The 268,074-nt window shown below is 37.7% G+C and overlaps 17 protein-coding genes and 4 non-coding genes across 33 annotated transcripts; 9 read left to right on the top strand and 12 right to left on the bottom strand.

Annotated features, from left to right (window-relative positions):
* Window positions 1–28,406: 28,406 nt before the first annotated feature.
* On the top strand, window positions 28,407–30,302 carry LOC133840176 (ribonuclease T2). Its single transcript, XM_062271863.1, has 2 exons — window positions 28,407–28,705; window positions 29,052–30,302. Exons 1-2 carry the CDS (start codon window positions 28,626–28,628, stop codon window positions 29,983–29,985), a joined length of 1,014 nt encoding a protein of 337 aa, XP_062127847.1. The 5' UTR covers window positions 28,407–28,625; the 3' UTR covers window positions 29,986–30,302.
* A 1,201-nt stretch (window positions 30,303–31,503) lies between these two features.
* LOC133840175 (UBX domain-containing protein 4) lies at window positions 31,504–35,791 on the bottom strand. Its single transcript, XM_062271862.1, has 5 exons — window positions 35,600–35,791; window positions 35,348–35,482; window positions 34,399–35,105; window positions 32,745–33,394; window positions 31,504–32,017 (listed from the first exon to the last, which is right to left on the bottom strand). The coding sequence occupies exons 1-5, from the start codon at window positions 35,679–35,681 to the stop codon at window positions 31,693–31,695; spliced, it is 1,899 nt and encodes a 632-aa protein (XP_062127846.1). The 5' UTR covers window positions 35,682–35,791; the 3' UTR covers window positions 31,504–31,692.
* Window positions 35,792–35,872: 81 nt separating this feature from the next.
* On the bottom strand, window positions 35,873–36,494 carry LOC133840178 (uncharacterized). Its single transcript, XM_062271866.1, has 2 exons — window positions 36,120–36,494; window positions 35,873–36,051 (listed from the first exon to the last, which is right to left on the bottom strand). The coding sequence occupies exons 1-2, from the start codon at window positions 36,391–36,393 to the stop codon at window positions 36,035–36,037; spliced, it is 291 nt and encodes a 96-aa protein (XP_062127850.1). The 5' UTR covers window positions 36,394–36,494; the 3' UTR covers window positions 35,873–36,034.
* A 405-nt stretch (window positions 36,495–36,899) lies between these two features.
* Window positions 36,900–38,273, top strand: LOC133840177 (UBX domain-containing protein 1). The gene is made up of 3 exons (XM_062271865.1): window positions 36,900–37,063; window positions 37,125–37,718; window positions 37,774–38,273. Exons 1-3 carry the CDS (start codon window positions 37,014–37,016, stop codon window positions 38,120–38,122), a joined length of 993 nt encoding a protein of 330 aa, XP_062127849.1. The 5' UTR covers window positions 36,900–37,013; the 3' UTR covers window positions 38,123–38,273.
* Window positions 38,274–38,444: 171 nt separating this feature from the next.
* LOC133840244 (ribonuclease P protein subunit p29) lies at window positions 38,445–39,250 on the bottom strand. Its single transcript, XM_062271961.1, is given in 3 exon segments — window positions 38,445–38,720; window positions 38,722–39,048; window positions 39,050–39,250. Coding segments are annotated over 3 exon segments (630 nt in total). The 5' UTR covers window positions 39,173–39,250; the 3' UTR covers window positions 38,445–38,540.
* Window positions 39,251–39,749: 499 nt separating this feature from the next.
* On the top strand, window positions 39,750–134,524 carry LOC133840238 (serine/threonine-protein kinase NLK2). The gene is given in 9 exon segments (XM_062271955.1): window positions 39,750–40,473; window positions 41,286–41,970; window positions 117,279–117,408; window positions 124,842–124,897; window positions 125,318–125,909; window positions 126,866–127,067; window positions 127,149–127,242; window positions 129,818–129,846; window positions 129,849–134,524. Coding segments are annotated over 8 exon segments (1,632 nt in total). The 5' UTR covers window positions 39,750–40,473; window positions 41,286–41,476; the 3' UTR covers window positions 129,884–134,524.
* Trnaa-agc (transfer RNA alanine (anticodon AGC)) lies at window positions 98,762–98,834 on the bottom strand. The gene has a single exon. It is a non-coding gene; the product is annotated as a tRNA-Ala (tRNA).
* Window positions 134,525–136,966: 2,442 nt separating the features above from the next.
* On the bottom strand, window positions 136,967–140,194 carry LOC133840240 (uncharacterized). Its single transcript, XM_062271957.1, has 3 exons — window positions 140,040–140,194; window positions 138,187–138,421; window positions 136,967–138,130 (listed from the first exon to the last, which is right to left on the bottom strand). The coding sequence occupies exons 1-3, from the start codon at window positions 140,192–140,194 to the stop codon at window positions 137,309–137,311; spliced, it is 1,212 nt and encodes a 403-aa protein (XP_062127941.1). The 3' UTR covers window positions 136,967–137,308.
* Window positions 140,195–143,593: 3,399 nt separating this feature from the next.
* Window positions 143,594–143,676, bottom strand: Trnal-cag (transfer RNA leucine (anticodon CAG)). Its single transcript has one exon. It is a non-coding gene; the product is annotated as a tRNA-Leu (tRNA).
* Window positions 143,677–147,596: 3,920 nt separating this feature from the next.
* Trnal-cag (transfer RNA leucine (anticodon CAG)) lies at window positions 147,597–147,679 on the bottom strand. The gene has a single exon. It is a non-coding gene; the product is annotated as a tRNA-Leu (tRNA).
* A 3,171-nt stretch (window positions 147,680–150,850) lies between these two features.
* Trnal-cag (transfer RNA leucine (anticodon CAG)) lies at window positions 150,851–150,933 on the bottom strand. Its single transcript has one exon. It is a non-coding gene; the product is annotated as a tRNA-Leu (tRNA).
* Window positions 150,934–151,068: 135 nt separating this feature from the next.
* LOC133843678 (uncharacterized) lies at window positions 151,069–152,086 on the bottom strand. The gene has a single exon (XM_062277326.1). It carries the CDS (start codon window positions 152,005–152,007, stop codon window positions 151,150–151,152), a length of 858 nt encoding a protein of 285 aa, XP_062133310.1. The 5' UTR covers window positions 152,008–152,086; the 3' UTR covers window positions 151,069–151,149.
* A 3,064-nt stretch (window positions 152,087–155,150) lies between these two features.
* LOC133840233 (NAD(+) hydrolase sarm1) lies at window positions 155,151–200,698 on the top strand. Of its 7 annotated transcripts, XM_062271945.1 has the most exons (11): window positions 155,151–155,742; window positions 155,808–155,944; window positions 184,156–184,449; window positions 190,103–190,356; window positions 190,427–190,832; window positions 194,218–196,137; window positions 196,199–196,378; window positions 196,440–196,603; window positions 196,799–197,007; window positions 197,680–198,658; window positions 200,502–200,698. In XM_062271945.1, exons 1-11 carry the CDS (start codon window positions 155,166–155,168, stop codon window positions 200,584–200,586), a joined length of 5,205 nt encoding a protein of 1,734 aa, XP_062127929.1. In that variant the 5' UTR covers window positions 155,151–155,165; the 3' UTR covers window positions 200,587–200,698. The 7 variants fall into 7 exon arrangements, with proteins under 7 accessions (XP_062127929.1, XP_062127930.1, XP_062127931.1 ...); XM_062271946.1 differs by lacking the exons at window positions 155,151–155,742; window positions 155,808–155,944 and adding an exon at window positions 160,092–160,472; XM_062271947.1 differs by lacking the exons at window positions 155,151–155,742; window positions 155,808–155,944 and adding an exon at window positions 167,239–167,382.
* LOC133840235 (dyslexia-associated protein KIAA0319) lies at window positions 178,804–182,667 on the bottom strand. Its single transcript, XM_062271952.1, has 8 exons — window positions 181,879–182,667; window positions 180,518–181,816; window positions 180,329–180,460; window positions 180,151–180,259; window positions 179,899–180,089; window positions 179,304–179,838; window positions 179,069–179,236; window positions 178,804–179,017 (listed from the first exon to the last, which is right to left on the bottom strand). Exons 1-8 carry the CDS (start codon window positions 182,509–182,511, stop codon window positions 178,830–178,832), a joined length of 3,255 nt encoding a protein of 1,084 aa, XP_062127936.1. The 5' UTR covers window positions 182,512–182,667; the 3' UTR covers window positions 178,804–178,829.
* Window positions 200,699–201,006: 308 nt separating the features above from the next.
* Window positions 201,007–201,893, top strand: LOC133840242 (vesicle-associated membrane protein-associated protein A). The gene has a single exon (XM_062271959.1). The coding sequence runs from the start codon at window positions 201,107–201,109 to the stop codon at window positions 201,797–201,799; it is 693 nt and encodes a 230-aa protein (XP_062127943.1). The 5' UTR covers window positions 201,007–201,106; the 3' UTR covers window positions 201,800–201,893.
* Window positions 201,894–202,107: 214 nt separating this feature from the next.
* On the top strand, window positions 202,108–204,503 carry LOC133840236 (nucleoprotein TPR). The gene is made up of 4 exons (XM_062271953.1): window positions 202,108–203,301; window positions 203,367–203,528; window positions 203,588–203,925; window positions 203,984–204,503. Exons 1-4 carry the CDS (start codon window positions 202,189–202,191, stop codon window positions 204,381–204,383), a joined length of 2,013 nt encoding a protein of 670 aa, XP_062127937.1. The 5' UTR covers window positions 202,108–202,188; the 3' UTR covers window positions 204,384–204,503.
* Window positions 204,504–204,910: 407 nt separating this feature from the next.
* On the bottom strand, window positions 204,911–222,620 carry LOC133840232 (lysosomal-trafficking regulator). Its single transcript, XM_062271944.1, has 18 exons — window positions 222,317–222,620; window positions 222,165–222,241; window positions 221,952–222,102; window positions 221,188–221,298; window positions 218,378–221,114; window positions 215,754–216,557; window positions 215,255–215,697; window positions 213,670–214,650; window positions 211,464–213,056; window positions 209,892–210,062; window positions 209,070–209,831; window positions 208,627–208,760; window positions 207,819–208,572; window positions 206,987–207,128; window positions 206,570–206,928; window positions 205,617–206,518; window positions 205,112–205,561; window positions 204,911–205,050 (listed from the first exon to the last, which is right to left on the bottom strand). Exons 1-18 carry the CDS (start codon window positions 222,476–222,478, stop codon window positions 204,930–204,932), a joined length of 10,854 nt encoding a protein of 3,617 aa, XP_062127928.1. The 5' UTR covers window positions 222,479–222,620; the 3' UTR covers window positions 204,911–204,929.
* Window positions 222,621–223,754: 1,134 nt separating this feature from the next.
* LOC133840239 (succinyl-CoA:3-ketoacid-coenzyme A transferase, mitochondrial) lies at window positions 223,755–227,221 on the top strand. Its single transcript, XM_062271956.1, has 4 exons — window positions 223,755–223,937; window positions 224,545–224,743; window positions 225,548–226,524; window positions 226,588–227,221. Exons 1-4 carry the CDS (start codon window positions 223,881–223,883, stop codon window positions 226,900–226,902), a joined length of 1,548 nt encoding a protein of 515 aa, XP_062127940.1. The 5' UTR covers window positions 223,755–223,880; the 3' UTR covers window positions 226,903–227,221.
* Window positions 226,948–230,341, bottom strand: LOC133840243 (uncharacterized). The gene is made up of 3 exons (XM_062271960.1): window positions 229,766–230,341; window positions 227,458–227,787; window positions 226,948–227,401 (listed from the first exon to the last, which is right to left on the bottom strand). Exons 1-3 carry the CDS (start codon window positions 229,781–229,783, stop codon window positions 227,078–227,080), a joined length of 672 nt encoding a protein of 223 aa, XP_062127944.1. The 5' UTR covers window positions 229,784–230,341; the 3' UTR covers window positions 226,948–227,077.
* Window positions 230,342–230,723: 382 nt separating this feature from the next.
* LOC133843484 (proton-coupled amino acid transporter-like protein CG1139) lies at window positions 230,724–234,332 on the top strand. Its single transcript, XM_062277059.1, has 9 exons — window positions 230,724–230,854; window positions 231,246–231,344; window positions 231,421–231,571; window positions 232,193–232,314; window positions 232,380–232,606; window positions 232,813–232,943; window positions 233,003–233,181; window positions 233,250–233,425; window positions 234,091–234,332. Exons 1-9 carry the CDS (start codon window positions 230,850–230,852, stop codon window positions 234,330–234,332), a joined length of 1,332 nt encoding a protein of 443 aa, XP_062133043.1. The 5' UTR covers window positions 230,724–230,849.
* A 71-nt stretch (window positions 234,333–234,403) lies between these two features.
* On the top strand, window positions 234,404–236,867 carry LOC133843485 (proton-coupled amino acid transporter-like protein CG1139). 7 transcript variants are annotated; one of them, XR_009894509.1, is made up of 9 exons: window positions 234,406–234,552; window positions 234,646–234,705; window positions 234,758–234,908; window positions 234,961–235,082; window positions 235,135–235,361; window positions 235,764–235,894; window positions 235,956–236,080; window positions 236,258–236,372; window positions 236,433–236,574. XR_009894509.1 is itself a non-coding variant. In XM_062277060.1 (9 exons), the coding sequence occupies exons 1-9, from the start codon at window positions 234,548–234,550 to the stop codon at window positions 236,690–236,692; spliced, it is 1,311 nt and encodes a 436-aa protein (XP_062133044.1). In that variant the 5' UTR covers window positions 234,407–234,547; the 3' UTR covers window positions 236,693–236,867. The 7 variants fall into 7 exon arrangements, 2 of the variants coding, with proteins under 2 accessions (XP_062133044.1, XP_062133045.1); XR_009894508.1 differs by having other exon boundaries at window positions 235,956–236,134; XM_062277060.1 differs by having other exon boundaries at window positions 234,407–234,552; window positions 235,956–236,134; window positions 236,197–236,372; window positions 236,433–236,867.
* Window positions 236,868–268,074: the final 31,207 nt, after the last annotated feature.

The following is a 268,074-nucleotide window of genomic DNA, read 5'->3' as shown; positions in this document are numbered from 1 at the left end:
GTTGGATTTCGATGCTGTCGCATCTGTTGCAAATTAAATTTCAGTTATAATTTCCTATAAACAGACAATGAATGAATATACGAGCGTGTGTGTGAGTGTGTGTGTGCGTGTGTGTACACACCCAGTAAATTGCCATTTGAATTGAGGGGTCGCGAATCCCCCCGCCCTTTCCTTTTGCGCTCATGACTTTCAACACCAGTTTTTGGCATTGTTGTTGCTGTCGCTGTCGCTGTTGTTGTTGCTGGTGTTACAATTTGGTTACCCTCGGGGTTGTTCCCCCCCGCTCTTCCACCGTGCATCGTCGTTGATCTTCATGTCAACACAGATGATCACATTTTATGCTTAATTTTCTATATGTGTTTTTCGACCCGTTGCTGCTTGTGTTTACTTTTGTGATTTCCAGCTGAATTTAGCTAATATTTCAAGGGGTGGGGGAGGAGAAACGGGGGAAAACATTTTCCCTAGTTGCATTTTCGTGCATTTTCCGTTTGATTTTATTGTCAAATATGTGCGATTATTTGTCATATGTTGCATTTTATTATTGCCAAATTTGCATTCGCCTCGCAAAATTCGCTCGTTAGTCAGCGTTCATGTTTTGTTAGCCCGGTCAAAAATATAAGTGAGAGAGAAGGGATGCGGAAGTCAGTTTCAATTGATTGTTTGCCTGGATAAATTGCGAAACTGATATCACAATTTATGTGACAATTTTGTTTTAATTGCGCATTTTACAGAGCTTTGTTTATGCCCCAAAATACACAATGAAATATGATTTGATTTCGTATTACATTTTTGGATTGCATATTTGGAATAGAAAACTGAATTACTATTGCAACAAATTTAGAATATAGATACACCAATAAACCTAAATTATGAATATGCAGCTGAAGCGGAGACTACGAATAAAATTGTTTGATTTACTTGAATAAAATGCAAAGTTTTTAAACTGTGTTTCCTTTTAATTTATTATTAGAAAGTATGTTATGTTACGTCTTAATATAAATATTTATGAGTTATTTGCAATTTATTTATATTTTTGCAAGAACTATTTTCTGTTTAATTTTTTATTAGAAAAACTTCTAAAAAACAAGTAAGAAATCTACAGTCAAGTGTGAGTAAAAGTAAAACAGTGCGGTATTAAAATATACCAAAGGCTATATTTGGTATATTGGTGTAGTACTACATTAAAAATATACCATAGAGTGAGTGCTAAATATACCTAGAAAGTAAGTTTTTGTCCCATATAGAAGTATTTCTTAAATAACTTCAACACAAACAAGTAAGAAAGTTACAGTCGAGTGTGCTCGACTGTGAGATACCCGCTACCCATTTTTAATAAAGGCAAAATATTGCGGTATCATTTTGAAAATATACCGAAAATACTTAAAAAATACTAAAAATATACCAAATGGTATGTTTGGTATATCAATATAGTACCACATTCAAAATATACCATAGACGGCTCAATATACCAGATTGTCAGCCAAAGTAACTAAGACCCTTATAAGTAGGCGTTTTTGCCCATACAAAAGTATTTCTTTTATAACTTCCACAATTTTTATCTGATCGCAACCAAATTTTCAGGAATCATAACTACTATAGTTATTATTATATATACCAAAATTCGCAACTCTAGCTTTAAAATTACGCTTGTTATTCGATTTTTTTGATTTGCGGGGGCGGAAGTGGGCGTGGCAAAAATTTGAAACAAACTTGATCTGCGTGCAAACATAACAAATGCTGTCGAAAAAAAATTATAGCTCTATCTCTCGTAGTCTCTGAGATCTAGGTGTTCATACGGACAGACGGACAGACGGACATGGCTATATCGTCTCGGCTGTTGACGCTGATCAAGAATATATATACTTTATAGGGTCGGAGATGCCTCCTTCTACCTGTTACATACATTTCCTGCCGGCACAAAGTTATAATACCCTTCTACCCTATGGGTAGCGGGTATAAAAAGGAATAATTTAAATTTGATTACATACTTTCTATGACTATTTATTCCCGCTACCCATGGGGTTTTATATTAACTCTACAAAGTAAAATAAATAAGTTTAAATTGTGTATATAATTTCTATGACTATCTCAAGATTTTTTTAAATTTTCTGTATTTTCAGTGTTATATTAAGTCTACTAAATAAAATAAATAGTTTTAAAGTATTGATAACTTTGTCAATTTCTATTTCTTATTTAAAAGATATTTTCTTTTGAATACTTCTACGTATTAACTCTTGCAATATAATCATAGAAAGAGTTCTATTTTGAGTCTACTAAAGAAAATGAATCATTTTAAATCTTTTCTATACATTGTATGATAATTCTTTATAGTAATTAGGATCTCTTTTCTATTAGGTCCACAAAGTAAAATGAATAGCTTTAAACTGTGTATATATTATTTATAAATATCTTACGTGTTTTTTTTTTATATATATAATATATTTTCTGTTTAATTTGTTATAGGAAATACTTCTTTGTTGAGTCTACTAAAAGAAAATGAATAATTCATATTATTATTAATATTCTATATCTCTTTTGGCATTTTCTATTTGATTTGTTAGTAAAAAGGATTCTATGTTAAGTCTACTTACATTACTATAAAATTGTATGCTTAGAAAGTATTTTATTTAAATTGTGTACATATTTTCTGTGACTATCTTAACATTTTCTATTTGATTTTAGTTCTTTGTTATATCTACTTCTATTCCTAGGGAACAATTTACATGACATTTAAGCAGTTCTGGCTCAATATTGATTTATGTCTCTGGTTATCAATTAATACTCGTACTTTCACTGACAAGAACTACAACGCATATTGCTGCTTAATGCCATAATTTCCAGCTTGTTTACACAATCCATCTGGCTATATTTTCCTCAAACACACACACACACATGGACACACAGACACATGTCCGGTACAATCATCAGGCCCAAGCTGAAGTCGCAGTCATCAATCTATTGAAGGAAATCCGTGCGTGCGCGTTGAGTAAACAACAAAAATGTGCGACAGAGAAACGCAGCCAAAAACTGAATTAGAGGAAGAGACATCGAACTAGAAACAGAAACAGAACCAGAGCAATCCTCATCAGACAGCACAAAGAGCCATTAGGGCACTACAAACACACACACAAACACACACACACACACACATACTTAAACGCTGCATTGAATTTGTCAAATGATTTCGATTTAATCGCCGGGAAATTTTGCAATCAAAATGCACGAATATCAGCGGCTAATTGCAAATTGGCGAATGCACTGCATTCTGTTTGATTCTCATTCTGTTTATATCAAGAGACTACACTGAAAGAAAAATTATTATATGTAGTACATAGTACTTTATCGATCTATCACTACAAGAATTCAGGTTTATAGAATTTATTGTAAACATTTTTCAGTACAATTCTTCATTCAGGATTAATAATTTGATAATTAATATAAAGTATTTACTATACTTATATATTAGGCATTATAATAATAAATACCACATTTCCAGCTCTATTTAAAATTAAAGTAAATTCAGTCTTACATCTTAATAGATTTATAGTGTAAAACAAGTTCAATACGCTAAGTTCAAAGGTTTGTATTTTCTTTTCTAATTTAGTTTTATTTTGTTGGTAGGTTTCATTTATCAAAAAGTTTAAGCCATTTGATAATAGAAGAAAAAAATGTATATATTTTTTAGAATAATGACAAAACACATTTTACAAGTGAACGAATATTTCAATTATAATTGGACTTTTTCTACTCAATCATATATATTTCAAGAAAAAACAATGTAAAGAACAGAATTTGTAGAGATAAAATTTAATATATTTAAAAAAAAAAAAAATATATATGAAAAAAAATTGTATATTAAAAATAAAGTATAAAATAAAAGGAATGAAATAGAAAAATGTAGTTCCTGTAACATTTGATTGAATGTAGTTCCTGTAACATTTCATTACAAATATTTTATCAAAAAATTCAAATTTTTTTCTGACAAAAATGAAAAATTTCGAGATCCTTTAACATTTGAATAAAAAAAATTTATCAAAGAATTAAAATTTTTTCTGACGAAAATAAAAAAATTTTAGTTTCAGTAAAATTTGATTTCAAATATTTTATCAAAGAATTTATATTTTTTATTGCATAGTCAAGACAATTAGTCGCTTTGATTCAACTCAAAACTTAAAAACATTTTTTCAAAGAATTCAAATTTTTTTCTGACAAAAATAAAAAAAAATTCTTGTTACTGTAACATTTGATTAAAAATATTTTGTTAAAGAATGAATATTTTTTTATAGGAAATTCAAAGCAATTAGTCGGTACGATTCAACCCAAAAGTAATTGGATTTTTCTCTCAGTGTAAGCGCATTAGATCCCCAGAGAGAGCGACAGATTCGAAGCTGACGGCAGATCCATAGAGAGACTGAGCAAATTGTCACCATATGCGTCAACACGCAATAATTCACCAGAAAAGTAATCCAAACAATTGACCAGGAAGGACGACGACGAAGCATCGACTCGTAATGGAGCGGGTGTGTCTGCTGATGCTGATGCTGCTGACTCTTAACTGCCTGCAGCAAGTGCGGCAACACCCCTCTGCTGACTCTACTCCCTTCCCCCTCCCAACTATGTCGCTGCCAAAGGGAAAACCCATCGCTGGTCTCTAACTCTCAGCTCGCTGGGTGTTTTGGTGCTAATTGAATTCATTGCCGTTGATCAAGTGCTGCCAAACAACAAATCATCCCCAGAGGCTAATGATACGGACGAACGAGCTAACTGACTGACTGACTGCAGTGCCAGGGAACAGGACGAGCACCAGGACGAAGTTAAAACCCAAAGCAGAACTTCAGACAGGGAAGAAGAGGCATCGAGGGTGCTAAATGGGAGGGCAACAATCGACAAGTTCTTTCTCTCGATGCGTTAAATGAAATTAGAAAACCTTATGTTGAGTTAATTAGCAAATTTAAGGACATTGCGGATAGTTAAGGACTCTAGGGAAAAGAGAGGGTGGGAGGTGGAATGGGAAAGCGGAAAATGAGGAAATTAGAGCAGCAATTAAGTATTGGAAATAAACAATTCATGTTGACTTTGAAGTACGAAATGGGAATAGGAATTATAAATAAATTAAAATGAATTTAAAAATATATAAAAACAATAATAAGAAGAAGACTTTTAACAAGTGAAAAAGTAATAGTATTAAGAATAATCAAATTTAGAATACACTCTTTAATGATCTATTGAAAACTATTAGTATAAACAAAGTTCGGATTCTTCATAATTTTTAAAGAGACTTAGTATTTTGATAAATTAAAAACTCAAAAAACTTTCTGAATTATAGTCAACTTATTTAACTTCATTAAATCACAAAATAAAATAATAATACAAATATTCTTTTAGGAAGCAATTCTTTTTATGATTCTTGATTTAATTGAAACCGTTTTTTAAACACTAAAAATTAAGGCTTTACCCTGCGATTTGTATGTCATTTAAGATATATTTCAATCAAAATAGTCATAAATATTTAGTTTGTTTTTTTTTTTCATTTAAAATTCAGTATCGAAATTCTGTACATCGAAATAAAATATTATAATTGAATAAAAATAAAATAAATAACTGTTTTTATAAATATCAACTTTTACATAAATGGTAAAAGGCTTTTAATTAGTAAAAAATAAGAAAATTATTTAACAACTTCAAAACTTATAACCTATCTGAATTCGACTACATAGAATTAAAACTTAATTTTATTTAATTGCCTTACCCAGTATTCATATTTCATAGAAATCTATTTCATGAGCAAGAATTAAAAATATTGCCAATAAAAATGTCCACATATTTCTTAGGATTTATCTTTCGATTATATCCGCTTAACCAACCTTGGCAAAACCCTTTTGCCAATTAACCACCTTGAATCCAGTTAAGTGCTGACAATTTGGCAAATTCGAAGTAAGTTGCAACCCTTTTGGGCCACGTTAATTGCAACAATTAAACTACAAATGTTTTGCCACAAAAGTCGAGGCGTATGCTAATTAAGCTGTTGTGTGCTGCTGTTGTTAATGTCGTCAGCTACCTTTTTGTCGAATTGTGCTCTAAACTCTAAACAAACAACCGAATAACAACAACTACAACAACATGAAGAACAACAAAACAAACAGAAATATTAAATTGTAATCCGCTTAAATGAGTACGAAAGCAAAGGCATTAGAGCGCATTTGCATAATTGTTGGAAATACGCGAGCACAGAAGCAGGACTAAAAGATATCTGCAACTTTTTGTTGTTCAGCCAGAGCAATCCAATCAAAAGTGAGGAACACAACCCTCAAGGGCCTCCAGAGCTCGGCACGATGCACGTGAGGACAATATTTAAAAATGTTTAGCATAATTAATGCGGACCTCGGGTACGCTTCGCTTCGCTACGTTTCCTTTTGCATTTTGCCTTCAGTTCGGGATTTTGGTATTGGGATTTGTTGTTCGTCAGACAAGTGCACGGAAAAGTTAACAAAGAATTTGGCGTGCCTAATCAACCCCTAAAACGGCGTTAATTGGCGAGGTGCTCCGGGAATGCCGCCGGGTCGCATTATTCACACATACGCTCAACTGCATCCCCTCTTTCCCAATCCCATTTCCATTCCCATTCTCATTCCCTAGGGTCTGGCCAAAAACTGGATCCACAACCGCAGCGTGTGCGTGAAATTGAATTTATTTTATTGCCACTAATTGGCTGAAATACCTGAGGGCGCTTTGGTTTTCGCTTTTTAGGGTCGCGTCCATGTTCCACCATTTGATGTGTGGGTGTGAAGTCGGATTCGGATTCGGATTCGGATTCGGTTTCGGTTTTTGGCTGCTTCAGAAAGGTATCCAGTTGAGGTTGTTTGTTTTGGCTAGCAAGATAACCACAAAGTTTGCATAGTTTTGTCTTTGTTAACATAAGACGAACTGGGGATGGAATTCGTCTAAAATATATAAGAATAATAAATGGTTAAACTTTAATCCTTACAAATCTTTAGAAGCTTTCCAAAAACTCCGATCTCAAGACATTGTACATGTAATATATATAATATTAATATTAATATTCATCTTAAACTTCAATTTTAAAATTTCTTAAAATTTTTTTTAAAAAAAAGGGTTTCCATGAAATCAGAGACAAATCTTCAGCACTCTCTTAACACTCTTCATAATATATACCTATCCTTAATTACATAAAACTTAAATCGAATTTCATAAATTAAAATTTTTCCAATGCATATTTGATGAGAAACAAGCTTTCCAAAAAGTCAGATCTCAAGACCTCACTAAACATTGTATATGTATAAAATATACTACATATATTCAGCTTTTGCCTCAACATTACAATTTCCTAAATTTTTATTTTTTAAGAAAAAAGTTTCCATTAAATCAAAGATAAATCTGAATGCCTCTCTAAACACATTTCCTAATACATATTTATAATTTTCTGATTTCAATAAAAATAATAAGAATAATATAGTTATCATTCAATACTTACAATATTGTTAGAATTAAAATTAACAATTAAACTTTCTTGAACTTAAATTTTATGAAAAATACAATCATAATATTTTATATACATATTTTAATATATTAATATTCAAAGATATTTTTTAACACTTCACAGAATCTGTTCCAGCTTAAACTATAATCTTAAAATCAACCTATCCATGCAATAAAATATTTATAAATGTTCTTAAATCTTAAATATTAAAGACAATTCATAAACTGCTTCTAAGACATCAATCATAAAATTTCTGCACATTATGTTTCACATTAAAATATTCACAAAATTTCCGAAAATCTTAAAAATCAAAGACAAATCTTAAGTTCTCACTAGACACATTACATAACATGGAGAAAACAGAAATAAAAAAATGGTACTCCATTTTTTGCACACACACTCAGATGATATGATAATGGCAATAAAAGATGATAATGTGCAAAATCCTTTGGCCAGATTCGCAACAGCAGCCCCAGAAAACCGAGCAAAGCCCCTGACCCAAAATAATATGCAGAGAAAAAAAGGAACTTAAAAAGCAACAAAGGAGCGAAAGAGACGGGAAGAGAGAAAAACAGCGCACAAGATGAAGAAAAATAGCAACAAACTACGACAACAACAAGAAACAAGAAAACGAACAAGTAGAAAAGGAAGAAGAAGAAGCGACGGAGCCGTAAAAGCTATTAACATATTAAAGCAATAAAAGAAATGGCATATAAAATGCTGCAGACAAAAAAGGCCAACCTCCGGATGGGCACCACACCCAAATGTTTAGCGGCAAGTGGCATTTACCCTCTTGCCACACTGTGTCTCGTTGTCTCGCTGTCTCTGCGTCTGCCATCATCAACATCAACATCAACGCCGTCGCCATCAGCAGCAGCAGAAACAGCGGCAACCCTGGCGAACAACCGCAGCGCGCTCTCTCTCTCTGCTCAGAGTGTGGGGGAAACAAAGTGGGGGGGGAGGAGGACTGATGATAATCATACTAAATGCTGCCATTTGCCATTTGTGAGGTTTTGCCACTTGCCCTATAGAACAATACAAGTGTACGACTGTGCGTGTGTGTGTGTGTGCGTGTCTGGGTTGAGTTGAAAATGGGCGTGCTTCGAGGGTGGTTGGCAAAGGCAAATTGTGAAAAGTTTCATCGGCAAGTACTTCTAAGCTTTGTGTAAACACCCACTAAAATCAATTTGCTGGATTTTCTACCACCAGAAAATGTGTATTTTACGGGTTACGAGAACTGAACTGAGCAATAGATAAACTGTGTGGAGTTTTTGCTCAAAATGCGAGCTGATTGCGCTTTTTGCTTTCGAAATGGGAGTAAAACTGTTCGGGATTACCATGGAATGGGCTTATAATACAAACGCATGAGTTTGAATAGTTCGATATGTGCGAGAGAATAATGGCAAAAGTTGTAAACAGCTTCCAATTAGCGTGCACATTAAAGCGATTAACTTAAGAGAGAGAACAGCAAAGAGAAAAAAGCAAAAGCAGCTTTGTTGTTGCTAATTTGCATCAACTTGAAACTTGCTTGTGTTAAACTGAGATGGCGAGCTAAGCTAAATGAAGCTGCAATTCGAACAGCATCTTTCCTGCTCTAACTCACAGCTTCTCTCGTTGATCGCAGTCTTTGCTCTATTTACAGTGTAGCAAACGTGATTAGTTGCACTGTGCATATAAAAAAACGAATATGCTCTGCGATTCTCCTACTCTTCTCTATGGATGTATAATCTCACATAATGTTGCTGCAATTTGTATTGGAGAGCGCACAAAACTTTTATTTGAATTTTCCCCCAAAACGAACGAAGCGAAACGATTGCAAAACTTTTTCTATGTGCCATGTCCTAGCATGGCTCCTTTTGCTCTTACCCCGCCCCACTGTGCACACACTTGTACACAAAGTGTATTCTGTGCTTTGCTTGTTCTCTCTGTCTGCTCTCTTGCTCCCTTTATTTAATCTTATCTAATAAATGGCTTGTCTTGTCTCGTAAATCACTTAACAATTTGCAAAAATTTTCTACGAAACGTAAGTAAAAATCGTGCTAAGGTTCCTTGATGCTCTCGATTTTTACATGTGCACGCATAAGTGGCCCTAAATCGCATTCATATGACTGCCCATCGCCCCCTCCTCTCACTCTCTCTCTCTCTCCCATTCTTTCCTTTGACCATTTTGCTTGGGGGCAGCTTTTTTGTGTGACCTGCCATTTGATTTATTTATTGTTGGTTTATGCGTGATCTTGCCTCAAATTAGCATTTATCATTTTGCCCCGCCATTGCTCCACCTTCTTCACTTCACATAAAAAATTCTCTTTTAACTCCCCCCTCCCCTCACACATCGCATTTCGTTACAAGTACTTTGAACCAGCGTCGAACCCACAATCGCAAATAAAGAAAAAGGGCTGCAAATTGTTTTTAACAAGTGCAACGTAATTTTTCAAATGGCTTTCAACGATTCGTTGGTTTTTTTTTTGTTGTTTTGCAGTGATTGATTACGATTATGCAAATGTTCGCATAAAAATGATATGTGTTTATAGGGTGGGGAAAAAGGGGAGGAATTCTCGCTCTTGCAATGGAACATTTTCGGCAATTTGGCGGCACCTCCTAAATAGCAAATAGTCGTAGTAGTACTTAAACTTTGGCGTCACAATTAGCGCATAATAAATTTGCAATAATTATGCAAACGACGCAAATAGCAAGTTCTAGTAGCGATTGAAATGTACGAAAACACTGGGAGAAAATCTGGAAACTTAAATGGAATTTTAAGTTATGGAGTTAATAAATATTGCGACTTTTATATAACTTCTTTATCGTCTATTATTGCAGATCTTTATAGATTACTTTACATAGGGATTTAATAAGTTTAGAAGTTTAAAATTACAAAATGGCGACTTTTATATAATTTTGTTGGCAACTATTATATTACATAATTTCGACTTTTTGGGAACTTGCTAAAATCGAATATTGCAAATTCTTATAGAGTGTACTCAGACAAAACAAACCTACACAAAAAAAAATTAGTTGAGAGTGCTTGACTGTGAGATACCAATATCAATAAAAGCAAAAGAGTGTGGTATAATTCTTCAAATATACCAAAATCTTATACAGAAAAATACTTAAATATACTGAATGATATATTTGTTATTTTTTAAATAATTCTTTAAATATACCCACTTAATACACTGATTAAAATAAAAAATATTCCGAAGGCTCTGTTTGGTATATCAATTACATTCATTGCAATTGTTAATCAACTTAAACTTGCAGCAGCAGTGAAAGAATTTCCCAAAGTGAATTGAAGTGTTTACTAGTTATTTTAGTTGCTCCATTCATTGACTGCGATATTTTTGGTTCACAGCTAATTATCATTATTTACGGTTCGTGATTTTAACGCTTTCAAAATTTTATTGCATGGTGACGAACGACTTAGTGATTAAAGAGGTATTTTTAAAAATTGGTTAGCTCATCAATTAAATTCATATAAATATAAATAGATTAATTCAAATACATAGCTTATTATATTATTTATTTATTTATTTATTATTTATTATTGTAGTTATCAGTGATAACTTAACATATATTTAAAAACAAATATATATAAAATAGTACTTTTGGAAGAAGATAACTAAAATTAATATTTTCTCTAATGTATTTCCTTGTTATACGTTATAATTTAAAAAGTATAAATTATATTATAGTTAATATTGCCAAATGAATTAATAAAAAACTGGCTTTGTACAACATCAAGTTGCTTTCTCGGATTAAGATAATTAAAATAAAGATAACCTTTTGATATATTTCCTTTTGCTTTAAGTATTATATTATTATTAGTATTATTTCCTTTGCCTTAAGTATTATTTAATTATAGTATTATATTATTATTATTATATATACATGTATATATTATAGTTTTATTTCTTTTACGTTAAGTATTACAGTTGATACAATAAATAAATAAAATCAAGACTAAGTAGATTTTATTCAGTACTAAAAGTATTTTTAGCATATCATAGTTTATTTTCAATTAAATACTGTTGATAAAGGTATGATTTGTTCGCTCTGTGTAGACACGAGTATCGCTCGTAGCTGGTAGAGAGATAATCCAATACAGTAGCTAAATCGAGAACCAACCTTCCCCCTTTCCATCGCTGGGTGCCAATTTGTGTCACTAATTGCGTGCAAATGGCGATGCCTTTTGCATTTTGGGCCATGCATATAAATAAGGCCACAATGGACAGCTAATTAAAAGGGGGGAGGACAGTGGCAAGGATAATCGCCAAATGCCTCTATATATAGAAGATTAGTGCTAGTTAAGGGTAACTTAATCTAATCTATGGCTTATCCCTAGTCCCACTTTCAGTTCAATTAAATAAAAGCAAAACCCTTTTTGTTTGCTGTTGTTGTTGTTGTTCCCAGAAGTTACAGAACTTTATGAGTGGATCGTAAACCAGGCGATTTCATTATTTTCGATCCAACTTATTAATACTTTTTTAGTACAATAATTTCGTTTAATTTGTTTATTTATCTAGCCAAACGCGTAGAAGAGCCCCCCAATAAACAAATTTGTTTAGTTAATGAAGTCGATAAGACTACTGGTTGGACCTATCATAAAGATATAGTATATTATAGAGTATATTAACGTGACACTCGGTAGCCTACGAAAACAATTCGTTTCAAGATTTATGACAGACGCTGCATATCGGACAGGCTTTAATTGAAAGCAAAGCGTATAATTTTCAATCAACGAAATCCGAACAGCAGAAAAAACGAATCGAACGGATTGCCAGATAAGAGGTGAGGATGGGAATTATACGGTAGTCAGTCGATGGTTGGTAACCATTGATTGCCATTTATTTGAATGTTTGCCAAGAGCACAGAGAGAGAGAGAGCGAACAACGTGAATGATGATGACGAACCGTGGGCACGGATATATTTCTATTGATTTTAAAATTATGCGCACAAACAAAAGTATGCAATGTTGTCGTCGTCGTTGCTGTTGTTGTTGTTATTGCTACTGTTTGCTAAAAAGCCAGTGACTAGAGGGAACAAGAGAGAGAGAGAGGGAGAGGGAGGGAGAGGGAGAATGGGAGACCAGTCGGGACGTGGTCGTCATTTTGACTTTCCATCCATGTTGACTTGCTGTTTAGATTTTCAATTAAATTTGTTGACACAACTCGCTTGGGGACGACGACCAAGGGGTCGTATACGTAATATAAATTGATTATTTCAATTTATTTAAGCGCAACGATAGCATTTAATTAAAAACTCATCTGTGCAAACAGCGTAGACAACAACGACGTTGACTTCTAACAACGAGCACGACTCCGACACGACTCATTACAGCTCAAGTACCACGAAGCGAGCAGCTACTTCGATACTCCGCCACTACTCCGGTTAGAGGGGGCCAAGCGCTGCTGATAAGCCACCGGGCAAAGAGTGTAACTTTATCAGCGTTTTACATCTGTTTCTAATTGAAAATGCAGCTACTGTCGCTACTCAGTCACGACACGAAAATTGACGCCAATCGTTGCAGCAAGCAGCTACTACGACAGCCACCTCGGAGTGTCAACATTGAGAGACAAGGAGACTCAACGTCCAGCTTCGGGTAAACACTCGATAAAAAATGGGCAACTAAAGGAAAAACGCATTTTTCCCTCTGCCTCTGTCACAAGTTTTTATAGTCAATAGCAAAACAATAAAATGCAGTTGAAGTTGTTCGTTGTTATGCTCGTTAATCGGTGAAGAAAAGTAGGGTATATTCATTTGGTGAGAAAACACAATGAGTATGAAAGAAATAAAACTGTATTTTTGCCAACAGCTCAGACAAAGAAGAAGGTTTAAAATGATTCATTCAGTTGATCTTCCATTGAGAGTCATCATCATACAATTTATGTCCTAAATTATATAAATTATAAACATATATGTTCATTAGTGTATAATATAATTTTTGTTTAAACTATAAGGTTTGATAATGATGCTATGTGGATATCAGAGATATATTTAATGTTAATAAAATATATTAAAATAACTAGTCTCATATATATTCATATAAAAATCTCGATCCCAGTGACTATAAAAAAAAAATATGTATACAACAAAAATATGTAAAAGTAAAAGGGACAAATTTTAAAAGTTGCTTAAAAAGGTTTCCTTTGCTATGAATAACAAAATTTGAGAGTTAATTAAGATAAAATTATTTATGTGAGAGCATTGCTTGTAAACTCTTAGTAGATATTATTCAAATCTTTATTCAAATCTATATATCAGAGACTATTAAAACTCTTTAGAATTACCAAATATTAAAACAAAATTCCACAGTTAATGTTTATTTACTATTGTAATTTGTATAATACTTTTATCGAGTCACTATCAGCCAAATTCTTTTTCAAAACTTGATTGCAATCTCATGCAAACATTTTGATTCTATAACATTGCATATCGAAAAATCCAAAAAAAGTTATTCTCCAATAATTGTTTTTCTATCTATCCCATTTTAAAGTACTTTAGCTTCAAATTATTTTAAGTCATGAAAAATAATCCAAAGTGTTTCTGAAAACTTGATTACAGTCTAAGAAAAATATAGAATGTAAGAGAAAAATGTTTAAAATATTATAAAAAAAAACGTTTCTCCTCTTTAATTGCCTTTCTCTCTATTCTCTAGCACTGAATACCGGATATTTTTTAGTCCATCACTCTGCACTTTAGCTTAGTGACTAGCTCATTGTTGGAGCTGAGCGCTCTTTGCGCCTTTTGTTGACTTTTTCATATTTCTTAATGATGACATTTTAATTATTAGTAAAGTGCTTTCAACTACTGATAAGATATCACATTGGATACTATGTTTTATTTATGGTTGCATGTGAGAGTGTGCGAGTGTGTGTATGTGTTTGTGGCGTGTACGAAGTTCAAGTTGCCACCAACAACAAAAACTATGCGACACTCTCTCTGTCTCTGCCTCTGCCTCTGGGCATTGATTGATAATGCTGTTGAACGACTCGTCTAGAGAGTCTAGAATGATTAAGCAATGATTAGAAGGCACCAGCAGAGATAATGTGAAGTTGTTGTCTTCAGCTGAGCAGCGAAGCTTTGAGTTATGGCCAAAGATTTGTATGATTTTTAGGGGGCTCAAGATTTATGACAAGTATTGTGCAAATACACAAGAGAACAACAACATCAAGCAAATCTCTGTCACTTTTTTCGGCACATGCGTCAGCTCCACTGGGAACACACACGAGTCCTTAAGGAAAGCGGCTGAGAAGGACTTGCCCAGTGACAAGACCACAAAAGGCGCACAAAGTGCAAACAGACAAATGGCACGCGTTGTCATACTCTTGATGTTCTCGTCTTCATCTTAGTCTTCGTCTTCGTCTTGCAGATTATGATTTGTTTTACTTGGCGCTTAACGAGCGCATGATACAAAACCCACACCAAGGATTCTCATACTCTTCACTACACTGAGAGAAAGTAGTGATGATTTTAGAATGAAAGTGACACAAAAATGTCTATTCATCTTTGCCAACTAGACAATATTGATAAAAACTTCGTTCTTTGATTTCAAATCAATTTTACCAATTTATTTTGATCTCTACTTTCAGTTTTTAATTTTTATTCTTCATTTATTAAATTTTAATCATTGTATCATCAATATATTATATTTGTTTCTGGAGTAATATTATAAATAAAGTATATAAGTAAACTGACAACTTTCAAATTTATGTGACAATTTAATTTGATTTCTTGGTTCCCCAATTTCATTCGAAATTTACTTAAAAGAATTCTAAGAAACTCTCAAACATATACAAGAATTATTTTTTAATATAATTAATTTAAATTAACATAATCTATACTATTATTTTGTTCAATGAAAATATACTATTGAAAAATGAAAACCGAAACTTAAATGAATTATTCATTTGATATATTGGTTTCAGGTTTCTAAGCTTAAATTATGTAAGAGAATTATACAAAATTATACACAAAAACACAATGAAGAATTAGAATTTCTAGCTTAACATGAATTCTGAGTGAAATTCATTTCATAAAATGTTTAAAAATTTTCAGTATGAACTCTCAATAGAATGTTTTGTATAAGTGATATTCATGAACAAATTGATATGAATTATTAAGTATTATTTATATGTTAAATAGTAAGACCTGTCTTTATTTTGGATCATTATTTCTCGTATGTCTTTCCTTTATTTTGGATCATCATTTTCTCGCTGAAATATCAATCAAAAGAATTCAACAAAAGTCTGAAGTATGACCTGAAATGTTGAACTAACGTTTTTAATATACAATAAATGACATGCAAATATAAAATTGGAATTAATAAGTCAATATTTTCTTAACGCTTAACGCTTAATTGAATTCTAAAAAAATTCATTTTTCAAAAAGTTTTAAAAATGCTTAAGTATGATTCTTTTTCAGAACATCTTTTCTAATTGTTAAGTATAATTCTTAATTAGAATGTAATTTCCTTAATTTGAATCAAATTTTTTTTGCCGAAAGAATTTTATAAAAGTTTGAAGTATAAACAAAAATATATAACTCAAATTCTTTTAAAAGCATGTTACAAAATTCTTCAAATAAATGACATACAACTCTGAAATAGAAATTAATGAGACATTATTTTCTCCACGTGTAGTTGGCCTTTGATAAGTATGCTAAACATGCGCGAGGCAGCAAAGTCAAAGTTGAAGCAGAAAGGGGAATTCCCTTTGAATCATTTGCCTGACGACAGACGACAAATTTTTACAGATTTGTCAGAATTTAGGCAAAACTTTGATGGTTCGTTGAAGGAGAGGATAGGGGAGGGGAGGGAGATCCACTTGGCACTTGCCTCGTAAAAACAAATGTGCCACATATGTAAATAAATGCTCCTCCGTTTGCACTTAAAAACTGAAGTTGTTTATGCCGGATGCTGACATCATGTAAGCAAATTGCGTAAGTAGCGAGCACTCTGACATTGATTTGACATGACAGACCCCGACTTCTAATTCCATCTTTTCATCTTCCCAACTCCAGCTCCATTTCCATCTCCAGCTCCCGACTTTTCGGTATTAGCCAACTCATGAGACCCGACGACGACCCTTTTGCGTGATGTAACGAAATTTGTTTGTCTTGTTTGAAAACGTCTCAATCAACCCTTAAGATACATTTCTTTAACCCTTTCAGTAAATTGATATGACAAATCCGTAAAAAATGTTTAATGAAGTGAAAAATTGCAAAATAACCAAAAATTAAATGGGACATTCTTTCATTGTTGTTGTTGTTGTGGCTTTGTTTTCTGTGTTTCTCATTTAAAATTAAGCCTAAGGTCAGATTGTTATCCTTGCTCTTGCTCTTGCTCTTGTTGTTAGTATCTGCTATGCATGACAATTTTTCGGGTTCTCGGACCACAAACAATAAAATTGTGTAAACAAGCATTTGGCAATTTTCAGTCGACTGGCTTTGTGGCTGGCCATTTCTTTGGCGCCAAGAGGCGGGGGCGTAGGCGGTGGGTGTGGCTGCTGTTGCCAATAACAACAACTGGCTACAATTTGTATTTATTTGTGGATTTTACGAAAATTGGGTGTGTCTTTTATTATTATGCGAAATGTATATAAATATTTGTAGTTGCCCTCTCTCTCTCTCACTCTTAAGACGCAGACAGAGCGAGTGGTAGAGAGAGATGGAGGAACTCTGCTAAATGGCTGCCCCCAAAAGCAGGCAACACTTTTTGTACAGTCGCAGTCGCCATTGTCGCAGTCGTAAAACAAAAATCATACACAAATTTGTGGTTTCTCTTGCTGCTGCTCCACTTCCCCTCGCCCTTCTGCTCATCTCAAGTGTCGCTTCGTTAAACACATACGCAAATTTGAAGCTGCCAAATTGCATATCAAAATACATAACTTGCAAGTTTGTTTATCGCACTAGCAACTGAATATTTGGCAGTTAACGCACGACTTCGCCGCTGTCATTTTTGGGGTACATACACTGAACAAAAATCCGAAATAAATATGCCGATTAAAATCTGAATTATATTGTATTTTGATTATAGTAGTATATATAATATGTAAAAATATACCACACTCAATGATATATTTTGAATGTAGTAGTATATCTGTCAAAATATACCATATATACTCTATGGTATATCGCGTGGCAGATATACGTCAAAATATACCACATACCATGTATACTCAATGGTATATTATGATTGTAGCAGTATATCTGTCAAAATATACCATATACCATGTATAATCTATGATATATTTTGAAAGTTGCAGTATATCTGTCAAAATATACCGTATACCATGTAAAATCTATGGTACATTTTGAATGTAGTAGTATATCTGTCCCAATATACCATATACCATCTATTCTCAATGGCATATTTTGAATGTAGTAGTATATCTGCCAAAATATACCATATACCTTCTATACTCAATGATATATTTTGAATGTAACAGAATACCTGCCAAAATATACCATATACCATATTTACTCTGTGATATATTTTGAATGTATTAGTATATCAGTATATGGTATATTTTAAATATACTAGTATATCAGTCAAAATATAGCATATACCATATAAACTCTGTGGTATAATTTTGAATGTAGTATTATATGTGCCAAAAACTTGCCAGAGAGTACAGTTTAGTTTAGTTTATTATTTTTCGGTATATTACTATAATATATTTGTAATCCCGAAATGGTTAAGCTCAGGAGGTAAATTTAATACCATAAAAAATTAAAATTAAAGGATATATTGTGAAATATACCAAATTGGTATTTGTATTTATATTAATTTGTATTGTTGTAAATGTATTGTTGTATTGTGTTGAATACTACCAACGAAATATTTGAATACACAGCATTTAAATGGTTAAGGAACTCTTGGTTAGCTAAAATCTGGAATTTATGCTATATTTTATCATTATAATCTTCAATCAGGATTAACTTATGAATTTAATACTGAATGCAAGCTTGACTTCTTCGAGTATTATTTTTATGTTTTTCTCTGTGTAGCTCATTTTGCACACATCTCCGCATAACGACAGCAGTTATGCAGAGGCCAGAAGTTCAAGCAAAAGGACACATTGGGGAATTTGGTAGCCAATAACGAAATTGTGCACAAATTGACTCCATGACAGTGCTAACAAAGCCAGCATCGAGCATTCAGTAGTCAGCATTCAGTAGTCGACAGTTGAGTCGCTTTTCCACATTTTCCCATTTTCCGCTCAAGCACAAATCAGAGTTGTGCCTCCATCTGCCTGCAGGACACAACTGAAATGCGAAGTGCAAACCAAGATCATGGCAATGCTTGGCAATTGTGTTTGCCCAGCCAACAACAACTTGACTTTTCACACTCTCTTCCTCCTCCTCCTCCTCCTCCTCCTGCTCCTCAACAACTGCAGCAGCAACTCGGGCACAAATTTGCGTGCAGATAAATTGCAATCTGGCCAAGTTTGGCACTCCAACAGTTCAGTGGCAATTGTTGTCTTTTAATCATCAGACAAGTCAAGTTTGGGGGCTCACGACTTGGCTTCATAATTTTAATTGGCCGGACTTATGGAGCATGGGGAGCTGCTGTTTGGCCAAGGCATTAGACTCAACTCGCACGTGACTGCGAAACTAAGAGAAGGAGAAGGAGCAGGAGGGGATGGAGGGGAAGGAGCAGCAGTTGGAGCAGCAGGCTTCTCTTATATAGTGAGCCTGATAAGCAAACAATAAATTGCAACTGCAGGCTATTTGCTTGGGTCAATAGCGGAGAGCTGTTTAAGCACTTGATAAGTGACCTGTTGAGATGCAGCCAGGTCAAGGAAGAAGATTACAAGAGGTGTGAGAAGAAGAGAAAGAGTTGGGAGGAGAAAAGCGAGAGGTGTGAGTCTTTAATGAGGTACTATAAATAAATATTTACAGCTTCATTGAATGGCTGTAAAATACTCTTAATTAAAGCTAAGTACCACATTGTTGAATTGACTTATTCGGATATTTAGAAATATAATTTAAATTTCATAACCATTTTCTTCCAGTATGATGCAAAAAGTGATTATTGATTAATAGCGGAATCTTTCCGCTCAAAATTTGATGGCGGAATGAGTTGTGGCACCGAGCAGAAGCGATTTCTGTGGAACCCTGATTATAATAACAAAATAAAACAAATTGCTTTATTAAAGTTGTTTTATAAATTAAACTTTTATATAAAAAAAGATCAGTTTCATAAAACAATAAAGTAATTATCCAAAATTAAAAAATTTTGTTTTATTTTATTTAATTTAATCAGATTTCTAAAAGCGTCATATAAGTAGGAACTTAATCTTGATTTATAGTTGACAAAAATTACATAATAGACTTGATCATAAATATAAAAATTCATAATTTTTAGAATATTTATACATTTGGAAAATTTTTTAAAATGAGTATAAAAAATTAAAAAATTTATAAAGCGAATAAACTTTATTTTCTTATTTAAAAACATTTCATGCAATTATCTTAAATGAGCAGTTAAATGCGATTAACACGATTACATCGAAATTTTGTACTTAAAATAACAACAGCTGCAAATTCAATTGTGAGTTAACTCTACTATAATTAATGTAGCTTTGCACTAATGAAGTAAATAAAAATATTTTGTGGACTTCTAATACTAACACTAACGAACTAATTTTTATCAAATTTGATTTTAAACTTTCAATCTTAGAAAACACTCACTTAATACTTGTACATCTAGTCAATAGTGAGAGTAAAAGATTCTTTTACCATACCCGCAAATTCAGTTGTGACTCAACTCTAAATGTCAGCTTCTTTTGAACCTCATCAAATCATAATTTCCACACGTATTCGCGATACTTGTTTATACTTTGCGCTGTATCTGCAAATATGCCAATGTCTGTAGTCTATAGTCTATATTTATAGATCAAATATATATTTTGTTGTATTTATTCAGTTTCATTTTGTGTTTTTTTCTTTTTCGTATTTTGAGTTTTCGACACGCACCGCAAATTTGACTGGTTGGTCGCGTTTATTGATGTGTAATAAACCAATTGCATTTGTTTTGAATATATAAATAGTCATAAAAAAAAACGTTCCCTACCACAGCAGCAACAGCAACAACATCATTCAGCTGAATCGCCATTTTTTTGTTGTTGTTTCTGTTTCAGTTTCCGCTTTGCTGCTGCTTTTGTTAAGCGTTTGCTTTTTTTTCTGTTTGGATATTTTTTTGGGCGAAACGTGCGTGGCATACTAATTTGGTCTAAATGGATACATGGCTATATATACACATATATATACTATATGTGTATATATCTCTCTATCTATGTGTCGATGAGTAGCTAGCAAATGTAGCTTTTGATTAATCAAACGAAATGTGTTGAAAATGTTATTTTTGCCAGCGTTGCAAATGGCGCATTTGGATTTTTATGTGCCACACACAGATTTAACTACATGAGAGTGTGCGTGTGTGTGTGTATGTCTGTGTGTGTGCGGTCAGTCGATATAAAAAGCCACAAATGGCGCTGCGAATGGAGCTATAAACTTGCCAAGACAAACATTTACAAATCATAAAAACGGCAGACAGAAGGCGCAACAACAATTGAAAGACGCGAGTCTTCAGATTTGTCTCTCTTCTTTTTGGCCTGCTCAAAATCAATCGGCCATAAAATGTCAATGATGCGTCTTGTACTTTTCGGTACTTTCAGACGCCTCGTTTTTATTTTTTTCTTTTTCTGCAAAGTGTCATAACAATTGCTCGTTAGTCGAAGTAGCAGACAGAATACCTGGGTAATTAGTCAACGGCTGTAAAGAGCAGAAAATTGACAAATAGAAAAGTTACGGTGAAGTGTGCTCGACTTTGAGATACCCGCTATATAATTTCAATGAAAGCAAAAACCATGAGACATATTTCTTAAAATATACCAAATTCATATACCGAAAAAATACTAAATATATATACCGAATGCTATATTCGGTATATTGATATACTCCTTTATTTGCTGCACTATTCTTAACATATACCAAATTAATATACCGAAAAATACTAAAATATAGCATGAGCAATATATGGTATATATGGCTTACTAATACAATATTCTTAAAAAATACCAAATTATTATACTCAACCATACTATAAATATACCGAATGATATATTTGGTATGTCGATATTCTACTAGATTCACGGCACTTCTAATATATACAAAATTAATATACAGAAGAATACTAAAAGTTAGCAAAGGAATACAATAAATATACTATTAATTTGGTATATTTTAAGAATAATGCCTTAATAACAGTAAATATATACCGAATGCTATTTTTGGTACATATATCGATACACTACTACATTCACGGCCCTAACATATACCAAATTAATATACCAAAAAATACTGAAATATAGCATAAATAATATTTAGGATATTGATATACTGATACAATATTCTTAAAGTATACCAATTTAATAGACTAATAAACAATACTAAATATATACCGAATACTATATTTGGTAAATCGCTAATCTACTACATTCACGGCACTATTATTAATATATACCATAAAATACTTAAAAATAACATAGGCAATATACAGTATATTAATACTACAACATTCACGGCATTATTCTTTAAATGCCAAATTAATATACCAAACAAATTTTAAAATCCACCAATGGCTATCTATGTTATACTAAGATACAAAATTTACGATAAAGTACAAAATAGTCAATCAAACTCGACATCAGCATACATTTCCTATATAATACCCTTCTACCATTTGGATAGCGGGTGTAAAAATGGAAAATTGTCGATGTGACAAGCAAATGGCCGAAAGGCACAAAAAGGCGGCTTCATTAACAAACATCAACGCAGTCGGAACTGCGAACTGAGAAGTGAAAATGGAGCTGGGAGCTGGAAACTGAGGACGTGCCACGTCGACAGGCAGTTTGTCATTTAACATTTGGCAAACGTATTAAAACACCCCATCATTGCCTTAATTAAGAGCCATAAAAGCACATTTACTTATTGTACCAGATCCAAACGAGTGGGGAGAGAGGGGAAGGGAGAGAGAAAGGGAGAGTTGCGACTCGTCGTCGTCGATGTTCTCGAGCACGTCTTTACGCTTATTTATATTTATACCCAACTTGGGCAACCAGTCAGCGCAACGCCAATGTGGCCACCCCCTTTCACCCCCCCTCTAGCTTTCATCCCCCCGAAAGCTGTACAAGGATGGAGGAATTTCTCTCCAACCCATTTGTCGGGCTTAATTCATGGCTAAAGTTGGAATTAAGTGAATTTTACGTTCATTAACGTGCGAGGGTTGTGCTCCGCTTTTCTCTTTATGTCTATAGGTGTATAAGGGTGTAGAAGTGTATGTGTGTGTGTGTGTGTGCTTGGGGGTAGCATTTGAGGGGGAGTATTGTGTATGTTTTAGTGCCACTTTCTGCTGTATTGGCGCTTTTCGAATGCTTCTGCTGATGGCCATTCGCATTCCCATTGCCAGTTGCCAGTTTGCCAGACAGTGTTGGTAATTAGCAGCGCGTCTAATGTTGCGCTAATAACGTAAATTTGCGGCTTAGAGAGAGAGAGAGAGAAAGAGAGAGAGAGAGTGCGAGTGGATGCTAGTCACACTTCAGCAATGGAATATCAATTCCAAATGAAATGCCTAGAATATACGCACAATGCAAGGGGGAATATTAGACTCTATATAAAGAAGCAAGTTCTCCTCTTAATAAGGATAAAAGAATATAAGGTAAATAAATAAATTATTTAAAGGAATATAAGATTATTGAAAAATAACCCAATTATTATAGAAACACACGAGCTTTTTATTCTCTTGATTATTTATTTAGTTAACACTCTTCAAAGATTATGCACGAAGTGAGAGAGAGCACATCAGTGTGACCAACGTGCTCAACAATTAATATACTTATATATTATAATAAATAGTATTTTTGACTATTTGAAGAAGGATATTCCAACAAAGATAAATTTATATACTACTTAGGGTCGTTTACTCTATCTCTATACAGAATGAAAAAACGTCCTAAAATCAAGAATAAAATAATGTATCAAGATTGTAAATGCAAATTTAGCATACAAATCTTGATAAAACCTTATTGAATCAGGACTTTAATCTTAAAATAAAGTATTTTCAATCTTATAATGCAATTTTAGCATACAAAGATGTTTTCAACTAAAAAAAATCGTATTTCAAGATTGTTTTCTTTAAGACTGGAAAAATCTTAAATCAAGATTTTTCAACTTCAAGAAAATAAATTGATGTTTTTTTCTTTAACTCTTAACTATCCATCTAATGTTACCTAACTATCACTTTAACTAGACATCGAGAAAGCGGCGTTCAAGAATCTGATAATAAGAATCAATGTAACTCTAAACTTTTTAATTTATTTAATACTTCTCTTATTGTATAATATTTGTTTATTAAAACTGGCTTTTAAACAAAACGTAAATTACAATAGATTTTGTTTTGTTCAAATTCTTAAATATTGTAATTAATTATATTTCAGGCATATGATAATAATAAACTTTGTCGGTTATTCAATCCTGTCTTTTTTTCATAACTAACCATAACCCATCTATTTTGGACTTTTTTTTTTTTAATATTTTTGTCTTCTACAAATCTTTTAAACTATGTTTTTCACATTATTATACCCGCTACCCATAGGGTAGAAGGGTATTATAACTTTGTGCCGACAGGAAATGTATGTAACAGGTAGAAGGAGGCATCTCCGACCCTATAAAGTATATATATTGTTGATCAGCGTCAACAGCCGAGACGATCTAGCCATGTCCGTCTGTCCGTCTGTCCGTATGAACACCTAGATCTCAGAGACTACGAGAGATAGAGCTATAATTTTTTTTCGACAGCATTTGTTATGTTTGCACGCAGATCAAGTTTGTTTCAAATTTTTGCCACGCCTACTTCCGCCCCCGCAAATCAAAAAAATCGAATAACAAGCGTAATTTTAAAGCTAAAGTTACGAATTTTGGTATATACAATAATAATTATAGTAGTTATGATTCCTATTTGGTTGCGATCAGATAAAAATTGTGGAAGTTATTAAAGAAATACTTTTGTATGGGCAAAAACGCCTATTTACTAAGGGTCTTAGTTGCTTTGGCTGACAATCTGGTATATTGAGCCGTCTATGGTATATTTTGAATGCGGTACTATATTGATATAGCAAACATACCATTTGGTATATTTTTAGTATTTTTTTAGTATTTTTTTAGTATTTTCGGTATATTTTGAAAATAATACCGCAATATTTTGCCCTTATTAAAAATGGGTAGCGGGTATCTCACAGTCGAGCACACTCGACTGTAACTTTCTTACTTGTTTTTCTTTAATTTCTTTATTATTTTGTTTCAGACACAAAAGTTTTGACTAGCTTGAACTCTTTATTTTGTAATACAATGTGTGGTGTAAAATAGATGTAATTATCAAATTAAGTGTTCCAAAACAAAAATAATAAATATGTACATATTTTCAAGTACTAGTATATTATACAAATATATTTTTTTTTTAGTTAATCTTTTAAAGTTTTCTTAATACAAAATTTCAGTCAACTTCAGGATTGAATTGTTTATAATCTCAATATATTTTGATAAATATTATATATTTTTTTATTTGCGTATGTTTATATTATACGTAGAAATCAATCAGCGAAATATCCGAAATTAAATTAATAATTATTTTTATTAAAAAGACTTGCCTCTTTCATATTATAATTAGCATTGTGTTTAATATCCGTTAATTTCCAACTTATATTCGATAGTTTTTATAGACCAAAGTTAATGCTCGAAACTTGGCTAACTCACATAATTGGGAATAAAAAGTTTAGCTGAAAATAAAAGTTTTTTTTATGTTTGTTGGAAGTTGATTCAATGTCTTTTGGGGCACTTTGCATGCTATCAACCAACTAACTAGCCCAAAATGTTGACCATTTTCGCCAGCCACTCAAAGACACACACACAGCGAACTCTGTGAGCTTCAACTAAATCCAAACTAAACCCAAGCTAGAGAGGGAGGAAGAAGAAAGAAGAAGAAGCTGCTGCTGGACGTGGAAAATGTGCCGCAATGCTACGAATAGCCCGTTAATTAGTCTCACTTAGAAAATAAACTGCAGTAATTAAGCGGAGGCAGACGCCAAATCCAAATCCAAAACGAAGCTCTTCCTTTCCACAGCCTCTAAAAAACGACTCGTTTTTTAGGAATTTATTTCAATGCAGAGAGAATGAAATAGAGTGAAGGGGGGAATTTAATTTCAACGCTAGAATTCTAATTAACAAACAAATCCGGCAAAATACACAGCAGCCATGCCAAGCCCCAGGAGACAGAGAAGGAGAGCGAGAGTCAGAGCGAGTGCGAGCGAGATGGAATTAGAGATGGCGACGACAGCAAAAAAGTATGCTACGATAAACGTACATAAAAACGAGCACTCCAAGTGGGGGAAGGGGTGGGGGAAGGCAGGAAAACCCTGTGAGCCATGATCTCCCAATTTAATATTATAATTGCTACAATTATCATTCTCATGCCATTTACACAGCAATTGCACAAAAACAACGACAACAACGAAAGCGACGACGACGACGACGACGTCGCCAAGAAAGCAGCAAAATAGAAAAAACGAAAGAAGAAATAAGGAAAAAAAGAGGGCAGCACGTCAACTGACTGGCTGCGAGTATGTACGGCAAATTGAGGCAATTACCGGCTCTTCAATCCCCCTCCCTCTTGCTTGCATGTGCTCTACATAAAGCGTGAACTATGCTGACTCCACCCACATAGTTGCTCTCGTTCTCCCTCTCTCTCTCTTTCACACACACTTGCAAGTGCATGCTCTCAACGCATGCGTTGCGCTCTGCAAGAGAGAGAGCGAGCGTTGGCAGAGGCTGCGGCAGCGGCTGAGCATCATGGCGTGCGTCGACGCTGGCAGAGGCTGAGCCAGCATCATGGCGTGCGATGATGGCGTTGATTACGCGACGGAAGACTCCGAAGCCGACGACGACGCCGTTGATGATGATGGTGATAATGATGATGGCGTTGATTATGCGACGTCGACTTATAATGGGCGCATTTTAAAATTAATGTCTCAACTTTTTCGCTTGCCTTGGCGATTTTTCGACTATTTGCGCCAAATAATGATAATTTTGTTAATGTCACGGATGGCACAACTACTATGTATACGAAAATGCTTCTAATTGGCCAATGTTTTTATCTAAGGCCAGCAAATGCAAAAACAAAACACACACAATGAATGCATAACAACAACAAGCATTAATTGATTGTACAGACAGCCAAGTCAATTGATTACAAAATGTTTGCAGCTGTTATTATTAAATTAATTTGTCATCAAACAAAACACATATACACAGTATAAAAACAAAACTAAATCTGCATAAAAGCAACCCCCAGTTGGCTCAAAAAATCATGTACTTCACTTAGCTCGAAAAGCCCACAAAACATGACAAAATAATCACAAATGTTATGATAAAGCTCCCCCAAATGATAACGAACTGTGGCGCATGTAAATGAGTTCGACTAATTGAATTCGATAAAATTGCTGACACTAAGTGTTAAGTGCTGCCAAATGCTTCCACTTTGGGTGCGCCTTATCTATCTATGCCCCCGCAACATAAAAATGGGATCACCACCGGAAAAGTGGGGAGTTGGAGAGCTCGAAGTACAGTTAAGCAATAATCAATTGCTTAGCAATGGTTGTATTAATTTCAGTAGCAAAAACACTATTGGTGCTCCCTCTTGTTCGCCTTGTCATTGCTGTGTTGCTGTGGCTGTGTAGTTGGAGTAGTCATTGAGTTTTCAACAGAAGTCGTTTGGTGTTTGGTTACTTGTCATGTTTGTCATTTCATAGATAAAATAGCGCAATTGTGCCAGCACAAAATGTGTGTAATTATCGTTGTCACTAATTAAAGTGCTTAGGCGCGCTTGTTTATCGGTGTGTGTGTGTGCATCTTTTTCTATGCCTCTGACTAAAAAGTTGCATCTTATCTTTGACTAGAAGTGAGTGTGATTTTTTATTTTCATTTCTTGGATTTCAAAACAAAAGCCAGCAGACTATGTGTCGGAAATCCCACTGAGTAGCTGACAATAAATATAACAATTGCAATGGTCGGGTTTTTTATCTGAGAAATAAGTACAAAGTATTACTTACCTGCGAACATATCGTTATTCGAGTTTGAATAACGCGGCTTAATCGAATATCGATGTACATCAGGACACTTATCGATTACATTAAATGGTATTTAGCAACACTTTTATCATTTGCACCTGTTATTACACGACTGTTATTAACAGTGCACCGAATGTCGCCAGTGTTGCAGAGCGGACAACATAGCACAATGAAACCGGTGAAGGGAATTTAAATACTTTTTAGTATAAAAATACTGTATAGTTCCTGAGCATTTACCGTTAGATTTTTTTGCACTATACATTTTTATGTAAAAAATGTTAAGTCTGTTTTCAGTTTTAGCAGAAGTTCTCCAAGTGAACACCAATAATGAGATAAAACGACTCTAAACGGTATCAAGATTTTTTTCAAAATAACGCGAAACGCGGTTATTTACAACGACGTTTCTTTTTACGCGCACTCTCCCACTTTTTTTTGCAATTTCTATGGGTGTAACCAGGTGACAGTTCGCAAAATTCCAACATTTTAGTATATCTTAACGGTCAACGCATTCGATATGTTGCTAGCGGTCACATACCGAAAAATTCAAAAAGATTCTTTTTTAAATAAAAAAAAGACTAATTTTATCTAAACTTAAAATTTTTTAAAAAATAAATGTATTTATAATCTTGTTTGCAAAAAACATCGATGTTTGTCTAAGGAATCGATTTCGAAAAATTAGTCATCGATATATCGATTAAACTTTGCATTTTTCTACACCTCTAACAAAAACAAGAGTATTTATAACAAAACAAGTCAATCCCCTGAATGCAGTTGTCGCAATTAAATCGGAACAACAATAGAAAATCAGGCATAAGTGCCCGCTTTACATATTATAAATAGTTTTTGCGGCTGCCCGCATGTGAAAATGCGTCATAGCTGAAATAGTGCTTACGCGTCGTTATTCAAAACAAAAAAAAAAAAAACGAGAGTTCAGCAAAAAAATTATGCAGAAACAACAACAATATTTGGGTCTTTTGACGATTTTAATATGCAGCATTAGTTGGACAAAAGCGAGTCCCCTGAGGTAAGCGACACTCATGAAATAAGAATAAACAAAATAGTGTTAGGCAATCCAAACAAAAGAGCTGCGAAATTTCTGGTTTGTTTGCGTAGGCGGCAACCAAAGAAAACAAAAACAATAAGCGCAAGACGTCGTAGTATAACGACAAAACAGCTTTGCAGCTGGTCGAGATTAGTGCAAAACTTAACGAAGCGCACACTAATCGATATCCCGATAAACGCCCTTGCGATGGCAGCAAGTTCAAGGTTATCCCCCTCCCCTTGCGATGCATCTATTCTTTGACCTTCGAGAATAACAACAAATGTAGATTACTCACGCTCTCATCTCTGTTTTGTTTTTGTTTTGATAGCCTGCTCGAAGACATCTCGGACTCGGGCATTGCACTGGCCAACGCATCAGATGAATCGAGTAGTTCCGTGGAGCAGCCACTGAAGCGTCCAACGGCTGCAGACTTTGATGACGATGATGACTATGACAAGGAGGATGATTATGCGTATGGCAATGAGTTAGAGCGGCGCAATGACCACGAATGGGATGTGCTGATCTTTACACAGCAATGGCCCGTGACCACCTGTTACCACTGGAGGGAGCAGAATCCCTCACACGAATGTGTGCTGCCCCAGCAGAAGGAGTTCTGGACCATACACGGCATTTGGCCCACAAAATTTGAGCGCATTGGACCAAATTTCTGCAACCGTTCGGCGGAATTCAATCCCGATCAGCTGCAGGCCATACTGGATCGCTTGAACACCTATTGGCCGGATCTGGAGGGCGCCTCGTCCGAGGAGTGGCTGTGGAAACATGAGTGGCTGAAACATGGCACCTGTGCAGCTGTGCTCGCCGAGCTGGACGATGAATACAAGTACTTTAATCAGGGTCTCAAATGGCGCGAGAATTTCATCATGTCACGCGTTCTCGACGCCGCTGGCATTCATCCCGACTCCAATAACACGGTCATTGCGCTGAATAATGCCATTGTTCGGGGACTGGGCAAGAATCCATCGATTCACTGTTTCTACGATAGCAAGACGAGCATTAGCTATTTGGCCGAAATACGCATATGCTTCAACAAATCGCTGGAACTGATGGATTGCGATGGCGTCATGCAGGGCGATCTCACGGCCATCAAATATCCCGGCGGCACCGTCAACACCAATTGCCACATCAGCAGTCCAGTGCATTATCCAAGTCTTGTGCCGCCGCTGCAGCGTAAAGAGGAATGGAAGTTCCCGCTGGTCAACATCTACAAGTTGCTGCAGTTCCTCATCTGGTTCACAGTGTAGAGAGGAGAAGGAGAGAAGAGAAGAGTTCACCCACATCTGCAGAGCTTACTCAATCTTTATGTTTAACGATCTGTTCTATAGTATTTAAGGAGCCATCAGCATTGGACATCGCTGATGTGAGGCTACGTTGTATATACGTATGTGTATGCAACATAGAGATTGTGATCCAATCCACCATATCACGACAATGTGCAGTATTCGCTGCACTCATTGCATCTATTATTAATATTAATTAGAACAAATTTGTTTATTATTTACACATCAGTCTTTCGATTGTTTCTGAATAAAAAAAGGCACACAGATAACATACTTTATGATGCGATTGTTGAAGTTATTTATTATACTATACAGCAGGAGTTGTTGATGGGGTTGGGTTCGATGTACGATTTCTAGAGAGCTCTTTAATCATTACTACTTGATTTCCAAGTATAGAAATATAATGATTACAAGACAACAACAATATTAATCATTTGTTTATTTGATAAAGCAAGTAATTTTTCCGGGCTGTTCAAGATAAAAATTTTATTTGAATTGTGGAAAGATTTTTAAGAACTCTTTCACAACTGTAACTAGATTCCATAATAATAAAATTTTAGCAAAATCATTAACAACAAATAAAAAACAACAAATATATTTGTTACTTACTTCCCCCATCATTTATATTTATTGTACCCTCTAGATTGGAGGTAAATTCTACAGGTTATAAAAATAGAAACGATAAGGGCTGATATATTAATTAAAGTTTAAAAACGTACTGGTATGTACACTATTTTCTTTATAGTTTTTGAACAAAAACAAAGCAGAACTTTGCATACTTTGAATATTTTTGTATTTTATTACACAACTGCAATTTTAATTAAACGCAATGCTTAACATTTTTTAGAAGTTGTGAGATGATTTTTAAGAGCTCCATAATAAAATCTTGAGAATCAAATTCAGCTAAAAACATAAAGTATTTTGATTTTCCCTATATGTTGCATTTATTCTCATCCCTAGAAAGTAAATTCTATAGGCTATATGATAGAAGATATATTTTTTGATTAAATTCAATATGTTTTAAAGCCTGCAGAAGAATCATAAAGACAACAGAAATATTGTATGTTATTTGTCACTTCCCCCATAACTTATATTTTTGATAGCTTTTAGAAGTGAGGTAAAAAATATCAATTCTAATGAATGAAACACTTATAATCATAATGGTAAATTGTCGATTGTTTTTAATCAAAATCAAAATATGAAACATACATTGACATTTTTCTTTAAATTTGATATAGAACTACATTTATGATTAATTAGTTCAACAAGGCTTCAAATTTTTGGGAGCTATTGTTTGAGTTCAGTTCTTAGAAAGATTCTTAAATTCCAACCAAGTATAGGAAATACTTTTATTTGATTTTCCCTATAAATAACATTTATTCTCACCCCTAGACAGCAAGTTTTATAAGCTACAAAATAAACACATATTCTGAGGGATAGTTTTTTTTTAAACATTTACACACATAACATACAGGCTCCGCGCTCTGATTATGGTTCGTATTTATTTAGATAATAATAATAATTTAAAGCTACATATTTTTGAAGCTGAGAGAATATAACATATGTGTGGAAGAGAGGGAGAGCTCTAAATGGGGGTATTATTTATATATAGATCATTTAATATTTAGCTAACGTTAGCTAATGTAATTTAGCTGATGTGTTGCTTCTTTTTTATTGCTGCTGAGTCGAGTTGCCATTGTAGGTCGCCTTCTCATCGTCGTCATCCTTGGTGTCCGCCAGTCGACGTATGTTCGATCCGCCATAGCGTCTAAAGCTGCCACCAGAATTGGCATTGGAACTAGAACTAGAGCTTGCTCCGCCTCCAGCTCGTTGACTGTTTTGCTGTGAGCTGGCGCCCTGGGAGAAGAACATGTTGGGCGGTTCATACTGAGGATCGGTGCTGTAAGTGGAGGTAGCATCATCTACAGTCGTCTCAGCGGGCGGCGAACGTGGCCGTGACTGCAGCGTAAACATGCCCATATTGCGACGAGCAGAACTAGAAGAGGGAAAATATAGTTTAGTTGAGATTCGATATATAAATTAAGCAGGTAAAGAAGCTACAGTCGAGTGTGGTCGACTCTGAGAAACCTGCTGCTCATTATTCTACAAATATACCACTAGATACTAAATTATACTGAAAGCTATATTTGATAGTATATCAATATAGTACTACACACATTTGAAATATACCATACATAATAAAATTAAACAAGCAAGAAAGCCACAATCGAGTGTGCTCAACTCTGAGATACCTGCTACCTATTTTTAATAAAGTCATATTCTATACCACAAAAATACTAAACTACTAAGTTTTTTTTAATATATAATAACACCATATTTGACAAATATACCGCAAAAATACTGATAAATACTAAGGCTACATTTAGTATATAAATATCAGTACATTTGAAATATACCACAGAGTACAAAAAATATCAAATTGTCAGTTAAAGTAATTGAGAGAAGATTACAGTAGGTGTTTTTTGCATTATATTATATCTCTATCTCTTATAGTCTTTGTGATCTAAGTGTTTATACGGACGGACGGACAGATCGACAGACCGAAGAACATTGCTATATCTCAGCTGTTGACGCTGATCAATAATATTTATACTTTATGGTATTGGAGATTTCTTCTTCTGTCTGCTACATAAATTTCCTGCAGACACTTATAATATCCGTCTACCCTACCCTATAGGAGATACAAAAAGTGATCCACTTACGCATCTTGTGCGGCTGCCACATCGTTGTCAACTGCGCGTCCCGGAGTCTTGAAGCCCACATTGGAGACCATCTGGACGAAACGCTGTCGTATGCGCTGCAATCCCATTTTGTTTAGATAGTCAAATGCCATTGTTGCGGGTGTGAGTATCGCCCACAAGACGCTGGACAAAATGTTGAACAGATTGTTGCTGGTGCGCACAACGCTATTGACTTGCTCACGCTGCAGGACCAACAGCACCGCATTGGGCACCAGATTCAGCTCGAGCAGTGACTTAATTTCATCCTCGGTTTGGAATTCTCGACGCGGATAACTCGTGGCCAAGCTAAAGTTGCGAACATTGCTGTTGCCAGCGAGCAGTTCGTTGGTCACATAGACACGCACTGTGGCCAAAGGTTCAGCACTGGGAAAAGCCTTGGTGCGCGTTATGCCACCAGGCAGGCGAATCTGTAGACGTGTCTCATCCGACGAGCTGCTGTTGCTCTGCGTGGACTCAGCTGGCGCTGATGATGCCGTGTTCGTAGTGTTCGACTGTGTGTTGACGTTCTGCGCTTCCACTCGGTTCGCTTGCTCTGCGCGATCGGCGGCGATTTGTGCCTTAATTCGATCCCGTGCTGCCTGCTCTTCCTGTTTCTCACGACGTAGACGTTCCTGGGGAATAGGAGTTAAGGTGAAGTAGAGATTAGAAAATTGAGTTGGTGAGAGAATTGAGCAAAGCTTTTATTTTTACAATATAAAAATCCAAAAGAAAGTTTCAACTCCTTTCTTTTTTAATTTTGTCACCATATGATCAAACATAAGACAGTTGAACATAGTTTCCCTCTCTTTGCTTTATATAAATACTATTAAAATAAGTTGTTTAAGATAAAGCTGAAACTACATTATCATTATCATTATTATGAATGTGTAATATACAAATTTTATAAAATAATTGAATGAAGTCATATATTTTTCATAAATGAAAGTTGCACGACTTTTGAATGATCTAAAGGTTTAAAACTACACTATTGAAGTGCGCAAAGGTTCCAACCTAAACTTTTAGCTCAGGGGCTCTAAAAATTAGAATCGAACCTTTACATCAATATATTCATTAAAAATCGCGTAGAGCTTTTAATATTTTCAATTTTGTAATTAAGTAGTTGTCATTAATATAATATATAATAATTAAATTAATTCTTAATTTCTTCATATAAATGGTAGTTGAAAGATTTTTGCAAGATTGAAAGGTTCAAGACTATGAGCAAAGGTTCCAACCTAAACTTTTAGCTCAGGAGCTCTAGGAATTGTTCCCAGCGTCGAAGAAAAAATTATATATGATATAAAAGGTTTAAGTATGAATGATTTTGTAATAATTAGTAAAGAATTTCTAAGCAAAATAGTTAAAACTATTGAAAATCATGGAGACATTTAAATAGTTTTGATTTTGTAATGAATTTAAAAGCAAAATAATTTTAAATGTTTGTTTATAACATAAAAATTTGAATAGTTATTTTTGAATTGGAAAATGCAAAATTTATAAGTATAGTTGGAAAGTGACCTAAAAAAACCTTTTTATCCAACACGTTCTAGGAACAGTTTCCCTAATCGAGTCTTACCATTCAGGTTGTAACACAAAGTTATAGAAAAGCCATTGCTAATTTATGTTTTTTACTCACCTGCATGTTCTTCAGCTCCTGTTCCCTGGCTTGCTGTTGATGCACTTGCGATTCACGTCCCTCGCGACGTCGTCGCAGCTCGTTGTCCTTCTCGCGACGTCGCTGCTCCTTCTGTCGCTCCGCACGCTTCTGCTCTACCAGCTGCTGTATGTCCACCACTGGCTCCTGAGCCAAGGAACGTGTGCTGCCGTTGTCAGCTTGAGGCGGCACAAGCGGCACACTCACTGGCATCAGCGAGGCCACCGCCGTAGCAGCTGCACTAGCTGCTCGCTTCTCAGCGGCAGCAGCGGCTGTCGAAGAGGTCGACGTTGGCTCAGGTGCAATGACTGGCTGAATTGGTTCATCGGCTGCATCGCTGGAGAGTTCCGGTGTTTCAATGGGCTCGGGAGCAGGTGCTTCTGATGAACCCTCCTCTGATGCACTCTCCTCTGTTGCTTGTTCCGTTTGTTCCTCCTGCTCAGATTGCTGCTCCTGCTGTGCTTGTTTCTTCTTTTCCTCGCCAGCAATGCTGCGTTCCAGCTCAGCAACTGGAGTCTCTATTTGACTGCTGGTAGATGCTTCCTGATTGGTTTGCTTGCCCGCCAGCAGCAGCACTTTATCGATCTTGGCCACCAGCTCCTCGACGCTCTCAATGATGCCCGTGGTCACGTCCAGCGGCGTGCCTGAGTTACCAATGAAGAAAATCGATGGCACAGGCACGACTTTGTCTAAGATAAGATATGAGTGGTTATTAGACAACAGTTAAACAAAGTAGCTAGAGTTGTCTAATTGTGAAATACACGATACCATATAAATTTAGTGAATTTCATCTCGCTTTTTTTCTAATTCATAGCCTTAACATATTAATCACTAGCTAATATCTTTTGCTTTCCCAACCGATAGCTACTAACCTATCATACCCCTCTATACAATTAACTGCCGGGTATAACGGATAATGCACTTTACTTACACAGCGCTATGAACTGAGCGTAGGTTGGACTATCGCCTTGTATTTTAACTGCAACAAAGTCGGATGTCATCAGTTTGGAGCTGACGCGCGAGTCGCCAAGGAACCTGTCCAGTTTGGTCGACATCTCATCCTGGCCTGTGATCGGGAAAACATAACATTTAGTATGCACAATGACTGTGCCCTTTTTGGGGGATATCGGCAACATGACGTGGTTGCAAAGTTCATGTTTTTTTTTTCATTTTCTCGCTTTACCTTCAATGTAAACGACGAAGATGGCATCTTTGGCCTTGGACTCGGCTACAGCCTCAGCTATGTTGCCCGTGTGCCAATTCATAATTAATTTCTCCGCCTGGAATGTTATTGTTTTGCAGCCCCGAAATATAAAAAAAAACTGACGAACAAAATTTTGGGAAATTTTTCTCAAATATCTTTTGTAGCTGACAGCCAAAGACTAGAGATGGCAGCCCATGCAACGCAACCTTTATCGATAGCTCGTGCTCCCGTCAATCGGTTGTACTTTTGAAATTTGTTAGCAAACAGTAAGTAAATTTATTTCGTTACAAATGTGTGTAAATATTCTTATAATATTACAGTGAATATGGGATCCCCGGACAGCACGCTCTCATTGAGTCTCGTCAAAAGTCTTTGTTCTGCATAGCAAGTGTATTTCATCATCCGCTAACATTGTTATTCATGTGTGGATTCTGCAAAAACAAACAATCATCATTCACAATCTGTATGTAGATTAGAAAAAGCAATGCTTATCAGTTACCATCGTCGAAATCGGAGCAGACTATTGAACTGGCTGGCGTCACGGACATCTCATTGCGTTCCACGTTTGGCAGACGTGCAACCCGAACACAGCATCGCTTTGCGTTTGGCTTCTTTAATGTTAATGGATTCTGGTGTCCTTTGATGCGCTCCAAGTTGACGCGACATTTACGTATCTGCACGCGATCTGTGTAATTTAACTCGTCTTGCGCCATTATGTATGGATGACGTGGTATTTTAATTACAATTTTTTTGGTTTTGTGTTGAGGTGCCATTTTCTGTGATGCTTCCTTGTACTAAAAACGCAGCTGAATCAGACGCCAGCTGAAATTGTCAGGCAGCTGCAGCTGCAAGAACTTCGATAACAATAACAAACATCTGCTTGAGTATATCGATAATCTTTATTCAAGAATATAACTATTAAACTCTTTTAAAATAAAATATACCACTAACAACGACTTTATAGCGGCAATTTATTTCCAATAAACGTTATATTACCATTTACAATATCAATATTTTAATTCTTATATTCAGTGTTTCAGCATTGTTTAACACTGTAGCAACGGAATATTTGTATTGTTTTCCAGCAGCTGTTAATTATCGATATGTGAAATTTTAAGTCTTAAAACTTAATTTCAAGCAAGAATTCAAAATGAATTGCATGAATTGCATTTTTTTTTAATGCATGTTTTAACTGTAATTTTTTAATGTAAATATTGTAATCGATTAATTAGTTACGAGTAGCCATTCAAACTTATCGCGTTTTAGAACACTAACAACGGGACATTGTTTTTGTGTGTCACTCTGAACAAGAAAATATTACAGAAGTTGAATAGTTTCGTAAATTTTACGTTTTAGCTTATTTCAAGAATCGAACGCAGCAAACGATACAGATATGAGCGATGTGCAAACATTAATGGACATGGGTTTTCCCAAGGAGAGAGTGTAAGTAACCGAATAATTATGTTTTCACCGGCATTTAAAAAAAAATAATTTTGTTGTTCAGTGAATATGCCTTGCAGGTGACCAGCCACAAGGGAGTCGAGATGGCCATGGAATGGCTCTTGGCTCATGGTGATGAAGAGATTCCAGCTGCCGCCGCCGCCGCACCAGCTGCCCCCGCTGCCGATGCAGCCACAGCTACAGCTGCAACTGCATCGCAGGACAATGCACCAAGCAGCAGCGGAGCAACTGAAGCTGTGGCCAAATCGCTTAAGTGCGACGATTGCGGCAAGGTGCTAAAAGATCAGACAGAGGTTGAATACCATGCCGCGAAGACTGGACACGCCAATTTCTCCGAGTCCACCGAAGAAAAGAAAGCACTTACCGAGGAGGAGAAGAAGGAACAGCTCGCTCTCATCGAAGAGAAACTCAAACAGAAGCGCGTCGAGCGCGAGGAGCGTGAAAAAGCCGATGCCCTGGAGCGCGAACGCAATCGCATACGTTCTGGCAAGGACATGACTGAGGCACGTCGTCGCATGGAAGAGATCGAGATGAAGAAAATTGTAGATCAGCGCAAGCGCGAAAAGGAAGAGGAGAAGGCTGCCCGTGATCGTGTGCGTGCCAAGATCGAAGCTGACAAAGCAGCACGCAAGGCCAGGTGAGTTTATAGTTGAAGTTGCAATACATATTTCTTACTTTTCTCTATTTGGCAGAGAGCTAAAGGACAGTCCCCAGCTGTCGGATGCCGTAGCTTCGGTGAGTTCCACCACCACTTCGGTCACATCGCCAACAAGTGTTAAATCGCCGCCCCGCGAATACACCGAGACACGCATCCAGGTGCGACTGCAGGATGGTTCAACGCTGACTTCCGAGTTCAATGTTAAGGAACCGCTGTCCGCTGTGCGTGTCTTCATCCAGGTGAAGACTGGAATCGAGACACCGTTCGCCCTGATGACTTCGTTTCCGCGTAAGCACTTTGGCGACGATGACTATGAGAAGCCGCTTGAGGTGCTCGGCCTGGTGCCGTCCGCTGTCATCATTATGACTAAAGCCGCGGCGTAAATCTATCCAACGAATCACAAAGAATTAAACAAAACATTTATAACTATACACATACTATATACAAAATACGATACATTATATATTTAATAAATATTTCCAGTCGCCCTCGAGAGGCTGGGGCGTAAAATCGGCGATTTTATAAAGTAAACAAGACTTATTATTGAAGGTAGATAAATGCGTACTAAGACCAAGTCTTATAGAACGTATTTATGTTTATTTTTTAAGCGATAAAAAGTTATAGTATATATGTATGTATAGAAACTTATTCTTCTGTCATACAATCGGCTAATCTCTTATGAACAATGTTTTGTTAGTTCAGTTCAAAAACATTTCTCTTCGAATTTATTTTCATACTGTTAGGAACTACAATTCTAGCAAACTTAATAAACATCTTATAAATTACTTCCTCGAGACTTTGCTACATGAAGGGCTCCACGTAGTTCTTGATTTTCTTGACGCTGCGCTCCGCTGGTCGCATTGTCAGATGGTGTCCAAATATGGTGAACTCCATGTTGCCCACATTGAGGCCAAACACGCATTCGCTCTTGGGCACCGTTCGGACCACATGATCCTCGCCCAGCAGCTTTAGCACATTTTTTTGTGTCCATCACACATATACCATTCAATCCGACTAGTGTCTGACACTTGGACTGCAGCACACGCATCTTGGCGCCGTGGAAGTCCATCTTGACCAATTGCTTGCTAAATTCATCGTAGCGCTTCTCATGCACTTGGGGCACCTCGTCGCCCTCCTCAAGCTCCAGATGCTCGCGTATATAGCCTCGCCACAGCTTGTGCAGTGGCAGCATCTGTTCGTAGCGCAACTGTTTCCTGGGCAGTGTATTTAGGCCCAGTTCAGCGTATTGTTTCCTGGTCAGCGTGTTGGATTTGTGGGCGCGACGCTTGCGGCTGAGCTGCTTTTTTGCTCTTGGTGCCATGCAGCATGGTAATGTGATCAGGTATGATGTTGACATTGCAGCGATGATGGGGCACTACGAGATCGGTGAGGTATTCCTTTACTGCATCCACAGTTCCATTGGTTTTGGCCATATTCCTGAGATTAAACTCCAGCAGCGTGACAAACAGTAGCAGCGGTTGAGAAACATCGATTACCTTAGCTTATTATCGATAGTTTTTAAAAATCTTCACACCTTAAATATTTATATATTATGTTTTTGTGTGTTATAAGTGCTTAGAAGTATGTATTGCCGTGCAAATTATTCTTTTAGATCAGCTAAAGCCATTTATTTTTATTGAAACCAGTTTTAATTTCAAATATACCAAAATATACTAATAACAAATTGTTTTTAGCGACAACAGCTGTTATTAACATTGCGCTGTTATTTAACAATTTTCATAACACTTGAAAGATGTGTAGGGTCACACTTCTTTGTTTATATTCCCAAAGACATTCTAGTATTGACACAACTGCACATTAAAATAAAATAATATGTATAAATTTCCCATTTAACTGTTCAGAAAACTTGTCGTCAAAGGATCACAACGTTATTAAATGTTGCTGAGTATGCGTGCAACATGTTGCCAACGGCCAGCTGTTCGTGAAAATCCGCACAACTGACGGTGACTGGTCACACCGTTGTGTAAAGTCACTTTAGTGAAAATTTTTGTTGTTGTCAGTCCTATCACGACTTTCGCATAAACGACACGCATGTTATCGGGAAAAAGACGCCGCGTGTGTTTGATGCAAAAGGCAAAGGAAAAAAGTTAATGCATGCATATTTATCCGCTGTGTGTATTGCAAAAGCAATTTCAATTTTTTGCTACCTAAATCCAAACTACTTACAAAAGGTAGTGTGATAACGCAAGATAATGCAATAGAAAATTTAGAGTTCCATTCTCTCAGCAAAACGTGACAAATGCACAACAAATAAAGAAAATATTATTCAATTCAAATTGATTGCCGTCGGTCTCGCTCTCTTTTCTGTGTGTGTCGTTGTCCGTCGTCTGTGTGTTGAAATCAATGTGTGTGTGCGTTAATAAACCACAAATAACAACAACAAATTCGTGAGATTTTACTGCATTTTAGTCGCCGTCGCAGTCGCAGTACGCGTCGCGTTTTAGTTAGCTTCGAATTTTATTTGTACAATTTCGTATATTGTTGTTGTGTTGCTTGTCTGTCTTTCGAGCCGCGCCGTTTGTCGCTGCCGTCGTCGTCGTCGCCGCCACCGACGCTACTGCACACACACATACACACACTCGCAAACGCAAACACAAGCATACACGCACGCACTCATACATACAAATGCGGAAGAGTCGCCGCAGTTATTGAAATCAGCTCCCCACCAACAACAATAAGCCGCTGCTTCTCAATAATTGTGCATTTCTATAAGGTGAGCATACAACAACAGCAACAACAGCAGCAGCAGCATTAGTGAAAAACACACTGTGCAATTAGGTTAGCAACAAATTCCATGTGAAATGCAAATTCTTCATTTCATTTCATTGCATCTTCCCTTCCACATTTTTGTTGTGCATTGTTTTCTATGCGCGCTGCTTTTGATTTTGCTTTTGCCTTGTCGTCTGTCCGTCTGTCCGCAAAAAGTGTCAAGTGCGCGACGCTAGCGCTGCTGCTGCTGCGGCTACAGAGCGACATGACGGTGAGCTGTGACTGCGACTGGGACTGAGGCCGAAAAGAGCGCCGTCGTCTCGCTCTCTCATTTTGACTTTTGTGTGTGTTTGTTGCAAAACATGTGCAGCACTTATTAAATTGTATTTTCTTTTTTTTTTTATTTCGTTGTATTTTCAAGTTTATTAAACTGTCTGCTGCGTGCTCTCTCCCATGTAAACAACACTTGAAAACTTCATACTCCACTTTTATTTCGTTGTTTGGTTGTGTTGTGTCTTGTTTGCGCGCTCTCTCGCTCGCTCTCTCTCACACACACTCACTCTCCGATACTGAGACTCACGCATACATATACATGCGCACACTTACATTCGCTTACACGGACGCGCCCCGGTCGCAGCTAACGGCACTTTTTTCTTCATTTTTGTGTTTTGTGCGTTCTCTTTGTGCTGTTTTTCGCTCTCTTTTAGCCTGCCAAAAAAAAAAAAATCAAAATGCGCCTAAATATCTAAAATGTTTCTTTTTCCCCTCCAATTTCTTATGTTTTCTTATTGAAATTCTTCCTCTCTCTCTTTACAGCCGCAGCAGCAACAAACGCAACAACTGCACGAAAATCTCGCAAGCAAAATTAATTAAAATAAGTGCATAAAATCGGAAAACGGAAATCGCAACGAATACTAGAAATTCCAGAAATATTCGTATTTTAAATGTGTTAAACTGCAAGAAAATCAAAACAACAAAATTAAAAAATTCAAATGGGCAACTATTGAATGGCGGCCATTAGTGGCCCCAAGCGGCATCCATTGAGCAATCAACACCATTTCTCCCATCCAAACATCAGCACTACCATCTCCACCAATACCAAGATCAAAACCAATATCAACAACACCACCACCACCACCAACAACAGCAACAACAACAATTGCAACACCACCACAACTAGCACTAACAATAGCAGCAGCAACAATAAGCAGCAAAGGCCTTTTAGCTATCAAACGCAAGCTAATCCCCTCCAGCACAACAACAACAGCAACAACTCCTCCAGTTGCAACAACAGCAACAGCTGCCCAAATTCTTCAGCTGCTGCGCCGCGTAGCTCAATGAGCGTATCGATGTCACTGGTACAGGGTGGTGCTGCCGGTGGTGCGCCACAGGGCGCTAGCGCAATATTGGCCGCTGCGGCTCCATATTATCAGCCGCCAGCTGTGCCCCAGGATGTGCAACCGGATCGTCCAATTGGCTACGGTGCCTTCGGAGTTGTATGGTAAGTTTGAATATGATCGAAATATCAAATCTTATAGCATATATAAATCGAATATTAATGTTGAAATAGTGCTGAGAGAAAGTAGCTAGATTTTAGGGGCTAAATGTGGCAAATAATAGCTAAAAACTATTTTAGTATTTCCTTTGCTTAAATATAGTTTATTTCGTGGCTTTTGATTAAAATGTCCAGATTGGCATATGAAAATTTTCACTAAAAATATATTTAATTTTTCTTTAATATGTTTGTATTTATAGACACTTTTATTATTTGATTCTCTAGTCCTTTTCTGTTAGATTTATGCCTTTTTTTTCAAAACTCAATTTATTTTTTCCATACATACGCTGGAATGTTGTTTTTTTATTATCGCCATAAATTGGTCATATACAAACACAAATCCGAAATTTGGGCTAGTAATTAAAAGCAGTGTTAAAAGTTGTAAAAGAAAACTTCAATTTGGTCTAGCATTTTTATGCTGATAGTAATTAAAAAGATTGCTGACTAGCTCGAAAGTCGGCTCTAAAATAGCCAAATTGTCAGCACTCGATGACTTGCATCAGGTGATCAAAAATACATACAATATACTTTATGGGCTCATAGATTTCTGCTTTTTCCTGTTACACACATTTTCCACCATGGGGACTAACTTTTGCAATGGGTAATGGGTAAAATCAAATGCTGTGCAGACTAAACCCTAGTCTAGGATTGTGACTGTGGGTTCAATGCCTTGGCTGGCGGGCGACCTTTCGCTGGGCCCGTGCTCCTTTATGCATAGGCCTGACGTCCACTTTATGCGCTCTCTAGCTGCTTTCTATTTTTTCTTTACCCCTTTTTGTGCGGTCTGTCGTCGCAACGTCAACATCAACATCAGCTTGTCGTCCTGACGTCCCTTTATCCTTTTGTGCCTTGTTGCCTTGTGCATTTCTGCAACTTGCTTGTAACGACAGGGTGGTTTTTCTATCAAATGATTCACCCCATTCCGACATCCCTGGCGCGCGCTGTAACTGTTGTTTTATTTTTGTTCTTTTGCTGCTTTGGCTCGCGGCAGAGTTGTGAAAAATGTGTGCCTTCTTTTTCTGATTTGCATTTGCATTTTTTACTTTTTAGCCTTTGTATGAAATTTTTAAAGTTTACATTAATTGTTGCTAAACGAGTTCGTTCGTTGTAATGACTTCTTTTTGGCAGCTGTATTGAGAAGCCAGTGAAGTTTGGCAACGTCGCATTCATCATACTCATATTACGATTATATTTTCATTCACGTGTAAGACGGCATTTCCGGCTGCAAATGCAATCACACAAGCTGCTCGCCCAGCGCCTAGTCAAGCAATAAGGCTCACTCTAAAGGCCTTTGACGAAGGGGAGGCGGTGGTGCAGCGGCTTTAGTGTTGGGTAAACACTAAAAGAAGCCAGTGGAAAAAAAGTGGCACACGCTAAGTGACGCCAAGTAGCGATGCGAGGAGAGGCAAAGAGAAAAAGTAGGCACAAGGAAGTTGCAGTCCATAAAGACGACAACGAAATGTGCCACAAGTGGAGGAGAGAGACCCCCAAGCTGAACCAGTACCAGCACCAGCACCAGAACCTGAGCCCTAAAGAATGGGAAAGGCGAGTGCAGAAAGCTGGTTAGAATGAAGCCGGCATGGGCCCATGGGCTTAAAGTAGAGCCCGCTTGAATAGAGTCGTTGACGTTGGATTGGCTTTTGAAAGCAATCATCATGTTCTCTAGTCTCTGGTCTTTGGGTCTTGGGTCGAAGTCGAAGAGTTGGAGAGTCAGCTGCACTAGCTCTCGCAGAAATGATTACTTATATTAATATATAGTCAGTCGACAGTCGACACTCAACGGTCCACGCTGAGCACAGCACACTGCACTCTGTAAATGCAATCAAGCGTTAAATTTAAGTGCCAAATGTCGAACTTGTTAGATGCCGTGTGGGCCAGATGCCTGGCTAGTTTTGTTTATGGTCTCTTGGTTTGTTGTGTGCCGTTGGTTAGCAGCACAAGCAGGTGAGGTGCCAGGAAGTTAACCAGAAATGCGAGCAAGTGTCATTTCAGTCATACATTCCGTTTTGGGTAGTAAACTGTGAACTGTGCGTGAAGTTTGGCAACAGAGGGCAACCACTTGAACTCTCAACAAATGCCTAGCGAATGCTAGGGCAAAGAACACTTTATTATCGAGTCCAAATGTGGTCTATGAAGTGTGACAACAGCACACTAAGAAGTTCGGCAACACAGCCTGATGCAGCACTAAATTGATCGCTAATTACATCGACCATTTCCATTTCCACTCAAAAAGCTCGAGCAATAAAAAATGCGATGCTAAACACCAGATTAATCAGTTTATGATTTATTTCGAAGAAATGGGAAACCATTTATGCACTTAAACACACAACAAGATTAACCAATTAATCCTAGGCAAAGTTCTACGAATTTTTCTCACTGCATTTGGCCAAGACAAGCGTACAGAAAAAAAAATGGAAAAAACGGCCACAGTCGGACTGAGTTTTGCTGTGTGTGTGTGTGGGGGGGCGAGGGCAAAGAGCGGGGTTTGGGCCACAAAACAAAATATTGGACACAGGCCGAAAGCGAACAGACTTCGCTGGACTGTTGCGCAGACAGTAGACAAAGCAGCAACAGCCACAGCAGCAGCAGTCGAAGGCGAAGAAGAAGAGGAGGAAATGTGCTATAAGGCATCGAAGGCATGCCGAAAAGAGCCGCAAAAGATGACCGAACACATCTTTGGGCTTACTTTAAACTACCTGCAACTGGTTTTAGAAGCAAGCAGGCAACCAAGCAAGCAAAGCAGCAGACGCAAGACGACAAGTCCAAGAACGGACAGTGGAACAGACAGACTGCGAGAGAGGAGAGACGTGATAAACCTTTTGCCTGCATAAAACTCGCTTCCTGCACGACTTGTGGCCTGGCTGAGTCTCGATGCTGAGTCTCGAGACTGAACATCAGCTTCAGCTTCAGCTACAGCCTGTGGCTTGCAAGGTGTCGTCGTTGTCGTTGCCGTTGTCGTTATCTGGTTGCCCAAGCTAGAGCTCTGCTGTGGTGTTCCTGTTATTTTTTCTCTAGGCTTTTCTCTCTGGTCTTTGATCAGGCGCAAATCCTGTGCTAATCTCGAGTCCAATGGCCCTGCCCGGACACAGAATCAGTATCAGAGACTCTCTCATAGGCCTGGCGAAAATCCATGACCATGCCCATTACCCGCATGCGATTCGATGCGATTCTCTGGTATTAGTTGACGCTGCTGCCGCTTTACTTTATTTCCCCACCCGTTTGCTCCCTTCTCGTATTCCTCTGCCTATTAAGTGATTTCCTCACTCTTCTCTCTTGCCCTCTCTTTGTACTTGTGACGGTGGTGTTGCACCACCACCAAAAAAAAACAACCTAAACAAAACAAAAGCAATTCCAAAAGCAGTGCACGCGGAGCGCAGCATTCAACATTCGAGCACCGGGACACGTAGTTTTATTTTATCATCCACTATTTGTATAATGCCCTTGCTCTAGGCACTTTTACAATGACATATAGAAGGTTTTGTAATTGAAATATAGACATAATTAAAATATGTTCAATACAATTGTTTCCTCAAAAGAAAGGAAAGGAAAGATAATAAGAGCATGGTTGTTCCAATTTTATATTGTGTTATTGATTGAAATATCTAATATAACGATACATTTTGGGAAACATTTTCATAGATTTGTTTCCTGAACAATCAAATATTTTCTGTACCCCAATTAAACGAAGAAGTTATTATTATTATGAAATCTGAATAAATTTTAGTATAATTGATTTATTTATTAAATTTAAAGTTCACAAATATCTTTTTATATTATTTTCTGCCATCATAATAACCAATATTTTTTGGTTAAATGTCAGGGTATTTTATTTCTCGGCATCCCTTAGTCTACCTTTGCTTCCTTTCAGCACTTTCCGGAGACAGAACAGCTGCTCTGGTCGTGGCTTTAGAGTTCGATGTTGTTGATGCTGGCTGGTCGGTCGACTTGCTGAGGCTGAGGCTGAGACTGGTCCTTGTGGTGGTTGCTTCGTTGGCTCGTTGGTTGGTTGAACAACCTTCGACAGTTTTTTAGATATTTTGTCTGTCGCACACACACACACACACACTCGCACATACAATATGCAGGTATATAGTCGGGAATATGCAGACAGGACCGCTTGCAGGATATATGCTGCTTCTGGCTTGCGAGTCCCGCATATGTTTTTCATCTGCCACCACATTTTTCCTATCGCTTCCTTTCGTCTCGCTTCTCGTTTCGCTTGGAGAGTAAAGTAAAACTTCCCTGAACTGTACTTTCATCCATTCATCCATCCCTTGGACTGCTGCTGCTGCTGCTGCAGTTTTCAGTGACAAAGTTTTTCCCATATAGAGTTCCGTTTGCCTGATTCTGATTCTCAATTCTGAGTTCTGAATATATTCTCGTTGGTTTTTCCTCTTTGCATGCATAGTATGTGTGGCTCTCTGTGTGTTTGACTTTGAAAGTGTTTGAATAATTATCCTGTTTTTCATTCAACCAATCTCCTCTGTCTCTTCTCGTTTTCTCGTTGCCTCTTCGATTTTACTGTCTGCTTTAAATTTCATGCGTTTTCATTTTATTACTACCATTTGATTGCATTACATGATGGGAAAATTGCTTTATGGGTTGCATTTTTTTTTTGTTTTATTCTTTTTCGTTTTAAACAACTTTTGGGCGCTTTAATGGGGTCGAGTAGGGTTCTGACAAATCCCTGCATAAATTATAAAGTGTTCGGCTTATAGTTCATATTGAAGTTTTGTCGAATTTCTTAAAAGTTTTTGTCCATCAACTTTTTGGGTTTTAATAATACTTAAGTGCAGCTGGTCGACAGCACACAAGTGAATGAATTTCGGCAACAATGCCGCAGAATGGCAATTTAATCGAAGGATAATTTAATTGAATTCACCTCAAGAATATTTCTTATTTGCTGGTGAAATTTGGCAACATCGCAATGCTGTTGTTCGCTGCATTTTTCAGCTGGTTTGGGCTTAGGTAGTGCCCAAATAGCAGCGACATCTCTGTTTTGTTCCTTTCTTCTCCGTTCCTTTCGCTGCTTTTACTGCTATTCGTTGCCAAACTATTTCAGCTCGTCGCTTTGTTTTTTTGGCTCAAACATTTGCCGTACGTTGCCAAAGAATTACGCACGCAATTTTGTCTACAGCTTCATTTCGCCCTCACACAACACACTCACACATCATACAAATACAAACACATATCTCACGTACACATAAACAGATACACATAGTTAGATAGATAGATAGATATGTGAGTCACTTGCTGCGGCTCCAGCTTAGTTCACTTGAATTGCGTTCTACGGTTCAAGTGAAGCGCAAATGTATCTTTGAGGTTTATATTTTTTCTCTCTGTTCTGCTTACGCTCACACTATCTCTCTCTCTGTCTCTGTCTCTCACCTCTTCTCCGCCTGCAGCTCCGGCTTTAGATATCATGTAACAGCCATAGCAAACACTTTGAACCTATGTTGCTTTGAGTGTGTGTGTGTGTGTTTGTGTGTGTGCTGTGCGTGCTTGTGTGACATGAAATAATTATACCCTAGAGTTTATGAAAGGATGTATTATGAGAAGCATTTGAAAAGGCCTTCAAAACTGTTATTTTATGTCAGCTATGAACCGTCGGTTTTGAAATGGTTACTTTAGTTATATTAATAAAAAAAATATATTAAGAAATAAAAAATAAATATTGTACAAACTTTAAAAAGTGAAGAATTCAAAATTCACAACATAAATTAGAAAATTCTACTTTAGTCGTCATCAAAATTGAAGTAATAAAATCGTGAAAGTGAAATAATGATTATATATGGATTAAAATATTATAGCTTAAATAAATTAAAAATTCAAATTTAATAAAAAGTATTGAATTTAAAAAATTCTTAAAAATAAAGTAATAAAATTATTATAGTGAAATAATGATTATAAGTGGATTGAAATATTATAAAAATTATTTAAAAAAACTAAAATTTCGACATAAAGTATTGTAAACTAAGAAATGGCTCGCTATATATTCATTTCATAACTCTTTTAGCAAAGTCTCTTTAGCTTTCAGCAGACTATCTGCTACAGGGTATCTCTATGGTCTATCCTTTTTCATTGTCAACGCTCTCCCGCGGCCCTCCCAAGTTGAGCTCGCACTCAAAATGAAAAATAATAGTCAACAAAGTGCCACCAACGAAAAAGCTTTTGGCCCAGCGAAGAGAAGACCTCATCGACCCCTCTCTCGCCACTGCCCCCGCTCTCGCAGTTCCCCAGAGACTCTCTCGCTCTCTCTTCGTTCTCCCAACAGAGCTGCCCTTCTCGCCCTAGTTTTTCCTCGCTCCATGCAACAGCAGCAGCAGAAAACCTAATTCACCTACAGCAAAATGCATTTACACGCGCAGGTAGCGCCTCAATGTGTGAGTGTGTGTGTGTGTGCCAAATAAATCATTGTGTCGGTGTGTGTGTGTGTGTGTGTGTGTGCGGTGCGACGAGAGACGAACGACGATGCACAAAACTCTTTGCCACAAACGGATCGTAAACTACATTGGAAAACTGAAATAGACAATTCGTTGCAGTTGCACTTGCAGGTTGCGTGAAGGGGCAACAAGTAATAAGGGGTTGAGATCGGTGTGTGTGGTGAGATGAGGTGTGTATGTGTGTGCAACACAGTTAGACAACTGGACAGTTGGACAGTTGAACTGGCAGCCAACGGGCAACTGCTTGAACCCAAAACTTAATGAAGCTCGGGCGGTGAACACTGACCAGAAAGCCATAAGAAAAACCCAAGTTGAAGTAAGAAGCGCCTCGAGGGGATAGCATAGATGATGATGAAGAGTGAAGCGGGGGGGTGAAAAGGCGAGCGGGCATTAAGCTGCCTTCAGGGCAAAGCCAGTCAGTCCTCTTCCCTCAACACTTCCTTCGATAGCCACACAGGCGAGAGAGAAACTAATTAAGTTTTGCGTCAAACTATTTTCTTGACACCAAACAACTGGAAAAATGTTTGAGTAAATTTATGCACATGTGTGTGCGAATGTTTGTATGTTTGTGTGTGTGCGGAAAATACATTTCTCAGGATATGATTTAAATTTATGATTCGCTTGCCAACATCATTTGGAGGCCACCGTAGTAACACATTTTTATGAGGCAACCAAGGTGCAGCTTATGTCTCCCTTGCTCAACGTTATCGATATGATGCATGGAACATATATAAATGGTTGAAAATTCTGCAGTTTTGAATGCTTTAAACTGATGCTTTTCACTTCAAGATTAATGCGTCTTCATTTATTATTTGTTCTACTATCTGGAAAAGCGATGTGTAGCTGCTCTTTGGACACACCTTTTCATCTTGACGATTTTTCCCCTTCTGGTCGAGTTATGCAGTAGGCGCTATTTATAGCCCAAAAAAAAAAAATATGTTGGAGACGTGCTAATTAAGCGACTGCAGCTTCGTCATCATCAGGACAGGATTCGTTGTGGTTTTCAGCAGCTGAAGCAGCTTCTGCTTGAGTCTCTTCTATCTCCATCTCTATCTATCTCGCTTTCGTATATTTAGCACAATGCGCAAGTTTTTCTTGGGTTTCGTTTTTTTTTTGTGTTGTGTTGTTTTGCTTTTCAAGAGCCGCTGGCACGACGGCACAAGTCACTCAGCCGCAACGAGAAAATCGTGCGAGCGTTTAATACGACGCCCAAGACGACGACGACGACGAGTATTTTGCTGCTGCTGCTGTTGCAGTTGAAGTTGCAGTTGCAGCTGCATGCAACAGCAGCTATTGTCTGACTGGGGACTCGATTCATCTGCCTGCTGTGTTTATGCTAAATGAGGGTTCAAAAATGAAACGGCAATGAGCCAAGCTCAGCTCCTTTAACCAAAAAGCTGCTGCAACTGCAACTGTAAATGTCTGCGGGCTGCTGCAGCTTGCTGCTGATGCTGCCACTCATCTGCTTGCCCCAACTAAGCACACACACACACAGACACACACACTCATCGAGACCTGTGAAATACCCTAATGGTCTATCTGGCATCTCTTTTGTTGCACAAGTTTTGACAACATTTGCCACCCTCTCCTCAACCTTCGGTTGCGGTGCATCTTTGATTCCTTTTGCTGTTGCATTTGCCCTGTCTCCAATTTGTAACCACAATTTGTGCAAATTTTGTTGCCTCTGGCAGTGTTAATTAACAATTGTCGGATGCAACTTCAGTTACAGCTTTTCAATGAACGTTAATCGATTTGGATTGACAGCAAAGTTTGTGTCTTTGCACTTTGCATAATTTGCGGCAATTTTGTGGCAAAGTCAAGTTCGATATCTCTAAAGGTTTGACTGTTGTGTGTGTGTGTGCAACGATTGTGGTCTAAATTCAAGAATTATTAAGAATATTTTCAAGTGCAATTCAAGTTTTCCATTTTCAAATTGTCAAGTGAAGTTTGGCAACATTGTTTGTAATTTGATAGTAAAGTGAAGGCTAGAACTATGATTCATTTTAAGCAATGAAGTGTGTTGAATTGTTATTAAACTTCTCTGTACATATGTTTTGTAAACAGCTGAAGTTTGGCAACACTGCAGGTGTTCTTATAAGCCAAAGTAAAGTTTGATGTCTTTAATGGTTTGCGTGTGTGGTCTGAAGTCATTAATCGATTCGATTGAGAACATTTCAAAGTGCAATTCAAGTGTTCGATTTTTAAATAGTCAAGAGAACTTTGGCAGTTTGTTACTTTGTTTTTTTTTTATTGAGGCTTAAGTTGATGGTATTAACGTGAAGGCAAAAACTATGATTCCAGTTGAGTAATAATGTATGATGAATACTGATTAAACTTCACTGCACATCTGTTTTTTTTATCCATTAAAACTCTTAACTTCTCTACTCAACTGCTTTCTTATCCAGTGTAACACTAATGCAATTTGTCAGCAGTGTAAACAGCTGAAGTTTGGCAATACTGCATGTGTTTTAATAAATCAAAGTAAATTTCGATATGTTTAAAGGTTTTATAGTAAAGCGAAAACACAATCTATGATTCCAGTTAAGAAACAATGTATGATGAATACTGATTAAACTTCTCTACACAACTGCTTTCTTATCAAGTGCAAGACTAATGTAATTTGTAGGCAGTGTAAACAGCTGAAGTTTGGCAACACTGCAGCTGTCCTATTAAAACACACACAAACGTATACATTCACACTTTGCCTGTCCTTGCACAAAGCAGACCTCATTTGCGGTGCTTTATAGACTCTCGGGCCCATTGTCCGGGACTGTGAAGCTGCTCTTAACATATTTCCTTAACCTCAATAATGCCACAATCAAATTCTGCCGCATTGCCGATTAAAATTCCAGTACCTGGCCGCTCGCCAGTTGCGTTTGCAGTTTGTCGAGTTTGCTGTCTGCTTTGTGGCAATGACAGCACCAGTGGCGGCTGCATCATAGCTGCTGATGCTGTTGCTGCCTCTACTTGCTTGCCACACACTAAACGCTTTTGACATTTCAATTAAAATTCTACAAAGTCTCGTCTATTGCGGCGGTAATTGCAGAAGCTGCGCGACAAACCGACGACGACGGCGACGTCATTGTTAAATATTTGCCAAATGTATTTGGAAATGGTGCAGTTGGCGCCGCAGTCTGTTGCCATGTTGCAAGCAGTCGTTGCAGTTGCAGTTGCAGCTCCTCCTCGACTACTGCTGTCAACGAGATAATTAGAGAGTCAGAGAGTAAGAGAGAGAGAGTGAAGAACGCGTTAATTGTGGCACTTTCAAATGGCTGCAGTGGCAGTGGCAAACTTTGAGTCATGCTCCAGCCAGTTGCATGCCACGCCTGCTGCATATAGAGACGCATATAAATACTAAATATGATTGCTGCGTGTTATCTGCTGTCTGAATGTTCCCATCCAGCCGCATGTCTGCTAATGTCTTATGACAAATGAGCAGCATCAACAGTGCAACTGCCACAACTGCCTTTCAAGCCGCTGACATTTGTCTAGCCCCAACGAACGTTCTGATCTGGATTTGGAACCACACCCAACACAACACAGTTCGCAAATGTGGCAACTGAACTGCGCCACCTGCAACATGTGCCCCATCATCGGAACAAGAGAAACAGCAACAGCCTCTGCTCTTGGGTTGAGTAGCCTGTGGCTGGGCTTTTGTTTGACATTCCAGCTCTGATCTCCCCCCTCGCATGACATGTTGCATTTTTATTACGTTTAAAAATAATTTCCATTTTTGTTGCTTATTGCTGTTTCTCCTTTTTTTTTTTTTTGCATGCTGTGTGTGTGTGAGTCAGCAGCAGATTCTCTCTTTCTCATTGTCAACTGTCATTATTGATGTATGATCTTGATTTCCGCACAAAAATACAACGTATACACAACGTGCATGACAAAAGAGGCAGCCTCTGCTGCCCCTCAAAAGTCTCTCTCCATTCCCTCTTCTACACTTTGTGCTGTTGCCTTGGCGCCTCCATCAACTGCGCATCAGTTAAAGATTTGCAATGAGGGGGCAGGCGGGAAGGCGGGAGTCTGTGGGGGTGCAGATGAAGGCTGACGGTCGGAGTCGCTTTTGTTGCCAGTTTTGAATAAGCTTCAGCTGCGAATTGTTTGACAACAATTGTTGTATTGCTGTTGCCAAGATGACTTGCAGCAGCAACAACAGCGGCAGCCTCGTTGTCGATACTGTTTTTAGCAATTGTTACGAAAAGTTACAAAAGTTTACATGAAAATGCCACACACACAGCAACTGATGCCAAATGTCACATGTGTGAAGTGTGGCAACAACGCACGAGCTTACAACATGTGCTTCAACACGGTGCACGTTTACATCAATTCTTATCGCGATTAACCTTTAATTCAATGCGTTCAGCATACATTTTAAACTTGGAGACGCATTTAAGTAAAAAAAAAAATAAATTTTTTTGTTGATCGTAATAACAGCTAATCATGATTACACGCCGTGTAAACAGTTGAGTCACTGCAATTGCTCTGATGAAATCAGCAGTCGAAAAACTTTTCTTCAATCACTTTCCGAGTACAACCAATTATTTGCAGTTTCAATTAGCTATGGTTGCGATGGCAGCAACAACGAAAAGTATTTTGTAGAGCAGGTGCAAAACTATTTGCAGGTATATAAAAGATCCTTGGGCTGAATCGTTTTGTTCCTTTCCTTTTTGTGAAAAGCAGTTCTACGGATTGCGCTCAAATTACAGCATTGTTAGTTTAGGTTTTTTTAGGGGTTGTCTGGCAAAAGATCCTTTCTCAAGTGCTGCTTTGTGTCCTTTACTTGAGCACTTGCAGCTGCAAACACAAATGTCTGTGATCTCTCCTCTCTCTTTGCGTCTCTTCTTTTTTTGGGGATCCTTTTTTGCTTATTGATTTTTCTCACATGTCACAAATCGATGCGGCTGCCACTTGGAGTTGTTGTGGGAGCTCGACAGCCGGTTTTTGGGTTGATCTTGAATGCCTGGCAAATGGCAGATGGTCTGAGATAATAGCGACGACGACGATGACGACGACGACGACACAAGTGGGCCGTTGACCCTGAGGGGTAGCAGTCGTTGAAGTTGCAACCGGCAACAACAACAGCAGCAACAACAACAGCTAAAAGGATGAGCATGAATGTTAATATTGACGCAAGGTGGAGCTTGGGTCCCTGGCCGGGTCTGGGACCTCGGCAGTTCGGGTAGCCAATTTATTAACGAATTTTTCAACGAACCGGGCAGCGACTCACAGACCAGACTACAATGTTGTTGCTTTTGCTGTTGCTGTTGCTGTTGCGCATGCGTGCCAGCAGCAGCAACAACAACAACAACGACGACGCAACGTTCATTGCACCCAAAACAAAAAAAAAAACACAAAATACAACAAAAATAAAAAGAACAAAAAGAAGAATGAAATTTTCGTTGGGTTTCTTTATTTTGTTGTTGTTGTTTCTTTCTCGCTCGCTTCTCCTTTTATTGTTGTTGTTGTTGCTGTTGTGTTTTTACGACGACGACGACGACTGAGAACCGGATGGTCGAAGCAGCAGCAGCAAGCAGGAGACGACGGTGAAGGTAGAGGGAACGCAGTCACTGGTTAGCAGAGAGAAGGGCAAAAGAAGAGGAGGGGGGAGGGAGGGAGGCATGTGGGGGTCGTCAACACGCTGACCGATGCGGCTTATGGCCATTGCGAGGCGTTCGTTGTACTGAAGTTGCCTTCCTTGCAGCTTTTGCAACTTGTTGTTTCTGTTGCTGTCGCAGTTGTTGTTGTTGCCTTGCGGGAGCTCTCCAACCTATCCCAAGTTGAGTTTTGACACGCATCAGCCAATGGGATGCGCAATGCTGTTCACTGTGTGTGCCCATCCCCAGGCGGCGGGCAAAGCGCTGTTTAAATATTTTTAATTGAACTTTTGCCTCCAGACAACGTGCAACTTGAACGTACGAACAGGCGGACAGACAGACAGACAGACAGACAGACAGACGGATGGACAACAACAACTACGGGCATTAACTTTGTTTCTACAATGTCGAAAACCACAAGGGGGAAATTTTCGGGGGGTTCTCCACTCTGCGATGTGTTGTGTACTGTGTTGGGGAGCGGTTCTTGTGGTTATTGATTAGATAGATATCGGGGAGAAAAACATGCAAAGTTTTGCCCCCATCGTCTGTCTTTCTCACACACACACACACACACACACACACACTCATTCAACCTTGCCCTCGCATAGTTATGATATACAGTTAACATTATAATTTGCTTGTTAGATGAGTCACAAGGGGTCAAGCTAATTACTCGACACACATATAGAGAAACACAGGAAGTGTGAAAGATAGGGAGACACAGAGAGAGAGAGAGAGAGAGAGAGAGAGGGAGAGGAGCATTTATTAATTGGAGCTGTAATACACAAGCCATTGATAGTTGCATTGAGTGCTTTATAGTGTCCCCAACGAGCTGGAAATTTCAATAATTTAACAGTCAATAGTAGAACGGAAATTTATACTTGTATCTCAAAACCAAACTAAATTTATATTTGATTGCACAATAAAATGTGCAATTTAATTAACTGGAATAGTTATGAAAATTTATGGATTTATTTGAGTTAGATTATTTGCTTTAGAAGGTATTTATATTTTAGGTTTTATATAAACATATATAGATTTATGTGCTTGAACTGTTTTTGCCTTAAAAAATTGTATATGATGTTCCTTACAAGGTATTTCTTTATGTTAAATTGTTGAAGTAATTTAACAAATAACGCTAACTGCAATCGGTTCTTAGCTGCTTTGGCTGAAAATCTGGTATATTTTAACCTCTTATGGTATATTTCAAATACAGTGCTTGGAATATAGTATTTATCAATATACCAAATATGTTCTTAGGTATATTTTATTATTTTCGCAGTATATTGTAGAAGTAATTTAACAAATAACGCTAACTGCAATCGGTTCTTAGCTGCTTTGACTGAAAATCAGGTATATTTTAACCTGCTATGGTATATTTCAAATAGAGTGCTTAGAATATAGTATTTATCAATATACCAAATATGACCTTTGGCATATTTTAGTATTTTCGCAGTACATTAATTGGTATATTTTATGAATAATACCGCACTACTCTGATTTTAATAAAATGGATAGTTTTTTTTTTTAACACACTTCACTTATAAAATGTCTTTTGCTATTACTTATTATTATTAAGAATCCAGTTTGACTTGTTATTAATTATTTCCTCCTCTTCTCTTTGCAGGTAAGTTAAGCGTTGAATTTATCGATTGTTACGTAAGTAAAATAAAAAATAACAAGAAGTCTGAACACATCAGCCCACATTGCAAACGCAAACTTGTAATTAGAACTCTGAACTGAGTTGCTCTTAATTATGTATGACTAATTAATAAATGTAACTCCGCCTTAAACCCGCATGCTAGACAACTTCGATTGTAGAGAGGAGAGAGAAAAGAGAGAGAATGAGAATGTGTGTGGAGAGAAGTCCAATCAATGGACATACACAAGAGTTTGCATCATAAAACGCACAGCGAACAACACAAAATGCATTAAAATTTTCAATAAAAATGCGTCATAAAATAAATGTAGAAATGTGTTCTGTTCAAAGAGCAGAGATGAAGAGAGAGAGAGAGAGGGAGACAGGGAGAGATAAGTGTGATGGCGTGGGTAGCGAGAACACATCTTTTTATGGAGCTTTGGCGACTTGAGGCACAGAGTTCTAGGGTCAAAATGCAGCCAGCAAAAAGACACGCATCAAATTGACACGCACGGGACAAGAACAACCAGAAAAAAGGGGGTCAGGGGTAAGTGGGATGCCAAACATACATACATATCGTACATATGTAGGGGACTGCGCGACTAATAATGCGCCATATAGAATAGAGATGGAGAGATGTTGTTGTTGGTGGTTGTGGCAGCCAACAGTCAACGGAATGCATGTAGAGCTGCAGTAAAAATAGCAAACAATGCGAGTCATCGGCAAATCAATAAAGAAAGTAATTTGAAACGTGCTGCGGGAACGAAACCGAGTGAGAGAGAGAAAAACTTGTGAATAGCCCGCACTTCTGCTTCTTCTTCTATTCTATCTAGCTTCATGTCCAGACCAGGCCAAAAGGCAATTTATCTAATGGTAATATTGTATGGGCTATAAAACAATATTGGCTAAAGGCGAGGCAGGATAGAAAATACAGCGTCAGAGAGTGTGAGAGACGAGGGTGCTGCACTAACGGTCCAACTATTTTTAGGCGCAGTCGGTCCACACTGCCTGGAATTTGAGTTGACCATAATGTAGGCTTTATTCTCCGGCCAAGCTCAACACACTCGCCTCGCTGTGCTTGGGACGTAATTAAAAAAGTGCTGCAAGTGTGCATAAAAAGTTGAGCCACAGAATAAAGCATAATTTTGTGGCCAGGATGTGAACTCAAAGAGAAAGAGAATGAGTATGAGTTAATAAGAGTTGGAAATTGTCGAGAATTGACGGCTCACCGTGAGAAAATCTACAATTCAAAAAGTATAAAACACACATGAAAATCATGTTTGGATATTGTCTGAAATCTGCATTAAATTGATTATACATTTAATGTGTGAAATTAAGAGATCTTTTTCACTTATTTTAAAAGTAAATGATCTAATGATAATACTCTATTGCTTTTTTGTGTAGATTAACTTTCAAGATACTTTTATTTTTGATTTGACAATCAAGTTATAGTCTTAAATTTAGAATTCCATAAGAAATCAGTGCTACACACTTTATATATCCTTTTTTATTGGTTTAAAAGTTTATGTTTAGTATAGTATTGCATTGCTAAAATTTTTGGTATCTAATAAAAATAAGTCTTGAATATGAGAGATTACATTTTTAAACAATAATCTTTAAATAGACCCTTTTCACTTGTTTTAAAAGTTAAGGGTCTAATAAATTTTACATTTTTAACGGTTATGTAGAAATATTTCTAGAGATTACCTATCTTCGGCAATTTTGTTTTAGTTTTGAGTTCAGAATTCAATATATTTTTAAATTTTAAACCCTTTTGCACTTGTCTTAAAAGTGAAGAGTCGAATGCATATGAATGTAAAGCGTTTTACCAGATACTTTAAATTTTGGAAAAATAAGGTTTCGATCTTGACTCAAGAATTCCAAACGAAATCCTTTCTACCACTTGAACCTTAAAAGTGTAATGTATAAGATGAATAGACCCTTTTTTTACTATTTTGACAAGTAAAGGGTCTGCCAATATTAAACATATCTCGCTGTGTAGAATAGTTAACTAAAATAGTTGAAACCTGAAATTAAGATATTCCGAGAGATGTGACATTTTTTTAAAATTATGTTTTAGTATTTCCTCAAACTCTTTGTGAAATCTATACTACAAAGTGTAAAGAATGAAATGAATAGACCCTTTTTCACTATTTTGACAAGTAAAGGGTCAGCCAATATTAAACATATCTCGCTGTGTAGAATAGTTAACTAAAATAGTTGAAACTTGAAATAAATATATTCCGAGATTGATTTTAATCAATTATGTTTTAATCTTTCCTCAAAATCTATACTTCAAAGTGTAAAGAATGAAATTAATCTATTTCCTTTTTCACTATTTTGAAAAGTAAAAGGTCTGCTAATTTTAAACGTTTCTCACTGTGTAGAATAGTTCCGAGAGAGTATTTCCTCAAACTCTATGCGAAGTCTGTACTACAAAGTGTAATGAATGAAATGAATAGACTCTTTTGCACTTTTTTTTTGAAAAGTAATGGGTCTGCCAATATTAAATATCTCTCTCTGTGTACAATAGTTGCTTATTCACATACTGTTCGTATTAATGTCGTCGGCACATTAGTTCGCTTTCAGCATGATTGAAAACTGTTGACAGAAGGGGCGGCGACAAAGGGAATTTCCATTTTAATCTATCGAGAGAGCGAGGGGTGTGTTTGTGTGTTAGTTGTTGTTGTTGTTCGTGTCTTTATTTCCAGTTGTTCCTTTTGATATTTGCTAAAATTAAATGTGCCCCATCGCATTGATTTGTCAGCGCCTCAATGTGGCACGATCCCCAAGAGAAGCGTGTTTCCATACGTTTTCACACATATGTTATAGTGTATGCCTGACTCATCTTTGGCATCATTATCGTTTCACAGAACGTCATTATCAGCGTTGACTTTACTCATTTGCTTTGTCGTCGTCGTCGTCGTGTTGGTCTCTCTCTATTCACTATTTATCCAGCTGTTAATTGTGGACCCAACACACAACTTGTCTTTGTGAACACACTCACATTTGTGTCTCTCTCTCTCTCTCTCTTCACATTTTGGGGGCACATTTTTACTAGTTTCATATACAGAAGATATAGACGTATTTCAGAGTCAGTTCAGTGCCATCTGTTCACATATTCTTTGCCTTCTTATTTGACTTTTAGCTCTGATCATTTCAAAGTTTGATGACCTTCGACAAAAAATAAAGGGGGGAAGCAGAAGGCACTCAGAGTTATGTATGTAAACAAACAGATTGAAGATTGAGTTTCTCTTATCTTATCTGAATCTGTTTTATGGCTCTTTGAATCATTTTGGTTTTTGGTTTTCCTTTGGCTTCCTTTGCTACTTACTCCTTCGATAAACATCAATGGGAAAACGTACACAAAAGAGAGAGAGAGAAAGGGCTGTGTGGAAAATTCTGTGTAAAATTGATCAATTGATTTTCAGCTTAAGCAACAAGGAAATTTGTCATTAATTTTTCCTTTGCTTTCTTTCTATTACACATTTTTTCCCCTGTGTGTGTTGTTGTTTTCATTTTCATTTTCGTTTCTTCTTTTCACTTTGGTTTTCCCGCTGTGTCTTTACCTGCTGTGCGCTAAATTTTCAAACAATTTTTTTCCGTAGTTCATTTTTTTTGTTGTGTTCATCTTATGGGCGTGTTCAACGCCTACGTCGAAAGCAGGCAAACTGCAGTTTTTCTTTACTTCTCTTTTTGTGAAATATATATTTTGTTGCCTGTTTACAGCTCAGAGGTTAGGATGGAGGTTAGGAGGGGGCTGGAGCGCGTTCTCTTGTTGCCACACAATTCGCAGCCACAGAATGAAAATTTCCAGGCAATTTGCAGCATGCGGCAACCATCGCGCAGCTCATTTCGTTTTCAATTCCGCGCTCTTTTCTCACTTCATCGCATTTTGTTGCAACTTTGCTTCGCGAACTTTTGACTTGTAGTAGTAGAAGCGAAGAGCAGAGCAGAAAAAAAAACGGCAGCAGTAGAAAACTTTTGGCTGCCAGCGCGCATTTCAATCAAAAGTATATATAACGTACATATATATATATAGTATATGTAAGTCAGACTTGCCTAGAGACTTGCCTTGGTCGTTTGGCCTCGTTATCCTCGACACAAAACATTTGCTGGGCGCGGCATTTCAGCTATTGTTTTTCTTTCAACAAACACACAGACAGAGAAAGAGAGACAGAGAGAGAGAGTGGGAAAACTCATCTTGAAAACTCATTAAACAAAGTACACACTTCAACACCAAAGCCAAAGTCACTGATGTGCAATCTTTCTCTGTATCTGAGTGTGTGTTCAAGTGTGTAGATGTTTGTGTGTGTTTGTAGTTGTTGTACTTATTACTGTTATAATGCCAGAAAGTTTCAGTGCTCGACTTTGGCTTTTTTGTTTTGTGTTTGTTGTGTTTTGTTTGCTTTTCACACCTTTATTTTGTGCAACAGCAAAATAAAAATTTCAAATGAAATTTGCATACCTTAAAAGTGCTTAACAAACCAACTCACACACGCAGCACTTGCGCGGCTTTAATTGTGTGCAATGCAAAAAAAAAAAAAGTATAGCACACTTTTCAGCGCCAAGGGAGAAAGAGAGCGAGTAGTTGATGTGTGGCAGGTGGCAGCTTCATTGTTGCTTTGCTGCACGCATGTTTTGTTCAGCTGCTGCTTGTTAAGCGCATGCAACACACACATACACAACAACAACACTGAGCTTAATGGTGTTGCATGCCACACCAGCTTCCATTTAAAGTGATACCTTGTAGGTGCATTGAAAACTTTTGCGCATAACTCACATGGCTCACAGGCAACGAGACTCCTTTAGCTGCAAGCATAAGTTGTTTAGCTGGGCAAGCTCTCTACCCTATTCCCCCTCTTTCCACTTCCTTCTCCCTCTTCATTGTGTCTTATTTTGCTCCATTTCAATTACCTTTGGCGAATTCCTAGCAATGCTGCAAGTCACAATTTTAAAGCAAATCGCAAAACTTTTTCATTTGTTTTGCTCTGCTTCACATGTGTCTGTGTGTGTGTGTGTGTGTGTAATTGCCACGCCCACAGCTTAGTTAAGGGCGCGCACTCGAGGCTCTATCGTCTGTCGCAAATATAAAAATTATGCACATAAATTCAAGCGCTGCTTTTCCAAGTCGTAAACTTTTCTGCAACGTTTGTGTGTGTGTTTGTGTGTTTTGCTTTTGGTTTTTCTGCTTTTCTGCTTTGCTTACTCATTGCTTGGAATTTTCCAAAACGCCTTTGTTGGATTCCTTTCCTTTTCCTCTCCACCCGCGCGACCTTCTCATTTGTTGTTGTTTTTTGTCCCACTATTATTCTTGTCGTTCTCTCAACTGTTTTTTTTTTGTTGTTGGTCGCTTTTTATATTTATCTCTTGTTTTGTGCGAAATAAATTACTCGAACTTTTATGCAAAAACGTAAAATTTTCAAACATTTTGTTGCTGTTGTGTTCTGGGGGGCGTGGCGTTTTCTAGTTTTAATTTTGTAAAGCAGAAAATAGAAATGCGAAAATGTGGGCAATAAATTCAACGGGTTGTGATCAAGCTTGTGTGTGTGAAAAATGTTAGGGAAAATCTATGGAAATTAGTTAACGAGAGTGCGCAAAAAAAAAAAAAAACAGGAGAATGTTTGGCAAATTGCGGCTTGATAACTTTGCCAAGGGAAAGTTAAAGTTTTAATTGGTTTTTTATATTCCTCAAAATTTCTCATCAGTCTGTGTATAATAATATTATATATGTATGTATAAATATTTAGAGGGAAATGAGAGCAGCTCATGTGTTGTTTGTTTCCCATTTTGGATCTTTGAATCTCTTTTGTGTTTGTCTTGCTTGTTAAACTTTAGAAAGCTTGCCAGCTGAGAGTGCTTAACATTTTGCTCACTCTTTCCTCTTTTCCTCCTGCTCCCTGCTTTGCGTTAGCAACTTGATTAAGATCATAATCGTTAAAATTACTTGAGCGCAACTATTTTACGAGCAAATTACTATTTTTATTACTTATGCAGGCCGAGCGAGAGGCAAAGAGAGAGAGACAGAGACAGAGAAGTCGCCAAGTTCAGTGCCTTGTGCGAAATTATATATGCCATCTCTATGGTCAGGTCTTAACCCCACAGTTGCCTCTCCATTCCCCTCTCTCTCACTCTCTTCAGTTGGCCTCTCTTATTGGGTTGTAACTTTTATGGCTCCACATTGCAGTTGTTGTTGCTTTTGTTGCTGCTTGGCTGAAATTTATGCCGCTCGAGTAGTTGCTAGATTACGCAGCTGACGACGGCCAAATGGATACCAGGCACTGCAATCGCTGCAGAGTACGTAAGGAGGTAAGGTGTAGAGTGTGTGTGGTGTGGAAAAGGCAGCTTCCGGGTGCCTGACTTTTAGCCGAGATTCATCGCTGCTGCCAACTTGTGTTTTGTTTAATTTTAAGCGACGCTTTTTCCACCCTCTTTCACAGACGACACAGACAGCAAAGGGCGAACAAAGTTTTCGCCAACATTGCGGCGATTATTTAACGAATTTCATTTTATTTTCGTTCGGGGTGAAATTTGTGTGTGAAGAGATAAACTAAATGGGGAAAAAGTATTTTTACAACTTTTTTCCGTTATATAACGAAAACTATATACGATATATATATAGCATATATGCCATGCAATTGATTTAGTTTGTTCAACATGTATTTGACTCATCATTAAAATTAGATTCGCCCCGAAGAGTTTTTGGTGCGCCATAAAGCGCTTAAAACTAGGCAACAGCATTTTAGTTTCTATTTTGTTTGCCAAACACAAACACAAACACAGAGAAAGCAACACACAAGACTTCCAAATTTGTAGAGCACACACACACACACACTGGGCAACATACGTTGCGTATGCGTAACGTAAAATTAGCTAACGCTGTTGTTGAAACGAAACGCACGTGGGTTAAGCGCTGTGGCAAGAGTTTTGGTCTGAGGGTCGCTCAAAGGACAAACAGCAGCTGAGGATGACGGGGCTGCGAAGATGCGAAAGGGGAAGGAGAAAAGGGGCAGAGGATGACTATGGGAAATTGGCGGTAACGATGGGCGCCAACGGCGCCTGCACAGTGGGACACACAGAGCACAGTGGGCAGCAAAAAGCGAAGCGAAGTGAAGGGTGGCACAAACAAAAACCGAGACGAAGGTGGAAGCACAGATAGCAGAAGCCATGAGAAGTGGGTTTTGTGGAGGGGGTTGAAAGGAAGCCAGGGCATGTTCGAAATTTAACCGCTTATAACACCCTCATCTCGCAGACACACACACACATTCACACACACGCGCGCGCATACAATTTTGCACCCTTCGCGGGACAGCAGCAAAAGCAAAAGCAGCAACAACAACCACAGCAAAATCAGCAGCTGAGTAGATTTTCATGTTGTGTAGTAGAGTGTGTGCATGTATGTGTGTGTGTGTGTGCCCCTGGACGCTGCGAAATTCCCGGGCACACGGGGCGCGCACACAGACAGAAGAAGAAACCAAACCAAACCAAGGCAAGCCAAAGCAAGACACAAGCAAAAAGGAAAAACTCAGCTCCCAAGTTGATGCCCAGCGATTTTCTTCTTCGATTTTCCTTCAGCTTCATCTCTCACTCACTCACTCTCTATCTCTGTCTCGCTCGCTTTTGGTTTTTCTTTTGTGCTGTGGCGATTTGTTATTGTATTACTTTAGCTATTGTACGTGTTCGCATTGCTTACTGTATCTCTCTCACTCTCCTTCTCTCTCTGTGTTTTCTTTTTTGTGCTCTGTTTGTATTTGTATTTATGTATTGGCGTGATGAATTTTTAGCTGGCAGCCAAGAGAATTTATTGGATTTTTAGTCAAGTTGCGTTAAATGCAGCTGATCAAGTCGATGGTCTAAAGTATGAAAGTTACATTTTGATGCGGCATTAAAACGAAAATTAAAATATGCAACTACGAAACGAACATTTTATTGATAGCTGCACTTCGACTAAATTAAAAAGAAAGGCACACAATAATAATAATTATATTATAATAATAAATTAAAATTATTTGTTTAAAAAAAGAAATAATTACACTTTACAATAATAAATCTAATAATAATATGATATCTAAAGCAGCACTTAAATGAATTGAACTCACTATGAAAATATTTTGATGCAGCATTAAAACTAAATTAAAGAAAAGAAACAGGAAAAGAAGACTAAACCAGTAAGAAAGCTACAGTAGAGTGTGCTCGACTGTGAGATAAACGCTACGCAATTTTAATAAAAGCAAAACAGTATTCCTAAAGTATACTAAATGAATATACCAAAAATACCAAAAATATATCTTGTAAATATTCCACAAAATGATAAAATATACAAAATTAACATGCCACAAAAATACTAAAATATACCAAGTTAATGTGTCATAAAAATACTATAATATACCAAAAACTGTATTCGGTATAATTTTATGGTACACATTTACAATATACCCAAAATTAATATACCACAAAATACTAAAATATACCGAGTTGAAATGCCATAAAAATACTAAAATATACCATAATCTATATTCGGTATAATTTTATGGTACTACACTTACAATAAACCATAGAGTACTAAAATATATACAGTATTCTAAAAATGCAATCTAAATTAACTATGAAAAGTATATTTCATAAATATAAAAGAACACAAATTGCCTATGCAAATTATATTATATGAAAAGTATATTAATATAGTAATATTTTTGATTTATTAAAAAAAAATCTTTTTTATGAATGCTATTAAAAGCTAACCAAAAAATTTAACACAAATTGGGAATTCAAATAGAAAAATTTGCATTTGGTAAAAAAATTAACTAGCTTTATAAGATACAAATATGCATATAATATTCTAGCAACAAAAATGCAGGCAAATAAATGAAGTCAGAGTGCAAATGTTATTCAAGCAAATAACTGCAAAATAAATTGAGAATGAATTACTATTATAAAAGCTTGATTATAACGTTTATAGCAATACTACCTAAATTATATTTCTATAATAATAAATTGAAAAATATGTTAAACATAGCTAGACACTTACTTCAAAACGATAATTAAAATTGAGAAAATGTTACAAAAAAAGATTGTGTTCAACAGATAAACGCAAATAATAATCAAGCAAAAATGCAGACAAATAAATCGAGTCAGACTGTAAATATAATTTAAGCAAATAGCTGGCAAATGAATTGAGAATGCATTTAAATTTTGATTTCTTTCTTTTACGATTTGAAATCAATCTGTACTTATTGGTTTTCATTTACCATTTTAGTTGGGGTCACTCGAAGTCAGCCGAAGAGATTAATTTGTAATATTAGGTTGTTTGGTAATGACATACCGGTTTTTTTATTGATTTTTGACGACTATTTTAAAATAGTTAGCATTGTCCGATTTAAGTGCTTTATGTACCGTTCTCTTCGATGATTTTCTGCCATTGTGATGGTAACTTGTATATGCCTCTTCTAAAGAAGTCCTTGTCCCTACTAGCACAAAACTCGGCGATTCGATTTTCACAATCCTCCCTTGAACTCAATTTTTGTCCATCGAAAAAATTTTGCATGGCCAAAAAACAGATGGTAATCGCTTGGAGCAATGTCCGGTCTATAAAGTGGATGCATTAACACTTCCCAACCAAGCTCCCGTAGCTTGTGATGCGTCACCAAAGATGTATGGGGCCTGGCGTTGTCATGATGGAACACAACGCCCTTACGATTCACCATGGCTGGCCGCTTCTGTTCAAGTGCAATCTTCAATCGCTCCAGTTGTTCACAGTAGAGGTCAGAATTGATGGTTTGGCCATAGGGCAACACTTCATAATGGATAATTCCTCTGATATCCCACCATACACTCAGCAACACCTGTTGCTGGCTTTGCCACCGTTTGAGACGACTCACCGTGCTTCGACCAGGATCTTTTACGCTTTATGTTGTCATATGTGATCCATTTTTCATCACCAGTGACTAACCGATCCAGAAATGAGTCGAGTTTATTACGGTGCAACAAAGATTCACAGATTGATACACGGTCGAAAAGATTTTTTTTTGGGATAACTCATGAGGCACCCATACACCGAGCTTTTTTGTTAAATTTTTCGACTTTAAATGCCTTTGGACGGTTTTCGTGCTTAGTTGCAGCTCCTCTGCGAGGGTTCTAATAGTCACATGACGATCTCGATCCACTATTTCTATGATTTTATCCGTATCAACGGTCACTGGTCGTCCGGAAGGCGTGGGTGTTTCGGCATCAAAATTGCCACTTCGGAATCGCCTAAACCACTGTTCGGCGATTTGAATCGAAAGTTTGTTATCTCCTAAGACATCAATAATCTGTCTGCGAGATTCCGCAGAAGTTTTTCCTTGTGCGAAATAAAATTTAAAATTTGCCCGAATTTCTGCGTTTGTGAACTCCATTTCAATCGATTGTAATTTTTTTAACGTGGAAGCTCATGTAAACAAACTATATGTCATTTTAAAGGTGATGCCAATACCTTTGAAACGATATATAGCATTGCCAGATACGATTATATTTGACTTCACAAAATAAGCCCGAAATTTTAATGTAAAAACCGGTATGTCATTACCAAACAACCTAATATTATTATTGCTATAACAAGTGCAATTAGTTTTGCTGCTAGTGCAGCTTTCTCCTGGCATTAAGTGTGCATAACTTTCATCTCTCGTCGGTTATCAGTGTCTCGCAGTCTCTCAGCCTTGACAGCAATCCCAGTCAGCTCAACTCTCGCTCTCTCTACTCACATATGTGGATGAGTTTTAGCAGCAAAACTAAACATGAACTGAACTCTCTAGTTCGTTCTCTGTTCAAATAAAAATCAGCAGTTTGTGTAGCCAGTGGAACAGTAGTTCATCAGTCCATCATCAGTTTGAGTCACTTTGTCATCGTCCTTCAGAGATGATTTTTAGAGACGTGCTCATGCATATTTACAAAAGGCGGGGCGGTCCACGAGGCACACGCCCCCAAATGCCCGGAGGCACCAGGCATCGCCTCTGTCCAGCCTCTAGGGTAAAAGTGTGTGCTCTCCTCCTCCTCCTTCTCCTCCATCTCCCGCTGTTCCTCGTTTGTTGTATGTGCATAAATTTCCAGCGTATTTTACATTCCCTCACCGCTGTCCCAGGACATTGCTGCAGGCCAGTCAGTGGCACCTCCTGCCTACCTGCCTCCCTTTTCCCTCCCTTCCACACTCACTCGTCACATATTCTCTCCTTTCGCTCTGTGATATTTGCCTGACTGTTTTTTAGTCGCCAGTTGACTTTTTGCTGCTTTTGGGAAAATGCATTGCGTTCGCTCGTTCGTTTGTCGTCTATAATTTTTGTATTTGTTGTTTGTTTTCCCATTTCTCGTCGTAGTTTCTTTTGTTTTCATACCCGTTACCCATAGGCTAGAAGGGTTTTATAACTTTGCGCCTCAAATGTATGCAATAGGCGGAAGAAGTCTTTACTATATATATTCTTGATTAGCGTCAACAGTCGAGAGATATAGTCATGGATCGGGTAAAAACTGTTGAAGTTATTAAAAGAATAATTTAATGTGGCAAAAAACGGTTTACAATCTTGTATTTTCTGTACTTTATGGTATATTTTAAATGTAGTAGTATATTCATATACAAAAAAGCCTTCGGTATATGTTTAGTATTTTTGCGGTATATTTTCGAAATATATTGAATATTGTAGACAGACAATTTTGTACTCCAAAGTATATTTTAAACGCAGTATAATATCGATATACCAAACATAGCCTTCAGTATATTTTTGCGGTATACTTTTGGAATATCCATTTTTGACTGATATTCTCTCCACGGTATATTTTGAATTTAGCAGAATGTCATTATACCAAATATAGCCTTCGGTATATTTCAGTATTTCTGTGGTATATTTTGTGATTATTCAATTTCGACTGATAATATGGTATATTTTGTGCTGCACGGTATATTTTGATTCCAGTACAATATCTATATTATACTATTTTTGCGGGATAGCTTAAGTATATTATTAGAATATGGTTTTAGCGATAAGGGTATCGGGAATCTCACAGTCGAGCACTCTCGCCTTTGCTTTCTTACTCGCTTTTTTTTTTACTTTGTTCATATTGAATTTTTTTTATGGTATTTCAACTTGTGCTCACTTGAGACCATTTTAAGTGTTTGCTGAATTTGCTTTTGACATTTTTGTTTCAACGAAACAAAACCAAACCAAACTAAAAAAAAAAAGAACTAAAAATGGTATTTCATGTGTCGACGACTGCTGCAGTCACTTGAGACTCTCGTGAGCTTATTGTTATGGATTGCCATGGATGCTCTCTCAGTCAGCATCCCTTCGATAAATAACTCGCGAGTGGCAGATTCAGATTCCCAGCAAAGTTCTTTAGTTTAGCCAATCTCTAAATAAAATTCCTATTTATTCATGTTTTCCTTTCATCTTTTTTCTTTTCAGGTAAGTTGAATGAAAAAAAAAAACTGACTTAGAATAGAAAACACAATGTGCGTCATGGATCGCTGAGCGGTTGTTGTGTGATCCCCAAAACGATTGTAAGTTCAAGTTGAAGATACACACGCATGTCTCATTAAAATGATATTTGACTGTACATAAATAAATATGTAGTAAGTTAAGTACTTACTCTGGGAAGTACTTGTGGTGGAGGCAACTCCTCTATAAACCGCAATAAAAGTTGAACAGAAAAAAAATATATAAAAAGAATTAATTTCGAGCGCCACATTTTGCTGTCGTTGACTTTTACGCGCTGCTGCGCGACGGCACTGAACCACCACCAATAACAACAGCAGAGAAAGAGAGAGAGAGAGAGACTAGAGAGTGAGAGAAAGGGAGAGCGAGGGAGGAAGAGCAACAATAACTTTAGCCTAGACGCGTTTACTAACTTTTATCTATGCAAAACTCGCGTCGTTCGTTCGCTCGTTCACATCCGTTAAATCCGCTGAAAATTTATATTTTGTAATTACAATGCAGCATGTTAATGCCATGGCAGGCCACGCCCCCCAAACCGCCCACAGCACTGGCAAAGTCTTAACGCTCTAATGCCTTTGGCGTTGCACTTTGTCAGCTGTTTTTCTTTTTGCCTTTTTTTTGGCGCAACATTTCTTGGCGTCTAAAAAACGCACGCAGCGCCGCGCGTCTTTAGCTTATTTACACAGAAAAAAAAACAACTTTGATAAATCAAGTGCTTTAAATTTGGCTTTAGCTTGGATGCTTTGAGTATACTTTCAGTATTTCAGTATTATGTTAATACTGTTTGAAAATTTCATACTTGATTTAGGCTACAAAATCTCGATTTAATCAAATCTTAGAATTTTAATCTTGACATCAGTAGTTCGTTTATTGTTCTACTACATTTTTTTATGGATTTAAGAAATTCGAGATGGATAAAGTTAAGAATATTTTTTATTCGGTTATGAAAATCCTGTTTGAGAAGTAAATACTTGAAGGATTAAATCTTTCAGGCTACAAAATTCTTATATCATATCTTCCTTTACAAAATATAATCTACCCATTATGTTTTCTAAAATTTTTACTGAGGTTAGGAATTGTAAGATTGAAAAAAAAACAAGTTTGTTTTCTATTTCGTTTAAGAAATACTGTTTGAGAATTAAATATTTGATTCAGTCTACAAAATTCTCAAATCATATCTTGTTTAGCTGTATGAAATTTGAATTCTGAATTTTAGAAAGGAAAAAATCAAGTAATTGGGTTATTTGGCTTGAGCAATTTTGGATTTATGCAGATATTGACACTATTTTAAATTCAATTTATCGTATAATTCCTAACTTTTTTCTTCTGTGTAAAGGCGTTAGTTAGTTTGGGGTCAATTCACTTTGCGAACTGAGTAATGAAATGTAGATGAAGTAGAAGTAATAGTAGAAATAGAAACAGAAGCAAAAGCAGATGAGCTGCGAGTAACAGAAAGAACAAGTTGAGGCAACAGGTTCTAATTAACACGCCCCTCCCCCACAGCGCGATGTCTGCTATTAAAATTTTTAATTGTCGAGGTGTGTTTGTGTCTCGTTTGTTGATTAAAAACATATCGCACAACTGTTTGTCGCATGCTGCCCGCTGTTAACCCCATTCCCTCTCTCTCTCTCTCTGCTCGCTGTTGTCTGTCGAATTCCCCTATTGTGCATACATTTTCTTTATTATTATTATTACGATTATTATTGAAATGAGCGAATTTAATTAGTGAGCTGGTCAGTTGGAAATTGCTTGGCCAAGTGCAGTTCGTTGAACTAAAAGCAAGCAAGCGGCAGCTGGTTGTTGACTTAACTCCACAGTTACGCGTTATGTTGTGGGAGTGTGCGCTGGATAAGTTGTGTGGAACCACTTGGCGTATACTTTATATGGCAATTACTTAGGTGCAGAGTATGCAAAAGGCAGTAGCTAATCTTTAACTTTATAAGGCAGCTGTGCATACTCTGCGTGCACTTTTCTATGCCGGGTATGCTTAACAACTGCACAAAAAGTTGTGCAACGCTTTTTTTCGAAAGCGAAAATGCAACGCAACTTGCAACTTGCTGTGAGTGTGTGTGTGTTGTGCAGCTGTTGACAAAGCGTCGTGTGGCGGCAATAGAAAATTATGTTTATGTTTATGGCGAGCACAGTTGTCGAATGGCATTTAGAGGGGGCATGGTAGGAGGAGGAGGGGGAGAGGCAGTTGATGAATCAGAGCAACAGCAGCCAAACAATGGACACAATTTAATGTAGTTTTTATACTCCGCTACTCATAATGTGGAGGGGTGTTATAAATTTGTGGTCTGCAAGAATTGTTTGTGACAGGCATAAGAAGGCATATCCAACCGTATAAAGTACATATATATTCTTGATCAGTGTCAGTATTTATGATTCCTCAAAATTTGGTTGGCTTCAAATCAAAATTTTTGAAGTTTTTTTTAACAATTTATGGAATATTTTTAATGTAGTATTGTATTGATATACCAAATATAGCACTCTGTCTATTTTTCTATTTTTCTGGTATATTATTTTGGTATATTTTAAGAATAATATCGCACTGTTTTGCATTTATTGGTGTAGCTATCGGTATACTTTAGTATTTTTCGACCCCATAAAAATCAGATCAGATCAAAATTGTAGAAGGTATTAAGGAAATATACGGTATATTTAAAATATAGAACTATATCGATATACCAGATATGGCACTCAGTATATTAGTATTCAGTATTTTCTGGTATATTAGTTCGGTATATTTTAAGAATAATACCACACTGTTTTGCATTTATTGAATTAGCCATCGGTATACTTTTTGCGGTATATTAATATGGTATATACTTTGAAGATATGGTTATATTGAAAATGAGCAGCGGGTAACTCAAAGTCGAGTACTTTCTCGCTTGTTTTTTTTCTTCTTTTTGGTGTGTTGATAGTGCCAAAGAGTTTTCAATGCGCTCACGTCATTATCTTGCAGGGCGGAGCGCGGGGTGTGCCCAGCCAGCACTTTGTGGTCGCTTGTCGAAGATTTCTGTGGTCAAAAGTGGATTTTTTGTGGTTTTCGTTTTCATTTTTTTGGGTCACAACTGTCGACGCTTGTCAGGAGTTGTGGAGTTGGAGTTGTGAAGTTGTGATGGCAGACCTATAAATAAGCTTTCAATTGAGCTGTTTCTCCTCCTCCATCTCCCCCGCTCGCTCTTTGCCCTTTGACCCGTGTGCCCCTCTGTCACCATCAGCTGCTGACAGCTGCCAAATGCGAGCCATTGAGCAAAATGTGATCAAACAGCGTTGCTTCTACTTCGACTTCATGCTTCACTCTCTTGCTCGAAGCCCTTTAAATCAATCAACGCCTTGGGGCTGTAAGCCGCTAATTTGTTCTGTTTCCCCCCGCGCTTTCCTTCCCCCTCGCTTTTTTATCCACCCTCAGCTGATTAATTGAATGCTTTTTAGGTTTTTACTGAATCCCAAAGAATTTTCGTAATAAAATGCAAAGCGACGACGTCGTGAAGTTTTGCTTGCTGTTCGTTATTTTGTCAACGTTTCACGTTGCGCTGCGTGAAAGAGAAGGGTATATGGCTTAAGAGAGAGAGCGAGTGAGCAAGCGAGAGCGAGAGCAACGAGTTGTCTTTAAGTGGGTTAGTGGCACAGACAGCGCGGCAGTTGCAGCAGCAGCGGCAGCCACACTCTACGTGACTGCAACGTTGACGTCGCCATCGTCGTCGTCGTCAATGTTACTGCATTTGTTGCATGTAATTTATTTGCATTTGTTATTGTTGTTGTTGTTGTTGGTTTTGTTTGTGTTTTTAACATTTTGCTGTTGCTGCAGCTGACAGAAAAATCCAACAGCAAATATTTTTGCTTTGACATTTTATCGCATTTGATTTTTGTCTCTTTTTCTTTTGAGCTTTTTCAATTGTTGTTCGTTCAAGGCCGCGTTATGGCAACAATCTTTTTGTTGCTCTTGTTGTTGTTGCCATAATTAGCCAATATATATTTATGGTCTTTGTCGAGAAAGAGACTTTTTAAGTTTCAGGTGCCATTTCCAATGCAAAAGTCGCGATTACCAAATACACTTTCTGATCAGTTTTAGGTGTCAACAAGTTAAAGTTGATTTTGTTGTTGTTGTTTCAAAGGCGATAAATTAAGAGTTTAGTATATTTATATACTGCAAAAATACTGAAATATACCAAAAAGGTGGAATTGGTCAGCTAACTTTGACATCACATTGAAAATATACCTTAGCAATATATAAATATACCAAAAAACCAGCAGATATACCAAAAGGTATAGGTGTTAAATGAATATGCGACTATGTATATGGAAAATATACCAGAGTATAAAAAATACCATTAAAGTATACCGATTTCTAAAAAAAAATTACAATAAAATTTAAAATATACAAAAAATACTCAAATATTTCAAAAGGTATAGTTGGTAAACGAATATGCGATTGTATAAAAATATACCAGAGAATACCAAAAATACCAAATTTCTGGAATAAATACCATGACATTCAAAGTATTCTGATAAAATACTCAAATATACCAAAGCTAAACAGATATGCCATGATATAAAAAAATATACCAAAGAGTACAAAAAATACCAAGTTTCTAAAAATCATAAAAATATTTCTACAGATTATTCTTTAATCTATAAAAAGACTTTTCAGTTGTACTTGCAATTTCCATGTCAAAACAGCAATTGTTCAGATTTGGCAAAATTACTTTCAGATCAGTTTTAGGTGTCAACATGTTAAAGCCGTTGTTGTTGTTGCTGTTCTTAAGGCGCGGCACAAAACATTCGACGTTAATTAAGCTAAGCGCAACAAGAATTGTTTCTCTATGCAATTAGTTTTTTGTTTTCAACTATTTAGGATATGCATCAGTATTTTTTTCGTAAAGTAATTTGCATAAAATTGTAGTTAACACCTTGCTAACGTCTCGAGGCGTAATTAATGTGCTTTTTACTTATTGGCTATCATGATTATACAGCTGATGATTGTGAAATAGTAAAAAACGGGGTGCGCTTTAATTGGCGGGGGAATTAAACAAGAAAATACAAAGCAAACAAAAGCCTGTGGCGATATTAAGTATACGACATGTTGCAGTTGGAGAAGCAAATTCGTTTAATACTTTTACTACTTTAATAATTCTACTTCGACTTACAATTTGAGAAAAAGAGTTTAATACTTTTAGTGCCTCTCCTTAATAATTCTACTTCAACTCCTCCTCCTCGATTTCGACTCCCCTCTGAGCAGTTTTCCCCCCCTGCGGTGGAAAAAGACTTTTCTTTGTGGCTGCTGCAATAAAAAAGTAACACAAACAAACAGTAAATAAAAAGTGCTAAACAAAATAATAAACAAAAACAAAAGCACAAAAGACTAAGAAAGAGATGGCTAGAGGAAGAGAGAAGAGTCGAAATGCAGTTGCAATTGCTTTGACTGCCAGCTTTAAGACTACACAAATACATATGAATGTGTGTGTGTGTGGGTGTGTGTGTGGATAAACATTTGCCTTGCAGTATTTGTTGCAACGTTGCCGCTCGCTTCTGTTTTTCTTTTGAGCACTGCAAGTTTTCTACACTTTTCTTTTTACTTTATAATTTTTCCAACTTTTGACCCAGTTTTTATGCCAGTCCGTCGACTCTTTGGGTTATCTCTTGTTTCTCTTTTTGTTTTCGTTGTTGCATTTCTTATTGTTGTTGTTGTTGCTGTCCAAAAAATACAAAAAAAAAGTGTTGTTCTGTTTCACAATTAAAGCGAACCGAAACTTAAATAATTGACGGCTACAAAATTCTATGTGAGAGATTGGCACGTGGAAAAGCGTAATGAAATACGACAATAAAACGTATTATAAATGCCATACGTAGCGCATAAATAAAATCAGCACACTTCAATCTCTCTCTCTCTCTCTCTTGCTCTCTGTCTCTATCTGTGTCTCTGTGCACGTTTTTATGTCATGTGCATAAATTGCAAACGAAACTTATGACAGCAAAAGTTCCAGTTTTTCCTTCCCCGTCCCCACCATCCGAAAACAAGTTGCCAATGTCGAAGTAGTTGAAGTAGCAACGAGAAGCGAAGTAGAAGAAACAGATACGACGACGAAGCTGCTGCACGTTAAGTGCATTAAATGTGGATTAGTGCAAAAGAGATTTGAGGAGGCAAAAAAAAAAATATATATATTATATGTGACAGAATTCTCTACTATAAACTCGCTTTCCTTCTTCACTCATCAGGGAAGCGTGTGCAATTCAAGTGAAAAGTTAACAGTTTTTAATTGGCAGCAAGTATTTTCCCTTGAGCCAAGAGATTGCAAAAAGGAAATCCCTTGAATGGCGCCACAAATATATATTATATTATAATAATCAGCAGTTGAAAGAGAGAGAGAGTTTCTGAGAGTCGAATGCCAATTAGGAAATGGAAAACTTGGATGATAATTTGGCACACAAATCTGCTTCAATGGCACGTGCTGAACCTAACTGTAAAGCTATGACAGACAATGAGCTTGCCTGCTGCTGCTGCTGTTTTATATCTGTTATCTTAGCTGACAAGCGCCAGCAGCAAATCTGTTTAGAAGGCAGCAGCAGCAGCGCTCAGCGATGCAACAAACTTTTGTATGCCAACATATGCAAAACTACGTCAAAACTATTCAACACCAAACAAAAGCCAACAGAGGAGGGAAAAAGAGTCAGAGAGTGAAGTGAATATAGAATAGAATATTGTTGACTGGCAGCCAGAGCCAATAATGTAAAATCGCATAACACTTCAAAACTGTCAAACGGACAGACAGCATGGATACTGCGGGCTGCTCTCCACTCTCCCTCTCTCTCTCTCTCTGTCTCTCGCTCCATAAGCCACTCAAAAGTTGGCATTCAATGCCAATGGGACAAGGATGGGACAGGGAAAGGGAAGATGGATGGGAAGGGGAAGGGGAAGTGGATGCAGTGACACTGGCTGTGGCCAAAAGGAAAATCACTTGATATAATGACACTTGTCGTCGTCGTCAAGCTGCTGCTCGTTGTGCAGTGTCAACGTCATGGCGCATTGCGTGTAAAGGCCACAGCAGAGAAAGAGGAAGAGGGAGACAGAGAGAGATAGAGAGTGGGATAATGAAATCTACAGTCCAGTGGGCTTGACTGTGAGATACCCGCTTTAGAAGACGAAGATGTTAAAATATACTAACTTGATATACAAATCAAAAAATTCTGAAATATACCGAAACAAGTGTTTTATAAACTGATATACCATCACATTTAACGTTAAAGTATACAAACTTAATATACCAAAAATACTGAAATATAGCGAAAGATGTATGTGGTAAACTGTTATACAATGACAATTAAAATATACCTTAGAATGCAGCATATACTCGAAAAATACTGAAGTATACCATGACATTTACAATATATCTTCAGAGTCCAATAGATGAATATACCGAAAAATAATGAAATATACCAAAATCTCTATTTGGTCAAGAGATATCTCGTGACACGCAAAATATACCACAAAGTGCAATATAATAATATACCGAAAAAATTCTCAAATATACTAAAAACTGTATTTGGTTAAGATATATACCTTAAAATCCAGTATGGTAATATAAACAAAAAATACTCAATTATACCAAATGGGATATTTGGTAAACAAATATTCGAGTACATTGGAAATATACCGAATAGTATAAAATATACCATATTTCTAATTATTGTAGAATTATGGCTTGCGATTTTTCATACTGTGTGTTAAATACGTTTCCATTTAGCACACAATTATAATACCCCTCCACCTTTATGGGTAGCAAGTATAACAAGAGACAGCGACATCGTTTGATAACGCGTTTAAAGTCTCGCATTGACTGTCTGGCTCTTGGCCACCTGATGTCAACTCAAATTGACGCCCACCACGCACATTGGTAATTGGCTCTTGGATGTTGGCTTTTCCTGCTGAGACGGCCATCAGCTTTAACTGCTAATTGAAAGACCCCCGAAAACGCAACTCTTGGTCAAATGTAAATATTTGTTATAATAACGCGACGCGACGCTAACTTGGCCAAAACTAGCGCCAGTTGAACTTCTCATCTGTTTATGCCCTGCGGCCAAATAATCGTGGCCATAATCGTAACTTTAATGGCTTAAAGGACGCCTCGGGATGCATAGAAAAGATCTGGTTAGACAAGTTTGAAGAGCAGCGCAAAAGATTATTAATTGCTAATTGATTTCGGTTCGCTTTGAGTTCGTTTTTTGGTTTTCTGGTTTTCCTCTTCATAATTTGTCAAAAAGGTTTTCAATTTTTATTGTTTTGACTTTAAAACTTTTTGGACAAGTTCAGAGTCTCTTCGGTCGGTCTCATGCCCTTAAAGGTCAATAATATCTGTGTAATAATGTTTCTACTTTTGTGCTGTGTTCTGTGCCGAGAGTTGAAATGCCATCATAACTTTTTGAAGGGCCATCATAATTAGCGGCATATTTTTGTAATGAAGCCCGCCTCCCTTGGTCGCTTTTTGTTTTGTGAATTTAACAAAGTGGAACTGCTCGTTGAGAAGGGAAGTGGAGAGGGGGAAGGCTGTGCTGTAATAGTTGTAGCTGCGGGGATAATACAGGTGTGCTCTTTTCCGGACCAGTCTGATGAGCTGAGCTCAAACTCGAGGACAGATTTGAAGAGCGCTTTAAGCTCTTGTTTTCTATATTCAATATTAAAGCCACTTATATCAAAGAAAGTGGACTGAATTCATTCGATTCATGCAGATTTGAAATAAACAACATGTTTTTTTTTCGAAAACTTAAAGAAATCTTGATTCTAAATATTCAATGTTCATCATGATTGAAAATAGAATTATACAATTTAGTTCCATATTTCTATGGATGATTTCAAATAGAATTGCACAAGTCGTTTCTATTTTTCTATACAACTAAATTTACATTGTTTGATTGGTATGAATTCACAAGAACTTATCTTGAATATTGTCTTGAATTGTACTCAAAAATGTAGTTTGCCATAGTTACTCAATTAATCAACATTTTAATTATATTGAAAACATTAAATAAATCTTCATTCAAGTTTATAAAGGTTGGACTTCATATCAAACTGTTTTTAAAAAGTTTGTTTCTTTATTTCGATGCAATTGTTTGCACTGTTTTATTTATATTATTAAACAATATATATTTGAATGTTTTCTAGTTTCAATATTGAAGTTGAGTGCATTAAATTTAGAATCGGCTCGCTTAGTGCTCACAAAAGTTGCTTTCTGTAGTTACTGAAACTGAACAAATTCTTGATTCAAGTGCTGAAAAGAAATCTTGATTCTCATTTAGCCAATTTCGGTTTAATTTGAAGTTGAATTAAAAATAATTAATATTGAATTCAATTATGTGTAATTATATCTTACTTACCAAAAGTTATTTGGCAACTTTTGTACTAAAATGTAAATCAAAATTTGAGTTACACAAACCTCGAAAAGTTGCATTTTATTGGATTAGTGTTGGGCCCTCGCTTTGTTCTTTTTGTAGCTGCAATATCAAAGTTGATTGTGCTCAATTCGTCAGTTTTAACCATGATCTACTCTTTGTTTGTTGGGTAGGGAGACGCTGAAGGGAGAAGCGGGGAGTCTTTGTCTTGGGGGTCTTACGTTTTAACACATTTATCAGCAATCAGAGCAGAGCTTAGGCATTTTCAGTCGGACACAGACAAGATTAACCCCTAGGTAGCTAGGCTACTCTATTCTGTCTGCGTCTGTCTCGCCGCTCTATTCTTTTGTTGTGCTCGTTTTGGGGGCAATAACTAAGGCATTTGGCATTGCCTCGCTTGGCTGGCTCAGTTGGCTCATTGAGTGGCCAGCCAGCTAGCTATCTCTTGGCTGTTGTCTCTACTGCTCTACTGACTGTCTGCTCTGGCCACAGCCGTTGTCAATTACCCTACAAACCTCAACTGCAGCAGCAGCAACAACAACAACTCAGCTCAGCTGAGGCAACAATGGGAAGGAGCTACAGCTGATTGTCTTTCATAATCGTCGACGTCGTTATTGCGGCCTGAGTTCGTTGCTGCCACTTCTGCTGCTGCTGCTGCTATTGCTGGTGTCTGCTGGAGGTGTGGCTCTGGCTTAGACTTTGCTGACTCAATGGTGACTCCCCTCTTCTCTACCTCTCTCCCTCTCCGAACAGCTTCCTCAAGTCTCCTGCTTATTGCTGCAGCTGCGCCAAAGTTCAAGTGTTGCACTTTTTCCTCTCATTTCTCGCGCTTTTTTTTCGCTTCGTTGTTGTGGTTGTTGTTTTTTCTTCGCACCACGCAATTTATATATGTTTTTCCAACGACTGACTTATTCGCAGGTGTGCAATGATTTCATAGTGTTGTTACACTGAGAGAAAACAACGAGTTGTTGATACAAGACTGTGACGGCTGCAAAGTAATTCTTCTTAGCTGTTTTATATAGAATATTCGATGAAGAATGAAGAGAATTTACAATTTTCTTCCATGTGTTGTTGAGGTATATTTTTTATTGTACTGTTTCTTTACTTTTAAATAAAGTATTCCTTAAAAATAAATAAAACTAGCACTTCTTATTCTATAAGTAAAATTTGATAATTTTGTTTTTGTAAATTATAAAATCTTAAAATAAAAATCAATGACAAAACACTCAAACAGAATTCCAAATTTAATAAAGCAACTAAACAACAATTCAATTTTGTCACTTTATTATTTAGGTAAAACTTGCCAAATCTTTTCTTATAAATTATAAAACCTTAAAAAATTGGTATTAAAATCATCAAAAAACATATAAAACTTATAATTAAATGAGCGATGTAAATAGAATTTTTGTCACTTCTTATGTTTTAATGAAAATGGCTAAAATGGCTGTAAAAAATATTGTATGTACAAGAATTTTTAATTTTATTAATAATAAATAGATTTTATTTAATAATAAATAGTTTTTATTTAGCTTTTTACGATTTAAGTACAATTTTGTATTTCTTTTTTCCAAGGAATAAAAGAGAAGTATTTCTCTCAGTGCTTTCGCTGTTGTTTTTTCAGTGCTTCCGTTCAACGTTTTGCGCCCCTCTTCACATTTCCTTTGGCTTTCCCCACATTGGCAGCTGACGACAGCTTTGCTTGTCCTCGCTCGCCTGCTTGTCATAATTATTTGCACTTCACGTCATCATCAGCGTCGTCGTCGTCGTCATCTGCATGTGGCCGACGACAATCTAACTTGGCTTTTTTTTCTCACCCTTTTTAGTCGCAGTCAGTCTCCAACTTCAGGCTTGGAAGCCATCTCATAATCAGCAATCAGCGTGGAGCGGTCATTATTGCTGTTGCTGTTGCTGTTGCTGTTGCTGCCTCTTTTGTCTTTGTGGTCAGCTCCTGTAAATTGCCACTAAAAGTGTTGAAGTGCTGCACTTGGTTTGTCATTAAGACTCCAGGGTAGAAGAGAGCTTCAACCTTTTATATACTTATAATATTCATATTAAATTATGCACGCTGCGGGTTTTATGTCTGCGGCTTACACGCCACTCAAATTACATGATGTGTGTGTGTTTGTGTGTGTCTCAGACTCAGTTCTCCTCCTCGAGTTTCCTTTTCTGAAACATTATGCTTTCCTTACTTGTTATAATATTTTTTGGGTCAGGAAGTTGCCAAGTGTTTTTTAATTTCATAAAAAAACAGATGGTCATTAGCTGTTTCCTGAATGCAGTTTTATTCTTATAACAAATAAGTGTGATCGCTACCCATTTTCAATAAAGCCATATTACAAAAATATACCAAGAAATTTGATGTATCGATATAGAACTCTACATTCCAAATATATCATTGATTACAAAATATACCAGATTTTCAGCGGGTGTAAAAATGTTCAATTGTTTTACTCGCTACCCATTTTCAATAAAACCATATTCTAAAAATATACTAAATTAATATACTGCAAAATACTAAAATATGACACGGTTACTAAAATATGCTGATGATATATGGTATTTCGGTGTAGTATTTTATTAAAAATATACCAAATATGTGGTATGTGTACAATAAAAATATACCATACAGTACAAAATATACCAAATTGTCAATGGATATAAAAATGCTCAATTTCTTTTATAACTTTAAAGATTTCCTATTTCAAATGCTGCACTAAAATGTACCGAAGGCTATAGTTGGTGTATCTATTCTGTAGTGCATTCAAAATATACCATTCAGCACAAAACATACCAACTTGTCAGGGTTGTTGATTTTCTTTTTACAACTTTAAAGATTCCCATTTTCATCTGCTGCACTTTAATTGAATAATGATTGTTGCCTCCCCCTTTGAGTCCAAACTAAACGTGTGTAATCAATAAGGCCAACTTGCCACTGCAACAGCTTTTGGCCTAAAGCCAGTCTTAACCCTTTTTGGTGTGCCTCTTGCTAATGACAAATCGCTTAATTAAAATGCGCAAACGCCCCAATAAATATGCAACTGCAGCAGCGTCAGCAGCATTCATCGCTCACAGCATTCTACACTGCGTTCTCTCTCGATCAATGCTAATAATTGTCTATAATTTTAGTTAATTTATTGCAAATGCTTTCAGCAGCATGCTGCGTGGCAAGTTTGTTGTTGCTGTTGCTCTAGCTGTGACTATTGCCATGTTGCAGTTGTCGACGTCGTGTGCGTGTAATCGAAACCGAGCAGAACCGAATCATTGATTTCCTCTGCGCATTTCATGAGCTTCGAAAACAAAGACCAACGACGACAACAACAACGATGATGACGACGACGACGACGCATCGATTTCACGCCCCTATCTACTGCCACGCCTCCCGTCGCAGAGTAGAAGAGTAGAAGTCTTCAAGATCTGTAGCTCTAGCAAAACTGCAACAGTTTGTCCATTTGCTGAACTGGTTCTCAGTCTCAATGTTTAGTCTGGTTTTGTTTCACTTTTCTCAGTAGTTATAACTACTTTTTTTCTGCGATACGCTGCTGAATGGAAAACGGGTAGATTAGTTGGCAGAGGCAGCAAAATACAGTTTGAGAAAAAAAATTTATATATTCAATTCAGGGTATTTTCACTAGTTCACTAGAAAATGAGAAATTATGCATTGAAAATTGTTATACCTTCTGATAATATAGTATATTTTGTTCTCTATGGTATATTTTTAATTTAGTATATTTTTGTTTTACTATCTTTTCATATTTGCCATTACATGATTGTAAACTTTATATTAAGATGCATTTTGTGAATATTTATTCTAAAACATATTGATCTTTTTTAATGATTTTTTAAAGAAACGAACTTTGATGTCATTATAAGTGAGATAGATTTGATAATTTGATATTGTTCCTCAATTGCTACCAAACTTTGTATTCAGATGAATTTTATTTATATTTATTTTAAAACATTGATCTTTTTGTAATGATAAGTTAATGAAACGAACTTTCATTGAAAAGCATCTTTTTAAATCTTAAACAATACGGAAATATTCAAATACAGAAATCCACCAAAGGAACTGCACTAGCGCCATCTAGCGTTAAGTTCCTCCTCAGCATAAATTTAAAACTGAATTTCTAGAGCATCTTTTAGTCGCTCACTTTTTGTTTCTGACACAATGCTGCGCTTGTTTTATTTTTCTTTTGCTGTTCGTTTCACATGTGCTGGTTTCTTTTTTTCTGTTTATTTTTTTTTAGAACTCGCAACTGCGACTTTGTCTGCGTCTTTAGCAGCAATACAAATTCCCTCCGATCCCCCCTCTTGTTGATCTCTCTCTCTCGCATTCACTGCTCTTTGGCTGTGTTATGTTCTCTTTTGCCATTTTGAGACATGGAAGTAAAACTAAATTCATTGAACTTTCGCATGAAAATGCTCTCAAGGTTATCAACTTTGCGCCTGTCCGGTTAGCAAAAAAAAACGTGGAACAGCAACAACTGAGGCGAGAGACGCGAGATGACGATGACGATGACGACGATGTTGAACGACGTGTTCTCTATGGTTTTGTAGAAAGACAGACAGAGAGAGAGAGATAGACGTTTTTGTGTGTGGGGTACATTCAACCTGACTTCGCGGCGATCACTTGCCTCTTGGTCAATGCACGACACAATGACACGCCCTGCCCCGTAAAAAAAAGTTGAACCCTCTTATGAGTTCTCTTCCCTACTTCAGTTCGCATCTTTGCCTGGCCATTAAGATTAAATATTGAGGTTTCACTTGCCAGACTTTTCTTCACAATATTTCCCCCCTTTTGCCAGAGTTTTCTTCACAATATTTTCCCCTCTCATAACATGCGTGTGTTTCGGTTTTTCGGGTATTACAATTGGAAGCACATTAAGTATACGCCATATTGTGTGTTCTCGCTATCAATAACTAATTTTATGTGCTCCTAAACACATTTTGCTGCCTCTCTCTCTCGATTTTCCCATGCGTGTGTGTGTTTTTCTCACCCTTGACGCACATATTTTTGTTGATTTGATTTAAGGCCGCACATTAAAATGAAATGGCTTCTCCCTCTGGCAGCTTGTTGAAATTTAGTGAAGCAGCCGGCAAAAGAAAAAAAACAATTTTTGGGGGTGAACTCAGTTCTTTGCTTTTTGGCAATCGTTTATCAAAATATTGCCACATTAATAACCGAGCACGAACTTTGGCCTTAAAATGAAAATTATTTATTTAAAATGCCTTGCAATTTGTTGTTTCTCTCCGTCATCTAATTGCACATGTGTTTTTTTTTTGGGCAGCCTAATTTCGAAGCGCAATTGCATATGCAAGAGACTCGCAATGAATGTGTGAATGTGTGAGTATGAATGTGAAACGTACTCGCAGACATACTTGTAAGCAGTTGAGTGGCCAGACCATAATTACGTGGTATGTGTTGTGTTGTGTTGTGTTAGCTACCTCAACGTGTCTTATTTGTTAACCAAACTTCTCGCTGTTAAACAGCATAATTACATGCCACACAACTGTGACTTCGACTCTCTTCGGTGAGTGCAACAACTGCAATACTATACAACCGTCTGTGTTAAGCAGGTAGACAAGACACGAATACACGAACATGGCCCATGGGACGTTACAAGAGTTTGAGTTTGTGTTGTGAGTTTGTGAGCTGTGAGTTTCGTCTAACTATTGCGTGTCAGCAGTCGACGAGAGAAGTAGTTGAAGTCCACAGCACAGCACAGACACTCCTCGCTTTCAGTAGTAAGTAGTTCTGCCTGACAGCCCTTTCATGTACTTACTATTTCTCTGTGTTTTGAATTCCAGACACGAAAAAAAGAAACTATCCCCAAAACACAGACACAGACAGACACACAGGTGTCTTCTTTTTGTCAGTGTCTTCCTGTGCCGCATCTACTTACAAATGCAAATGCAAAGCAATCCTCCCCTTTAAAAAAAAACCCATTCAACTATTATTCAAAATAACAATGCCGCATTTCAATCAAATGTTAACTCTGGCACGATTCGATTTTTATAGATAACTTGAAATTTGGAATGTTTGCTGCAGTCTCTAAATAATAGAATACTACACCAAATTGTATAATCAACTTGCTGAGCATGTAGAAGTAGTTACAATTCCCTCAACTTCTGCTGCTAAAGTGAGTTTTCATAGCTTGCAACATTGATTGAAAGAAGTCATTGACAAATGAAAATCATTTTAATAATATGTAATTGGATTGCAAATAGAATATTAAGAAGTAAAAAAGTCAAATACGCTATCTATGTTCAATAAATGCAAAACAGTGCGGTATTATTCTTAAAAAATACCAAAATAATATGGGAAAATACTCTAAAATATACTAAAAGTTATTCTTGGTATTTTTATATACTAAAAAAATGTAAAATATATCAAATAGATCAAAATAATATATAAAAGAAAAATGTACTAAAATATACTAAATGTTATATTTGGTATATTGATATACTATTATATTCTTAATATACCTTAGAGTTAGGGAAAATATACCAAACTGTCACTCAAATCTAAAATCCAACAGTGTTGTATTTTCTTTAAAATCCAAATTAATATAAGGAAAATATACTAAAAATTATCGAAGATTATAGTATGTATATTTATGTACTATAATATATTTAAAATATTACAAAATACCAAATTAATATAGGAAAATATACTAAAACATGACAAAGATTATACATGTTATATTGATATACCACAGAATTCAATATATACCAAAGTATTTCTCAAAACAACTAAAACTTGATGGTTGCAAAAGAAAAGAGTTTCTTTAGCGTTTTTATTTGATGATAACCAACTTTTTTGGAATCATAGAGAATAATTTTATTATTACAAAGTGGTACAATAAAATGTTAGTAACTAGCATCATAACATAAGCTTAAGTTGAAGTTCCACGAAACAAATAAATAAATAAATAATTGGTTTAACTAGCAGCATTGTTAAACAGCAAACTCCCAAATTGAAATTACATTTCTTAGAAATACAAATTAGATATGAAAACTCTGTAGTCTAATGCAGCTCTTACATAATAATATTAATGATATTCCAAATAACTTTGTGCTGTGTTTGCAATTAAAATTTGCATAGATTAGCATTGAAACAAAGTGTAATTGTTTTAAAATATATTTAACATAACTTGTGCAGTGTAATCCTGCCTTTGTTGGCTAGTTAAGCATCTTTCCGTTTTGCTTTTGTCGTGTCTCGTTCATCTCTCTTTTGAGCAAATCCTTCATTTCCTGCCTTTGCTCTTTTCTCTCTCTCTTCGTTCTTTTTTTTTTTTTGTTTTGTGTTAAGGCTTGAGGCTCAATTATGTTGCCTTATCTATCTAATGTCTAATTGTGGCTTTCAAGTCGAGGTTTCGTAGACGCCCTTTTGCTATCCTTGACTTGGATTCTCTGCTCTCTTGCTCTTCTTGTGTTGCCTCATGTGGTATGTGGCAACTTCCGCTTCCGTTTGTTAGCTGGCTGCAACTTATGCAGACAACTTAAATGGCAATTAAAATGTGTGTTGCTGCTGCTGCTGCTGATTTAGCCAGCAGCAATTTTTAGTTTAATTTTGTTAAATTGTAAAATTGTGAAATTGTTCAATGTTGAAATTCAAATGAGCTTCAAGGCAGTTCCGTTGCTGTGGACAGTCGAGTGAGTGAGTAAGTGAGTGAGTTTGTGTTGTGCCACCCAACGGAAATGCACAAATGCATAATTATAGATATTACGTATACGTAATGGCTTTGAGCCACGTTTGCCGAGGGCTCTTCACGCACAGAGGCAATAGCAAAAGCAACACAAACAGACAACTGAAACAACAACGAAAACTAAACAGGAAAAGGCGTCGAATGTAAAGTTGGCTGACAGGCGACAAAACGCAATCAGAAGGAATCGTTTTGAGAGACGAGGAACGAGGAATGAGGCGAGGGTTGGGAATAGTAGAACTTGCAATGGAAAAATACCAGTTTCCCATTCGTAGTTGTTGTTGTTGCTGTGACTGTTTATTTACTTGACTATTTATTTATTTTGCATTTGTCGTTTCTCTTTCTCTCTATTTTTCTGGGAGTTGCTTTTGCCCGCAGTTAACTTGTTAAATTTAAAGGATTCTTATTTCTAACTGCTGTCGAGTTGTTGCTGCTGCTGTTGTTGTTGTTGTTATTCTGTGTGTTGTCTGTGCCCCGCTTTAATTTGGTAGTGTCTGCTCTAACGGCTTTTGGCTTCACTGGAAGAGAGACAGAGATTTGATACGAGAAGCTTGCAATTGTAAACAGTTATAATTACATGGCTCACTGCGGCAGCAACGCAGGCAAATACTTTCGGGGCAAGTGGGGTCAGCGGATAGGCAGATAGTTATATAGTCTCTGACTAGTCCAAACTAATCAGCAATCAGCGGCACAGCAGCAAACAACACATGGCAACAACAACAACAACACCAAAAACTAACAAACAAACAAACAGCAATCATCTCATGGCGATGATGGTGATCATGATCATGATCATGATCAGTTCACCTTTGTACAAGGCAAGAGAAAAAATTAAGTACGTTCAAAGTGGCAGAAAATGCACTTTAACAAGTTCGCAAATTGATTCGACAGCAGTTGGTAATTAATAAGTAGAAAAAATATAAATACAAGTTAAGATTTCAATAAAGAATAAACTCAAGGTACAAAATTAGCAAGCAGTTAGGATAAAAAAAAGCTAAAAACTATTGAAGAGAAAGGTAAAAATATAAAATAATCGAAAATATAAAAAAAATTTAAAGATTTCTTGACTGCAAAATAAAATCAAATTGATTCTCAAGCAGTTTGTTATACTTAAAATTAATTTTATAAAAAAAATAAATAAATTCGTTTAAATAAATATAAAATTTAAAGGAAAGAAAGTTGTAAAGTAAGATTAAATTAATTGAATTGAATTCGTTGCACAAAAATGAAGTCTAATTGATAAAAAGTTAAGACCTATAAATAAAAATGATCATTTCTTGAATAAAGAATAAAGACAACTTAATTGGCAAGTTGTGGGTAATTAATAAATAGAAAAAAGTATAAAGATTTGAGAAAAGAATAAATCAGTTAGTTAATAGCCAACTAACTGATTTATTCTTTTTAAATAAATAAATAAAATTTAATAAAATATAACAAATAAAATTGCATTTAAAATCAGTAACAGCAAACCAAACCAATTGATTTTTGCTGTCAAACTATGTAAATTTTCAATACAAAAAGTTGAAAGTTAGTTAAACTAAAATGAAAGAAAGTTGTAGCTATCATGTAGAAAAAATGTGTTAAAAAGTAAGAACAAATTTAGATAAAAACAAAGAATAAAATCAAATTGATAGACAAGGAGTAAAAAACTACAATTAAAATGATCATTTCTTGATAGTAATTGAAATTGAAATAACTAGGAAAAAATATAAATATTTGATGGAAGAATAAAATAATTATAAATTACCAAAAAGTTAGTAATAAATTATAGAAACTATAATTAAAAATAATTGAATTTAGAATAAACAAACCAATTCAATTGATTTTAGCTTCAAAACTCTATAAATTCGACAAAGAAAAAAGTTGATTAGTTAAACTAAAATTAAAGAAAGTTAAAACTGCTAAATTGAGTACAAAATTAATAGCGCAATAAATAACAGTGTAATGCTGTAGAGCATTAGTAGGTCGACTATAAAGCGCTCTTAGGCACTCGCTTCGAACATGGCTAATTAGTTGGCATTCAAAATTGCAGTCCCAGATGCGGGTTCCATCAATCGTTGTCGATGTGGATGATGATGATGTTGATGATGTGGATTGGTTATTGCATTGACCGAGTATTTGTATTTCTCGATGTTGTGTTGTTTGCTTGGCTCAGTTGCAATTAATCATTAAAAGCGCAGAGCCAAAGTTCATTCATTCATTCAAATGCCGCATTCATTCTGATGGCACACACAAGCAGCTAGAAGTAACGCCCACAATGCGGACATAAAACAAGCAACTGCCAAGCAACAAAAACAACAACTGAAACAACTTTTATCGATTGGAGCGACGACAACCAAAAAGTTGATTTGTAAATGCATTTTGTTTGTACGCTGCCACTTTTGCCTCGCTCGCAGCTTGTTTAATTAATGAGTTAAAGTATGTGTGTATAGCTCTCTCTCTCACACTCTCTTTCTATCTCTCTCTTTTGGTGTATTCTCAAGAAATTCTTCTGCGACAAATTTATTGGCATTTTCCACAATTGAAATGTGCTCAATTTATTAACTGAAACGTGAACTTTCAGTTTTTTGCAGTTTTTCCGCTTTGGAGTTTTCACCTCGAAATACAAAAAAAAAACCGAACTGGTTTCCATTATTATTGAAGAAACGTGACGTGCATTTTTTTTAGCAAACAGGATCGCGAGACATAAACATAAACATAAATTATGACTACACAGCAGACACTTGTCTGCCCCAAAAATTGGGTCTCTGAGTTATCCCCCCCAAAAGTGCCGACGACACATTTGCGACTCTCTTGTGGCGTAACGTTTTACGGAATTTATTTTTTACTCAATTTCAATCTAACGATCGAGTAATTTATGACACTTGCCACACTGATTTGGCGTCTAATACTCGTTAACTGCAGTCGAACTAACATAAATACTTACTTATTTATATGACTATTGCCTCGGGCAAATAAATAAAAAAAAACACAATTTATTGATTGCACGTAATTAAAATGTTTTTCTTTGCTTCTCTTTTTTTCTATTTGCAGGTAAGCAAAAAGATACTTTCGAGACTTGAAATGAATTGGAGACTGGTCACTATTAAGGTCAGATTAGTTATCGCAGATCTCTTGGGAATTTGACGGAAATACTAGAATATACTATATATAGTTTATGGTATATCTGCCACTTTATTATAACTTGCAATATCATCGTGTGGTGAAATTCGTCATCAACTTTTTTGATTTTGGAAAAAGCAATCATCAACGTGCCGTGCACATATTTCCAAATACCCTGCAACTATCACACATATAGGGTATGATGAACGTAAGAAATTAACGCTATTTACCTTTCTGTGTAGTTAAGGTATTTCTTAGTCGAGCAGTGTTCACTAAAATGTGCTCTTGTTTGGTTTTTTTTTTGGGTCGTCATCAGGTTCTTATCTTATCCACGACTTGCAGGCTTTAGAAACTGATGAGCGAGTGAGCGAGATAGCAAACATACTGGAATGGGAATAAGACTGGAAGCAGTGGAACTCAAGGGGAGGGGGAATCGTATTTGACGTTTTATATGGGGCAGCGCATTTATTTGTCTAACGCAACTTGAAATGACTAATTTGGTTTTGATTATTTGCCTTTTACGTGCTAGGGAATATCTCTGCGTCTCTCTCTCTCGCACCTCTCGGAGTGCATTGAACTTTGCCTTATCTCAAATTCTAGGGTAGGTAATTGACACACAAACTAAACTCTTGACTTGGCGTTTTAGGCGAGAAGACGACCCCACTTTCAACTTGGTTATAGAACATGGCCATAAATCACATGGGAATCATGCTGAAGACTATGACAGCAAAGTGTAAGTGTGTGTGTGTGTGTGGGAATCGTGGGAGACTCAGTTCAATTCCCCAAGAGAGATTTATTGTAATTCTCTAATCATATCTGTAGCCTAATACTTGTTGTGGCCTTGGCCCAAGCATTAAGTGTTACAGGGCAATCGAAGTAGAAAATAAAAAATAAAATTGTGCAACTTGACAATGGATATAAAATTAGCATGCTCTGAAAATAGCCAATCAAATAGAATAAACAGGCGACCGACAGCGATGAACGACTAAGCAACACTCAGTAGTCGAAAGTGACAAATTCATTTTAATAATAAATCGAAGAAATGCAAATAGAAATCAACAAATAGAAGTGAACTAGTTTCCAATTGATATTTGACCGATGTGCCCTAAAATCGAGTTGATGGAACTATATTTAAAACGAAGCCAGCATTGATTTGTTATGATAGTCTAGTAACTACCCTACAATTGATATGCAAAACTTGAATATCTAGAAATTAAGCTTTGACCTGTCCCTGACTTCATTGGCGTTGGACTTTTGACTAATCAAGAGTCGATACTTGAATATTAAGTGATTTATCTGCTAGTTTCACTTGGTTCAAACTTCACGCGAATTTGAATATTAATATTAATTGAAATAAATAGTTTTGAATCGTTTGAGAAATGCTGATAGAAGATGTTGTGAATACTCTGTAATTGAGTTTAGAGAAGATCAACAAAGCAAAAGATTTCAATTTGAAAACAATATTTTTTGAATTTAATGATTGAAATACTGTTTCAAGGACTTTTCTTAAGATCGAGAAGAATAAATAATACCTTTTTAATTAAAAATAAGATTCTTTAATCTTCAAACTTAAAATTTCTATGAAACATATTGTTGGAAGTATTTTTTAAAGATCACGAAAAAAAAAAAAATTTGGTAATCTCAAAAAGCTGGTTTAAGATTTGAAACTTCTATCAAAAACTATTTATGATTGAAATATAGTTTGAAGAATGTTTTATGTAAGATCAAGAAGGAAAAAGAATATTTTTTTAACTGAAAACAATATTTTTCAATCTTAAAATTTTAAATTTCTAAGAAACATATTGTTTGAAGAATTTTTAAAAAATCACAAGAAAAACAAAATGAAGCTCAAAAAGCTGGTTAAAGATTAAAATCTTTTATCAAGAACTTTTCGTGCTTGTAATATTCTTTCAAGTATTTTAACTTTTTAATTAAAAACAAAACTTACTAAAAGACTTAAAGCTGCTACACAAACTTTTTTAGAAGCAAGTCTTGTTTAAATAATAAATTTATTGGGTTTCTATATTATATAACTTTGTTTTTTGCTGTGTACGAATTTGGCATACCCTTTGTGAGATATCTGAGATTGCAGGGTATGCAAATTGCTCACGCTTAGTGACGCATGCTGTGAGGAGAGGCCGCTAATGGGGAGTGAGGTGTACGGTGGCTGGGGCATAAGGTGGCCAAGGGAGGCGTTGGCGTTGCCAAGCAGCTTGACATGCAGCGCACACACACACAAGCATACACACACACACTTGTGCAAATTGCAAATGAAAATGTAACCTTGACAAAGACGACAAAAACAGCAAAAACACGCGCCAAATTACAACGTCAACGTTGCCTATGCTAAGGCAACTTGTTGTTGTCGTTGTTGCTATCTTTGTTGTTGTCTTGGTTGTCGCTGTTGCTGCTGCTGCTTTTGCCGTTTGCAGAGCAGAGCAGCGCAGCGCAGCGCAGAGAGTTTGTCTTTCTTTTCTTTCTATGCATTTCGTTGTCGTTGTCGTTGTTGTCTCGCATTACTTTTGTGTGCATTTCTTGCTGTTGTCAACGCGTTGTCATCAACAGCAGCAACAGCAACAACAACACATCATAATCCCATGCCCAGCCATGACACGAAAGAGTGCACTTTGTAGTTGTTGTTGTTGTTGTTGTTGTTTCTACATACTCTTTTGATATAAGTATGTAAGCATTTATTTATGATTTGCTTTCTTTTCTTTCCTTTTTTTGGCTGCCAGTTGCCAAGTTGACACACAACTGCTGCTGTTGCTGCAGCTGCAGGCGAATTGGGAACACTGCGCCGCTTGCTGACGCTTGTGGCATGCCACAAGCAGACGATGACGATGACGACAATGTCCAACTACAGAAATGCCCCAAACAGCAAAAACACACACACACACAGAAACTGTAAAGCGAACATGAAACGCAAAAAAAGCCTGACAAGAAAATGATTCGTTGAATGAATGAATGAATTAGGAGCGAGGTTTTTTTTTTGTTTTCTTTCTTTTTTTGTGCAATTGGCGAAATTGCGAGCAATGTTTATCGATTGGGAATAGCCCTAGAAAATATGCAAATAACCGGGAAAGTTACATGACGAAAAATGATTTAAATTTTTGCCTCAAATTTCCCATTTTCGAAAATGTGAACACCAAAAAAATAGGTAATTCTATTTCCTGAAAAACAAATTACTTCAATATTTTTCATTAAAAAAAAATTAGCAATTCTAAACGAAAAAGAAATGTGAAAAACACTTTTCTATATTATTTACAGTAAGGGGTCTAAATTCATAAAATTTCCCATTGTAAGTTTATTAAAAATAGGTAAACGAAACTAAAAAATTGGTTACAATACTTGTTTTTTATTTACTATCTAAGAGCTACAAATATTAAAGAGTCACTTAAAGAACTTTAACTACCATTTCCAAAAAGATTCAACTTGTAAGAATATTATAAAAAGTTTTTCAATTAAGTTTGGAAGTTTGGAAATTTTAGAGAATACTAATTTGCGAGCGTCTACTAAAGTTATTTATAAATATGTATTATTATTTTTTATAACTTTTGCCTATAAATACAAATTTCATCTCGTGTTCGCTGGGCATCAATTATATTTCGTTGCTAAGGTCAAATCACAAATTTATTTTACCCCCACCCGCCCACTCACATATGTCATTGACTTTGCTGCTTTGTGCCATAAATTATAACACAGTCATAAAGAAAGGCCAGCAAGCAACTATTTTTATTTTTATTTTTTCTCAAGTAAAATACAATACATAAAATTTTATACACTCATGAAATATGGCAAGTTTCGTTTGTTTTCGACTTTGATTTTGTGTTGGGTTCTATCGATATAAATGGATGTTCTCCCTGCATTTTATGGCATTTAACGACAATTTTGATTGTCAATTTTTACGAGCTTTTAATGCAGCGCCGCGACAACACAACACACACATACACAATGGGTAATGGTGGGGGAGGGGGGGATGACATGATGAGTAGGTTAGGGACGATGAGACGCCCACACGCACAGATTTCATCATCAGCGTGAGAGAGCAGACACATGTGAACTGTGTTTTTATTCTTTATCGGTTTTTTTTTTGTCGGCTTTTTCGTATGTGTTTTTTTATTTTTGGGCGTCGTACACTTGACACAATTCTCGAAACACTTTTTCAAAATAGTTTAAAAATAAAAATTGACGCCGACGACAAAGTAGCGCACACAGCCAATCAACTGAAATATACGGGGCAAAGGGAGCTTTTGCACTGGAGTGAGTGAGACGGCGAAGGAGAAGAAGGAGAAGAGGCGTGTGAAGCGCGCATAAAATTAAATTTAGGCACGAACATCGACAGCGTCGTTTGACCACATGGCGCGACGCTGGCGTCGAGCTTGGCAGGGGAGCAACGTCAAAAGAAGAGAGTGTGTGAGAGCGTGAGCGGCAGCGGCAGCAGAGAGAGAGAGCAACGCAACTTGGGCAAGGTCATTAAACCACACAAAAGCAAAGCAAAGTAAAGGCAGCGACTGCGACGTCGGTGTCGCAGTCGTCATCATTATCAGCATTTGCCTTTGCCTGCTTGCTCAGCTGTTTACCGCTGCTTCTTCGCATTCTCCCTCCTCCGTCGTCTGCAGCTATTGCATTTGTTTTGCTATAATTTCCGCTTACGTTGCATTTTCAACACATTTTTGCCCAAAACTGGAAATACATTTGAGAGCACAATGTGTGCAGGTTGTTTGGCCTTTCGGGGGCTTTCATTGTTGCTTCCCATATATAATTACACACTACACTCACACACATATACACTGACACTATCACACGCCCACCTCACAAGCTTAAGTGGAAGGCTGGCAAAGCCAAATACAAAAGCAAAACCAAAACACAAATCCAAATCATCATCAGCTAAAGTCTAATTTGCATTTTTGACTTTGCTTAGGCGAAGCTGAGCTGCGCTTAATTTATGCATTTTTAAACATGTTTTAAATTGTGTGTGTTTCTCTCCGTTTTGCTGGAAATGGAAATGAATGTGTTGAGTATGGGAATACAGTCGACGCTCGATATAGTAATAAATTGCAGGTGTGAGTGTGTGTTCATAACAACACATTTGTTCTCTTTAACTTTTTCGAGTAAATGTTTTGGTTTTTCAACAGTTTTGTTTACTTTAATGTTGAAGCATTTCCATATGAACTTTGGCCCGATTTTTTTCGGCACTTGCAATATGGATTACATATTATAATTGATGTGTGTCATAATGATGTTCTTATTAAAGAGTTGTTAAATTGAAGAAAATATTGAATATTAAAGGTTTGATATTCTTTAAGGAGTTTTCTTATACAAAATTCTGAGTTCAAAGCTTTATGTGTAATTTTATTTTAAAGCGGATTCATAAGAATTTTGTTCCAATCTTTTGGTATTTTTATGCCTTAAAATATTATAACTATATTCTGCGATATTGCTAAACTCTTAATAACTGATGTCATTATTAAAGTGTTTAAATTTCGAAATTCGGAAAATGTTGAACTGTTTGAACTTTTATATTAAAGCATTCGAAATTGTACCCAATTTTAAAATTGAAATATCGCATTCCTTTATTAAAGTGTTTAAATTTAAAAATTGGGGAAATGTTTTAAATCATGTTCGAGCTTTTATATTAAAGCATTTACATATGCACTTTAACCTAATTTTCTTTGACTTAAAATTGAAATTTTGCATTCCTTAAAAAATATAGCATTTCTGTGAAATACTGTTAGACTCTAACGTTAATAGTTTCATAGATTTGTATGTTACTCACATTTCTAAAATATTTTAAATGTGATTTTAATATCTTCATCATTATTTTTTATTAATTTAAAGTTGAATAGTTTACAAATTATGTAAAACTATTCAGAGGTCAATCAATAAAAGATTCACATAATCGCTTGTTTCGTTTATCGAGCGTTCACTGTATTTGTTTTGTCACCAAAGCTTTTGTGTTGTGGCATTCAGCTGTTGGATGAGCCAAGAGCAATAAAAGAGTGTGGGCTGCTGCTGTGGGAAAATAATATATAATATTATTCCAGAGAGGCGACGACAAGTTCCATGCATAGATTACATTTTGACTTTGGCCCTGGCCAAAGTTGCAGTCGCAATCGCAGTCGCGACTTTTATTGATTTAATGGCAGCTGCAACTGCATTGGCAACAGCAGATGATGACCTCATGAATCAGCTGCAGTTTGCATAAGCATCTCTCGCTCTCTCTCTTCCTCTCTCTCTCGCTTTGTTCAGGTGCCGCCTTTCACACAAAAATGTCAACAATTTCGTCGCTTAAATGAATTCGCTAATTAATTAGGCAAACTGAGGAGAGAGGAAGCAACGACGCAGCCCAAAAAAACCGCAGCTCGTGGTTCCACTGTAAAATAAGTGAGAGTGAAAAACAAAAGAGAGTGCGAAAGAGAGAGATAGTGAGCTGCTGCTTGGATAATTTGACACTTGATGTGGAAACCAAAAGATTGCAACACTTGAGAGCTTGAGCAGAGGCAGCTCTGAGAGTTGCGTTGAGTTAATGCCACTCAAGTTTGACAGCAGGCCACAAGAATGCGGCAAGCCCAAAAGCTCGCAAACTGATGCCAACTCCCTCCCTCCCTCTCTCTCTCTTCCTCTCTCATATCTGCTTTATCTGTCTGCTTGGCTACTGATAAGAACTGTTATCTGTGTGCCTCCCACTGAAAATATGCATATTTCAAATAAACACAAACTCTCGGCTGCTTGATGTTGCGGCATCTGCTTTAAAATGTTTCGACTGCTTTGTTGATATGCTAATTTTCGGTGCCCCGCCCCCGACTTTATGTAGCTGCTGTTGCTGTCTCAACAGTTTTCTAGTTTTGAAAACTTAATTAAATATTTAAATGCGACCAACTAACGAAACTAAGAAACCCACAAAACGAAGCCGAAAAATTGCAGAGCAAAGTTGTTACCAAATTGCTTGCAAGAGCTGCTTGCTTATTAAGTTTTTTTCGGTTTTTCTTGGCCAACATTAAGTTGCCAAATTGCTGCCACAAAACAACTGCTAACAAGCAACGGCAACGGCAGCAGCAACAGCTATTAAAAACAACAACAACAACTCAGCGTTTAAGTTATGTATTAACATGAGACGAGAGACAAGAAAATAACTCAGTTTTAAGTAGAGCTTTTAAATTTGATGCAGCCGCTGCTAATTTGCCAACAACTAGCAAATAAAATAAAATTTTGCATAGTTCATTATTTCGTTTTTTTTGGGGCAGGTTCAGTCCGAGTGAGTTCTGAGGCACAAATTGACATTCCAATTGCAAATGAAAAGAAAAACAGCGCAGCAAATGAACAAACGAAAAAATAAATGTAAATGTAAATAGGGAAAAGGGAAGAGGAGAGCTGGGCAGAGGCTGGCTAAAGCAATGCACACATGGCCCAAAGTAATTAATGTCAACGATAAACGTCAAAAGATTATTGGCAATGCATCAAATGCGGAGAATTCGAAAGAAAAACAAATGAATGACTGAAATACCCTAGAAAACAAATACAAAAATATTCTCAACTGTTAGATATAACAATAAAAATATACCACTACAAAAATACTAAAATATACCGAAGTATATATTTGGTATATCGATATAGTACTACATTCAAAATGTGTGCTCGGCTGTCAGATACCAACTTAATATATCGCAAAAATACTAAAATATACCGAAGATTATATTTAGTATCGATATATTACTACATTCTAAAAATACCAGATTGACTACCATTAATGAGAAAATGTGCTCAGCTACATACCTGAGGTAGCGGGTAAAGTTTCTAAAAATACACAAAATTAATATTCCGCCGAAATAATGAAAATATACTGAATGGTATTTGGTATGAAGATATAGTACCACATTCACAATACTATATAGTACAAAAATACCATACCGAAGGCTGTATTTGGTATATAGTTAGCACTTCATTTAAAATATACTATAAAGTACAAAATATACCACATAGTAAATAATTTAAATAACTTCTACCTGTTCGAAAATGCAAAATGTTGACTGACATACCCTAGAAAAAAAGATGAACAGCAAGCGTAGGATATAAAGGGATACTTACCCCATTGATAAAGAAACTACGAGGTATGCTGCGTGCATCGAGGTGTGCAACAAATAAGATGGAAGAAGAAGAGAGAGAGAGAGCGATCGCAAATAGTCGGCTGGCATTACGTATACGCAATTTAAAGCATAGTCGCTGTATAAATTAATTAATACCCCAAAAAATAAATCATAAAACAGCAGCTTAAAGCGTGCTCACAAACACAACCCCGATGAAGCTTTAAGCGAGCAGCGCTCGAGGGAACTCTTGTTGGGAGCCTTGGCGTATGATTAAAAATAGCTTTGCATCACAATTCCTCTGCTTCCTCTTCATCTTCCTCTGCTGCCCTGCCTCCGAAAATGTGAAGCATTTAATCGCTTTTGTGTATTCGCGTATTTAATGTTGAGTCACTTTTGAAATGAGAACTTGAAATTTTAATAATGCAAAAGAAGCGCGCCCAAAAGAGAACTCTAGTTGCTCAATTAATTTGGAATAAATCGAAGCACGACTACAAGTTATCCTATAACATAAATGTGGGATTGTATTATGAGGGAAATAGTGAGGAAATTTAATAGGGAAATTATTAAACAAAATTAATTAGAGGAATTTAAAGTATTTATTTTAGAAAACTGAATTTGTATCATTGTATTGGGCATTTATTTTATTTAGTAGGAAAATAATACAAAAGTGTATTAAGAATATTTAAAATAAACTATGAATTTAAAGAACTAAAAGCTATTTTAAAAATTTTATTAGACATATATTATTAAACAAATGTCCAAGGGAAATTTAAAAGCATATTGTTAGTAAACTTTACAAATAATTTAGAAAACTGAAAGTTATTTCAATAACTTTATTAGACATTTATGTTACTTATTGGAGAAATAATAAAAAATGTAGTAGGGAAATTTAAAGGAATTTTTTATTTACAGAGAATTTAGAAAACTGAAAGCTGTTTTAATAATTTTATTGGGCATTTAATTTAATATTAATTTTTATGAATGAAATTAAAAGAGAATTTAGACAACTAAAGAGAAAAATTGAGATAATTATTCGACACATTATATAATATTAAGCTTTATGAATCCCATAAACAGACCAGAACACATTTAAATGCCTTTGTGACAACTGCAGATGTGCTATGAAAAATGATTTTCATAAAATTGCTGAATTATGTTTTTATAATTATTTTGATTGAGGAATGCGTGGGCGCATCAAATCACATGAAGTTGAGTGTAAAATTAAAAATTTGTGTTGAGTAACATCAATATGATGAGCAGAGAAGAGAAATATTGCGAAATAAGTTTTGCGGTTGCAAAGCGAGAAATAAAAACTTGAAATTGTTTCCTTTTCGGCCTGAGGCCTCGATCATTAAGCAGCTGTTGCTCATCAGTTGCACATTGCTGATGTTGCTTTTGCTGTGTTGCATTCAATCATCAATCAAAATTTTGTGCTGTGCGTGCGAAGGCAAAACTGTGTGTGTTGCGACTTTAATGATGCAAAAACGTTGCTCATGCTGCATGCTGCAAAAGGGAACGAGAAATGCAAAACTGCAACTGCAACTGGAAATGGAAGTGCAGCAAATTGCTGGCCTGAGGCTAGCCTCGAGCTGGAGCCGAGAGTCCCTTGGCCCTGAAGCCGCCCTTTTTTTTGTTTTTGCCTCCTGCCAGTTCGTGGCCTTTGCTGCACTTTGACTAATCCATCAGCAAATGAGGCAACTGCCACAGGGGGTTGCACGCACACACACGCACACAGTTGCAAGAATGCAGCAATAAAAGCCTTGTTCTCGCGCTGACCCTTCAAACAGCTTTCTCACTCCCCTCTTGCCACTTCATTTGGCACTTTTTTGCTGCATTTTCAAGTGCGCTTTTCTCAGCCAGCTCATTTTATATATACTATATGTATATAGAACTTTTTTTTGTGTTGTTGCTGTTGCCAGGACTTTGTTGGCTCTGAAGCACACTGCACTCGCTTTTGAGAGTGGACGCGCTTTTCTATCTATCTATCTCTCTTTCTCTCTCTCTCTCTACCCAATTTCTCCCTTCTCGTGCTCCATTTCCTTTTTTACAGCGCATTGATGTGCAAAGTTTTTATGACGCATTCGTGATTTCTTCCTCTTCTATTTTCATTCTTTTCATTTTTTTTGTGTGCTTAATGCTGCACTGCGTCCATTTTGATTTTAAGTCTTTTGTCCTTGCTTCAAGTGTTTGACAGCACTGCGGACTGCGCGTTTGCGGCTTCAAAAAAGTTTGAAATGTGGTCAATTTTAAATTAGCCTGTTTAAAGTTGAGCAAATAATTTAAAAAATTATTTAACAAAAAAAAAATAATTTCCAAGTTGGAGATGCGGGGCATCGATCCCCGTACCTCTCACATGCTAAGCGAGCGCTCTACCATCTGAGCTACATCCCCTTGTGAATGTCCGACCGCAAAGTGCGCATAAGAAACCAAAGCAGAAAAACTATGTGGAGGGCAAGCCGAAAGTTTAGTAGGCAAGGGACAGAGAGAGAGAGAGCGAGAGCGCAGTAGTTGACATGACAAATGATCGTTGAGCATAGGCAGCAGCTATGCTGCTCACACTTTGCGGCTATAAATAAACTCACTCAATAGCAGCTGATTAGCAGTTTGGAGCTTTCTGAACTTGACACTCTCTTGGTCTCTCTCTCTCTTGCTTTCGTGTTCTCTTGCAGTAGTTTGTTATTGGAGTAATTTCTTGTACAGCAGCTGCTTATAATTTGCTTATTAATTGGCCATGTAATTTGCAAAATTACGTTTGATATGAATGTATGTGCAAGTGTGTGAGTGAGTGGGTGTGTGTGTGTGTCTAGTTGTTGTTGTGCTCAATTACAACTAATTAGCAGCGCTGTTATTGTTGATTAAATATACGCAGAAAGAATGAGAGAGCGCACAATTGAGTGATTGAAAGAGAGTGAGTGAAACTAGCAGCTTGAGAAAAGTTGTGACTGACTTCTTCCTCCTCACTCACTCTTATTATAATATGAGTTGCAAAATTGGGTCACAACGCGTTGTAGATAATTATGCTGCTGCTGCTGATGATGATGATAGGGATGGGGATGCTGATGCTGATGAGCAACGTGTCGAACGTGTTTGTCGTTGTCTACGTCAGCTGCCGATGCAATTCTTAACAGCAGCTGTTGCCCATTTGCTTTCAATATGCGTTTTAGTTTCTTATCTTCTGCTTCTTCGCATGTCCTGCCTGTGTAAATTGGCTTCGATTTGGGTCACAGACTTCGTCGTCGTCGTCGTCATCCTGCGGGTAGCAGCAGCATCCTGTGACGTCAGCTTTCGTCTCGTCTTATTAACACGAATTTCTTTGCGGTTATCAAACACAACAACAGCAGGCGGTCAGTTAATTTAAAGAGCAGTTCAAGAAATTGAAATTGGCTTCTAGTTGGTCAACAAGAAACAACACAGCAAAGCGAAACCACAGCAGCTGTTTGATTTATATGCAACTGTTTTTTTTTATCAGGCGCCAATCATTGCGCAAAATTACTGCAACAGCTGCGACTTCAATACTGAGAAAGATAGAAAGAGAGAGCAAGAGAGAGAGGGAGACAGCTGTATTATAGTGAACAGTCCCTACTGCTTCATTAGCAGCTTTTGTCCAGCATTTTGTGGGATGCCGCAAAACAGTTTTGTATGGCACATTTAATTTATGGCTTTACCTTATACACATTTTACGTAGAAAAGCAAAGAAGGCAAAAAAAAAAACACTTTTGGCCTACATACTTGGCGTATGCGTAATGTCATTAAATAATGCCACATGCCACATGCCCAACGCGCACACACACACAGAGACACAGAAACACACATACACACACAACTCACGTGATTAATCGCATTACTAATCAATACAAATGTCACTCAAGCGCTGACATTTGAGATTTGTGGCCAGTTTGTCTCGCATTACGCATACGCACAGTAGTCCCGTCATCCACCCCCCCTAGCCCCGCTGGCTATTGTCAATTAACTGGCGTGTAAATTGACTTAACCTGCAAGTAAAACAAAGCAAAACCAAATTCGTATTCGTATTCGTATCTCCAAATGCAGATACGAGTTTTACGAGATTTTTTCCCAGCACATTTTTCACATTGTTAGCCCACTGAAAAATGCTGCATATTGGTTTTTCATTTATTGTTTGGCACGTTTATCGCTCCCGACACTTTTCCGTCGTGTACAACTGTTTCGTTGTTGTCTTTTCTCGTTATTGTGTTTTTTGTTTGGGGGCATTTTTGGCATTTGGCATTCGTTCGCTTGACGTGTTTCCATTATCAGCAAGCTTTTTAGTTGATATCCGGGACAGGAGTCGGAGTGGGCGTGGCACACTAATTAATGTCGCGTGTTGCTCTGGGGCGCGCTTAATTCTCGATGCAAGAAGAAATTCACTAAATACGTCACAATGCCACAAAGAAATAAGGTCAACCAGGGGTTAACAATGCCAACCTTCGCGTGATCAGGAGAGAGGAAGTGGAAGTACGATGGGGAGAGGGGGGAGCGAAAGGAGCGACAGCCGGAAACGCGTTGCCATTTCCGTTTTGATTACAGGTTATGGGGCCGAGGTTGCTATTTTCTTGGACTCCTCTTGGACTTGGCGCGGGAAATTGTTTACAGGCGTGAAAAGTTGCCACAAATAAATTGGGAAGTGTCGCTGGAAAGTGGGCGTGGCTGCGACATTGTCACGTAGCCTTAAGGTAAATAGTTGCCTTATTCTAAAACATTTTTCCTCCTCCTCCTTCTCGAAATTGTTCTCAGCTCTGTTTGCCAGCACTCGTAAATCTGCATAATTGACTCTAAAAAACAAGCTAAACAAATCTAAATATGTGCACACACATTACACACAAGTAAACTTGCGACAGCTAAAAGTATTTCTCATTCTCACAGCTGTTTGCTAATTTCCAACAACACGACAAAAAACACATTTCAAAATCTATTTTATCGGCTCGCTCTGATCTATTTACCCAACCGAAAAGTACCACAACACAGATAATTTCTACAAGCTGTTGCGCTCATTTAACTAGAGCTCAACTACGAAAAGGAAACTAAATATTAAATATGCGGCTGAGTGTAATCCATGTAACCTAGTTAGGAAATGGGATTTACACTCGGCAATGCCCTGTGGCTAGTTTAGAGATTGATTAGCAGTTTCCCTTAGAACTTGTATGAATTCTAGTTTAGTCTGTTGGTCAGTCAAATGGTCAGTCTATTTTATATATAATAGTATATAGAGCACTTTATTAGAGTAATAATAAAGAGTAAATTTTTAAGAGGTTTTCTAAACTAAAAAAAAAAGAGATGAATTTAATCAAGTACGAAAGTTAAAGTCCAAGCAGTGCTAAAGTGTTAAGACTAAAATATACCAACATAATATACCAAAAAATACCATATACTTAAAATATAACGAAAACTATATTTTTGGTATATTAATATAACATTTGCATTCAAAATATACCACATTGTCAACCAAAGAAAATATATTGTTATTATCCTACCCATACCTACAAAAGTATTTACACAACCCCAATAGAAATTATTAAAATATTTCGAAGTATATAGTTGGTATATTAATATACCATTTACATTCACAACCTATTTCATGGTCAACCAAAGCAAATGAAGAACGGTCTGGTATTAATCTTAAAATATGCCGAATATACCTACATTTGGTATATTAATATAATATTTACATTCAAAATATGCCACATTGACAGTGAAAGCAACTAAAATCCAATAAAATACTATTTGATAATAGTTTAACAACCCCCAATAATAATACTGAAATATTCCAAAAGATATATTTGGTATATTAATATACTATTATATTCACAGCATATTGTCAACCGAAGCAACTAAGATCCGAAAAAATACTATTATGAATCAAATCCAAACATTTTTTGAGGAAAAATTATTCACACAAACCTCATAAATTCAACATAACATTCGCTTCACTATTGTCACAGTTTGCAGAGTATTGAATCGTAATAATTACTTGTTGTTTCTTTTATCAACATTCAGCGATTGCGCGGGTCGACTGCACACCTCTCAATCCCCCCGCAAACTCAAACTGAACTGTGTTTGTTGCTTTTTTTCGGCCATCCGATTATGACATTAGTCGGCAAAAGCTGCAGCGATTTACATTTTGATTGCATTTTATTGTCGAGTGACTGAAAGTCAGAGCACTGAAACATTATGATAATCACAGGCATTTCCATAAATTTACAACAATAACAACAACAACGACGACAAAACAAAACAAGAGAGAACCAACAATAATAAAGTGAAATAAACAGAGCTTAAAGCTGAGGGGATAGAAGGCAGCAAATGTTTTATGCATATTTAAATAGAATTGTAGAGTGTAGGGTATATGGTAGTCGGTGTTAGTCACTGGCAATTGCGAGTGTCATTATCGCGCGTGATTATCATTTGAGACTGGCATTTGATATCATCGTATTCATCATGACATGTGCGTGTTGAATTTGCAAACATAATACAAAAAAAAAAAAAACATACAGAGAAAAATGAAAAACAGCTCGTAAAATTGTTTGACATCCTTCTCCCTGCTGCTGCCCTCCACTCCCCCTTGTTGTCCTGCGAGTGCTAATATAAAAACTATGACGCCAAACGCAACTAAACTGGACATTGACAAATTGCCAGTTGACATTTGGTGTGCATAATAAACAAACAGTTTTTCGCTCGCTCGAGAAAAATCTGATATTAAAAATCGGATTTTTTAATGTGTCATTTTTTATGGGCAATGATATGTGATTGGATTGACATGTGAATTGGTTATTATAATAACCAATTTAATGAATATTAAAATCGCAGTAAATGAACCGCTAAATTTGAATGCGAACAGACTTTGACCCCGAATTAAGCTAATAAATTATTGAACAAATCAACAAAGACAACTTTAGTTTCTCACGTTTGCAAGTTTAAAGTTGAAAATCTGCTACGCAGTTTGGGATTTGGGATTTGAGGCACGTTGCCAATTGATCGATAAACAGCATGAATAAATAAATGTGAATACATGTGCTTACTTTGCGCGTCACACGCGGCGTTGTCATGAATAAGACAGGCGAGACAACAACAACAACGACGACGATGACAACGACATCCGTATGAAATATTGAGGACATCTAAAGGAAGGAGAGAAGTCCTTTCAAGCCGTTCAGCCTTACGTGGCTTATCAGCCTCAGTCTCAGCTTCTCAGCTTTGTTGCAAGTTTAGTTGTTGGACGTCATAACTAAATAGATGACAGTGGTGCAGCTGCTATTTCATTGAAATATCCTTGGCCCATTGTTTGGCGCACAAATTGCATAGAAACCTATTGAACCCATTCCCGCTTGCCAAAGCGGAAACTTCTTCATTGTTGCCTCGTTTCGACGCAAATCGCCGCTGGGCTCTTACAAAATCTTTAAAAGAAATATATATTTAAGTTTGCATCGAAGACGCCAATCTGTTAACCACGCCCACACACACACACGCACACGTCGGTAGGCCATAAATCTACTTTTGTGTGCCCCCAAAAAAAAAAAACAACCAGAGAGAAAAGAAAATGCTGCACGGATTTAGGCGTTGCCACACTTTGCCGTAAAATCCTATTTTATTTTCAATTTGTCAGCAATGTGTGAGTGTGTGTGGAGAGCGTTAAGCTGACAGCGAGCTGAGCGAGAAAAATAATACATTTATGTATATAAATTTCTTTGGCTTTGAGCACGAGCATTGAGCTATTAACTTATTAGTACAACGTGGCGTATGAGCAACTTGATAACTTGTGGTTCTTATTGTTCAAGTGGAAGTTGGAACTTGGAAGTTCTGAGAGTTTGGGGCGCGCTGCTGCAGAAAGGAAATGAAACAATGACAGCTTGTCATGTTTATGGCACACGCTTCCTACAGTAAAATATATATTTATTATATATATACATATATATTGTACATATGTATATTCTTAGGTTGCGGCTGCTGCTTGAAAGTCGACAACAGTTTTCCTTTTTATACCCGCTACTCATAGGGTAGAAGGGTATTATAACTTTGTGCTGTAGGAAGTGCTTAAAAAATTGTATATTTTGTAATCTATGATATATTTTGTACTATATGTTATATTTTTCGGTATTTTGAATGAAGTTCTATATCAATGTATCAAATATAGCCTTTGCTATATTATAGTATTTTTGTGGTATACTCATTTGGTATATTTTGGGTGCAGGTATTTCACAGTCGGGTACACTTGATTGTAGCTGTAGAAGGTTATTATAACTTTGTGTCTGAGTATAATGCTGACAGTTTGGTATATTTTGTACTCTATGGTATATTTTAAATATACTAATATAAGAAATTCTTTTGTGTGTCTGATAAATTGGTATATTTTGTACTCTATGTTGTATTTTCAATATAATATACCAAATATACCCTTTGGTGTATATTAGTAATTTTGTGGTATATAAATTTGGTATATTTTAAAATTAATACCGCACTGTTTTCTTTTTACTCAAAATGGGTACGGGTATTTTACAGTCGAGCACACTCGACTGTGGCTTCCTTAATTGTTTTGTCTTTAGCGGGCGCTAAGAAATGGCGCGCGTTTCCCTTTGTCTGACAATAACTGACTGCTCGCCGAGCAGCCTTGAAATATACACAGCACCCCTCGACTAACACACACACCACAAACACACACACACACACATATAACACTCCCCTACGGGCTGCCCATTTTGGCTTTTGTGATTGTCACTGGCATATGAGAAATGTGCTGCCTTTTACATTTATAACCGCGTCCTCTCTCTGGCTCTGCATCACTCTCTCTCTTTCTCCTTCTCATAGCTCCGCTATATCTCCCTCTCTTTCCCTCGTAACTCCCCTCACATCCTCTCCACTCAGAACTCGAGTTTATTTCATCAGATTGTTGTCAGTTTCCACGCGCTTTTCAACTGACTTGAATTTTAACAAATTATTCGCAGACGCCACAGGAATTTTGTTGACGCATTTTTAATGAGAGCGCGCACCTTGAATAGAAAGAGACACAGCAACTGAGTAAGAGAGAGATATGGGGGGAGAGTGAACGAGAATTGGTGAAAAGCTTAGCCAGGTGTATAAAATATATAAATTGCCCAAAAATGACAAAAGAAGTTGCCGTTATGTGACTGGCATTGACAAAAGGCGCTTTCCTCTCTGCTCACTCTCTATTCGTTTGTTCAATTGTAAGCCGGAGATAAGCGGAAAATGCGAAGGGGGGAGTGGAAGAGTTAAGCGAAGAGTTGTGATCTACTTTTAGTACTTAGAAGTGGGGGAACAGAGGTATCAAAAAAACATGTTGAAACAAAAAGCTAAGCAGAGAATGAGTAGAGAAGCTTTGTGCCAAAAATCAGCATGACGAGAGCTGAGCTTTAGCATTAGCTCACTGTGGGTAATAATTACATAATTAACGCATAATTAATTTAAAAGTAACTCGCCTGCAGCTTGCTCAATTGTGGCTAACTCCTGTGGCATCCCTTTTTTTGTTTTTGTGGGTTTTTTTCTTTTTTTTGTTGAGCTGCTGATGGCCAGGCTAAATTAAGCATGCCAAACACAGCAAGAAATCGCTGGAGCATGCAAAATGAGTAGGGAATGTGATGGAGGAGTCGAGACGAGACGAGAGTCGAGTTGGGAATAGAAATCCATGCGAAATGCTGATGACGCTCTTAAAACGAGCGAGGAAACACTGCTTGTGGGCGTGGCTATTTTTGGACATCAGCCTCGTCTCACGTTGGGCGCCATTACAGCGTTGCGCCGCACGTTGGGCGCCCACAAACGAAAAATTAGTTTTGCCACAAAACGACAACGTCTCTGCCACCCACATGAAACACACAGCAAGCACTCAAGTGGAGCTCGCTTTCAAGGCCATCATCATTTATATCTCGACGAGCAGAGCAAAGTTTTCCATGTGTCAAATGCATGACCAGAGATTTTCGTGCCCGTGTCTTCTCATTCATCTCTCTCTCTCTTTTGGTTTTGTGATTTGCTTTCTGCTTTTTTAAGCTTTTCCTCTCAGTGTTTTTGCAATATTGCCGTTGGCTGACAAAACTCTCTGTGTCCTGTGCCTCAGTTTGGTAATTTTCCATTACATAAGCGAGCACAAACAACAAATTTTTTGGTGAGCTGCAATTGCGTCACAGCCGAGTTGAGTGTGTGTCATAATCAATCAGTTTAAACGTCTGTCCCTTGTTTTTTTCTGCCACTTCTTACTGTAAACACATTTTCACATATTTTCCATAAAAATTTTAATTTGCTTTGGCGTCGCGTCTCGCGCGCTTGAAATTTGTTTATGCCAAAACAGGAGTTTAGAGTTCACCTTGTTGCGACCTTTTTTGCTGAAACTGTTGCCAACTGTTTGACTAACCCCTTTTTGTTTTCATTTCGTTTCTTTTTAGGTAAGCTACTTGGATTATAAACAATACAAAAAACAACAACAGACAACAATCTAGATAGACTGAGAGAGCGAGAGAGAGAACAAAGTGATTTATGGGCTAAGTACACTCAAGCAAAAATCTGCTCAAAAATAAATTCAATTAAACTTATTCCAAGAATTTTTCGGCATAGCAACGAGATTTTCAAGTGCTCGAAATAGGAATTCAAAGCAGCTCCTGCTCCACAAATTTCTTGTAGACAACAAACAAACAAACGGAAAAAAAACGTTTTCTCTCAGTGTAGCAAATGAATATAAATATTTGCATTGCCTACTTTTGTGCGTCGACTGACAAGCAGAAGAAGAAGAGTGAGAGAGAGCTGGGTAGCTATGCAATTAGGTCGAGAATGCCCTCATTTATTATGGCTCAAACATGGTTTTCTTCTTCTACTTTTTTCGTTTTTTGGCTAGCACAAAAGAAAAGTTCTACTTCATTCGCCACTCCACAATGCTGGGCATTGGCCATTGGTCATTTTGTGCTCCGGCGATTGTGCGGCTGCCAAATGATGCATAAATTTATGTCAATTTCTCTTAAACAATTAAAAATCGGCGCCGACCAAATTTGCGCCTCACAAAAGGCCGCAATGAGTAACAAGCAAGCGACGTTTCATTCTTTGGCCACATTTTCCACATCGCAGAGTCTTCAAAAAACCCCCTCAAGCTACCTTCTGCCCCTCATTCTGTGCTTAAATATTTCATGTAATGCCTTTGCAATTTGGCGCTGTTGTCATTTTTCATTCTACATTTTACTTTGCCTACTTTTCTGTGTGAGGCATGTGACGGAGGGAGAAATTAAAGTGAAATATTGAGGCGCAAACTTTACACAGCAACATCAGCAGCAACGTCTTTATCGCCATTGTTGCCGTTGTTGTCAGCTTTGCTTCATCGCAGCTGCCTCATTAAATGGTCAACTTTATGCTTGTTATGATTCTTAATGTTGATGATTAAAGCGAAAGCAGCGTTGTTGCTTCTCATTGCTGTCATTGCCTGTGGCAGCAATAAATCATTTGCATAGCTAAAATTACATAAATAGTATCTGCCATAAATATTCAATAATCAGGCACATTTTCCACATGCTGCCTATGACTTGTTGTTATGTGCAAAAGGCATTTAGGTAATAGAGAAGTTTAAGTTTAAAATGCTTTAAGGTAAGGTAGTTGATTTCTCATTCAATAGAATGCAGCAACTTCTATAAATTTTCTGCCTAAACTTGTGCTACAAAGGTGTAAAGTTTGGGAGTAGTGATATATATAGTCAGTTGTGGAATACCTTGCTTACTGACTGTGGAAAAGGTAATGTGTGGCAACATTGTATGCTTAGATAGATTGTTGTAGAGCGAACCTTCCTTGCTTTTGGAAAAAAGTAATGCTTCACAACGCTTTGTAAGCTAACATAAACAGCTATACAAAACCCAGCTTACCTGGTGCTGAAAAGTTCAGCAATACTACAATGTTGTTTATTATTTTGTTGAATGAAACTTAAAAAAAGCTATATGTCTATATAGATGTGTAAAAGCTTACGTGTTATAATGCTGTGCATGCTTGCATAGACAGTTTTGGCAAAGCCTTTCTTAATTGATAAAGATAAAGTAAATTCGAAGTTCTCTACTGAGAGTTTACTTAGACACTTGCGGAAAACCTAGCTTACCGGGTGGTGAAAAGTTCAGCAATGCTATACAATTTTGATGTTTAATAATTTGTTGGATGAAGAATAGTAAGTTTCATTTTATATACAACAAAGGGACTACTGTTACTCTGAAGAGCAATGATATAATTTTGTTGGTTTATATTTTATTGGTCGAAGTCTCTTTTATATCCCACTACATTGTCTGCTAAGGAAATCCTAGCTTACCTGGTGATGAAAAGGTCAGCAGTGCTAAAACATTTTGTTGTCAATATTTTCGAGGATGTGTTATAGAAGGTATCTTTTGATATATCATAATGTTGTTGTTCAGTATTTCATTGAAGTCTCTATTGATATATTCTAATGTTCCTACTGTTACTCTGAATAATCGAATAATGTTTACATAGAGTGTTGCGGAAAACCTGCCTTAACCATGTGTTGAAAATGCTATAATTTTGTTGGTTAATGTTGTTTCGGATGAAATCTCTTTTATTTTCTAGTGTTTCTACTGTTACTCTAGACAATCGTATAATGTTTACTTTGATTGCTATGGAAAACCTGCCTTGCCGAGTGCTGAAATGTCTGTCGGTAATGTCTGGCCGTGTTTTTGCTTGCTAGGGTGACAGATGGCTATGACAAACTTTACCTTAGGCTATGTGAATGCACTCAAGCATGTGTGTGTTGCACATGTATATATGTGTGTGTGTGTGTGTGTGTGTGTGTGTGTGTGTGTGTAGTCTCTTTATAGTGCTGTGCTTAGGCGGGCGCACATAATTTGCCTAGCACGCCCAGAAGTATGCAATCAAAATGGTTTTAATTGATTTTAGTCGACGTCGCGTCGCTTCTCGTCGTCGTTTGCCTCTAAAGTCAATGACTGCTTGCCTGAGCGAACACTCACACACACACACACACCAACACACACACACATACACATGCATAGCATATACTCTAATGCTTGACAACTCACATAGAACTCGCAGGCTCAACTTGGCAAATTCTAAATTGCATAAATTTATTTCTTGCCTCGTTTGCCGCCCCATTTTCTATTGAGTTGGGTTGGGGGCTGGGGTTTTCGGCCCGTCGCCCCCCGCATGCCACGCCCACCTGCCTGCAGGCCATTTGTAAAATTGATTACGCGCATAAATTGAAGCAGACGAGCGACGACGATATCAAAATGTTGCCACAGGGGTTGCAAGAGAATGAGGGACAACCTCCTGTCTCCTCTCTCTACGTTCTTTTTTTTTTTGGCTAGTTTCAAATTGAATTTCATTCAGTTTTACGTAAAAACATATCGCACACACACACATACATATACTTATATACAATTTATGTAATCAAATTCAATTTGCTTTAATTGTGTTTGTTGTAGTTTCTGTCTTCTGTCTGCGCTCCCCAAGCTATTTGTCAATTAACAACAGCGAAATGTTGCAATTAATGTTGCGTATTGTGTGGCACACCCAATACACACACATTCCTAGAGCCCATCATCATCGTTATGTAAGGGATATATATTGGTGACTCCCGCTGGTGTGTGCTGCGAGCATTGTCCTGCATTGGCATAATTACCTCAGTTGGCCGCCTGAAACATTGCGAATTACGCACCATTTGTGTGAGCCACACTCATATGTGAGAGGTGGGTGGAGAGGGGAAGGGGGACGACGGACAGCTTACATAACAGGCGACAAATGCGTCGAAATCGTATTCCAGTTATGCAATCATTGAGTGTGACAGCGAAACTCTTGATTTGTCGCCTGTTTCTTCACACCCGCATTTTGGGTTTCGGTTTGGGGTCATCAACACCGAGAGACAAAGACAGAGAGAGAGAGAGAGAGCGAGAGAGAGACTGCGAGACAGTCGGACAGAGGTAATCAAAATGATGCCACTACACAACCAAACAACACAACACACAGCAGAAAGATAGATAGAGTATCAACAATACAAATTACTAATTTACATTGCACAAATGTGATCGCCTGCTGCCCCTTTTGACAGGATATATAGCATACGTAATAAGCATTGATTATGGACCGCAACAGCAGCAATTAGTAATTGAACAGTTTAAGCAGTTTGTTTAATTGACAATTGTTGCGCTTGTTGTAAGCGGTTTAAAACGCAAGCAAATCGCGTCAAATTTAAATGCAATTTGTATTGCAATTCAAAGTCAAACAAGTAGGAAAGCTGCAGTTGAGTTAGTTCTATTAACCTGTGCAGTATTGATATTTAAATACATTTAATTAATATACTAAAAAAATACTGAAATATACCATAGTGTATAGTTGATGTATCGGTAGTAATGAAAACAAAACATTTCAGCATTGTCATTTAAATATAACAAATTAATATACCGAAGCAAATACTGAAATATACCACATTGTATATTTGGTATATTGATAATAATAAAAGCAAAACTGTTTAGTATTGATATTTAAATACAATAAATTGAAATACTGAAAAAAATACTGAAATATACCATAATGTATAGTTGATGTATCGATAGTAATGAAAACCAAACATTGCAGTATTGTCATTTAAATATACCAAATTAATATATAATGTATATTTGGTATATTGATAATAATAATAGCACAACAGTGCAGTATTGTCAAATATACCGAATACATATACCGAAGTAATACTGAAATACACCAGAAAGTATGTGCGTTATATTAATAATAATAAAAGCAAAACAGTGCAACCTTGACATGCATATGTCGAAAGAATACTGAAGTGTACTATAATGTATATTTGGTATATTGATAAGATTAAAAACAAAACAGTACAGCATTGTCATTTAAATATACGAAATTAATATACCGAAAAGATATACGATATTGTATATTTGGTATATTGATATACCAAAACAAAATTATAACGTCACCTCTTACAGTCCCACAATATCGCAGATATAAAAATGTTATATTTCTTAATTTCTATTGGCTGTGGTAATATGTTTAAACCGAAAAGACATTTTTTTCTTTACACATTTTCACTTCCTTTCTCCCATAAAGTGTTCAATATATGTACTTTGAAAAAAATCAAATAAAATGTAAAGTTGCGCCTCAGCACTTAAAGAGCAAATCAAATTATTTAAAGAAATGCGCAAAAAGCTGAAGAGAGTGAGAGAGTTCAATGAACGGACGACAACCAGGAGCTGGCAAAGCTGTTGATGGGGATTGGGTAAAAGAGGGGCGGATGTGTGTTGAGGGCGTGGCAGACGACGGAACAAGTTCGAGTCACTTTTGAGGCCCAGAGGCAAAACGAAAAAAAAGTGGCATGATGATGAAACAGTTTCGAGAGTGAGTTTGAGTTTGAATTTGAGAATTGAATTCCTTGACTGCTGCCGATGCTGCTGCTTGCAAAGGTGATGAGTTATTCGAAAAGCATGTGCAAAAGTGTCAGAAGAAATCAAATGAGATTAAAAGCCAGCAGTCGCCACTTACCAACTGCTGCATCAAAAACTAAAAAAAAAAAAAAGGATAACACAATCTTTTGGTTAGTGTGGAAAATACACGAGGCAGCTGTGAATGGTCTTTTCTCACTCTCTTCTCTCTCTTTTTAGTTGGTTATAGTATTGTGGGATGAGTTGGGACCCTCGGGCGAGGACTGTTTACAGTAACCGTTCAAATACGGAGGCCAAAAAACTGCCAAGTTGAGAAACTTTCCAATGCCAAATAGCAATTTGAACTTTTCGATTCCGATTCCAATTCGTTGCCATGCGATTCGCTTTTGGCTGCTGCCTTTTTGCTTATCACGTGCCAAGCGGACATTGGTGTCTGATTTGATTTTTGCAGCTGCTATTGCCACGCCTTCCCTCCTTACTCCTTCCATGCCACCCACCTCTGTAGAGCCATCAACACTTGAGCACGAAATGCACCTGAACAACAAAAAGCACAAAAAGCAAAAGTCCGGAATTGAGACCAAAAAAGTAATTTCCAATTGTGCAACAAAAGCGTTGATGATTATTATACCCTGCAGTAGGATTAGCAAAAGGGTAGCTTGCAGCGCAAGATTTGTAAGTTGGAGATATTGAATGAAAGAAGTGCAGTGAAGCATTTGAACCCAGGACCTCAGACAATTAAAAAAGGATCTCCGACAACTCTACTAACAGAGCTATGAGCAAAAGCAAGGATAGATTTAAGAAATCTAGTATTTTTTATGTATATTTTGTCATTTTAATACTCAATCAGTATTAATTTAATATTGAATTCATATGTAAAAATCAATCTAGTATTTTTGATATATTTTATCATTTTAATACACAAACTGTATTAAAATAATTTTGAATTTTTAAATCAATCTAGTATTTTTAGGTCTAACTTGTCATTTTAATACTTTAATAGTACTAATTTAATTTTGAATTCGTATTTTAAAAATTTAAAATTATAATACTCAAACAGTATTAAATTAATTTTGAATTTTAAAATCAATTTAGTATTTTTGCTATATTTTGTCATTTTAAAACTCAAGCAGTATTAATTTAATTTCAAATGCATATATCAGAATCATGTTAGTATTTTTGTAATATTTTGTCATTTTATTACTCAAACAGAATTAGTTTAATGTTGTATTTTAAGCCGATTTAGTATTTGGTGTATATTTTGTCATTTTAATACTCAAACAGTATAAATTGAAGTTTCAATTGATATTTCAAAATCAAGCTGAAAAATATTAATTTTTTCAAATATTTTTCTTTTGTCGATGCTCAAATTGTTTTTCTTTCGGCAAGTCAAAAATGTGCAGAATAGATTAATACAGGGTATTTCTCAGTCATTCACTGCCACTCTTTCCATTTTACTAAAATCAATCAAAAGCAAAAAGCAGCAATGATTTGCTACAGTTTTCACATTGCGTGCACAAATTGACCAACTCAAATTGACGGACCCTACAACAGCAACAAAATAAGAAAAAAGGGAGAATGATCTTTTAGGATTTCATCATTTGTGATGGTTGCTTGGGTAATTATCATTTAGTTATGGCACTTTTTCTGATTCTGGTTTCTTTACTCGACTCGACTCGACTCCAAAGACAACACGCACATGATAAATGATTTTCCATTAACTGGCATTGGAAAAAGCAACAAAGCAACGCAGGCAACAGCAACGAACATCAAACAGGACAAAGCCAATATACTAAGCAAGTCCACATGCTGTGCAAGTGTGTGCGAGTACGCGTGTGTGTGTGCAAGTGTGTGTGTGTGTGTGTGCTGCATTTGTCATCCATCATCAACTCCCTCCTCAGCTATTTTGTCCCTCCATTATCAACTGTCTACATCAGCAGCAGCATCAAGCATTCCGAATTATTTGTCTAGTTTTTCACATTTTTCTTCAATGTTTTTCTCTGGCCATCGCTTTAAGGCGCACAGAGATTTGTTTAACCCAATTTCAAATGAAAAGCGTAAAGATGGAGCACCGCTGGCCATTTCATTCCACTTGGAACTTCAAGTTGATTCTCTTCGTCTCGGTAACTTGATGCTCTTTTCCCCGCCCCCTCTCCACATCTATTGATTCCTCTAAGTAAGAAAAGAACCCATCAAAAATAAGAAAAAAGGCAGACCACGAACTGACCCAACGACCGACGTTTGATTTTTTCCCAGATTTGATAGATGACCATAAAATATTAATGTGTGCTCTCTCGCTGTGCTATGATGTTCATGTGTGTATATATTTGAATTCTCCTCTGATTTGACTTTGACTTCAAGGTCTTTTTCTTCTTTTGAACCACGAAATGGCGCAGTTATTGTAAAGAAATACGATGCTAGTTTCACTTGAGTACCATGCATCGCATAGATTGATGGATTTAAATAGATAAGTGATGGATTCAAAACGTACACATAATATGCTTATTGAAATAGTATTAGAAGAAATTGATGCATCAGTAACAAAAATTTAGTAAACTCAGTTACCATTAGAATTGGAAATAGAAATGTTCAGAGCATAAACTAATTTTATTTGAAATTCAGTAACAAAATAAATAATCTTATTGCAAATTGAACTATTGAGTAACAAAATAAATAATTTAATCTTATTTGCAATTGAACTATTGAGTCACAAAATACATAAACTAATCTTATTTCAAATTGAACTATTGAGTAACAAAATAGAAAACAATGAAATGTGAAAGACACAAAGTAAGGTTTATCAAAGTATTTAATGAGTGTTCAAAATAAATACAATATATGCTTATAATATTAAAAGTAAACCAAGTTGAAGCTGCAATAAAATAATCTACTTAATTAAAAATGGTTTTTAAAACACAAAGACAGATTGATAACTTATATTTAAGACAAAACAAATTGGTTTAGGAATTTGCAAAGAACATGTGAACTTTTTACGGCTGAGTAAACAAATTGCATAAAAAATAATCGAATTTTTGTTGAATTAATATTTGAAATGTAACCATTAGTGTTGTAAGTTAGTTTATTCCAAGTTTTATTGATATAATACAAAGTGTATAAACTTTAGTGCAATTTGAATGTGTTGTGACGGGTTCATGGGTTGATAACTTAAAGGAGACTGACTACTTAAAAGATGAGAATAACGATATCCATATCTATTCTAAGGTTGTCAGAACATATCTAACAATTAGTAACTGAAATAATGTTCAACAAACCAGCAAAGAATAAAACAATCAGGGAAACAATCAGGTAAACAGTGCCTTGAACTAGATATCTTTCAGAATTATCTCAATATTTGAGAAGAATGAAATACAATAATAATAGTAGGTTGATGTGCTTGTAAAATAATACAAAAATGTAGGACATGATGGCAAAGCTATCTGCCTAACAAATCACAACAAAAACTATGTCAAAGAACTTGCAAATATCAACTGAACTATTTATTGCTAAGAATTTTGTTAGAAATAATATTTAATATTTGTGCATGAGAACGTAAAATATTGAGTAACCATACGGCAAAGAATAAAACAAAGGAAAAACGAAATATAATATTAAACTACTGTATGATGAACTGAGACTCTTAAATAAACATTTTATGTGTTGAATAGATTGTAGGATATATTCTTATAATAATAAATAAAGCAAATTTACAATTGCTGTACAATAATCCACTTTAAAAGACAGAACGAAGAAATTAGTTCTCTAACAAATCAAAAAAAAAAAAAAGGTTACAAATATCGTCTGAGCTATTTATTGCTAAGTAAACAAACTGCAGTAAAGAATCTTGTTAGAAAAAATATTTAATATTTGTGCAAACAAAGGAAAAACAAAATATTGAACAATTGGAACTGAAAGATTTAACTAAACATTTTATGTGTTTAATAGAAATAGAATATTTATTGTTGTAATGATTAATCTTACAAATTTACGCTGCTGTAAAATAATCTTCTTAAGAACATTGAAATACAGCACGCAGAAATTATGTCTCCAACAAATCAAAACCAAAAAAAAGTAGGTTGCAAATATCGTCTGAACTATTTATTGCCAAGAGTAAACAAGAGTGTGAAGAAAACTATCTGTCTAATGGAAAGGTTCCTTTGAGTCTGTTTCTGTTTTGAAGTGATTGCTTTATGGGGCTCGTAACACTTTTGCTACTGCTGTTTAGAAAGCGAATAAATCAGGCTTAAGCGACGAGCGAAGACACTTTGTATAATCAACTCATTATCATTAACAGGCTGTGGAGCTGCCATTAGACATGCAAATTGCTGAAGCGAGCGCCTAAAAGTAGACTACAAATATATATCCAGTTGATGTGTAAGAGGAGGGTGGGAAGAGGGAAGAAGGGGAAACGGATGATGAGTCATCTGCACGCACAGCGATTCAATCCAATTCGTAGAGCAATTTGCCATAATTTGAACGCTTAACTACGGCTGCTAAGATTTACGGCAGCCAACTTTTCATAGATAAAAATGTAGATGAAGATGGAAGACAAGGACGAAGGACGTCGAAGGAGGAGAAAAACTTGCTGCTACTGAAGGGCTAACAAGAAGGCAAAAAAACAAACGCAGAAAAAGATGCTGCGTAAAAACGAAAACCATAACAAAAATATTTTTCGGCTGCAACTTCACAACGCGCAGACAGCATAGAGAAAGGGAAGAGAGGAGGAGGAGGAGGAGAAGTGACCGAGCAAGGAGTGAGTCAGACAGACGGCGACAAAGACGTCGTCGCCCTGCGTTTTTCGGGCCCAGACATTCGCACTTTTTGGCCATGGCCAATGGCATCATAAAACTCTATCTAAGCTAATGTTGTTGCTGTTGTTGTTGTTGCTGTTGTTGTTGCGTTGTGTCTCGAGCTCTGACGCCTGTGCGTCGACAACGTTGTTTGCGTTGTTTGCAGCTCAGCACGCACTTGCCACAAAGCACGAGGCAAGCATAATGCGAGTATGAACTCAACTCAACTCAACTCGACTCGACTTGACTCGTCTGCGTCTGTTGTTTGACCTTTTTGCGTTACTAATTTACAGCATTTATCAATTGACAGAGAGCGACAGAGAAATATAGTTAGCAAAAGGATAAAGGAGGAGGGGAAAAGAATCTCTGCATACTTCTAGGCGTTGTAGGCTTTTTTTTGTTGTTCAAGAGTGAGTTCATTGAACCCTTTTTATTTTGCTAGCGAGACGAAAACAATCAACATTTTGTGTGTGCTCAGTTTGAGTTTCGTCTGACTGTCGCAACCTTGTCATGGACTTCTTTTGTTTTGTCCGCACACAGAAGAGCATTAAATGCAAAGTAAATTCCCATTCTCCATTTCCTTTACTCGACTTATCTACGTTTATTAATGCTGCATTTCTCTCATTCTTCTTTTTCTCTTTCATTTACAGGGCTGTCACAGATCCACGCGATGGTCGCCGCGTCGCACTCAAAAAGCTGCCAAATGTGTTCCAATCTTTGGTCTCATCCAAGCGCGTTTTCCGCGAGCTCAAAATGCTCTGCTTTTTCAAGCATGAAAATGTAAGTTGTACACACATTATTTACATACTTATACTTTATATATATTGAAATGCCATTGCTGCACATTTAATTACGCGTCGCGTTTATGACATTAAATTTAATTAAAAAAATTACCTCGAATTCGATTACTTTTGTGTTGTGCAGTGAAAATATTTTCACAGCCTTTGCACAAATATTACGCATACGTAGCGTACGCTCGACTGAGTTTGTTGAATGATGCTTCCAATTGCAACTACTGAGTTTGTTTCTTTACAGGGTATCTTCAAGTTTCGTCTGTCTTTTTATTATCAATTATTATTGTCCGCGTTATTTTTTTGTTCGCATAATTGCAACTCTCAAAGGTTGTCATGGCTCTGGTAGCTATAACCAGCTCGCAATCCGCAAATAGCTCTCTCTCGCACATTTATTGCCCTTCGACTGGTTATTGCTGTCAGACAAGTGTCGCTTATGCGCTCTGCAATTATTGTCATTAATTAAACGTTGCACGTACAAATGAAAAATGCTAAAGAACTCTTAAGGCTCAACTCATTAACGCTAAATTTGGCGTGTTGCAGAGCACAAGCCTTAAAGTAGCGAACTTATTAAGTACTATAAATATTTTCAATTATTTAATTTCCTATATTTTACAATTTCGATGTTTACATTTCTATTTCACAATGTTCGTTTAGTATCGATTACGCACATAGGTGGCGCTAATCGAACTTCAAACTTCTCCTTATCGATATTTACATTTCTTAAGTGTTGAGTAGTGCGTGCCGATTAAGTGTTGTGTAGTGTATAAATACAAATCGTATAATAAATGAAGCAACTTTACAAATTCCCAATAAAAAAAAGGTTCTGCAATCTAGGTTATTGCTGCCAGCATTAAAATCATTTTGCGGTCGCGTTTTTGCATTTGCATTTTGTGTGTTTGTTTCCACTTCCTCGCCTATGGCCACACTGAGTCACACTTTTGTAACAGATTTCAATATCTGCTAAGCTGCAATTGTAAATGTAAAAGGGGGGGAGAGAGAGCGAGAGAGACTATCAGCTGAGTGTGACAGTTGCGATTCAATCACTCAAAAGCACTAATTAACTCATTCATATTCATTGCACACAGCAACTGCTGCAGTTGCACAGATTTCAGCAGCAGGCAAAAATCTATTGCTAAGTTGCATTCCCCACGCTCCGCTCCCCCAACTCTCTGTCAGTTGCCAGTTTGCCACACACACACACAAAAGGCTGTCATGCAAAATTTATGAAAAACAAATTTTATGCACATAAAATGAGATATCCGACAACAACAACAAAATGCAGAGCGAAACTGTCTGAAAACTGCCCAACATTTTGTTGCATGCAAATTTGTTAACACAAGCAGACAAAGCGACAGACAGACAGAGAGATAGAGAGGGAGGGAGGGAGACAGACAGCTGGACAGGAGGCCACAAAAAGCCAACTGGCAGCAAAATGGCAAATGTAAAAGAAATATTGTTGTGCATATAACATTTAGAATTATTAATAAAAAGCAACAAAAGTATTACATGCCAAAGCAAGAGGGAGGGAGGGGGAAAGGTGGCAGGTCGACAGCTGCTTTGTGCTTTGTGCTGATTTTATGGCCAGTTTTATGTGACTTTGTGGCGATTTGCCTTAATTTATTTATCTCTGAGCACGTGCTCCACGCGATCTCTGATTGAGAGAACCTTTTTGTTTTTTGTTGGCTTTTTTGTGGCAGCTAAAATGTCAGCCGAAGCTAAGTTATTAGTGGCAAATTCATAAAATAAGCTTGGAACACACATGTTGTCACAAAAAAGATTGCCACAACGAAATGTCACAGTTTCGTTCAACAGAGAGCGAAGGAGAATGAAGGTGGAGAAGATTATGTAATATAATAAAGAGACGCGACGCTTCCCACACACACACACATGGAAATTATCAACACCTTGCCCAATATGCAAATGCAAAATTTCTATTAATATGCAAAATGCTGTATGAAATAAAAAGAGGCGCGACATTTATTGTTGTTGTTGCTGTTGCTTTTGCGTGTCTGCTGTTGGTTTCCTGTTTCAATTGCATTTTCATTTCCTACATGCAACAACCTCGTCGTCGGCGTCGTCGTTGCCATGTCAAACAAGTGCAGTCAACCCAAGTGGCGAGGCCTTTGATAGGTGTGACCAGCATCAAGTTAGAAGCGAAATGCCAACCCTATTGTAGAACACTTTTAGCTTTAGAAATGTCATGTTCGCTGTCTATCTGTTTTCCTGCTTCTTTTTTTGGCGTCTTTCTTTTCTGCCGCCTCTGTTAACCTGTCGCGCTTTTCGTGCTTTACACCAATTTCCTAACAATTCGCAACCCAAACACACACACACTTATACACATTTGTTTGTCTGTTCTCATTCGTATTGTGGCTGACAGTAAAAGAATAAAGAGAAGAGTAGAGAAGAGGAGCAGAGCAGAGCAGAGCAGAGAAAGAGACTGGCAATCGTCTCAATTGCTTGCACATTATATGGGCCAAGCATACAAAGTGTGTGTGCAGAATGTGAGTGTGTTTGTGTGTGTGCTGAGTGTGTGCGAATGTGCAATATACATTTTAACAAATCGCTGCAAAATGTTTTGCCCCATTATGCATTGTTGTTGTTGCTGTCGCTTACTCTTGTTGTTGTTGTTGCTGTTGCTGATTTCAATTGCGAATTTCAATAAAAGATTTTGCAACGTACGTGGCGCACATTTCAAAAGCATTTCTCACATGCAGCCGCCGTTTGTCGGCTTTGATTTGCCTTTCTTCTTCTTCTTCTTCAGTCAAAACCCTCAACACACACACACTAAGGCACACACACATGCATATGATTGTGAGACAGCCCTCAGCGGAAAAAGTAAAGCAAATGATTGAGTTTCGAGTTTGATGCCTGGCATCAATTGCATGCAAATTTTGTTATTATTTGCTTTTGGGCGCTTTTTTTTGCCAACAAATTGCAATTGAAATGTCAATTTCATTTCTTGCCCCAATCTCTGATGGATGTGCGTTTCGTTGCCATTCGATTCGATTCGATTTTGATTTCGACTTTGTGTTCTATACAACACACACAAAACATCGATTGAAAGTCTTTTCTTCAGTCCGCAACTGATCTCAATTGAATTGTAGTGATTTGAATGACTGATGGCATGATGGAAATGCTCAGCTTGCTCAACTTGACTGACAATCTGCAGCTTATTAGCTTATTGTCAGACAAACTGCGGGACTTACTGATTGATTGACTGATCATTTATGGGAACTGATCTTAGATAATTCAAAACACTCTACTGTTAAAGGGGTTAGATGCTGATGAAATAACTGATTGATAAATAAATTTGTTTGAAAGAATTGGTCAAACAATCAAAGCTAATTGTCTTCCTTACTGATTGACAGTTTGATTGATGAGCTATATGTAATAGATTAAGTTATTTATGGCAACTAATTTTAAATAATACAAAACAATCTATACTTTTTGGGTTTGTTATTATTTGATTGAAAGGGTTGATTGAAAGGATTACCTTATTGCTTGTCTAATAGACAGTAACATCGAAATTGATTGAATATTATTGCTTATTGCTTAAGTAAGTCTTGTATTTAATCTAAAATTGACAGATTGATTGGTTGAACAACTTACTTAACCAATCATAACCGATTGAGTGATTGACTTATAAACATCCTTCACGTAATTCAAAGCATCTCCAAAAGAAGAAAGCATCTGCTGATTGATGAATATATTAAAAGATTGATTGAAGTGATAATTTTGTTGTATACGCACTGATTGATTGATTGAAGTAATAACTTTGTTGTATACGGACTGATTGATTGATTGATTAGCTGTCTGTGTTAAATAAAGTGTCCCAAAACAATCTAGTTTAAAATTTCTGCTTGAAAATGTGATGAGCAGTTTGATTACTTCAATAGCTTGTTTAATCAATCAAAACTGATTGATTGCCGTTAAACTAAGAGACAGTCTAACTCAGCATCTTAGATTTCCTTAATGATTTACTACCGAAAAAGTCACCAACAGACAGAATTAAGCTTTCCGAATTGTTAATTCAGCATGACAGCTTAACTTTAGATATGATCTGCTTTAGAAGAATAACTTCCTGTATTTCTTGGTAATTTTATTAACTAGCTGATTGCTTTTCAATGCCGCAGAACAGATGCTGTTCAAGCCTAATCTCACGCTACCAGCGATGACACCTGGTCAAAAAGATGCGATAGGGTTTAGCTGGAAAGCCGGACAAGATTTCGAAGCGAACTCTGGGAGATTTCTCAGCAAGTGAAGGCCAAGTGTCTCGAGTGGCAACAACAAGAGCGACAACAATGGCAATAGCAATAGCAATAACAATCTTAACAAATTTGTTGTTGTCGTTTACGACAAGCAGCTGACAAAATGTTTTACAAAACTCTGCGGCGCTTTAATTAGTCAGCAAACAAGTAGAGAACAACAACAACAACAACAACAGCAAGAAAATCGTTGTGAAATGTTGTCAGCAGCTGGCTGCAATTTTTAGCTAGAATTTAAGCTTGTGTGGAATGAAAATGAAGCAAGCAGCGAAGCAGCAACAAACAAACACTTTTGCTTTTGTTTTGATGCGACTTTTTGTTGTTGTTGTTGTAGTTGTTCAACCGCTTGAAATTCACATGAAATGTTTTAAAGACAAACGCAACGCAAGAAAAGGGAAGAGAAACGAAGTTGCGAGGTTGGGCAACAAAGGCGGCCGCAGCTGTTGCAAGTTACAAGTTGCAAGTTTTCTAGTTGCACCTCGGCAAAAGTTGTTGTTTAAGTTGTGTTGCCACAGCTAGTAGTTGCTCCTGTGGCAACTAGTGTGGCATTATTATACACCTAGTTGTAAGTTCGCTCTTGTGGCAACTTCCGAAAACCTTCGAAGACGCAACGCTGCCAAGCCAAGGACAGTAGTCAAAAGCTTTCGATATATAAGTGCATAAATTTGGTTTTTGATTGCTGCAGCCGCAGCCACAGCGAAATGTTAATTAGCTGCCTGCAACCCAAGTGAACGACGCACGTGTGAGGCCAGTTGCAACAGCAACAGCAGAAACAACAACAACAGTTGCAACAAATTATGTACGTAAAACAAGCGAGCAACCGAAGCCACTTACTAACTTGAAGGTTTTTGGCATACGCTGCCAAAAAGGTTGCACAGCTTAGTGATAAATTATGTTTTATTATAGTTAGTACTTAAAAAGTTTAATATAGAATTACGCAATTAACAAGCTACTAATAGCTTGTAATAATAATAATATATCCAAAAAGGTTTGGATATATGGCAACCCTGCAAAAATCGGTATTATAAATCAATTATAGATTGGGCACACTTTTTTATGAGTTTCTTCTTCTGACAAACTTCTAACTTCGGCAGAAATATCAAACAACATAAAACATAACATAATTAAATCGGTATTTTCATTCAATAAATATAATATTTAAGGGTCTATTTATAATCCTATTGATCTTCTTTTTAGTCATTTAAAGAGTAGTAATAGAAATCTTTCAAGTCTTCAAAATTCAAACTTTTTAGACTGTCAAAAAATAAAATATTTAATGGTTCTATTTAATATCCCATTGATCTTCTTTTTAGTCATTCAAAGAGTAGTAAAAGAGATCTTTCAAGTCTTCAAAAATCAAACTTTTTAGACTGTCATTATCTATCTCCAAAATATTTAATTAGCAGCGCAAGATAAATTGCAAATAAAGCTTTTAATGTAAAGAAACTTAACAGTATAATCAATACGAAATAAATAAAATTCATTGAGAGCAAAACATTTTCCATAGCCAAGTCCAAATCGCTCTTTAAAGTTAGGGTATCTGCCATTCGTTGTACAACAATTTAGTTGGCATTATGTTGTGTTAAGCTTGTGCAACCGCAAAGCGCAGAAAATGCAGTCGCTAAATTGAGGCAACGTCATTGAAATATTAACAGAATGGCAGCAGCAAAAACAAAACAATTTCAGCGACTTGGCCAAAGACGAGGTTCGAACCCTCAAAGGCTAAACAAAAAAAAAGAAAACTGTTCGAGGCTTAGTCTGAGCGACTTGCAACTGAGGTTGCAACTGCGACTTTTGTAATCGCAACAAAACAAAACAAAGACGAAAATAACACACACAAAAAAAAAAGTAAAATACAAATAAAACTTTTGCCACTTAAGACACCGAGAGAAAGAAAGAGAGAGAGACAAGAGACTAAAGTCAGCGGCAGCTTAACGACTCGGCGGCACTTTTTGCCGTGTGTGCCACACGTTCCCCTGCAACTTCTTCGTGCCCCCAAAACTGTGTGAAAAGTACGCAAAATTGCTGAGCTGCTTTTTGTGGTCTTTTGCCGCCGTTGCCGACTGCAGACAGCGGGAAGACCGAAGCTAAACACTGGGGCAACATTGTGGATTGTGCAACATATTTTTGTGGTTTGTTTTTTTTTTTTTTTTCGGCTGCCTCACGCATTCTACAGCACAACTTTGGCAATTTTCATATAGCATTGTGACTTGTTAAATGATATTGAAAATTGATTTTGAAATTCGGCTCAGCTGTTTAGAGATTGCAACAAAAGGGAAGCCAACTTGGTTGAGTTTTGGTTGGTTGCAAAGGAAGTTCCTTCATCATTTTTCTGACCGCAAGCAAAATAAATCAGCGCTTGTCTGCGACTCAAGCTTTGGTCGCTGACTACGACTTCATCTCTGTCTCTCTCTCTGTCTCTGTGTCTCCCTCTCGGACTTCAAAATCGGATTGTGGCATAAACTGAGAATAAGGAAAAAAAAGGTTCCGAGCAGCAGCGAGACGCTTTGGCTCTGTCGACGCTTGTCTCAATGTCTGTCTGCAGAGTTCTTCGCTCTCGTCGTTTGTTGTGTTCTGCTGTCCATCAACTGCATGGCAGCTTCGTACCGTTTTCTTACTTTTTTTTTATAGAGCCGTTGCCAGACAGACGGACGGACGAAAGACAGACAATTGGACAAGTCTCCCCCGAAGCTGCTGCAGCTCAGCCTCCAAACTCTCATCTCATCTCTCAACGGAGTGCAGACAGTGGCGTGTTTTGTATCTGCCGCTAAACATCATCAACGGGTCAACGTTGTTGTTGATGTTGTTGTTGTGGCTTTGGCTGTGGCTGAACTTTGTGGCATTTTAGTGCCTGGCAGCGACACTTAACATGCAACTAAATGGCGCATTTGATGCGCTGCGCTCCAAGCTTGATTTTTATTTTTATTTATATTTTATTGGAGTGCATAATTTATGATCTTACTAAAGATGAGGTTGCCGCTGTAAGTTGCAAGTTGTATGTCGGTGCATTGTCTTGGAGATTTATGCACCTAATGCCAGCCACATCCAATAAACGACACACTCTACATTGTCTCTAGCAGCAGCAGCAACATCAGTTGCATCTCTGTCAGCTTTGAAATTTATTAACCAACTTTATTTCTCCTCTTCATTGCAGGTGCTGTCAGCTTTGGACATTTTACAGCCACCACACTTGGACTTCTTTCAAGAAATGTATCCTTTTTTAAACAACAACAACGAAAATAACTTAAATTTGTTAAAGTTGCACATTTTAATTGTTATCCGATAGTTGAAGCAGACTGAATGCTCAGTTGCTGCTGCTGCTCGTTAAGCAGCTTATGCCTGCAATCTAATCAAAATGTGGCAAAGATACTAAGAGGAGCTAGATACTTTTGCAACCTCAACCTTTTTTTTCTAGTCACAGTTGCACAATGCGTTGCCTACTTTTCGGGGCGCCTGACAACACGAAGCTATTTTCAGCACTAAAAAGTTGCCACCCCCAAACAACAACTTAATTGAAAAAGTTGAAGGCAAACAAACAAACATAAAAGTTTCAACAGAGTCTCTAATATAGATAGAAATATGTTATGTATACTGCAAATTGGTTTCCCTTAACTCCCTCTCGATTTTCAGCTATGTGATAACGGAGCTGCTGCAATCGGATCTGCACAAGATCATCGTGTCGCCACAACATCTATCCGCCGATCACATCAAGGTCTTTCTCTATCAGATACTCCGTGGCCTCAAGTATCTGCACTCAGCTCGGATTCTCCATCGCGATATTAAGCCTGGCAATCTGCTCGTCAACTCCAATTGTGTCCTCAAGATATGCGATTTTGGCCTGGCACGTGTCGAGGAGCCCGATCAGGCCAAGAGCATGACCCAAGAGGTGGTCACACAATACTATCGCGCACCTGAGATTCTCATGGGCGCCAGTCATTATTCGTCCGCCGTGGATGTGTGGTCGGTGGGCTGCATCTTTGGCGAACTGTTGGGCAGACGCATCTTGTTCCAGGCACAGAATCCGGTGCAGCAGTTGGAGCTCATCACCGAGCTGCTGGGCACACCGACCATGGAGGATATGCGCCATGCGTGCGAGGGAGCACGCAGACACATGTTGAGGCGGGCGCCCAAGCCGCCATCGTTCTCGGTGCTCTACACGCTCAGCTCGCATGCCACACACGAGGCTGTTCACTTGCTCTGCCAGATGCTTGTCTTCGATCCGGTAAGTACCAAGTTAAGGTAGTCGACTCTAAAATACTTGATGTTTATATTCATTTTTTGAGAGAGCGGGATTTTCTATAGAATAAATCAACTTAAAATACCGACAAAAATACTAAAATACCACAATCGGTATATTTAGTAAACGTATATACTATTACATTAAAAATATACCATACAGTATAACGTGTTAATGTTAACGTGAAATATACCGAAATTATATTTTATAAATCGGTATGTCAGTTGCGATCAAAATATTAAAATATTTCCTCATGACATACACCATATGATTCAAAATATACCATCGAGTATCCGAACAAAATATTGAAATATACCAAAAGGTATGTTAGGTAATCCGATGTACCAAACAGCAAAATATTGAAATATACCGTATTTTATAATTGGAAAATAAAAATACCATTGCATTCAAAATATACCATAGAAATACCATATAAAATACCATATACATATAAAATATACCATAGAGTTAAAATACCGAACGAATATTGAAACGTATATTTGGTAATCCGCTAAAGCGTATCGCAAAATAGTATAATAAACCAATAAAATACTGAAATATACCACATTGCATAATTGGCAAACTGATATACAATTGTATTCAAAACATACCATAAAGGATAATAATATATTATAGATTATAATAATATACCAAGCTAATATACCGATTCAAATGCTGAAATACACCAAAAGGTATATTTGGTGATCCGATATACCATTGCATACAAAATATACTACAAAATGTACCAGCTTCTCAATCAATGCAATTAAGCGCAACAGCTACAAATCTTTTATAATTATATTTCTTGAAATACTTTCTTCTGCTGTTACATGCATCTCTTGTTGCCACAAAGTTATAATGCCCATTTACGCCTTATCAGTAAAGGGTATAAAAAGTTGTCAGCTTCTAACTAAAGTTTTCTTTTGTGTGGCGTTTTGCAGGATAAGCGCATTTCGGTGACGGATGCCTTGGCGCATCCGTATCTGGATGAGGGTCGACTGCGCTATCATTCGTGCATGTGCAAATGCTGCTTCACTACCTCGGCTGGCATGCGTCAGTATACGGCGGACTTTGAGCCATCGGCCGGACAGCCCTTTGATGATTTATGGGAACGCAAGCTTCCCTCAGTGCAGCAGGTGAAGGGTGAGTAACAAATGGCACACACCAAACTCAAAACTTCGCGATAAACTCATACGGTTTCTATCATTTTTTGTTTCTTTGCAGAGGAAATGCACAAATTCATTGCCGAGCAGCTGCAAACGGGACGAGTGCCACTGTGCATCAATCCGCAGAGTGCGGCATTCAAGAGCTTTGCCAGGTGAGTCGTTGTCCCACTGTAAATCAACCTGCACGTTGCCTCCACCCCCCAGCTCCTTTAACCTCTCCCCTAAAGTTCCTGCTAAGCTATCACTCTCTCTCTCTCTCTATCTTTCTATGAATCTGTCTTTATAATTTGTTGTTGTTCCAAAAAAATTCGTAATATGCTTTTCAGTTGGAAAGAAAAACTATCACTATCTCTCTTTGATTTCAAAACTAAAATTTGTTTTTGTCACTGCTTCGAGTCCGAAACTGTCCCAGCTCTGTATCTATCTATTTATCTCCATCTATCTCTATATATCTCTCTCTCCTCTATGTTGTTTATTTACTTACTCGAAATAATATAATATATAAACGATTTTAATTTTTGTTTTCTTTTTTTTTCTATCGTTTTTGTGTGTGTATTTTCGAAACAAAAAAAAAAAAACAAAACAAAACATCGATCGATCGATATGAAAATAATATGATATGATATTGATAAATGATTCTATTAAATTTAATTATTATATTTGCGTTGTTAAGCCAATGAGAATGAGAATATCTACTACTACTACTCGTACTACCACTACTACTACTACCACAACTTGCACTGCTGCTCCTGCCGCTGCCGCTGCTGTTGCTGCTGCTGCCGCTGTCGCTGCTGCTGCTGCCAACCTCTGCCGTTGTCGTTGTCGTTGTCGCTGCCACTGCTGTTGAAGAACAAAAGAAATACATGAAAGAGAGTATACTAGGCGCGAACCAATAACATACATACCGTATATATCGAAAATATACCAAAATATTGGTATATACCGACATAACGTATATATCAAAAATATACCAAATATTGATATATACCGACCGACATAGTATAAAGTCAAGAGCTATGAAGTCACAAACAAACATAAAAAGAGAACTGCTGAAACAGAAATCGATATCGATACAGAAAAACTAAAAGGCAGTATGAACAATATACCAATACCTACCATAAAATACCATATACCATATACCAATATATCAATCAGATCGATCTAGTTGAATCGAATCGAATGTGGGGGAATCGCGGCAGCAGCAACTCGAAACTTCTCCCAAAGAGGCGCGATCTTGAAAAACTTTTAGGTCTGTTGATAAAGCGACTCTACATATTGCTACATTTGCTAAAACTATCATTTTAAATTTACAAAATATTATAATTTACATATGATTTAACACCCTACTTTTTTAATTGATTTGATTTGTGTTCTTTACGTTTACAATCAAATGCAAATGTGTATAAAAACCTTAAATAATTTTAGTTTTACAAACATAACTAAAATCTCATAATTTTCCTTCTTGTTTATACAACATTTAGTTTAATATTATTTTAAATGGGTTTTTTTTTGCGTAAATATTTGTGTACATAAATGTTAAAAAACAAAAACAAAAAAAAACATCGCAATGCTAACTATCAAATTGTTTATAAATGTCATCAATTGGTCGTGAAATATGAAAAGAAGAAAACTGAAACTGAAAATAACAAAAAAACAAACAGCAATTGGCAAAAAAGCAAAAGAAAATTATACAAAAATTATCAACACTTTTCATTGACATTTTTAGTCAAATAATATACATATGATAAAAAATAAAAATAATAATAATATTAAGAGTCCACCTAGTGCATAAATACTCATTCATAATCGTATTCCTCTCTCTCCATCAATTTGTGTTAATGTTTTGCAACTCATATACATAATACTATTATATATAATACCATCCATATATATTTCCCCTTATATTGTGTACAGCATATATTATATATCAATTCTATTCATTAAACCCATTTTACACCTCCCGGATAACTTCTCAATTGACATAGCAAATGCACACATTAAACTTTACACAAAATACTCACAATTTAAAGTTCTTTATGAAGAAAACCCTGATAGATCCATCCGATCTTAAAATCCATAGTTTTCACTTCCTTTTCATGCATTTGTATCTCATTTGATTATCGCAAACAACACACAAATATCCCCCAAAATATAGCTTTAACACTTTGTTCAGAAATTAAGCAAACCCAAAAACACTGCCAGATCTATATATCAATATCAATATTAAATTTATGTATAATAAAATTACATTTCTTACAAAAATTAATTCAGTGCAGTTGAGCAGCAGTGACAATGGTCAAAAGTAGTCAAAAAAAAACAAGAAAGAAATAAACGCTTGAACAACTTCCACTTGAAGATAATTTTAACTAAATCCAGTAAATATATTCCTTTTTTCGTTTTTCTCTTTTTTTGTTTTTGTTTTTTCGAAATTCTTTTTTTTCGTAGTTTGTATAATTTTCATATATATTTTTCATTTTATGTGCATTTGTGTTTTACTGGGCTCAACATTATTTTTTTTTTATTTGTTATTTTGTATGTATGTTTTTGTTGTTTGTGCTTAAAATATGCTATCTACGATTTTAAGTAACTCTATTTTATGTTGTAAATATGATAGTTTGTTTGGTAGAGCTTGCATGTACTTCTTCTTTCTCTATATGTAAAATTGTAAATATTAAATACCAATACGCTGATTATTAATTCAAATTTTATTCTATTCAAATCATCTAGTTCCACTGTGGCACATCCCTCGGAGCTGCCGCCGTCGCCGCATCAATGGGAATGACGGCAAAATGAGGCGATTGCTGCCTAAAATATGAAAAGCAACACAGCAACAACAGCAACATGAACAATTTTTGACAACACACCTGGAAAATTGAAATATTGGAAGTGCAACAGGAACTTCGCGCCAACTACCAAAACTCACTAAAAACAAACTCAAAAAAAAAAAAATTCGAAAAACAAAAACACACAACTTTAGCCACTTAAGCGACACATTCTGCGAATGGCAAAAATGCTATTCACAGAAGAAGGAGAAGGAGTAAAAGCAGAAGAAGAAGAAGCAGAAGTAGTAGCAGTCGAAGCAGCAGATGAAAGGAAGAAACAACGGTTAAATTGAGAGCGCCGAACAAATTGTGTTTTGCGTGCGCAGTCAATTTAAAAGTTAAAGCATTCCACCACCGAAATGAATAAATGAAACGAACTAAAATGCAACAAAACAAACAAAAACAAACACAAAATACACACACAACGTAACGTAACGTAACTCAACTGAAACTAGTCTAAAATATATAAAAAACGAAGGAAAACAAACAAGGAAAAAAGGAAAACGCAGCGGCAGAGACAACAAATTCGATGATAAACTACAAAAATTAATGGAACATAAACAACAACAAAAAACAAACTACGCATACAAATTGTGGAAGGCGTATTACACAAAAAACAAAAACTATTTGGCAACAAAGCAGCTAATTTGTTGTGCTTGACAAAATTGGTAAAAACGGATAAACACAAAAAACAAACGAAGTAGAGGATAGAGGATAGAAAAGAAAAAGGAGAAGAGTTAAGAGCAACTATTACTAAACAATGAAATTTTTGGTCTAAATAAGCAAATTACAAAAATGTTTTATGTTAAGCGCTTTAAATCTATGTAAATTAATTAGCAACTAGACTAAACATCCCCCCAAAAACAAACAAACAAAACATTTGCCACTCTCCACCAACCCCAAATAAAACTGACGTCATGTTCGTGTGCGAATATTGTAATAAACAAAATACAAAACAAAACATAAACTACAACTATAAAACTATAAATTCTAATTACAATTAAAAAGTGTGTAACAAATACAAATACACTCACACACGTACAGAAATTTGTTTGCCAAATTTACCTCACACACAAATACACACACAGACACACGCTCACTTTAGAGTAACACAAGAATTTTGATTTAACGAAACTCTACTATAGGAAAAACTCTCAATGTGTAGTGAAAAACTCTCAACTCTTTAGAAATTTGTGCAAATTAACAAAAGCGAATGCAAAAAGCTAAATTAAATTCATTTCAACACACGTATATATTTATATTGTATTTGCGCTTCATGTTTGAAACTGGTTTCTCTAACTATGTGTAAAAAAAAGGGAGCAGAGAAAAATATATATATAATTAAATTAAAAATATATATGAATATTACGAATATATATAAATATTAACTCTATATTTGTGTGCAAAAGAAATGTATGTGTGTCAGTGTCTATGTCTCTGTCTCTGTCTCTGTATGTAAAATAGAAGAAAAAAAGCAAAACAAACAAGGCAACAATTATGAAAAGAGTTTAGTTAAAAGTTATGGGAAACAAACTATCGAAAAACATTTTAACTGTGGACTGATTATAAAGCATAATTCAAGCAATTATGCAATTAACCAATTTAATTTGTACTAATTCTAATTCTAATTCTTAGTTAATGACAATTTATGAATATTATTATTATGATTACTCGTACTATGATTACAATTAGGTTTTAGTTGCTTAGTTCTTAGCACACGCACATTTCAACTTGAACTTATTGTACAATATGTTTCTCGTATAAATTGCGAATGGTAGTTAAAGAATAAAACACAAAACAAAACCAACAACAAGTGGACGACACACTGCCCCCCAGTGAATGTGCACAGGCGCTCAACAGTTGCAATGGACACCACAGCAGCACTCACCCTCCACCATCACCGCATTTCACCACCGCACCACACCACACTACACAAAACAACAACATTCGCAGCGAGTGGGGCAACCACAACAACAACAGTCACAGCCAAATCTCATTCGAAACTTTTTATTCACACTGCCTTTTTCTCTGTGCGCGTGCGTGATTGTGCATGTTTGAGCGCGTGCGTGCGTGTTTGTGCGTGTCTATCAACGACGCCGTGCTATTTCAATTAGTTTTTACATACTCTGCATTATTTTAAAGTGTAATATAGTTTAATTTTCTTCCATCCTTCCTTCCTTCCACTTCACTTTCTACTCTCCCCACACTCGACATAATTTCTACAACTTTTTCTTCTTTTTAAGTAGCAACAAATGCTCATGCCAACTAAACGCTATAGTAAAAAAAAAAGAAATATGAACATTCATCGTTCGTTTAGATTCAAGCTACAAAATATATAGGATATATACATATGTATGTTTAAGACTGAGTTATCTCATTTCCTTATAAAAGAGATGTTGACAAGCGCACCCATGCAATAAAAAAAAGAATAAGAAAATGAAAATCGAAATCGAAATTGGATAAAGTTGAAGTTGAAATTTAAATTTGAATTCGTATTGCTTAAATTATGTATTAATGTAGCAAACTATATATGAACATATATATATATATATACAAATATTATAATATACATGTGTATAAATCTATATGTGTGCGTATTTGTATTTAATATCTTTGATCATTCAAAGTTTAGAAGAAAAAAAAGAGAAAAACACTCGAAAAATTTGTAGAATTTGTGCGCTCACTTTAAAAACTATTTCCACCCAATTCTTCAACTCTCTTTAACTGTGCTGCTTTCTTATGTATGTAGTTTTACATCATTATATAACTATATCGATATATATGATCTATACTTGAGATATACTTATATATATGGCATTAACTAATTTAGCGTACGCTTACGATGATGATAAAGAGAAAGAGAACGCGAGAAGTAAAGAAACAAAATAAAAAATAAATAAATATGAATTCAAACTTTCACGGAGATCTCATAGCAAAAACAAAACAAAAAAGGAAAAACGAAAATTATGCTGAAAAGCAAAAGGAAATCAACAGCTTAGATATGATCAGAGGGAAATACATAGTTGAAAATCCCGTCCTTTGGTTGTAAGCGATTTCTTTTCGATTTTTTAACATAGCCTTTTGTTTAGAAATATAACGATTTTTTTGTCTTATAATACAACACAAATATGTAGACTACAAATCTTTGTCACACACACACACCTATACACACACATACACACTCTGAAATATATAAATACCTTTAGTTATTAAAAAATTCTTACTTGAAACGAAGAAACGAGTAGAAGAAGAAGAAAGGCAAGAAATACAATGCAAAATTATCATCTACATTAGAGATTAAGAAGAACAACAACACATTTTACATACATACAAACTACATACATACATCATTTATTAAACAAATTATGTAACGAATAACGACATCGGACTTATGTAGGCACCATGTACATAACATTAACACCCCACCAATACTTATATGATATAATATAACACCCATACACTTAATTCTTAAGCGGCAACTAGTTTTTTTTTTAGTGTTTAGTTCTACAAGTTTAAACGAAAGCGAAACGAAATCAACTAATATAATTAATACTATACGATACGATTATTATTATTACGATTATGATTATGATTATTATATCATCATGTGCTCTATTTCGAATCATGTACATTTTTGCACTCCTTTCAATTCAAATCCCGACAACCACACAACACACACATTAAAATTTAAATATATATATATAGATATATAATCTTAATTTGTCTATTTTAATTCTTGGGATTTCATAACTTATGTTTCAATAAGTTTGAAAATATATGTTTAACTGTTAGTTGACTAAGTAAACTGCATTAGTATTTTGACCTAAACCAATTGTGGAGCAGTACTAAATATATATATATATATATAATTATATAGTAGAACCTACATAATATATACGAGTTAACGTTTTCATAATGGCTGCAGACGAAGAATGAGAAGCGAGATGAAAAAGAGAGAGAGAAATAAAATTGTGTAAAACTGTTTGTATAAAAAAAAGCGACAACATTTTTGTTTTATTCTTTGAATTTCAACATTTCTTAACAACTCTTAAAACATAAAACTTTCCTTCGAAGTTTTGGAGGCGAGGGAAATTGTTTCCGAAGACCGTCTAGTAAAAAACCACAGACCCAATGCATTTGCAATTAGAATTTATAGCTATAAATACATGTATGCATTTTTTTTGTGTTTTTTGTCATGAATTAGCACTACTAAAATATACGATATATACTTATATTTATAAATATATGTGTATGTATGGACAATATTGCAAAAGAACGAAAACAAAACAAACTCGAAACACTCAAAACAGATTATTCCAAATACAGGTATCTAAAAAAACACATTTGAAATGTATGTCCTTTGGATCGAAGGCAGCTTTTGAATATCTCTCAGAATAATAAGTATTATATATATAATATTGAACTCGATTATAAAACGACATTTGTGCCAGAATTAACCAAAAAAAGAAAGACAACAACTTTTTGGCAGACATTAAACAAATAATAGTAAAAATAATAAATGTTTTCTTAACAGAGAATAAATTGCGCTCAGGTTATAAAAAAAAGAAACAGAATATGTAAAGAATAAAAATCACCATTACTTAAATGTAAAACAATTAATTCAAAATATAAAAAAAAAAAAAAGAAAACATATTGCATACAACATACATAACTAAATGTACGTTTACCATGTTTAACAAAAGGCTGTTTGTAGAAATTGTGACACAGTTTTTTAACCCCTAACAACAACAACAACAAATACATATACGATTACAATATAAACGATAAAGGGAAATTTTTGATGTAAATGTGAGTAGAATACACGCTAAAAGCTTTGCAAAAAAACGAAAAGAAATGAAAGTAAAAAGCAGAAATCACGCTAATTTGAACTTCTGATTATGATTAATGTACTCGTAGTTGCTTAGCCCACAACCTAGAGATACCCTGTAGCGAATGCTATGCGGGGTCGCTTTGTGCACTCTATGCGAAACTTGTGTAAATACATGAAAATAACAAAAAGAAAACTATAATAATTAAAATTACCATGATACATTAACTATATAGAAGAAAAAAAACTTTGTGATTGCTTCTCATTGATGATAAGCCGATGTGTGTGTACTTTTCTTATATACATACCCAGCAGTTAGCCACATCCAACTTGTCGTATAGAAATCCCAACTCCCCGAAGAAATATATATATATACTTATGTAGGACACAACAGAGAATGTACGAGTAGTTAACAATACCATAAACAATACATACAGAAGGTAGAATTCTTCAGCTTATCCATTATTAAGATATATAGGGGCATACATAAAACTTATATACATATATGGGAAATTCGATAAATGTTGTAAAAAGAAAAGAATATATAGTATTTATATAACGCAAAACAACTCTATAAATGTATATGTGAAAATATTGTAGCACACTTTGATGAAATGATCAACAATTTACAACACTATGTGAGTATAATGAAAATCCTCTCAAGTAGAAGTTCCCACTAAACCCAAAAAAAAACAAAACAAAATTGCACGCAATTGAGCAAAATGTCCTTTAATCTTTGGGTTCTCCAGATGCAGATGCAAATCGAGAACGTTAGAACGGAATGAAAGTATATTAAACAAAGCATTGTTTAACTGTATATATGTAATTATATTATCTTTGTATGTACTCGTATGATGTACTCACACACAAGCATCACATTAACCATTAATACACTAACTCAATTGATACGTTACTTCGCATAAATATAAATATATACATGTATGTGTATGCGAATGTAACAACAAAATGTACATTATTAAATGAGCAAAACCCTCAGAATTTTTCAGAATTACATAATTAACATAATACCACACACTAACCATTGTATTAACTAATAAAACCAAAAGAAACCAAGCATTAGACTTACTAATATTATTATAACGTAATACTGAAAAAAAAAAAACAAATAAATTTCAAACGAAAAAGAAAACAAAAACAGTCAAAATGCTTTCAAACTAAATAAAGTTCTTTGGAATTACAATGCAAAACAAAAGATACGAAAACAAATCGCAAAAGTTCTTTTTACTGGGTGACGGTTATTTTTTTAAATAGCAAGCTGTTTCTGTTGCGTGCACTGCTTGCGTACGACACCATGAAGCAGTGCACTTTTTGCTAGCGTTTCGCTACTACAATAGAACGCAATAGATGGCGCCACAAGGAACTACCGCTACAGCACAACAGATGGCGCCAAAAAACAACTTGTCGAGTAAATCGAATAATTGAATTTTTAAACCTTCATAACTTGGCCATATCCTTGCGCATTTTGGCAGGACATGTTTTGTTGAGCTCGTGTAGCCTTACTTTTTCGATTGGCATCAAAAAAATATGGGGTCATCTAAGAATCCAACACTTGTAAAATTTCAGTAAAAAAGCGCTGAGAAAAGTGTCAAAAACCAAAAATCCTTGATATCTCAGAAACTAGAAGGACAATCGGGATGTCCTTTGGTCAGTTGATAGTCCTTCTCAAGCAATGTCGATTAATTCTAGTTTCAGTCAGATCCTTCCAAGGACTTTCGAGTTAGAGCCTATTTTTTGTATACGAAAATTACCGTTTTTCTCAGCTCCTGTAAGGACTTTCGTCCTTTTTTTTACATATTCTTACGACTCTAAGTAAGTACTATCTTTCTGCCAAAGGACATCCTTCTAGTCCTTCAAATGGCTGAGTTACAACCGATTTTTCGATTTCAGGACATTTTTTCTATGCCACCCCCTTTGAAAATTTTCAAAAAAAATTTTTTGCGAGATTTTTAAAATTTTTAAATGCAATTCGATAGAACTATTTGCGGAGAGTATAAGTATATGAGTCCTTTGAGGATTCGCAAGGATATCAAGGATCAGGATCAATAAAAATAGTACATAAAACCCAAAATAATAACAACTACGATAGTTCCCTGTCAATTTGGACCGGAAATGGCTCTTTTTCTAGATCAGGACGAGTTCTATAATTTGATAAACAATTCTCATCATAAATCTCTATTTACATTCATTGATAAAACACCAGTTGATTAATTCAGTTCTTGGCTTAAAAGCTCTCGTATATTCTATTCAGATTTCATGTGTTTTATGGCTACAAATACGTTATAAAAGTATATGCCTTTCCTCTCTGATCGGGCTCTATATAGTAGGTAGTATATAAAATTTGTACCTTATATGTCTAGGGTGTTGCACCAACTCTGCGGTGCCTTACAAATATGTTTCTTTTGCATCAGTCTTAAACAACGAATATTTGAAATGATTTTTAAGAACTTATTTCTTAATCGGGAAGCTAAAGACTAACGAAGACTAAAGTCTAAGGAATACTAAAATGATAAGTGAACTGTGTTTGTGTGTGTTTGCTTTGTTTTGGGGCTAATCCTTTTTGCCATAATGGCTGTAGCTCTCCTCCACGAAGATCTGTATGGAACGCTTCACGTGCTGTTTGTGCGGTTCTGGCAGTTGTTCCAGTTTGGGCAATATCTTCATAAGGAATCGGAAATCCGGTGATAGATTTATGTTGGTTTCAGTCTCCGGCGGCGCTGGCGAGGGCGACGACAACGATGGTGGCTTGATGGGCTCGGAGTCCACGGGTAAGATGGAAACGCTGGCAGGAAGCGCAACACCGGGTGCTCCTTCGACTTTGATGAAGTTTGTGGGATTCTTCTTGGGCGGCAACGTGATGTGTGGTTTGTGAGCAACGGGTGTCGGTGTTGGTTCCTGTTTGATAGCTGGATGTTTGGCTTTTGCCTGCGCCTGTTCCTTGCCCTGAATGCAGCTGAGTATTTCGGGCAGAAACTTTTCCAAATGCTCTGTGATATTCGCTTTGGATTTATCTGTGACAATCATCAGTTTCTTGGCAGCCGTATCCTTTTCCTGTTCGACTACAACAAACATTTTGCGCTTTTGTCCATTGACGCCGCTGTTGGCATTCTTCTCATCCGATTTCTCGGTTATCAAATACAGTTTGCGCTTCTTGGCCACTCCATTGGCAGATTTCCCAGTGCCATTCTGACCATGTGCATTCACGAGTGCCGAGAGCGGCATACTCGCCTCGTAGTCCGAGCTTATGGACTGCACATCGCTGGAGACGGAAGACGACGAGCAGATGGAGTGTGAACGCTGTGGAAGCGGTGTTATGGTAGTCACAGACTTTTCCTGCATTGTCTGTTGCTTTTGGGAATCCCCGCTGGAACTCTGCAAAGGAGAAAAGGTTATCGATGTTATCGTTATCGATGTGAACTTGCACTTACATCGACCAGCTCTATCGTTGTGCTATCAGCCATGGGCTTAGCAGATGTTGCTGCTGCTGTTGTTGTTGCTGGGATTATGTGCTTGGATCCACGCAACGGCGTCGTCTTGATGCGCGTCTTGGCCATTGCCTTGCGCTGACTGAAGTGTCGGCAGCAGATGCGCAGCTTCTTCAGGCCACCAAGTTCGTTTACCAGTTGCTCGCTCACTCCGAAATGGCGCAGCCAATAGTTGCAGCTGCAGGAATTACAATTGTTGATTATTCAGTGGACAAGTTGCATGCGCATGTATTGCAAGTATTGTGTGTGTGAATGTGTGTGTGCTTGTGTTAGTGAGATCGTGAGCGTAAGAATGCAACATGACTCTCTGGCGCACCGAAATGCAAGCTCAGCTTTGGTCAACAACACAAACTGTGTAGCAATTGTAAAAGTTCTTCACAAGAAAGCTTTCAAATTGAATAGTAAAGAGCACAATAAACACTACTACAACAATCGCGACGTTTTATTTTGTATGGATTCGAGTTTTACCCCAAAAAAAATTACACGAAACTCGAGCGCGCTCCTCGACGGTGCGATCGCCTCGGAAGTTCTTTGTTTACTGTAAAGAACTGCATTGAAGTTTCGTTCTTTTGCTCGTCGTGCTTTTCCTGTGCAGCTTTAAAATTAGATCCCATCTCGCTCTTTCTCACAAACACAAACGCCATGCGAATGAAAAGTTCTTCCATGGCCGCCAAAAGTTGTCGCTGAAAAAAGCGCTTTTATGCTCAATGCACTGCTTCTCTCTCGCTCTCTCTGTCTGTGTTTTTGCATGTGTGTGCTGCTTTCGCTACTCTTACACTCGCTCTCACTCCCTCTCTCACTGCTTTACTTTATGCGGCTCTCAGAGAGCGGAAGTTTGCTGCGTCTAGTGCCGGCGTTCACAATTGCCGCTTCGACTTCCCCCACTCTCCAAACACGAATAAGCAGTAATAACAAGAGCTGCTTCTGTTTATTTATTTTACACAACTAAAGCAATTAGGCTAGACCAAAAAATAGTCAAGTTGCATTACTTAATTTAACATTAATTAACTACAGATGCGTATGTCACACAATTAATTAATTAACTAATTACATATGCACTTCCACGTATGTATGTATGTATATTTGTTAGAAAATTATACGTTTGTATTTATGTATGTCCACTTTAAACTCCAGCCTGATGCCATCAACTCCACTGCACAGAACTTTTTTTGCAACAACAACTTCACGGCCAACAGAGCGCACAGCGCCTTGCACGCACATTACAAGAGAGTGCCAGAGCGAGAGCGCCAGAGAGTTAAAAATAAACTCATGGGGGATATCTAGCTGCGTGTGTGTGTGTGTGTGTGGGACGCAGCTTCTTATGCTGCTCTGGCGCTCTCGCTGTTTCCCTCACACCCACAATGCGCATAATTGCAACAGAAATGCATGCAAGTACTTGTTGTTGTTTCTGTTGCTGTAGCTCTTGTTTTTGCCATGGCATTGAAATTTTCTATGAAGTTGATGCGGGCGCTATGAGTTCAATAACCTTTGACTCGCCAGAATGGCTATGCCAAAAGCAAAAGCTCTTTCTCTGCTATACCTGTATGTAAGTATGTTTGTATGTGCCTAGAAGGTTTGTCTGGAATACAATTTGTAAACAAACACACACACTTACATACAAGCATAGGCGTCTGTTTGTATGCAAAAGAGAATTTGTGATGCGCAACAAGCTCGAGTGCAAGGCTAAGTTAAAGCTGAGCTCCATAAACAGGTTTAAATGTAGATCGGTAAAAAGGCCACTTATTTAATGTTGTATTTATGTGTGTGGTGTGATATTATTGGGCATATTCACTTACCGAATGACATCGTGGATTGGAAATCGACGTAACTCCGTCGCACTCGCCTCACAACCCATCAAACACATCCTCGAACTGGGTTCTGGCTGAGTTTCAGCTTTTATATTCGCGCTGGGATGCAACGACATGGCTTTGCAAATGCGTAGATTGCTCATTCTATTGCCGTCAGGTTATCTACGAAAAACGTATTTAATCAAAAGCGTCGTTTACAATGGTTGCCAGAGAGATGGCTGGGAGAGGGAGGTGGGAGGAGGCTGCTTATGCTTGGGCTATTTATTAGCGCCATGTGTCTGTACTACTTTTCTATTTAACTTGAGCATAATAACGAAATATGAGAGCGAATGAATGAGCGCGCGGAGTCGCACACAACGAAAAATAAACGTTAAAAGCTTTTTCTCTCTCTCGGACTCTCAGTCAGTCACTCTCTTGTGTGCAGCTTTCGGCAGTAACACGCCGCTGCTGCAGTTTCATCTTATTATTCAAAAATGAACAGAGCTTTTGCGGCGTAGTGCACAGCGAGTGCCAGACAGCCATATAAAAGTAAAAGCTTTGATAGAACAGCGCTTACGCCTCGTTCCCGCTGCCGCTGCCGAAAGTTGAATGTGATTTGCCTGCCGCGGCGAATGCGAAATTGCGAATGTTGCAAAATTAGTTGATACATAGTTGGTGCTAGTTTATGATAAAAAATGAAAAGAACTTAAAACTTAATAGTTATCAATACTCACAATATCTTTTGCTCTTGATGAAGCCGCTGTGCTAGTCTTGGGTTGAATAACCTTACTGCACGCCACAGACGCCGCAACACAGCAACAGTCACAACAACGACAACAACAACAACAACTCACAACACGTTGTCTGTTGTGTGGCGTGCTTTTTTTTGCCTGTCACAATTATCAACGCTCTTTATGTGTCTTTATTTCTTGAATTCTTCAAGAGCTTTCACAACGTCGCTATTGCCAGGCGTTTAAAATTCAATTGCTTCTTTTGCCGTTGCAGTTTAAAATGTAATTCCAGTTATAGTTATTGCTCTTACTCTTGCTGTTGTTGTATTTTCACTTTGCCTTTAACTTTAAACACAGTGTGTCTTTGTATGTATGTGTGTGTGTGTGCCTTACTTTGATTACGTTCTGTCCAAGCTACGTCATGGTATCTCAAAGACTGCCAAAAGTTTCGCCTGCGTCATTTCAAGTATAATGTAAAAAACGTATTGAAAGCTGAAAGCAGGTCAACGCAACGCTTTTTGCCGCTCTTCGAAAAGCTCGCGGCTCGTTTTTTCGTTTTTTGTAAGCTTGGTTTCTGAGCGCTTGTGCGCTTTCTCACTCACCAGAGTCGAAGCTTTTTCGCTCACCTACAAAAGAGAGAGCGCCGCAGTGCCGAGGGTGGTCTTCAATGGCCAAAAGCTTTTTTCGTGGTACGAGATCATAATTTAAATCGCTTCGTTACAAAAAGCTTTTATGGCCTGTTAAATAAAGGCGCTCGAAGCTTTTGAAAAGCTATTCGAGTGAAATTTGAGACACAATCTATTGGATGGGAATTAAAAATGCATAATTTCGTATTTCAATGATAAACTATAAATACTACTCAGAGAATTTGAATGCGCATTGCATTTAAATAATCATTTTTCTTATCTTAATTACCTGCCATAAATTGCATCGACTATTTGGAATGCTCATTTGACAGTGTTTTCCATTCAAAATTAAATTAAAAGTGTTAAAAGCTTTGCATAAACAACCAACAGGTGTTATAAGTAAAGAGGTAGCTATGCAACATCGATGGGAGAAGTGAGTGACTGAAGCTCTTTTGAGCATTAATAATAATTTGCTGAAAGCACGTTTAATTTGCTATTTAAAAGCCAATCAATTGAAAACTTGTGGATGCCATAAATTTCAATAGTTGAAATATTCTTGTATAATGAAGGCGAAAAAGACGTTTGCAAAAAAGAAAAATGCTGTTGCTGGCAGATAAGGCGTTTGTCTTGTCTCACATCATTCATAATAATGCATCTTCGTTTTTTTTTTCTCTTCACTCACATGTCAATTTAAATTGTGTAAACAGTTTTTGCTAAGCAGCCGCAGAGTCAGTTGTCAATTGTTCAACGGCTCAATGCTTCACGCCTTGGGGCCATTAAATTATCTTAATAGTAGTTGAGGGTTTTAATTTTTTATAGGCTCCAATATTAAATGATGTAAAATTGTCGTAAACTTTTGACTATAAAAAATAAACAAACACAACTTGAGAATGCCGCGTTTTATGCGTCTGATTGCCGCTAATGATCAAGTATAATTACAAATAGGGCAAGTCAGGCCTACGCATCAAGTTTTAATGATCATGCCAATGTCTGAAAATACTCGTCTTATCCTCAAGAGCAAATCAACTACTGCTGCAGTTGCAATTGAAATTGAACAAGTCAGCGGTTTCTCCAGTTTGATTGACTGAATGATTCGTTGAAGACTTGAAGTGCCTAAGCGATGCCAGACTGCGATAATAATCATCATTGGAGCACTCACTCAATGTGTGTTGTAAGTTGTGTGTGTGGTCTTAATGTTTGACTCAATGCTTGAAGGCGAAACGGTTTGGCCGCCTCAGATTATGTGATTAGAATATTGACAATTAAGGCGCACATAAATTGATTTACTTGTAATTCTTAATGGCGCCAACGGCGCTCACAGTTAACAAATGCAATTGAAGCAATTGCAGCGGGCGATCAACTGATCTAAATGCGATTTGGGATAATCTAAATAACTTGCATGCTGAGCAATTTTATTTCAAATCGTGTGAGGTCTTTTTGAAAATAACTTGTTCTCCTTATGTTTCTTACATTTTATACCCTCTATAGGGTATTATAGCTTTGTATATCCAGAAAAAGTATGTAATAAGCAGCAGGAGTCATTTGCAACCCCATAATCTATATATATTCTTAATCAGCGTCAATAGCCGAGACGATACAGCCATGTCTGTCTGTCTGTCTGTCCGTCTGTCTGTCTGTGCGTATGAAACACTGGATCTCAGAGGCTGTAAAAGATAGAGCTTTGATTTTTGTTCCATCATTTGTAATATTTCCACACAGATCAGTTTTGTTTCAAAATTTTGTCACGCCCACTTCCGAAAACCGAATAACAAGAGTAATTTTAAAGCTAGAGCGATTTTTGGTGTACAAAATAATGACAATAATATAGTATTTAAAATACCTGAAAAATTGGTTGCGATCAGATGAAAATTGTAGAAGTTATTTAAGAAATACTTTTGTATAGAAAAAACGCCTACTTACCAAATCTATCCTTCATAAGGATTTCTTCAATATATTGTAGTATTTTTGTGGCATATTTTTGATACGTTTGTAGATTATGGTTTTATTGAACATGGGTAGCTTTCTTTCATTCATTGATTTCGGTTTAATTTTAATGACCTAAATAATAAAATAATAATAAAAATGCAGGTTTACTTTTGATTCAATTAAATGTTCCAAATAACTTTTGATTCATAACTTGTTCAATTAAATGTTCCAAATAATTAAAAAAAAGCATAAACATTAAATTGTGCACAAAAAAAGTTCTTGTCAGAAGTGGGATTCGAACCCACGCCTACAGAGTAGACTGCGACCTGAACGCAGCGCCTTAGACCACTCGGCCATCCTGACTCTTGGTCGAGTGCTGTTCAATTACCAATGGCATTCAATGTGCCTCTCTCTGCCCAGTGTAAAAGTATTTTTGTTGTATGTCACAGTTGTGTTGAGTATACGCCATGTATTACATGTGTTACCCAATCACACTTAACTCTTTGAACTTGGGCAGCCTACGCGCTACGTGAATGGGATTGAGAATGAAATATTGCATGTGGCGCCCGCAGGCAAAGACAAATTGCACTCGTCGTCGCGTCATGGAAAGGTGTGTTGAACAGACAACAGACAACAGGCAACAGTGAACAGACAACTGACAACAACAAAGGCAGCAATAACAAGGCTTACATTTTGTACAATTATGTTTGTGGCATGAAACATGCAGCGATGCAACGCAGCAACATCGAGCTGATAATAATAATAAAAGGTAATCGAAATGAGGTCAAAATCATACATCAAACTGAGTAAGTCCGCAGATTGGCAACTGTCACTTTTTATATTTATTTCGATTAGTTATGCAACAGCAGTAACAGCAACAACAACAGCAACAACAACAACAACTACTGCCCACCCACTGTTGAGTTCAGTTAAAGTTTCAATGAGGCATGCAAAATAATTAAGTTAGTTGAACGAAATGTCAACTAGCCTGCAGCCAAATTGCTCCCCAATGGCCAAACGCTGTTGACATTTCACACGCACCACCAGCTGCAACTTGCAACGGAGTTGTTGTTGTTGCCACTTGTTGTGGCTTGCGACTTGGTCACACGCACTTTCAATGCATTTCAATTAGCTTCGACTGTTGCTGCTGTTGCTGCTCCACTTTGACTTTGAAGCGAAGCGAACGTTGCTTTGCGTTCAGTTCACAGTGTTCAAGTGATATTTTCATTTTTATAGCTTGATTGTAGACATTTGATAGGCATTTATATATGTTAATCAGTTGGCTGACCTGACAGCTAAAGTTAATTAAACTTTACGCATAAAATTTTCCAATGCATACGAGTTTCCAGTTTAGTTTGCGTTATTTATCCATAATGTTTACTTTGCAGACCAAACATCATGAAGTACCTCAACATTGTTGTGTTTGTGTTTGTGGCAGCAATTGTGCTTGTGTGCTTGAGCATAAATTCAAATTGTGATTAATGGTAGACGCATAGTTCTAGGAGAACTCAAGTGACCCATTTTTTTATGTTGTGTTCTATTCTGTTGCAGTCGTAAAATTAGCAAATTGCCCGAATGTCAATCAAAAGTCATCAATCAAAATTTGTGTGTGTTTGCTACTGTCAGTTGGACACAATGTGTATAAATATGAATCAAATATATGGAACAGCAACGGGGTGTGGCAGCAACTACTTGACTTGACTTTATTTTACTTACTACTGCAACCGCAGTGGGTGCAGCCAGGCAGCCAGCTTGTAAATTAGCATAACAATGGCTCAGTTAAGTGGGTCAACAAGAGCAGTGACAAGTTAGATGGATAGCTGAAGTTGTGAGTTGGCCCAAAAGGAAAAACTCCATTCGACTTCCTCTTGGTTCGGAGTCAATGTTCGCTTTCAAGTTCAAAACAGACTGCCAGACAATTGGGAAGACACTTTGACCACAGCGAACATTAATCATTAATTGTTGTTGTCGCGACATTTTATGCCAAATTTGTACAAAGTTAATTAACAGGTTTCATTGTTTTTTAGCCGCAATAATAATTCATAAGTCTGCTCTACACACAAACATACATATTCTTGTATGTGTGGATTATGGGGGCGTATACGTAATGTCTCAGCGACAGCTCTGAAGAAAGCGAGCTGAAATCAATTTGAAAACATGTTTAAATACTGCTTTTTTGCTGCTTGGCTAATAGAAATTTAATTAGCCATGCAATTTTGTTTTGTTGTTGTCTTTGTTGCTCTTGTTGTTGTTATTGGCGTTGTTTTGTTTATGGTTTTGCTTTGAGAGTTGGCGCGCTGCACGTGCAGCTAAAGCCAAAGCCAAAGCTCTCTCTATGTGTGTATGTGTGTGTGCTGCCCACGCATGCGGGATTGACGCTGTCAGTTTGCTTGTGTGTGTGAGTGAAGTGAAGAAGCCAAGACAAATAAAAAGACACGAGAAATAAAAACAAAACTTTACGGCGCACCACACAGAGCGAACAGCAACAACAACGCCGCTGCTTTTGCGCCCTCTCTCATTCTCGCTGTCGTTCTCACTCTCGCTGTTGCTGCTGCTGCGCGGCGTCGTCGCTTTCGCTCTCTTGCGATCTTTGTCAGGCTTCGTGCTGCTGTGCAGGTTACGCACTAAAGCTGTGCGTGACGTCACAACTGCGCTGTGCTTGCAGCGCACAACAGCTGTTGCGCTGTGACGTCAGCGTAAAGAGAGCGGCTCTCTCGTTGGGGCGAATCTCAATGAGCGTGCGATCTGCTTTGTGCTTGACGCTGCTGTTTTGCCTTCGACTGCGCTACTGCGTCGCTGCAGTCAACAGCAAAAAAGCGCAACGCGTCGGTTCGAAAATTTCGTCTTAACGGAAAGTTACAGCTGGTCGAGGTGCGTTCGATTTGTTTTGTTACGCGAGTCGAGAACTACGTGTGTAGTGTAGTTTGTTTTTTAGGGGGGGCTTCACTTGGCTTATCGGCGCAAAAAATATAATAATAATAATATTGTACCTAACAATTTGATTCCCTTGACAATCCCCAATTGAGTCAAGTGCCATATTGTTACCGCATTTATTAATTGTTGTCACAACACACAGTTGGCAAAACGCATTTCCCCCCGCGATTCTTGTGCTATGCAATTACGAAATCTTTACGTTCAAATTTCGTGTGTGTGTGTGCGTGTGTGTGTAGTGTAGTGTGTGTTCCATGTGTCTATAAATACAACGGACGCGACGTCCAAAATATATGACCGAAAAGTGAGCAGTGAACACAGTCGGTCGCTTGGTCAGAAAGCAAAGCTAAAAGCACGCAGAAAGAACAACCACAACAATAACAAAAGCAACAACAATAAGCGCCACAACTGACGGGTTGATTGACTCGAAGGAATTTCGAGAAAGACCCCAACAACAACAACAACAACAAGTAAGCAAGGCAAAGCAGGCAAGCAGGCAGTCAGTCAGTCAGTCAAACAACAGCAAACAGCAAATAACAAACAGCCGACAGTCATCAGGCGTCAGTAGCATCCACGATTGAACATCCACGTTCACATCCACATCCACATCCACATCCATATTGTACTAGTTGCGTCTCCGGCGTCTCCAACCACAGCTTCCGTTGCTTATCATCGGGGCGGCAAGCACAGTTCCCTGTGATTATGTGAGGCGCATGAGTTGCGTTTTCAGTGAGTTGCACATTGAAATTACGAACTAATTTCACCAAGACAAATATGAATCCATCTCTCTATACACGTATAATATTTACAAAGCAAAAACACAAAGTATCGCCTCTGCCTCCGTTTCGTATACATTGTGTTGATCGTCTGGCTTTTGTTTAATTGCACATCAGTGTGCGAGATGCGCATAAAAAATCAACATAAAAGTCGAATAGGGCGGCAGATAAATGAACAAACATAAATAAGACGGCGTAATTAAATTGTACAAACAACTGTGAGTTATCAATTCAATTATTTTGGTTATTTCTCAATCAAAGTTTTCATTTTCGTACGAAAATCAGAAAAAAACAGTGCACAACTGTGTTTGTGAGGGCGATTAGCGAATAAAAACAGCAACTACGTGAATCTTCCAGTCAATGCCTGCTGTTTTCCATCAGTCAAACAGACGACACCCACACACCCCCCACACCCAGGAAGCCAGCGCAACAATATTACGAAAAAACACATGCGGTCCATTAAAATGTGTGTATGTGTTTTAGCAACTTGTATTTTTTTAATATTCAGTCGGATTAATGTAAATCAATTGTAGAAAAAATCAAAATAAATTTAAAAAAAAGTACAAAAAAAATTCTTGTCAGAAGTGGGATTCGAACCCACGCCTACAGAGTAGACTGCGACCTGAACGCAGCGCCTTAGACCACTCGGCCATCCTGACAGTTGCAGCTCTGTGAGCAAAAGCCGCTTTTGTGCGCGCTGCTGTTATGCTGTTAATGTACGCTGTTAGATTTACAGCATGCTATAAATATTAACTTTATGGCAACCACAAAATCTCTATTCCGGTTAAGGGATTTTAGTTTCGAGTTTTCCCATTTATTTGCTGTGCACTTTGTGCTGCTAGAACTTTTGCGTTGTTGTTAATTTGCCAACAATTTATGGGCTGCATTACAAATTATTCAACTAATGGGCAGTTAATATCGCTATTGCTTGGAGGTTGGCCTGCAGCGGTATTAAAATAAATACGTTAACTGCAATTTTATGGCATAATAATTGCAAATTAAACTGATTCGATCTGCTGCTTGTGTACAAATGCCGACTAATTGCCAGACGACGGACGGCAGCGTTATTTCCCCTTTTTAGATAAATCTTATCTCTGCCCGTTATGGGCTGCGCCTTCAGGCCACAATCGTCATTAAATAAAAACAATAACAATAACAAGCCCCACAAGAGATTAGTCACAGAGCCACACAGAACCATGTAAAATAAAGTAAAGCTCTTGGTTGGTAAGCTTCCAAAAAAAAGTTCCGAAATCAGCGGCCAGTTTGAAAATGGGGTCAACCCGCATTCTACAACAAAAATCAGGGCGCTAATACTGCGGTTTTTCTGTGGGCGTGTCATTTGAAGACTTAACGCTCTTTCGATCCTCTCTCATTAGAGGCGGTAGTCTTTTGTTGTATTTTGTTATTTATTTTTTTTTTTACTCAACTGGGTTCGAGTGAATGATTATATTATTTATGATATATACGCAGAAAGAAAAAACGTACTAAAAACAAGAATAAAATCTTGAATTAAAATTGTTTGTATTTCTTAGTTGAACCAAGAAGAATAATTCTTAAATCGAAATCGAAAATTTGCAAAAAATCTAGATTGACCAATATAAAAATTACAGATTATAATTTTGTTTCTAGGATAAATCTTAAAATTGAACCAAGAACGCAAAATCTAAATCGCGAAGATGATACATTCTATATATAAGATTATAATCTAGTTTCAAGAATGGAAAAGTTTTTAAATTGAATTAAGATGGCAAAGTCCTAAATCAAGATAAAACGTTCTAGATTATTTATAGATTGAATACTTGATATAAGATTGATTATAACTCAAATGTGAAGATAAAACAGTCTTAATTAAAGATTAAACTCTTTTTTGAAAAATGGAAAAATCTTTAAAATTGAACCAAGAAGCCAAATTTTTAAATCAAGATCAAATAATCTTAAATTTAGATTTGCAATCTACTTTTCAATCTATAATAAAACATTTTCGAATCAAGATTATAATCTTTAAAAAAGATGTTTATCATCTAAATTTGAATTTATGATTGTTTCAACCTAAAAATCTTATTTCAAGATTGTTTTTTTTAAGATTAAAACAATCTTGATAAAATTTAAGATTTTTTCTTGATTTTTTTCGATCTTATAAAGAAAAATCTTGAAGTTAGTTTTTTAGATTGAAACAATCTTATTTAAGATTTTTTCCGTTTTAAAAAGAACCATTTTGAAATAAGATTTTTAGGAAAGCATCTTAAATCAACATCTAGATATTTTTCTCTCTGTGTAGATAGACACTGTGGGATACTTTGTTGGCTTTTGTTGTCTTTGCAAAGATATTTTAATGAGTTTCTCGACACTTGGCGACATTTTCATTTGATTTATGTGGGGAAGAAACAAGTTCACGAAACTCACTCTACCGTGTATAAGAGAATATATTTCTTATGCTTTCAATTTCATTTTCAATTTCAGCGTCAATTTAATGCACAATCGATGCATCTTATAATTGTATTAAGTTAAAACGAATAGAGACGCAGCATTGTTTTGCATAGTCAAAGGGAAACGCTTTGACTTGATGCCGACATCGACATAGCAATCGACATCAAAAATCGTATTTTGTTGGGTTATTTATAGATGAATGTGCGAGAGTATTTTCCGCTATAATTCGAGTATGCATGCGCATTTCAAACTAATTTAATTGTTTGTTTATCTGAAGGGGAAAAAACCAAATGGCATGAAATGTTTTGACATGCCGCAAAAATGTTCCGCATTTGCCATTGAACTTTTGCCTCAATCTTAATCGCCGTATTTGTAGTATAAACACAAATTCAATTTGCGACTTTGCAATCAGTTTTTCCGCCCAGAGAAAATTGCAATTCTCACTCTCTCGAGCTCTCTGCTTGATAAGTGTTATTAATTTTATAATCGTTGAAATAGGTCAAACTCTCAAGTCTAGCAAACAATTGCGCACGCAATTTTCAATTCAATTTCAATTTCATATTTCATTTGTGCACTTTGCGAGCTTCAAATATCAATCGAGATCACACAAGATCAAAGATCGAATCGAGAAGGTATAATGATATAATGTGGGGAAATGTGAAATGTGACACCGTTTTTTTCTGTATTTGTCAAGTGCAGCAAAAAAAGAAAACAAAGGGAAATACTATTGCAATATCTTGTGGCATTTGTTTATAAACAAAGAGTTGACACAGTTGTGAATGCGATTTCGATTTTCAGGGCACGGGCTCAATGCCATTTGGTTGGGTCAGTTCTGTTATTATTAAAAAATATTATGCTTGACTTGCAACTGCGTCAACAGAATCGAAATTGGAATCGAATTAAAGCATTTGTCGTACAAGGTCTGAGCTATTTTTTTACATTAATGTGTTTTGTTTACTTTTATCAGTAATGGTTGAATATTACTATCTGAACAAGCAGTAAAAACAGGTTAAATCGAAAAGTGAAGTTGAGATATCAGTAGACACTTTAGTTGTCGTATTCTTTCCTACTGCCAAAATGTGGCACGTGTGAACTCTGCCACGCCATGGTCAGACAATTTGATAAATCACTTTGTTAACGCACACAGATAAAAACCTTAGTAGCACGTTTAATGCATTTTAATGCCACTTTTCCCTCTCGCAAAGTCTGAACAACGTTTAAGAGATAAGATTTGTGTGTGTGCTTTTTATTGGCGGCCGTTAAGTGCTTAGATTTTTATGTACGCTATGTGTGATGCAGGTTAAGCAACAGCGCGACTCTTGGCTAATTGCAAATGTCGAATGTACAATAAAATCAACATAAAACAATCGCAATAAAAATTAAAAAATGTAAAAAAAAGTTCTTGTCAGAAGTGGGATTCGAACCCACGCCTACAGAGTAGACTGCGACCTGAACGCAGCGCCTTAGACCACTCGGCCATCCTGACAGTTGAGCAGCGAGTGTCAAAGTCGCCATAAGAAACTGGCCACGCACACAAAACGAGCAGAATGCTGATGAATTGATGTTTACATATTTATTCAAATCAAAAAAAAAAAAAAGAATATAAAGAAAAGATGAAAAATTGCTGATGGAAACTCATTGAATTTAGGTATATACAAAAAATTTGAATGCCAAATCGATTATATAACAAAATAGTTGCTTCTCAGAAGCCATAAATATGGATTAGAGCTCTTATCAGGTCGAAGACAAACATACGCGACAAAACCTTATCCGTGTAATCCTTCATGTGCGCCCTTATGATGCGCTCAAAGTTATCCATACGCTCCATGGTACACAGTCGAAGATTTATCTGAAATCTGCTGTCGAGTAAGTCGCGTGCTAAGTAGAAGAATTGCTCGACAAACTGCTGAAGAATTGTGTTGCCCTTTTCGATGGCGATTTCCCGATACTTTGAGAAGATCTCACGCACCGTTGTCTGCTCGATGTTGCCCTGCAATATCTCCATCCAGGCATGTTGCGTATACGGATCGTGCAACTGATGATGCCGCAAATCCAAAGGTTCACAAATAAATGGAAATGTGTTGTACAACTTTGCAGTCTTTCTCGATTCGGCAAACAACTTGATCACACGCTCATTGATCACCGAATTGCGGCAGAGAACAAACTTGACCAAGAACTTCTTCAGCTTGGGTATTTCAGAGATGAATATGTGGGCCAAAAGATCACAGATGAATTTCTCCGGATCCTCCAGTCGCGACTCTTCGATCACACTCCAGTAGAGCACGTAGAAAAAGTGTGAAGAGATGCCGCACAGACTGAAGATTACCGCGCAGTATTTGTTGTTAACCGGGTATACATCGAAGGCGAGAAAGCATTCATTATCCGCCGGATCGCAGCGATATTGTTTCGCTATGTATTCGCTGCGTTTGAAGTACTTATTCATGCGATGCTTCTCGTCCATCCGCTCTTGACTGTAGTTGTCTAAACAGAGCTGCTTATCCGTATCCACAAGTGTCTGGAACGACATGAGACGCTGTATGTCGAGCGTCTCCTCATTCATGTCGCTGCCTGAGAAGCGTCTAAAAAGCAAAATGCCAAAAGCGAAAAGCCTGCTCAGCTTTGTTTGAACTTGACCCAAAACTAGAAACAGGACAGTCAAATCGAAACCTAACGAAACAAAACACATCGATTCGATTCGAAGTCGTTTAATCATCTGGCCAATTGACACGCCCCGTCAATAAGCATAATTGCTAAATGGTGCCCAAGTAATCTCAGTGATTAATGTTTGGCATTTTGCGAAGATTTTTGTTCAAGCCGGTTCTTAAAAGTTAGTTCGCTTTGCGGTGTCTCTCTGTCATTTGCATAATTGCAATTTATTGTAAATCCGTGTGCAAATATGCAACAAAAATGTAGCTAAAACTCTGTTAAAGGCAAAGGCATTTGCCGCCAAAGGCCGACGGCTTTTCATTCGCCTTCTCTTTTCAGAGTTTTCAATCTTTTCAACTTTTCAGCTATGCAAATTCAACTATGTTCAGTTTGAGAAAAGAATTGCTAACTCATTAGAATCTCTATAAGCAAATGTGTCAAGCCATGTCTCGTGTCACTTTTGACACTCAAATCTGACACTGTCCATCAATTCTATGTGTATGTGTGTGTCTGTGTAAGTGTGTGTGCAACAAGTGTTTGACATTCAATCACACACACAACTTGCTAATTAGTTGTCAATCTCAATGGATTAATTGAAACAACAACTGCAATTCAAATTGAAACAGAGATCGCTGTCTTTACTTATGTTTTCGATTTCAATTTGTAATTTTCGATTTTATTTGTAGTTGTCAAAGTTTCAGTTTCAGTTTACAACGCTGTCAATTTGTAACCAATTTGCATAGCGAAATATTGAAAACTGCACCTACAAAATTAACATGCAAATTTAAGCGAAACAGTTGCAGTTGAAGTGAAATAATTGAAAGGGTAAACTAAATTAACTTGTTACTGAATAAATAATTCAAATTTGAGGCATTCCAAGAGTAACACAACTAATTCATCATAATACATTTTAATATTAAATGAAACATTTGAATATTGGGAAATTTTAAGAGCAATAAAGCTAATTCAGATGCAGTTAAAGTGAAATGATTGTGGTAAAATAAAAACTATAGTTGTTTTTAACCGATTAAACATGTTCAAAATAAAGCATTTGAAGAAAAATTAATATAATAATGAATTTCGTATAACATAATTCAATAAAAGTTTCAAATTTAACTAATTCCAATTAAAAAAAAAATTAAATTCCTGGACAATTAAACAATTGAAAATTGATGTTTTTTTAAAGAGCAACTAAAACTAAGAAATTCCATATATATAGTTTGGTATTCATAAATGATTTTATTCATAAATTTATCAACTTTTACTATAGCTCTTTCAAATATTCTCAACTAATCATCATACTATTTGTTCGGCAGTCAAAAAAAAATATCAGGTTATAAGAAAGTATAAAAACCTTACGTAAATCTACGTCGTAAAATATTTATGGCAAATTATTTCATAGCTTCTACTGAATTTCTTTTCAAATATTGAAATTATAAATTTTTGCCCACCAAATAAATTAAAATAGTAAGAAAGCTATAGTCGAGTGTGCTCGGCTGTGAGATACCCGTTATCTATCTTGAATAAAAAAAAGAACAGTGCGCTATTAATTTTAAAATATATCAAATTAATATACTACAGAAATACTAATAAATAGACCAAGGGCTGTATTTGGTATATTGATATAGTACCATAAGTTTCGAAATATACTATAATTCCTTCTGCCGGTTACATACTAATTTATAATGCTCTTCTACCCTATGGGTAGCGGGTGTAAAAAGTATATAAACTTTTTATAAAGTTCGCAAAATATTTATTACAATTCATTTTTTGCTATAATTTTTGTTTGGGTTCTCAATTCCAAATTTGTTGACACTTAATCAGAGCATCAATCTGACAAATCAGCCAATTGCAGTGACAGCTTGACTGCAACTGCAGTCACAGAATTGACAATCAAACTGATTTAAATCAACTGCAGATTGACAACTGAAATGCATTTAAAATCAAAGAAATTTAAATCATTTTTTATACATTTATTAACAGTCAAAACTTGAGGCTGTTGTTACCTAAGCACAGAGATTTCTCAGCAGCTGTAACTCTTAATTTACGATTCAGATTCAAACAGATGCTTCGCGACCTTAGCGCAACCCTTTATGACAGAGTTCAAGGTCTATTTGGAGTCTCAGTTCTCAGTTCTCTCAGTTCTCAGATCCGATCAACCGACGCACTTTTACATACATATATGAACACTGAATAACTGGCGGCGGCAATAAGATTCATTTTACGTTTCCAAGTATTTAGCGTGTGCAATTTAAACTAAAATGGATACATTTTTCGTGGCTGTCTTTTTCTGTGTATTATATCTGTGTATATATATATATGCAATACATATATATATTACAGATTAAACACGCCATTAAATGGCATATGGACTATTATGGCAGCTCCCACGCAAGTCACGAAAATTGAGCAACGCGACGCGATTTCTCAGTGCCAGAAAAACAAAAACCAAAAAAAATACTGAGACAGAGTCGCAGTCTGAGTTCGGAGTGTCTCAGTCTTAATGTCGGCATCCAAATTAAAGCCGACCACGTAAAGCTCAAGTTCACAGCGGAGCCACGACAATAAAAACGAAAAAAAAGACAAAAGAACAGCAAAACAACAAGTCAGCAGTAACAATAAATTAAGCGTGCCAAAAGAAATATTTAACCGAAAAGGTGTTGGCTGCATTTCTGTGGCAAAGTGGCAAAGTGGGTCACACAGAGGCGCTGAGGACGCGCATCAGGGGCACGTCCCAAGGTGCAACAACCAGAATATTCGACTTGCAGAACTTCTCACAGCACACACAATTTTTGTTTTATTTTTTTTGTTTGCTCAACATTTAAAAAGTTTGCCTTTCTCTCTCACCATATCTCTTTTTAATTTTGTTGTGTTTATTTTTGTTTTCCGTTTTTTTTTTCTGTTTATGTAATTGTGCAACTGCAGTGCGGCGCTGAATGAAGCGGCAACAACAAACAAAAGCATATAGCAAACACGAATTCATTGATAAACAGACACAGAGTCAGAAGAAAAATTGCGCATACGCCGCGTGTTCTCACTCGCTCTCGTTCGTCGCACGCGATCGTAAACAAAATGAATTCACCACAGCTCGTTAGCACAGCGGCGCAAGCTCACCACAGCAGCAGCAGCAACAGCAACAACAGCAACAACAACAACAACAGCAACAGCAATAATAATTCCACACAGGCAGCAAATAAATTTGCGCCTGCACGTAGGCTAGCAGCGAGGCAAACTCTGCGTCTGGCGATACCGAAGCAACAGGGTGACTCGGTTTCTCTGCCACATGCGCAGACCAGCAACATTTATCGCCAGTCCCCTTCTCAACTGCCTCCCGCTCCCCTCTTGAAGCGACACACTTCAGTGTCAGGCACTAACAACTGTAATTCGAGTGGCGGAAACAGTTTTATACCCAAGTCTGCGTCGCCTTTGGAGTCGCATAAGTTGCCCAATGTGACGCCCACAAGTGGCACGCCTCTCTTCTACAATGGATCGACGAGCAATGGCGGTCAGAGCAGCGCCTGCTCCTCGGCCTCATCTAGTTTTCTAGGTGTGCGCAAACCGAGTCTCACACTCAACTCCTCGGACATTCGCAACAACAACGATCTGTTTGCCTTTGCCAAGGACATGTCTCCTGCTTTGGAGCTGGCAGGTGAGTCCTTGAGTTATACTCTGAGATTTCCTTCGATTACTTAACTTTATTTTACTCTCTTTTAGATCACTCGCATTCGCCGCTGTTCACGGACATCAGCACTGCCATTTCGCCAGCGAATAGCAACGGTTCTCCTACTCATCATCATCAGCTGGGCAGACTCTTCAGCCTCAGTCCCAACAGCATGAGAAGCTACGGAAATGTGAGTACTACATTTGATATACATTTTTACAATAACTCAGCTACATATTTGAACACTAAATGAGGCATTTTAATGGGAAATTACATAATGTCATTTAATATTACAAAAAGATCTAAATCTATGACATTGAAAATAAATATAAACCAACTCCTTAACTTGAAATGAAGATAAAGTCTTACGAAACAAAGGGAATTCATTGGTTATTCGTAGAACTCAGACTATCTCTATGAAACAAAGACTTTATAAAATTCTAAACATATTTCCATGTTCATATCTATGTTATACATACTCGTATCCACTCAATTGTTGTGTATGGATGTACATATATGAATTTATAGCCTAGTTCGTTCTACTGATAGCATACTCTATGAACAAAATGTATTTCTGGGAAAACTTAAGTTTTAGCTCGAAATCACAAAAATAACAATTCATTCATGCTTTACAAATTCCATAAAGTATTGCAAAGTATTTCATAAAGTTTTCTTTTAGTAATTTGACATGATTCCACTTTAAGTTCCGAATGTTTGCTTCGTTCTTTAAACTTTGTTCTTTCAATCATCGTTTGCATACTCTTAAAATCATTAATTTTCGAAGGTAATCGGGAAATTTATGCGCAATGTATTTCAAAATTATAAAGTTTCTTTTTGTTTTATTTGCTTTACCAAATGAATCTAAAATAGTTTCATTCCGTATTCCTAAGGCTCGTTCTATTTTATAGGGTCTGTTCTATAAACCATCGATTGGGCACACTTTTGATCAAATGTATCCCATAGAAAATTAAAATTACATAATTTAAATGCTGGAATTTTACATGAATGCATTTCATAATGTTATCATTGTTAGTTAACTCTAGTTAGTTAACTCTAGTATTTTATGTTCTGTAGGTTCGTTTCGGTTTTGAAAACTTTGTTTGGATCATCGATTGGTTACTCTTAAGTAACCTTAGAAGATTAAAGTGCTACGAATATTATCATAAAACATAGGAATTTTACTTTGTAAATATAAAATTTCACATACGTACATTCACTCATGGTTCCTATTATTTAATTTAGTTTTCTTCCATTTCGAATCTTCAAGGTTCTTTCTGTTTCTTAAGCTTTCTTTTTTAAATAATCGAATCAACATTCTTAATACCAATTCAAGATCAAATAAATATATCTATAGTTGTCTCCAAACATGGTACAATGAATTCCATTTATTTATTTGCTTCAATTAATATTTCTCTAGTTCCATTCCGTGTTCCTTCGGTTCGTTCCGTTTAGCACGTTTTGTTCTTTGAACCAGCTTCGTCTCTCAACTCTAATGAAAAACACCCACAAAGAATGCCTAATAGTTATTTATAGAGTTGTGCCCTAGGGTCACTTCATGTAAGTTGTAACACTCTTTCGCTCACGTCACGTACCGTTCGCTCTCTTTGAGCGGTATTTTCTCTCTCTGTCTCTCTGTCTCTCCCACAACATTCTGTTTACTCTCTTATCTGTGATTTTGCATACGCTGTTGACCCACAGCGAAATGCTTTGCAAACACATTTGTGTCTTTTCTGGTCAGCTTTCGCAGCTCACGCGACTCTCCAGAGGGCAAAGGGAGGGAGGTAGGGAGCGGGGGAGAAAGGTTGGCGGACACTCCCAGAAGAGAGGCGAGACTGGTTGGCCATATTTTAGCGGCAAGCGGCAGTAAATAGGTAGAAAATAGCGTCAACTTAATTAATAAATAATATTTAGCAAGATTTGAATATAAAAGGGGGCGCGGTGGACGACGAAGCAGGCACAACAACAAGACTCTAGACTCTCGACTCTGTTCGAACAGCGAACGAACGAATAACGATGTGCCAGGTAAATTAGTTAACGGCCAGTTATTGGCATATTGTACATACTTATGCACGTTATGGGTATATGAATAATCGCCACTCGATTTGACTTGAGTTTTGATTTTTTCTTTACTTTGCTTTTGCTTTTGCTTTGGCTCGTGCTTTGCGCTACGCTGATCTGTTTGATCGGTTTGATCAGCTGGTTTATTGGGTATTATATATCTGTGGAATTGTGACTGATTGCTCGCACATATCGATTGTCAGTTGTGAGTCAGTTTAAACCAAGTGATTACGTTAGTCTAATAAAATGATTATCAGCTAACATTTCAATTAAAAGTTTAGGCTCGATGACCCATTTGGTGCTGACAATACAATTGATATCAACACATTTTAGTCAATCATTTCAATGGGGGAATTTCGAGTTTTATATCAGCGAAATCTTCACAAAGGAAATAGATGTGTATTCTACCTATTCTTAACTGTAGAGCATTCGGCTGCCACTTCAACGCAAACTAAACACGCTTTTTTACACCTTGTGCTTAGTTTATTATATCCGGTAGTAGTTTTAAGGAAAGCGGGTAGCATCGACTATTAGATATTTCACTAAACTATAAGTTATTAATTAGAGAAACGGCAGGTTAAATTAAAATTATGAAATTAACTTTTAAAGGTAATATTCTTTTTGGAGCCTATCCCAAAACTTACGAATTTTTACACCTACAGCGAAACTAACATAATTTTAAATTTTTTTTAAAATTTTGCAAAAAAGCAAACTTCAAATGGTTAAATAGCAATTTGAATTTAAACCACAACAGTCTCAAAATATAGTCTTTGAATTTCAATTAAAATAAGTAGAGGAAAAATATTCTGTTGAAAGTTTGAAAAATCTTTGAAGTAGTTTAAACTTAGGGAAAGACTTATGAACAAAATTTAACAAAACATCAAACTTAAAACGGTGAATACATATTCTATTAATTCTATACAAATTAAAGGATTTTTTAAGTTAGAAACTTTTGTTCACGCTCTGTCTTAGCTTTTCGTCAACAACTTTAAAAGCTAATATCAAAGAATCCTTTTATTCTTTAATGAAAGAAAACTTCAACTCTTCTTTTTAGACAAATATTTTACCATAAGAAGAGCTAAAGTTCATAAGTTTTATTTTGACTGCAACTGAATATATATATATTGTAACTTGGATAACTTTATGATTCTTATGTTTTATGTTAAATATATTAATAGTTAATATTAAAGAGTCACATATTTTTCCTGTTAAACGGTTTTTATAAAATATCAAACTACACTTCATCACTTCTTTTTTTATAATTGGATAAAGTCCAGTTTTTATTTAGTCCGTAACTGAAAAGTATATCGGATAGTTTGGATAACTTCGCTGAAGACTGAACTTATAATAATTATCTAGAAATTATACTCTATTCTGCTCTCTCTGCTTGACGATCTGTTAGGGTATTCACTAGCAGATCACTCCCTATGCAGTCGCTTCTTTTTTGAAAACTATTTGACAAGCTCTTCATCACACAGAAAACGTGAGCGTGAGTGGTTCTTGTCGCTGTCGTTAGCTGGAGATTATACTCGACTCGAATACGCGAATGGATGGGATGGGATGGAAGGTGCAGGTAGAAGTCGAGGTGCCAAAGCAACATTAAACTATAGTGTATAGTGTGTATATATATATTAGTATGTATAGTCAGGTCTGGGTATATTAATGAGTACTGCTGTTTGCTGCTACTGAATATATACGAACTTCTACTCAGAGCGAATGAGAGAGAGTCATCGTCGCTGAGCTGAGGCACAACAAAAAATCGATTAGTACGCCAACAAATGTTCGGGCAAAAGGAAGTTAGCGCTTCGAGAACTGTTGAAATACACACAACTAACCACAAAAAAAAAAAACAACAGAACAGAACGAAATACGACGTATAACACATAACGCACACTGATGACGCCGTGTTTTTCGGGCATAATAAAGCGACGCACACACCACAAACAACACACAGATACAAACACAGACAAGCACAGATACAGATACAAATACACACACACACATGAAAGCTGCTTATAAAACTGACAACAACGTTTTTGGTGTTTTGTGTGGTTTTTTGAAAGAATTCCATTCTCAGTATTTGGCGAATTGAGATGCGCGCCGGTTCTCGTTCTCGCTTCCCTCGTTCTCGTTTCGTGCCGTTCCCAACTTTCTTCCACAATAATAAAACACAAAATATAGATAGAATATTTTTGATTAATTGTTCAGTTTGTTGAGAATGTGAAATTGCGCTTGTCTGCTGTTCATATTTCGATCGTTTAGTGTAATAAAAACGTTATCATAATCGCTGTAGCATGGGCAATCGTTTGAGTGGCTTGTGGTGTAAAAAGACAACAACAACATTGCATATCAACAACGATCCAAAGCAACCACAACAACAACAACAATCGCAAAACACTTCCAGCAACAATAAATCGAGCAGAAGGAAATCAGGAGCTACTTTCGGTGGCACTTTTCGCTTTGGCAGCGCTCGACGTTTATCTTTATCGAGTTGTGTCTCCAAAGATAACAAAAAGTCGACGCCAAATTGCGGCATCTCAACCATCGAACAACAATACGAGCAACTAGTGAAAGCTCCACAATCAACTCCATTCGAGTCACAAACGTTGCCCAATCCCAAGACAACCATGAAGGTCAATACACAGCTGCCCACTGTCAAGGTAAGTTTGAGCTCCACTCGGTTTTAGTCGCTCGACGAGGTCATCTTTAATCGTAGAACCGAGTTACCCGCTTCCTGAGCGGGGGCGTTTGCCACAATTTTAATTTCAATTACCATTTCAATTACAAATTCGTCTCGCTGTGGTATTTACAGCTGTGGTATTTAATGTGCCAAAAGCAACAGCAACAGCACAAAACAATAATAACAATAACAAAAGACTAACGAAAAAAAACAAAACACAAAAACGGAAAAACAACAATCCAAACAATCGCAGTAACACACAAAAGAATGCAGCGCAGTTGAGATAGTCGAATGCTAAATGCTCTCACTGGGCATAAGTGGAGGTGAATTTAAAGTGCAAAAATAAAAGGAAAGTCAATAAAATCAATATAGTGCGATCATATTTTGAGTATACTGAAAATATACTGAAAAATTAAGAAAGCGGTAATATTTTGAATATACCAAAAGAATACTAAGCTAAAAAGAAGAATATATTTTGGTATATCGATATACTATTACATTAAAAATGTACTATAATATACAAAATATACCAAATTATTTCCAGCAGCTGTTATGAAAAGAGTGTTTTAGGGATGAAAGAAAGTAAGTTTTTTTATACAGAGAAAATCAAATACTAAAAGCAAGAAAAATAATCATCAATTAACAAAATACAACACAGAATATTCTTAAATCAAGATCAAAATTTTAAACTTCTTGAAATTTAAGCAAAATTGAAGATATTTTCGATCTCAAAGCTACATTTTGATTGAAGTTTGGAAACCTCAATTCAAGAACTTATTTAAAATAAAAACTTGTTCCAAATTTTTCAAATTAAATATTTTTATTATAGTTCTTAGAACATTTTAATCCTTTAGAGGATTTGTTGAAAACCTTGTCTCAATCAGTTTTTCAAAATATGAAAATTCTTATACTCAAGATTTTTATTATAGTATAGTATAGAACGTAGTAATATAATATGTTCAATCTTAAAAGGATTGAAGATTGAAATCTGATTCAAAACTTTTTTTAAAGATAGAAAAGCTCTCAAACTGAAGATTTTCTTTCTACTTTTTGCATTATAATAATAAATTTTGTATAAAGTATTTATCTCTATAGACTTCTAGCTGTAATACCTTCAGTTAGCGTATAGCGTACAATGACAATTATGTCATTTGAAGATCTAAATGTTCGTATATTACATTTTTGTATTTAAGTTTTAAAAACTTTGAAATCTTTTATGGGTTTTATTTACTCTCAACATTTGATTAAAGATTCTTGTTCCATGAATTTTGATTCACTTTGAAACTCTAAATTTGTTTGCAAGTTCTTAAAATGTAATTCTTATACTTTTAAATGCTTTAATATCTCCATAGTCTTCTAGTTGTATTACCTTCAGTTAGTGTATAGAGCGTATAATGACAATTATGTCATTTGGCTTCTGGTTTTCTGGGTTCTATCATTATTTCTAATGCTAAAACAATAAGCTGCTGCTGTCGCTGCTTTGCGCTTTTTCGTTGACCATAAAATACTTGACATGTGACGTAGTTGAGAAGTTCAGGGACAGTGGCAATTGTTGATAAGGTCGTTTGGTTTTTAATTTTTGGGGGAGTCAGAGTCAGATTCAGATTCAGAGTCAAACTCAGATTCAGAGTTGTTGTCATTAGCATGTCGGAAATTATGACAAAACGTTGTAAAGGCGGATGCTGTTCAGGCAAACTCGGAAGGTGTCGACGATGAAGATCTTTTGCGCTGATAAGCTGAGGCTTAGTCATTGAAACGGTATTAGAACTGGGAAATTAATGAGCTGCCGATGAGATGGTAATAAATATTGTAATGACAAAGCCAAAGTAGCTAACATGCTATAAATCCATATCAAGTTGCGACCAGTTTAGACGCATTTAGTTACTATTGTTAGAGCTATCATCATCAGCATGAAATGCTTTTGTATGTCAAACGCAGTTTTTTCTCGGGGGCTTGTTAAGCAATCTATAAATTACAATTGGAGTGTCTGTTTATCAATCACAGCGCTACATTCCCTTCTATTTTCAAATTAAATTGTCCGCATTGAATCTAATCTAAAGAATTGTACAAAGTTGTATTTCTGGAAGCTCAGCGCGCTTCAAAGTCGAATGACCCAATTCCAAGTCCAAACGAAATAAATCAAATGTGAAAACGTGTTTAACACGCTTTGCATTTAAATCTCCCAAAAGGGTTTCTCTTTCTCTCTCTCTCTGGGATGTGCATAAAAATCAATTACGCATGAAAAACTCAAATGAAATGCGACCGAAATACCAAAATACCAAAACGAATGACGCTTGATGATAATGACAATCATTGGCGCATGCGCGACGGACGCCCAAAAAAAAAAACACAGAAAACAAAAACAGACACTTAAAAAACTCTCTCACGGCATTTGAGTTATGCGCCTTGGGCCCTCTGGAAAACCGACGCCAATATGACTGGTTCTGTTAGATTCTCAGACACTGAGAAAGCCCCAGAAAGCGTGTGAGTCACCAAAGTACAATGCAAAACCTTTTCAGATGCACATGGCGCTGTGATTGTGATTGGCTTGACTTGATACACAAGTATTCACAACTATGAGTCATGCAAGTTAGGCGAAAGTCATGCCACACACAACATTCATTCATTCACAAGGCAGCGCACCAGATACAAGATACAAAACGTACTTACTAAATTCGAGCGCGTAATTGAAGACACATTTTCCACACTCGATGAATCAGCGCTTAGATCAGGATGAATCTGAATGGGAATTGGGAAGCTTCTCCTAAATTGGGCGGATCTTAAGACGAGCCATTTGTTCATGCTAATCGTTTGTCCAAATAGCTAATTGGCTGAAAGAGCTGCTGCTGACACATTTGTGACTAATTCTTCACAAGCGGATGCTGCTGCTGCTGCTGGCCTCATTTCGGCTTAAAAACGAAAGTATCTGAAAGATACAGCAAAATCAAAAAAAAAAATAAAAAGATTTATGTAGTACAAAAAAGTAGATGATAAATTGGCTTGTGGCTTTCTGTCGTCAGTCGGTCTGTCAGTCAGGTAGTGTTTATTCTCTCGGCCAAATTGCACAACAAATTGTATAATTATTGCTGATTATAATTAATAATACAGCGTATAATATATCCGAGAGTGTGTGTGTGTGTGTGTGCTTCCTATAACTCAATTAAAGGCGAGCGAATAAAACGCATTGGCCACGCTATCAATTGACCTTCTCTCGCTTGCCTTAGTTCAACAACATTTTGTATCTGACAGATACAGATACAGCTGTCCAAATTACTTCTCTATGTGTGTGTGTGTGTGTGTGTGGGTGGCGCCACCAAATGCGGTTCATGGTAAACGCACAGAGCTGCCTTGTAATCTAAACCAAACGCATAAACAAATTTAGTGTTTCAATATTTGAATACTTTTTGGCTGTGTTGAACAATGCACAAGTTGCAAATATACAAAACATCGAAATTTCCGAAATACTTTTGAATTTCCAGGAAACATTAAAGATTTTTCAGCTCATTTCAACGCGATCGCAATTGAAATGTTTATTAAACAAAAACATACACGTAATTAAGAATTAGCCGCAAAACTAAAACAAAAACAAAATAATACAATGCACGTGTTTCTCGTTATGTTCAATTCAATTCAATCATTGAATCAACCTGAACCTGAGAATGTCCGTTTGCCAGTTTGCCAGTCAACAAAATGTGTTATTAACCAATTTGTTTATTTATCTTTTAAGCGCAAAAACCAAATGCGCATAATAAATAAACTAATGCGAGTTGTTTATGCCAATGTCTCTTCTTTTTGCTCACTTGCAAAAGCAAAAGCAACTTCAAAGTTCATTCAATTCCTTTTTTGTGTGTGGATAATTTTTGAAAATACAACAGAGCAAATTAAAACGCGTGTAAAAATAATACAAACACATGTAAGAAAACTTTAGTTGAGTGTGTTCGACTGTAAGATACCCGATTTATTCTTGGAATATATTAAATGAACTTCTTAAATATACCGAAACTAGTATTTAGTATATAGATATACTATTGTGTTCAAAATATATTATTGAGTAAACAATATACCAAAATACGATAATATACTATTTATTCAAAATATATATAATTTAGTACAAAATATACTGAAAGATATATTTGGTATACCGATATACTTTTATTTTTAATATACATATATCATTGAGTACAAAGTATACTAAAAGCTATATTTGCTATATAAAATATACCGAAAGCTATTTTTGTATATCGATATAGTATTTTTTTCAAAATAGAGTATAAAATATAGCAAGGGATATATTTGGTATATTAATATACTATTATAGTCAAAATATGTCATTGAGTGCACAATATTAACATTCGGTATATTTGGTATATTAATATAGAATAATGTTTAAAATATATAATTGAGTACAATATATACCAATAGCTATATTTGATATATCAATATACTAATATGTTCAAAATGTATTTGTTTGGATCATAATAGTCCAAAATATAATATATCATAGAGTACAAAATTCTGAATTAATCAAAATAAATCATTAAGTATAAAATATAGCATATTGTCAACCAAATCAACTAAGACCCAACTGCATCTTATGTCTTACATATGTACCCATCAAATTATAATACCCTCCTACCCACTGCGTAATGGGTACAAAACCAGCTGCGAGAAAAATCACATTATTATCGTTGATGCCCCTTACACCAACAAAAAACTGCAATGCAAATAAAAAATTGAAAACAAGCTCCAAGCGAGAGCGAAGGAGAGAGCGAGCGCTGATCTGCACACTATTCCTCTTTCTCTCTCTGTTTAGTACTGTCTCTCTCTCTCGGTTTCGACTCTTTCAGAGCGTAGCCTCAACCTGCCAACCGAGAGAGATTCAGTTTTTTCAGTCTTGTGTCGAACACGCAACGGACAAGTTCAGAGCGCAATCGAAGACAACGACGCGAAACAAATAAAAATATACTTTATAAATACAACAAAATCAAATTAGCAGCAGCGAAAGATAAAAGCTTTAAATAATATTGTGAAATCTAGAGAATGCGACCAAAGCGCAATAACTAAACAAAAAATACGAGCAAAGTAATATATAAATTGTGTGTGTATTTAAATAGAAATAAAACATAAATAAAACACATCAAAAAGAAGAAGGTGTAACTGAGTGCGTAAAATCGTGAAATGCTGCCCATAAATTAGGCGACAAAATAAAATTCAAGAATTTTAAACAAACCGAATTCATAAAGCACATAAATAATTCTCAATGCTAATTCTAAATAGCAAACAAATCGAGTCTCGTGCTTTGCCGTTACATTTCAGAAAGTGCTAATAAAAATTCGGTTTATAATACGTCTTCTTGTGAAATTAGTGCAATATAAAATGCACATAAATTTGCATAGTTATACATGCGATAGTTTAATAACCAGTTTGTGCCAAAAGCCAAAGCTTGATTCTTGGAAAATTTGTTGGACAATTGCGTAGGCTGCAAAATCAATCGCCAAGACGCCCAAACAGAGTTGGCGAGAAACGCGTTTTATTGACTATAACCCAGAGACCCAAAGAAGGGGGAAGACCAAGAGGGAGGGAGGGAGAAAGAGAGAGAGAGAGAGAGAGAGAGAGAGGGGGAAACGTATTTGTGTAAAACGGTTAACGCCTGTGTTGGCCAAACGGAAATTCATTAGCCAAGTTGAAGCAGCAGACAGCAACTTGCATGCCACAGCGCGACAAATGCAAACGGAAGTGTAAAACCCACGTGGAGGGAATGCGAGTGTGCGATAGTGTGTGTGTGTGTGTGAGTGTGAGTGGGTACTGAACTTGTCCCAAAACAACGCCCAGAGCAAAGTGGAGAGTCAAGGCTCCAAGGCAAGGAGATGTCATAATCAGCTACTTTATGGCAGCTGTATATGTATCTGTATCTGTATCTGCTAGATACATTTGTCAACCCAAATGCTAACCCAAAGATACTCGCGCAAAACCAGTTCTCTGACATCTCTCCTCAAAAGCAAAGGGTATTCGAGTATATAGAGTAACAACATCACGCTTTTATTTCATTGTTTACTCTATTTATCTTGTTTACTTTCAATTTGAACTTTGCCTTCTAAGTTAATCGAACTTCGTTATCTTATCTGAAAACTTCATAAATAATAGAAGCGCGAGTTTTTCAAGTCAAACACCAGTTACAGGGTATCTCCAAAGCAAGCAGTCTCAGCTTCGATAACTTAAACATTTCTTTCTCTTATTTTGGTTAACGGTCACCGCGATTGTTGTCTGCTGAGTAGCCGGGTCTTTTTTCTCTTCCTCTTTGTTGTTTTCTCATTTCTTTTCTTGTTATTTTCTCGTTGTTCGAAAACCAGATGTTCAAAGTGTGGTAATTGTTTATAACAATAAGAGTTTTTCGATACTCACACACACAAAGTGAAGGCATATTTCTCTTGTGTGTTTTATGCGTTATTATTATCGATTTCGGGGGAAAAATGCGCGTTCTCGCTTTCTGGAATGCTAATTGTTGAAATTAATGCAAATGAATTATGCTTTGTTTTTGGCATAGAGAACAACAAAAAGAAAATAAAGAAAAATTATTGAATTAGCTTCCCAAAATGCCAAGGCAAACGGCACAAAGGTGCAGCAAGGCAAAGTGAATAACACACAAAAGTGCAGCGAGAAAAGAAAATAAAAGAACGTCAAGTATTTATTGTATAAACAAAAGATCGGTGATCAAAAAGAATTCAAGTGATATAATCATCAACAACATCATCATCATCATCATGGTTGTCACCTCAACACGCAGTCCGCTCTTGGCCCAAACCCAACCCAAGAGTTCAGCGTCGAGCGGCGGCGGCAGCCACACGGCAGCGTTGCGATCCCGTTTGATATTTCCACGGCAACACTATCAGGTAAGGTTTTCCCTCGGTTAATCCTCGGCTATCTATTCAATTGAGTTTGAATTCGAAGCGCCAAGCGAATCGTTCATTAACCCCGCGACGCCGCTGCAAATGATCAAGCCAGACGACGCTCTGGCGTCTCCCCTAATGCTCTTCTCCCTTCGTTTCCTTCTTCATCTTCTTCTTCTCTGTCGCTGTCTCTGAACCATTCACAGCGCCGTTCCCTAGACTGTGAGTGAGTGAGTGCGAGTGAAAGGCAGACAGCATTACCCATTTATGATTCCTACTATTGTGTAGTCTAATTGTGTGCTGCGTCTTGACCTTTGCTCAGACAGCAAGTGGAAAGAGCTGCAAAGAGCAGCAATAACATCGGGCGACAACACGTAATGCCCAGCCCATTATTATTATTATTATTTCATAGGGAAATTCTGCAGAAACAGAAGCATGTGCAACAACGATCGTAAACTTCGACACTATGTGTTGTAACTGAAGCCTTGAGATAAGATGCACAGCATATCATATTTCATTGTAAACTCATAAAAACTTAAGCTCCAATGTAATGGAAATTATTTAATTGTTATAAAAACAATATTTAATTTTCAAAATGTGTGCGATCACAAACTTAAGCTGCATTTACACCTAAGATTGAAGAGAACTTAGGATGCAATGAAAATGATTTATTTCTTATAAATACAATATTTAATTCATCAAAAAATGTGGGATCAATTTGATTTTAAACTCATGCAAACCTAAGCTGTATTGAAGTTGATTTAGAATGTAATGGAAATTCTTTACTCGTTGTAAAAACAATATTTAATTCATCAAAAAATGTGGATCACATCCGCTTGTAGAAGTTATTTAAGACTACAATCGAGTCTTTGACTGACAATCTGTTATATTTACAATATTGATCTACCATATTCAGCCTTCGGTATATTTCAGTAATTTGGTATATACTATATTTCGAATATGGTCTAATGGAATACAACCAACGGGTATCTCATAGTCAAGCTCACTCGACTATAGCTTTCTTACTTGTTGAAGAACAGTTTAGTTAAAAAATATTAATAATTCACAAGCTTTAGAACGTGACTTTAAAACAATTTCATCATTTCTACTTTAAAATGAATGAAATTGAAAATGAAAAGAAAAATAATGTATGGATGTAAGATAATAGGCGAATGAATCATTTGCTAAAAATGTATTAACAACCTTTTTTTATTATTCATTAATTTTTTACAGTACTTAACTTGAAAAACATAAATGTTTCATAAGCTGTACAATTCCAAATCCAAATGAAACATGTGAAAGTTAAGTTTGAATTTCACCAGACATAGAATAGGACTTAACGAATGAAAGAAAAACAATGTAAGAAGCAAAATAAATTAAAATCTTTGGAGTTTGGAGGAAATGGATAGCTTGAAAAATATAATATATATTAAAACGTGTAGACTTTTATAATTTTTTTTCAGAATACTCTTCTTCACAAGGGAACGTTAATTAATATAACAAAGTCTAAGTCTACTGGTCAGATAAATGAAAATAAAGAAAATACTGTGTTAAGAAAAGTAATATAATAGATTTTTAAGATTAACAGATAACAAGATATATGTATATTGACAGTAAATAGTCTCTTTAAATAAAACCTGTGCATATCTTAGCTGCATATCTCACATCCTCTATAATTGTTATGTTAAATAGACAAACAATTAAATTTATTTGCTAAACATTATGCAAATATTCAATCTAGAATTGCAGCGTCAATTCGCTGGAAATGCGATATCATCTTTCACTTAATTTACTCCTCACTGAGCTATTAAAATGCTTGATAACTTAATTATGCAGCGATAGAAATAGATTTCAAAAAATACGATTACTTAACTTTTAATTGGAATGAGCATAAATTAAGCGATTCGTGTTTTGTTTTCGGCTTTCTAACTCGAATCACAAAATTTTGGGGCGTTGAATGTTGACTGTGATTTACATACATACGTAAAAGAGATAGATAGAACAAATTATAAATGGGAGAGAGAGAGAGAGCGAGAGAGGAACGCGATCGTGTTTTTGTTGATCGCGAATGCGAATTCAAAATTCAGATGCCATTAAAATAGGCGGCACATAAATCGGCAAATGTTATTTGTTTATAATTAATTTCATGCGGTTTTTTGTTTATTGCCCATCTTCAATCTAGAGCTAAATGCGTCAACTGCAGCCGTCTCTCTAATTATACGATCACCAAAGTAGTTCCCCTCCAAAGTCGATCCAAATACAGATATTGAACAGTTCCATTTCTGATTAAACCATCTGCTAATTTGCACTCTCGACCTGGCCCAAGTCTCGTCAGTCCTCTCCTCTCTCCTCTCTCCCATCTCCCTTCTCCATTTGGAGGCACTTAACCATATACGTTTGTTTCTTTTTTGCTCGACGATCGCGCAATTTTCTTTTGACTATTCTCTAAAGTGGCCCACGACTGTTTCTGTTTGCTGTTGCTGTTTTATTTCTGTTGCTGTTGCTGTTTCTGTTCGCTATTTGCTCTTCTTCTATGCGTCGCCTTTGTCTATATTAACCACAATACATCCAACACAACTTGTACATTTGATTTCCAGAACGTGCCTGCTGCTTGGCCTGCCTCACTGCCTTACTGACTGACGTCAATGGGAGACAGCAGAGGGAATTTTTGGTTTTTGTTTTTGTTGTTTTTTTGAATCCGTTTCGCTGGATAGATGAGGGAGAGATGTATGTACATACAGTAGTCAGTCGAAAAGTCGAGTTATGTGTGGAATTGCCAGCCTTGATGCTAAATTTACTTCACTCCTTCCAATTCATCTTCTTCTTCCTCCACTTCCAATCTTGCAAGTGAAAATATTATGCAGTTAATGCCATGCAGTATCTAAAACCTGCCTGTTTGTCTATAATTTATGCTTCAAATCAATTAAGATAACTGCAAAACCGGAGCCAAACGCAACACTTATTACAGCAAAATGACAGCGCTCAGTTTTTAATTGAAAGCGTCATTCAAACTGCAACGGACGGCAAAAGCAACTACAAACAGTTTGGGTCACAATTAACGGCGCCCCCCTCGAATTAACGTGAGAGCGAGTGCGAGCGAGCGAGCAAACAGCATAAAACAATAACACAAGAGCAACAAGTTCAAAAAGCTCTCGCCTTGCGCGAACAGTGCTGCAAAGCGACGCAAAAGCAAAAGCACTAAACAGACAGCCCCAACAGAGTGTCTGTTGTTGCTGCTGGCTGCCAAAACAAGTCAAACCGCTCTCTCTCTCTCTCACACACTCACTCGCTCTCTCTGCTGCGCTGAGTGTGTGCGATATTTGTGCTTTTCATTCAGTTTTCGTTTCAGTTGTGTTCGTCGCTTCCGCGCGTGCAAAAGCTGAAAACACATCCACTAAAGAAAAACGCGTGCAGTCGAAATATCAAAGTCACAAAAAAAACGCACGCGATTTCGGCGCGGCTTTTGATGCCGCGATCTGCTGTGTGAAAAATTCGAGGTGAAAATGTGTGCAAAAAGCAACAGCGAGTGAAAAACCAAAGGTAATCACAGTAAAAGAAAAAGGTGATTTTCCTGTAGCCTGATGTTTTTTTTTAAATTAGGCACAAAACAATAAAAAAAAAGAAAAATATAAACAAAAATAAGAAAAGGTAAATAAAATGCGAAAAAAATATAAAACTTCTAGAAACAACTCGTAAAAGAAACAAACGAAAAGTTTCAAGCGAAAAGGCATAAAAGGCTGCTTGTTGTTGTTTACAGTAAAGCGCAAGCGTTGGCGTTGTTTTAGTTGTTGTTGTTATTGTTGTTATTGTTATTGCGAGTAGATTGATCGCACTGAGTTGTCTCTGATTAGCGAGGTTTGTGTGCGGCCCGAGTTTGTGTGTAGGAAATGCTCGACAAATGGCAAAACAAAAATGTATCTCGCAGATAGTTTTGCTGTATCTGCGAGTGTGTGTTGGTGTGTTAGTGTGTGTGAATAGTGTGTGCTTCATGCTCGATTGCTTCGATTATGCTTTGATTGCACTGCCACACACAGCAACAGCAACAGCAAACAGAGGCAGAGGCATTAAATTTATATACTATTTGGCACTTTTACCTTTTGTTACTCAGCCCCAGAGACCGAGACCGAGACCCAGACCCAGAGATTCACACTGAGACAGCAACAGCGACAGAGTTAAGCACAGACCCCTAAAGCGAATGTCGCTGACGTCGATTGTTCAACCGGTTTTAGTTTTAGTTTAATATTGTGGTCTTTTTTTATGCCCCCTAGCCGGAAGAGCAAAAAGGGTAGTTTGAAATTGTTACTAACCCAAAATTTAACTGTTTGTCCTGACTAACTGAACTTTCTTGGCAAATTGTAAGAAGAAGGCTTAAAACTTTACCCAAATTAGTATACGTATTTCCACAAAATTCAAATTTAATTATTACGTATTATGTATTATGCTTATCCTCATCTATCCTCCGTGTTAGCAGTTAGAAAGCTAAAATTTGTATACAGAATAAACTACGTTTTTTTCGCAAATTCAAATTTCCGCTAATAATAGATTTAAAACTTTTGCTTTTTTCAGAAATTAGTCTTATTTTATAAGTTATGAAGACATTAAAGAGCTAAAAGGCTGGCATTTTTACACAACATAGTTCATGTTTTTCATCAAATTGAAATTTGAATGATATTTATTATTTATTGTATGTACATATTTTATCCTCAATGTAGCCGTGTAAGAGCTAGGAGGCTGCGTTTTGACCCAAGATAGTTGACATATAAGCAGGAGGCTCATATTTTCATGATTATAGTTCATTAAAATAGCAGCCTTACGTAAATCCTTTGTTGATGGAGTTTTGCCACATAGTAATATGTGTTTCCACAAATGTAAATTATGTACCCTCAATATAGATACATACTATATAAGAGCTAGAAGGGTGAGATTAATATACAACATAGTTTAAGTATGAGCATTTTTAGAAAAGATAATTTAAGGAATTTCATTTGTTGGCGCATTTTTCGCTCATTGCAATATGTATTTGTATAATTGTAAAATAACAAGGAACGAAAACAAAACGAAATAGGGACAGCGATTAACGGTGTTTTCAACTTTACCCGTCTAGGGGCGGTCTTGGGCACTAGAGGGTTAACCTTCAAGTCTCCTGTTAAGGCTGACTGTTTTACACAACCTATCCTAAATATAATTCTGTAGATATGTCTGGCTGTTTACTCATTTAAAGCTTACAAAGTTTGTTTTCCCAAATTAAGTTCAGACACTATTACATTTTTCTTCGAATACATATAACGAGTATCTCCCAGTCGAGCATACCCATTCTTTTAAAGCTAACAAATTTAAGTAAAAGTACTTTCAAAATGGTTTTAGCTTACTTTTAAAACATAATTTAAAGTCACTTTTAAACGGGTATCTCACAGTCGAGCATACTCCACTGCAGTAGTCTGGCTAGTTTTTATATTCATTGGTTTTTTTTTTTTTGTAGTGTTTTGAAAATTGAGCCCGCACGCATGGCAACTGCTGTGTTTGATGTTTGTCGAGGGATTCTCGGCTGGCAGTTGTTGTTCCATTTTATGGCCACTGTTTATTTATGGCTTATCTCTGGCCCACTCTTATCGAAGCTGGCACCTACAACCGCGCCCGCTACCCGCTCCCCGCAACCAACAAACCTTTGATAGTGCAGTTGGGAGTTGCAACCTGACCCGCGATTGGCGTCGCAAAAACAAAACACGCTCGTGTCAAGGGCTAACTGCGTCATTTGATTTAAGGGTTGCGAAAACCAAAAACCAGAAACCGAAAAAAATTAAATAAAACTAACCTCCCTTCTAAAAAGTACAGTAAGCACTGGCAGCTGCGAGATTAGTTTTCAAGTTTTTATTTGCTTTTTGGCAGCACCCACGCAACGTTGCTAAATGTAACGTCAAATTGCGAGTGCAATCAAAATTAATCTGCGGCTAATGAGACACATTCGTTGGCCAAACCGCATTTTGTGGGCCAACTAATTGGCAAAGACAGCGACAGCGTCTGTCGACTGCGATTGCGATTGCAGCTGTTTTTATCTCAGCCGAGACAATGGCATTGACCTTGAACCTCAGCGCATTTTGCTTTAGCATCGCCATCGGCTACGGGGCGTATGATCAATGGCAAAGCGAGGCAAGGCAAAGCGAGGCAAAGCAACTGTGCCGCATTTTCACGGTGAAATATTCAATTCTGTTATGTTACAATATTTGAATAGAAAATTGCTACCTCGACTCTCGACTCGATTTGCTTTTTGAAGCTGGAGCTTCTAGTCGAAGCGGAAATGCTTTAGAGTGCGATGTCATTTTTATTGCATTTGCGTGTCAAGTAAACTTGAGGTGCTGCCTTCTACTGATACTGACTGCTTCTGCTTCTGCTACTGTTGTGGCAGAGCTCAACTGCTGCTCAAATTCAATTACGCAAACTTGAAAGGCGTCTCAAAAACAGCTTCGTCTTGAGTGCTTCAATTTGATTACACACTTATCTTCTAAACTAGTGGCTGCTGTCAACTGCAGATGCTTTCGCTGCAGCAGCTGCAACTATTTCACCAAGTTGTTTAGATTCAATTTGGTAAACTAGAAATCTGCATAGCGAGCAAAAATATGAATCATAACTGGCGTGAACAATGCTTTTAAAATATTCATGCATTAGACATAATAAAATTAATAACATATAAAAAGTGTTGATTGTCAGTTTGCAATGTTTTCGAAATTTTATGTTGACAGGCAAGCAAATAATAAATGCATTTAAAAATGAATAAATGAAATGAATAACTACTAAATATTTAATTTGTATGACTATAGTAGAAGCTCGTATATTTAAAATGAAGTAACATATAAATTAAATTCTTTGATGCAGACAATAGTAACTAAAGTATTATATTTATGATTTCTGATAATTTGGTTGCGAACAGATAAAAAATTTATGAAGGTATTAAGAAATTCATTTGTTTGTTGCTTTGGCTGACAATCTGCTAAATTTTATACTCTGCGATATATAATATTTTGAATTAGTACTATTTTAATATACCAAATATAGCCTTTGGTATATTTTAGTATTTTGTGGTATATTAATTTGGTATATTTCAAGATTATAGTTTATAATGTGTGGTATATTTTGAATTAGCACTATCTTAATATACCAAATATAGCCTTTGGCATATTTCAGTATTTTTCTGGTATATTAATTCGGTATATTTTAAGATTATATTTTATACGCTGTGACATATTTTGAATTAGTACTATCGTAATATACCAAATATAGCCTTTGGTATATTTTTAGTATTTTTGTGGTATATTAATTTGGTATATTTTAAGATAATAGCTTATACTCTATGGTATATTTTGAATTAGTACTATCTTAATATACTAAATATTGCCTTTGGTATATTTTAGTATTTTTGTGGTATATTAATTTGGTATATTTAAAGACTAATACTGCATTGTTTTGCTTTTATTAAAAATGGGTAGCGAGTATCTCACAGTCGAGCACACTCGACTGTAGCTTTCATACTTGTTTCATTTTGTATTCAATTTAAAATTCGATTATTTTGTGCCTTACATCGTCTTCAGTATAATTAAAACTAACTTGTACTTTTCTAATGTAACAGAAAACATATTAAGTTGTAAAATTTCGAATAAAATGTTCTAATTATTATAATAAAAGTAGACACTTTAAATATACAAAAAATGTTTCTACAAATTTGTATTTCTCAGAAATGAACAATACTTTACAAAATGTATTTTTTCAATTTATATTAATTTCACAATCAGAGAAATTGTCAGTTACTAACTTGAAAGTTGTAAATACCTACTTTAAAAAATAAAATAATTGTTTTTTTTACGCATTTCTACTAATTTCACAATCTGTCTGTGTCATTTACTAACTCGTAAGCTATGAATATTCAGAGAGTTTCCTTTTATGGAAAGTCGCTGCTCGGATATTTCACAAGTTAACGCAATTGTTGGCAACTTTTTGGAGCCACTGTCAGTGTCTGCCACCCACACACAACAAAAAAAAACATACACTCAGATAGATATAGACAACTTTTGAGTTCCAGTTCCAACCCCAACCGAGTGCAACATTGTTATTGTTATAGTTATAGTTGTCTCTCATCTCGCACTCTGAACGTGAAACCCACGCTGTGAACTGGAATTGTTTGCAACTGAAAAGGCGCCTAGAACAATAAACTTGGCTCATAGCTCAATTTGTAGTCAGTCGTAGTTTTTTTTTTGTTTTGTGTGTGGCGACAAACAAAGTTTGCCATTCATTCGGAGGGGAGGTTGAGTGGGCTGCCTCTGCCTAATTAAACAATAATAAAAACGCAAATAAAACATTAAAACATTTTATCTGCAACACAACAGCAGCAGAAAAGCGAGAAAGAACAGAAAAAGAACAAAACAGAACGCAACGCACACATTATTGTCACGAATACATTAAAAATCACTCAACCGTTGTCTCGTGTGCCATTTCTTTGTTGTTGTTAAATTTATTATACACACACACATACACAGAAATGTGCAAAAATGCGGCTTCATCCCCGCTCCTCTTTCTCCTTCCCTTTGACAGTGTCCGCAAAAGTTCATTTAAATCGCATAAAAACCACATTATAACTTTATCCGTTAGCGAAGCCAGTTTTTGGCCTTTATTTTTATTTTTGGGTCTGCACACGTTTTTTATGTTAATTGATAAAAAGTTGATATAAAGCTTTTATAATGAAATGCTAAACGCAAATTGAATCCATGAAGCCTTGAAATAGTTTACACCAAGGAATTTTATTCTCAAAATGCCTTTGGGAATTCCCCCTCCAAAATGAAAGCAAAGTAATTTTAAAACAAGTAAGCTACGGTTGAGTGTGCTCGACTGTGAGATACCCGCTTCCCATTTTCAATAAAACCATATTCTAAAATATACCGAATAAATACTAAAATATACCGAATGTTGCAATTGGTATATTCTTATAGATATATACAATATATTACAAAATATACCAAACTAATATACCAAATAAATACTAAAATATATCGAATTTTGTATTTGGTATATCCATATAGTACTACATTCAAAATATACCATAGAGTACAAAATATAGTATATACGACTGAGAAATACCTGATTCCCAATTTTAATTAAGCAATATTCTAAAAACATACGAAATTAATATAACAAAAAAATACAAAAGTATACCTTTGGCTATATTTGGTATATCGTTATAGCACCATTTAAAATATACTATATATTTTTTTAATACCTTCTGATCGCAAAAATACTCATACTGATCAGGAATATATATACTTAATGCGTTTAGAGACGCCTTCTTCTGTTTGTTACATAAATTTTCTGCAATATAAAAAAATTATAATACTCTTTTACCCTATTACTAGCGAGTATAGAAACATTTAATTCACATTCCTCGCTTATTGTTTTTGCCTAAAATGTTTAATAAAGACTTTAGTCTAAATGAATTTATGCAAATTTGGTTTGACTCAAAGCGACAGCTGCGTTTAGTCACATTTTTAGCAGATTTGTCAAATGAATCGCAAAATAATAGTTAATAATACCGGTAGCTGGATTGACCCTCGAGGAGGTTTAAGCGTTGTTATTCTCGATATACTATCAAATACATAAGTTTTGAAAAGCTGTAAACTGTCATCGGAGCTGAGCATGCAAATTAGTCAAAAGATTGTCCAATAAAAGTTAAACAAAAAGGCAACAACAGCAACGACAACAACAAGAGACAATGATAATAAAGTATTCGACAAACATTTAAGTGCTATTAAAAATTCATTTTTTGCGTTTTCGTTATTCCGATGATTTCTTGGAACTCGCGCAGAAAGGAATTCATGTATATTAAACGATGCCCTCAACTCTCCACGCAGTTAATTGAGGTGGTGTCAGTGTGGTTTGTTGTTTGTTGGCCTGATGTTGGTTGGTTGGTTGGTTGGTTGTGCACAGGCAGTCAAAACAAACAATTAAACGCGCATAAAAATACCAAGAAAACTAAAGAAAGAACCCCGCAGTGAATTGTGCAGCATGTTTACCATGTTTGTCACGTGTGAGAGAGGTCAAAAGTTCAAGAAACTTTTCATTAGTTTGGCATGCAAATAGAGACCACAGAGACAGAGACAGAGGTCGGTTAATTAGGTTCTCCGTCCGTTGTGTGGGGGGCAGGTGAAAGGACAATGAGGCGCCAAAGCAATGGCTATGAGCAAATCGCGTGTCACAGTTAAAAAGCGAAAAAGTGCCGCACCCAAAACTCTACGCTGTGTGTGTGGAAAATGGGACGCGCGTGGCATGCCACCATAAAAATAAGAAACAAGAACAGAACAGAGAAACCAAAAATTGTAAAGCCAACACAAATATGACGTTGCGTTGTCGCCATCGGTAGCAGCACAAAATCCGGCTAAAATCAATAAAAAGCGCAAACACTTAAGCCGTGCTCAGACACAGCGCCAAGCCAAATGACCAAAAACAGGCAGCAGAAGTCAAAAAATGAATCACAGCATGGCTTTAATATTGCCCAGAGATTTGTTGAAAAGAAGCGCAACGAATTTCCAGTTACCAGGAACTCGTAGGCAGTCGAATGTGGGTGCAAGGCAAATAAAATGCGTCAATAGTTGTTGAAATGCGTTTCAAATCGAGTGGCGACAGCCAGAAAGCACAAACAAGCATGCCAAACTGTGACGTGGCTGTAAAACTGTTTGTGCACTGCAGTTCAGCAGCAGTTTTGAGAAGCATTGCACCAAACTCACAGTTGACTTCAGTAACAATGCATAATTCATAATATTCTTGAATTAACTACAATATTATTTACACAATTTTATAAATAATAAAGTTTACAATGCAGCACGCTGCATTTCAAACCCTCGCAGTACAAAACAGTTCGCAATGCACTGCCATAAAAACTAAAATTTTTGTTGGGTTTTTAAGCAGTTTCATGTAATTTATTACATTGATTGTGAACTTCTATCGCTATATACACAATACGAACGTAAACAAAACGCATATGCACTAATAAAAGCATAGATTATAAATATTAAGATAAACACAAGTTTATTGCCCGGCAGCGTGGCGTAATAAAAATAATACTATAAAACGATACAAATAATAATTATAATAATAAAAGCTTAATAACCAAGAGGTTGTGCACATATCACATAAGTATAAAAAGGAACATACATACTCACAAACACGCACACATAAACATATATAAATATATAGCAAAGATACATAATAAAAAGTCGAGGCGCAGTCGGAGCGCGCGGCAAGTACAAAAGATCCAAGTACATACATATACACATTTAGTATTCAGGATATATATATATAGTATACAGGATTATATAGAAATACAAGTACAAATACAAATATATCACACACTCACTCATACACACACACTCTCTCTATATAAGAGCAAACAGTCACACACATTCAAACTGTGTCTATGCCTTGATCTTGCGCCCCAATTTGGTGACTGCAAATTTGTTGCCATCGCGTCCTGCGCTGCTGCCGCTGCCATGCGAGCTGCTGTGGTGTCCTTTGTGCTTGCCAATGCCATTACTCTTCGAGCGCGTCTCGAAGAGCACATCCGAATCCGTCTCCGATTCAGTCAACGAAGTGTTACGCGAATCTACAAAAAGAAATATTAATCGATGCCCTTGCTAAAGTGTTGACTACTCACAATTGGCTGCCTCCTCGTCCTGTGTGCCAATCAGCGCATACTTTTGCACCTTTTGACGCAATCGCGGCTTCTTGCTTTGGCGACAGGCGCACGCAATGCCCCAGAAGATGCCAGACAGCAACAGGCAGCTGGCAATGACGCCCACAAACACATATAAAATCGACCAATCTGCAAGGAAACGACACATTCTATAAAACAATCCATTCTTTAGAGATATACTTTACTCCATACTCACCACAATTGGCCTCGTCGTTGTTGATAAAATAGCCCACAGAGGGCATCCAGAATGCTTCGCATTCGCAAGCTCGTGTCGATGGATTGCAACGTCCATGTCCCGAGCAATTATTCTGGCAGACAGTGGTGCGTATGTCCACATAGAGTGCCCCGAGTATCGAGGCATCCTTTTGGAGTTTGGCACGCAGCAAGCGCTCCACATGCAGCCCATTCACTGGCTTGGCTGGTTCACCTTTCACCGTCGCATCGGCTAGGACATAAAATACGAGCACAGCTGCCTCAGTGTGGAGATCGTATTTGAGTTCACGGATTTGAATCTTGTTGTCATCGCCCAGCAGAAGTTGCAACTTTTGCACTGTCGAGTCCAATTCACTTTTGGTTATCACCGAAATTCCCATGGGCAGCGTCATTTCCACGAGGTAATGCAACATGGGATCGGGATGCACATTAATGCTGACTGTATCGGTGCCAGTCAAACCCTGATCATCGCTCACAGTCAGCTTGAAGACGTAGCGACCTTGCACCACATTCGTTAGCTACAAGGTGTGAAATATAACAATGAATGATTCATGGCATAAAGCTCAATATCGTCTTACAATCATAACTGACTGCTTGTCGGTGTCGCCCACAATGACGCCAGCTGCCAAACTGTTGTCCTCACGTGTCCACACGTACTTGACCACCGCCAGATCATCCGACGATTGCGTGCCATTCAAATAAATTGCTGTCACCGGCAGCGTTATGGTTCGATCTCCACCAGCATTAGCAATAGGCGCCGCATTGCGTTCTACAATAGATATATAAATGTAATTAGAGGTTCTTCTGTTAGATGTTACTACTCCACTCACCCTGCACAATCTTCACCCAAGTGCTGTCGCTGGCCATATTGTTGTTCTCATCGGCTACGCTCAGCTCGAACTCATAAAGTCCCAGCGTTAGGCTTGTGGCATTGGCAATCTGTCGACGATATAAAAGAGATAAGATTAGCTCTCATTTCGAGTGCGGTTTGTTGGCCCAAAAACTTACCGAGCTGTTGGCCTGCAAAATAATCGCATTGTTCGGTCCGCTCAGCTGCTTCCATTGATAGCTCTTGATGGCAATGTCATCCTTGGACTCGGAGCCATTCAACAGTGCCCAGTTGACGGGCAAATTGCTGGTCTAAAAGATGAAAGATTAATACAGCCTTTTTATCAAGTTTTATACAATTGAACTTACCACATTCATGCCCGCTTTGACCACAGGCGGGGAATTCGTTGGCGGCTTCACAAACACATGCACTTTGGCGGTGCTCGACTGTCCGCTGCCATCGGTCACCTTTAGCACAAAGGTGTACATGCCCTCCTCCAGATTGGACAGCTGCACATATGGAGTTCTCGTGTTCTGCATGTCCACAGCCTTGGCTTCGTCGCTGGCATCTTTCGTCCATTCCCAGGCCACAATTTCGTGATCATCCGAGCTCGCTGTGCCGTTGAGTGTTACATTATTGTTGGGCAAATACAAGATGACGGCATCGCCGGCATTCGCCACCGGCGCATAGTCCGTCTCTTTGAGCACTGCTATCGTGGCTGTGGTCGAGTTGGTCACGTTGTTCGAATCCGTTACGGTCAGCTTAAAGGTGTAATTGCCCGGCGAAGTGAGATCCAGCTGCAGTGTGTTCACCTCAGGGAGCTGAGGTTGATAACCAATCGGTCCCGAGATGACTTCCCAGTGCCAATTAATGATCTTGTCATCATCAGTGCTCGGACTGCCATCGAGCACCGCATTCGATGTGGGCTGTCGTATAATCTGCTCCTTGGGCGATATAATCACCTGTGGCGCTTGATTAATGCGTTTTTCAGGCATCACTGTGACATTGGCGGCCGCCTCGCCAAAGGTGCCATTGTCTCCCGTCACTGTCACCTTGAAGGTGTACAAACCCTCGGACAAATTCGATAACTTCACCTTGGATTTGCTTTGATCCGATATCGTGCCATTCATCGGCCCCTTCGGCTGTGAAATCAGTGTCCACAGGTATTTGTATTTCGTGCCACTTGTCTGCTCGTCGGGCACTGTGAATGCCGCCAAGGTGACCTCTTGTTCGGGCAGCTGAACGTCCTTTGACATCACCGACACCACAATCGCTTTGTTGGCTTCCTGCTTAGCAGGCGGTGGCAACACCGCCTCTGTCGCAATTTCACTAGCAGCAGCGGCCGCTTCTTGTGCGTCCTCTGCGATGGCTGCTTCGTTGCTGTAGGCGCGATAAGGCACCGCTGGCATGACGCACTTCAGCTGCTTGTTGCGCACAAAGTTACGTTTGCATCTGCAGAGTCCGGTGACTGCATTCGGTTGAAGTGGCACACATTGCTCTTGCGGGGGACAAGGTGTGTCCAGGTCGCAAGTCATGAATTTGGCATTCTCGCCATAGTAACTCAAGTCCTCATCGTTGTCATCCGCCGTTTGTTGTTGTTGCATCAGCAGTTGCTTCATGCGCTTCTCCGCAATGGGAAAATCATCGTCATCGTAGGCATTGCTGTCCTGTAAAACATGAAATACTTTTAATAAGTGAGAAGAGAAGCATTTGTGTGTCTCCAACTAACTTGAAAAGGTAGCCGACGTGGCTGCTTCCAAAAGTTGAGCTCCGCATCGTAAGGTAACACTTCGGCCGTTTGCTTGGCAGCCTTGAGCAGCTGCGTCCAAGTCTCTGACTCTGCTGTGCCGCCCACCGGATTGACTAAAACCATTTGCACCTTATCGTTTTCGCGTTCACGTGAAAGTGGCTTGGGCAGACACGCCTCATTGCTGACGCAGTGAATGTGATAGCACTTGCGCTTGAACACCAAAACCACATTGCAGGGATTAGCCTGTGTTTGGTTCTGCGATTTCTCGCAACATGCGTCGAGACAGTTCCACAGATACGACTCCTCGTCCATGGGTTGCCCCGCCTCCGGTTTGTACTCCACAAAGATGCCCGCCTGCTGTTCGTCGCGTGGCGTTGCATTCTCAAACACATGACGCAGCATGCGACTGCAAACGGGCAACTGTTTGCTGTTGGCATTGGTTGTTGTTGTTGTTATTGTGCTACCCGAAGCAGCTGCCTCTGCTGCTGCAGCGACAACACTCCCCACTCCAGCTGGCGCTGCCATGACGTCGACGGACGTCGCGTATGCTGCCGCTGACGCCATCGTTAGCCAGCAGCAGCAAAACAGCCATCTTTGTTCGAACGCTCGCATTTCGCGTTGCAAATTGCACAATCAGATTACACTTTTAACACACACACTTTCCACGACACAAACACTTTAAAAACAAACACTTTTTAATGCGCACAAATTAAAACATTTTTATCAACTTCTGCGAATCGCTCCGAGCAGCGCAATGTGACCAACTCGCACAAGAAATACACTAAATATACCACAAACAGCTGTTCGGCTTTAGCTGCAGCTTATGGGCAACGCTCACAGTGTTGTAAGCTACCGTCGCGACAAATGTACGTTACGTTTTAAAGCTTGCGCAAAAGCACAAATAAAAAGCTTTCAACACTGTTAAACCGTTCGTCGCGCGTCGTTTCGGTTTGCGTGTTTATGGCGTGTTTTATGATGGGAGAAAAAAAAAACAGTTTTATTGAGAGGCGCATTTTGTCATAAATTACATTGCAAATACATGTGCGAATTGCGAATTATTGATTCCGAGGGAAGAACGCGAATCGTAAATCGCAAAACTGGTCGCAAGGCGCCCACACAACGAACACACAACCAACTGAGAAACGGGCTCAAGTAGCTCAGTAAAACAGCGTGACGCCCACGCGTAAATGGAATTTTAATCAGAAGCGACTCGAAACGTTATTAATTATGTACACACATTTGCAGCACAACAAAAAGAAAAATCAAAAAACAATAACAAATCGCCCGGCTGCCAGCGTGTTATTTATATAGCTTTGTGCTAAATCAAAAAGGCAAAACTCTTATGTAAATATGCAAAAAAGCCAAATGCATGGCAACTGATTAGCATAACAAAACAAAATCAAAACAAACATAAATCAATTGCTCAACCTAAGAATACTATTAGTATTGTTCAACACTAAGAGTGAGTTGCTTAACTTTTTCTTTACTAATGGGAGTCGCGCATACAGTTTGAGAGCCACTGTCGGCTTCTTTAGATAGCCAAAGTGCTGAATGGAGTAAAGTAAAATAAAATAAGAAGCAAAGCTTAAATACTGTGTGAAACTTTTGAATACTTTTAATTTTGTTAAACACTCCAAGTAAGTTGCTAAATGTTTCCCTTTATTATGGAGTGTACAGTTTAGTTGTTACTGTTTTTCTGTTAACTTTAAAGCGCTTTCTTTCGTTTTACGGTTTGACAGCCATTGCCTTGTAGTTTGGCACGCTTTTAGTTGTCACATTTAATCTACTTCCGCACTTACATACATACATACATCTAAAAAGAATCTCTAGATAGTAACCTGCCATGATGCATGATGATGTGACTAAACATTCACCTAGAAAACGATATCTCTAAAGTCGCGTTTCTTTTAGTGAATACAGTTTTAAAGTGACTGCCTTATAGTTTGGCACGCTTCTAGTTGCTCCATTTAATCTACTTCCGCACTTACATCTCTTAAAACAATTTCTAGATAGTGACCTGTCATGATGCATAATGATGTGACTAAACATTTACCTAGACAACGATATCTGTAGAGTCGTGCGACTTTTCGCTTGTGTCCATATAAGGCAATTCTGCTGATCTAAAGCTTCGAAGAATGGGCCATAAAACCTTTTAGTTGTATTCTACGACATTTTCATTGTGCCAATAGCAATAAAAAACAGAATACAGAATAAGACACTAATCAGTATCGATTCTCATTTTGTTCGATTTTTCAGATGACAGACTTTTCGGATAGTTCACAGAGCGGCGGCATGTTGAGTCCGGCCACAACGCTCATTGAGAGTTTCAACAAGAAGAGCGGACAATCGGCAGCCGGTTCGCCTCTTCAGCTCAGCGCCACGCCCACATTGAATGGCTCCACAAATGGAGTTGGAGGAGCGCTGAATGCTGGGAACAATTCAGCAACAGTTGTCGCATCGAGTTTGGGCGGACGACAGATAAATACAAGTTCTAGTTCATGCAGTAGTCTTAAGGAAACCTCACATCAATCCACATCCACATCGCAACAGGTAAGAAGAAGCAGCAATGAAGATAATAACACACATTACGTATACGCAATGTTGGGAGCGATTGATTAACAATTGTTTCGATGTCAGATTATTGATGAGGCAAGCAATGGGCTACGACTCCCTTTTGTGATAAAGGCAGCCCTGACTGACTGCCTGCGTGACGCGTTGCTATTTTTAAACAATTACTTAAGCCAAAAATGTAAAACCTTTTGTCAAAGCGTTTCGACTCGACTGATAAGAGTGAGCAAGAACGATCATGGAGCGATCAGTAGTAGTTGTTGGCCAGCACGTTTTCCCGTTAAAGGTTAACGAATCGATTCGATTCGATATCAAAACAAACCCGATTAGATTACAACATTCCCGACGATTGGCGACACAACGGCTGCTGGGCAAAACTGAAACTGAAACCGAAACTTGAAGCTCAAAGCAACAATTATTGTGTGTTTGAATAATATTTACAACTCGGCATAATCATTGAGTATTCATTTCGGGGCGTTCACAACTATTGATTGAGCAAAGGCGTCATAAACTTAATTGCCCTTAGCTCGGTTTGCATACAAAAACGTTGGCTCATTAATGTTATTACCCATATATGTACGAGTATATATAGTATTTGTCTTGCAGTGAAAGATATGTTCATGACGGATTCTCCATAGATAAGATTGCTTTAGCGGCATCAGAGAGTTCCCCTTAGCTGGTTGGTGGCTTATCAATCCGTTTTCGACACCTCGCACATTGAATCACTTGCCTCCAAAATAGTCGCTTACACGCTTCGCTTTCAGTTGTTGTCTTGGTCAAGTTACTTTTGATTATTATTATGAAGATTGCTGTCAGTGCGAAGTGCTTTTAAATTTATGGATGACAAATGTCTCGAGCGTCTTTTAAATAAGTATTTTATTATGCAATCAAGAGAGCAGCGTCAACAATTGAACCCACTTAATCATACATTTTATTTATTTATGCTCTGCTTGATGACAGACGAACTAATTTCTCATTTACCGGCACGAGATCCGCTTCGTGACGTCGTCGTTAGTTCGTCATGAGAGAGAGAGAGGAGAGAGAGAGAGAGAGAGAGAGAGAGAGAGAGAGAGAGACAGAGAGAGTGAGCTTTTGAGCAGATGTTTCTAATCAGAGTCTCTGCACTGAGCTTTGATAATTATTATGCGATTGTTTGTTGACACACAGACAACACTACGTATACAGAATATAATATATAGAAATGAATAAAGTCAATCCTCGCCAAGTTGTTTCTAACGAAAATTAGCTGTCCGAATTGGTTGACATGCGAAATTTCTGAGAAAATACTTTTATTTTGAGCATGAACGAGAACCGATATGATTTTCTTTTCGCAGAACACTTTGTGAATGTAACGACTAATAAAGAAATTTAGAAATTTAAAGCAAAGGTGAAAGAGAGGAGAGTGTGACGCATGTCATCGAAAAGATGGATGGATTATAAAATACTAAACAAAGATTATTAAATCTCTGGTATTATAAAATACACAAATATGGAAGTGCCAAATAGAAGCTAATGAACTTTATTTATGGCCAATAAATGAAATATGGCAAATATATTATTAGTCATGCGCGAAGAAAGAGAATGAGTAGAGAGGAGAGAGGAGATGAAAGGGAGGCTGGGGAATTTATTGAACATTAGCAGATAGATAAACTACGCTCGCCACTGATTATGCAAATTTATTAAGTCAATTGTTTATCAATTATACATAAATTAGTAGCTTTTTTATATAGTGTGTAAACACAGTAAAAACGCCACACAATAATTATAAATATAAACACGAAATAAAGCAGCGAGCAAAAACAATTCATGACGAAAAAGCATCCCCCTTCCCTCTCCGTCTCCCTCCCACCTTAATGGGGTTAATGCAAAAGAGCGACACTAATCAAGTAAGCAAACATCTCGCAAACGAGAAATAAAAACACAGACAGTTAAAGAGAGAAAGAGATAGCAAAAAAAACCCAAGCTGAACGCGTTAATTAGAAAATCGCTTGGGCTAAAACGTGAGGAATTATGGAAATGCAAAGTAAGAGAGTAGCAAAAAAACAGCAAGAATAACGCTGCATAAATTAAATAATACATATAAATAGGCGACGCGTTGTCATTGTTGCTATTCTCGTTGTGGTTGTTGTTGTTGTTGTTGCGTCGGCTGCTGCTGCTGCCGGCAAGAATAGTATTTACAATATGATTTCCTAGAATTCTCAACGCGCGCTGAGCTCATGTCAATAGCAAACTTTCGATGTGTTCCCACTAGCTGTCCCGCTTGCACCCACACATCGATCGCACCGATGCCACTTTAAAATGACAAGCAATCGACCGCAGCAGCGACGTCGACGTCGACGTCAACGTCGGCAGCGAAAGCTCTAGCTCAAGCAAAGCTCGCGCACAGCGAACAGAACCCAGCAACGACGGCGTCGCTAGGAATTCGCTCATTTTACTTTAGTTAACGAAACGAACGAGAAGCGAGCGTCGCGCGCACAAAAAAAAAACAAAAAAGAAGAAAAAACTACAAAACGTCGCCCGAAAAGAATTGCCAATGAATATTTGTTGATTTTCTGTTTCAAAACGTGCAGAGTGACTTTGTTTTTCTCGTGTGACGGCAGCGCCTCCTTCGTCTAATATTATAATATAGAAATACATATTTTGCATAATACCAAAACACAACGATTTCGAACGAAAAGAGCAAAAGTTAAACACACACAACTTTTTGCCAATTAACGAACAATTAAACGAACCCTCTTTTTTTTTGTTATCAGTATTCTATACATACACAAACAAAATAAAACATCTAAAACGAACAACGAACTACACATCTACAATAACAATAATACAAAAAGAATAAACCTCGAAAGATTATTATTTGGGCAAGCGTGAAAATTGTTAACACAAAGTTCAGTTCAGTTTGCGACGCGTTTTCTCAGCGTGTGAAACTCTTACGAAGAAGCAACAAGAAGGGAGAGCAACGCAAAAAGCTGGCCAACAAAAAATCATTACAAAGTACGCGAAAAAAAAAACAATACAAATATATACTATGAGTAAATAAATCAAGTATAAATATTTAAGAGACTCTGCGCAAGTTAGACAAAAAAAAAACAGATTCTTGTGTCTAATGTTTATAGTATATATACATATTTGTGTGTCTACTGATAAGCCCCCAGCGTTTGTTTAGTTTTGGCAGCGACAACTTGTCGTATACGTAACGCATGAAAAGGAAATTCGCCTAGAGGAATTTCCAGAAAACTCTTAACGTCCAACGTGTTAGCTGTCATTGGTTAGTACTACTTTAGACCCCGCACACACACACACATACATAATAATAATAATGATAAATTAGTAAATGACGCAGTCTTAAAAGCGTTAACTTAAAGTTCCCATATTCATATCTAATCTATACTATTGACTGCCACCATGTCCAAGTAACGCTAGCAGCCCAAGCGACCAAGCGAACCCCAACAGTATAATAATAATAATATTTACCAACACAATACACTGCAGCAAGAACAAGAACAGCAAAAAAAGAAAAAGAAAAAGAGAATGTCGATCACTTGGCACTTGGGGAATTTTTTTCCCCATTGGCACAATTGCTGCGATAAGTCCGATTCATATTATGCCATAGAATGAGAGAGAAAGAGAATGTGATTACAAATCGCAGACAACAGAAATATGCATGTTTATGATTATTCTTTCCCAAACCGGATAATTATTGTTTTACTATTTGCATTTTATATATGAATATGTTTTATTAGTCAGAGCTTCGCGCCTTATAAAACCTATAAACACCTACACACAAAATATTGGGCACGTTCTACAATTTGGCGCTTCTTCTCGAAACACAACGAGACAAAAATGAAATGTGTCCAAAATTAGAATTGATTCGTAATGTTGTGGCAGCATTTGTCAAAAGGAAAAAGAAAAAGAACAAAAAAAAAAAAAACGGAAAAGATTTGTGCGGTCTTCTTGTTTGCTGTCAACCTGTTCAAAAGATTTCACGTAGCAGTTCAAGTGCTGTTTGCCAAAATAAATAGATTTTCTGCGAAAAACCCACAATAACTATTCATTAGTGCTGTCGAAATATAATTGGCTAAAGAACTTGTGGCCCGAAGCTTTCGAAATTTCGACAATGAGTTTACAATCTTCAACAACAACAAATTGTTTAATGAAGAACAATAACTTGAAAAGCGTAAAATAATTGATGTAACTGTTGATGGAATGCGAAGCTAATTAAAGATAGCAATAATGAGTAATAGTAAAGTTTGTTTTACTATACTTAAAGTTCATCTTGGAATTAAATAAGTTGTATTTAAATAGAGTTTATGACTAATGCAAATTTGTCACTGCAACAGCTGCAGATATGACTGACATATGTAATGCCTTTCATAACGCAAATCCCAAATGGGGAAACAAGTAAGAAACTCGAGTACGCTCGACTGTGAGATACCCGCTCTACGTTCTTAATACAAGCAAATCATTCCGTTATTATTGTTTAAATGTACCGAATTAGCTAAACAAAATACTAACATAATCCTAAAAGTATATTCGGTATGTTAATATTATATATACATATAAGTTATACTGAAATATTCCATAATATATATTTGGTATGTTCATATAACATATACCGAAATAAACTGATATGTGTATTTGGTATGTTGATATATCATTTTCCTAAAAATACTGAAATATACCACAATATACCGAATTGTTTATTTGGTATAATGATATAATATATATATATATATATACATATAAAATATACCGAGAAACACTGAAATATACCATTATGTACCGAAAAGTAATATACCGAAAGGTATATTTGGTATGTTGGTATAACTTGCATATAACATATACCGGAAAATACGAAATTATATCTTAATGCATATTTGGTATGTTGATAAAACAAGATTATAGAAATTATCACTTATATTGTCTCGGCTCTTGACTCCATCTATATGTATACTTAATGCAGTCACACAAAGCTCCTTCTGTCAATTAGATTCATTTGCTGCCATCACAAACTCATAATACCCTTCAACCCTATGTGCACCAGGTATAATTATACAAAGCGCAGACAATCAGCACTTGACTTTTGCTGATGTATCTCGTAGAAGACAGAAATTGTGTGCAAATTATCTTCAGTTCGACACTCGAACACACTCCGAGCAAAAGAGCGGCTATAAATGATTTGTTAATTTGGGGAGGGAGAACCATAAACAATTGGCCATTTATCACAATGTTTTGTTTATCAGATAGAAGAAACGCTGCACAAGTCGAGCCAGTAAAACCTATCTATCAGAGCCCCGAAAAGCCAAACAGTTAAGCAAATGCTCGTCGAGGGGCTCGCAAAAATAACAATACACAAAAAAAACCGAAACAGCTCTCGGTTGATTTATAAAGGCGACAACCACTAAGCGCCTGCCATAAAACCGAAAGCACAGATACAGATACAGACACAGACACAGAGAGAGAGAGAGAGTAGTATATCATATCGGATATATAGACGCGTATAAGTAATATTTGTCGAGTGCGCGACAACTGCACAAAATGTCTGCATACTTCGCATATTTGCTGTCTGATTCAACATCACAAGTTTTCTGCTCTTATTAAATGTGTTCTATTCTCATCTCTCTCTCTTTGGCAGGTTGTAAACAGCAGCAGCACAACGACGCGAGTTGAGAAGAAATCACAGCGTCTACATCACATAACATCCTCGTCATCGACGACGTCTTCGGAAATGAAGGCTGCCGCCGTCAAGCGCGATCTCACAGATATTAAAATGTCCATGTCGGAAATAGAGCGTCTCACAGCGGCACCGCCGCAGGCACGACACCATCCATCGATTGACGACCTCAAGGGTCTCAATAGCGAAGATGCCATAACGCAGCTGAAAAAGAAGTGAGTAGTAAAGACCCTCCTCGGCTATAACAATCAAGTGCTAACACATTCTCTTTCATTTTTGTTGTAGAATGCGCGCTTCATTCGAGAATCTGGTGGATCGTGATGATGATAGCAGTTGCCATGGCATTGTCACGACGCCAGATGGCGACGATGATTGCACACACAAACATTTTGGCAGCGGCCTGGATCTCACACATCCGGCTGCCGCACAGCTGAGCGCCAGCAGCGGCCTCAGTGGCTCCAACAAAACCATCGATACCATCAAATTCGAGGAGAAACGTTCGAAATCGGTGGCAACTACAAAAGTTGTGGCCGATGGCTTCAGTTCCGAACAGGCAACGAGCAATACGGCAGAGATGAAGCGTCTGCAAGCCGGTGATATTGATTACAAAGAGGCTAAGGCTGCGTCAGCGATGCGAAATCGCCTGGAAATGGATGGCGTCAAGACCGAAGAGAAGGCAGCCGTCATGCAGGTGAGCAAATCGATCAAAATCAATGCGTAAACTGTTGTTGCGTACATAGCTAATTACATGCGACATCAAAAGCAACAAAAACTAGTCGTTGAACTCTGTTATTAAATCTGCAAGTGGCGAGCTTTGAAAGCTTTGTACACCCCCCGGTAGTCAACCCTTAGCGAAAGCTCACTCCGCGTACCCAACTGTTGTGCCCTGCTGTGACACTCCTTTCAGTTGAACTCCGTCGCGTGCATGTTCAAGTCGCATAAGAGGGACACACGAGCCGTTAATGGCGTCGCCTTCGCCCAACGAAAGTGAAAACTATCCAGTTAAACTAAGTTAAGAATCCCTCCCCAAGGAATAAATCGATTTTCTTGCCACATTTCGTATGTGTGTTTGCCAGGCGCCCAAAAGTAGGCAACAGTCTACTGCGGAATAGCATCGCGTATACGTAATATGTTCCTCTACAAGTGCCACCAGCTCCAGCGGAGCAGTCCTCGTCTAGTGCGTCATTTTTGCAAGAAAGGAGACCAAGTCAAGGGATCGATGTTCAAGAAAATTCAGGTACTTTTTTTTTCTGGTTTCCCCGGGCAACGAGCTCTGCCTTTTGTTGTGACCCACACTATCTAATCAGTGAGCGAGGGGGGAAAAATCGAGTTGACGTATCATCGACTAGGCCGGCGTATTACAAATTAGCATAAATTGTTTTATGATGGGTCCCATAAAAGTCAGCTAGCTAACTAGCAACGCAATTCGCGACAGATGATGCAATTACATCCAGTCCATTGCATAAATAAATAATAATAATACTAAAGTTCAAAAGTCAACTACAACTTGATGTTAGCAAGCACTTTGTTCAAGTTTTATCCGCAAGGAACACGATTTGATTTTAACCCCCTGGCTAAGATGTTGATAATGCTACAAATTAAATCTATTGTCTGGCATTTGGCCAACTGCAGACACGCTCCATGTGTTCAGTCGTCTTTTTATTGTCGACGAGCAGATCATAAAGCAAATGTACTTTGTGATACATTTTATAGATTCATCTCGGTAGTTGAAAGTTTTTGGAAGCACCGCTGAGTTGTTTTCCAGCAGAACTTTCAATCAAATGTTCCATATGTAAATTGTAGTTTTTTGATTTATATCACAATTATTTTTACGCTCCGAAATTTCGATACAAATTTCCGACATTCTTGTTTCTGCCTGTTGTTGTTTCTTTTATTGTGCCCAGTTTTTGGCGTTGGGAGCAAAAAGTTTTTATTTTCTTTTCGAGAATATTTTCCTTTAAATAAAATGGCACTGAGCGGTGCTCGGTTCTCAGTATCAGAGGAACGATCGACGCGAGCGTTACGCCGTATAGCTGACAAGTCTGAAATATAGTATATACATTTGTATATGTTCTGTGAATATACATATATGAGTTATACATATGCATGAACATTGCATTAATTAGTCAATTGGCACCAAAAGACGACTTCCTAATTAAAAGAGAAAAAGCAAAACAATCGCATACAGTATAAAATAGTACAAATACTTACTATCACTACCAAAAGCAGAACAAGTGACACAAAATTAGAACTTGACCTTCCGGCGCGGCGGATCATTTAAAAATAAACAGCCAAAAAAAGAAAAAGCAACAACTTGTGGAATTTCATAAAAATATATGTGAAGCACATTAATCACGTCGAAAGCAAACAAAAGTTTCTAAAATCAACGAAACAGAGACTTGACGAAACTCGCAAACTCTGCGCGCAACTTCAGTGAATAATGAGCTATCGCTTTCGGCAATATGTGAGATATCTGACAAACATTCGTTAAGAGTTTTATGTGTGTGTTTGTTCAGTTTGACGTTAAGTGTCATTAGCGAGCCAAGTGTAATAATTGTTACAAGCTCAATTTGTCGGTCAATGTCATCGTAGCTCCGAGACATGCTCCCAACAAACTCTCTCACACACACACTCTCTCACACACACACATACACCAAAAAAGACACTCTTCTCTCTCAGCGAAAGCGCGCGACGTCAGCGCTGGCAATTTGTGCGCTATTTTTGATGTGTATGAAAATAAATAAGCAAACTGAAATTGTGTTTAACTTGTATATAACACTCTGAAAACATTCATTCTCACGTTCACGCTGTGTTATACTTAATTATTTCACAAGAACGAAACAAGAGCACCACATCGCATCGCACCGCACCGCATCGCGTCGAATCGAATCGTTTAATCAAATCAAATCAACTGCAACTGAGTTGCTCCACAACCCAGTAAACGAAACCCCACGGGAAGCATGTCCAACAATAACAACAACAATCAACAGAACCAGGCGCCTTGGCCTGTGCGCAAGGGCATCTTTCGATCGAGCGGACAATCCGATTTTGTGCCCACCCGTTCGCCCAGTCCCATTGTTGAAATGCCGTTATCGCCACCGCCCCCGGGCACGCCTCTGGGACGCTCTATTCGCTCGCCGCTGTCGCCGCCACCGCAACCAATTCAATTGGTTAGCAACTTGCCACTGACATCGTCTGTCGGTGCCTCCACAAACATGTCGACTGCGTCCGCTGCCCGAATGTCTGGCGCATCAAGTAGCTGCTCATCGTCGTCGTCATCGTCATCGTCTGGTTGTTCCTCTGCCTCCTCTTCGTCGTCGTCGTCTTCGTCGTCGTCATCCTCTAGTCAAAGTTGTAGCTCACAAAATAGAGTACGTAAAAGTTCTAATCCCCCTTTGCAGCCAGTTGCCGCCACCCGCTCCCTATCGCCAGCACCCACCACACAAATGCCCACGGCCACGCCCCTCAACCACAACCACAACTTAAACCACACACCAGCTATCATCACCACGACCAACCACAACAACCATATTAAATCAAACGTGCGCGAAATACCCATTGAGGTAGAACAGAGCAAGGTATAACAGTGGCTAAGTTCGAGACTGTATCAATTATTTATGTTTAATAGTAGTGAATAACAGTATGAAAACTGTTATACACGCCAATTGGACTTTCATAATAGTTTACACAGAAATCACAACCCAATTCTTGGCATACTACAGAATTATGCTGAGTATAACAGTTATAATAAACTGTTATACTCTCTAATATGGCTTTCATAGTGGAGATATTAGCAAACACTGATAAATGTCCTGCTTGATGAACATTTTTAGCGCGTATAACAGTTACATAAAACTGTTATACATACAAATTGGATATTAGATTAGTTTAATTAATAAACTATGCTTGTAAACACAGCATAAACATCATATTTCTCTTGTATAACAGTGTGTATGAACTGTTATACAACAACCTTCAATCCCTTAGCAGCATGTAATTAGCAATCCACACAATTTACAGTACAATCATTGTTTTTCACACTTGTACTAACTGTTATACTCTGCCTCGCCTTTTAGGAAGCCCTCTCGCTGCGCACCGGCGACATCACGCAACAGGCGACCAACAAAGTCGCCGCCGCCGGAATCAAAGTGCAGAGCGACAACTTCTCCGCCGACAAGAAAGCCATCTCGCAGTCACAGCAATCGCAGACGATGACCTCGAATGGCATCATCAGTCAGGAGAAGCATGTGTCATCCGCCTCGCAAGCGAACTACACGATGACACACAAAGGTGTCTCCAGCACCGGCAGCAGCATGATCTCTTCCTCCTCGCAAATGTCTGCCACCAACGGTCAAATGGTCAAGCTCAAGGATCTCAAGCTCGACGATCTAAAATCCCTGACCGCAGGCAGCGGTCAACAGGAAATCGAACAGGCCATCACAAAGTATTCGAATGTGCTGACCACATTTGTGAGCACACTGCAACAGGACGATGACAACAGCGTATCGAGTCACGGCGACAAAAAGTCCGTCTATCTGCAGATGATCATCGAGGTGATGCTACAAGCCTGGGCTGTGCCCACACATGGTCACGAGCTGGGCTACTCGCTGTGCAATGCACTGCGTCAGAGTGGCGGACTCGATCTGCTCATGAAGAACTGTGTGCAACACAACAGAGAATTGCAGTTCAACACCGCCCAGCTGCTGGAGCAGTGTCTGACCACCGAGAATCGATCGCATGTGGTCGACAACGGACTCGATAAGGTCGTGAATGTGGCCTGCGTCTGTACGAAGGAGTCGAACATGGAGCATTCACGTGTCGGTACAGGCATTCTGGAGCATCTCTTCAAGCATTCCGAGGGCACCTGCTCCGATGTCATACGCCTCGGCGGCCTCGATGCGTTGCTCTTCAAGTGCCGCACTAGCGATGTGGAAACGTTGCGTCACTGTGCCAGCGCCTTGGTCAATCTATCGCTGTACGGTGGCGCTGAGAATCAGGAGGAAATGATTGTACGAAAGGTGCCCATGTGGTTGTTCCCCTTGGCGTTCCACAACGACGACAACATCAAGTACTACGCTTGCTTGGCCATCGCTGTGCTTGTGGCCAATAAGGAGATCGAAGCCGAGGTGCTCAAGTCCGGTTGCCTGGATCTCGTGGAACCCTTTGTGACCACCCACGATCCCTACGAGTTTGCCAAATCGAACCTGGCGCATGCACACGGTCAGAGCAAACATTGGCTGGGACGTCTTGTTCCTGTGTTGAGCTCCAATCGCGAGGAAGCACGCAATTTGGCCGCGTTCCACTTCTGCATGGAGGCGGGCATCAAACGCAAGCAGGGAAACACCGATATCTTTCACGAGATTGGCGCCATCGAAGCACTCAAAACGGTGGCCAGCTGCCCCAATGCGATTGCCTCAAAGTTTGCGGCGCAGGCTCTGCGTCTGATTGGCGAAACGGTGCCGCACAAGTTGTCGCAACAGGTGCCGCTGTGGTCCGTGGAGGATGTGCAGGAATGGGTTAAACAGATTGGCTTCGACAAGTATTTGTCGCTGTTCAAGGAATCCCAGGTGGATGGCGATCTGTTGCTCAAGCTCAATCAGGAGAATCTGCGCGATGATATTGGCATTTCGAATGGCATTCTCCTCAAGCGCTTCGAACGTGAACTGCAAAATCTCAAGCGTATGGCCGACTATTCGTCGAAGGACACAGCGAAAATGCATCATTTTCTCGCCGAGATTGGCGCCGATTATTGCACCTACACATATGCCATGCTCAATGCGGGCATTGACAAGTGCACGCTCCCTCATGTCAACGAGGATATGCTGATGACAGAGTGCGGCATCAAGAATGCGATACATCGTTTGCGCATTCTCAATTCGGTGAAAAACTTGGAGAACTCGTTACCCAGCTCGTCGGAGGAGAACATGGCCAAGACGCTGGATGTGTTTGTCAGCTATCGTCGCTCCAATGGCTCCCAGCTGGCCAGTTTGCTTAAGGTAATGATTACACAAATATGTTGATATTGAGTCGGATCTTAAACAAAGTTTTCTGCCTCAGGTTCATCTGCAACTGCGCGGCTTCTCGGTGTTCATCGATGTGGAGCGCTTGGAGGCGGGCAAATTTGATAATGGCCTACTGAACAGTATTCGTCAGGCAAAGAACTTTGTCTTAGTATTAACCCCTGATGCGCTGCATCGCTGCATCAACGATGACGAGTGCAAGGATTGGGTGCATCGCGTAAGTCCTCCAGAAACCCCCAAATGGGAAAAGCTCTTACACTCATTTGCGTGTATTGCAGGAAATTGTGGCTGCCCTCAACTCCAGTTGCAACATCATCCCAATTATGGATCATAAATTCAGTTGGCCAGAGAATCTACCCGAGGACATGTGCAGCGTGGCGAACTTCAATGGCGTCAATTGGATACATGATTACCAGGATGCGTGCATCGACAAGCTCGAAAGGTATATTAACGGCGCATTTAGGACTAAATGGACAACCAAATAGACCGAATACTACTACAATGTAGTATATAGTTTATATATATATACATATTTGTAGCAACTTAAGAGCTCAATGTCTAAACTTCAAATTTCCCCTTCCCTTCTTCTACCCAAATTCTCCACCCATCAACAAACTTCATCTTCTGATGTTGATAGATTTTTGCGCGGCGAAAAGAATATCGATCGCATTACGGCGATGGGGCCTGGTACGCCCGGAGTGGCATCGTTCCAAAGAACGCACAGCAACGATCCAGACTATCAAACGAATGGAGGAGGAGGCGGCGGCGGAGGCGGAAGCAGTGGTGGAGGCGGCGGCAACGGCAGTGTGGTGGATGCATTAATGGCAGCAAATGGCAGCGGACAAGGTGGGCCAACGAGTTCAACTACTACTACAAATCAGACTTCAAATCTAAATCAAAACCAAAATCAGAATCCGAATCCGAATTTAAATTCGAATGCGAATCAAAGCCAACTACAGCGTAGACTAGGCCATCGAGAGCACTTAGGCTAGCCTCGAATAAGCAACAAACAAACCAGCAAAGTGTTACAAAAAAAACAGAAAACAAAAAACAAAATCAATAACACACATCCTCAGACAAAAAATCCTCCTCAGCAATATATTATATACAAAAGCAACCTCAAAGGACTGCTTCAAAGCAGCTCCGATGACTCTCTTTCTATCTCTCTCTCCCGAAACTCTCTTCCCCCTCTCTTTTAAGTACACACACACACATAATACAAACGCACACAATCACCTAGACACAAGGCTGCAAGGATGTTTCGTTGTAGGAAAATTCTTTGAAACTTTCATACTGTATACATTTGGAGTAGCTACTTCGATATAGACTTTGCAGCCCTGCTTTTAATTACACTTTTTCTTTTTCTCACTCAACCACACACACACACACACTTACATATAACTTTCTTCAAAACAAAAGTGAATTAATAATTAATTTAATTTTGATTGCAACCACTCGACAACACCTCGAACTCTCTCTCTCTCTCTCGCTGTCTATCTCGCTAATTCACGAGATCAGCTAATCACCAGGCAAATAGATACCGGCAATCCCCTTCACCAGCGCGTCAGCGTGCAGCCGGTGGCAGCACCTCACTTCTGAGCTACGGCCGCGGCCCAGCGAAGCGTTCAAATCACATGCTGCCTCCGTATCGCACCCAACAGGCAGCCATGCTGCATAAGTCCGGCGCCGGTTCGGCATCGATGCAGAACATGACACCGCTGGCATATTTGCCACCACGACGCAGTTCCGCAGCGGGACTGGGACACAATGGGGGCGTGGCGAACGGTTATCGGTCGCACAGCGTGGACGGTCTGTTGGATCAGGCGGCGGCAGCGGAAACTAGTCAGGATAGCTTGAGCACCCCAGAGCAACGAATTGCGGCTGCAGCGGCTGTGGTGGCCGCTGGGAGTACAGCGTTGACGAATGCCAGCTCGACGAGCACACTGCAGCCGGAGGATGAAGTGGATGGGGAGGAGGAGCAGGAGCAGGAGCAGGAGATGTGCAATGTGATGAGACGTGAGAAACAGAATTTGGTGCCACCGCCGGCAAATGTGCAGCAGCATCGTAAATCGCGTAGTTTGGATCACATACTCTCAAAGCAGACGCTCGCTGAGATATTGCCAGTCAATGAGCCAACCGATGAGACGCAATCGATGCAGAATCTGGTGTTGCCAATGACGCCACAGCCGCAGCGACGTGACACAAGCTCCTCATCGAAATCCCCCACACCGGAGCGTCCGAGTCGTCAGAGTCCCGATGGCGTCAGTTCCACGGAGAGCGAGCGGGAGGATGGGCAATCGGTTCGTTCACAGCCGAGCGAATCGTCGTCGTCGCATAGTCAGCATGGCAATCAGCAGCGTGCGTCGGCGCATGTGCATCGCGGTGGCGGATTGAACAGCACTAAGACGTCCACTTCGTCGCTGGGATCGAACAATAGTGCCAACAATAAGACGATCTTTAATCGTACGATGAAAAAAGTGCGCTCTCTGATCAAAAAGTAAGCCTGAGAAATGCGAACAAAATTCTGATCGATTTAATCTCGATACAAATTCGCAAAACTTCTACTACATAGTTTACTCGCTATTTTCCATTCGTTACTCGTTACTATCTAATCACGCACACAGACACACAAGCACACCCTACTATACAACTCATCTTGTTCTACTATTATTATTATTTTAACGTCTTTCATTTCATTCACTAAAGTCTTTGCTTTACGTTTTTACTCGTCACTCGCTACTCGCTACTCGTTACATTTGTGTCATTTTAAACGAATCTCATGCATCAATATTATTAATCATTCATTCAATACACACACGCACACATCCCCTGGGCCCCTGTTTCTCACAGTCCCCCTCGCTCGCTATCGACTATATTTACTTCTCTTCTCGCTCTCTTGCTCTCTGTGGTTATGGTACTCGCTCGCTATCTCAACTTATCTCTTAGCTCGTAGCTCATAGTATCTGAAAACTCGTTAAGCTTCTAGCATCCACTAAAACTTGCCTGCGTTGCCCCAAAACAACAACAACAACAACTTCTTGAACGCCCCTCCCCCTTCTTTCAGTCTAAAGTCAAGATCTATTTGCCTTGTGATTAGTTGTTTTTTTTTAGAAATGCAAAAAAAACGAATTTAAATTGCAAACTAATTTATAAACTATTTTTAACGACTGCATAAAATCAAAACATAATTTATAAAACTAATTTAAAAGAAAAAAAAACTCAAAAACATACAAAAAAAGAGAAGAAGAAAAATACATGAGAACTCTATTAATTATACGTTATGATATACGATTAATATTTATTGTCAAAAATTGTAAATTTAATTTCCAAATGCAATTTTTTTCTTGTAACCGTCCGCAAAATGAGAAAAACTAAAGGAAACTTCACAAAACAACACAAAACGTGGCTTGAAACGAAAATATTTAAGTGATATTTAAAAATATACATGACGAAAAACAAAAAAAAAAAAGGAAATTTAAAGTTACAACAAAAACCAGAAACTATGCTGTAAAATATTTTAATTTTAGCAAAAGAGACTTAAGGCATATTTTTATTGATTTTTGCAATATATATTTAATGACTAATGATTAAATAGTGCCTAAAATTTGGACTAGTTACAAAATAAAATGTGAATTATAATTAAATCAATTTGTGTATTATTGCCAAAGTGGAAACTTCCCCTGCATCCGCGTGTCCCCCTGCTTTATCAGACATCTGTATATATTTATATCTATCTATCAGTTTTATCATTCGCATGTTCATTTTAAATGTTTCTTTGTTCTGTTCTGTAATATTTATTTTGTTTAATGTTTGTGTTGAATGTCAATGCTGCTAATTAAATCCAAATTCTTTCTTGTATTTTTATTGGAATATTCTTCCATATTATCTTTCCTTTCTTTTTCTTTCTCTTTCTCTCTTTTTTTGAACTTTATTTGTAGACCATAAAAAGCGCATTTGTCTACTGCAATTTGTTGTACTTGTTGTTATTGTTGTGCGCACACCTGCCTCTGCACATACCCCGAATCGAATTCAACAACCTCCTCATCAATCCACATCCCGAAACCCATAACAAGGTGATCGATATCGATGTCCAGCCGTATCAGCAACAAACATTCATTGTTATTTATTACACACAACTAAATCAAAGCAAAAACCAAAAAAATAAAAAACCAACAAAACCAAGCGAATAAAGCAATTAATAAATGTGTGCACATTTGAATTATGTGTATTCACAAAAGCAATAAATAACTTTGTATTTATCCTTCTATGTCTCCCTCCCTTCTATATGATTCAATTTTCATTCTCAACCCAAACTCGTACTTGCATTATGTGGTGCATAGCAACGATCTGGAGGACGAGGAACTCTCGGATATAATCCTCTCGAAGGCAACGTCCCCGAATGCAGGACGAATGATATTTTGGTAGAAAGCCAATACGATATGAATCGAAACTTGAACTTACCCGAATTTTATCGAAACGAACCTGTAAATACAAAAAAGAAAACGAATTAAATACTCCACGAATAACGAAAAAGCTACATATATTATAGTGTTTTAGTTGTGTTTGGGAATAATTTAAAGAGATTATAAAATAAGTTTCTGGGACTGAAGGACTGAATACTTATTCTTCTTAATATATTAATCTAACTTTAAAAAGATAACAGAAATAAATTTTAATTAATTAAAAAATATAGTTTTTTAGATGACTTAATAATTCAATCAAATCGACGATTATTACATTTCAATTAATTCTTTGATAGAAAAATATTACTGATAAACAAAATTTTAGAAACACAGTACACTGTGAAAAGATTTTTAATGCACGGTCAGCACTTTATTATGTAGATATTCAGTTGGTGAGAATATTTTGTTTCAATCACATTTTAATTTTAACGAAAACAAAAAAAAAATAGTTTTACCACAAACAAAAAAGAATTTTTCAACAAATGACAATTTCTACTAAAAAAGAATTGACAATGAACACAAGCGAAGGCGTTCTGATCGTTGATCCCCCCGAGGAGTTGTTGTTAGAGGGACCATTTAATCGAGCTATCTGCAAAAAGTTATTGGTTCACAATCCTGGCAAGAAGTTGCGCATGGCCTTCAAGCTGAAGACCACAACGCCACGCCTCTTCTTTGTGCGCCCAAATGTGGGTGTTGTGAAGCCGGGAGAAACCTGCAATATTGATATATTCGTACATCCATTAACGGAGAATGAAAATACGCAACGCCACAAGTTTCTATTGCTGGCTACCACCATAGATGGTGAAGTGCCGGATTTGCATCAGTATTGGCGCAACCTTGATCCTGCTAAGGTCAATGAAATCAAAATTAAAATCAAATTTGTTGAACAGAACACTACGTTGACAGAGGCATTATTAAGATCTCCGATTAATTTGGTCGACAGTATGGAGGGCAATGTGGATAGGGAAGAGAGTGATCCACTGGCCAATCTATTGAGCCAAGTCCACGAATTGGAGGAGGAGCGCAAGACGCTGTCGCAAAAAGTCGAGGCTCTCGACAAGGTGAATGCACAAATAATTCGTCAAAAGAAGAAGAGGAACAAGGTGCTCTACGTTATACTCACAATGATGTTCGCTTTCATAGCCTACTTCATGTATGAGACAAATTATATGTAAATCGATGAGAATCACTTTTTAATAACGCACTTTTAACACCAGAACACATTGCACACGCGTAATTGTTAAAAATAAACCTTAAAAAAAATTCAAATTCGCGTTTTCACATTTTTTCGCCATACGCGTCGCGTTGCCACATGCGCTTATTTTGGAGTGAATTGTTGCCAACCACCTTCAGTCAGTTGGCAAGAGTGGCAGCACTGTTTGCGCTGCCACATATGTAAGTAGCGTAGCCTGACTGCTTAATTTAGTCAAATCGAGTGGCAACCCTTATGTTTACGTGCAGTCATAGCAACCATAAAGAGCGCTTGTTTCGCTTGGCTATTTAAATTTTTATATTTGCTAAAAATAATTTAGTTTAATTATTTCAAATTGACTATGTTTAAGTGATGAGTGATACCGATACGGACGACACCGATCTATTGTTGCTGATACCACCAAATTACTATTCTAAAATGATGCCAACCGCAGCTGCAACTGCGGCAGATGTTGAGGCAGATGCACTTGCAATGCCTCCGCCTCCAGTGCCGACGACAGCTGCATATCAATTTTTGATGCCCAGCAAAAAGACGGAACTGAATCACATCAACGCACGCCTGCAAAACATCGAACTCGATGACGAGCGTCGCTTCGACGCTCCCTCCGATCTGTCCACAATCTCATCGAGCACTGTGCGCACTGCGCTGGGCAGCAAACAGCAGCGTGAGCTCCATGGCGTGGTGCACTCTACACCCAAGAATGGCGTGCGTCGACCCGAGGACAACCTGCTGCATGAGATCGATCATTATCTGGAAGATCAGAATGCTTGGCAGCCACAACATCAGCAACATCACAGCGACGATTATTTGCGGATGCGTGGCTCCTCAGCTCAGGAATCACAGCCGGCGGCGACTTCTTTGCCCAGCATACGTTTAGGAGCCTCTGTAACCGAACCCAGACTGATAAGTCTGAGTGATCTGTGGGGCAAAAGCAGCAATATGGCAGGTACAGTTATAGCAAATAATGCATCGACTGCAGCGGCAAGCAGTTCATTGAAGGAGGAGCAGTTGCGACGGCAGCATCTGGAGAAAATGGTGCAGAATCTGCAAACGCAGCTGCTGGAGTATGAGCAGCGAATCTCTGTGGCCGTGGAAGTGGATCGCAGTAAAGATGCCGCACTGCAGCAGGCGGAACAACAGACGAAGACGCTTAACTTTGAGGTGCAGCATTTGCGGGACTCCCTGCACAAGCAGGAAGTGGAACGTGGAGATACTCTGGTGCGTTGTGATGCTCTGCAGCATGAGTTGGCGCAGGCCATGTGTCTGGCTACCAAATTTCAAGAGCGGACCGAGAAACTTGAGGCGGAGGTGGAGCGCAGCAAGCGACAGGCGAGCGATGCTTTGCATGCCCAAGAGCAGCTGGAACTGCAGCTGCAAAGCAGTCGACGAGCCGAGGAATTGTCGCATGGCGAGCTAAACAAGCTGCGGGACAGATTCGCCAAGGTGGATTATCAGCAAGAGAAGGTACAACTACTAAATTGTAGATTCCATTATAAGAAGTCAAGTCATACATTTTATTTCCTCGACAGCTCAAGGCGCGCATTGAAGAGCTGGAAAAGGAGAGTTCAACATTACGCCAGCAGAAGGAAATGCTGCAGGAGTATCATCAAAAGCAAAAGACACGTGCTGATCAGCTCGAGGGACAGCGCAAGTCTCTACAAGAAGCGCTGGCCAATCTAACTGAGACTGAGGTCGGTCCAAACAGTTTACAAAATAAACAATTCTATAATCAATTGCTTTCAATTTGCAGACGAATCTCAAGAAAAAACTCGATATACAACAGAAATCGTTGAAGCAGCATTATCAGCAGCAACTGGAAAATGTTGTGGCCAAGAAGCTACAAGAGTTTCAGCTTCAGCTCGACAAAGTGGAGGAGACTCTAAAGACAGAAGCACGTGAAAGAGAACGTTTAATAGCTGAGCGCGCTGTGAAGCAGCTGGAGATGATAAACGAAAAGAACAATCAGGAATTGAATCTCATCCAAGAGAAGCACAACGAGGAGGTGGAACTGTATCGTCTTCAACTGGCAAATGCTTCTAAGAAGATTGAAGAACTCGAATTCAAGCTCAGCGGCTACAAAAACAAGCGGTAATTTAGATTTAATTAATGATTGCTTCAATTGTTTACTAAATTCGATTCTTTTCAGTGCGGATATTGCGGAAAAGCTGCACGGCGTGATGGAGGCACAGTGGCAACAGGCTTTGGCTATTCTTACCTCACCCAATCAGACATTTCAGATTTCGGGAGGTGAAACAGATAGCGAGTCTCCCGATTTGAATAATGCACGTCACTACGCGGACACGCCAAAGTCGAGCAAAACGCAGCGCAGCAACAATACGGAAAAGAACAACTTAGATGTAGTGGGCAAGAAGGATCCATCATCGCCCATGGACAAGTTGCAGGCATACATTGAGCTGTTATTAAGCAAATCGCCCAGTGATTTCGATAAGCTCGATCAGATTCTAGCGCTGACTGCAAAGCAGACCGCCAAACAACAGAAGCGCAATGCCAGCAACGTGCCAAAGCCGCCGCCCTGGAAAGCCTGACGAAGCCAAAAGATTGATGTATAAGATTGTAATTAATTAGCTGTAGATGTAGTCACAGATGTGGCTTCTATTTTTGTACTTTTGTCTATGGAAAGTAAATTGTTTAGTCATTGTAAAAAAGTGCATTTTATTTATTGATAATATCAACAATTGAAGGCAAGGAAAGGGCAGACGAGTTGAATCTTCTGCCTTTTGGTTAGTTATGATGATAGTAGCAAAGAGAAGCATTGTATCTTCTTCTCTGCCCTTGATCAGAGATGCCATCGTCACTTGGTTAAGTTTGTATTATGTTTTGAGGTGTTAGCAAACTGTCTGGTGGAAAATTGTATTTTATACAGCTCTATGAACTTAAGGCTAATTGCGTTTATAATGTATATAGTATATGTATGTATATTGTATATATGTAACTCGAAGCCAGTAAAAAGTATTTTTTGATTAAATTTAGGATTACGATTCGCTTTGATTTAGTAGCTATGCTGTTTGATGGATTTGTCATTGATATGCTTTCGGTTGAGTGAATTTTTATTAGCTTGTTACTTTTGTTGTTCACTTGTAGGCAATCTGGGGAAATTTGGGCGCATTGCCATAGAGTCCCTCCGATTCCCAGACCTGTATGTGCGACTCTCTCGTGAGCACCACCAAATGCTGATGCGTAGAGTAGCAAATGCTGTGAATGAAGTGCATTAAGTTTAACGAGTTTCTTGGCTTTATATGTTCTCTGGACTTACCTGCGAATGGGCGAAGTGCCTGTGGTTAGTTCGCTCACAAATGCCAAGTTCCAACTGGACCAGAAGCGCACAAAGCCACCCTCCACAGCGGTGGCAATCACGTTGACGCCAACGCCCTCTTTGATGTAGGAATAACACACAGCCTGAATGCGATCCTCGTGCACCAGATGCTGCACATAGCGAGCATTCACAGAGTGCAGTCGTAAAATGGATTTGCCATTAGGATTGATGTTGACATTGACAAAATCATCCAGACTCTCCTCTGTCACCTCGAAGCATTCATCCGCTGCGCTTGGCTTGGCTTGAGCGACAGCCACAGCATTGGCATCTGGTTGCTGAGGCAGCGTGTGTACCGTGACAATATCACCCAGAGTTGGACTGATGGCGACGTGTGTGATGGGCGATTGATGTATCTCTGCGGGACGCGCAATGGTGCGCACATAGCTCCAACTGCAAATTGGAATGATTAATCAATTATATATATTGTGTTAATAACCAAACTTACTCATTGAGATCCCAGATGACGGCGATGCCATCGCGTCCAGCTGTGACGGCCAGCTTGAACTCCACCGAGAGTGCTATGCAGGTGATTTCATCAGTGTGCCTTACCAGCAACGTAGGACCCAACCAACTAAGATCAGCGCCATCGCGTTGCAGTGCATCACTCGACGAAGAACCACCCGATGAAGCTACCGAAGCAGCTGAATGCGTAGCATGCAGATTACTCGACTCATCGGACACATCGAGCGCTGTGCCGGGCACCGAACTCTTAGAGGTCATCTTGCGGAAAGCCGAGTTGTAGGACAGACGCAGACCACGCACATAGCTCTGACGGCTCTTGGTGCTGGTGCGCTGTTGTGCGTCCATGCTGCTGGCACACTTGTAGACACTAATGCGTCCCGATTTGTGTCCGAACCACAGCTGATTGCAATTCACATCGCAGCCACAGGCGGTGATGTCATCGAAGCTGCCATTGTGCAGCAGATTCTTGGGCTTGGCCTGTGGTTTATTCAGCGGCTGGATGCGCACAATGCGATCGTCGTAGCCCCACGAGATGACATTGTAAGTATCCGGCTCAGCGCCTTGCATGACGCCAGCTCGCGGTGGCAGCGCATAGACCACATTCGTGTTGCTGAAGCTGAACAGATTCTCGGTGCCGGGCAGTTTGTGTATGTTGGCCCACGAGGGTGGCTTCAGCTGCGGCGAGCCCACATAGACGCCCCAGCGGAGTCCCTTCACCTGGTTAACAATGGGCGTGTCTACCAAAGAGTAATCCAGAGCCTTGGTCGAAGGATGCGGCGATTTGAACAGCTGTCGCGGCATTTGTCCGTATGTTTTCACCATTGTCTTGACCGCCTCGCGCTCAATGGGATCACTGATCTCCGAGTCCAGGAACACAGCGTAAGTCTGCAAAGGTTGCCATGAGAAAAATAACTTGCTTTAAAACTTTAAACTTACTGCTGGGTGGAATACATTGATGGCCTCGATGGCGCTCTCGCCTGTTTGCTTGTACCCAAAGATCAGATCAATCCAATGATGCAGATCATTGCGCACCAATTCCGACTCCAGCGCCTGTCGATGTATGAGCACAAAGAGTCGTGGATCACGTTGACACCAAGCAGGCAATGCCACATCTTCAACACGTTCGCCATTCTGTCGACAACCGAAGTTGAAACGCTCGAAGTTCTCAAACATTTCAGGCAGACAAAAGAACTCGGGTATCAGCTCCTTGACATCGGTGGGACTATCGCGACTGGCCAGACAGTAGGTGGTGTTCAGCGCATGGAATGTGCGATCCGGCAGATCAAAGTTGTTGTCTGAAAAGTAATAACAAAAGAATAAGAACTAACCAACAATTGATAATAGAAATGTCACCTTGATAACGCAGAAAGTAGCTTGTGAAAGGCGGCACACGAACGAGGAAGTGCAACACGGTTCCAGAGTTGGAGTAATGGGAACTGTAGTGATACGGCTTCAGTATCAGCGAGCCCATGTTCGTGTTGGTGCTATCGATGTACTGCAGAAAAGAAGGCACACAATTGATGGTAATTACTAACATTACTATTGATAAATACATTTTTTATAAATAGCTCAACAGATTTAAGGTTTTTGATGGCAAATAAGATTAGGAATGATCAAAATTGTGAAAATTATAGTGTTCAACAAAATGTAGTTCCACCTTTAAATTAAGACACTAAGCTTACGGAAGCGAATTCTAGCTAAATTTATTTCTTTTTTTTTACTTTGTAAAGAGACACAGTAAAAGAAGTACTCGACTCATATCTGATTAAATTATAAAACAAACTATTTAATTGGTATTTTAATTATCATTCTAAATAAATCTTTTCTAATTTGTAAGTTATACAAGTTATATGCAAATATTGCACTAATTTTCTATAACAAATATCTGATATTTGATATCTTTTGTTTTAATATTGCTTTAAAAAAAGTGAGGGAAATTGAAGCACAAGGTATAATAATCATATCGTCGAGACCATATCGACTTTTAAATGAATACTTCACTTGACAATTATAAAAGCAAAAAAAACTGACAGAATAATGTGTTTGCTAATAATTAGATTAATACAGCCACTAATGCCACTGCTCCTTTTCTTTTAAGTAGCGCTTTGCCAACTTCAATGTGTGCTGTGTGTGTTGTAGTTGCTAAATTACTTATAATACTCCTTGCTCCGCTCCGACTACTCACCGTGTAATTGCTGATGTAGTGCTGCTCATTCTCTTCCAGCTGCACGGCAATGGGTCGCGGTAGTTTTCGAAAGTTCTGCGGCAGCCGGAGATCAAGCATCTCCGATTTGTAGTTAGCCAGCACCCAAGGAAATACCGGGTACTGCATGAGATCGTTGTAGGTGCGTCCAGCAATCTGGTTGAGTGTCATCAGATACTCCCAGTTGGTTAGCAGGCCTTCGCGCCATTGTTGCGTGATGGCCAGCACCTTGCTATTGTCCGGCATGGTCACAATTTTATCACAGAATACCTCGCGCATGATCTTCCAGTCGTCGGCGTTTTGCAACGAAAAGAAGAGCGATTTGTTCGTGTCCAGAAGAATCTCGAATGCCTTCTCCTGGTGTTGATAGCGTTTCAGCCAGATCTCAGTAATGTTCGATATATCACAGTTGACGTTAAAGTATTTACAACGATATGTGGCCAGAAAGTATAGCTTCAGATCCGTGATGATAATCTCGCCATCGATCTCCCCATCCACCGGCAGAAACTTTGCCGCGAAATTGTAGAGTATCTGCGAGTTGAGCGATATGTTCAATTGCTGATCATAGCTGGCTATCAGATAGTCCAGCGGTCGTGTATACTGCTCCAGATCCTCACGTTGTCCCTGCCCAGGGCAATAGTCGTTCATGAAGAACCTGCGATCGATCTCCAGGTGACAACGTCGCAATCGCGTGTGCACTCGCGATGGTCCTTCGGTGTCGTCGAGTTCCCAAGAGCTGCAAGGGAAAGAATGTTATTGCTTGATAAGATTGACGAACTCATTTGCTTACCACTCGGCGCGTTCGCTGCAGTGCCATGGAGCACCCTCGTGTGTCATGCGGCGTATAATCTCCAGCCACTTGGTGTACGTGTAGGTGTCATCGTAGTCCTTCATGTGACACATCAGCAGCTTACGCTCAGCATTCTGTAAGCAGACATAAACAGAGTGAATTAATTTTGAGAAAACCTTGTCTTATTGTATGATCCAATTACAATGGAAATTTCAATGATTGAAAATATGCTTTATACATATTGAGAAACTAAAGCTCTTTTAGTATTCTTAATATATATGCATATTCTGGGAAGTTTTTAAGCTATTTCCATTCCTATAATTAAGATGCAATTTATTTGTGTTTGATTTAAGGGAACCGCAAAACGTGTGTGGCTTAAATATCCATGAAACCGTTTTATGTACTTTCTACTATTAGAAGAAGAGCATGTGTTTAACACTCACCTGAAGCTCAGCTACTCTCCTCGTGGTCACCATCGAAGTGTCGATGCAGTGCTGCACCAGCGGCTCAAACTTGTAGAGCGTCTTCTCGAGCAGCTGCTTCTGCTTGCCTGCCAAGCTGCTGCGATTTAATTCGAGTCGTTGAATCTCATTCACCAGATTCCACGAGGAGTCGTTCTCCTTGATGCCCAGCGCCTGACAAAGTGGCGACAGATTTTCAATGGGTGGCTTGATGTCTTCCATGAGGCTGAGCCACAGCAGCGCTTTGATCATCTTGCCATCGCAAATGATGGCGCTTTGAAACTCATCCTGACAAGTGCGCCACAAAGCATCCACAATGTAAGCGCGTAAATCTCGCGGACGCGACGGTTGCAATCCCCAGGCAATAAAGTTGTTGCAACGCTGATTGTTCGCAATGCCATAAGAGACGAGCAGCTCGAAGAGCGCTACTTCTGGGCTGCTGGCCACATAGCTACTGCTGCTGCTGTTGGTATTTCCATTGGCAACGCAGCCGCTGCCGGTGAAGAACTGTGTGCTGCGATCGATGAGTAGCTCCATGCGAGTGCGACACTCGGTGGCACTGAGCGAACAGTCGGGCAGGCTGCTCCTCAAGCGATAGCTCTTCTTGTTGCCCTCGCACGCCTCGAAGAACATGTTGAGCCACTGCAACTGCAGCAGCGCTTGAACTGTGCGAAAGCTGCGCACAATCAACGCTGGTTGCTTGTCCTGGTAGAAGGACAGCATGTTCAGTATGTCCCACACCAGCTGTCGAAGAATTATAGAGATTAGGTTCAATGTATTAAAGTGGTTACAACATCTACTCACATTGATTTGCCCCACAGACTTCAATGCACGTTCGCCTATGCCCCCAAGTAGCTCTACGATGGATTGATCCATGTTGGGTTGTCCCAAGCGTAGAGAGTAAAGCTGATGCAACGCCTTTACTGCACACTGCAGCAATCCCGCATCCACTAGACTCAGCTGCTCATCGGCATTCTGTGAAGAGAAGAAATACAGTTTAAGATATAGTCATATATGATATGTTTATTTATAAAAATATTTTAAATAAAAATATAATATTTATTGTTAGGAAACATATTTCCAGATTTGTCGATTATTGAATTTAAAATTCATTTACTTTTTAATAACAAAATATAAAAGTAGTAATTGTTGAAGTCCCCTTTGATCGAATTACAAATAGGAACACATTTCATTTTTTTTTTTTAAGATAAAATTTGTAAATATGTATTTTGTATTCTGATCGTGTTACGAATTACATTGCGATATTTTCTCTTTTGCTTTGTATGGCATCAAATAATATAGTAATCGTTTATGTTCACTCTAATCAAATTAAAATCACAGTGCTGTTTTTTTTTTACTATCTCAATTCATTAATTTTTTTTAGTTTTTCAAACAAAGAAATTCAATTCATTGATTGTTGCAATGAGTAATATTATATAAAAGAATCTCAATAAATTGAATTTTGTAATAAATAATATGTAAAATTTGGCATTATTTAAGCTGATTGTGAATGTTATTATTTGAAACTAGATTAATTTTCTCAGTTTCATTATAAACAAGTAAGAAAGCTACAGTCGAGTGTACTCGACTGTGAGATACCCGCTACCCATTTTGAATAAAAGCAATATATTTTGCGGTATTATTCTCAAAATATACCAAATATACTGCAAAAATACTAAAAATATACCAAATGGTATATGTGGTATATCGATATAGTGCCGCATTTAAAATATACCATAGACGGCACAATATACCAGATTGTCCGCCAAAGCAACTCAGACCCCTAGTAAGTAGGCGTTTTTGCCCATACAAAAGTATTTCTTTAATAACTTCCACAATTTTTTTCTGATCGCAACCAAATTCAGGGATCATAACTACTATAGTTATTACCGTATATACCAAAATTCGTAACCCTAGCTTTAAAATTACGCTTGTTATTCGATTTTTTTGATTTGCAGGGGCGGAAGTGGGCGTGGCAAAAATTTGAAACAAACTTGATCTGCGTGCAAACATAACAAATGCTGTCGAAAAAAAATTTATAGCTCTATCTCTTATAGTCTCTGAGATCTAGGTGTTCATACGGACAGACGGACGGACGGACAGACGGACATGGCTATATCGTCTCGGCTGTTGACGCTGATCAAGAATATATATACTTTATAGGGTCGGAGATGCCTCCTTCTACCTGTTACATACATTTCTTGCCGGCACAAAGTTATAATACCCTTCTACCCTATGGGTAGCGGGTATAAAAACCTTGTTATTATCATCATAGCTTTAACAGCTATACTGTAAGCCACATGGTCCCATCAGGTTGCACTGATTGATAGTTCTGTGAGCCAGTTACACACTTATTACTATAAATACAAAACTCACCTGCAGATACAATCGAAGCAGCGCCTTGAAGACCCGTTGCGGTTCGCTGTGCCAACTGTTGTTGCCCATGGCCATCGAGATGGCCAGCAAGGATTGCAAACCGAAGCGCTGACGAATGGCCAGCGACACCTCGCTGCTGCACATGTCATCGAGGCTGCCGTGGAGATCCGTCACCCACGACAGACACGCCTCAAACATCGCCACATCGCTGCCATGAATGGTCAGCTGATTGGCCAAATGCAATGGATATAATTGCTTGGAGGCAGCAACAAGTTCTGCCGATGGCAAACGCTTGGTGAGCACCGCCAGCAGCTGAACGATGGCTGTGCGCACTGCACAGCTGCGTTGATTGGCGAGCACCAGCAGAAACTCTAGCTTGACATAGTGACGCAGCACCTCATCCACTGCTGAGTCTGGCAGCAGGCATAGAAAGTCTTTGAGCAGCGTGAGCAAACGCTGTTGCAGCGTCACAATTCCCGGTTGATCGTAGAAGTCTGTCTTGCGATTGGGCAGCGGCGTCATTTGCGCTGAGCTTGGCGTGCTGTGGCCCGTGGGTTGCCACTGTTTGCTGGGATGCGAGTGACCACGACGTCGGGCGACCTTCAGCGGACTGCGCTTTGGGCTTTGACTGGTGCTGGGATGACGACGCTTGAAGCGTTGACGCCAACGCGTTGCCTCCACGGGACTCAAAAGGCGCAACGCGGCTTTGTTGAGATTGGAGCAGTCGGCCATCTGTTCCAGCTGGTCCTCCAGTTCGTTGAGCGCACGCTTGTAGCTTGAATTCGAGTTGTGAAGTCTTCTCAGTCGCCTTATGCGCTCAGCACGCTCTGGATCCAGTTCTTGTGTCGCTGGTTGCGGTTGACGGCGGAACGAGGTTGTCACCCGACTGAGATTGGCCGCCACCAGCGAACGCTCCTTTACAGGCAACTGCGGAGTTAGCAGAAAGTAAAAATTGCTGCGATCATGCGTCACATAGCATTCGCTTGGCTTGTGCAGCAACAGCAGCAGCTTCATCATCTCGTCCAGCAGCGAAGGTGCTGGTGGCGAACCAGCAAACACCGCGAGAATCTGCACAAAGCACTCGGCGGCATAGGGCGAGATGTGAACCGGATTGGGTGATTCTATCACATAGACTTTGCACAGATTGAGCAGAGCTCGTAACAAGCCCGAGTTCTGCAATTGCTCCATGTTGAAATCCCGCTGCGGATGCTTGTCGCGACTCAGCGCGAGTATCGAGCGGAACAGCATGTCCAGCACATCGGAGTGCGTGGCTCCCGAGCGATGCCAGTCCGAGTAGCGTTGCAGCACGGCCAGCAGCAGGCGTGGATATACCAGACAGGCTGTTGTGTTGTCATTCACATGCAGTCCATCGCCTCGTCGACTTATGAGTGGCTGTGAGCAGGCATTGTTCACAATGCTGCGCAGCAATTGCACGTCCTTGGAACAGCGCTCTGACTTGATCACATAGCCTATGAGTGCGAGGTAATCCTGTCGCAGAAACTCCGTGTAAAGCTGCGCATCCGAGTGTGCCAGCTGCAGCAGCAGATCCAAGGCAAGAGCTTGAGTATTGGCTGTGCTGGAGAGCTCAACGATCTGCAAGGGAAAAGTGTGTTAATTGGATGAATACAGAGAATTGCTAGATCTATCAGATAGAGCTGTAACATCAAAGTACTATCAACTAATATCGATGTTTTTGTTTATTGTAGAGACTTGATTTGAGAGTAAAGGTATAATTGGCAAAATTTGAATATAATATAGTAAGTGAGCGTGTAAAAATAAAGTAAATAATGTTCACCGACTTTGTAATTAAAGTTAAAGATACTTCCATGATGTGATAATAATTTGATTAATCTTTGAAATTATCTAATCTGGTATTAGAGAATTTGAGACCAATCATTCAACTCTATTTAAGGCATTTCTTAGAGCACAACAAAGTTGCATATCTTCCAAGACATTCAATTAAATGATAAATTAATCCTAAAACATAATTACTTATGAAGGCATTTACATATCTACAAAATTTGTATGTACATTTCACATCAGACATGAACAGCAAATTCCTAAAGTATAATATTTCCACAATATTGAGGTGATAATAATATATAAAAAAGTTTCAATAGATTTCAAAATCATCAAACAATTTCAAATACTTTCGATAGTTTCAAAGATAAATACTTTTTGCATCTCTAATACTGATGTAACTTACCCTAGCAAAGAGATAAAGCATCGTGGAGAGTCCTCCGTTGAGCAGCACCGCCGTCTGCAGCGTTTGTGGATGGTGCTGCAGAAGCTCGCCATAGAGCATATGTCCCTGCGGGCAACCATAGCTGGACATGTCCAGCTCTTGGCTGGTGTCATAGCACATCACAAGATCAGGTTGCTGGGCGGAGTAGACCAAAACCCTTGCTTGCCGCAGCAGCTTCATGCAGTCCGCATGATTTCCAAACGAGGCAGACGTCAGTTTGTTGAGCTGCACGTAGCCATAGTTGGGTTTCCAGTTGGCCACTTGGCACTGCGTAAATTCGGTAAAATCCGGGCCCATCGCGGTCAGATTAAGCATTAGATTGCGCTCAACTAGACGACGCTTGAAGAGCACCAGATTGGACAGCGCATAGCGAGGCGCCGAGCCATCGAGCGTGGATCGCGATGAGCTGCTGTTGCTATTGCCGTTGCCCGCCTTGGCGGGAATGCCTTCGCCCACGGCGAGCATTTGGAAGCTGTGCGAACGTGTTGCAAGTTGTAGATTGTGGAACGGCATGTTGAGCGTGTGCTGCTCGAGGCCATCCATGCAGATGGTCACCTGCAAGCCATCCGTTTGCTGCTGCAGTCCAAACACCAAATGCAGCCACTTGTTGCGTGGCAAACGTAGCTGTTGCAGCTGCACGGAGGCGCCCTCAAAGTAGCCGCCATGTCCCTCGGCCGAGGATTGATGTCCGTTGAGCAGATGCATCTGTCCAAAGCTGTTCAGCAGCGCCATCTTCGTCTGCTTTAATGCATGACGAAAGCTGCCACTCGATTGCGCTGTTTGTGTGGCGGGTTCAGTGCTTGTAGCTGGCTCAATGTGTTCCTCGATGCGCTGCGGAAGCTGCTCGCTGGGCTTGACCATCTCGAAGACCAACTGCAGATTGTTGCTGATGTAGATGCTCAGCATAACGCCGCTGCTGCCAAGCGAGATGAGATGCGATTTCTGTGGGAGATTAAAAGGCAATGTTAGCTAAATTTGATATAAGAAATAAGTAATATTAATGTCATTCTTTTGTAAGGTTACATAAACTAATTAAAAAGAAAATATGCACAGCATAAGTAACTCCAGCTCTTATAGCTTCTGACGAGACATACTCTAAACTGTAACATTCGATGTTTTTACGGACTGCTCTAGCATTTTTTTCTCTTATTATCAAACGACTTAAAATGGCTTTCGAGAAACATAGTGTACGAACGTACCAGCAATACTAGACTTATAATTTTAGCATGCATAAATTAGAAAATAAAGAGACAGACTTTTGAAGTGTGAGTATTGAACTCGTGTTACAGTTTTACTATGTAGATTAATTGTCTTCACACAATTAATACGCTTTAACTCGTTCAGTAATAGCTATCAAGCTCAGCACATGAATATTCAACAATAAGATCTATACATCGTACATATGGTAACTGTATAAGTAACTCTTGTAGCCTCTGGATTTTAAGACATACTGACACATCCTTATTGTCCTGAACTCAGAACAGTCCACTAATAATAATTTTCATCTCTTTGGAATGACAGCTAACAAAATCAACACAACACTCACTGTCAAATCCTCGCCGGAGTAGCGCGTCTCGTCGTCGTTGAGCTGTGCAAAGCTGCGTTGCAATTGCTGACCTTTAACCTCCAGCCACAACGAAAGTGTGAGTCCATCGGGCTGCCAGAGCCGCGTCTGTGTCACCGGCACAATGCAAGCGGCGCGTGTGAACAAAGTGGTGGCCTGACACTGTTGATGCTGCAGACGCACACGCTCGATCTGTTCGCTAACAAACGCGTCCGCTGTGATGACGATTTTGCCATCGATTGTGATGGGAAACTCCAGTTCCATGCAAGGCTGTGCTTTGCGCAAACTGAAGGCGCAAATGTGATGCATGTGACGCATTAGCAACTCGACTGGCGGCTGTTTGCTGGCCAGAATGCCAAAGTAACAGTTGAGCACATCGGGAGTATTCAGTTGACTGATTAGCTCTAGTATGGATTGCTGGAGTTCTGCAAAAGAAATTAAGATTAGTTGAGGGAAATTCTTGATAGTATTGCAGACTTACCCCGCAGCTTGGCATCGCTGCTGCTGAGCACAGGAGCAAAACCTTGGAGTAGACACAACGGTCCACCGAGGTAGTCCCTGATGACAAACAATCGATTCGCCAGCTGTGTGAGACTCTCTGTCCAGCCGGCGGGTTGGCGCATGCAGAGCAGCGAGAGTTCCACCAGCATTTGCACCACCAGCTGACTCAATCCCTCATGCATGATGTGACTGCGATAACGCGACGATGGCTGAAAGGGCAGCCACGATTCGTTGGCAGCCACAGCAGCTCCACCATTCAGTTCACACTCGGATTCGGTGAGTTCGGCTATTTCGCCATCCGCTTCGTAGCCCTCGTCTGCTGTTAAATAGTAATCCTGTTCGTTCTCGCTCAGCTCAAGTTCGCTGTCAGCCGCACAGCTGAGCGAGGCGCGTGTGGAAAAGTAATCAGCATCGGCGCCCATGGCTGCTTCACTTGAGTTGGGGCGACGTCGAGGCGTGGGCGGTGTGGCCAGCGAGTTCTTCGCGGGCAGCTTGACTGCTGTGGTCTGTGGCCGAGGCAGCTCAACGCTGCCGCTGTTGAAGGAACGCGCACGTGGTCGGGGTTGTGTGGAGTCCGCTGAGGGCGTGTCACTTACAGCAGCCACTCCAGCTGGTTCGTTGTTGTGGTGTGTGCTCGACAGCTCGGCAATCTTGAGCAGCGTTTGTAGTGTCTGAATGACAGCGTTGTCCCGAGCATGTTGCTCGCCGTGCTCCGACCAGTTGCTTGAGGCGTTGCTGAGTATGATTGCCTTGAGTTTGCGCAGGTGCTTCTGCATCTTCTCGACTGCAAAGACCAAATGAAATGTGATTAAAGCGCGTCGATTCGGTTGAGTGGATGCGCGAGATGTTAGATAAGAATCGAGACTAGATCTTATCTAGCTCAAACATCAACAAAGCAAAACACATCAGCGGGAGCGTCGTCTGCAACAGCGTTCGTTGGGAGTTAGTCGTCAGTGTTCGACGAGTGCCAAAGCAAAAGTGTTGCTGCCTCTGTTGTTACTGTTGGAACGTGTGGAATGCCTTCTCCGGCATCTGTATCCATTTCTGTAACGTGTGCAACACACACACACACACTCTCTCTTAGTTTGAGAAATTCAATCTCAGCTGCTCGGTGTGTTCGTTGTAAGCGCTTCGTATTATGGCGCAAAAGTAAAACAGCGTCTGCCTGACTCACCGACTAACTGACTCGTCTTATAATTAACTCTTGGGCAACCACAACGCACCGTTATTAGCCGCCGCCAAACAAGAGCAACAACAGAAGCAACAACAACAATCGTTGCCCTCTCATCTGCTCTGAGTGCTGTGTGTGTTGTGTGCTTTGTTCTCGACTCACGGGCTTTTCTAAGGCTTCTTGGCCTATCTTCAGTCGATTGCATTGGAAACGCATTAGCCGCGGAATGTTATAGCAACAGTCGCCGAGCTTGCTTGTCTATCAAAGGGTATTCATTTGAGAAGACACTCTTTAATCATAATTGAAATCAATGCAAAGCTAAGCAAGTCAAATTCAATTTTGGATTCTTCCCATTAGTCAAAATCTCACAACTGTATAATTAGCATCTTTCTACAAACCAACCGGTAAGATTTAGAAGGTTGATTTTTTAATAAATAAATGTTAAAATTTGCAAAATTTCTGCAGAAATTCTATTTATTTAAAATGTTTGTCTTGAGTCAACGACAGAACTATTTAAACACAGTTCATATAGTAAGAGTAAGAGCTAGGAGACTGCAACTTAAACCGATTGTAAATTAAAACGTGTAACATTTCTGATAATCGATATATATTATAAAACTGTTTGTCCAGACTAACTGAATAATAAAGGCATAACCCAAATGGTAAGAGAACACATGAATGCTGTAGTATGTAAATTTCTACACCACTTCTAAACGAATCTATTCACATTTATACTGACAGACTAAACTATTCAATCACAGTTCATAAGGTAATAGCTAGGAGGCTGAAATGTTTGTTTCTCCTGACTCTCAGGCTGAACTATTAAAGCACAATAAAAATTGTAAGAGCTAAAAGTTGAAAATTAAACACAAAATGAAGTTGTGTAGTTTTTAAAAAACGATAAACAAAAAATAACTAGAGAAACCCAAAATTCATAACGAAAAAATGCAACTATAAAACTTTCGTAAAAATAAAATTTTGTTTATCCAAATTATTACACATAAGTTTTTAAAAGAATGAAATAATAAATAATGTCAATGCATTTTCAACAACGCCAACATTACTTTATGAGAAAAACCGTCTACATTAAGAAAAGTTCTGCTTTTCTAATAATAATAAAAAAACTTGTAAGATTCTATATTTAGTTGTGAATAATAAATTTATATTAGTGAGATCTTTTAATATGAAAAATAACACTTTAACCCACATAATCACAATTATAGAATTGTTGCGGTTACCGAATTAATGTCGGCATTACTACGTATCATCATCACACTTGATTCATTTAGTCGTATTCGATAATGAAGTCAAACTCCCCTATTCACCTCTTAGAGTGCAGGGTATAATAACCACTTAAGCGTAGAATCGACAACACGTTCATGCTCCAATCACACACCCTCACACTCCACACTTATCACGCAGCTTAGACTCACCTTCTTCGTTCTGAAAGCCCTTGATGCAGATGGCCATGGTCGCTTCGAAGAGTTTTAGCAACAGTTTCTTGCACTCCCCATTCGATTCGTACAGACAATACAAGTCAGCATCGATGTCGAGAGTTGGCTCTGCCGCAACACGTCGCTCGCTCTCGTCGGACGTGGGGCTGGTGGCGTTGCCACCAAAAAGCGAGCCCACAATGTTAAAGAGCTTGCTAATTAGTCCGGCTGCGGCCACCTGATCCTCAACAGCAACGTTGGAGAGTGTCAAGTGGGTGGTGGCCAGTGGGATAGCTGTTGTGGGAGATGGTTCAATGCTGTTGCTGTGATTGCTTCCGCGTATGTCGAAGAGCACAATGCTTTCGTCCGGTTCACTGGACTGTAGATGTTGTAGAAATGAAGGCAATGCTGCCTGTTCGGCGTAGTTATCGATGACAGCGGCGTAATCGAGCGACGAATCCGCGTAGTCTGAGCTCGCTGTCGTCGTTGTCGAGGCTGCCAGCGCACTACTGAACGGCAGCTGTACATGCGACACGAGTGCCTCCAATGAACTTGAGCCACAAACGCCCCCATTTCGTGGCAGCTGAGGCAGCGGCGTCTGCGACGTCGATGACGACGGCGTCACAGTTGCCGTCGTCGTTGCGGTTGCGGTTGAGATGGCGGCTTTGGGCAGCATGAGGAAACAGCTAAGCGCATTGTAGTTCAGCTTGAGTATGTCAATGATGGTCTTATCACCATGCCGCAACTTCTGCTCCTGCCCCAATTGTGGTTGCTCCAGCTTCAGCTTTTCTTCCTCCTCTTCGTCATCCTCGTCGTCCACTGTCATTTCCACGGGTATCGAGTAGATTTTGGCAAATTCATTATAGAACAGCTGACTGGTCTTTAATAGCTCATAGTTGAGCGTCCACTGCAGCGCCGTTATATAGAGTATATCCACAGGTTTGTGTCCTTCAAGCAGCGCCGTATTTGCTGCATCATCCAGCCAAAATTTAACCTGCGAACGTTTGGCACATCTTTGAAGCAGCGCCTGGAATAGCTTCGAGGCGCGATCGCTGCTGTTCAGTTGCAGTTGAATCAGACGTCGACTCAAGGCAACCTGTTCGTGATTGTTGTCACCGAGGAAGGCGATGTTATCGATGCCCACCTTGATGAGATCACAGACGCCGCGTTGTAACTCGGGCACACTTAACAGATCCTGCATGTATCCGATGTTCTCTTCGTTGTAGAACGCCTTCACCAGCCGAATGTCGCTCAAGTACATCACAAAGATGCTCAGACATTCGTGAAGCACACGATAGTTCTCGAGTCTCCCAGGCAGCTGCAAACGCGGCAACTTATTAACTGGATTGATGTGCGACTTCGTGCTGCACTCGCTGAGCTGTTTGTATTGCCGGAAGATGGGCAACGCCACCTCAGCTAGAATGCCAGCAGCCAGATCATACGACAGCAGGTAAGCAATGTGCTTGAGATGCTTCAGAAAGAGCAGCATGGAGCTGGTGTTAAGCAGCGGTCGATAGTTATCCCTGTAGATGCTCAATAGTTGGGTGTGAAATGCCGGTGACTTTAGCTTCTCCTCGCAGACGCTGCAATGCTGTGGCGAACGCTTCACGAAAATCGTGTGCAGCACATTGTAGTGTAGAAATTTGTAGGCACACTTTTGATAACTGCCCGAGAGTTGTGTGGCCAACCGTAAGCAGCTGGCATAATTGGCTGCATTGTAGTGACAACAGCAGCTGCCGGTGCGCAGTAGCGAGCGCACACTGTGCTCCTGCAGCTCGGGCACTAGACTGGGCAGCAGCTGATACAGTTTGCCCTGGAAATAACAGCTCAGAGAGCGCCTCGAGCAGTGTAGTTGACTGTGTCGCTGTCGCTTGTGGCGCGGTGGTTGCTGATGCTGCTGTTGTTGTTGCTGCTGCTTGGCCAGCGCAGTGGAGGTGCTGCTCTCCATGAGACATTGTTGCTGTTGCTCCTGACGTGATAGATGATCGGTGAGACGCAACAGCAGCTTGTAGATGTGCAGAAATAGCAGCGAAGTGCTTGTTGTTGAGGTGGCTGCTTCTTGCAACACATCGAAGCAGCTGTCAAAGTTCTTCACATCGATTTGTCCCAACTGCTGGGCGCCATGTTCGATCAGATTGTGCAGCGTGCCAAACATTAGATAGAGTATGCCATGCGATAGCAAAGGACTTCCTCGATTGGCAGCCAGCGCATAGAGCAGCTGACTAAAGTTGCTGTTGAAGTCCAAGGCTGTTGGTTGTTGCTCGTGCACGTAAAAGTTGTTGACGCAATGTGCGATCAGTTGCAGCAACTCAAATTTGATAATCTCATCGTTCGCATCGTTGGCATCCTCCACACAGCCGCTGCAGAGATGTCCCAATGCAAAATTGTGCACAGTCACACTCAGCTGCGGCTCCTGTTCGGCATCGAGGCAACGTGTCAGCAACTGAATAAGCAGCAAAGCCAATTCATCGCTCGTCTTGCTGGCAGCTTTAAACTGCTCAAAATTGTAATCTGTCTCAACTGCAAATTGCACTTGTTGTGGCTGCTGTTGAACTTGTGACTGTTGTTGTTGTTGCTGCTGGCGACGTGATTTGTTGCGTTGCGAATTCAGGTGAAAACTGCCAATGAACTGTGCAATGCTGGTGAGTGATTGAAGCGGCGGATTCTCTGCACTCCATTTGCAATTGGGAAACAGATTGATGCACAGCTGACAGAGGCTCTTCTGTGAAGCAATGTGCTGCAAAAGAAACAAAAACAAAACTGTTAATGATAAGCTGACTTCACTTCGGAGTATCTCTGCTTTGACTTGCCTTGATTTGCACTCGCAGCAGAAAGGCGAGCAAGTGCTGACCCAGTCCATTGGTGAGGAAAGTTCGAAGTGCCAGTATTTTATTGCAGTCGCTGGGTGTGCTGAGTATGAGCTGTAATCCAATTGGCATATATATTTAGTATGAAATCACACGAGGAATTACAATGCAGATAATATTTGGAAAATATTTACAAAAAAGATTACGCATTTAAATCCAATGTCTCAATACTGAATTGTAGATTAAAGATAATTTGAAGTAGACTCTAATAATACAGCTTATTGACTGATAAAAATTCTAAATAGGTTTAGTTAAGTATTTACTAATTCTAAACTCATAAAATTACCCTTATAATGTTGTGGTTAAAAAAGATTATTTTTATTTATTTTTATTTTTATTATTTATCCATTTATATGGATTTTGGACAATATTTTCAATTTTACGAATGTAAAATGAAATTTGTGGGATTTAATATTATAAATAACAATATATTTGGGTATATTGTTAAACTTATTGTCGATGATTTAAATGTATATCTGAATAGGTCTCATGAATAAATTGTATTTATATCCATATAAAACACGCTTTTAGTTCAAAGTGTCTGAACCTGACTACTAGACCTTTGTAATATAGTTTGAGGTAACTACTTCAACTTATTGACCAAAGTTAAGTGTCAATAAGTTTCTGTATTTTGGCGATCATACAATAAATTAGTTTAGCAGTTTCTAATCATCTATAAAAACCGATAATAACTGTAATTTTATTACCTGTGCTAGGTTGTGTTGCTTGCGCAGTTGCTTGATACATTTGTTCTGCTGATCGGATTCCAATTCCTGCGACCGTTTGGCAGCGCTGATGATTTGATACACTTGCTCCAGAAGATATGAACACAGCTCCTCTGGCAGCTGATTAAAATTGCTAAAAGCAACAAAGTTATGAATACGATTATGTATAGAATGAGAAAGAAATGATTAGTTCACCTATTGAACTGGGCATCTTGCAGCGTTTGATCATCCACGTACTGAAAGTTGTATAGCAAAAGCCAGAGCCAATGTTCCTGAAATAAGTGTGCGATAAGTGAGAAAGTGATGTGGGGAATGAAGAGCATAATATATCTGAGTTGTATACAAACCTTGACACTCGCTGCTTGGTTATCATCCGCAGCCTCAGAGTCTGGAGCGTGCAGATAATGGCTCCAAAGTCTGTTCAATGTGTGCAGCAACAGTTGACGTTGATCCTCCTCCTCCACCTCCACTTCCACCTTCTCCTGTTGCTGCTGCTGCTCGGTGGCCATGGCAAAACACACTCTTCCTACTGCTGCTGCTGCTTCTGGCTGCTGCTACGATTCCGGCTGTATTGTCGAGCATCGGGCAACGTTGTGGCCGCAATAAGCGCTGCAAGTGAACTGACCGAATGGATGTGAATGCACCGAACTAGCGACTATCTGCCAGCTGTAATTAAACAAGTACAAATAAAGTGTGTGAGTGCATTTGTGTGTGTGAAACTGACTTTATGCGTGGTCGCGATAGTCGAGCGAGCGACCGAGGAGAAGGAGGAGAGCGCACACACTGCAGAGGCCGGTGAAGCTGATTATTATTTGGACGAGCAATATAATGGAAACTTTCTGCTGGCAAACTATATTTGATTGCTATTTATAGCCATGCTCCAATGGCAAACTGCACTGTTGCTGTTGTCAAGTGCGCCTCCAAAGCCGGCATTTGTAGGCGTGTCGCGCGGGAGAAGGAGACGGGGTAAACAGCTGGCAGTGATGCGCGTCTTCTCTATTCGCGACGATAAGCGGAGTAACTCTATGCGCCGACTTCTTGATCAATAGAAAGTGCATAATTTATGAATTGACCGTTCAGTTCAATTAGCAATTAAACGCGGTTTCTTATCGGCCAACGACTTCAGCAACAACAATTATAACAACAACAACATCTCAGAAGATTGCAATGTAAACAAAATAACAATAATATATGCATATTTAAAATATATTCTTCAAGTTCTCCAATTTTTAAACTGCGTAAATACCTTTCGATGACGCTGCCCTCTAAATTATTTACACATATATATTATATTAGAATTGCTCATAGCGAAAAATCACCAGACCTTACCCGCAGAACCAAAAAAAAACGAAAAAACCACGAAGAACAACGGGAACAACAAAAAACAACGGCGCAAAACAACAACACTTTTAATACGCCATTTTGGTTTCGAGTATGTACACCGTTCACAAAAATATTAATAACACAACACAATTAAAGTTTTTTCCTTAGGACAACACACTGTTTTAGTTCCGCTGCACGTCTGTTGGTGTGTGCGTGCGTTCTATTATTGTTATAAACAAAAAGCGCTCAAGAACTGCTTTGTTATTGCAGAAATCAGCTGTGAGTGATGGTAGTTCGATAGCGATAAAACGCAAAACAATCGATGACAGCTGTACAGCAAATGTAAACATACAACAGCTGTTATTTTCAATATTGCGATGAGCGAAAGCAACAGCTGAGTTGCGTGCCTGCTGTTAATTAACAGCTGTTGCTAATGTTATTTAACTATTGTATCTGCAGTCAGTCTTTTGCTCGACGGCGATTGTTACGCGCGCTTTTATTCAACAGAATTCGCGTTAATAACAATAAAAATATTAATTTTTAAGGAATATTCTTCATATTTAAAGTCCACATACAAATTGTAACAAAATGCTGTGCAGATTTCTTGTGAATAAGAGCCTGGCCAATAAGAGTCCAGCGTTCAAGGTGAGTTAAAAGTGTAGCAATTATTTATTCATAGATTCCAACTTATGCGTGTGTTTGTGTGTCTGGATAATCTAATTGTGGCTACAATAACAAATGCAGAGACACTCTATGTGGGTTGTCTTGACTATCTTTAACACTTTATTGGCCACTCATAGAAATTGTTACCTCTCGCTTAGTGCGTGATAAGACTGAATCCAGTCTTGGAACAGGTGCTAAATAGCCACATGTTGATATGCTAAAATTAGATGTGTACACACTTCCCAGCATAGTTTACACATGTGTTTGTGTGTGTGTGTGTTAATAGTGAAGATTGATAAGTTTATTAGTGTGTGATTCGTTGGCTTCTTCTACAGTCCTGATAAGCGCTATTTTGATCGTGATTGTGATCACCCCACGCGAACAATTTCCCCTTGCCCTTGACACCCCACAACGAACACTAGCGAACACAATTTAATAAATAGGCGGCTGTTACGCAAGTTGTTGTTTGCAAAAATAAAAACAACACGCACTCACGCTATATAGATAGATAATCATGACAAACTTGTATGCAAATTGCTGCCCGCTGGAAACCTAATTTAATCTAAATACCTGGTTATTCTACTTTTAGCTCATTGCTTGTTATTCGACATCGGGTAAACCTCGACAGGGTAAAATCTACGAGTCCGCTAACGATGCGGTTGCCGATGTTAAGGATGGTTCCAAGATCCTCTTTGGCGGCTTTGGCATTTGCGGCATTCCCGAGAAGATGATTGATGCTCTGAAACAGAAGGGTGTTAAGAACATCACCGCAGTGTCCAATAACGGAGGTAAATAACGCTTAAAATCAATTTACATTTTCCTAAAAATAACATTTAATGGTACAAACTAAAGCTGAATCAACAAATTGAATTAAAAATGTACTAAGCCAGGCCAGTTTAATTAATTGATCACTAAAAACATTTGATTTTAATTAGCGTACTGTTAATATAGGAAACTTTTCTGCAACTCTAAAAATAAAAAGTAAGGAATTGATTTAAATTAACAGTTCAAACATTATAAGGAGTTGCTAGTTAAAAAAAAAAATGGTTAGTTGAAATTCCAGAAGCATAAGAATCACAAGCTATTTAATTTCAATTTGTCAGCTGTTAGTAAACGCATTAAAAACAAGGAAAATCATTTTAAACGATGTTAAAATAAACAGTTTTTAGTGTTTTTGAGATAGTGAAGTATATTTAATGTTAATTAATGAGTTTGAGAGACACTAAAAACATATCGGAATCATTTAAATTGACTAAAAACAAATTAAACTAATACTGAAAAGACTTAAATTAATTAAAATCCGAGTAGCTTTTCATTAGCACCATAAAATATTTGATTGGCATTGCTCATAAATTAAAGATAAGTTTTAATTGCATTTTATAGAAACTTCCATCTCTAATTAGCATTTCCAGTTATCATATGGTAATGACACCTGTTGCATTCCTAGATTCAAAGTTCCGAGGGAACTAGTTCAGGCTGATGAACTCAGCTGAGCACAGCTGATTGGCCAGGGTTGCCTTTCAAAGAAAACAAGTGTTTTATCGCAACATAAATTTTGCAAATAATCAATCTTATCTCGCGACTATTTCCAGGCGTAGACGATTGCGGTCTGGGAGTGCTGATTAAGCAGAAGCAAGTGGCCAAGGTGATTGGATCGTATGTGGGCGAGAATACCGAGCTAGTGCGTCAGTATCTCGCCGGTGAATTGGCCGTTGAACTGACACCTCAGGGCACCTTGGCCGAAAAGATTCGTGCTGGTGGCGCCGGCATCCCCGCATTCTTTACCCCAACTGGCTATGCTACCTTGGTCCAGGAAGGCGGTGCACCCGTCAAGTACTCGAAGGATGGCAAGGTGATCGTTGAGAGCGTTAAGAAACCGGTGCAATCCTTCAATGGCCGCAACTATGTCATGGAGGAGTCCATTTTCGCTGACTTTGCCTTTGTCAAGGCGCAGAAGGCCGATGCCCTGGGCAATCTGGTGTTTAACAAATCCGCCCGTAACTTTAATGCACCCATGTGCCGTGCGGCCAAGGTGACCGTGGCTGAAGTGGAGGAGATTGTGCCGGTTGGCGCCATTTCTCCCGATGAGATCCATGTGCCTGGCATCTATGTGAAGCGCATCTTCAAGGGCACCAACTACAACAAGCGTGTGGAACGTCTGCGCATCACCGAACCTAAGGAAGCGGGTCAACCGGCCGCCAAGGCAAATCCCGCTCAGCTGCTGCGTGAGCGTATCGCTCGTCGTGTGGCGCTGGAGTTCAGCGATGGCATGTATGCCAACCTGGGCATTGGCATTCCAGTGCTGGCCTCCAACTACATACCCGATGGCATGAACGTCATGCTGCAGTCGGAGAACGGCATCTTGGGTCTGGGTCCCTTCCCCACCAAGGACAAGGTCGATCCCGATTTGATCAATGCCGGCAAGGAGAGCGTTACTGTTGTGGAAGGTGCTGCGTACTTTGGCTCCGATGACAGCTTTGCCATGATACGCGGTGGACACGTTGATCTGACTATTTTGGGCGCCATGGAGGTATCGGCCACTGGTGATTTGGCCAACTGGATGATACCCGTTAGTGCAATGTTTTTCCTTAAACAAAATACAGTTTTTTAATGACCTTACTTTGCATTGCAGGGCAAGCTGGTGAAGGGCATGGGAGGTGCTATGGACTTGGTGGCTGCTCCCGGCACAAAAGTCATTATTACGATGGAACACAATGCACGCGACGGTTCGCCAAAGATTCTGGACAGCTGCTCGTTGCCACTCACAGGCAAGGAAGTCATCGATCTGATCATCTCGGAGAAGGCAGTGTTCCAGGTGGAAAAGGGCGTCGGTTTAACATTGATCGAGGTTGCTGAAGGCTTCACAGTCGATGATATTATTGCCTGCACCGGAGCCAAGTTCAGTGTGTCACCAAATGTGACACAGATGAGGCAAATACCCGTCTAAGCTGCCGAGAATTGAGTGTGCAATTGGCTAAAAATGCAGTTCAGGTACTCGAAGTGATATATTTGTGCATTTATTGTTATCGAAACGTGGAACAACAATCGTGTGTGTTTCTTTTATTACGATTAAAGTGTAAAGTTTGTTAATGTAATTTTGCTTGTAATGCAATCCAACCCATTTACCCCATTGCCTTGGCCATGTCCTTCAATGCCCCGGAGCGATGAGCGAGGCGCATTTGTCGATTAAGTATATCAAAGGTGCGATTGTATTTGCTGCCGTATTCGTTGCGACAGATGGCGCAGAACTGCGAGCTCAAAACGTGCATAGGACTCCGAAAATAGAGGTTCTTCTGCATGGTCAGCGAGTTCTTTTTGTGTGCCATCATGTGGAGAACGATCTCCAGAATGGACAACAGCCACCACACGACAAAACTCCAGCAGAAGAGCGTTGGGATGAGGAACAGCAAGTACGTCTTGTTGCGTTCGTAGCCCAAAATGATGTTCTACAAATCAAATATTAAGTACACACATTTTGGATTTAAATTGATTTTCAGCTTACGGTGCTCACGCCATCCATTTCGATGTAATCCTCACGCTCATAGCCGGGCGTTTTGGTTGGTTGCTTGGCGGTAACTTTACGCGCTTCATCGTCGCTCACATACTTGGCTTTAACTTCCAAGTCCGCCTGATATTTGTTGGCCAGCACATTCTCGACCTCATCGCAGATGGTGCCACGCAAGAAATGGCGTGGCACATGGAAGTTGCCGTGCTTGCGATAGCGAACTTTCATCCGATCGTTGACGGGTTCGCCGGTCTCTTCGTCATATTTGGGCTGTTTGACGCGTGCTGAATCGGTGTAGAAATACTCAAACTCACCAGTTTCGCTATTCTACAACCGAACAAAAAAAAAAGAATAACAAAACACGTAAAGATTAGTATAAGTTGTTTAAAGCTGATAGCAAAGTTGATAAGGAGTTCTACGCTTTCTGCAACAGCTGATGGTAATGAAAATTTACATTTCAAATTTTGGCTTTGCGGTATCTCTGATCTCGATCTGAACTTGTGACACATTCTATCGTCTTTCATCCCTCTTGTTCTTAGTGTGTTGATACGAGTAGGCAATTGAATTTGTTTTTTTTTTGTTAGTGTCCAAAAATAGGCGAGACATGTTTTTCCTTGATAAGACAGCCAGCCCCCAAGGGGGGAATCGTGAGGCTTATACATTGCCTGCGATACGATTCTAATCGAATCGCAGAATGTGATTCATTTAACGGTATTGCGCGCAATATTTGCCAGTGAACACGAAATACTTTTTGGCATGCACCTTACCACCATCATGTTTAGAGTGATACTAAACCCGAAGAATACAAATACGAATACGAGTACTCGTTAATGGTGTTCGGTCGCTTGTCCATGCGACACAATAACATAATAATACAAATACACTACAAACAAAAAAATATAAAATAACTTATCGTTATCAGCGAGACTTGAGATACGACGACCAGTGCCTGCCAGCCTTATGAAATATTTTAGAGTCGCTTATCATTTTTACATTTCTATAGTCCATAGTAAGTATTATTTTGGGCAGCTTCCTTGCAGCTTCATTGCCTCCAACACGAGGTTAAGCCCTTGATTGAGTTGCGTGCAAAATCTTTCCCATATGATTAATCCAATTCGACACTGAGCGGGAATGTGAGAATAAAAAAATAAAATCCAGAAGCTGCTAAGACGCAGTTCATGACATAATAATGAACAACTGGCTTTAATTATAATTATAGTTATTAAATCTGTGTCTATTTTTATATCAGACGTTGCTAGTCAATCTTGAACTGTGCTGCGTAGTGTTTCTCAATGTTTGACTAACCTAATGCACCCATGAATATATTCAATTGAGTACACTACTTGACTCGCACGCCAAGTGCTATATTAGATATTATTTCTCCTGGGTAGTCTCCCTGCCCTCGACAATGTAATTATAATTATATAATACTATCTTCCGTGATTGACTTTGGCAAAAGGTACAGTCTCCCATAGGCAAGCCCCGAGAGATGTCAATCAATTTATCACTCATCGCTTTAATCTCACATCTCTCTGATCTCTAAAGTGCTGTTTACACTTTTTAGCTTGAAAATGGAACAATCGATGGTTGGTGGCTGGTTGGTAGCTGTTGGCTTAGTGCCGAGTGTAATTACATGGTGTTAAAAGGGTACTCGAAAAAGTAATACCTGCGGCAGCTAATTTGATGACAGTTCTACGATAAGGCCATGTAATAAAGTATACATAGTAGTCGACATTGTCGTCGTTGTCGCTGCTGCTGTTGCTGTAACACTTAAGTGATAACGCAGTGTCAACCAATCGATAGGTTCGCATTTGTTGCGATTATCACGCATATCAAGTATACGTCACGATAGCGAAAGACTGAGAGCGAGAGCATGAGTTGCCATTAGCTTGTCTGGCATTTGGCAAAATAGTAAATCACAATAAAATGGTTGTTTATAGGGCGCATTTTTAAGTGAGCTTAATTACGCGCAAAGTTAAAATAAAAACAGATCCCAATAAATAGCTAGATTTAATGCCAAAAATACTCTCGCTGGCCATCTCTTGCTCGCTCTTTCTTTCAGTCTCTCATTCTCTGCCTGCCTTTCGCCGTTTTGGACCACAAACCAAAAACGAGTTTTTAGCCAGACAGCATTTAAAAATCTAAAACTGGAGCCTAATATAACGTCGAAACGAGAAAAAGGGGAAAACAATTAAACTGCTGACGATTTAGACAATCTCTTAACTTTTATTTTATTTCATATTATTTTGTTTTTGTTTTCGGCTGCTTTTTTGTGTATTGAGGCCAAAACGCGTTCGTTGCTCACCTTTATGGAGTATACCATGTCTGTCTGGCTAATAATTTATTGTTTTTATAGTATATGATTGTGGAGTTCTCGTTTCTGGGAATTTTGTTTTGTTTATATTGTGACTATTAGGCAGTTATTGATATTTCCCAACACACACACACGCACACACAAAGATCAAATACGCATAATAATAATATATTATTGATTGGATTATATTTGTTTTGCTAAATTTTCCGCACACTTTTCAACTGTCGTCGCTTATTTCACTTTGCCGTGAAATCAAATAGACAGCTTTGATAATAATTATTATTTTATATTATTTAATTGTTGGGTGTCAAATGAAGAACCGGTTGTTGATTGATTGAATTTAATTGCATTAACTTGTCGCTTTTTCGAATTATTTTCCATATGAAGCACATTAAATTGCGAGCACCGCGAATATATTTTAATATATGTATATACGTATGGTATATATTTAACCTTTTCTACTGGCCTGACGCCGTCGCTATAGCTTTTATTGTATTTTTTTTTCACGCGCACGACAATAATGGGAAACGCGGCGATTACACGTCTGTTGTGGACAGTTTTTCGATGAAGAATGAGCGACAAAGCAACAAATAAAACCAAAAACCAAAACTTTAACTCGTTTTGGCACTGTTAACGCATTAAGAGCGGCAAAGCTCTCTCTCTGTCTCGCTCTCGCTCTCTTTATCGAGATCCCACGCAAGCTGCTTAGCTTTGAGCTTTTAGAGCAGAATGGTTGCTGTCTCGGCTAGCTCACTTAGCTTTTGTATTGTGCTTTCGTTACACTTGATCTTCAAAGTCAGGGTTTATTACGCATACGCCAGGTGAACCAAAGTTCAGCTATGATGATGGTATTTTTATTCCCTTTGGATTTCTGTGTTATCTAGATCTAGATTAGAGTTGTGCACATTTCACAGGCCTTAAGCTACTTCGACGTGCATTTGCAATTTAGTAGCTGCTCGTCGGTCTCCTCGCTCGGTTGTGCCTCCAGAAATACTCGTGATCCTCGCTGTTAATCCTAGTCTACATTTTTATCTTGTGTGTGATAAACGATTTATGTGCAGTCGAGTAGCTGACAATGCAGTGAGTAAATTAAACAACTCAAGTCATTAAGTCACAAACTCTTAGCTAACTGATGAGCAAACAGAGATGACAGAAGCGACAGACAAAGAGTCAGCTCTTCGAGTTGTTTGTTCTCGTATATTATTATTTTTTGGTAGAGCAATTGCTGCTGTCTTTCGTTTGCTATGTTAGTTAATGACAGCAACCTTCCATAAAAGACATTAGCAATTAACACTGTAAGCTGTATGTACTGCCACAGCAGTATATACTGATTACCTCCGATTATAAAGTTTAACAACTGTTTTGTTCCTTGTGGGCAATTAAATCAACACACGCAATCTAACATAATGACGCTCTCGATTAATGGGTGCTGTAAAAATCCAAACTAATGTGAATTAAATGCTTATCTTAGAGCCGATATCAAAAATGAGTCCATGGTGTACCCCACGAAGCCGACCATATCAGATGATTACGATCCCCACAAGCATCGCAATGTGAAAAATCCCACAAAGTAAGAAACATAACATAATTGGCATCTACAAAAATAGAATTATCTCCATGATCTTTACTTTCTTTTATTTCTTAAGCAACTGGCAAACATTTGCCCACTTTTTGAAGGCGTCCATTGGCACCGGAGTGCTGGCTATGCCCAGTGCTTTTGCTCATGCGGGTTATGTGAATGGCATTATCTTGACTCTGATCATTGGTGGGCTGGCTCTTTACTGTCTGCACATATTGGTGAGTTGACTTGCTCAAAATTTTAGAAAATCTTAATATAGTACATAGTTCAATTTTATGCACTTCTTTTTCACTCCTTCATTTAAAACAAAAATTGTTTCCTTCTTATTTCTATATTACGTTTCAAAAAATCCTAATGTCGATCTAAACTTTATTGACTTCATTTATGTACATATTTTTCAAATATATCGTTCGTTTTTATATTTTTTAAGTTAATGTACTTTAGGCACTTTATTTTGATGCCACCAAACTCTTCACTTTATACACGTAAATTAATTTGCCAATACTTTCCTTCACAAAATTAACTTATTATTGAAACATAAACTTTAAACTAAATCTTTCATAAAGAAAAAACTTTTGTGCTTTTGCACATCCAAAAATATATATTCATTTTAATCATGTTTTACAATAAGTGCAGAATCTGTACTATTCAATAATCACACTTTAACAAGTAGATAAAGTACATATTTAAATATTTTTATCAGCAATCGATAAGTGGTCATGTAGCTAGATAAAGTTAGATAGATATAATCTCTTTTCGATGTACATATCATATATGGAGATAATAAATTTGTCTTTTTATTGTCAATAATCTTTTTATTACTTCCGTTTACTTATCAGATCAGCTGCATGTATTTGTTATGCAAACGTCAGCGAGTACCCTACGTCAGCTTCTCGGAAGCCATGAAACTAGGTCTGCAGCAAGGTCCACCTTTTTTGCGCTGTCTGGCTCCTATTGCCACGTGAGTCATTTGTTGCTTTCATCTCTTAGTTATCTTATCAACCATTTTGTATTTCTCTCTCTCAGTCCTTTTGTGGATGGTTTTTTGGCTTTCTATCACTTTGGCATCTGCTGCGTTTACGTCGTTTTTATTGCGGAGAGCATCAAGCAACTCTTTGATGAATACGTTGTCGTATGGGATGTACGCTTGCACATGTGCTTGCTGATCGTGCCACTTTTGCTGATCTTCAGCATAAGAAATCTCAAACTACTTGCGCCATTTTCCAGTGCTGCCAATTTGCTGCTCTTTGTGGGTGAGTTAAGATTAAAGTATTTGTTTTAGTCATAAATACGTTTTCGATCACTAGATAAAGTACTGTTATACTCGTGTAAATAGAGTTCACACTGATTACGTCACTCATTAATCTACCTTCAATTGGGTTGGAAATTTTTAATAACACTTTTATATTACTTTATGACATTATTTTGATAATTACAAGAATTTTGTTTACTACAATAGGCTTTGGAATTGTACTGTATTATATTTGTACGGATTTACCACCGCTCAGTGAACGGGAAGCCTTTGAAGATTATAAAAAGTTTCCTACATTTTTTGGCACTGTGCTTTTTGCACTGGAAGCGGTGGGCGTGGTAAGTTTAACTGCCATTAACAGCAATTGCAATTATTATCTGTGCATTCCTTCCGCTAGATCTTGGCTATCGAGGAGAACATGGCAACACCTCGTGCCTACGTGACGCCGTGTGGCATCATGAACTGGGGCATGGCCATTGTATTGAGCTTGTATGTGTTCCTTGGCTTCTTCGGCTACTGGAAGTATGGTGATGAGGCATTGGGCAGCGTTACCTTAAACATACCACAGACGGAAGTGTAAGCTTTATTCACAATATTACTCATACGCATAGTAATGTATACTGATTGGATACATTCTTCCGCAGCATGGCGCAAGTGGTGAAGATCTTCTTTGCCATCACTACATACATTTCCTATGCGCTCCAAGGTTATGTCACAGCACACATCTTATGGAACAAGTATCTAAGCAAACGCATTAAGGACATATCCAAGCATACGCTCTATGAGCTCCTCTTTCGAGCTGTGATTGTGCTGCTCACTTGTGAGTAATAGATAAATCTATTATCTATTATCTATTATCTATTATCTATTATCTATTATCTATTATCTATTATCTATTATCTATTATCTATTATCTATTATCTATTATCTATTATCTATTATCTATTATCTATTATCTATTATCTATTATCTATTATCTATTATCTATTATCTATTATCTATTATCTATTATCTATTATCTATTATCTATTATCTATTATCTATTATCTATTATCTATTATCTATTATCTATTATCTATTATCTATTATCTATTATCTATTATCTATTATCTATTATCTATTATCTATTATCTATTATCTATTATCTATTATCTATTATCTATTATCTATTATCTATTATCTATTATCTATTATCTATTATCTATTATCTATTATCTATTATCTATTATCTATTATCTATTATCTATTATCTATTATCTATTATCTATTATCTATTATCTATTATCTATTATCTATTATCTATTATCTATTATCTATTATCTATTATCTATTATCTATTATCTATTATCTATTATCTATTATCTATTATCTATTATCTATTATCTATTATCTATTATCTATTATCTATTATCTATTATCTATTATCTATTATCTATTATCTATTATCTATTATCTATTATCTATTATCTATTATCTATTATTTAGTCTTGTGTGCCATTGCCATTCCGGATCTCTCGCTGTTCCTATCCCTCGTGGGATCTTTCTGCCTCTCTATCCTGGGCCTGATCTTTCCGGCTTTGCTGCAGATTTGTGTACAATACGAACAGGGTTATGGACCTTTTCGCATCAGACTGGTGATCAATATGTTGTTGTTAATCTTCGGTTTCTTTGGCGGAATTGTTGGAACCTATGTTAGTATCGTCGATATTGTGGAGGCTTTGTCTTAGAATTTATTTATGTTAGTTACTTAGCAATATTTTAAGCACTGTGGCGAATGAGTAAATGTAAAAATGATTAGTAGGTTTTTCGTTTTGTTTATTCTCATTTTTATAAATTAAAATATATTTTGAAAACTGAATAAAATTTGTGTTTTATTTCGATGCTCCATTTGAATTAAATTCTTTAGTTATTTTATCGTTATTACTCTAAATTTTAAGTTATTATGAAGTGAGTAAACACGCCAGCATTTAATTCAATAATGACAAGACGACAGAAGCAGATGCCTCTTTTATAAAATAAAATTTGTAATTTCAATTTTAGGAATGATTCTAATGATGATTATGATCCCCACGAGCATCGCGATGTTAAGAAACCCACAAAGTACGTAAAAAGTCAGTTATACACAGCCTTATCCTATATAATTCCCGTCCAGCAATTGGCAAACGATGGTGCATTTCTTGAAGGCTTCAGTTGGCACTGGAGTGCTGGCCATGCCCAATGCTTTCGCCCATGCTGGCTATTTGAATGGTAGCATCTCGACTGTGCTCCTTGGCTGCATAGCTCTATATTGTCTACACATCTTAGTAAGTTCTCTAGTTTGCTATTAAATTGGTTTTAAATTCTATTTTTTTGCAGCTCGGATCCATGTATATTCTATGTAAGCGCAAGCGAGTGCCCTACATCAGCTACTCGGAGTGCATGGAAATTGGTTTAAAAGAGGGTCCGCCCATATTTCAATGCTTGATTCCACTTGCCACGTAAGACGCTTATTTTATCTTTCTTTAAACTGAATTTTAAACTCACTCCTAGCCCGATAGTGGACGGATTTCTGGCCTTCTATCATTATGGCATCTGTTGCATTTATGTGGTGTTTATGGCGAGCAACATCAAACAGGTTGTCGACCATAATCTCATCGTGTGGCCAGTTCGCACTCACATGTGCTTTCTGGTTATTCCGCTTTTGCTTATCTTTAGCATCAGGAATCTCAAGTTACTCGCTCCCTTTTGTGCGGCTGCCAATATTCTGCTCCTTTTCGGTGAGTCAAATTTGGGAATTTTTATCTACTTTACTACAAACTATATACAGTAGATACTAGAAGCAGTTTGCGAATTGATTAAATAAGAGTAGAATGGCATCCATGCAAAATGATATATAATGATAATGAACAAATGTTGGTGGTACAAGCGTTGAATTTTAAATAGCATTAATATCAATTTTTATAAGTGATTTGGATATATAAGATGTATGCATGTTAAGCTTTTACAATTCGCAAGATTTTATATAATCATTTTAAAATTTCAAGCCACTATTGCTGATATCTGTTACTATCATATTATTTAGTGTGTTTACTATACGTTTTGCTTTTTCGAAAAGTTATTTTGTTCAATGCAAATGTATCTCAGCTACTAAAACATAAATATTTATATCTTGCCTAAAGGTCTATCCATTGTTATGTATTATATTTGCACTGAATTGCCTCCTTTAAGTGAACGAGAAATGCTTGTGGATATCAGACAGATGCCCGTCTTTTTCGGTACTGTTCTCTTTGCTTTAGAAGCTGTGGGCGTGGTAAGTTTAATTCTATGTATTAAATGGATTTTTACTTGGCACTATTACTAACTTCTTTTAGATCTTAGCTATTGAAGAGAATATGGCCACACCAAAGTCATATGTTACCCCATGTGGCATCATGAACTGGGGCATGGCCATTGTGCTGACTTTGTATGCAACAATCGGATTTTTTGGCTATTGGAGGTACGGTAATGAGGTATTGGGCAGCGTTACACTCAACCTACCGCAAACAGACATGTAAGGAGCGCAGTCAAAAAATATTACGTATACGTTACATGTTTTTTTTTCTCTCTATGTAGCTTGCCGCAGTGTGTGAAGATATTATTTGCAGTCACAACATATATTTCATATGCATTGCAGGGTTATGTTGCGGCCAACATTATTTGGAACAAGTATTTAATTAAACATTTTCCAGATGAATCCAAACATACGAGATACGAGCTCATCATGCGCGCAGTAATTGTGATTCTGACCTGTAAGACACTTAAATTAATTTTAATGTTTAAATTGAATTGTATTTATTATTATATTTCAGTTCTTGCTGCGGTTGCCATACCGGATCTTGGACTCTTCTTGTCGCTGGTCGGGGCATTATGTCTCTCTATATTGGGACTTATGTGCCCGGCTCTGCTGCAAATCTGTATTCAATACGAACAGGGTTACGGGCGTCTAAAGTATAAGCTGGTGATTAACATATTGCTATTTATGTTCGGCGCTTTCGGCGGTTTTGTGGGTACTTTTGTCAGTGTCGAAGAGATTATTGATACATATGCCTGCAATAAGGCAGAGATATGAGTTTGTTTAGACAATTGGATATATATTTTTTAACTTTATAGATTTTGCAATGCAATGTATTTATAAACAATGAGTTCGAGTAATTGGTAGGAATTGAATTTAGAGACAATGTACAAAATTTCCTTTCTAATTTCTCATCGACATCCTGATATACAATAAAATGTAGATTCCTAATAAGTTTCTTATATATTTCTTTAGTTAAAGCATTTAGTTTAAATAAAATAGAATAGTATTCATCATTCAGGAACAATATAATTCATAAGTGAAAGAATATTGTAGTAGTTAAAAATTCAATATAGATATAAATCAATATAGAGATCATCTTATGACTTTCCTATCTGTTTTGTATATTTCAAAACTATAAATTCACTTAAGCAGTGTATTATTTAATGAACTTAACAAGTTTGCGAAATATATTAAGTATGCTATAGCAATTAAAAGTATAGATAATGACAGTAAATTCTAATTGTTTATATATTTGAATCTATATAAATATAATAACTCCTGAGCGATGAAATATGATTAGGTAAACATTATTTATTAGTGAAAGTATCTAGTTCGAGTTAACCATAAAATGGGTATTCAACGTAGAGATAATATGAAATATGAACATAATAAGATAAGAAATAACGCATAGATATGAGTTTGGAAGATATTTCGAAAACTGTAAATTATAGACTAAGCAATGCATTTATTTGTTACTTCGGGTTACTTCGGGCAAAATATTAAATTTTACCTATCAATTAAATACAGAGATAATGGCAATAATTGTCGTAGTGAACGTTTATAGTTGGAGTTAAATTTTTATTTAATCTTAAGACAATGTAAATAAATTTATCACTTTCACAACGTTCTAAGTTTGGTAGGTAATTGGAGACTACAAAGATTAGTGATGGCATCTCTTTGCTCTACACATTGATGACAAATTCATGTAGTATATAATAAAGATATAATAAGAAATGCATTAATAGTGATTAGTAGTTTATTAGGTATTTGAATACCATAAAATTATAGATAAAGCAATGTGCAACCATTAATGTGAATTAGACTTACCGACAATGTGAATGGTGTGTTTTCTGTTTGGTTTTAATGTGCATTACGATAATTTGCTGCTCTGATGATATTGCTCTTCTTGAACTAGCGCAGCATGGACATTATTAACGTTTCCCTCGATGCCTAATGTTTGCCGTTAAATGCTAATACTGATAGTGAAAGGAGGCGTGGGGGTGGAGTGGGTGCACTCATAATTGAGCGCATGCAGCGTGTCGTGGCACAGTTCAGTTGAGTTCGGTTCGGTGCATGTGGCGTATGCGTAATCTAGCGTTTGCCTCGCCATGTGGCTTATGCAAATCATGCCGCTTGTGGCCTGCATATGTCATTTGGCCGCTGGTTTTGCTGCTGTATTTGGCCCATTTGGTCTGTTTATTCGGTATGGCCTGCTAATTATTGCCGCGCCTGCCGCCTGCCTACGTACAAGCCAATGGTCATGACAGCAGCAACAGTGCCGTCGAAAACGGGGTCAAAAGTCGAGCAGTCCAGCAGTCCAGCAGTCGAGGCGAGTCGAAATTCTTTTTAACTTTAATTAAAAGCTAAACTTTGCGGCAAATGTGGCAAGTTGCTGCTGAAGTATGCAGGCGTCTTTCTACCTTGTCCGACAAATTTGCCCTGCAGCTGATGGTGCTGATAGTCAGACAGACGCGTCAGACATGGTCACGTGCTGCTGTTGCTGCTGCTGCTGCAAATGCAACGAACTGTAATTAAATGCAACCGCAATTAACACAAAAGCGCCCGCAGGTCAGAATGGCTTTACTGTCTCTGTGTATAGTATGTTGCCCTCTCCTCTCTCTCTCTCTCTCTCTCTTTTCTACCGAATTTCTGAGCAGACGTTGCTCTGGCGCATTTTATTTACAATGTTTTGAACACAGGTTCCTGTCGACATTGCTTTTGCTCCCTTGTCTCCAGCTGCTGCTACTGCTGCTGCTCCTCACACGTTGTCTTCTCTGTCGACCCTTGTAATGTTACATTGCAATGTGCATTGGCAATGGCAATGCCTGGCGGCCATAAGCAGAAGCCAAAAAACAAGCAAGAAAGCTACGGTCGAGTATGCTCGACTGTGAGATACCCGCTACCCATTGGGAATAAAAGCAAAACAGTGCGGTATTCATTTAAAAAATTAATATGCCGCAAATATATACTAATGTTTACTGAAGTACTACATTCGAAATATTGCATATGAATGAAAGTCAAGCAATGCGGTATTCTTCTTAAAATATACCAAACAATATACCACAAAATACTAAAAATATACCGAATACAATATCGATGAAGTACTAAATTTGAAATATACCGTATGAATAAAAGTCGAACAGTATTATTTTAAAAATATTTCAGATCAGTATATCTAAAAATTACTAAAAATATACTAAAGATTATATTTGGTGTAATTATAGTACAGGCATAAAGCTATAATACCCTTTGACTCTATGGGTAGCGGGTATAACGAGGGCTGCTTGCAAGCGAAGCAACTTCACACACACGTAGCTTTGAATGGTCAACTGCTTGAGTTGCCCTCGCTGCGGCGTGTGTTGAATTGCCGTTTTGCTTTGTACGTTTAATTACTCTTTTGACGGAAATAACACAACATTCGTTTTAAAAATGGCAACAAAATAGGAATTGCAGTCAGCTAGCAGTCTGCAAAGCATTCAAAGAGTGCAACTCTCTGCCTCCCTTTTTGTTGCTTAAATTTCCGCCACAGCTGCTGACAATTTAAATAGATGAGAATCAAAGACCTGTTTCTTCCTTTCTGGAAAGGGAGCAGAGCGCTTCCTCCCAACCATAGAATCACTTTTCTTTGAGCTCTGTGAGGCAAATTAAATGACAAGTTTACTTGTTTGGCCTGTTGAGTTTTTGTGTTTTGCTATTGCCATTCGACATTGCGTTGGCATTCGAGTCATTTGCCGTTTGAGCATTTTAATTATATTTGTGCAGGGCAGCGCAAAGTTGGCCTCCTTCCTCTCTCAGTTGACGGCGCGAGCTTTTAGTGTTTCCGGGCAGTTGGGTGCCGTTTCTTCTCTTCTCTGACGGGAGGGAAATTGAATTACGCACAATGCTAGGTAAACACATGGTCATTGCATTTGATGATGAAACTGAAAAGATCTACACAGCTCGGCCCACGCAACAAAATGTATGCGTAAAAGTTAATTAGAAAATGGCCTGAATACGCGTTCCCTTCGTTTCAGCAATATTTCATTTCAATTTCATTCAGCTTTGCATTAAATTTACCCTGGCAGCTGGTACAATATTATACTATATACATGTTACACGCAGCACAGATTGTTCAATTTGCAAGCTTGTTTGATCAAAACTCATTTATTGCCATAGAAATACATCAATCTATCTATCCGTCTATCTATGCTTGCTCTCCCTCCCTCTCGTTTATTCATAGTGCTTTCAGCAAACAGTTTGCACGTAATTTATACGTATACTTAATATACATATATATATTATATAGCTGTTTACTATATGTCGAACAAACAGCGTTGAATATTGCTGGCATATTCAACAAATTTGCAGCTATTGTTTGTTGTTGGCGCGCTCGCTGTTCGCAACGTTCTCGAATTTTTCGCGTTGCAGTCGAAAATTTGTGTTGCATACTTTGTGGCGCATGCAAACTGAGCTTTATATTAAAATCGTTTAAAAAGTTGCAAACAATACATATATTTTATGTGCTTCGCATCAATTTACAATGAAAGTTGTTGCGCAAAATTGTGTAGATTTTAAATTGTCAGCGACTAAGCACATTTTACTGAAATAAATAATATAATAGATAAAATAAATAATAGATAGATAAAGCATACCTGCATATCGTAAAAAAATCGAATAGCAAGTAATAATAAATCGTATTTAAAGATGTAATGATTACTAAAAATGTGGTTGCGATCAGATATAAATTGTAGAAGTATTTGAAAATTTTTTTTTATGACAAAAAATGAATACGGTTGCTTTGTTGAAAATCTGGTAATTTATTTACTCTATAATATATTTTAAATGTAATAGTTCACCGCCATACGAAATATAGGCTTCGGTATATTTAGCCTTTGATAAATCTTGAATGTTATAGTATATTGATATACCAAATATAGCCTTCGCCATATTTAGCCATTTGTATGTTTTGAATGTATTAGTATATCAATATATCAACTATAGCCTTCGGTATATTTAGATTCAGGTATATTTTGAATGTAATAGTATTACGGTATATCAAATATAACCATAGGCATTTTTCAGTATATTCCAGTAAGTTAATTGAGAATATATTATGAATAATACTACTATTTAGCAATTATTTAAATTAGGTAGCGCGTATCTTACAGTCGAGCACTTTCGACCTTAACTTTCCAATTTGTTGTGTATAAGCCTTCGCAAATATAAATCGTTATAATTATGTCTTATTTAAATTGGAAAATGCTTGGCATTTGCATTCAGTACTTTGCCAAAAATTCTCCGAGTTTCATTTGTCGCCTTTAATAAGCTGTAATTTGGCAAATGGAGTACAATTGGGTTTGTCTATATTCAGTGGGGAGTCATTTGAGTAGAACTAAGCCCGGGAGCTTATCTCGTTCACAGTGTTCACAGTGTCTAATCGCATGCCATTCCACCTTTTGCACTCATTTTGGCTTTTCAAAATGTGTTTGCATATTTGCTCATTTAGCCTGGCAAGTGCTTAATTTTCGTGCTCGCAAATGATTCATTTTTATTCATTTAACCAATTTTAGACACAGATAGACAGAGGAAGAGGGGTGGAGTGGGAGTGGGAGTGGGAGTATGTGGGGAAGCCTAACTAACCATCATGGCAAATGAGGGAAAAAGCCGAGTACAGAGGCGCGCAGCCTCTTGGCAATTTGTTTGGCTGCTTGTAACAACTGAACCGCCGCTATCTGTGCATGTGTGTGCCGCATCAAAATGATTTATTTTACGCAACGCTAAGCATACACACACACAAAAACACACACACAGAGAGACCGCGTGGAAAATCAGGCAACAATGACGACAAGCGTCGCATCGCATTGTTTTGTGTGTGGTAGGCGGCTTTTGGTTGTTTCGTTTCGTTACGTTGAGGTTTTCGCTGTATTTATTCTGCAGCAGACGCGACTCTGCAGCCACATAATGCCCATCATCACCTACTGCAGACCGAGAGCAGAGAGCAGACAGAGAGAACGAGACTGACTGTCAATGACGAGCAGCATCGCCAGAGTTTGGCTATGAATAAATAACGAACACACCGGCAATGGCAGTGGTAACGAGGTGTACACTGAAAAAATGTCAGTTTTTGTAATGAGAAACATTTATGTTAAAAATTGTGTTCTTAAAATAAGTTTACTTGAAGATAAAATTATTAAAATTAAGTACTTTAATCTTAAAAGTGCTAAATTCTCAAAATAAGACATAAAATACTAGATTTAGGTTACGCAACTCTCCTAGCCATCAAAATTCCTATAACGTTTTTAAACAGTTTTCAGTGTTTTCGTTCATCGCTCAGTTCACTGTAGTCGGTAAGACAAGATCCATAAGTACTTTGTAAGTAGAGTGTTAAATATTTATAGGTACAATTGAATAACAGAATGTGCTTATTTAATAATACAATAATAAACGGCTTAATTCGCAGAGTCAGGTAAAAAGTAAGTTACCCATTTTCAATAAAAAGAAAAGCAATGCGATATTATTCTTAAAATATACCAATTAATATATTGAAATAATACTAAACTATACCAAAGGCTTCAACATACTATATCATCAAATACAAAATATACCAGATTCATTTTATTAATAACAACTTGTTCATATATCAAATGTTCTTGATATCAAGATGTGTTTTCCACCTTCAAGACTTTTATGTTCGCGACGCACTTTTTAAAAAGGGATTTTTAGTAGTAACCGCAAAATCTTAATTTTAAAACATTTTTTTTCAGTGTAGAAGAGGAATGAATAGGATAGTGGGTGAAAGGGGAACAGTGTGCAGGCAGCTTGGCATGTTGTTGCATGTGATTTATGCTGAGAATACATGAAACTAAAATAGGCGCCGGGCTTCAAAACATTGATTGTTGCTAATGTGGCCAAAAAAGGGCTACGACTGCCACGCCCCCAACTCTCACGCTCTCTGTCTGCCACTCGACATATTCCTCTGCGGCGTGCGCAATTGTGGCCGTCATTTTAGCTTTCGCTTTAGCTTTAGCATGATAACAGATAAACACAGCAACAGCAACCGAAACCGAAACAGACACAGATGTATGTACATACGTAACATATATGTGGGGAAGGAAGATAAAAAGGTCGAGCAGCTGCCTCGAGCGTTGCTTGTTGTACGCTCTCTCTGTACGCTCTGGGTCGCTGCAGGTGCGTTAAACATTTATGAGCGCCAAAACGCAGATTTTATTGAGGCAGTTCGCTGGGCGCGCACCGCAAAAATTGTTATAAACGCCCATGCATAATTCATAAAGTTAAAGTGACCCCGTTGCGTATACGCAATAATCATACGCCATGCCGCACACGACAGCAGCAAAAAAAAACAGCAAAAGAAAAGGCCTCGACAACAGACCCTCGATATTTGTATGCCCTTGGTGGGCTATTTAACGAATTGCCGCCACGGGAGGTTTATTAGATCTTCAGCTAGCTGCAAGTACAGCCAAAGCAAGTGCTTTGAATTTATTGTATTATTGAAATTGAATGCTAAAGCCATTGCCATAACTATAAATATTTAAAAAGGCTCGATGAAAAATATTGAAAATATAAAAATTTATATAAATGCAAAATTGATGATTCAATTAAGAAAAGTCAAGATAAGAGCTACCAAAAATATATTTCTAAAAATCAAATGCAAACAAGACTTAGTGAATTAACGAAAAATAATCAACAAAGTTAAATCAAATGCATAAATAAATTGATGAAATATATTTCGCAAATTCGCATGCAATTCGAATTCAATTTTACGGGTAGATTTTTATTTTTGGCAGCTTTGCCAAAATTATTTATGCATGTGTATTTAATGTCTTTACAGCTATTTCATGTGGTCAATAGCCATGGCATGGAGCATAATCCCATTGCTACCACCAACAAGTAAGAAAGCTACAGTCGAGTGTGGTCGACTGAAAGACACCCGTTACACAGTTTGAGTGAAAGCAAAATAGTTCGGTATTCATTTTAAAATATACCAAATAAATATACTATAAAATACTAAAAAAAAAACAAAGGTAATTTGATATATCGTTGAAGTTCTATTTTCGAAATATACAATATGATTAAGAGCAAAACAGTGCGGTGTTATTCTTAAAAAATACCAAACAATATACTGTAAAAATACTAACAAGTAAAAATACTAACAAGTAAGAAATTTTCAGTCGAATGTGCTCGACTGTGAGATACCCGCTACACAGTTTGCGTAAAAGCAAAACAGTGCGGTATTATTCTTATGATAAACCAAAAATTATACTGCAAAAAATACTAACAAGTGACAAAGTTACAGTCGAGCGTGTTCCATCGCTACCCATGTTCAATTAAAGCAAAAAAGTTCGGCAATTAATATACCACAAAAATACTAAATATACATAAGAAGGCCATATTTTATATATCGATAAAGTACTATATTCGAGATATACCATATACATAGGTCAAAATATACAATTTATATTTGCATTTGATACAAATTTGAAATAAACTTGATCTTGCAGTCCAAAATTTTAGCTACATATATCTCTTTTAAGTCTATGAGATTTAGGTTTTCATACGGACAAACAAATGGACATAGTCGACGCTGATCAAGAATGCCTCCTTCTGCATGTTACATACATTTCCTGCCGGCACAAAATGAAAATACCCTTCTCTCCTATGGGTAACGGGTATACAAATATCAGCACGTTCGGCCATAAACTCTTCAAATGGTTTCATTTTTGGTATTTTTGCCTAATTGCGGCCAAAGCGTTTAGCTCTCAAAATGGTTTTTTGGATAATTGCCAAAGAGCGAGAAGACTGACAGGCAGTCATGCATGTATGTGTGAGTGAGCTTATATGTATGTATGTGGGTGTTGTATTTGTGATAGTGTGGTAATAATATTATAGCCAGAGGAAGCAAGTGAAATGCTTGAAATGTTCAACTGACAAGCAATGAAAGTTAGCGTCATCAACAACATCGTCATCGTCATCATCATCGTCATCGACAGTGCGACATTGACGTGCATGATGAGCAACTGACATGTCATGCCAATGGAGTGGGAGCTGAAGTGGGAGATGGAGACGGAGAACCGCACTTGGCATGTCAACGCTTCAACTTTTAGCAGCGGGTGAGAGTTTGGTGTCAAGCACTTTTGCCTAAACCCATAATTTATGCCGCATGTTTGCCATAACTCAATGGCAAGCGACTGCGGCGAACGAAGGAGGAGAGCGAAGAAGAGCGCAGGATATGTCTTCTTTGGCCTTAACGCTGAGCTCGCGCTATGTGGTTGATGAGCAGCAATCGATAAATGCGAGTGCGAGTACTCACATGATTCGTTCTTCTTCTCTGTCTCCATTCTTCGTTGCCTTTTGTCATGGCTGCGCGTGTTTTTTTTTTGTCGCCGATTGAGCGAACAATTGTTAGATGACGCCCAAGATGAATGTCCTGCAATTGTGTGCGCATTGCTTGCCATTTGTTTGGCAGCTCCAAACAGATTTACACCATCACATCCCGCGAGCAGAGAGCTGATAACGCAGCCACAGCGACAGCAGAGAAAGCATTTGACAATGCTATCAGTAGACAACCGACTGGCGACAAATCGTCGAGGGGATGCTTGTAAAAGTCTCTGGAATGAGTTGCATTTGAGTTCAGTTCAGTGCAGTGCACTTAACATTATCCTGGGCATATTAATAATTATGGTTATGGGATTTCGAAAGCATGTTAATGGCCATTCAAATCGATTTTCATTTGATATTTCACATTTGGCCTTCTGATTGCATTACCATAACACACTTTTGCATATTCCATTCGCATTATGTGTGTCTCGATGTGTGTTTGAACAAACCGCAGCCACTAATTAGCCCATGACAAACACATGGCACAACTTTATGTGTGTGTGTGTGTGGGTTTGTACCAAATATTTTGTTTCAATCTGCTGCAGCCACAGCCACAGCCAAATGTCGAATGTTTAACCCACAACTTAACCCGTGTGGAACCGAAACATACTGCAAATGATGATGAAATAATAGATGAGCATATAAATACTCAGAGACAGAGCGAGTGCGAGTTAATTATCTGGCTGAAAGCTCATTTATGTTTGATTGATACGCGTTGACTATGCACAACGAGCTCAGAGATTACAACAGAACAGCAGACACTTCAGGGACTAAAATGGACACAAGGTTATTGCTGTCGCAAAAAAAAGGAAAATAAAATTAAATTACACCACGTTTCATAAGAGAATAATTTATACTACTTTTGCAATTTCATATTCACAAATTTAATGTTTAATAACATGAAATGCGCTTACATTCGTAGTAAATTGCTTTGAGAATTACAATATTTTATTTACAATATAGCAAATATCAACAATAGTTAGTGGACAAGGAGAAATATTCAAAACTGAATTGGAAGCATAATGATACATTTAATAATTATTATATAATATTTTTCATTAGGCTCATTTCTTTGAATCTTTGATGAAATAAAAATTGTGTAGAACAGTGGACCTAAAAATAAATTCACAATACAATTTAAAATATTGTAAAAAAATCATTCCTAATTGAAATAAAAATTATACTATTTTTCCAAATTTAGCACGATGAATGAATAATATTCAATGTTTTTATTTGTATTTATTATTAATTTTGACTACGAATAGCTGACAACTTATTATTAAATTAGAAATATGATTGAAATTCAGCATATGCAATTAAAATATATTAAACGAAATGCTTCATAAAATAAAATGCATTTAATTTTATAGCTTAATTCATGGAAAATTTGGTGATTCAATACTTAGATCTTTTTATTTCCACTCCACAATAGTTCCGACCATAGCCCAAAAATCAAAGAATATCATCAGAAAATATTCAATTTACACAATTTATCTCCAAAATTGCCAATCTTCTAATTTGTAAACCTGTTTTTGCTGGATACCTTTGCACTTTGAACAGAAGACAACAAAACAAATTCCGAATTCAATTAAAAATATCAAAGAAATACGAGATAATTAAAAAATTGTAAATAGAATTGTTCCTAAATAAGAAATATTTTCTATAATAAAATGTTCTTACTTTGCAGTTTTGTTTTGTGTCTATTTATTTTTCATTTGACTTTAATTTGAACTGTCGGCAAAATAAAATATTTTAGAATTCAATATAACTAGATGAACCAAATTGAATGATAATTTAAAATGAAAGAAAGCAAATAAAGATTTAAGGTAAGTATGAAAAATAAATTTTAAATTTTAAATCACAATTAAGATATGTTTGAAAAAGAATTTAAAAAAATGTAGCTTAAACAAGTAAGCTTGAACATGAATGAGTTTGTTATAGCAGCCTTTGTTTAGCATGCATGCCTTAAATAAATATGTTGTCCATATAATAATTACACATAGTGTCAAAAATAAATAGCCTATTATTTAAATTTGTTAAGCGCTGTGCAAGTGTATGTGAAAGCGGTTTTAAATTCCCATTCATTCCATGCTAATAAATTCTATTTATAAAATGTAAATAAATGTTGTCTGTCGCAAAAGCGATTTGAAATAATTTGAATTGGGCAATTAACTATTTAGTAACATTTGACACACAAACACACACACACTCACACATATTCGGAGTAGCGAATTATAAATTATAAGCCATATTTAATTACCATTGGAGACAAACATGGTCGAAACAGGTGCTTGTATTAGAGACTGTGTGCATATGTGCTCCAGTTTCACGCTTATTTTGCAACTGTAATTATTTTGGTTGTGTGCCAGCGAGAGGCTCTTGGCATAATATTATTTGTTTACTCGCTCGCACACACTAATTGAATAATGCGCCATTGTTTTAACATTTTGTGGTCGCCGCAGACAACAAAACAGATCTTTTTTGTGTTTTCTAATTTCAATTTAATTCCAACTGCAGCGAGGGAAATCCAATAACCAAATGCTAAATGCTAAATGCGTTTTAATGAGTCGCCTAACCAGCAAGCAAAGCCTAATGAAGTGTGCTGAAATATGGGGAATTTCCCTTCCCCCTCTCGCTCTCTGCCCTTCTTTCGATGATAAACTCACACAGTTTACTGCAGGTCATCTGACCACGTTCTGGTCCTGTGTAAAAGGATATGAGGATATGAGGGAAAATGGCATTGTAACTCTTTACAAATAAGCAGCATTTCCGTGCTAGGCTTGTGTTTGGCATAAAGCCAAAGATAAATGGCAAACTAGCAAATGCCAAGCTAAAATATAAGTAAGCAAATGGAAGGTCAGCATTAAGACTGCGACTGAGAGAGTAGGAGAACATTTCGCTGGCCAGCAGCAAAGCAGCTAGAAAAGTGTAACAAATCTTGTGCCAGTTATTTCAGTTTCAGTTTTAGTTGTTGCTTTTTCGAGGGCGAATTTATGGGCGCGCATGTCACTGCACACAAAAAGTTAAACAGCGCGCAACGGAAGTGCGGCAACAACAGCAAACGACGACAGCGACAAGGAGCAAACACTTCCCTTATTTGGGAATGCGAGGGAACAACAACAATTGCTGGCTGGATTGTTGGGTAGCAAGCAGGACAACAGGAAGTTCAGGCCGTGCAATGCAATTTTTAGACGCCTCCGTGACAAACTGCGAGAATGTAAAATCAGAGAATCAAATTCATCGCGCCTCCCTCCATACACACACACACACAACAACACGACACACACACTTGCACTCCGATATGTGCAATCACATACGCTCTCATTATCATGAATCACTAACTAAATATAGCTAAAAATGAATACACAAGTGCCAAGCGAATACCTTTCAAATGCAGCTCAACTCGATGGGGAATAGTCTACTACATTGCGTATACGCAATGTGAGCAAATATATTTGTAGCTCATGGATATACATGAATATATATGCGCTTATTAAACTATCATCTTTTTCACCATTTTTTTTTGAGTAATGGAAATAATTTGTATTTTTTGTGATTCTTGATTCACATTCATATCCCTAATTATTATCACTACAATGGGGCATAGCCCACTACAATGTTGCGTATACGCAATGTGAAAAATAACTTCACAAATTACGAATATACATATTCAGTTATTATATTTTCCTCTATTAATCATTAAATCTTTTTTCTCAATAATTACTTTAATTATGTTTTCTTTTAATTAAAATTTAAGTAATACTTATTTGTAATTTCCTAAAACACTTATTAGTATGTTATAGATTATGTAATATAAAAAATATGTATATTTTTTAATAGTCTTGTTATTTCAATAGTTTTTGTTTTACTTTCTTGTATATGTAAGAGTTATTCTTATATTATATAATTCATATTTCTCACATTGGAAATAGTCTCCTTCAATATTACGTATACGCAACGCGCAAAAATATTTTTTCCAGTTTACGGATATTCCCATTTATTTACTATGTTTTACGACAATATTTTATGGTAATATAAATAATTAAGATATTAATAAGTGACTCACTTAATTCCAATCTGCATACAATTATACTTTATTTCTATACAAAATAAGTATTTTATATATGAACAAATAGTATTTGTTTTTAATAATCTTAAATTTTCTATGGTTCTATCTTCACCTTATTAAGTAACATATGTCATTGGGAATAGTCTGACACAATATTGCGTATACGTTATTTACTTATTTGTTACATATATCAACATTTGTTTATTTTTAATTTAAATTTGTATTCTATTCTTTTATAAAACATCTAACTGTTATCAGTTCTCTCTTCGTTCAATAACAAGATTTTTTTAAAGGACTATAAATATATATAAGAATTATTATCTATACTTAACCATATATTATTTATTTGTCTTTCTTAGTCGTACATACCCGATTGATACTTTCACATTACCTTCTTATGTATGTCAACTAGTTTTATCTGGCCTACGGCAGTGGCAGCTCAGCGTCGCGTTGCCTTGGCTAACAACATTAACTAGCAGCGCCTACGGGTCGTATGTGTAATGCGCTTGGCGTGAGTTGCTGCTTGTGTCTGTGTGAGTGTCTGCTTTTCGCTGTTGTTGTTTTTTTTTATTGCTGAAGCCAACTTCCGTCGCTTGTTGACATATTTCCACTTCATTGGAATGAACAGAGCAGCCAGGCAAATGAAGATACAGCCGCGACAGCCGCGGGCGCCTGCCAGCTCCGAGACTCATTCAGGTGTGCAGCAGCTAGAGCGAAAAAAGTGGAAAAACAACTGAGTGCAACTAGAGGCGGGAGTATTAACCTAGCAAATACCCTATCAATAAGTTAGGTTTAAAATAAAGAGACTTAGAGGTACTAAGAAATGTAAATAAATACGGAGAAAGAGCTTTAAATCTTTTGCATTTAAATATTCTACTTTAAGGGCTGGCATACCTCGCATTCTTTCTCACCACAGGGTATCAGCAAAAAAATGGAGTAGTCAGTAGCTGGCGGATGCCCAGGCAGGCAGCTAACGACAAATATTTGACACATGGCAGGAGGCGGTGCTAAAATATGCGGGACATGTGCCAGGACATAGCACAAAGCGGAGACCAGCGAGCGAAAGCGAAAGAGAGAGAGAGAGAGAGAGAGAGAGAGAGTCGAGGGCATTTCCTGGGCCAAGGATTCGTGCGTGGATTCCAAGTCATTTTTGCAAAGTGCCAGACATTTGCCATGTTTGCAGCTGCTTCTCATTCTTTACTCTGCTTTTTTATACATTTTAATTTGTGTCAAATTGTTGCTAAAATGCAAAACGCATTGTTTACCAGCAATCACATGAATGAAAGAGCGAGAGAGTGAGAGAGCGAGTGAAAACCCTTTTTGCACATTGTTGTCCTTATTCTTGTTCATCTACCAGTTGTTATTGTAATTGTTGTTACTGTAACTCTTCTTGTTGTTCGCCTTGTTAACACAGTTTTGTGCTTTTGTTTTGCGGGCGCTGTTTTGTTTTTATTGTGCCATAAGAAAAACACACAGCCAGCAGTTGGGATAAGGGTCTAAAGGCGTCTCTTCTTCTTGCTACCTCCTGCTCCTCCTTCTCCTCAATTGCAATGGGAGGCAAAAGCACAACAATAAAATGTTGTTACAAATTCATTACCGAAGGCGTTAAATTTGACACAGTTTTGCATGCGGAGTGCAATGCGAGTTGAGGATGCGACTGAAATAGAGAATGAGAATGGAGACGAAGAGAGGCAGAGAGAGAGCAACGAAGAGTGTGGGCACGGGTGAGCGTCAGCAAAAGGAAACAGAGCGCAACATGCAACAATACCCAGCAGAGCCATGGCTTAATATATATCGTCTAGCTGGTGGGCGAGAAGCTGTCCTCGATGGGTGGGTTGCTTGATAAGTTGACAATATCAAATGCCAGGTGTTGAGTAGGTTAACGATAAGCTGCAGGCGACCAAACTAGTTGATACTTTTGCTGAGTAAGCATCTTTTATTTCACTGAATACATTCTTTCGTTCGTTCCTTTTTGATCAGGGAACTAGGTCATTCGATTCGTTCGTTCGAATCGTTCATTTCGTTCATCGTTTGTTATCGATTATAGTTCTTCGTTCTTCGATAATTTTAGCGTTGCCAGATCAGTTCAAATAGATGACGATAGAGGAAGAAAACAGACCGAAAGGAAAGAAGAGCGAAAATAGAACATGTGAAGCAGAACATGTAAACCAGAAACATAACAAAGATCACATGAAAACAACTGAACAAGAACGAACAATATGAAAAGTAAACAACAAAATTCAACAAGTTAACAAAAAAGAACGATGAAGATTAACTTTTTCAGTTCGTTTACTGTAGTCGATTATTTGTGTTCGAACAAGACACATCTGCTTTTTGCTTTCTTTATATATTTTATTTAATTCCTTTGCAATTCGATCGTTTTTATGATTTGTTCGCGCCGCCCTCTTCGGGCTTAGCATCTGTAAAAATGTCGTTGCATAACATTAGGCGCAGCGTTGTTGCCATTTGGCTATTTCCGTCTTTGTTTTCCTCTCTTTGCTCTCATTTCGTTCGTTTGCGCGCTCTCTTTCCCGGTTGCGCCTCGTTTACGTAATCCATATAATTTTTGTTGCCTACTTTTTTATTACCATTTGCATTATTTACATTTTTTTATCGAAGATTTCCCGGCATTTTCACACATATTCAGAAGCACTTGTATGGGTGTGTGAGTGGGCGTTGGTATGGGCGTGACCATCTTTTTTTTTGGTGGGAAGGAGGGGGAAGGTGGGCGTAAACCAAAAAGGATTATTATCTTTTTGACATTTTGCTAACGCAATTCGTTTGCCACTTTGCATCTAAATCGAAATTACAAGCACATTCAACACGCATGCATACACACACACACACATCGACACACCCATGCCACCCACACACGCGTACAGTTGTAAGTACCTATCGAGTCATAAAACATGAACAAGGCATCAACTTCCGCCCCGCTTCCTTCTCCTTCCTCCTCCGCCATCATTTCGCTGCCTTCGCGCTTCGATTATAATCAGAGTCTTGTTATTGTTGTCGTTGCTGTTGTTGTTGCTTTTGTTGTTGCGGCATTAACCTTAGGGTTTAATTTGTAGAAACTTCCGTTTGTGTTTAGGCAATATGCAAAATTACTTAAATTGCGATTTCCGACCATTTCCGTTTGATTTCTGCCGCCCTCGTTAGCGCTTAAAATGTGTTTCGTTGTGTGAAATTTAATTGAAGTTCCTCGCTCCGTTTCGCTCTCTCTCTCTCTCTCTTGGTCTTTCGCTATCTCTCTTTCTCAAGCCTTTAAGCGGTGTCTGGGTGAAATGAAAAAGAAACTCGAGCTGAAGTTGTGCACATGTCTTTGGTCATTGTTTCAATTGTTGCCAAATTCGCCAATTCACCAATTCGCAATCGCAATATTCAAAGGCGTCTCTTGTTTGTTCAGCTGTGAAAATTACTTGTGGGCAAAAGTCAAAAACTTGAAAATTAAGCGAAAAAGAAAGAGAACGAGAGAAAAGCTCGGCTGTTGAATGGTATAAAATCGACTAAAAGATGCCTTGTAAAAGCTTTTTTGAAATTGAGTTGCGACTGCATTGTTTTTAGACTAAAGAGAAGATTCCTTTTTGGTGCGTTTTCAATGGGTATAGAAAACAAGTTTGTATGCGTGCATGGTCGTTACTGTGTGTGTGTTAGTGTGTGTGTGGTTGCGTTTGTGTGCGTTCTAATCCACATTTAACCTTTGGCAGCCATTACAAACGTCGGATGGCGGGATTGCAGCCAGCTGCAATGGACAATATCGATTGACCCCGTTTTCCATTTTCGATTGCAATTCGTTTCAGTTTCATGCACTCACAATCCAAACCCCAACCCCATACCCGACCCCAACCCCTACCTCAGCCCCAAATCCGAGCCACAGAGCTAGCTGCAGCTTCAGCTGCTGTAGCAAAGAAAACATAATTTACTTCCGCCTGAGCGCATTGACTTTTGGAATTCATTTAACGCCGAGCTGCAATGCAAGCTGCTGCTGATGCTGTGCGAGTGTGTGTGTGTGAATGTATGTGTGTGTGTGTATGACCATGCTGACCATGCTTAAATGCGGCTCATTTATCAATTGCTACTTAGCATTGTCCATTTCAACTATCCACCAGTTGCTGTTGCTCTACCATCACTCAGCTAGCCAGAGAAGATCGAGGATGGCAGGAAAGATGGGAAGATACAGGGGATGGTGGATGCAGGGGAGGGAAAGGGGTTCAGATTCACCCAGTTGGAATAAGGTCAACTGCGTTTTCTTCTGCCGTTTCCGATTTCCGTTGCTGCACTTCAAAAATTGACTTTTACAAGAAAACAATTGCACTGCTGATAAGTGGTCGGACGTAGAGCAAGAGAGAGGGAGAGAGAAGGAGTGTAGGAGTGCGAGTGAGATGGCCAACGAATAAGGCACGTCCTCAAGCATGTCCACGGACCACGTTCACTTCCATATCGTCGACGTCGAACACTTTAACATCCACGTCGCCAGTTGTCGCAGTTGGGAAATAAAGGCAACACAATGAAACACACTGTGCAAAGTAGTTGCAACAAAACGAATGCTGAATACACTTTAAAGTAGACTGATAGAAGCAAATTTAGAAAATAAGAATAGAATAATAAGTTATTAAATTGAAAGAATTTATAAGTGGAGTAAAAGTATTAGAAGTAAGTAAAAATCTAAAAAAAAATAAAAAGAAAATATGTAAATTTAAAAATATATATTTTTTTATAACATAACACGATGAAGACCAAATCCGTACCTCCAAATGGATTAAAGAAAGTATTCTTATAAATACAGGTAGGTCTTTAGTAATCAAAATTAGTTTTTTAAACTTAAACTTTAAAGTAAATATTTAAAATTATAGCAGGCCATTGTGATATTAACATAACTAAAACCTAAGACGAATTGAGTACTGTTAAGATATATATGATGCTAAAGGAAGTATCAGGACGTCTGTGTACACAAGTTAAATAAAGAGGACGTGCGCTCACAAATTATATGAAAATAAAACTTGGTCAATAATATATTTATCATAAATTTATTAGCCATACGGATTTTATACCTTTCACTTGTACGAAAACTGAAAACATTACTTCACTTATTATAAATTTATTTATTATCAAGCTTGAATTCGCTTCACCTTCTTTCATGAACCTTAATTTGAAAGGTGATTAAAACTTTATGAATTTAACGATTTACTTTGAATTTGAATTTTAATGTTATATCTCTTCGTTTAATTTTCATATATATTATGGTTTTGTGTTTGCGATATTTGAATATATTGTAATCACTCTGTTGACACTTTTGTGTTCTCTTTATGTATTAAAAAGGTATAAACTTATAATTTTCTTCTACGGTTTGTGGCAGTTTATTAGGTTAAGTGTATCGGTTAAATTTAAAATGCGAAGAGTAACTATTAGTCGGCTAGTTAGTCAAGAAAGTTGTCAAGTCGGAAGCGGCAACAGAGTACACTTTCTTTTTGTTGAGCAACTTGTTAAAAGGTAGACTTCAGTTTACAATCTTGGTTCTTCGGCCAGAGAGAGCATTACCTTATACCACTCGTTGAAAGCGACTGCCTGCCTATTAAGCAAATTGAATTGCGAGCAGGGTCAACTCAGGCGGAGAGGAGCGAAATCATCGAGAGGGCTTTAGGAGTCAACATATGGTCATTGAATTCAGTTAAACAAGTGCCACTAACAATTGCGATTGAGTTGAGTATCATTTGAATGGGAATTGGAATAGAAGAAATACCTCCCTAGTCTTCGCTATTCAGTGAATGCTATCGCTAGTAGGAGATTCTCGACCTCTTCTATGCTTAATGACTTAGTTATTATGCCCTATTGCAAGTGTAAGTAGGGTTGAATGGCATTTGCAGTGAATTCGCAACGATTTTTGCGGTTAAGTGGCATTTCGCTTCTGTTGATGTTGCTACAAGGTTTTTTTTTTTTCCCTACTGTTGTTCTGTATTCGTTCTCGTTATCTGGCCAAGAGAAATTTTCGTTTTTTTTTTTGTGCAATTTCTTTTGGTCATTTGTTTTATGATTGCTTTCGTTATGTTGACCCAAGTCGAAGGCCTGAGAATAGCATTTGCTATTGCAATTTCAATTCCAATATTTGGAATTTTGTATTTTGAATACTAACTGGCATTTATTTTAGTTGCACACACAGATCCTGCACAGCCTACCTTTCGGTTAAGGCATAACTTAATTATGAGCATTGAATAAGAAATTTTAGCATTTTGCATTTTTCATAAACTTCTAATTGAGCCATTGAGCTGTCTACGCATTCTGGAGCACCTGCTGTTCCTTTCCTTTCCTTTCCAAATGCAAATGCAAATTTCAATTGCCAATTTGTTATTGAAATATTTTCTATGGCTAATGAATTGTACAATGTGCTGAGCAAACAAGAATCTCTATGTCCTGGCTTGCCATTGTTTGGGTAATAGCCTTCAATATTTAATGCCAATTTATGATGCATTGTGTCTTACAACAACGAGGACAACGAGGACAACAAAACGACTCGCTCGCTCCCTCGCTCGCTCGACAACTGTGTGGATATGTTGCATCAATTAAAGGTAATTCATTCATGTGAATATTGCATGACATTGCCAGACAAAGCTTCTCTACTTCTATCTAGTTGCAATTGCAACAAAGGGAGGTGAAAGAGGAGGTGAAAGAGCTGCATGTGATAACTTTCAGTTTGTAATATGATATGCAAATGCCTGTGGAACAACAATGCAAACGACGCAGTACACTGCGAGAAATCTAATTAAGTATTCTAATTGTTTAAATGCCAAACCAGGATTTCTCGCAGTGCATTCGACAACAGACTCATGTGCACAGCTAAGTCTCTCTCTATGCAAAGTGGAACTTGTTGGAATTGAAATGCATCTACTCTAAGCATTTCGCACCTGCCCTGTGTTCACCTGCTCTGATGATAATTGCAAGGACTGTAGATATCGTAATTTGTGCTAAAGTCGGACTGCAGTTAGCATTAAGAACAATGTCTAATTGTTCTCTATTTGATATATGTGGATAATTTGATTTAGTTCCACCAATTACAATCACTTCAGTTCGTCTGCAAATGTGTGATTTAACATAATTACGAAAAGCTGAGTGAAATAAATTAGTATAAATTCAATTTTGAATACTAATGTAATATACCAACAAAACTAAGATATATCAAATATTTGGTATATTGAGAGATATTCTCAGCGGAGCTGAGCTGAAAAAATATTAAAATATACTGAATGAAATATTTGGTGTATTGATAGTTATATTCTGAGCTGCATCAGTGTGTTACAAATTGTATTTTGTCTGTCACAATAATATACCGAAAAAAGTCTTAAAACATACTGGATAAAAAATTTGGTATATTAACAGATATATGTATATGCAAGGCTGAGCTGTAAAAAAGTATTTTTAATTGTATTTTGCATTTTAGCATAATATAATACAAAAATACTAAAATATACCGAAACAAATATTTGGTATATCGATAGACATAATAAGCAGATCAGAGCTGACACAAAGTATTACAAATTGTATTATGTGTCTTAATATAATATACCGAAAAAAGTATTAAAATATACCACAACAAATATTTGGTATATTGATAGATATAGTCAGCAGAGCTAAGCCGATACAAAGTACTATAAATTGTTTTCATTCTGAGAAGCACAAGAGAACTTAAGTTTGTTCAACTTCTTAAATACTTGATACCATAACAATTTCAGCTCACCTTTAACATTCATTCTTTGGAATTCTTTTGTGTACTTTAAGCTCTCAGCTCAGCCCTATTGACTTCAATTTTGCTTGTTCTATTAAGACATGATATTTGTGTGCTGCGCCTTTGGTATATATGTACATATATATAGAACAGCTGTCGCTGGGCCAACATTTGAGGCCAAGTCGTATTACCACACTGACAATTGCTAATAAAATCAAAAGTTTGTGCAACGCCCCCCTCATCGCACATTGTCTAGTTCAGCTTTTTCAGCTTGTTCCCGCCCCCCTTTATTCAATAAACGTAACAGTCAACACACACTCTGGACGACCCCAGATGCGACCCTCCCACACACACACACACACATACACACAGACAGTGACTGAGTAACTTGCTGAATAAATAAAAGTCGGAGAGCTTGAAATATATATATAGTAGTAGAACACTGTTCAAAGTTTTGTTTGGCGGCCGTGTCCGTCTCACCTGGCGATGGCGATAGCAGGAGGTTGGAAATTTCGCAAAATATTTGCATGCTAAACTTTAGTCATAATTCCAAAGGAGCTGCCTTCGTCTCTCTCTCCTATCCTCACTTTCCGACGGTTTCTAAGTTGTGGGATTGCCAGGCACTTTAGCGTTTCTATTTGCTTTGTTGGACTCTTTTTGGAAAACGCCTGCGGCATCGTCATCGGCATCGGCATCGACATCGTCATAGATATAGATACATATATACATTGGCAACGGCTTCGCTTTCATCATTTTTCGCAATTCGCATTCGCATTGCCGTTTACATTCACATTCGCCTACTATTGCCTACTTTTGGGCGCTCGCTGTCTATTGATTTTTGGCACTGCACGAGCACTTTTTTTTGACACGTGGCGTCGAGTTCAGATAGCGAGAGCAAGAGGCATTCAGATGGCAACAAAACTATGTGCACAAATACAAATTTCAATGCTGCCCAGAGGAGAAAGAGTCCAACTAAAATAAACTGCAAACAGCTGTTGAGCTTGACAAGTCGAATAGGGTAGACTCTTTATATTATATTTCATGTTAACTATTTGTGTTAGCAATTAAATAAATATAGATTTAATAGCATCCAAATAAAAGCTTAGAATATTTTATTATGCTTTTCAATGCAATTTCACAGATGACAAATATAATTATCCGAAAACTTTACATTCTTAAGTGAATCAAGTTTTTATATACACTCAAATAAAGTTTTGACCACTTTTAAAACCAATAACTTATACTTTCTTTATAGTTGGAAAATTTGTATAATAGACTTTGCTTTAACTAAAAAATGTATGTATATATTTGTGCTATTTTCTTTTGGGAATTATTCATATAATCACTTTCATAGTTCAGAAAGCTTAGTGGAAGACAATTTATATTAAGCTTTAAAAGCAATATTTTCAATGTTGCTTTTTATTATTGTTTATGAAATTCGTCTTTGCTTAATGTAGTTTAATAGCTTTATTCCCGCCTTCAAGTTAATCATTTCTCTCCTCAATTGAAGCACCTTCTCGTCATTCTTTGATACAGTTTGGCTCAAGTGGAGTGCTTGATTTATTGTACCCTTTTAGGCAAACTGATTTTTGTGTAGTGTGCTTTTAGGCATCATTGGAGTGTAAAAAATGATTTTTTAAACACACACAGCCACAGCCACGACGCACACCAACACACACATACTGAAAACGCGTTTTGGCTAACATGAAAGCTGGCATTTGCTGGCAATAAATGTTTGCGGTTTCAATGTTCGAATGGGCACATTTACACTCCAGCACACACACACACACACACAGCCTCTCACACATACAGTTTTTGGTAAAAACCGTTTTGACCACAAGAGCCGTAATTTTTCGGTTACTTTCTATGGCCGAGGCCCTAAAAGCACTTGGCTAAAGGAATGGCAATGGCTTTTGGGGCCATGTTTAGACTACAAAAATTTAAATGCCCAGCACTTATTGCATCTCAGCGCTTAGTATTCAGTGTTCAGTGTACAGTGTTCAGTTTGTAGTGCTCTACTCTCTATTTTCTGCTCTGTGTTCTGTGTTCTCTGTAGTTTTGCTGGCAATCACGCAAAATGCAGTATCTGAAAATTTTGACCTTGCTGAGCCCAGCCAGCCAGGTGCACCAACTGAGCCCTGAACTGAAACTTGTTAGTTGGCATTTTGGCAAATGCATTCAAACACTGCTGCTAAGCACTCAACACTCCTCCATTGCCCACATTGCTGAATGTGTGCGGCTTCTCTGCTCTCTTCCACTCTTCACTCGCTGAAGCCTCAGTCAAGTACGCTTTTTGGGGGCGTGTCTCTAAGCAAACTAAACGAAGCGTGCGCCTCTCGAGTCACAATGCTCATGCATATATACAAGTATTTCTTTTTTTTCTCTTTTTTTTTGGCACGCACTTCGTCCGTAAAAAGTGGCAGAAAGGCTTTTGTGGTCAGGTAAAACCGTTAGGGCTTTTGTTCTGAATTTGTTTTCGGCCACGTTTGCGTTTGACATGCATTGACTATGCATAACTGAAACCTCCAAATGGGGAACTGAACTGGCGTCGCCCTGGCGGCGTCTCAGTTTGCACAAATCCGCGCTGCAATCTGCGTGATCTTGGTTTGGAGTGGTGCCAAAAACACAACACTCCTCCCTCTTCCTCTCTCGCATACAGAGAGAGAAAGAGAAACAGAAAAAAACAAAGTGCTTGTTGTAATCTAGAAAAAACCGAAATGCTTGGATGACTGTACCAGAGGGCGTCGCTAGACTTTGTGCATGTCATAGAAACAACTTGAAATAATGAATATTAACTACTCACTCGAAGCAGTAGGGCAAGCGTTTTGGGAGCAAGACGAAAATCCAAAACGAAAACCAAAATGAAAACGAAAACGAAAGCATCATGCAAATAGTTTGTCCTCTTTCACAGTTTTACTTAAATTGCAAATGATTCTAGAGTACTACCAAAGTAGTGGAAATGGGATATAATATTTAATTTAGCAAAGACGAATTTACTATTTCTTATATAATTTCATTATTTATATTTGCCTTCAGCGATGGCACATCCGATTTTATACCTTAGCGGCGACATATCTCTCCCTGTATATCTTTACTAGTTGAAAATACAAATTACATTTGTATAATACTAGTGCCTAATGATCCAAAGCAAAATAGCTTCCCCTTGGAATAAAGCAATGCGGTATTACTCTTAAAATAACCCATATTAATATAATAAAAATATACCAAAGCATATATGTACTTCCAATGTAGATTTACTATTACAGTGCGATATTATTTTTAAAAAAAGTGTGGTATTGTTTTTAAAATAAACCAAATTTAAATACACTTGGCCCTCGCTTAACACGGGGGCTACGTTCCTAAATCCTCGTGTTAAGCTAAACATGGATTCAGTACAAAAAAAATTCAAAATTGGAAGCAAAAAAATTTTATTTTTTTTTTTTTTAATTTGGTCTGTTTTTATTAAAGTCTCATACATTTGTTCAAAATTAACCAAAAGGTGTTATGCATATGCCTTTAATAAATGCATATGTTAACATTCATATTTTCAAAATGAAAAGTTGGTATTAAATTAAAAAAGTATTCAAATTAAATTTGAAATGCATTTGGTGGCATTCATAGTATAAGACAGTTTGTTTCAACATGTTTCCTCTTTTGGAGGCTTCTTACCAAACAAAATCGTGTAAGAACGAGGTTTTTAGCGTGTTAAAAGGGGGGATGGGAGCAAATTTGTAACCGTGTAAGAGCGAGTTCGTGCTTAAAGAGTCCGTGTTAAACGAGAGCCAAGTGTACTAACAAAAATATTAAAATATACCGAAGACTATATTTGGTATATATTACTATTACATTACGGTATTATTCTGGAAATATACAAAATTTATACACTAAGAAATACTTAAATAACCCGAAAGCTATATTTGATAAATAGATTTAATATAAAAATAAGTTATAATTTGAGTGTTTGACGGTCTTAGCTTCAAGCACTTGCAAGACATTTATGGCACCGTAAAAGAATTTTAGCTGGTCAATAGTTATCCATAACTTATGCTTTAAGACATATTTTAATTACCAAACATTTCAATTTAATTAGTTAATCACTTACTCAATCAATCATTCTGTTATAAATTCGTTCACTGAGTCAGCTGTAAAGAAAGTTTTTGTGTTTACTAAAAGAATTGGTTTGTGCTTTAAAGATTTATAGAAAGTTTTGTATCTTTAGGTGGTTTGGAGATTTATGGGTGAATTTGATCAAGAAATGCTGTTAGTTGATTTGGACAAAGCTTAACCTCAACTCGAATGCATTATTTCAGCTCATAAAATTTCGCATTCTGACATTTATTCCATTTAGCCAATCCGGAGTCCGGACTATCCAAACTACCCAGAAAAACTCCCTCCACATAGTTTTCAATCTCGTTCCCTCGTTTCGTTCACTACTTTTACCCTTTTTGGCCACTTTTTGTTTGCCCATTTGAGTGTTTGCACTGCTGACAATGCCAGCAACCAGTTTTATCAGTTTACTACGTATGTGAATGTGTGTGTGTTAGAGTGTGTGGTTGTGTTTTTTGTGCGTTTGCGAGGTTGGTTAAACTCGCATTTTGAATTCATGCGAAAAGTTGCCATGTTTTTGTTCCTGACAAATGCTTGTCTCTATTTTTTTTATCAACGTATTTTTTTTGCCTTATTTTTATAGAGTGCGTGCATGACTTTGAATGAATGCGAATGCTTGAAAAACAAGAAAAACGAATAAAGCGCATAATCATAATCATAAAATTGATTTAACTAATCAAACTGGCATAAACATGAGACGAGATTAAAGCGGAGAACACAACATAACAAACACAACAAGGAAAAAAATTAACACATATTCAAAGTGAATTGCTGATCAGAGAACGGGAGTGCGACAAATCAGAGCTCGATTCATGAAAATTGCTGGCAATGCAAAGGCAAACATTGTTGAAGCGTGTCAAAGGCAAAAGCTGGCAAAACTTTTTGCCAAATTGCCAAATTGAATGTCAACACGCGTAAAAATAGCAGACAAGTCACAGCAAGACAGAGACAAACTGAGAGAACACGCATGTTCATGTCCTTTGAATTTGTTTATATGACTATTGACACGCTCGAAGGTTGCCCGTTGCTACAATCAAATACAAATTACGCATACGCCGCGTGTGCGCACGTGCCGCACTGCAAAGACGAGATGTATTTATTAATAGTTGAATTTTAAACGTGACAAAGTCTTTCGCTTTGACTGTGCTCATCAAGGTCAGTTCAAGTATTTGCAAACAAAGTGATTGATCGATTCAAGTGGCCAGCATATGATTAACAATTGAAAAATAGAGAGAGGCATATGCTTGACTTGACACCAACCGGAACAGGAAGAGAGGAGCGACCTTCAAGCTGCCACACTTCAAAAGAGGAATTGTCAGTGAAGTGAAAAAGAACCCAAGTAAAAAACAGTCAAGTGTTCTCGACTGTGAAATACCCGTTACCCATTTTTAATAAATACAGTGCAGTAATAATTTTCTAATATAACAAATATAAATACCGAAAATATACTGAAATATCACGTTTAATAATAACAAAACAATCCAATATTAATTTTGAAATATACCAAACTAATATAGCAAAAGAAAGACTGAATTATATTGAACTCTGTATAACGGTATACCATTATGTTCAAAATATACCATTGAGTTCAAAATATACCAGATTGTCAAGCAAAACATACAGTTCAATATTATATCTAAAATAATATACTATTATATTATACTATTTTACTATAAACCAAGTAAAACTAATTTCCAGCATTGGCTTTTTGGGGTCGGAGATGCTTTCTTCTGCCTGCACAAACTTATAATTCCCTTTCTACCCTATGGATACCGGGTATAAAAAGAGAATGTCGACTAAGCACTCCAAGGTCTCTACTTGTATTTAATGATTGGTTTGGGGCTTTCGCTTTCTGTTGATAGTTTTTTTACGAGCACATGATTCCTGCTGGGAGCTGAAGCTGAAGGACAACATTGTTACAACTATAAATGTCTTTTATTGCAGTTTTTTAAACGCTTTGCTGATTTTGCTTACGAAACATCAAATGTTGTGCAATAGACGCAAGCACATGTAGTATGTCGTATCTCTTTCTCGCTGTAATGCGATGCGGTATTCACTGTGTATGCGTGTGTGTGTTGAAAAGTTTGTCAGGTCTCACAGGTGAATTAACTTTTCCGCTCGACTCGCTGCTGCTGTTGCCGCTTCTGCTGCTTCTGTTGCTGTTGCCTGCTGGAAGGCACAAAACTTTTGCGAGCCAAGTCAAAATGCATTTTGCGCAAACTTTTACAGCTCTGTGCATTGACAACCGCAGTGAAAGGCGTCCCAAGCAGAAGCAGCAGCAGCAGTAGGCGTGGCAGCTGCCAGCTGCTGACTGGGCAAGGCCAAGTTATGAGGCAAATACGCAGATAGAGCGACGAAAGCGATGGAAGCATGAAGCGTATTTAAATTTCGCTTTAATGCGTTTCATTTATTTGCTTTTACTTAGAGTAGACCAATCGACATGATTCTCCTTTTGCCATTGAAATGAATTCCTACAACATTTCATTCAGCCTGTGGCCGACAACCGGAAGTGACCATCGAATCGAGTTGCCTTCCTCATCCTCTTACTCCTCCCTCATTCCATTTGCTCGGCTTGGTATTTGCTTTGTTTATTTTCACTTAAGTGTTGACTGTTTCTGCGTCTGCTACAGCTGAGCTGCTGTTCGGCAAATAAACCATAAAAGAGCATAAAAAATGTTTCAATTGTCGCAGCTGTAGCAGTAGTACACTGCAAGAAATCACTATGTATGTTTGTTTGTCTGCCAGGCAATGAAAATATTTACACTGCCCACCATGAGAGACCTCGAGACCGATGGACAGATGAGACCAACGAGACAGTTGGTCAGAGTCAGAGAACCGCTGCCACAAACCGGAATGTTCAACTCGACTGCAGCTGTCGACCGTCGACTGTTGGCCATAAAAAGAAAACAAAACACAGAACACAAATCGAAACAATAACAGCAAAAACAACAAAAACAACAACCCAACCAGCAAGCGAAAGCGACTGCAACAAAAACAACAAACAGAACAGATACAAATATAAAATTCACAAGCAACGGCCATAAAAAATTAAATCAGTTTGCGCAAAATACTCGCACATATTTCTCTCGCTCTCAACTTTTTGCCCTTCATCCTTTTGGCCACTTCCCCACGATGATGATTTCAATGAAACGCACGCGCGCCATTTTGTTTGAGTGATTTTGTCTTGCACAACGCGTAATTGCAGCGAAAGTTGAAACTCAGCTGAGTAAAAGGGAAAATGGAAAAGTAGAAACTGCTGCTTCCTACTTAGATGCCCATCGTGAAGATATTCCACGCCTGCTTTCCGTCTGAGGGTTGCCCTCTAAACAGGAGCGGTTTTCTGATTGTACAAAAACAAATAAAATTACTTGAGCCCAGGACATAAATAAATACATTTTATATTTTATTTACTTTAAACAAAAACAGTAAGTCACTCAATGGATATGCTAGTTTTATTAATAGAGAAATACCAGATTATTGAAAAGTCAAAAATTTAATTGAAGCACAATAATATACAAAATTTTAAAGTTTTCTGTATCTTCAAATTAAATATACCCTAACCAAAAAAGATTTAAACGAGTTGCCTATACAATATTTAGAGCCTCAGAAATTATAATTAATTCTTTTAAGGCCTTTTCTAATAGAAAAATTGTATTTTTTGTAATTGACTATTTAAAGGTCAATAATTAAATTGTCATTTAAAATTACGAATAAAATTTGAAGATTTACTTATAAATTATAAGGTCTAAGTGCCCCAATAAACTAAATTCTTTATGTATCTTGTAAGCTTGTTATTTGAAATTTAATAAACCTCAACTTAAATTCACTTTTTAAAAAACTTTCTCAGTCCTTCATAATTTTGAAGATATTAAATTTATTGACATTTTAATAGTCAATTTACAAATCAGCAATACAAGTGTCACTTAAAATTATGAAAAATTTAGAAAATACATATATATTAAAATGCAATATATTGTATTTGAAACGGATTTACATAAGTTGCTTGCAACGATTTAACGTAAAATCTGTCTCCAATTTAGTACTCTCTTAAGTTCCTCATATTTTTAACTGACAATTAAATTGTGCACTGTTAATTTGTCAATTAATAAAGTGTTAAATATTTTTAAGATTTCCTTATAAACAAAAATTGGACCTAACTAAAAAGAATTTAAAGCGTATCATATTGCTCTCTTAAATCATTTTCATTATTTTGAAAAAGATTTTTTTTATTGTCTTTTTAATTATCTTTCTAATTTTTAAGTACATTTTCTTTATTGAGTATTCAATTGTCTAATATTTTTTTGTATTGGATTTCTTCTAATCTGAATAACAAATTTAAATAAATTTTTCATTATTATATTTATATTATTAAAATATTTAGAGCCCAAAAAAATATTTATGTTACATATTTTTTTATAATTCCTTAACTCTAACTCTCACATTACGTAGTTAATTTTTTTTTAAGTTTACAGATTTTTAAAAATATATTTTTGCAAATATAATTTAAATTTAATTTAGAGTTCATATTCGGTTATTTAACGCCCTTAAAAAGCTGGGGCCCAAGTTTGTGCTATGCCTATTCCGGTCTTTAATTGTCAGTGGCGATTTATTTTATTCCATATTTTTTGTTGTTATTGCAACGTTTCGCGCGTTTCGCTTGAAAGTTGTGCAAACTGTTTTGCCTTTTGCGTGCCGCAGAAAAGTTTCAAGCAGCATCATTTGTCAGTGGATAAATAGTTTTCCAGTAAGTAGCTAAAGTTATGCTTTTTGATTATGTAGCCATGGCTGATAATTTCTCATGGCAATCTCGCTGTCAGAACTTTAAATGTGGTCCACTCAGGCATGTCGGCAAGTTGAGAGTGAACACACAGACACGCACACACAATCTTCGAGGCATACGTAGAGCATATCTGTGCTGTAAGTAAACGCAATAAATTCAAATTGTGAGCTGCTTAGTGCACAGTGAATGAAGTGGAAGTGAAGTCGAAGTGAAGTGAAGGAGGCTCAATTTGGCGCGGCTTTCTTAATGTGTGTAAGCCGCAAACATAATAAATAAGCTTAAGTTTGGTCAATTTGACAAAATTGTTTGAGCTTCGCTCAAATAAATCAGCTGCCCATTTAAGCCAGCCAGCGTTTGCCATAAGCGAATTTATTACACACTCGCCGATTACATGCTGTGTGGGTGGCTGGATGGAGAAGGGGATGCGTACTTCGATGAGGTTGAGGCTCGCCCCAAAATATTGATGAGCTGAGATTTTGCTTAGGGTTGAGTTTGCTTAGGGTTCCGGTTGCTTGTGGCTGGTACAATCGCCACTAATCAAATTTAACATAAATGATTGAATAGAATTTTAAGCATTAAATCAGAAAAAGAAGACAAAAGAAATTGTCAGTGATTGAGCGACATTGCGTATACGCAACGTGTGCTGAGAAAAAAAACTTTGTCCTCTGATTGATGGCAACTCAGAGTTCGTTCGCTTTTTAAAGCACAACAACAGAATCGAAAGTAAAGATAGCTAACAAAAAAGTAACCGAACACACAGAAATGAAAAGAATGGTAAAGCTGAAACTTTTCGCCATGCATTTTGAAACCACTTGACAATAAAACGTAAAATTGCAACGAACTCAGCCCTCAGTCCATATGTCTCTCTATCTCTGTCTCTGTCTCTGTGTTCGTGTCCTGTGTCTCTGTGTAAATGTAGAAGCTCCCCGTTGCCATTGTCAGTTGGCATTGGCGTGGGATTTAACAGTGTCAACGGTGCAAAGGTAATAAAAGCAGCGCATGGCAACCTGAAATGAAATATTAAATGCACCCTCGAATCGTTCGTATCGCTTGAATCACTTGAATCCCCTCAGAATCCACAACGAATCATTCGCTGCTGCTCCTGTTGTTAGATGAAATGCAGTTCACAGTTTTGGGTTAAACAAAGCGTGTTTTGTGCAATTGTCATCTTTCGATGAAGCTTGTTTCGCATTTATCAGCTAAGGTTAATGGCTGCAGCTGCTCGCAATGATTACAAAGAACACAACTATGTCAATCATTTGCTCATTGTCAACTAATTTCGCAAAAGAAATTTGCTGGGTGTCTAGACACCAGACTTCCAACTGGAATTTCTATTTGATCTCTGATTGATTGATTTGCCATTTAAGCGCTGGTTTCGCTCAATTGCCATGCTCGAATTAGTGTACATGCCTTACATCGAAGGACGCCACGTTTAAGCACCATAAAATATGCCCATTATATTTAAATAAAATTGCACATAAAATAAAAAAATACCTCAAATGCTTTTTGGCTTTTCGGAAATTCTTGGCACGTCGCAAGTTGCGTTATTAACACGCTTCCAACTGAAATGACTTTAATTTCGTTGTACAAAGAATTCACAAGAATTTCGAAACGCTGTTTCGGATTTGTTCGTGGTGGATTTTGAATGGGCAATGCGATGTGACGCCGCCAGGATGAACTTGTTAAACTTTAGTGCGCCTCAAAATGTCATAAAATTTAATGCGACTTTACGTTGAGCCGGGGACACAACAACAATAACAATAACAAAACGAAACGAAACGGACCACTCAAGACCTTAAGGCGTCAGTCAAGTCGAGTCGACTGACCATGGTCATTTGTCCCCTTGAATCGTGTCGCTTGTTAGCGTGCGCTATATGATGATAGATTTTCATTTCGAACGCCTATTTTTATGCTACATCATAAAAGTGGCGCGTAGGCGTTACACACTCCACACACACACACACACACACACACACTCCAAACATATGCACGCCCCACGTCTGCGATGATGATGGGAAACGACCACACAATGGCATTCTGTATGCTATATTCTCGTTAGTCGCGTTGTGAAAAATGTTGGGAAGTGGCGCTCAATCTGATTGATTAAT

This window comes from Drosophila sulfurigaster, chromosome 3, assembly GCF_023558435.1.
Source record: "Drosophila sulfurigaster albostrigata strain 15112-1811.04 chromosome 3, ASM2355843v2, whole genome shotgun sequence".
Classification (NCBI taxonomy): domain Eukaryota; kingdom Metazoa; phylum Arthropoda; class Insecta; order Diptera; family Drosophilidae; genus Drosophila; species Drosophila sulfurigaster.
Note: the sequence above shows the minus strand (reverse complement) of the source record. Positions and strands in the feature narration are given on the sequence as shown.

Coding starts and splice junctions, on each gene's coding strand:
- LOC133840178 (XM_062271866.1), bottom strand. CDS start 36,393: ATGGCACCTCAACACAAAACCAAAAAAATTGTAATTAAAATACCACGT.
- LOC133840242 (XM_062271959.1), top strand. CDS start 201,107: ATGACAATTTCTACTAAAAAAGAATTGACAATGAACACAAGCGAAGGC.
- LOC133843678 (XM_062277326.1), bottom strand. CDS start 152,007: ATGAATGAGGAGACGCTCGACATACAGCGTCTCATGTCGTTCCAGACA.
- LOC133843484 (XM_062277059.1), top strand. Junction 232,315..232,379: donor TGTCTGGCTCCTATTGCCAC/GTGAGTCATTTG, acceptor TCTCTCTCTCAG/TCCTTTTGTGGATGGTTTTT. Junction 233,426..234,090: donor TGTGATTGTGCTGCTCACTT/GTGAGTAATAGA, acceptor TCTATTATTTAG/TCTTGTGTGCCATTGCCATT.
- LOC133840175 (XM_062271862.1), bottom strand. CDS start 35,681: ATGAATTGGCACACGGGCAACATAGCTGAGGCTGTAGCCGAGTCCAAG. Junction 35,106..35,347: donor CGCTCAGTTCATAGCGCTGT/GTAAGTAAAGTG, acceptor ATCTTATCTTAG/ACAAAGTCGTGCCTGTGCCA. Junction 32,018..32,744: donor GTGGCAGCCGCACAAGATGC/GTAAGTGGATCA, acceptor TCCCTCTTCTAG/TTCTGCTCGTCGCAATATGG.
- LOC133840239 (XM_062271956.1), top strand. CDS start 223,881: ATGCTGTGCAGATTTCTTGTGAATAAGAGCCTGGCCAATAAGAGTCCA. Junction 223,938..224,544: donor ATAAGAGTCCAGCGTTCAAG/GTGAGTTAAAAG, acceptor TTCTACTTTTAG/CTCATTGCTTGTTATTCGAC. Junction 226,525..226,587: donor TGGCCAACTGGATGATACCC/GTTAGTGCAATG, acceptor TTTGCATTGCAG/GGCAAGCTGGTGAAGGGCAT.
- LOC133840236 (XM_062271953.1), top strand. CDS start 202,189: ATGAGTGATACCGATACGGACGACACCGATCTATTGTTGCTGATACCA. Junction 203,302..203,366: donor TGGATTATCAGCAAGAGAAG/GTACAACTACTA, acceptor TTTCCTCGACAG/CTCAAGGCGCGCATTGAAGA. Junction 203,926..203,983: donor AGCGGCTACAAAAACAAGCG/GTAATTTAGATT, acceptor GATTCTTTTCAG/TGCGGATATTGCGGAAAAGC.
- LOC133840240 (XM_062271957.1), bottom strand. CDS start 140,194: ATGAGCAATCTACGCATTTGCAAAGCCATGTCGTTGCATCCCAGCGCG. Junction 138,422..140,039: donor CCAATCCACGATGTCATTCG/GTAAGTGAATAT, acceptor TAATTCCTGCAG/CTGCAACTATTGGCTGCGCC. Junction 138,131..138,186: donor CAACGATAGAGCTGGTCGAT/GTAAGTGCAAGT, acceptor TCTCCTTTGCAG/AGTTCCAGCGGGGATTCCCA.
- LOC133840232 (XM_062271944.1), bottom strand. CDS start 222,478: ATGGCCACCGAGCAGCAGCAGCAACAGGAGAAGGTGGAAGTGGAGGTG. Junction 216,558..218,377: donor GGGCTTTCAGAACGAAGAAG/GTGAGTCTAAGC, acceptor TGGTCTTTGCAG/TCGAGAAGATGCAGAAGCAC. Junction 205,051..205,111: donor GGCACTTCGCCCATTCGCAG/GTAAGTCCAGAG, acceptor CTTCATTCACAG/CATTTGCTACTCTACGCATC.
- LOC133840233 (XM_062271945.1), top strand. CDS start 155,166: ATGAATTCACCACAGCTCGTTAGCACAGCGGCGCAAGCTCACCACAGC. Junction 155,743..155,807: donor TCCTGCTTTGGAGCTGGCAG/GTGAGTCCTTGA, acceptor ACTCTCTTTTAG/ATCACTCGCATTCGCCGCTG. Junction 197,008..197,679: donor AGCAAATGGCAGCGGACAAG/GTGGGCCAACGA, acceptor TCACGAGATCAG/CTAATCACCAGGCAAATAGA.
- LOC133840235 (XM_062271952.1), bottom strand. CDS start 182,511: ATGCGAGCGTTCGAACAAAGATGGCTGTTTTGCTGCTGCTGGCTAACG. Junction 180,260..180,328: donor TTTTGCAGGCCAACAGCTCG/GTAAGTTTTTGG, acceptor TATCGTCGACAG/ATTGCCAATGCCACAAGCCT. Junction 179,839..179,898: donor ACAAGCAGTCAGTTATGATT/GTAAGACGATAT, acceptor CACACCTTGTAG/CTAACGAATGTGGTGCAAGG.
- LOC133843485 (XM_062277060.1), top strand. Junction 235,083..235,134: donor TGCTTGATTCCACTTGCCAC/GTAAGACGCTTA, acceptor ACTCACTCCTAG/CCCGATAGTGGACGGATTTC. Junction 236,135..236,196: donor AACCTACCGCAAACAGACAT/GTAAGGAGCGCA, acceptor CTCTCTATGTAG/CTTGCCGCAGTGTGTGAAGA.
- LOC133840177 (XM_062271865.1), top strand. CDS start 37,014: ATGAGCGATGTGCAAACATTAATGGACATGGGTTTTCCCAAGGAGAGA. Junction 37,064..37,124: donor GGTTTTCCCAAGGAGAGAGT/GTAAGTAACCGA, acceptor TTTGTTGTTCAG/TGAATATGCCTTGCAGGTGA. Junction 37,719..37,773: donor AAAGCAGCACGCAAGGCCAG/GTGAGTTTATAG, acceptor TCTATTTGGCAG/AGAGCTAAAGGACAGTCCCC.
- LOC133840243 (XM_062271960.1), bottom strand. Junction 227,402..227,457: donor AAATGGATGGCGTGAGCACC/GTAAGCTGAAAA, acceptor TTTGATTTGTAG/AACATCATTTTGGGCTACGA.
- LOC133840176 (XM_062271863.1), top strand. CDS start 28,626: ATGCAGAAACAACAACAATATTTGGGTCTTTTGACGATTTTAATATGC. Junction 28,706..29,051: donor ACAAAAGCGAGTCCCCTGAG/GTAAGCGACACT, acceptor TTGTTTTGATAG/CCTGCTCGAAGACATCTCGG.